The sequence below is a fragment of the Mytilus californianus genome, unplaced genomic scaffold (genome assembly GCF_021869535.1).
Source record: "Mytilus californianus isolate M0D057914Y unplaced genomic scaffold, xbMytCali1.0.p SCAF_4, whole genome shotgun sequence".
In the NCBI taxonomy this organism is placed as follows: Eukaryota; Metazoa; Mollusca; class Bivalvia; order Mytilida; family Mytilidae; genus Mytilus; species Mytilus californianus.
In genome coordinates, this window is record NW_026262690.1 from 55,758,568 (window position 1) to 56,046,925 (window position 288,358).

Sequence of the window (288,358 nt, forward strand, 5' to 3'; positions counted from 1 at the left end):
TTATTGTGTGTTTTATTATTACGATATTTGATCTAGATATGAAAAAAAGGGAGGGGTACGCGCGAAAAACTGGTTTTACCCTACCACATTGGCGCCAGTACAATGTCAGGCTATCTGGACCATGTGCTGCTGTTGTGGTTGGTTGGATTGTCCAATATTTTTGGTCATTCTGGTTATCCATTATATGTACTACGATTCCGTTACTTTAACTTGTATAGCGAACCTCGACATTAATACACACGTAAAAATTCTTAATACTCGTTTAAAACTTATTTACTTTTTTTCGTTTATATCGGATTTTTATCAGATAACCAAAATCAACGGTATTTAACGAGATCGTATCGTACCTGCTGGTGGCGGAAATCATAATTGACAGAGGGCATATTGACTTTTCATTAACCCTACTTCGATCATAATAAAATTTTCGAAAGACTTAATAGTATTCAAGTAAAAGTTTTGTTCTGATGATTTCCTAAACTGATGAATAAACAGTCTGTCTGTTATACAGAATAAATGATGATTTTCGACATCCACATACATTAGCTGAACACTAAGTGTTAAGAACTCTGACATCAAGTGTTAAAAAATGAAACACACAAAGGCATTAAAAACTGAACACCACACATTCAATTGATGAACACTAAGTGTTAAGAACTCTAACATCAAGTGTTCAAAAATGAAACACACAAAGGCATTAAAAACTGAACACCACACATTCAATTGATGAACACTAAGTGTTAAGAACTCTAACATCAAGTGTTCAAAAATGAAACACAAAGGCATTAAAAACTGAACACCACACATTCAATTGATGAACACTAAGTGTTAAGAACTCTAACATCAAGTGTTCAAAAATGAAACACAAAGGCATTAAAAACTGAACACCACACATTCAATTGATGAACACTAAGTGTTAAGAACTCTAACATCAAGTGTTCAAAAATGAAACACAAAGGCATTAAAAACTGAACACCACACATTCAATTGATGAACACTAGTGCAAACATTTGGAACACCATTTTTGACTTAGAAAATGCATTTGTTTTTTTATTTGCAGGAATCGTTAGATTAAAATGTTTGAATTAGGAACCGGCAGCCAATAATCCCAAAAAGGTCATTTCTGCATGCTATAAAGTGGTGGAAAAAAGAAAGATGTCGAAAAAAGATATGACAATATATGTATATTAATAGCTTATGTGGGTGTATCATTTCTATCTGTTCACCTTAGGTCAAGAAATCGACTTTTGTAATTTATAATGTCAAAACTTGCATTTCATTGCTATAGAGTATCAATTTGTACACTAGTATATATCGACATTAAAGCATAACAAGCATTGCATAATTTGATGCTTTATGAAAAACTCTCTTCTATTAATTTTTAATTTTATTTTGCAGGATATATAGGCTCATAGACATTCCTTGTTGTGGAGGATTTTGACATTGGAAGTTGATAACAACACATAAAATGCCACCCAGTTGATAGCCTTAAGTGAAGATGCACTGAAAAGTGGAGCGTACATTGTATGTGATCGTACAAGAACTGTTGGAATTTGCAAACTTTTAAACTTTCATTGTGACAAATACCTATATCATAAACTATCTAATTATCACATTGACATGCTTTTTTGGTTATGATACAAATGCTGTTGCAACTATCTAGTCATGTAGGGGAAAATCATTATTTGTGATATATATTAAGTCAGTTTAAAAATATTATGTATGTGATTTCACTGACTGTTACTTGTGATATCATAAGGTATCTGGTGTACTTTTCTTAAATATAATATGCTCATTTGATTACATAAAGAATTACTTGTTAAAATATGTTTTATTGTTATATTTTGCCTGATTGAATATAGTTTTTATAACAGTTTATTTAAGTTGAGTACGTATGGAAAATTATGTACGCCTGAAAATAGAACATGTTCCACATTTGAACACCATCACTTTGAACACTTATATCTGGTGTTCTGAAAGTTAACGTCTGGTGTTCTGAATCTTAACACTTTGGCTTTAAACATGTTCTATGTGTTCAAAAAGTGTTACATAGCTGTTGAACGCGTCGACGTATTAAGATTTTGAACATTCGGACACGTTAAATCGTTGAACACTAAGTGTTAAGAACTCTAACATCAAGTGTTCAAAAATGAAACACAAAGGCATTAAAAACTGAACACCACACATTCAATTGATGAACACTAGTGTAAACATTTGGAACACCATTACACGTTAAAAAAGTGTTACAAAAAAGCGTTCAAGCAGTGTTCTATTTCTTAACACTTAGATTTACAGTGTGGTATGGGCTTTGCTTATTGTTGAAAGCCGTATTGTGACATATGGCTGTTAATTTCTGTATCATTTGGTCTCTTGTGAAGAGTTGTCTCATTGGCAATCATACCACATCTTCGTTTTTATATAAACCCCTGTCATATTCTTTATGAACCTGTCCCAAGTCAGGAGCCTGTAGTTTAGTGGTTGTCATTGGTTCATGTCGCAACTCATATTTGATATTTTGTAAATTGTTTTGTTTTGTATAATTAGGCCGTTAGTTTTATCGTTTGAATTGTTTCACACTTTTAATGGCCTTTTATAAACGGCTTTACAGTATCGGGTTTTGTCATTGTTGAAGGCCTTAAGGTTGCCTATAATTGCTTACATCCACTTCATATTAGGAGAGTTGCCTCATTAGCAATCATATCACATCTCTTCGTTTTTATATAATTTACCCGACTTTTTATCTCATGTTTTCCTGAACATGCATGAAATATTTGTCACTGGGCGTTAAAAATTAGCATGATCAATTTAAACTTGTGTTTAATAAGAGAAAACCATCTGATATTTATTTATTTGTTGGGATGGGGGACAGGAGGATTTCGTATATGAATATGGTTGCCTGGTAAGAGCTAAAAACTAGGTATGATTAGCGACAAATTAAAATGAATAATAATGCCCTCTTTCCTTCTTCATTAATTGCTCATCTATTGATTTAAACTGACTACTACTGAGCCCAATCATGAGTGTTGAAAGTAGCGTAAAACACCAATGAATCAAAATCCCTTCCCTAGGGATTTCAAATAATTGTCCCTTAACTGTTATTGTCCGTGTAGTTCTTATATTCATCCAGCTTATCGTCCTACAGAGATGTCCTACTAAGGCTGTCATACCATAAAAACGTTTATAACACAGCTCACATTCTAATATATCTTCATTCATGAAGTTATTAATGTCATTTAGACTAAACGACGCCATGTTTGTTTTGTGCCTCTGCCGTCTAAACCACCTATTTAAAAAGAAGAGGTGGAAGAGAGCCAGAAGATCTTCCTAGTTCAAAAAAATAGAAACGGACCTCTTCTGGCTCACTACTGAAGAACAAAAAAAACACGCCCTAGCAGATTTTTGTTAAGTTGGATGACATAAATGAATATGGTTGACTAGAAAGAGCTGAAAAATAGGCATAATTAGCTTAACTGTTATTGTCCGTGTAGTTCTTATATTTATCCAGCTTATCGTCCTACAGGGATGTCCTTCTAAGACTGTCATACCATAAAAACGTTTATAACACAGCTCACATTCTAATATATCTGCATTCATAAATTTATTAATGCCATTTAGACTAAACGACGCCATGTTTGTTATGTGCCTCTGCCGTCTAAAATACCTATCAAAAAAGAAGAGGTGGGAGAGAGCCAGAAGATCTTCCCTATTCAAAAAAACAGAAATGGACCTCTTCTGGCTCACTACCGAAGAACAAAAAAATACGCCCCCTGTTGAGGTAAAAGAGAATAGTCACGACAAACTCAGAAAAAACGGAAATGGGTCATTTATGACAGTAGTGATGCCGACTAAATTTACATGAAGTCCAATATGTTTGATAATCTTAAAATTTTGATATTTCAAAAGTTCACATTTTACTCACCAGTCTCAAAGTAGTCTCTCTTGTTTATTACAGTATACTTGTTATTAAATTGTTGGTTTATTGTTACTATTTTTTTTATTAACAGGTTTTATTCAGAATGTGTTTTATATAGTACAACATTACTAAAGGAGGATAAAAAGAACTCAATGAAATACCATACAAAACACAAACAAACAACAAAAAAAATACAAAAAACAAGATACAGGACCCAAATTGTAAGGTAACCCAGGTGCTTCGGCTGAATAAGCAGTTCCTGTATATGATAAAGCTTATAAAACATGGCAAAAATAAATCTGAAGGTAACCCAGGTGCTCTCGATCAGTAAGCAGTTCCTATATACTCTCCTGTTTAAATATGATAAAGCGTATAAAACATGGCAAAATCCGTATCACATGCCGTATCATCCCGAGATACCAATATCAGCCCGAGGGATGATACGGCATGTGATACGGATTTTGCCATGTGTTATTCTCTATATATATTCCGGTTCGGTCCGTATCAGGTTAAAGTTTGTTTTAAGTTGGTTAACCGTCAAGATTGTTTTAATTTAGTACACATGTTCATTAGGAGGTGGAGTGTCAATTTAGAGTTCATTGTTCATGGAAGTGCATGAGCGGGCAATGTTGTTACTGCCCAATGGTCTTCTCATTTTGTATTAGAGATGATCCTCATTTAGTTTAAAAGATATTGATTTGTGTCTTATCCAAATTTGACAGCACGGGTGCAAAGTTTTGCTAACCATATTGTATCGTAATAGAATAACCTCAGCTGTCTCACGTGGAATTTTAAAACATCTTTAGACTGAAATGAGAACAATATGCACAAATCATTAAGTTTCTTGGATACATTCCTCGCTTCGCAAACTTTAATACTAATTCGGTTTACCAGTTCCTTGGGATCATAAATTTTTGTCGTTTTCATTGATTCTACCCAATGGTATTTTGTAATGGAGGCTTCTCGGTTAACAAGTAAGGAACATCTGGTAAAATTTTGAAACCAGACTTGCTTGGACAATTATGGCCATCTTGGACGGTTCCAGTGGTTTAGAGAAGGAAATTTTAAAAAAATGTTTAAAATATAAAAATAAGAAGATGTGGTATGATTGTCAGTGAGATAAATATCCACCAGAGATCAAAATGATGAAATGTAAATCAATAACCGAAAAAAAAACATAATAGACAGCGGCCAACAATTACCACCAAATTACAGGCTCCGGTCATGGGACAGGCGCATATAGGACGTGGCGGGGTTAAACATGTTAGCAAGCGCTCAATTCTCTAAACTTAGTTCAGTGATGTAACAGCACAACATGAAATTCGATTGAAAAAGACTTGACTCATCAGTCATCTGATCGACACAAAAAACAATTAACAATAGACTAAAGACACAAAGTACCGATCTAAGAGTACTCGCAGTTGCTGAAATCTAGTTCAAAGGTAATTACAACTTGTAAATAAATCATACGACGGAACATGAAGACAAAAGCTACACTATGATCCTAGATGGATGCATATGCTTATATAGTGTTTAAATCAGCGAAAATTCGATATAGCACTGATTGCTTAATCCGCATTCATAAAATTAAAACTAGTTAAAATAACACAATTTTATTTTGATTACTTTGGTACCTAATAACATGCGAAATTAATTTCTGTTTTTTTTGTGTGCTTCAGATTGTAATAACAATGTTGTCATGCCTTCTAATTCTAGTGTAAACTCAAATAATTAAATCATTTAAAGATTTCTATAAATATTAGTCTATCCAATCCAAGGATATCGTCGGCGTGGTTTGTATGTTGGCCAGGTGGGAGTGCATGGTGGACAATTACACGGTGCTCGGACGCAAGCACAGCATGGCTGTGGACGACCTGAAAGAAAAGAATTTCGTTTAAATACAAATAATGAGGCTTTTTCTTTGATGTACGTGCAAATGGTGAGGAGGTTGATTTTGTGTGTAAGTAATATGCTGTTATGTTGACGAATACCTATCACTTTTTATCAAATGAAGTTATTGCAAATGTACATATTTTATACTGATGGTGAATACTGCATCTGTAAATAAGTTATATACAATAAAATATATACTGAAGAGGACCAACGAAATCTGTTAAAGCACTTTTCGGATTTTTTTTCTTGGACGGTTGTATTCTAGAAACAGCCGTGACTACCTTTGCTTGCTTAATGTAGAAGCGAACATATTTTGACCCTGCTTTCGAAGGTTTTTTTGCGCTTTTTATTTCTTTGATCATGTCAGTTGTCATTCTACTGGTAGCTGCACTGTGCGGGTTTTTTGTTGCAAGGTTTATAATAACAACATATAGTCTAGGTATGCAAAAAAGGGGGTGCGCGCGTAAAGCTTCTTGAACCAAATCACATTTGCGCCAGTTCCAGAACAGGCTTTCTTGACCATGTGCTGTTTGTTGTTGTTTGTCTTTGTGTGTACGTCTTTTTTTTCGGAGAATTGGATGTGGATTTTTTTGGCATAGTCTGTTGGACTGTTCAAATTATTTTGTCATCCCTTTTATTCTTTTTATGTACTTCGGTCTTGTTACTTTACTGTGTCAAATGTATACCATTGTGACATTTAGCAGCCAGTATAAAATTATCGATAGCTCGTTTAAAAGTTCAGTTTTTTGTTTATCTCATTTTCAATAAGTTGAAATCAAAAGTAACGCTTTTACATCTGTTTAAAATAAACAGAATAGATATTAGGATATATATATGTTTGCGGTTTACCATCTTTTCCGCAAGTTTATTGTTTTCTGTTTGGTATTAAATTAATAATTAAGATCCATTTTGTCACATCTGGTGATCCGTTCATTTGGCAATCGCCAATGGCAGTCAGCAGGGTTTCAGAACATCCGTTGTTCGACCTGCTAGTCAAATGCGTTTTGTTAAAATATACTTTTTAACTTTTTTGGTCTTTTGGAAAATGTTGTTTGTGCTGTATTTAGACCCCTCTACCAAGAAATTTGTTTTGCATGCACACGTATAAAAATTGCGATTTTTATCCAACGCAATCATAGGTTTGAACGTTGTTTTCAATTTAGACTTGTTTATATATAAGTCTAAATTAAAAATAACACATTACATAATACATCACAAAATGATAAAAAAAAGGACACCAGTTCATATATGTACCACAGGGACTCGGTTAGCAGATTAAAATTTTGTTAAACAATATTTTGCAATTTTTTTTTCGTATTTTTTGTCTATTTGTATCACATTATAAACGTTTTTAACGTTGACATTAAAATATTCAGAAAGCTGTGAAAATTAAAAAAAAAATGGTTGATTATATAGGAGTTTTGAACTGATGGTCTGACAGCTCTAGCCATATATACTAGATTTGTTTCAAATTTAGTTCTTTATGTACATCGTACTTAGGACAAATTTGGTTTTCAATAACCTTCCTTCGTTACTAATTATATTATCTTCAAAAGACAGCGGACTTATTCTATTAAGACAAATAAATAAAACAAAGATTACCTTCTGCCAACATGTTAGTGCTTATTGTGATAAATAATAAACACACAACTGACATCAGTACAAAGCCCTTCATTATGTTTGTTGTTTGGTACAGACAATGTTAAAATGCTATGTATATATACTGTAGCCTTTGGTGGCTATCCTGATTAAATGCGCATCGTCTACTTTGGACTTAAAATACACATGTCCGTGTCAACCTACACCAAGTTCCATCAGTCAAGATTTATTATTTTTTTTTATTTTATGTGGTGTTGTTTAACAAGGAAGCACTTAATAATCACGGGTCACCTTGTTGGTTTTTTTTTTTTACATGACATGAAAATTATTACGTAAAAATTAAAGTCAATACGTTGCAATATGGGATGAATTGTTTATTCTCTCGTATTGTTAAAAGTTTCATTATCAGTTGACCTATTGGACACTATTCACTGATATAAAAATAAGGAGATGTGGTATGATTGCCAATGAGACAACTATCAATCAGAGTTCAAATGAAGTGGACATAAGCAATTATAGGCAACCATACGACATTCAACAATGAAAAAATCCCATACTGTATATAGTCGGCTATAAAACATGAAAACTAATGGCCTTAGTTACAACAAAACAGTTTACGAAAAACAAATATGACAGACATGAACCATGGCCACTGAACTACAGACTCCTGACTTATGACAGGCACATAAAGAATATGGCGGGGTTAAACATTTTTGTAAGCGCTCAACCCTTCCCCTAACATACATGGGACAGTGATGTAACAGCACAACATAAGTACAAACTGTAAAAATCAGTTGAAATTGGAAGACAATTAAGGGGCTATTGTAAAATATGAAAATTAAAAAAGTATCATTTAAATATATTGATTGCTTGTTACTTACTTAATGTCCAGTTGCAAATATGTCATGCATATTCAGTGCGAGAACAATTCAACAAGAAATCCAAGTTAGTCAAAGTGAGTTGGTCGGTAAAAAGAGCGGGAAATTTAGGCTGCCACTAAAACAAAACGGCATGTTTGATTGCGGCAGTAATTTAAATTATATGAGTTGTTGCATGGTTTCTTCAACTTGCAGTAAACGTTGAACCCTCCATACACGAGGCATCGTTGTCGACCTCCCCGTCGAAGTGTATATATATGACCGTCGAAGTCAAAATGACGACCCCTTTTAGCATGGACAAGTAAAGTCAATATAGCGGTCATGTTATTATTTTCCAGTCACTTAACTCTTGAGGTCTATTAAAATATTAAGGTACTAGGGGCGTTTCTAGGATATTTGAAAGATGCGGCGTAGAATAAAAATTTTTTGACCTTTTTTTGCTAAAAAACATAAATAATTGTGAAATGCACTAATGTAACGGTTCCTGACTTGGAGCATGTATATTATATAGTTAAAGTGTCAGGGTTTGACATTTTTTATGCCGAATTCTCTCCATTAATTGTCTATGGTATATTAAAATGATTGGATGGATCTTAACAGCAGTAGACCAATAACGAGAAATTCCAAATTCTAGGGTATAAGGCGTTACTTAGCATTTCAATAGTCCTAGGCCAGGATTTTATGAACGGGAGGCGTAATTACGGTTGCCCTGGTAGAGGGTCCATGGGAAAGCTCAGAAGCTCCTGGATTTCAACAATTTAGCATCAAATTATGAAGAAGCCAGACTGATAAATATCTCTCTATTTTAGATTAAGTTCTGGTTTCGTTGAACGACACACATGATACAAGACAAACAAACACTGAAGTATAAAGTTCTTTCGTTCTAAATATTGTAGGCTTTAATGTGGAATACATGATTGAATATGAAAAATTGACGTCATTGTACTACAGTACTAAATTAAAGCAATCATGTAACTGTCTAGTTCCGATAGGAGGTATATGGTACATAAATAAATATGGTGCTTGAAATTCATGGCAAAATGTAGGTCAATGTCACTTAGTTACTCACTAATGGATATTGAAACAATATGATACTACCAAAGGCTATCCAGATGGGAAGTAAAAATGCTATACCAAATATACATGTTACTAGTATAAATGTACCTTAACGCAAAACCTAAAATGAACACAGAAATACTGACGGACTCTCATTTTCAGTGAATGGTTAGACTAGAGTGGATTCATTAGAACCATTTTACGCGGATTTCTCATGGCGTAATCGTCAATTATTTTATCATAATCGAGTTTAATGTCTCTGTGAACATAAAGAAGAAGCAGAGCATTTAGACGATCCTCCTTCATGGTGCTTCTCAAATCATTCTTGATCAACTTAAGTGACGAGTTAGCTCTTTCGGTGGAGCTTTACGTGACGCTCGTCAAAGCAAGTAAGAAGAGAACTTTCATGATGTTTGAAATAAAGTCAAGCATGCCCTTACATCAGTTAAGGTTGATGTAATTGACTCTGGTTTGTCCGGTTGGTTTTCCAAAAACGACTTCCAGATTATCATCTCTTGCCTGAATGTTTCGGGCGAAGGCATATCAGCATTGTAATAATCATAAATATCATTCTCCATCTCTTGGGAGATAAGGTGAACTCGGGAAGGCAAAATTGACAGGGCACGAACAACAGAGACAGTCTCTTGACCAAAACGCATATCAAGTTGTTGAATTAGCTCATCAAGATAAGGTAAGTAGATTGCTCGTTTAAAGTATTCTTTATCTGATGTAGAGGGAACATTGTTACGATGTGTCTGTCTAGCACAACCACGGGGCATTTTTAGCTCATCAAGTCCGGCTTTTAACTGCCATGCCAGACGCTTTAACTAAGTCAAACTCTTGTTCAATTTTACGGGTTTCTTCGATGATCTGTTTCACAGCTCCGATCATTTTATAACCTTCAACAATGTCCAAAGATGAGCCTTGAAGCTTAGAACTTACTCCACGTACATAACCAAAGAAGTTGTGTACTGTATGGAAGCACATAATAGATGTGCTATCTGTTATTTTGGACAGAAGGCCATGAGCGTCCGTAATAGCCTTTCGGTCCCACGAACGTCTCTCATTGGAGCTTATGGCTTCTAAACACGCTACCAATGCCTCTTACATTGTCGCAAATGTGTCGAGTGTGGCGTGTTTCTCTGTCCACCTAGTTTCGTAGAAGATTTTGAATTTTGATTTAGAAATTTTGTTATTTTCTTGTCGATTGTTGTTAACACCTTCTACTGCCGTTTCTAGTCGTCGGCTTCTTTTAAGGAAATATTCAAAAAATTTCCCGAGTTGTTTGAGAGAATCTAGCATGAAATGGATTTCTGTAACCTTACAACTTTTACACAGCACTAAACTTAGATTGTGACTAGCAAAATAATGATACGTTGCGCGTGGAGAGATCCGTGTTAACCGTGCGGCACATCCGACGTTTTTCCCGGACATATTTCCTGCCCCATCCATAGTCTGCGATCTACATAACTGGATGTCCAAACCATTACTAGCGAGGGACTGAACGACAAGATTACAAAGTGATTCGCCAGTGGTTTCCTCAGCCAAAATAAATTCTAGCAGGCTGGAACTCCATCGACGACATAGCGTATAACCAGTCCTAATTGTTCCCAATTGCTAGTGTCTGATACCTCGTCGCATTGGATTCCATAGTATCCACCAAAAGGCTGGGACTTCACTTCTTCCACAATAGATTTCTGAATTTATGTCTTAATGCAAGTTAACACTCGTTTGATGTGTAGTTTGCTACTTTTGAACACGTTTCAAAATGTTGTTCTAGGGTTGTATTGCCCGCTTCTATTCTAAATTGAATAAGTTCTTTGAAATTCCCTTGTTCTTACTATGGCCTGCATCATCATCCCGATGTCCCCTAAGCGCCATTCCACGCCTACCACAGAACTCTAAGCACTTAAGCATAGATCTGATTTAATCGCGGTTCTTAGCGATGATTGCTGCATTATTCGATTGCAGATTGACGTCGATTCTGTGCGACTGATTGACACACGATTTCTTGAACCCGTTCAATCTAACCATCGAGTCAGCGTGATAACCAGTCTGCGCATGCTTTTTCAAATCTATAGTGGCGTCTTTCCATTTATTGAATGGTTCTGTAACCAACAATCTTGGTCGGCGACCGGATGTGTCCGGAAAAAACTTACAAGCAAGGCAATATAACCCATCTTTCGACTTTGAATATGCTATGAATGGGAATTGCTCAAACCAATCGCGACAACAAGATCTTTTAAAAGTACCGTTTTTGCATCTTTTATCTTTATACAATTTAAACGGAAATTTAAAGCCTGGTTCCGGACACCGATTAGACAAAATTCTGAATTTTACATCATCCGATAGGGTATGTTCATCGATGACTCCAATATCATCTGATAATCGCGATCCCGAGGTATCGTCAACTGAAATTCCCGCAGTTTCTTCGTTGCGTTCATTGTTGAAGATAGATGACTCATCATCTCCAGTACCGGAAGTTTCATCGTTATTGTCATTATAGGACATAAATGACTCATCATTTCGAGTATCTGCAGTTTCAACGTTATTTTCATTGATGGACACAAAAGACTCATCCACTTTATTACCCGAAGTTTCATTATTGCTTCCGTTATCACAGTGGCACGAAGACTCTTCATCAACTGGCATTTCATGGCTAGTATGTTATATATTTGGTATTCAGTCAGTCTCATAGTCAGCGGATACTGGTGTATTAGACGCCTGGGCGTCTCCAACTACGCCAGAGTCGACCACTATTAGTTTAGAATTAATAAGGGGTGTTATCTCAAACTGTGATTCAGCGACTCAGTCTGTGATCGATTTGTTTTAATCTTTGATATATGATATCAAGCTTGAACTCGAGGCAAATGACAGTACAACAGCTTTACCGGATGGAAAAGTACCTCTTAGAAGAATATTATCTACTTCATCTCTAGTCTTTGGAATAGTATTATCCAACATGAAAGCCAATGAAATGCACGTACATTGTCGTCCACCGCCGTCTATATCACCTGGATGCATGGACCCTTTGCAAACCAGCCTAGAATGCAAGAACAAAATCGGCTAACAATATGAATAACACGGACACGGATGATACGAATGTAGGACAGAAAGTCAAAGGACAAAAAGTCACAGACAAAAAGTCACGGACAAAAAGTCACAGAACAAAAAGTCACAATTCAGTTTTGAGATTATTTTTCTTTAAACAAGATAAAAAATAGTTTTTTTGTTTTTTCTTGAACTATTATATATAAAGCAACTTTGTAATTAAAATTTATTCAATAAATATCAATAACGATCAAATAACTGTTATGAAAACAAAATGTCAAAGTGGCTTGGTACTTAAATGGCTTCATTGTGCCAAGAAATATATCCTTTGCATGATTAAAATTTAATAAATTTTCATTTATCAAGGCTTATGAACAATTTCCTAAACTTAAAAATGAATATATGTAATAAAAAGAAAATATTTCAAGATCTTTCTCCTATATATTTAAACAGTTGTCAACAAATTATTTGTGACTTTTTGTCCTGTGACTTTTTGTCTTATCAAATTTGTGACTTTATGTCCTGTGCCTTTTTGTCCTGTGACTTTCTGTCCGTTTACCGGATGATACACTTGGCACATTTTTAACGGAACATGGATTTAATTTTATAACACTAAACAACTGCATTGAACTGTGCAAATGTTAAAAACATGTATCCGTTCTCGAGTTATTGTATTAACACCACCGGGTGGACGGACGGTCGAACCCTTACTTTTTTTCGGAGGCCACCCCATTACGTGTGGTGGGGTATTAAACAATTCAACCCCATTTTTATATACAATAAATTTGGTATCAGTTTTATTAAAAGCTTAGGAATCACAATTTCGTCAGTACTTTTTCGTTTTCCTAGTAAGGATTAAGTCATGTATAGGATAAAATAAATTGTGAGTCCTCCTCGGAAAACGTGTGTCGCAAAAAAAATACAAAGTCGATCGGTAAGCAGGAAGTAGATGAGCGACAAACATAAAAAGGGAAGACACGGTACAAGTCATCATGAGAAAGCAATGTACAAAATATCTAATCATTCCTTCCAACAGAAGCTGAGAAATTTGAAACGGAAAAGTGACGCGGACGACGAGGACGACGACGCAAGACGACTAAAGTGATCCCTATATGTCGCTTCACACTACGTGTGCAGGCGACACAAAAAGAAAGAAACACCTGTTCGGATTTAACGTCTCCGTTCATCAGCTTTGGAAGTTTGGAAGTTATAAAGCTGATGGACGGAGACGGAAATTGTCTTCCTTTCTGTTTTTCAACAATGAATAGGGGACATACAAGTTTACATGCAAAGGTAGATGCCCGGGTGGGGGAGGGTTGCGCCAGGTCTAAACATTGACGGGGGTGTTCTTCTGGTAGTTCAAAACCTTGACCTCGTTCCAGACAAGTTTTGATGGATTATGATAACAGACCCCATGATAGACAAATTGGTGAAAATAGTCTGCCTCCGGATCATTCAAATTATGTATTGATTAACATGTGGATATCAAATCTTCGGAAGAAGTTATAAATTCAGTTAAAAAAAAATAATATGGAATGGGCATGAAAAATGAAAAATAAATCTTTAAAGATAGCTTTTTCTGAACTTTTGATATATATAATATAATAATTAAGATCTAGTTTGCTACATCTGGTGATCTGTTTATTTGGCAATAGCCATGGCAGTCAGCAGTGTTTTAAGAACATCCGTTGTTCGACCTGCTAGTCAAATGCGTTTTGTTAAAATATACCTTTTCACTGTTTTGGTCTTGGAAAATGTTGTTTGTGCTGTATTTAGACCCCTCTACCAAAAAACTTGATTTGCATGCACACGTATAAAAATTGCGGATTTTATCAAACGCAATCATAGGTTTGAACGTTGTTTTCAATTTAGACTTGTATTTATTATATCCCGTTCTAGATAGTCAAATCTGATCCCTTCCAAGGCAAGGCGAAAAAAACTTAACCCCATTTCAGACAATTTAGCTGAAAATGCAATCCCGTTTGTCGGAACATACCCGGTATCATATATATAGTGTTTTTTCATCAAATTGGGGATCAGAATTTTTTTTCAGGAAAAAACTATTACCCCCCCCCCCCCCCCCCCCCCCCTTTTGAAGTTAAATGGTCGTTTCATAATGGAACGAGTGAAAAACAACCTTCATATTCCTGACTTGGTATATTCAAGAATATGGTTGTTTTAACCGTGTTGTAAATGTTATTGCGACATATACAGCAAGAAAAAAAAATATAAGATTGGTATTATAGATTTAGAATTTTATTTGATTACAACTTTTCTATCTTATTTTACACATAACTCACTCATTCAACTTTTCTATTCGTTTGACAATGTATTAGAAGAAAATTTTGATACTACATGACAATCCCGTTTTTAAATGATATTTTAATTTATTTTCATTATTACTATTTACAGTTGTTGGTCTTGGTATACGAGAACCTATATCCCAATTTGCAATATTGGGATTATATTCCGTCATGCACATCTACAACTCTGTAAAGTTTCATTAACATCAGCCAAACCGTTTAGGTCAGTTGTTCTAACAAGAAATATGCTGTTTATCACCCCATCCCCCAAAAAATGTTTTCGGGGTATATGAAAAAGGCAGCCGACAAACAGCTGTCTACAAACAAAACACATGAAAAACTAAATTCACCCAAAACCAGCTCGGAATGAACTTGTCCTGCAGAAGGAGCAGCAGTCCATTATTGGGCACCTGTCGTTTAGTTTAAGTTCGAAGGTAGGTCAATCTGTGATGGAAAGGAAAATGGGAGTGTGGCTATGAAATGGGTCATACCCCAGGTAATCAAATATTCTATTAAATCAATTTTGGTTTCAGGTGGATAGTTGTTATCTTTAAAATCCTTGGTAAGAATGGTAGCATGAAAAGCAACACCTGTGTTGGCTAAGTGTTTCGGTTCGGTCCCAAAGAGTATGGTGATCAGACCGTAATCCTTGGCAAGTAAAGATGGAAAATCTACCACGATTGATGAGGAACTTATCCTTAATATTTATCTTTTTTAGAAGAACATTAAAATCAGAAAAAATGCAAAGAAAAACCTTATAATTTTAAAACGTATGAAGTGGTGTGCCAGAGATCAATTACTGTATATGATATGCATTGATGTAACGAAATAAAGATTGTCAACTGTTAGTATATTTATTTATTCATTTTCTATATACTTATGTTTATTATAGTTTTGTTCCAGAGAAGCTAGTTCGGATGTACTGGTTACTTTCTATGTAGTTTCCTCCATTAATTACTCCAATTCGGGCATACACAACATCGCCTCTGCTTAGCAACAAAGGTGTTGCTGTAGTAGAATGACTCCTCAACAAAGCTTGACCAGTTGTAGCTGAATCGGGAAATCCAATGTCTTTAACCACGCCGTTAAGCACCAGTTGCATGACTGCATATGATTTGAAGTATACTCCAGTCGAGACATGGAAGAGATAAAGACCGTCTGATGGAGCCGTGAATTTGCCATTATTTTTGTTGTATGCGTTCCCTATATTTAAATCCACACGATCATAAACCACGATTCTGTGTCTCAAGTTTGAGCCAGTGCCCAGATTGCCACTTCGGTAAGCATAGAACGCCACTGGTTTTGACTTCTCTTTTAGTGCTGTAAAATGTTTTAAAATTTATATCATTTGCTCCGTAGTGGAAAATATTCGCAACTTTCCAAATAAAAACTAAAATGAAAGAATAATAAAAAAAAATGTGTGCTAATATTTAATTAATAAAAAATGTAAATGAGGTGAAACAGATTTTAACACATTGAATAAATGGATTAACCTTTAAAGATATCAGTACAAGTTAAAATCGTAGATTTGAGTTAAACATGCGTTCTGCATGTAAATTGGAAAAGGTCCAATGAAACCTTAGATCCCCTATCATAGAGCACTACAATGCTAGTAATGCATCATATTTATCCTCTTTTTTATGTATGTCATTGATGATGACACCGTTTGCCAGAAAACTTCGATACTTGGTTGTATTTTTTTCATCACGGAGTTGACCATACATACTATACTGTCATTTCACCTAGACAATTCTTGTGGGAGTTATGGGACTTTTGCATATTTTTTACTATTGTATCACACAATGCACACTATAGCTGTAAACGCAACTCGTCGGTGACCTTTTGACAGAAAGCTTTCCTCACTCATTGGTTTTCTAAATAATGCTTTGTAGAACTATTTCTTTTTCATTGTTCGTCTTTAGAATTTTAAAATAAATCTTAAGGGGGAAATACACAACTTACTACTAGTGGGGAGAAATACGATCACAGCCATAGACAAGACTAGTCACGGTCATTACCATATGTCAAGTTCTGAATAATTTATAGTGTTTCTAATGAAAATACAAAGGAATATGTCACTGCTCTTTACTCTTTGTTCAATGTTCTCTTTTTAAGTAGAGAAATCAACAATTATACTAAAAAAGCATGTAAACCGGATAAATAACCGATTGATAGAAATTTGAAATAAATTTAGTATCTTCAAGAAGTTTGAGAAAATCTCGTTTGCTTCAATTTAACACAATAAATTCGTTCAGTAAATTCATTTAACAATAAGTTCTAAATTTCAAAAAAGGGGGATTTATTCAAAGTTCCGTTCCCTGTTGAAATCGCAATAGTTTGAAGAAAAAAATCGACAATTGATAAAAACACGAATTTACCTTCAATTTCCTTTTTTAATTCGATTATCTCAGTGTGGTCCGATGTCAATCCCCAATCACATACATAAGCATAGCGACAGTTGTGTCCAGAAACATGTCTTCCCGACAGTAGTACAGAAATACAGATGGAAGTTGCTACATGTAATAACAGCATCATTTTTCTCACCGTAACGTTCAACTCACAGTGAATTTTACAGGAAACCTGAATAGATAGTAATAGGCAACATCTGCACTTTCCACACAACATTGCGTGACAACACGACTTTCATATTCTATGTGAAGGATGTAGATCCTGTAACAACTTGAATAGTCTAACTACTGCATTGGTCTTGGGCCATTCATCTTTTGGAGCTTGAACTAATATACTAACAGTTAGTATAATAATCCCAGGCAGGAATAGATTTTTTTGGGACAAACCAAATGGGCATGGCTATTTGTTCAACAACATACAGGACATGTTTCTACTGGATGTTCTGGTTTTTCTTAACTAATCTTTAATACACACAATTTTTAATTTCATTGCTAAAACTCATTTCTTTTTTTTCCAAGAAATTTGAAACCAAAAATTTGAACCAACCAATTAGTTAAAAAAAAGACAAACCATCTTCAACAACGACTGGTCTGAATGAAAGCTGTCACCGAACATCACAATATTCTATCTCTGTAATAGCTTCCAAAGTTGACTTACATGAGAAACCTCAAATCTGTAGTTTTATATCTGCATTCCGAAAATAAATGTTCAACTTCACATGTCTTGTATTATTCTTATTTATCGTAAATTATCAACAACAAGCATCGGTGGTCTATTTTTCTTAATTTCTGTATTCTCCAATTGTTTAGGGATTGTTCTCTTTATCTTTAAAAATAACGCTTATTCTGTAAATTTCTCAACGGGAAACGATTTTACTGTCAAAATTTATCTGTACCCATATATGCTTTCTTTATTTTGTACATCATATCTGTAATCAGTATTGTACGTAAATTTACCTAATTATTTTATGTTCCACAGTTATTCTTTATACTTTTAAACCCCATTTTTCTCTATTCCTTATACTTTTGTCATTTTTTCTCTCATATTCAGTATTTCTTTTTTGTCATTGTATTCTAAAAGAATGTGAGTAAATATGTCTATTTGTATAACATGCATTATGTACAATGTATAGCTAGAAAAAATGCGGCGACCCTAATTATTTCATGTCACGTTTACTATGATTTTCTGTCATTTAGTTTCCTTTCTATTCACAATTCCCGTATTTAATCCTTACAAAATTTGTCAATTTTTCACGACATGAAGCACGAAAAAACAGACTCTGTGATATGTATATTTTTTTTTATTATATTTGAAAATATAGCTCAAATAGGATAAATTAAATTACATTTTGTTATCTAAGAATGGCAAAAATATGAACAGATTCTAGCAAGTTTTATATCCCGTACTGCCTTAAAATCAATAAAAAAGCGAAGCTTCGTTGAAGACCCATTGGTGGCCTTCGGTTGTTGTCTGCTCTTTGGTCGGGTTGTTGTCTGCTCTTTGGTCGGGTTGTTGTCTGCTCTTTGGTCGGGTTGTTGTCTCTTTGACATATTCCCCATTTCCATTCTCAATTTTATTTAGTAAAGAAATGATTTATGGAAATGGTTATAACATCTATGTATACATTTATGATTATAAAAATGATTTGTAAATAGCATTGTCCATAGTATCTAATTAGTCTATACCTCAGGTCTATACATATGATCACATGAACTTGTTATATAAAGCGGTGAGGTTGCAAGAGTTATCTCCACCTACAAAGTCTTCAATGTTGGAATCGCTAAAGTGTGTTGACAACACCACAACAAAAAGAAAGAATTTGGCAGAAAAAAATAACGATAACACAAGTAAATTTAAAATCTATTTATAGCATAAACACATGAAAAAATCTGCATTATATTGTTGTTTCACAAAACAAACACAAAGGCTTTATTGTAAACCTTGCTTTAGAATTTTGTCTATCATCAAGGGTTGACCTGACAAAAAAGACTATTTTGATTGACCTACATTTGATCCTCTTTTTCTTTATAATTCCTTGTACTTATGGGTTAGAATTTTTCTTTGACATGGTAAGGTTTTACAGTATGGTTAAGGCTAGTTTAGTAGATCTTTATGGGTTGGGAACAAAGGCAAAGGGCAGTATTAGAGGTATTCTGTGTCATTTGGTCTCTTGTGAAGAGTTGTCTCATTGGCAATCATACCACATCTTCTTTTTTGTATTCACACTTTTGGTATTAAGCTGAATTGTCTCTGAATGACCCTAAACATGAAATTTGTTAGACATGTATTAAATTATTGGATGTTAGAATGATGCATCATGGAATAGCATAATTTCTTGACACATGGTGTGAAATATTTATATACACCTTATCGCTATTTCGAAAGCTGTCCTGCTTGAACTTTTGACGTCATACAACGTCATGCAACAATCACTTTTCCATTCCACTTTTGTGATGTCCAGTAATGGCGGACAAATAGCGATAAGGTGTATTGCCATGAATTTATTGATAATTATTTTGAATGCATAAAAAAAAATGCAACTTCACCGTATCGCTATTTGTGCACCATTACTCTGGGAACAGTATATCTAACGGGAAATGAATCTGGTAGGCTTTTCAGTAAAAAAATGATAAAATCCCAAATTTTAGGAGACTTCACGAGATTTATGGTTTTTCGAACCTTCTGACTGAAAAATCATCAGAACTACTCAATAAATTTACCACATAATTCCAAATGTCAACAAATACAAGTTTTATCGTCAAGTAGATATATTTTGTCAATATAAAATTACCAATATAAGTGAGATTTAGTTGATGTGAAGTGTTTTATAATGGTTTGTGAAATTTGTGGTTACTGGGAATGCCATCATTGCCATTTTTCTATTACCCCTTTTGCATTCTGTACAGTTCCCTTCTGTGATTACATGAATGCTATTATGACAAAATTGAAGTGACATATTTTATTACAAGTTCGATACACTGGCATCACTTATTACTTAGTTTAAATGACATTTAATTGATACTATCAGAAATTATTAAGATAATAGCGAGTAAGTATTTTACACATGTCCGTTTCCATATTGTGTAATTCATAACTATGACGATAAAATCGGCTATAATTAGGAAGTGTTAAGTCCTGTCAATATATATGTTCCTGCATTACTAGACATCACAAAAGTTCAAATTGAATTTTGACGTCGCAAGAGAAAATGTCTGATGCAGCAAAGGATATATGAAACGTCAATAGTTCAAGTGTCTCAAATTATCGGAAAAAGTGTCGCAGCTGTTGTGAACGTATTTTGGTACATGATAGTTGTACGGTATTTAGATAAAGCGTTGTTTAGTCAATTTAAAACTATAGTATTGAAGTGATCACGTTGGACTTTATTAGTTTTTATACGACCGCAAAAAATTTTTGCAGTCGTATATTGGTATGACGTTGGCGTCGTCGGCGTCGTCCGAAGACACATTGGTTTTCGCACTCTAACTTTAGTTTAAGTGAATGGATCTCTATGAAATTTTACCATAAGGTTCAATACCACAAAAGGAAGATTGGGATTGATTTTGGGGGTTATGGTACCAACAGTTAAGGAATTAGGGGCCAAAAAGGGGCCAAAAATAAGCATTTTTGTAACTTCGAGACATAACTTGTGTGTTAGTGTATGGATCTCTCTGACATTGTACCACAAGGTTCCATATCACACAGGGAATGCTGGGATTAATTTTGGGGGTAATTGCCTCAAAATATTAGGAATTAGGGGCCAAAAAAGGGGTAAAAAACAAGCATTTTTTTAGTTTCATGACAATAACTTGTGTGTAAGTGTATGGATCTTTCTGAAATTGTACTACAAGGTTCCATATCACAAAGGGAAAGCTGGAATTGAGTTTGGGGGTAATTGCCCAAAACGTTTAGGAATAAGGGGCCAAAAAGGGGCCAAAAATAAGCATTTTTCTAGTTTCCAGACAATAACTTGTGTTCAAGTGTATGGATCTCTCTGAAATTGTACCACAAGGTTCCATATCACACAGGGAATGCTGGGATTGATTTTGGGGGTAATTGCCTCAAAATATTAGGAATTAGGGGCCCAAAAAGGGGCAAAAAACAAGCATTTTTCTAGTTTCAAGATAATAACTTGTGTGTTAGTGTATGGATCTTTCTGAAATTGTACTACAAGGTTCCATATCACAAAGGGAAAGCTGGAATTGAGTTTGGGGGTAATTGCCCAAAACGTTTAGGAATAAGGTGCCAAAAAGGGGCCAAAAATAAGCATTTTTCTAGTTTCCAAACAATAACTTGTGTTCAAGTGTATGGATCTCTCTGAAATTGTACTGGAAGGTACCATACCACAAAGGGAAGGCTGGTATTGAGTTTGGGGGTGACGAATCATAAGGGGGTTAAAAAAAATTGGGGGGGGGGGGGATTTTTTTTTTTTTTTTTTTTTTTCTTTTTTTCCTTTTTTTTTCTTTTAAAATTTTCCATTTTAAGTTGGTTATTTCTGTTTTATATTTAAAAGCAAATAATAATGATTTGGTAGGAGATACACACCAAACAGGATGTGTAAATTATTATAAAATAAGTATTGTGCAATAGCAAGAAATTTTCAATTGCACAGTATTGCACAATAGCAAGAAATCTTCTATTGCACAGTAATGTGCAATAGCAAGAAATCTTCAATTGCACAGTATTGTGCAATAGCAAGAAATATCCAATAGCACAGTATTGCGCAATAGCAAGAAATCTTCAATTGCACAGTATTGTGCAATAGCAAGAAATATCCAATAGCACAATATTGCGCAATAGCAAGAAATTGTCAATTGTACAGTATTGCGCAATAGCAAAAAATATTCAATTGCACAGTATTGTGCAAAAGAAGATACTTCGTATAAATTGCTTATTTCTTGACCAATTTCAATGGGGTTTTATTCTTGAATTCTTGGGGTTCTTTAATATGCTGATTCTAACCGTGTATTAAGTTTTTAGATTTTGGGCCCCGTTTTTAAATTGGTCCACATTGATTTCCAAAGGGTCCAAAATTAAACTTAGTTTGATTTTAACAAAAATTGAATTCTTAGGGTTCTTTGATATGCTGAATCTAAACATGTATTTAGATTTTTGATTATGGGCCCAGTTTTCAAGTTGGTCCAAATCGGGGTCCAAAATTAAACTTTGTTTGATTTCAACAAAAATTGAATATATGGGGTTCTTTGATATGCTGAATCTAACCATGTATTTAGATTTTGGATATTGGACCATAATAGTTGAATGTCCAATTTAAAATTTTTAAGTCCTAGACCACATTCATTCTGTGTCAGAAACCTATGCTGTGTCAAATATTTAATCACAATCCAAATTCAGAGCTGTATCAAGCTTGAATGTTGTGTCCATACTTGCCCCAACTGTTCAGGGTTCGACCTCTGCGGTCGTATCAAGCTGCGCCCTGCGGAGCATTTTATTTATAATTGCTCAAGTCTGAGAATGTTAATTAATTAGAAATGCATACTTTTAATAAATTCACCAAAGTTTATTACGGGCCTGCATGTATGAGTTATCCTTTCTTGAATGGTTAATATTTCAAACTAGGAATATTTCACGAATAACCCATTTAATGTGTGTTCATTGTTGATTGAATATTGTAAATATTGTATGATAAATTATCTGAATTGACTTACATTAGTCTGTGTAGTATTTTAGTTACTTTCAGTTTCCTATTGATATAAATTCCGTGAGTTTATTGGTTTTACGGGAAAAAGGGCATGGTTTGACATAATCCGTAACTTTGGAAAACAAACTCGTAAGCAAAATTTGACTTTTCAGCTGATTGGATGTTTTTCTGATAGCAAAGCTAAATTGGGGATTCATTTTGATCAAATATTTTTTTAGCGAAAGCTTGTTTAAGTATGTATGTGTATTTTATTTACAGAGTTCCAGTAAATATTTTGTCATAAAACGGTGAACTCCGTGACTGATATTTTCTGGAGTCTGGGTCAATATTATTCAAAACTATTTATATTTGGCAACCTATTGATATTCTATTGATATTTATAACTATTTCAGCGTTTATCTTAAATTTGACGCAGATTATTTGATTAATTAGTTGTTGTAACTTGCTAAATTGAGATTGATTGTAATATTCTATGTTTTCATGAAAGTCTGGAGAAATAATAATAATTTAGAAAGCAGAGACTTTTTATTTTCATTTTGAATAAATAGTTTTGACAAACTGCTTGCAAAACACACACATTCAAAATACAGCTCCACAAATAGTGATAAGGTCTATTTTGTATTCACAATCCTTTTTAGACCCTTTATTATAATTGATTGAAAATTTTTGTGAATCTTCACCCTATAATACATTGAGTAACTCCTATTTTTTTTTTATTTGAATTTTATTTAAAATTTTATAGAAACTTAATCATATGATACTGTTTTGCACCTCCTACATGTATTTTGTTTGTGATCTGAATTATCTGTTTCCTAGAGCAGATCATGGACTTTGCCATTGTTTTATCTGAGGGGATTCCCATTTTGAATCTGCAACTCCTAAATCGCTTAATAGAATTTATTGAAACTTTCCCAGAATGTAAACCTTCTAAAGTTGTGCACCTTCTAATTTTTTTTTTGGATGAACTATTTTGTTTCCTTTGAAAATCATGGACATTGCAACTAGGAACAGTATATCTATATATATTTTTATGCCCCCTAGGGGCATTATGTTTTTCGGTCTGTGCGTCCGTTCGTCCGTCCGTCTGTCCCGCTTTAGGTTAAAGTTTTTGGTCAAGGTAGTTTTTGATGAAGTGGAAGTCCAATCAACTTGAAACTTAGTACACATGTTCCCTATGATATGATCTTTCTAATTTTAATGCCAAATTAAGAGTTTTGACCCCAATTTGAAAGTCCATGGACATAGAAAATGATAGTGCGAGTGGGGCATCCATGTACTATGGACACATTCTTGTTCCTGATTGCAAGGAGTGTAGGATAATGGTATCACTTTGTAGGCGTTACTGGCAGTACCTCTAGTTTTTTAAGTGATGTTAGATACTCTTTTTGATGTTTCCAGAGCATAAACGAAATTGTTGCTTTCCTAACATAGAAGATGCTCCCCCTTTTTAGTATAAAATCTGTACAAAATTGATTTCTTTCTGTTTGAGAAAAATACAAACTATATTAAGCAGTAAATTTACATGTACATGTATATCAGTATTTCTTAAACAATTTTGATATTGTTTTTAAGGATGCCAAAGAAAGGTAAAAAAGGAAAGAAGAAAGGAGGGAAAAAGAAGAAAAAGACAGTAGCTGGAGCAGAAGATATTATACAGAGACTTTATAAATGTTATGAAAGAAATTGTGCTCTCACTGATTCCCAGATGTGCTCTGGAATCAAAAAGGCCCTCAAGGCATGTCAAGAAAACACAACAGTTTTAGAAAAGGTACAAAACAGTATCTAGCTTCTAATCAAATCATAAAGATAATCAATGCTGGTGACAACAGCTACTTAAACTAACACTTTCAATATTATTAATATTTGAGGTGTTAGTCATTGTAGTGGTAGATTTTAGGTTGAAAGAAATTATTATTTTCTCAACCTTATGCATGCATATTCATTTAAAAAGTTTAGGAAAGAATTTCTTTAGATAATAAAAGTAAGATGTTGAAAATTTCTGCTGAGTGCATGATTTCAGAATTCTATACAGCTAAGACATCTACAAGATGCTCAGGGCTTTGGATTCTTTCAAAAATGTCAAATTTAAAACATAGTCTTCATAGGAAATATTCCATTGGTAATGGGCACTTCTTATATCCAGATAATGTTTTATTGATACAATTTGCTTTGAAATAACTTTTTTGTAATACCTCCAGACACGATCTGTCAATATATACAACCAAGAGGTTAATTTCTTTTTATACTTAAAGTTTTGTTGCCTTAAAAAAATTGTGTTGCAATTGATAGTGAATTTATTTAAAATTTATGAAACTAAGTGTAAATCAAACTTCAGCAATATTCCAAATGACAATACTCTATTGATTTTGTTTTAGTTCATCTTTGAAGCAGGAATACCAGAAAATGAAGGTGATTTACCAGTATTGATAGAACCTGTACTAGCTGCCATTAGACAGGATAGATACATTTATATAAGAGATTTGCATATATGGGAATATCCTATGTCCATTGAAAATGCTGCGACTCTGGTAAGAGAAAAACCTTGAACATTTCAAATTGTTTATTTATTTTATTGTGTGTGAGAGCCTCGTGGGTAGTAATGGTCGTTAAACACATAAAATACTGGGTAAAAAAAAAACATGATATATAAAATATGGTAAAATTTGCACACACTAAAAAGAAAAAAAGACACATTTGTTCATGATTCAATGCTTATTCCTTTACATGTAACAGTCCTTAAGATCCCATTCAAAGTAGGGAATCTTACAACCTAAGGCTAGCATTATATTGATATTGTTATCTGTAATGTTTGTCTAATTTTAGTTGAAAGTTGATAGGAAAAGTTTTATTTATTTTGTAATTTCTTTTTTAGTATTCAAATGTTATTATAATTATTTAATACTCAATACAAAAACAGATCTATTATAAAATGCAAAAAGCTAAAATGAAATTTATACACAGTCAGAATGGATAAAAAAATTCTGAACAAAATGAAATTGGTTCCTGCCTCTTTTTCTCATTCTGTTTATAACTAACAATTGTGAATTTAAGCATAGACAACAATCAAAACATATTTTTTTACAGTCTTATATTTAAATTAGGCTTTATAAGCATATTTTGTTTAATTTTGTCTTGTTTTAGGCCTTACTAATTGAGAGACAGTGCTATCCCATGAGAGTTATAGAATTATCCGACTGTTTGTTAGAACCATATGCAGCTAAGAGACTTTCTCGATCATTCAATATATGTCCGACACTAACACATGTTGTTCTAGATTATAATGAGTAAGTTTAATTCATAGGAATAAATCCATAGGTTATAATGAAAATAAAATGATTTAGTTTTTACCTTAAATGTTTGATAAGTGTTGATGTTTTTCGTTTGACAAACAACATGACTTTCAAAAATTATTCCCTCAGAGAAAAAAAGATGAAGGTTAGTTCAGAAACAATTATGTTTTATTGAAAATTACAGAAAGATCAGAATACATATATACATATGTATTATACTTAGAAAGAACCATTGTCTATGCATAGTATCATTTATTTTCACATTTTTAACAAGTATCAGAAAAATATAACCTGGCTTTTCAAAGCTGGATCTAAAGTAAACTTGGATAAATCTTTTTATTTGTGATAATGAGTATATGTCTGTAAATGTTCACTGCTGCCAAGTTTTAAAAATTTTGATACTTCTGTAACCTGCAAATGTACAACAACACTCCAAAACAGAAAATTTATAAAATGCAAAACGCAAAAAAACGAAATATACACAGAATAGATAAAAAAATACTGAACACATTAATGAAATTGGATCTAAGGATATTTTTCTTTTCTTGCAGATTTGGTGATGAAGGTTGTAGGGATTTCTGTAAAGGATTAGAACAGAATATCACATTGCTTTCATTGAGTATGTGTTATTGTGATCTTACTCCTAAGTCGGGGGAATATATTGGAGATCTTGTATCTAAAACAGCTGTACGGTAGGTTCTTTGATTAGTTATAACAAAAGTATACACATAACAAAAACGTAGAAAAAGAAAATAGTTTAAGATAAAATTTAAATTCTTTATACCAGAAACTAAATTAAACAAACTGAACATTTTGGAAACATTTTCTGCATGCATTCTTCTGAAAGTCACAGGTTTTCAGTGCTTATTGTCCATCACTTTAACTTATAGAAGAATATCTTCATTATATGACTATGTGACAAATTGACAATGAATACTTATTTACATGTTGTGATTAGATTTTAGTAGTTCTTAGAAACTGCATGTATGAAAACTGTGCAAGAAAATGCTGGAATATTTCCTATGCAGTATTTAATGAATGACTATAAATAAAGAAAATTGAATTTGATTGTACTTAACTGTTCCTTAGGGTTTACATTTTCTTTTAAAAAAATTGTAGTGAATTGTATTTGAACGGAAACAATCTTGAAAGTGACGGAGCTATGAAAATAATTAAATTATGTACAGAACAAGCAGAATATGAGGCTATCAGGAGAGCAGAGGAGATAAAAAGGAAAGAGGAAGAAGAGGCTGAAAAGGCTGCTAAAGGTTAGAAAATACATTGTATTCAGATTTGCCCAAGTTAGAAAACAAATTCTTGATACATTAGCATTACCCCATGAATAACTTATCTAAAAAATATTTGTATGTAAAGATTTGGTGTCAAGGGAATTAAAATTATCAGTAATTTTGATTTTTTTTTTTTTTTACATTAATACATATTCAGTACTTGTCTAAAGTTTTGAAATGACACTTTGTCTATTCTGACTTTTGGATTTGTGATGGTGCCCCTACCTATGTATCTGACACATAAACTTTTTACTGTCAATCAATGGTGTCAATGTAATCCTTAATTTCACATTGTAATTATAACATTTTATGTGATCCCAATCACAATTTAAAAAAAATTATCTGAAATAATAATTTAAAATGTTATTTTGCCAAGTGTCAATATTTATAGCAGCTGCACATTTAAAAACTGACTTGTAAGTACTCTTGTAATTCAATGAAGAAAAGTTGATAATAAATCAAAACATAACCAGAAAATAATAAAAATTTTGCAGAAAAAGAATTGGGATACAGATCTGGTGAGATGTCAGCTTCAGACAAAGAATCCACTCCAGGATCTGGAAAAAAGAAAAAGAAAAAAGGTAATACATTAGTTATTGTTTAGTGTGATAATACAGATGAAAAAGATTGCATTGGACATTTAAATACAAGGTATATTGGCAGTGAGGTTATTCACACTAGAAAAGATTCTTATTTTAATATGGCATTAAATACAATTTAGACAAAAATTTTAAATAGGATATTTTTGCTTCAAGTATTATTGAAAGCGGAATTTTGAAATAATTTTTGGTAATAAGCAGTCAGTTTGCCCTGAATTTGTCAAAATAAGCTCAAAAACATAGCTGATGTATTATTGACTTGCAAGTCAATAATTCAACCACATGTGAATCTGTATTCATGTGACATTCAATTCAACCCCTTAGCTGAAGATAGGTTACACATGTACTAGGCGTGTTCAACTATAAAAAGGAAAAGAATATCAACATTGAAAGAGAAACAAGATTAAACCATTTCTTTTGACTGATTCGATATACATGTAAAAACTATGATTTACATATTTTCATGCCCCCGCTATAAGCAATGGTGGCATTAAGTGTTACTCTTGACTGTCTGTCCTTCTGTCCATCCCATTTTCATTTCCACACTCTCATTTTAGTTTGCCTCATGCAAATTTCATGAAACTCATACACAATGCTAAGAACCATGCACAACACACAGAGTTTGGGTTGTGAGTCATTTACTGGTAAAAAGTTATGTCCCTTTTTAACTTGGAAACTTGCAAAGCTTGAGTGGGGCCATTTGTGTCCTCAAGACACATTCTTCTTTTGTTTTAACCTATAATGTGAAATCAAACAAACATAGAAAAATCCAATTGAACTTGCTTGCTATCTATTTATATTTATTTTTATATCAGGTTATATGACTGTTGGAAGTCATCAAAAGTCATCTAGATAAGATGGTTAATAAGATGGCTTCTAGACTACAATACACACAAAATGCTGATACATATTATCGAGTCCATGCATTATTAATTATTTATTTTAGACTTTTCATGCCTCTGTGACAAAATGTCAAGAATATGTCCAGCTATCTCCTACAGTTTTTGAGCTACACCTTTAATATTTTGTAGGATGTTTCTACACATGAAAATGGTGTGAATGTCCACATGATTTTGATTTTTTTCCAATATTCTCAAAATGCCAGGTATTTGGACTTAAGTCATTTTTTGGTACTAGCTGCATAAAGAGTTCATGGTGTGTCAGGCTATCTCCACCTACAGTTTTTGAGCTTTTATATTTTGTAGCTTTTTGGTACACATAATGGAAGTGTGCAAGTCCACATGATTTTGATTTTTTTCACTTATTCTTAAAATACAAGGTATTTGATCTTAGTCATTTTTGGTACTACCTGCATACAGAGATTGTGGTTTGTCTTGCTATCTCCTCCTACAGTTTTTGAGCTACAGCTTTAATATTTTGTAGGTTGTTTGTACATAAAATCAAGGTATGCATGTCCACAGAATTTTGATTTTTTTCTAATATTCTCAAAATGCCAATTATTTGGAATTTTTTGGTACTCAGAATAAAAATAAAAGATAGATCATCATACATAGTGTTAAATTTATAATTTTTTATGGTCTGAATCAGGTGCATCAAAATATTTTTCAGTAAAAAAGAGTGTTTGAATTTTGGGGAATTTTCAAGGTTATTTTTAACATTTCTGTATAATCTGATATGCCTTTGTCAAAAAATTGAAAGAATAATGACAAAGTAGTATTACCTCATGTTTAATTTTCAGGCAAAAAGAAGAAAAAGAAAGAGCCACCACCTCCACCCCCTGTAGGCCCCTGGATATACAAGTTACACATTAATGACAATGGAATAGATGGACTTGCATTTGGAAAAGAGTTTGCTCCATTGGAATTTATTAGAGAATTGAAAAAGTATATATATTTAACTTTATTTGTTGAATAATGCTTTTAACATGATTTTTAAAACAAAATTATATGTTCGTAACTTTCAAACAGAAAATAAGAATTACTCTGTTTTTAAAGTTTGTATTTCTTAAGTTTTACACAAAAAAAGTTTTTATATTAGGAATAATGATTTGCTGTTATATTGTGTAGTAATAGTAACTTACTAGAACTCTATCCTTGGAATAACTTTTAAATCATGAATGTGTTATAACAGAAATAATCCAAAGTTTTAATTGTTATGAACATTAAGAACTATTCACAGTTTTAAGAAAAATTTTCTACAATCTTTTAACCTATGAACTTTTTCATATAAAAAAAATTTCAACTGTTAGGGCAATTTTTGAATTGTCATGAAATTTCTGTTGGCTTTTAAATTATCCATCTTCATGTTTCAGAAATTAGAATTATAAATCACTTAATATACTTTCAGATTACTCATGCATTCAGAGTGCTTTGAAGAGTTAGATTTAGATGATAACTTGATTGGAGATCTAGGAGGAAAAGAGATTCTAGAGGGATTAGAATACAGAAAAGAAGGTCCATTAAAAAAAAAAATTTTAACTTGCTTAAAATCATTAATTTATCAGCATTCATTTTAAAAATTTACTTTAGGGGAAACTGCACTTTTTGGTTTAGAAATCATTTTAGGAAAAGAGTTAAGCCAGGGTTTGTTTTAAGTTCTGGTTATTTTTAGGGTTTGGGCTAGTGTAATAGGTACAACATTAAAGTTTATATTTGTTCTTGGTTTCTTTGGTAATGAAAGATGAACGCTTTTTAGATTTTAACACATTTATATGAAACATAAAATACAGATCACATTCAATTTGAATTTTTGTTTTGGCATTTACTGTTAGAATTTTTCTGCAGGAGCGGGGATATCTGTGATTAATAGAACACCTTATTCTAGTTTTAGTTTTTATTTATTTTTTGGCTTCCTTTGTACGTTTATTCAGGTATAGCTCTGCACACTTTTTTGTTATCTTTAATAGGAATATTCAGGATAGCTTTACAAATTTATAGACAATTTATAATTTTTTTCAGGCTAAAAAAAGACTTACCGGTAATTTTTTTATAGAAATTGAGATTCAGTTTTCATATTGCATAGGTCCTACATATATTATTCATATAAAAAGTCAGTTCATCTTATACACCCCATTGCAAATATCAGTGCTTATTATAAATTTAATAGATAGTCATTTATATTATTAAACAGAGACAAAACTAGGAGGAGTAAAAGTATTAACTACACACAGAATGAAAACAGATACCTTCAATAGTATTATAAAATTAGGATCAGGATTAAAAAAGAAGAAAAAGAAAGGCGGGAAAAAGGTATCATTAAAATAGTTTTAAAGTTTTAATTCATTTTATAATCAGAGTATTAGACTTGCTTTGTGCTATGTTTTGCTTATTGCAATGTACCAGGTACATAAAAAAAACCAAGATAGAACCAGGTTGTTTGTACAGCTCTACGTACTGTACTATTTATGAAAATAAGAAGATGTGGTATGATTGCCAATGAGACAACTCTCCCCCAGAGACCAAATGGGCACAGATGCGCAATTCATTTCAGGTAGGTTGAGTTCTTTGCATACATTTACTAACTCTATAGTCCTCTGCTCTCCAAATCAGCACAAATGGTTAAGCTCAGTCACTTGTTAAAAATTGAAAGATGTCCAATATCACTACACAGAGTTTTTTTGTTTACGCACAATTTTTGTGTTTCTCATATTGAGGTGCATAAGGGATATTGACCCAAATGACATAGAAGTTAACAACTATCGGTCACAGTACGGCCTTCAACAATGAGCAAAACCCATACCGCATTGTCAGCTATAAAAGGCCCTGTATTGTATATATTTAATCACTGCCACATAAGTGTATATACATTTGGTTCTCATGAAGAAGATACTATTTGAAAAAAGGGAAAATTAGTCTTCAGGTCATCAACAGATGGGGTTGTGAGAGAAGTAGAAAGAGAGATTTTTAAAATCTGAGATTATTAGATTAACATGCAAGTTAATTTTTTATGACTAAAATTCACACTAAAATTTGTACAACATTCTTTGAGAAATAAAAGTATTATTGTCTTTTTTTAGTCTTTATTATTTTTTAGATATATTTTAACTTAAGGTTGTGTAAATACTTTTCAGAAAAAGAAGAAGTGAAAATCTGTCAAGCCTGCTTTTATGAGAGCTAAACTTGATATGCAGTAGTTCAAAGGTCAATATCAGGACCAATCTAATCATGAGATTCTAATCAGCTCATCCTATGTGTTTAGTGTACAAACTGACTAAATAAGATTCTTTAACAGTACCCAACTTTGACAATGTTTCAGACCAATGAAGTTTTTCGTAGTTATTTTGGCTTATGGGGCCAATTACAGACCTCTAACAATTAAAGTTCTGACCTATTCATTCATTCGTGCTTTTATAAAACTTCAAAGCTACACAAAACATTTCTGATCCTTGGTTTCTTATGATAATGTGTATACTTTTAACCAATTTTAATGTTGATGTAACTCAAAAAATGTATGTCTAATCAAAGTTGACCCCAACTCTTGGCATAACAGTGTATGCAATTCCAGGTGTTATTTTTTAAAGGTACATACTATTTATCTTGAGCATTATGTTTTTGCAAAGATTTTATTTATGACCTTATGTCAAATGAAAATGAGTTAGTAAGAAATTGTGAATAGATTAAATATTGTATGCATACATTTTTATATTTATGCTTATGCCAAAAAAGAGTACAAGAGGGTTAAGAACTTAAGACCCCAAGTTAAGAAATATATTATAAAGAATCATTGACATGTAGAAATTTTATAGTTAAAGAAGACTCTACAGTTTCATGGGTAATTTTTATGATTTTTAGATATTTTTTTAGGAAGAGATGTGTTTTCTAAAAAGTCTTAAAATAAAACATAGGTAACAGTACCATTTTCTTCAGAAATGTTACTAAGGGCCCTATTTGACCTAAAAATTGATGTATTACCGAATAAGATATTTGAAATATTTAATTCAATGAACTGCTCATTTCAATTTTTAATTCAATGCTGAATTTTCTTGAGCAGGTGTACAAAATTCAATAGTGCAAATGATGGCTATAATTTCAACAAATTAGAAATCATTATATTCTGGGGTTTTTTTAAGAATGGAGACACTTATCTTTTGTGAGTTATTCTTTAAGTTATTTTGTACTTTGTTCTATTTTTAGAATTTTCATTCCTGCTATAAAATTCTGTTACTACAACGTCATAATGAACTAAACTAGTATCAACTGGACATTTGTTGTTTAATATTATACAAACAGTTATCTCCCCTGAAACTCTATTGACTCCCCTTTATAAGTTTTTGAAACACCTACAACATCCATGAAGAAAAAAGTTCCTCTTTACTCTAATGTATAATGTTTTGTTTTTTTAATTTAGTATCATCTGGATGAATGTGATAGTGCAATGAATCAGAATATTATTAAACATTTATGTACAATTCTCATTGCAATACATATACATTCGTGTTTGTGGGGTTATAGAAAAAATGAATTTAATTTCAAATTGTTTTATTATATTCCGTTTAAAAGAAAAAAGCCTTTTCAACTTTAAAATTTTAGCTCTAAATTTTTCTAGTCATAAAGCAATATAAATGATGTTTTTACTCATTTTACCAATACATGTATAAACATATTGTGTATCATCAAAATTTAGATGTTTAACAAAATTTGTAGATCCTAAACAAAAGATTTTTAGATTTGGGTGCTGGACGAGATAGCTGAATGTTAGGATTACACACATGACTTATGATGACTGTGATCATTATTGATTTTGGTAGTCAATGAGTGAGCATGTAGTATTTAGATGTTTGTTGTTAAGTTACAACACAGCTTACAAGTAATACATGTACCTGAAACTTTTTTGTAGTTACATTTCCCCCCATGTTTTAAGCACATAATGTATATAGCTCTGCTCTTCTGCAATCAAATTAGCATTTGTGGTTTTTTTTTTATTTCATTGTAGCATGGTGTACATGTACATGAATTTAAAAGTCATAATTGTATTATTACCTCTTTAAATAATGCAAAAATATAGCTTTGAGTCATTTTACAGGCTGTATAGCAGTTTCATCTTACACGTTTTTACATCATGTCATCTTTTTTTGTATAGGGCAGAGATGGATTAACAGCTTTAACCCTGGAATTACATTACCTTAAAATGTATGTAGGATGATAAAAGTCTATAATGTCCTTTAACAGCACTGACCATTGATATTATCATCTCATCAAAAACTTCCAAATTTCTGGCATTTTGGAAATTTTGACACCAATGTCAGTTTCAAAAACTAATGATTTTGGAATATAACCTTAGTAAGTCTCACTAGAGATCAAAATATTGATAGCAAAATATGTAAAATGTATGGCCGCATTAAAATCATCATGGATATGAAAGGCAGTCAAAATCTTAAAGGCAATTACATTCCTGTTTGTTTTTATCAATTACAATTCAGTAATATATTACTATAACTGTTTATGGTCAAAATGTATAAGTTATATCATGCAATTACTGAAAATAATTGTTTCCTGTTTTGAATTTTTTTCTTTTTTTTTGAGAATTCAATATAAAAAAGTTATTTTAAATAGGTTATTTCATTGGGACTATATATATTTGTGGTTTTGAGTAAACATGAAATCAACAACAACTGTTATACAATTAATAACAGTATTTTTAGACTACAAGATTTTAAAGGTTTTATTATACATTGTATGTTTATATAGGTTTATTTTTGATAATTGTAAACATGATAATACACATGGACTACTTTGTAATATGTCAGTTGGCTCATCATTAGCTCACCTGGCTCAAAGGGGTAGTGTGAGCTATTGCAATCATTTGACATCTCTTTTTTTAATTCTTGTTCATATAATCTGCAGTTACCTTTTAGCTCATTTAAATTACATAATTCTTTGGACAACCATGAGTCAACCCTAATATTAGTTTCATATAAATAATTTAGTTTTTTATATGAAACAATCTACTGCAGAAATGTTACTCCTGTGATGTTTATTGAGGATTTTATTTTTATTTTGAGTCTACACTGGGACTACACCTCATCCAAATTCTTAAGGTTTATAATAATTTTGGTGTATTTTACATAATAGCATGGTATCCTTGCTTGTTTTCTCCTTTTTGTGTTGCTTAAAAGTTTTTCTCCTGTTTAAACTGTATTTTTTTCAAGTTTTTTCCATTATCAATGAATTGCGTTTCCAGTATATCTGATAATTAAATTGATGTGAATTTATGTAAAATCTTGTTTTTTTCCCTTGTGATCATGCTAGGTAATAAAAGAAATGATTTGATTAAAAACTTAATGGCTAGAACATATATTTAGTTAATAAGCTTTTTAAATTGTGATAAGTGTATGTGTGCCAACTCTGTTTATTTGATAAACACATGTGAATTTTACATATATATATATATTTTATATTATATTTGCATAGATGCATTTATTATTTTAAATTAAAAAACATTGTCAATCAATTATTTGTTTTAACATTTTCATGTACTGTGGATTAATTTCTTTTCATAAAATTCTGTTATGTGGTTTCAAAGGAGTTGCGATGACAAAATGTTGCAGTAGTATATTTAGGCAAAAATTCAAAGAGGCTTAACTCCTAGAAAAAAATAAACTTTTGACACAGAGATATGTCTTGCCTGTCAGCATAAAATTCAGAAAAAGGCAATCTAATGGACAGCAAAATTGCTTATTAATTCAGTTGTATGACCATGATCTAGTGGACATGGCCTGAAAATGGTAGACAAACTGAGATGTACCGACAGTAATGTAACTTTATAGAAAATATATTGTTATCTATTGTGAGTTTTTCCTATCAATCTAACTTGAGCAGAAAACTTATTGAAAATTGCAAAGTCACTGGACCATGTCCTAGGGGGCGGGGCCTTAAAAAAGTTGCCAAAGTGATATGTACTGATACTAATGCAACTTTATACAAAATATCAATGATCTATCACAAGTAGTCCTATCAAACCGACTTAAGCAGAAAACTTGAACATTTAAAATTGCTTATCAATTGAAAGTGGCTGGACCATGACCTGGAGGGCAGGGCCTCGGAATAGTCATAAAACTGATATCAACTGATAGTAATGCAACTTCATACAAAATATCATTTATATATCACAAGTAGATCATATCAAACTAACTTAAGCAGAAAACTTAACATTGAAATTGCTAATTAATTCAGTCACTGGACCTTGTCCTAGAGTGCAGGGCCTCAAAATAGTCGTCAAACTGATATGTACTGATAGTTATGCAACTTTATATTAAATATCAATGATCTATAACAAGTAGCTCCTATCAAACTTACTTGAGCAAAAAACTTTTGTTGATGCCACTGTCGTCGCCTTCGCTGGAAAAGCAATCCTATGTCTTGCTTTCCGCAACTTTCGTCGCAGGAGACAAAAATGAATCATAATTTTTTGTTGATATGCACATCTACATAGTATGTCCTTATTATCTACAAAGTTTCATGAAATTCTGTTGTATAATTTATGATGTATCTTCCAGTTTAAGTATGTACCAGCTTCAATGAGGGCCTTCTGACTTATAATAAGCATTTTAGTCTTAGATGCATGATTTTTTTTATTAGTTGTTATTGGCTTTGAACTTGCTGTCAGTAACTGCGAGTACTCTCAGATCTGTACCGTCTTTTGTCGTGGGGATGTATAAGTACCCTGCCACGTGCACTCTGTTTTTGTTATATGTATTTCTGTTTGTATCCATCTGATGAGTAAAGCCTTTTTCAACTGATTTTTATCGTGTGTTCTTACTGTTACACCACTGTCCCAGGTTAGGAGAGGGTTGGGTGCCCGCTAACATGTTTAACCCCGCTACATTCTGTATGTGCCTGTCCCAAGTCCCAAGTCAGGAGCGTGTAATTCAGAGGTTGTCGTTTGTTTCTGTGTATCATATTTGTTTTTTTGTTCATTATTTTGTACATAAATTAGGCTGTTAGTTTCCTTGTTTGAATTATTTTACATTTGTCATTTCAGGGCCTTTTATAGTGGACTATGTGGTATGGGTTTTGCTCCTTGTTGAAGGCTGGACAGTGACCTTTAGTTGTTAATTTCTGTGTCATTTGGTCTCTTGTGGAGAGTTGTTTTATTGGCAATTATACCACATCCTCTTATTTTTATATATGTTCCAGTAAAGGAAAATTCTGCAAGACCTTTTTCCTGACTTATAAATGTCCTTTTGTCAATGATATATTTGTTCAATAACATTGCCAATCATTAAAATCAATTTCAAATTTTAGATTGTTCAGATAAAATTTTAAGATTTATACATGCTTCAAGTTTCAACATTATAGAGATAAAAGCATACAAAAGCTATATTGTGTTTGTAAGTTTAAAGTAAAGATGAAAATACTTGAAACAAGGCAACTTATGCAATTTCAATTGACAAAATCATTTTGATTAAGACATCAATTATTGATCTAAGATGTGGTAGCCTTGCTGGAAGTTAATTGGGGGTCCAAATGATGGCACTATATGTAGCTCATAAGGCCCTATAAAAAACAACACATAAGAATTCTTAAAAAAATCTGGTTTTGTTTTTTTCTTTATAAATAAACAATTTATCAAACTGCCATGACATTGTGCAGCAAACAACATAACAGACACAAATTCATACTTCAACAATTGGATACTTTGACCACAGTAAGTAATGACATATGTGTAAACAAGCTCACTCATTCATACATTAATTCTCTTTATGTGTGAGTGTACAAAAAAATCCCTGCCAAATTTAATATCACACAAGAGCAGAAAGATTGGAAATTTAGACATCCACATTTGTTACAAATGAAGAATACATACAATGTTCAATACCTTGAATATCAGAAGATATTTTGTGTAGGCAGATTTTAATTAACCTTTTTTACAAGACTTAATGGATGTAAAACTACTAACAGTTGAACCTTGATCAGTGATTTGACATTTTCAACATAAATTTGGTAAACATGGCTCCAATATTCCATAAACCAATTTTTTGGCAAATGGTGAATTCAATTAAATATTATCAAGACCTGTTTTAAAAAAACCTAAATTACTCTGATAGATTTCAAGTAAATCTGAGATAAAATCACTTGAATCAAGCTGTTTAACCTGAGCAGTATCTAATAAAAGTTTATAAACAGTTCTTTATGCAAATAAACTGATAAGATAAAAGAACATTTATTTAACAAGCGATTGGTTAATGATGTAAAACAAAGAAATTAAAATGCTTCGCTGAGCGCAGCCTGATACGACCGCAGAGGTCGAACCCTGAACAGTTGGGGCAAATTTGGACACAATATTCAAGCTTGATACTGTCTGAATTTGGATTGTGATCAAATTTTTGACATAATATAGGTTTATGAATCAAAAAAATTGTGGTCAAAGATCTTATAAATCCATTGTGCAATACTGTGCAATTGAAGATTTCTTCTTGAAACTTTTCAAAAATTCGAAATTTTAAAAATTTTGAAAAAAAAATATGAATCCCTTAAAAAAATTGGGGAAAAAATTCCCCCACCCCCCCCAACTTTTTGAAACCCCCCTTGGAGCAATAACCCCAAAACTCAATCCCAGCATTTCCTTTGTAGTATGGAACCATGTAGTACAATTTCAGAAAGATCCATACACTTACACACGTTATTGTCTGGAAAATAGAAAAATGCTTGTTTTTGGCCCCCAATTCCTACATGTTTGGGGCAATTAACCCCAAACTCAATCCCAGCCTTCCCTTTGTTACATGGAACCTTGTGGTACAATGTCAGAGAGATCCATACACTTACACACAAGTTATTGTTTGGTAACTAGAAAAATGCTTGTTTTTGGCCCCTTTTTGGCCCTTAATTCCTAAACTGTTGGCCTCCATAACCCCTAAAATGAATCCCAACCTTCTACTTGTGGTATTAAACATTGTGGAACAATTTCAGAGCAATCGAAATACTTATACACAAGTTATTATCCTGAAACTAGAAAAATGCTTGTTTTGGGCCCCTTTTTGGGCCCCTAATTCCTAAACGGTTGGGACCATCATCCCCAAAATCAATCCCAACCTTCCTTTTGTGGTATTAAACCTTCTTAAAAAATTTCATAGAGATCCATTCACTTAAACTAAAGTTATTGTCCCGAAACCAATGTGTCTTCGGACGACGACGCAGAAGACGACGACATCATACCATTATACGATCCCAAAAAAATTTTTGCGGTCGTATAAAAACATGGACTGTTTCTTTATATATTTCCTTTTCTCAATCACTTTTTGAAAACATCATTAAATGTTCATCAATAAAGAAACAATGTTATATTTCTCAATTATCATCATTTCTTAATATTTTTAAAGTAAACATTTCTGTCTATCCCTTCCATTTCAAGACATAAGTTAGAATAAATAAAAATTAACTGTCAATGTTAGTTGAATTAGATATGATAAGGTATAAAAGTTTTATAGCATACATTAAGCATTTGCAAAAGAAAAAAAACACTTTGATAAACAAAAGGTGGGATAAGAAAATAACAATAAAAGAAAAGTGGATACAGCAAAATATGAAACAAACATATTTCTTCTCCTTATTTTATAAGGAACAGCACATGATATACTATAGAAATAGCACTAACCTTAAAAGATCCTAAAGCATTATATACAATGTATAGATTTTACCATATAGGCAAAGAACAACATATTAAAATTTTTACAAATGAATATTCAGAAGTTTTTATCCTATAATGTCCTCCATAACAACATTTGTTTCTTACCTTCTTTTTATATAACTAGAGGCGAGTCAATTTTAATTTCCCATACTTGTTGGTAATAAACCAAGAGGGGGTCAATTAAATTTCCCTATATACCTAATTATCTCTCATACATGGTTGACTACAGATGGTGAACAACAGAAATGGGAATTGCAAGAAAATTAATCTGAGAAACTGATTAATTTTAAAAAGCACATTTAAAACATGTGTAAAATTTCTAACTTTTTTTGTTACATTGACAATTTTGGATTTCATAAATAATGGGACAAAAATTAAGAATATGATTTTGCACAGCAAAGAACTTACAAAGTTGAATCAATTATTAATGTCAGGCTTCATTTTTGACATGGAGTTAACAGATAAATATATACTAACATTCCTTTATGTTGAAAGGCACTTGACTTCAATAGCACAGTTCACATATAAGTCCATTAACATACGGGCACTAGGATTATTGAGATTGCATAATGTGAATGCACATTACTCCACACAGAATTCAAAATGTCTGATAAAACTTGCACACACTTTCATTTCTATCAGCAATATTAAACATTCCTGTCATACACTATAAATTCTCTCATAACAAGCAGGCTGTGACAAATAAATATAAATCTTATGCTACAATAAAGTCAGAATACTCTTCCAATAAGAACATGCAATTGACATAAGGCTTATTTTTATCTATATCTGAACAATCATACTAAATTTCATTTTCACAGCACTTTTAACAAAAATAAATTTGTATATAAAACTAAGTATTATTTGTCATTAAAAATGGAATTTGAAATTAAATCCTTGGCCACCGCCGCCACCACCACTGCCAAATGGATTGAAACCTTGTCCAAATGGATTAAATCCCTGTCCCTGCTGGCTCTCTGGATCTAAGGGATCTTCTCCATTGTCAAATTGATTTCTTTTATCTGAAAAGGAAACAAGAAAGTGAAAATATCTTAATAAAAAATCAGAGTTCCAATGTCCCCCGCATTGCACATATTTAACTATCCAAGGTACAAGGGCAATAACTTAAAAAGTACTTTTTTTTTGTTCTTTAAATTTTTTTTATTAATATATTAAGAGAAATGAAGGCTTCAGAGCAAATGCAACGTGAATTCCATTATAATGTATATTTCCAAGGGGCATAACTCGTTAAAAATATTTGATATAATTATGATATGATCAGAACTTATTTATGAAAGTGTAAGACATTGCTGATATAAACCTACAATATAAGTTTCATAAAATTCTAGCAAGAATTGAACACATGAGAGCTATAACATTGCAATTTTCATTATAATCAATATTTACAAGGGCATAACTCTTTTAAAAATAATTGATCGGCACTGATTTCCAAACCAGTCCAAGACATTGCTGATATAAACCTATGATACAAGTTTCATAAAAATCTGTCAAGAATTGTACATGTGAGAGCGATAAAAAAACCAGACGGACACCCAGTATTTCAATGTACCCTGCTTTACATAGGGGACAAAAAGAAAAGATAGGATTTACCCGGTTCTATTTGTTCCTTTATTTTTAGTGAATCCCAATTTTTCGAAATTACAATATTAATATAGTTGTCAACCTTTAACCATTAAATCCATAAAAATTAGTATCTCATGAAATATAATGAATCCACAATATACTGCAAAATAAACAATTTCTTAAAAGTGCTTTTGATTGCTGTCTGTCATTTTGACAGTGCTGGAGGGTCAAGATATCTAGAGGTAATTCTTAAGCTGATTTTTAATTTCAAACTAGTTGCAACTGTATCTATAACTTTTAATCTACCTGGATCTGTTGTTACTTCTTTAGCTGAAGCTATATCTATAAATTTTAACCTACCTGAATCTGTTAAAACTTCTTTAGCTAAAGCTATATCTATAAATTTTAACCTACCTGGATCTGTTAAAACTTCTTTAGCTGAAGCTATCTATAAATTTTAACCTACCTGGATCTGTTAAAACTTCTTTAGCTGAAGCTATATCTATAATTTTTTACCTACCTGGATCTGTTAAAACTTCTTTAGCTGAAGCTATATCTATAAATTTTAACTTAACTGGATCTGTTTAAACTTCTTTGGCTGAAGCTATTTATAAATTTTAACCTACCTGGATCTGTTAAAACTTCTTTAGCTGAAGCTATATCTATAAATTTTTTCTCTGCCATTTTTTTGTCATCTCCTTCATACTTATCAGGATGCCATTTCATGGCTAATTTTTTATATGCTTTTAATATCTGCTTTTTAGATGCAGTTCTGAAATCAGAAGAAATATAAAACATACATAAAAAATCTATTTCCTATAATAAAATTGCTATTTTTAACTAGAAATATCTTTTCTACTCATATTGACAATTACTATATATGATTTTGCTAGTGTAATCATCAATTCTTCCTTACTGACAATTTTTTGTTAAGACTTTAATTGAAGATCAAATCACCTAAGGCAATCTTTGTTGGCAAATATCAAATCAAACACATTGAATTGTTAAAATTATAATAAATATTTGACGTCACAACTGAAAGTTACATGGTACAAAGATTGTTTGAACTCCATGTAGGTTGTCCTTATTCTGATGTGTTACATTTGAAAGAGATACGCTGATTCCCTTACTATATTTTACTTCTAAAATGAATTTCACTGACAAAAAGTAATCATTTATAATCTGGAATACCTAATATAGTCAACTTTGGTTATCTCAAATTCAAAGACAGTGTTCAAATTTCACTTCAACAAAATGTCTACTAAACGGGAGTGAAAAAGAAGCTTATGATGGGGGAGACAACTGTGATTTGCACTAGGTTATACCAGTATAATGTATGCTGTAGATCTGATCATACATTACACTTGCAGACATCAATCCAAATCATGTTTATTTTAAACAGTATTTTTGTTTTATATATTTATTCAAATACAATTTTTTCTAATTTTACAACCTTTAATCTTTTAAGCTGTGAGAGGTAATTGTGATGAAACTATTTGTTGTTATTAATTGTTTACACTTATTATTGACTTTTCATGTCAGTATCTGTATATTAAATAAAGAGTTGGATGAAACGTTTCGCGGCCAAAAACAGTGCTTAATTTGGCACTAAGGGCGAATGAACAAAATACAATGTAGCAGGTTTGTATGAACACTCAAAGCCCAACATTATCCATACCATCTTTCTTCACTTTTAATGGCCTGATCATTAAAACATTACATTGATGCTTAAAAGCTGATTATGTTACATCAAGTGTGTAATGGCTACATGATAAATATGCTTAACCTAAACCATCAGGTAAGTTTTATATAAACAATAAAATGCTTTGCTGAGTGCAGCCTGATACGACCACAGAGGTCGAACCCTGAACAGTTGGGGGGGATTTTTGGACACAATATTCAAGCTTGATACTGTCTGAATTTGGATTGTGATCAAATTCTTGACATAATATAGGTTTCTGACACAAAATAAATGTGGTCAAAGATCTTAAAAATCTATAGCGCAATACTGTGCAAATTGAGATTTCTTCTTGAAACTTTTCAAAAATTTGAAAAATTTTGAAAAAAAAAAATGGAGAATGTGTCCCCATGGACACAGATGATGCCCCTGCTTGCATACAACATTATTAAGGGACATAACTCAAGAACGATAAAAGTGACGCTACCCAAATTTGTACTTGATCTGAGTTTTGTGGTAATAAGTATTGTGTATAGGTTTCATAATGTTTGGTTGGGGCAAAGTTATAAAGAGGCATAACGCTAGAACGGTAAATAACTCACTGCCCAAATTTGACTGTCTGCAAATTTTGATTCTTAGCATTGTGTACGAGTTTCATAAAATTTGGATGAGAAAAACAACTTAAGAGTGCGGAAATGAAAATGGGACAGACGGTCAAGGGTAAATTACTCTTAATCATTTTAGTACAACTAACAATCAACTTTAGTCATAAGATTTTTTGTGAAAAGAGCCCCAGATGTGTAGTCAATCAGCATGTTAAAGACATTCTATCCCTGAAGCAATTTAACCATTAGAGTTAACAAACAAAATTTAGATTGTTTTTAATGCTTTCATTACAGAGATTTAGTTTGAATCACCTGAGATTTAGACATAATAAATTTATATAAATTACTGTATTTTAAGGACAATACTGATATATATACTGACTTGTGCAGACTTTCAAATGATCACAAGACAAGAAGAGTCAACCTTATCAGCAGTAGCTTTGCTTTTTTAGTTCACTTTTACTTTTTTGTTTTTCTTCTGTTCAGTTACTTAGTATGTACCTATATCTACGCATCAGACAAGATATTTCTATCAATATTTTGAATCAAGTAAGAAATGCTTGCAGTCATTGAAGTCAGATATTTTTGATTGGAATAAATTTTTTCAACAGCATTAAAATAAGATTGTTAGATATTTCATCAAGATATGGCAAGTATGCCAAAGCAATTCTAACTAAAAAGTATCCTTACCTTTTAACACCTAAAATTTTATAATAGTCTCTCCGTTGAGACTGTTTTTTTAATTTTTGAGCTCTATTCATTCCATCTCGTATTCGTCTGGACTCTTGATCTTTATTTTGAGCATCTTGGAATAATCTAATTGCTGTAAAAAATAAATATTTGTAGTCATTAGAATAATACAATGGCCATTATGTGTTAGAATATCTAAGTATTTGGTCAACAGGAAGTTGATGAGCGATAAATCTGAAAATGTATCACGCGTTAAAACATGTTCACATGAAGCCTGATAACAGATTTCAGAAAGCCCGATTTGAAATTCTCTTGAAAAATGTGACCAAAATTTCACATATGGCCAATATGTGTTAGAACATATAAGTATTCATAAACAAAAAGTTGATGATAAAAGATTCTGAAAATAAATCACACTGTATAGCATGTTCACATGAAGACAGATAACAAACTACAGGAATCTCTTATGTGTACTTCCCTAGAAAATGTGACGAAAATTTCATACATTGATAATGTGTTAAAAAATATATGTATTCTGGAAATAAGACGCTGAGAAGCTATGAATTTGAAAACTAACCATATGGCATAGCATGCTCACAAACAGCTTGATACTGAGTTTCAGGAAGCTCTTATTTGCAGTTCTGGAGAAAAATGTGATGGAAATTTCATTGCACAGACGGACAAACAGGGGTAAAACAGTATAAACCCCTGTCTTTAGGGGAAAGGGGCGGGGGTTATAGAAAAACATTTATAACAAAATGTTTCACTATGTAGTTGGCCTATTACCTATAAATTGAGCAGAATCCATTTCTTCACTACAACAGGAACATAAATTTCCTTGACTAACTGCACCATGCTCAGTTCATACATATAATGACTTGAATTCTTAATGTATGTTATTCCTTATTCAGCTTTCTAATGGGTTTTTTTATCATACAAATTAATTTGATGCACTATATACTGCTGTACAATGGTTTTCTTACCTTCATCATATTCTTCATTACTTATATGGGTTTCGGCTTTATCTATGACAGCATCAACATTTTCTGGATCTATTTTCAATACTGTATCACAGTCTTTAAAACCTTCTTTTATATGTCCTGCCTGTAAAATAGTTATTAGTAACAAAATAAGTGACCATACCTATATACATGTACATACATATGGCAAATTATGAGATCATTTTTTTTCTTGACATTCATTTATATATTTTTTTTCAATAAAAGTATTTTGTAACATATTTTCTAGCCTATTAAATCACTTCTTTCATGGGCTTCATCTTTAATTAATGTTTGAGGTTATTTCCCCAAAAACTATGACTCAAATGCATCTAACATTAGTAGTAATTTTCTTTTTGCTCTGACCTTAGGATAATTATGTTGTTGATTTTTTGCTAAATTTATTTTCTATCTTTTTCCTTTTAATCAGCAATCTTGTCATAATTCCATAGCCATGATGTTATGTTATCACTTGTAAATGTACTGAATGCACTGTAGCTTAATTACATGTGTTTTAAAAAAATTGATTAAACAATGATCATACTTACCCTATGATTACAATGACATAAATATGAATAGGCTTTTATTAAATATTCTGGTTCATTTGGCTCTGTCACCAATATTTGTTTGGCTTTATCTACACATTCTTGATATTTTTTATCATTTTTAAATTCCTGTGCTGAATTTAACTGTTTTACAAGTTTCTTCACTTTTGTATAATGTTTTTTACATTCTTTATGCTCCTGATCTAATTTTAAACATTCTCTGATTTGTCTGAAAAAATAAAAAAAGGAGTCATGATTTATATACAAGAATGAACACACTAATTGTTAACAGTGTTTCTCTAATTATTCACTGGCTTGTAGGTTCCCAAAACAATTGTCTTTTTTTTATAATTAGTTTGTGGTTAATTCTTTTTTGATTTTATGAGGAGCATTCTGAAACAATGTCAGTTGATGAAACCAGATTCATAAAAGAACAGTGTTTCAATGACCCAGTCGATTCACATATTTCATTTGTTCAAGGGCAACAACTCCAATTTTTTTTCACTTTTAACTTTTTCATAAATACTCAAAAAGTAACATTATTGTGTAATTTGTCTTTATATTTAATATACAGATGACTTACACAAGTGAATCTTCAGCATCTCCCATTGTATAATGTATTTGACTTAATTTTAAATATGCATTGGTGTTATCACTAATAAGTTTCGTTGTTGAGCGAATGTCACTAATAGCTTTGAAATTATCTCCTATGGCTAAATAACAATCAGATCTTATTTCTCTTAGTTCAGCATCCCAGGGACATATCTGTAAACAAAACATACAATTTTTTCACTTTAAACAATTATTACAACATACATGACCCTGATATTAATCCAAAATATTTTTTTGGGGGAAACTGGTTTATAAAAACATATTTTCTTCAAATGAGTGCTTAATAAGGCAAGTAGCCTTAGTCAAAACCTTTTTTTTAATTGAAACTTTTTAACTTCAAAAACAAGCTTGATTTATGAAATATTGCTATATATCTATATGAACAGCTGTTTACCTGTACATCTGAAGCAGGTAGAGTGTCTTAAACTGATGTTAAATTCAGTGTGAAAATATTTATGCATTTTGCCTGGAAAAAGGACAGTGTACTTATGTACTAACAAAAATGGTAAATATTATATAACCCTTTAAGATTTTTTTAATTTCAATTGTCTATGACATTTATAAAGTTAGTTGTTTTGTTCAAAGCAGGATCGACCCCTATATAAAAAAAAATCCTGTAAATTTCTGTAAAAATAATACTAATTTCCAGAGAAACTTACATCTACTACTCTACCCAGTATATCTATAGCAGCATCATACTGTTTGTTTGCATAAAAATCTTTAGCAGTTAATATATCACTGTGTATAGGGGATAATAACTGTAACTGTTGTTGAGCTTCTTCATTTGTTGGCTCTTTCTTCAGCTATAAAAATATGTCAATGTTAAGTAAAATTACAGAATTTTAACAAAATATATTTCATTCAAAAGTCAATGTTAAGCAGAATTACAAAACTTTTAAATATTAAATCATAAATGTTTATCTTAATAAATCTGCAAATATTTATAATAAAATGCTCCGCTGGGGCGCAGCTTCATACGACCGCAGAGGTCGGACCCTGAACAGTTGGAGCAAGTATGGACACAACATTCAAGCTTGATACAGCACTGAATTTGGATTATAATTAAATATTTGACACAGCATAGGATTCTGACACAGAATGAAAGTGGTCTAAGAACTTAAAATTTTTTAATTTACCTATTCAAACCATATCATTATTATTTGCTTTTATATATAAATCAGAAATAACCAATTTAAAATGGAAAATTTTAAAGAAAAAAAAAGGAAACCCCCCCCCCCCAATTTTTTGAACCCCTTTATGATTCATCACCCCAAACTCAATCCCAGCCTACCCTTTGTGGTATGGTACCTTGCAGTACAATTTCAGAGAGATCCATACACTTGAACACAAGTTATTGTCTGGAAACTAGAAAAATGCTTCTTTTTGGCCCCAAATTCCTAAACATTTAGGGCAATTACCCCCAAACTCAAACCAAGCTTTCCCTTTGTGATATGGAACCTTGCAGTACAATTTCATAAAGATCCATACACTTAAACACAAGTTATTGTCCTGAAACTAGAAAAATGCTTGTTTTTTTGCCCTTTTATGGCCCCTAATTCCTAAAATTTTGAGCGAATTACCCCCAAAATCAATCCCAGCCTACCCTTTGTGGTATGGTACTTTGCAGTACAATTTCAGAGAGATCCATACACTAGAACACAAGTTATTGTCTGGAAACTAGAAAAATGCTTATTTTTGGCCCTTTATTGGCCCCTTATTCCTTAACTTTTTGGGCAATTACCCCCAAACTCAAACCCAGCTTTCCCTTTGTGATATGGAACCTTGTAGTACAATTTCATAAAGATCCATACACTTACACACAAGTTATTGTCATGAAACTAGAAAATGCTTGTTTTTTGCCCCTTTTTGGCCCCTAATTCCTAAAATTTTGAGGCAATTACCCCCAAAATCAATCCCAGCATTCCCTTTGTGATATGGAACCTTGTGATACAATGTCAGAGAGATCCATACACTTACACACAAGTTATTGTCATGAAACTAGGAAAATGCTTGTTTTTTGCCCCTTTTTGGCCCCTAATTCCTAAAATTTGGAGGCAATTACCCCCAAAATCAATCCCAGCATTCCCTTTGAGATATTGAACCTTGTGGTACAATGTCAGAGATCCATACACTTACACACAAGTTATGTCTGGAAGTTACAAAAATGCTTATTTTTGGCCCCTAATTCCTTAACTGTTGGTACCATAACCCCCAAAATCAATCCCCACCTTCCTTTTGTGGTATTGAACCTTATGGTAAAATTTCATAGAGATCCATTCACTTAAACTAAAGTTAGAGTGCGAAAACTAATGTGTCTTCGGACGACGACAACGCCAACGTCATACCAATATACGACCACAAAAATTTTTTTTGCGGTCGTATAAAAATTAAAGAACCTTAGTGAGCGTGCTCACATACCCCACGTTCCCACATTGTCATTGGAGAAATAAAATAAGTGTAAGAAAAAAAAATTGAATCATAATTTCCTGTCAATATGCACATCTACATAGTATGTCCTTATTATCTACAAAGTTTCATGAAATTCTGTTGCAGAAGTACATTGAAGCAAATAAGTTCAAAGGGGCGTAACTCCTAGAAAAAAAATTGAATCGTAATTTCCTGTCGATATGCACATCTACATAGTATGTCCTTATTATCTAAAAAGGTTTCATGAAATTCTGTTGTGTGGTTTCAGAGGTGTTGCGATGACAAACTGTTGCAGTAGTACATTAAAGCAAATAAGTTCATTGCCATGACAAGAAACAGGACTGACAGATCGACAGATGGACACACAGACGGACGGACGAAAAACATTATACCCTTCGCAAAAAATTTGCGTGGGGTATAACTAAGATTAAAAAAAGGTAACTTTCATTTGCAATATATATATATATAATTTGTTTTGCATGCACACGTATAAAAATTGCGGTTTTTATCCAATGCAATCATAGGTTTGAACATTGTTTTCAATTTAGACTTGTATATATATATTCTCTGTTGTAACTACTCTACCGTTGTCAAATTTGAAATATTTACAAATTTAGATCGTTCAGTGCTGTTTATTTGGAATTCTTATTGATGCAATCGTTCTTGTAACATCATAACTGTCGTCACCATTAAAGCTTTAGAATTGTGCTAGTTCATATCGCACATTATTATTTTCATTTAAAGCATATATTTGAACTCTCTGTTGTAACTAGTCAATATAACCTATGTCGTGTTTAACACATATTTAGAATTGTGCAAGCGTCTTCCCTATTGTTAGGTTGGACTTTTTTATTGTATAAATTTCAAGATTGTTATAGTTTAATCTAAGTAGACTGATATATGATTCATTCAACATCACAATCATATTTACTGATGAAGGATATCTGTTATCCGAAATATTTATAAATAATTACATTTATAGTTCCTTTTTTTGTTATTGGTGTTGTGTACACTTTTTAGGCGTTTATAGAATTTATTTATTGTGTACATGTATCATTACTCGTAACGATCCAGCGCCCTCGTGGGAAAAATCGTTGACTATTATTCAGACGTTTTATATATATATATAGACTTGTATATATATACAAGTCTAAATTGAAAACAACGTTCAAACCTATGATTGCGTAGGATAAAAACCGCAATTTTTATACGTGTGCATGCAAAACAAATTTCTTGTTAGAGGGGTCTAAATACAGCACAAATAACATTTTCCAAAAGACCAAAAAAGTGAAAAAGTATATTTTAACAAAACGCATTTGACTAACAGGTCGAACAACGAATGTTCTTAAACCCTGCTGACTGCCATTGGCGATTGCCAAATAAACGGATCACCGATGTAATAAATGGATCTCAAATATAAATTTAATACTATATATACATAAATATATATATATATATGAGGTGTGAATAAACAATAGTGTATTTAACATGTTTAAACAAACATGTCTGGCTTTTGATTTGAACCTAACCAAATAATAAAACAAACTGGTATATGAGCTAAGCAAAGGGAAACTTACAACTGTTTCATAATCCTGTTTAGCTTCTTGAAGCTTGCCTTGTTTCAGTAAAACATTACCACGCTGCAGTCTTGCCTAAAAATAAAGTGTTACAATGTACATGTATGCTAAGGTGTTCTAATACCTGAATAACTAATTATACACATGATTAACTAAATGTCAGTTTGAATTGTTTTACATTTGTCATTTCCAGGCCTTTAATAGCTGACTATGTGGTATGGGTTATGCTCATTGTTGAAAGCAGTACAGTGACCTATAGTTGTTAACTTCTATGTCATTTGGTCTCTGGTGGAGAGTTGTCTCATTGGCAATCATACCACATCTTCTTATTTTGATATTCTAATATCCAGTAGTTCTTTTCTTTGTTGTTCCTTTCTGTTCTTTATAGTGTAACTTTGATGCACATACACAAACTGCATAAAAATTATTTACAAAACTAACATAAAATTCAAATGTCCTGGAAATGTTTGTGTGAGTTCAGTGTACAAGTAGAAACTTACAGCTGTAAAATCAGGTTTAAGTTCCATCACTTTGTCCAGATCAGGAAGTGCAGATTTGGATTTCCCTAAAGCTAAATATACAGTAGCTCTTCTGAAGTAGGTTAAGTAGTTCTTTCTATCTCCATCTGCAAATAAATAATGTTTTACTATCTATTATGTCAATATACTAATCGCATCATTGTCCTTTTTTTACTTATAAAAAGTATAAATAATATTTGAATGTGAAAAAGTGTAATACATGTAAAATAAACATGATAAGCTAGATAAGTAGGTACTGTTTAATATTATTATGTACACAGTATTCTCCCCAGTGCCTTTTAGCATCATGGTAATGTAATGCTATATCTCATTCTCTTGAATGTGATGCTATAATTTTTAGAAACCAAGATGGTATTCAAAATTTCCCTGTTTACCAGGATGCTATATGAAATCTCTGGGGATAACACTGGTACAGTGTACATGTAGCTGTAAATAAGGATTTCTTTTTTTAAATTACATTTTCAAAATGAGTTATATTTGTTATTTTATTATATAAATATGTTCACAGCGTGCTATTTTGGCTAGTGAGATAGAAATCTTACTTGCCGATTTCCAATTCTACTAGCCAAGTTTGTTGAGAGAGTTTTTTAATGAATACTCCCCATTATATCAAGACTTGTCACCACAATTATTCAACGCTCATACAATTCATAACTCTTATCAGCTATCCTTAAATTTAGCCAAATCTATCTCAATGTCCTCTTCCTCCTCCCTATCATATACATTTAGTAGTCTGACTTGTAAGTTAAGACAAGTTGAATTGCACAAAAAGTTAGAAGTAAAAACACAGCCCAGTAGATTTCTTAGTTTTTGCCCAAAACTATTACCCTTTCGTAGCCACCTTTTACCAATAACCTTTTCTTCCAAGAAATTTTTGTTTTGTTTTTCTTTGGATTTTTGGCATTTTCTTTGGATTTCTTTTTTATGTGTTTGAATTTTTTATATATCAAATTCTCTACAATGTATATTTCAAACATTCTTGTCTATATAACTTTAAATCAAAGATCTTAATTATGTATTATTTTACCTACACATATAGTTGCAATCAGATTTTAGTCTCATTCAAAATGTATTACTCTTTATTATAAATACTAGACATGAAAATTACATGTAGTTCATTCCAAATTGATAAAATTCTTTTTTTCGAAATAAACGAAAAATCAATCTTATTCTTTTCTTGGATTGAAACTGTCATGTTTCATTTAGCCTTTTTGCATTTTACAGAGATCCAAACTGGCAGACAGAAAGTTTTCTATGGTTAAAACTGACAAGTTTTTGGCCTATTGTTAGTAATTCAGTATAATAAATTGACAAAATTATGAAGGAAATCCTTTTCAATAGAATAGGCAACCATGGATTCATTTTTGAACAACATTTTGCTGTAAACTCGACTTCTGATGTTTGGTTGCCAAATTGTATGGAAGCTTAATTATTGCATTAATTCCATGCTATTGGCATCTGGCGAGCATTTGTTTCCCACACTGTGTTGTAGTAGCAGGGTAGGTATTCTGTAATAATTTAAACATTTTCTCTAAAATAATATGTTTATTGTTCAAAGTAAACAGAAATGCCTTTCAATCTTCACTTAAAAATCTTCTTCTTTTTCAACCTTAAAAGTCAGGAATGGCTTGTTTTTCTGATGAACCATATTCAAACCTGATAAATCTTACCAACAGCAGCATGATAGTGAGACAATGCTTCTGCTAACTGTCCTGCTGCTAACAGTTTTTTTCCCATTGCTAAATGTTCTTCTACATCTTTGTTTGCACTATATACACCTGTTAAAACAACAAAAAAAGAAAAAGTGAAGTTGGACTGATTTTTGAAAGTCGTCTTTTACAATCAAGTCATTCAAATAAATTCTAAATATATACCAATGTTACAATGAAGCCAATGATTGCTCGAAAACAATCAATTAATTTTAATGTCAGAACCCAGTCCCAGGGCAAGTGGACATTATTGGACAATCAAACCTAGCGCTAACAGACCCAGGGTAAAAATGTGTAATTAGGGTTAACTGACCTGATACCATTAAATGGCACAACTTATACATGTATAAAGTTAATAGTTAATTTAATTTTTTAATAATAATAGAACTTTTTTTTAATTAAATTTAGAGAGTCTACATGCAATTTCGGTCAATGCTGAAGTTGACATTCATTTCACAATGGACAGTATTTTCTTTTTAATTTTTTCTTGATAATTGAATTTTTTTTACATATTTTCCTATTTGAGCATAGTAACTTACTTAGCAAAAAAGATACATGTAGAAAAGAGACTTAAAGTTGAAAAATTTATTTTTCAATAAAATATTTCCTTACCAATTAAACAAATGTCAAGACTCAGAAGAAACAAAACAAAAGATTTCTCCCAATTAGTCGAACTCCACAATTTTTTGTAGTCCATCATTTCTGTCAACTTAACAGGACACGCATTTCTCGAATTGATGCTGAGTACAAAATTTAACACTTTCGTGTTGTCTTTCGTGTTGTCCCTGGATTGGTTAAAGCATTTACTTCCGGGTCATGCTTTTCGCAACGTTGAAATCTGATCAATCCGAGATCACATTTATTATCTTAAATGACAAACAGAAAAGAAAGATGTAATAAAAAATCTTATTGTTGTTAAATTGTTTGAGTGAAATGCTTGAAAATAATAAATAAAAAAAAAATATTACAGATCTATGATTTCATATCACGTCAGATGCGAGATAAATTCCATGTGGGACAACTCGGCCATGAGACAAGTCGGACCGAATCAAATCGGACCGCCCAAATAAGACAACTCGGACCGTCTAAGAAAACAACTCGGACCGACCGTCTGCAAAGTCAACTCGAACCGTCTATACTGACAACTCAGACAAAGTATTAAAAGAGGATTTGAACTATATAAATGATTATAAATTATTAAATGTTATATTCACATGACAATATAATTTGCATGTTGCAGAATTTGTGTAACAGGGGTGGCCACTGGCTAATCACAAAAACTAGACACCCTTGTGTACAGGAAATATTTAATAGATGGTAAGAATATAACCCTGCAATTAACAATATAATATGTATAAACAGATGTATTAAACAAAATATCACATTATGCATTAAAAGACAATTGTACATCTAGTCCCTGATAATTAACAGTAAATAAATAAAAGTGCTATTGCAAAGTATCACAAATACATAAGTATGAAAAGAAGGTTATTCTTTATAGTAATTTGCTATAATATTCAATATACAATATTCAAATAATTATTAAATAGTATTTCTTTATTTATACGTTTATCAAACTGTGAAAGTTTCAAGAATGTAAACATTATACAAACACTGATTAAATACCACAATCAAGATCAATCATTATTTAATCATTGTTTACATTATAACATAAAACATTTAATTACCTGTCTATGGGACTTAGGTTATAATACCACACGTACTGGTAACAATAATTCAACTGTCAACATTTAAATCTGAAAAATACATAATTGAACAAATTCTCACTACCCTTCGTAATAAGACAATAAAATAATACACACTATGTCTTAGATGTATAGTTATTTTATATTCAAAACAAATATAATACCAGTTACTATAAATTACAAAAGTAACATAAAAAGGGGACTTTATACAACTGTCAATTATTGAGTATGGAAACTTCATAGAGTTTGCTATTTAACATTTAATCACTCAATACATTATACTAAAATAATGAGATACAAATATTAAAATGAAGTAATGCTATTAACAATTTCATGACTATGGTACAGGACATCTGATTGTATAGTTTTATAATCTTTTGAACACCAAGTGTATTTATTAATACAAATATAAATACCTTTATTCTTAGAGACAACAGGAACATTTCCTAATAAATAATCACAGAAATATAATAAATTTCCGAAAGTTACACAAGACAAAATGATCCAGTGCTTTCTCTCAAACAATATCAAAATTTTGTAATTTCCCTCGGTCAAATCTAACCAATCAGAAAATAGAATTAATCCCTTGTGACATAATCGTCCAATGAAACTCCTGTACCAAATCTACATCACACAGATATACGAAATGACATCACAAGACTTACATCACAACTAAACAGTCGATATGACATCACAATAGTAAAAACATGTATATAAAGTATTGATCACCTGTATTAATCTACTGTTTATGTCCATACTTTCGTAATAAATCAATACTACATATATTTTAAACTACAATTATCTGGACATGGAAAATAATAAATAATAAAATATATGTACATTGCAAATAAATAATTTCAATATATAAATGACCCTATCACATTCTCCCGGTCCTTGCAAAAAAATGGTTTCCATACCATTATTCCAAGAGATGTTCTTAGAAAGCATTAAATACATGACTTAATAAATACAACATTAGCTACATATTTTCAGTCACAATCCGAAGTAATGCTTTTCCAAAGTCTTCTTCAGCAGATGGAAACATTCCAGATAGAGCGAGACGTTTTAAATATTCAGCTTTCTGCATCCAGTCTGGCTGTTGCAACATGACAAATTCACCACTTCGCATCCAGGCTGGTTTACGTTTAGTCCGTACTGGTCTCCTCTCAGAATTATCCTCCCTATCAGACTCATCATCTTCAATTTCTTCATCAGGGCCCTGTTGTTCAGTCCTATGTGGACTTGACTCAACTGTATGCTGTACTTGAGTAGGAGATTCGTGTGTTATGGTTTCAGTTTCTGTCTCGCTTCTAGGAATGTCTTGAGATGAAACATCATCTATATTTTCTGGATATAGGGCGTCCCCTGTCATATCCTCTCCACATGTGTCAGTTGCAGAGGGCTCATCTGCTGACACTGTGTAATTACTTGTATCAAGCACTTCAAGTTGAACTTTTTCTGGTGCATCTGTTGTACCAATTCTACTTGTACTTGAATCTTCAATTGTATAGACGATTTCATCTTCGATTTCATCCTCATAATGACGATCTGTGGTTCCGCCAGATAGGTTCCCAATTGGTAATAACAAGTTCCTGTGAAGAGTTCTGTTTCTACCAACCCCATCTTTTCTTTTTACGGTGTAAACTGGAATATCAGTGTTTGGCTGTTTCAGTACTATGTATGGTTCTTCTTCCCAGCGGTCTGATAATTTGTGTTTTCCGTCCCAGGCTACTATTTTAACTAGTACTGTATCACCTTCATGAATAATAGATCCCCTTTTCTTTAAATCATATGATTCTTTCTGCTTTTGTTGAGACTTTTTAGCTGTTTCTGATGCTAATTTATATGCAGTGTCTATTCGTTCTTTCAGATCTTTGATATATTTAGTAACAGGAACTTTACTGGTATCTGGTGATTTTGTTGAAAAAATAACATCTACTGGTAACTTTGCGTCTCGACCAAACATTAATTTATAAGGAGTAAATCCTGTAGTGTCATGTCTTGTATTGTTGTAGGCATGAGTCATTGTCCCAACATGAGATTTCCAATCTTTCTTCTGGTCTGGATTGAGTGTTCCTAACATACTAATCAAGGTTCTATTAAATCTTTCGCATACTCCGTTACCCATGGGATGATATGGAGTAGTTCTTGATTTCTTCATTCCTGTTATATCACAGAGCTCCTTCAATAACTTGCCTTCAAAGTTTGCACCTTGGTCACTGTGGATACGATGTGGAAATCCGTAGTGAACAACAAAATTATTCATAAATGCTTCAGCTGTTGTTCTAGCAGTAGTATTTTTAGTTGGTACAGCAATAGCATACTTGGTGTAATGATCTGTGATAACAAGAAGATACTGGTACCCTCCTTTTGATGTTTCTAAACCAAGAAAATCCATGCAGACTAATTCTAGTGGTTGTGATGTTTGAATAGTTACTAATTCAGCTTTATCTCTGCTTGGCGTCTTTCTACGTAAGCATCTTCCACAAGCAGCTATATAATTTTCTACATCTCTTGTCTGTCCATACCAGTAAAATCTGTCTTTGACCAATGATAGTGTACGGTCTCTTCCCTGGTGTCCCATTTCGTCATGAAGGTATTTTAATATCATAGAACGGTGTGATGATGGAATGACTAGTTGGTTGACTTTTTCCCCGCTGATGTTATCTGTAATGGTTCTTTGTAGAACTCCTTCACTTAAGCTTAGCTTTTCAAAGTTTTTATACATTGCATGATATTCAGGTGTCTTTGGAGTATCTGTCTTCAGTGGTTTTTGACCTATTTTTACTTTATCTATCCAGTATTTTAAAACTTTATCTTTCTGTTGAATTTCAGCTAAATCTATCTTTAAGCCTGTCATTGGATCTGCAAGATTATCAACTATTTCTGATGAAAAAGAAATTGTTTCTATTACTGGTATCGATGTTATATTGCAGATTGCATTAACTGTTTCATTCTGTAAGTTAACTGTATCTTCTTTCTCAGACACTATTCCTGGCAGTCTTGATAAAGTATCAGCATCTGCATTACTCGAACCGGGTCTATATTTGATTTCAAAATTGTAAGAAGATAACGCAGCAACCCATCTTTGAGTGGTGGCATCTAATTTTGCAGATTTCATTGCATAAGTTAACGGGTTGTTGTCAGTGAACACTACAAATGTAGAGGCAATCAGATAGTCGCTGAATTTTTCAGTTATAGCCCATTTTAACGCTAAAAACTCCAAACGGTGAGCAGGATAATGTTTTTCTGCTTTAGTTAGTCCTCGACTTGCATATGCAATAACTCGTTTCAATCCGTCTTGTTCTTGGTAAAGAACTGCACCAAGGCCATGACCCGAAGCATCAGTGTGAAGTTCAAATGGCTTTTTGAAATTCGGGTATCCTAAAACCGGTGGTGTCATTAAACAAGATTTTAAAGTACTGAATGATTCTTCCTGTGCTGTTCCCCATGTCCATTCTGGTTTTTTCTCTACTTTCTTTGTTCTTTTTCCTTTGTCTTGTTTCTTCTTGATAGGTGTTGGCATAAGATTGGTAAGTGGTCTAGCAATCTTTGCAAAGTCTTTTACAAAACGACGATAATAGCCAACAAAACCTAAGAATTTTCTAACTTCTTCTGGTGACGTTGGTATTGGCCAAGATTTGATCTTCTCTATTTTATCAGGATCAGGTTCAATTCCCTCCTCAGACACTATGTGTCCTACATAGCGTACTTTTCTCATAAAGAAAGAACATTTCTTTGGTGATAATTTTAAACCTGCTTCTCTCAGTCGACTAAAGACAAGATCTATTCTATTCAAATGTTCTTCATATGTGTTGGAGAATATTATAACGTCATCAAGATAGACAAAACAAATCTTCAAATTTAGGTCCATCAATATGGTTTCCATTAATCTTTGATATGTTGCTGGGCTATTTGCTAAACCAAATGGCATTCTTTCATATTCATAAAAGCCTAGCGGGCCAACTGTAAACGCAGTCCTTTCCTTATGATCTTCTTCTATCTCAATCTGATGATACCCTGACTTCATATCTATTACTGTAAAGAACTTGTTTCCTGCAAGCCCTTCTAAAATTTCTTCGATTCTAGGCAACGCATGTGAATCTTTTACAGATTTATCATTAAGTTGGCGATAGTCCACGCACATGCGCAGTTTACCATCCTTCTTTCTGCATAAAACTACATTTGATGCCCATGGTGAAAATGATTGACGTATAATTCCGCTTGCTAATAATAGATGAAGATGATCTCTAACTTCTTCATACATTGATGGTGGTATTCGTCTATGTTTCTGTTTGAATGGAGTTTCGTCTATTAACTGTATTCTATGCCTAACCATTTTATTGTGTCCAATATCAAGGTCATCTTTGGACATAATATCAGCATATTTCTGTACAAGTTGTTTTCCTTTCTGTATCTGTGTCTGAGTAAGACCATCTGTACACATAGTTATTCCTTCTATGACTTCTGTGTTATCTTTTTGATGTTGTTCATCGTCATATCGTTCAATATTTTCAATATGGACTGGTTGAAGTTCACATAAAACACTGTTTGGTGAAACTGTAACGGTCCTTGTCGAAGGATTTGAAATAAGTACATTTGTTGTTCCAAAAGCATGTTTACTGTAACTATAAGAAATTATTGCAGGTGTAATATCTAAGTCAAGTGGGATAGATGATCTTTGTGTTGGCTGCAGTAGAGCACAAACCGGTTGGTATGGCACTTTCTTGTCTAAATAGCCAGATATTACAACTTCAGAATTGGGTTCTATTGTAATTCGTTCTTTTTCAGCAGACTTTATAACAGCTAGTTTATTATTCTGTCTGCACAGATTTTTTTCTCTAAGTGTCAAGCATCTTAGGGTCATGTATACTGGTGTAAATAATTCGGCCTGCTGCAGGTATCTTTCGCCATATCTTTTCTGTAGAATTTCCATAAAAGAAGACAAAATATTAGTACCTATCAAAACTGGAACATTGATATTGTATTTACTGTCAGGAACGATAAGGAAAAGGCAATTGTTCAGTGTGTTGTCCTCATTCTGTTTACTTCTTGATCCTAAGATGTTCATATTTGTTTCAATAAAACCTTCATAAGGGAGTTCTTGACCATCTGCACATTCAATTTTTAAGATTTCTTGAACTGGATGGATAGGTACTTCAAAGAAATGTTTATCATAAAATGATCTACTTATTGTGGAAACTGATGAACCGGTATCTAAAAGAGCTATTGTAGTAACTGAACCAATAATTATCTGAACTTCATTTGATTTTCCAACTAAATCTGTTAAGTAATTAGGATTATTGGAGCTCCCAAAACGACGACCAAACATACGCCCCGTTATGCTGATCCCTTCCTGTTTAAAGAATTTCTACTGTGGTCTAATCGAACTCTACATCCTATTCTCATATGTCCCTTTTGACCACAACGCCAGCAAACTACATCCTCGTTTTCATTTCTGTTAAATCTAGGTTGTTGTTCTTGATTGACATTATTTCCATATGTATTCTCAAATTGTCTCTGACTCTGTTGCCCAAATTGTCTTTGACCCCGATGTCCTTGAAATTTGGTTTGTTGTGAATTTCCTTCATTATTTCTTGCTCTCCAGTTATTATTCTGTCGGAATGGCTGTTGTGATTGATTCTTTCGATCATCTTTCAAAGTCTGTATATCAGCTGCCATCCTTTGTATAATAGTCATTAGATCTGTCTCTTCAGATTCAGCCTCTTTGACATTTGCCATCTTTGCTGTAGTTATCTTTACATCTTTCTTTACATCTGCCTCTAGTTGTCTCATTTCTTGTTTCAGTTCATCATAATTCTTAATTATATAGTGCAAATGACCTGATGCATTTTTTAAATCTGCTCTTAATCCACTCCAAAACATGGAACACAATTTATCATTCTTGTCGGGTTCTGGTATCATCTTCCTCTGACTAGCTTTATACAACAGATCTTCCAGTCTATTAGCCCATGTAACGACATCTTCTTCAGGTTGTTGCTTTGCGCTATAAAACTCTTCCATCAGTTTATCATTTTGAATGGATATGCCATATGTTGTCTCCAGTTTCTGTAGGAGCAGATCCAGACTTGCATCTGCGCCTAATCTCATGGCTACACGGGCAGCATGTCCCCTTAATGAACGTCTTACTGCCATGTCTATAATATGTGGTGCGAGCTTGCACCTTCTTAATGACTCAACCTCATATTTCCAAATATCATAAGGAGCCTCTCCTTTACCTGCTTCTCCGAAAAATGTCGATATTCTAGGTGTGTAAACTGTTGATTCCACTTTAGCATTTGTTGACGATGTCGGTAACGTTGGTGATGCTGTGCTTTGGGATGTTGTATTATTGACGTTTTGTACTACCGGTGCTGACGTACTAGGTGTAGGCTGAGCAATATTTTCAGGCTTTACCTCTTCTGTTTTTAATGTTGTGCCAATAAATTCAACCATCCATTCTTTTAGTTCTTTTGGATTTGTAATCTTTGGTTTTGTTCCTAGTTTCTTAAACGCTTCAATTAAAGCCTTTTCCTCCTCTCCTGTTAAAGCTGTTTCTTCTTCTGGTGCTTCCTTTTCAGCCATTGTTATTGGATTACTGGTGTTTTTCTTCTTCTTCTTCTTCTTCTTTTTGAGTAGCTTCTTTGGAATATCTTTGAGTGTCAGATCCAGGATATGTCAACTCTTTAAACTGTGATATGATAAACACACCTAACAGCCAAAAGAGAGACAGTAGCTGGTTGTAGATATCTTCGAGTATTGGATTCAGAATATGTCTACTCTTTCAACATATTTGTAACAGGGGTGGCCACTGGCTAATCACAAAAACTAGACACCCTTGTGTACAGGAAATATTTAATAGATGGTAAGAATATAACCCTGCAATTAACAATATAATATGTATAAACAGATGTATTAAACAAAATATCACATTATGCATTAAAAGACAATTGTACATCTAGTCCCTGATAATTAACAGTAAATAAATAAAAGTGCTATTGCAAAGTATCACAAATACATAAGTATGAAAAGAAGGTTATTCTTTATAGTAATTTGCTATAATATTCAATATACAATATTCAAATAATTATTAAATAGTATTTCTTTATTTATACGTTTATCAAACTGTGAAAGTTTCAAGAATGTAAACATTATACAAACACTGATTAAATACCACAATCAAGATCAATCATTATTTAATCATTGTTTACATTATAACATAAAACATTTAATTACCTGTCTATGGGACTTAGGTTATAATACCACACGTACTGGTAACAATAATTCAACTGTCAACATTTAAATCTGAAAAATACATAATTGAACAAATTCTCACTACCCTTCGTAATAAGACAATAAAATAATACACACTATGTCTTAGATGTATAGTTATTTTATATTCAAAACAAATATAATACCAGTTACTATAAATTACAAAAGTAACATAAAAAGGGGACTTTATACAACTGTCAATTATTGAGTATGGAAACTTCATAGAGTTTGCTATTTAACATTTAATCACTCAATACATTATACTAAAATAATGAGATACAAATATTAAAATGAAGTAATGCTATTAACAATTTCATGACTATGGTACAGGACATCTGATTGTATAGTTTTATAATCTTTTGAACACCAAGTGTATTTATTAATACAAATATAAATACCTTTATTCTTAGAGACAACAGGAACATTTCCTAATAAATAATCACAGAAATATAATAAATTTCCGAAAGTTACACAAGACAAAATGATCCAGTGCTTTCTCTCAAACAATATCAAAATTTTGTAATTTCCCTCGGTCAAATCTAACCAATCAGAAAATAGAATTAATCCCTTGTGACATAATCGTCCAATGAAACTCCTGTACCAAATCTACATCACACAGATATACGAAATGACATCACAAGACTTACATCACAACTAAACAGTCGATATGACATCACAATAGTAAAAACATGTATATAAAGTATTGATCACCTGTATTAATCTACTGTTTATGTCCATACTTTCGTAATAAATCAATACTACATATATTTTAAACTACAATTATCTGGACATGGAAAATAATAAATAATAAAATATATGTACATTGCAAATAAATAATTTCAATATATAAATGACCCTATCACATTTGCAAAACATGATTAAAAATATGTTCTCGCTGTGTTGAAGACCCATTGGTGGCCTTAGGCTGTTTTCTGCTCTTTGGTCATGTTGTTGTCTCTTGTCCCCCTGCCACCCCCCTAAATCCGCCTCTGCCATTGGGCATCTAACCATATTTACATGCTCAGCTTGGGTGCTCTCTATATACAGTGTTGTTACTCCCTCCACCATTTGATATCTGATGTGCGCATATTTACATTAGAATATTTACCCCACACAATTATAACAAAGTATAAAAAAAGTGTGTTTCCTTAAATCATTTGTTTCGTCAACACTCTAATTCTATATTTAGTCTGAGTTGTCATTATAGACGGTCCGAGTTGTCTTTATAGACGGTCCTAGATTTCTTTATTATACGGTCCGAATTGACTTATTGACGGTTTGAGTTGTCTTCATAGACAGTCCGAGTTGTCTTTTGTGTAGACGGTCCGAGTTGTCTCCGGGCCGACTTGTCTCATACCCGATGGCATTCCAACATGGTTGACTTTCAATTTCTTTTTTGTTGACATTTGACAACGTTATTTTTGAATGCTTTTTTCAAACTATATCTAATATTATTATTCGGTTATTCAATGCAACGAAAACGATCAATTTTTATTTAGAAAAATATGATGCGCTCTTAATTGATTAAGGGCCACTGTTAAAATTACCTGCTCAAAGTGAGTGATTGGACAGGTAAACAAATGCAAGATCGATTTTGAAACAGGTATGTTAGAGAATAGTTCATGTATGTTATTAATTTGGAACTAATTTTGCTCTTAATAAACTGTATCTTGTTGACACATTCAATATTTTTGACGTCCAAAATAAGTTTTAAAGACTTGTTTTGGTTTATCTCCCGCGGGTTTCATGTTCAAACATGTAGGTGAGGGTGTTGAAAAGTACAAAATGCACGAATGTAAACGTATGTCAATGCATTGAAATGAAAACGCAAGTATTTGAATAATTTGATTTAAATGCAATGTTTGCTTATGTGTTTCTTGACAAAGTACTAGCTACAGAAAATAAGTTTGAGCTTGAAACCAAGGGGAGATTATCTAGTTTGTTTTGTCAGACAGAGGATTTTGTGTATCAATGAAGTAGATATTAAACAACAATTAAATATATATTCAGACTATTTTTAGTGTGGATGTTAGCAGAGGCAAAGTTAGGGGGAGTTGGGTTTGGGTGCCTTCCCTATTTATGGAGCTACTATTAGGGTTAATACAAAGACTTTTAACACGTTCTACATCTAACATTGCCTAGTTTGGGGGCCCTGCCCCCTCTTTTTTTCAAAATCCTGGATTGGCATCTAGTTAGTCCAATAAGACTTGTTTCTGGTCTCTTGTCAGAAACAAAGAGGGAAGGTAGAAAGGTAAAATAGTTTTTTTTTTTAAATATTGTTTACTAGGACTATAAAATAGAGAATGAAGACCCATTGGTGACCTTGGGCTGTTTTCTGCTCTTTTATCAGATTGTTGTCTCTTTGACACATTCCCCATTTTGATTCTCAATTTTAGTTCATCGAAATGGATGCCACACTAAACTCCAAAACATACAAACGAACCAAAATGATAAAAAAAACAAACAAGACTAACAAAGGCCAGAGGTACTTGACTTGGGGAAGGCACAAAAATGAAGCAGGGTTAAACATGTTTTGTGAGATCTCAACCCTCCCCTATACCTCTAGCCAATGTGGAATAAACAAACACACAGCAATACGCACAGTAAAACTCAGTTAATAAGAATCTGAGTCTGATGTTACAATAAGTAACAGAAGAAACTATGCAAAATGACAATGATTAACATAAATAATCAAAGGACTACTAGCAGTTACTGACATGCCAGTTCCAGACCTCAATTGAACTTATAGCAAGATGTGTCTTCATCATATGAAAATCAATCACAATCCCTTCTGTTAGGGGTTTAGTATCATGCCATCATAAATTATATGAGAAGAACATAACCTGTATCATGCCAACAACTGGTTTTAGAATAAATGTGTTTATTTGCGATGGAAATGGTTATGGAAATGTTCTGAACATTAAACATGTTAAATGTCCCTAAAATATTTTGGATACATGTTGGTAGGGAGGCAGGAATTGTAGATTATTACATGGCATTTTCCATATAGGTCCTAGTACCAGCCCAATACTCCCTTTTTGGACTGAGGGCTTTAGGACTTTTGGTGTATCTAATAATCATGATAATACATTTAAAAAAAACCTGTATAATTGATACATTGTGAAATAAAATGAATTTCATCTTCTTTCGCACTTAAGTCACAAAAAACACAATTTCTATCATTCCTATCAATACCAGCATAATGACCACTTTCAATACAATAATTATTCAAAGACAAACCCACCTTTTAAAACGAGTACGAAAGTTCAGGAATACATTTTTGAAAGTAAAATTGCAAAACTGCATTTGTTACCACATATTTAAACATAATCTACACTTTGAAGAAAATTAAAGAGAAAAATGTAAAACATGTTAAGCTTGATAAAAATCTTCATTGTAAATATGAACTGTCTTCATTCAACAGCCATTATAACACACATTATTCATACATAAGTTTCTTACATATGTTGCCCAATTCAGACTTTTTTTCTGAAAGCAGAATGTATTTTTAAAGTACAATTCTTTTAAAATGACGATATACAATGAAGCTTTTTATATGTGTGTGCACAGTCGGTATGTATACACTACAATAATCTGCATATCAAAAGCATTCTTAATGTTAAGTTGTCAGACAGCTACAGTAAACTATATTTGTTTAACACTAAAGTCCTTTTGTGTGTTACAGCACTTATCAACAACCTTTGGATCACATGGAGATACATTTAATATTAGAAAGATTAAATGTACAAGTTTTACATTTAGATCCAATTTTCAGAAACCTATTATGATATATCAGTGAAGCTTTTTCATTGCTGGTTACTGGGGTAATAGTTTGTTGGAATCTTTCATGTTATTTGTGAGACACATCATATAAGATGTACATGTATTATAAATTATTTTTATTTTCAAAACAAAACATGATAGAATTTTGTTTTTATATCCTAGGACACCATGGCAACACAAATGATGTATTCTCCTATGCCTGACCACTCAGTTTCTTATATGAATGGATATCCTAATAATTATGCCTCTAAAGGAAATGGGAAAAGCTTTGCATTTAGAAAAAGATATGAAAGAGTGGATTGGAGAAAGATTTCCTCTGTTGATCTTGATCATATCTCAAGGACTCTGGATTTTAATGCCTTACAGGAAAACATTTTAAACATAACATTTTGCAATATAGAATCTGAAATGGTAAGATATTACAAATAATAATCTATGCATTGTTTTAAACTTCTATATTAGTCTAGAATGATAATTCTCAATAATTTTTAGTTAGTACTGGTGAGACTGTCTTTAACCAATATGCTCTATTATGTATTTACTGTTTGTTATGGTTCAAAGAATGCACATCTCTTTTAACATTTTTATGCCCCTGCCATAGCGGAGGGGGCATTAAGTTTTATCCATGTCTGTCCGTACATACGTCCCAAAATTGGTTTCCGTTCTATAACTTTAGTTTGCCTCAGGCTCAACCAAATGTTATGAAACTTATACACAATTACCGTTCTAGAGTTATGCCCTTAACAAATGTAAAAATTGCTGAATTTTTCGTTTCCGTTCTTTAACTTTAGTTTGCCTCAATCAAATGTTATGAAACTTATGCACAATGCTTATTACCACAAAACTCAGATCAAGTACAAATTTGGGTAGCGTCACTTTTACTGTTCTATAGTTATGTCCCTTTATAACATATGCAAGCAGGGGCATCATCTGTGTCTCATGGAAACATTCACCATTTATTTATAGATTAACTTTGTACATGTTGTAACATATATGAGGAGTTTAAGATTCTCCACTGAAACAAGCCACTACTTTGATAATTGTAACTGTTGCTTTTAAAATGTTTTTATGTTATTTATGTTTTGTACATGTATATACATTTTGTACTTCAGGATTTGCGAATGATTGACCCAAACTTTGTAAAGCTTTTCAAACTAGCACAGTTAACTATAGAATATTTATTGGTAAGTTTGCTGTTTTTTCCAGTGTTATACAGTCAAATCTTTTAGTAACTTGGAAGTAAACAATGTTGTCAACAAATTTTCAAAAATTGTACACCAAAATGGGCCTATAGGTTTGTGTAGGTATAAGATTATTTTTGAGAATGAATGTAATATGTTAAAATGGTGTATTAGGTGTGTATCTCATGTTAAAATTGAATTCCCTGAGTATAATTATATACATTTTAATGGAACAATTCTAAAAAACAAGAGGAAAGGAAGTCAAACTAATTTTTGCAGACTACACTAAGAGTTAATTAAAAAGATAATTGTAAATATAGATTGTTTATATCATAATTTCCCTATATAAATTCTAATATGATAAATAGAAACCAGAATAATCATTTAATAATTGTTTGATACAGATGTAAACTGTTATTAAAGACATTGTTTATTTCAGCATTCACAGGAGTATTTGACAGGTGTTGTAGGTTCTGCTGAAGAGAAAATCAAAGCTGCTCAAGAGGTATTTTAGATCTTCTTGTTAAATAATATGTTTTAATTCACAACTAATATGATTTATATAGACCACTCAAAAACAACTGTCTATCTGACTAAAACACAACATGAACATTGATTATTGATTTAAATATACTAACCACTGCAATTTAAGCAACAGCATAGATTTTTAAATGTACTGTAATGACCTTTTTATCAAACTAGAATCTCATTTTTGTAAACCATGGGACATTTTGTTGCGGAAGCAAGACAAAGTGATCCTGCATTCTGTCGTCAGTGATGTCAAAATCTAGGTTTCGTCTATGGTTAAAGGTTTTTTAAATGTCAATAACTTTGTCAAACCTGCATGGAATTTTTGAAAATTGGACAGGTTGAATGGAGCAACGCATCAAAAAAGAGGTGGAAGATATCAAGGGAAATTTCAGAGCTCTAGAGTGATATTCTAATTTACCTCAGTCCATTCGTTCATGTGTGTGTGTATGTCTGTCAAATGTAATTTTTGCTGCATTTTCTCAGAAACTACAAATCAGAACTTCCTAAAATTTGGTACCAAGCTTCATGTGAACATGCTTTACTGTTTGATGTGTTTTCACATCCATCACTCAATAACTTTGTGCTCACTAAATACTTATAGAGGGTATCATTAGTGAGTAAAAGCTCCAAGTGCATCTTTTTGGAAAACATAAATGCTGTTACATTCTTTACAGGAAAATTCCAAAACCAAGGAAGAACTAGAAAAGCAGAATAAAGAACTTGCTGACGTAAAGAGAGAAAGTCATAAAAGGAAGAAATTATTGATAGCTCAGCAACATTTAATACATGCTGGATCAGGAAGTTACAACAAGGTATGAATTGTCTGAAATAATCCCAAAAATGGTAATGTCAATCCTGTTTTAATTATTCTTAAGGTTTTATTGAAAAGTTGGTTTGGTCAGACAAATTAAGGCATTCCTAAACTATAAAAACAGGATTTTCTATTTGCAATTCAGCCTTTCCAACTGAGGTAAAAATAAATGCAGTGAAATCAAGTTGCATATTTTTTCATTAACTAAATTGAAATATAATTTTTTTTTTCTAATTCTCAAATGAAATTTCTTTGGCTGGATCAAGATATGTAGGGAGAACAATTTTTAAATATGTCTGATAGACAGAAACCTCAAATTAAATGTCATCTGTTTAGTATTCAAACTTGTATATGTATTTTGAATGCAAAAGACAATGATTTAACAAAAAGGGGAATAAATTTAAGGATTATTGTCAAAACCATGTTTGAATAAATCAGGTGAAGCTTAAGAACCACTATTTAAAAAGGATACTATTATTCTATTGAGTTATAGTAGCCACTGTTGATTATGTTATATCAGTAACAAGCATGCTAGTATTATCTGTTTTAAAACTTTAAATGTTTTGTTTTGTTTACAGTGCCAATTTTGCTCAAAAGCTTTTCTAAATAGCACATTTTTACAGTCTCACATAATGAGACGCCATGGGGAGTATTCTGGGAAAGCAGCATCTATACCTGTTGCCCCAGACGACAGACAGATCATCGCAGAATCGCCTGGTTTGAGGGAACTCCAACAGAGATTGGAGGCTACAGAGGCACAACTACAACAAGAACGCTTGTCTGTGAGTGGATTGTGTGTATAGTAATTTATTGTGTACATGAAATAATATAACATTAGTTAGGAATTTCATATTGCCAATCAAAGGATATGATATATTTGAACAATCATATTACTTAGTATTAAAACTGTATCTTTATCCCTTCAAATAAGAGATTCATATTCTTATGCTATCTTGGATTGATAAATATAGAAAAGTAAAGTATAGATCCAGTTGCTTATATAATGGTTTCAAAATACAATTTTCTAAATGAAAGGATTCTTTCATCTTTTACATAAGTGCTGCATTACATTCTGATTTCAAATGCATATGGTAAATAAGTTTATTTTTTTCATTTGAAATCCTCAACACAGTAAAACATCTCTATTAAAATTATTTAGATGGGAGGATATTTAGTTTAAAGAAAAAAAGAAATGATTAGGCCCCCTTTTGGTAGTCGCTAAGAGTAGAAAAATTGCAAATTTAGTGCACATCAGGCCTTTCTATCATAAAACTTTACTCAGAACTCAGAATACAAAATTTGTGCTTGAGATGCCAAATCCAACAGGCCTCTACAATTACTTTTTTTTCAACTTGTCTAGTAGGACAAGTACATACCAAAACTTACTTGTCCGAATGAAATTGTAACTTGTCCAAATAAAATCTTAATAATAACCTTTTTAGCTTTTTAAGTTGATTGAATTAAAACAATAGAACAGAATTTGATTTTAACATATCTTTTGCAATACTTTTCAAAAATATGAGTCGAGAACAACTGAATCTGGTCATGTCACAGGACTTAGGTTCTAGTTTTCATCAATGCCAAAGTCTCATCAGACTCTGCACATGAGGCACCGTCTGATAGGATTGCCAATGTACACTCATTGGATTTGTATCCTGGTTTTTTAAGTTGAACAAAGTTTATTCAAATGCAATCAATAAAAAAAGGAAGATGAGGTATGATTGCCAATGAGACAACTCTCTGCAAGAGATCAAATGACACAGAAATTAACAACTATAGGTCACCGTATTGCAAGTATTGTTTTTTTCTACATATGATCAAATATGATTTTGTGAATTTTATTGTAAATAATTTCTTCATTTTTATTTAAAAAATATTTTTGTTAAAAAAATTACCGGTATGGTATTTATTATAAAGCAACAGAATAAGGTAGGAAAATGAGGTACTGATTTGTCTTGGTCCTGAAATGTCTCCTGTGTTACCAAAATGTCTATTAATTATGTCTATTAAATATGTCTCCTACGGTGCCAAACTGTCTATTAAACTAGGAGCCGAATCGCTTCCGAGCTGGTGACGAACTGTCTTGTAAAGTTACCTTATCTACAAAGCGACGATATTCGATCAGTAAGACTGGTTTCCGAGAACCTGTTAAAAAGTACCTGACAAAGAACCAGTTTTAAATTATCGATTGCAAGTAAACATGTCAAATTAATACTTGTTTTTATGTTCTTTTCTTGTTTTTTGTTTAAAATTACTTTGTTCATCAAAGTTGGATTAAATTTATTTTCTGCAGAATAATTTTACTTGTCCTGTCGGACAAGCTTGATATAGCTTTTACTTGTCCGACCTTTGTTTCCTCTGGTACCGGACAATCGGACAAGCGTTATTGTCGAGCCATGTCCAATATTGAATTATCACTTTTAAACACATTTTTTGGCAAAAGTTGATACAGTGATTAAAAGGCTTATAGTTTTTAATGCATTTAAATGAGTTATCTAGGCATAAATTATATGTATAGTTGTTTCGACTTATTTTAGATATATCATTAACAGCGTCTGGCAAAAATTTAGAAGGATAAGAGCAACATGGTTGCCTGGTAGAGTGTAGAAGAAAACTTAAGTGTCAGTTTTATTTATTGTATTCTTTTTAGAAATCAGAGGTCGTTAGGAAGTCTGAAACTACTTTAACGAGGAATATCATCTCTACAGACGACAACCGAACTGAGGATCATAAGGTATTTTTAAATTACAATATAAATATTGCTCTCCCTATATAAAGATATACAGAGTCATACTGCTGGAATAGGTAGTTTTGTTAATATGGCAGATATATCAATGGTGTGAAGTTTCAATGCCTTTATGTTGATGGGTCATAATTTTTTTAATTTTGAGTAGATGTCTCTAAATACTTTTCAGTCATTTGATTATTAATATGAATGATCCACGTGGTTAACATCTTTATCTGCTGAAAGTTTTTTTATCAACACAAGTCTAATAGTGCAATCAGTTTTGCAGATAAATATTATTGGATAAAATTTGAATGTTTTTATTTATCAAATTTCAGCAACAGTTAGAAAGAATGAAAGATCAGTTTATGACTGAAATACGGGAACTGAATGAAAGACTTCATGCTGCAGAACTTGCCAAAGATCAGTTTGACCACAGACAGAGTGGTCGATCATTTCTAGGGGACCTTAGGGACGACAATGAAATTGAAAAGGATAACTTAAGAGATCAAAGAGAACAACTTGCTGTGTTGAAAGAACAATTACAAGACAAGGTAATAAAATTTGTGTCACTTTGATAATTGTATCGTCTTACAGCTGGACTCTTTCAAACTGTCGCTAGTAATACATGGAGATATCTTCTGTCATCTGTGTCACATTTTATATTCACTCACAACTCCTTCAAAATGCCTTTACAGAATTCAACTCAACTTGCACAAATTCTTCTTCAGGACATGAAGTTTTGGACTGGAAGTTTTAATTTTTAATCTAAGTAGGGTTTTTAATGTAAAAACATGGACATGAAAATTTCTGCATATATCAGTTTGATAATCTGCAACTCCTTTAAAATGACTGTTCAGAATTCGACCAAACTTGCACAGATTATTAAGCAGATCATGAAGTTGTGCACCTCCTATTTTATTTTTCATTTGAGAGATTTTTTGGTTTTCCCTTATGACAACGTGTACTTACATGTTTCTGTTTTAATATTTGGAGATGATGGGTGAGACAATCTTCCCTAGAAAACTAATACTTTTTTTTTTGGTAAGTTTTGTATTTAGATCGATATCACAGAAATATATATCGATATACTATCCTCTTAAATATTAATGAAGATTATCAATGTTCAACAAATTTTTCATACATCTAAGCATAAACAAACAAACATGGGAGTAAAAATCATCTAAACAAAAAGATTGAGCACAGGTGCTTTGCATTCATCACCTGTCGCACGATTCCAAAGTCACATCCAACAGAAAGTGTCAAAGCAAAAACATTGTAAGACTATTGTTTATGTCAGATTGACATAGTGGACATGTTAGATCTATGACAAAGTTCAAAGGTTGCTAGTGCGTTTAGAAATTGAGATTTTCTAATGATCAAACAGTTCATGATGGTTACTGTAAAACTGGTTAAGTGATAATTCCAGTTGTTCTTCCTCGCCTTCTTGTTGGAGTAGTGTTTGAGTTAATAATATACCTCTATAATGTTTTTCACACACACCTTATCTATAAAATGGAGGTGTTTATTTTACATTATTTGAAAGGTGTTTGTTTTACTTATTAATTCACAATTTGGAAATTGACCGGTATTTAATTTTCCCACACTAACAGTAAATTGCTAAAATAATAATTTATAAGTTGTTTATTCTGTGTAATAATTATTAGATACAGGTTATGGAAGGAAAAGTGCATAAGAAATTTGGTAAAAAAGAAAGAAATTACCAGAAGACCATTCAAGAACTAAATCGACAGCATGCTGATGATCTTAGAAAGGTAATTATTTCCTTTAAAAGCTACAAATACTTTATATGTTTGAATTGTCCTTCGCCCTTTTTTCATATGCTACTTTCATTAAAATTTTCTTTACACATACAGAATTCAGGCTTGTATAGTCCACGTTTTTTTTCTCCAAAATTGAACCTAACGGACAGGGGTGCGGACTATAGAGTACCATAAGAAAGAAATAAGAGAAAAATTCGATTTCGTGAAGTTTGTTTACATTCCGTCATGTTTGTTATTGAAATTGTAGAGGGTGCTCTAGAGCTGTCATCTTCAATACTAATAATTTACCTAATCCAAATTAATATGCAATTTTAATTCAATAACTAATATAAACTGATAAATTTCAAATTTAAATGCTTCACAACAAAATTCTCTTTTCTTTTTACTGCCTTGCATAAAATAAGCTGGAATCTACTTGAATTTACTGACGGAACGGAAAAAGTGTACAATCAGCCGGAAACCAGATTATGCATTTCGATGTATAAACTACAAAACGTAATTGGTTATTCGTTCCTTTTTGGTGTTTCATACTGACGCATGTGTTTTGTTTTAGCTAAAGATCCTTCATACATTAATGTGATTGATATGTTTAACATTATTTTACTTAAAGATGGAACTGTTTTACTTTCAGAGTTGTATTCTAGTTATATCTATAAAGTAGGGATTTCCTGTACACTCTCACCGTATTTATTTTCATTTACACATGCTATTGGAACTTCTGGTTTGACAAACACAAGTTTTTCATTTTGCTGTTGTTGTGATTTTGACTTATTTTTACACTTGTGAAGTGTTCTAGAATCTTTTACAAGCATTTTCAACTTCTTATTGATGATGGAAAACGGGTTTTTCCATGAAAATACCGCAAACGATCATGCATGATTTGAAATTACCGGAGTTTCATAAGACGTTTTCCAACAGTTACAAAAAGTTTTTTTTATCTTAAACTCTCGTGGCGAGAAGGAGGGTTCAAACTATACATGGCCGATTGCAGTATATGTTTTATGCATACTCATATATACATAACATTGACATAAATAAACCACAATTTTTCCTAGTTAAATAGTAGGAATTTAAGGTTCTCCATTCTTACATTTTAATGACATGGGTGGAAAGCATAAGAAAGACCAACTTGTTCAAATAACTTTTGAAACATAAGGGATCAGCCTTTGACAATGAAACACAAAGAGTTTATTATACCCCTGCAAACAAAGTTTGGGGGTGTATAGGAATCACCATGTCCTTCCGTCTGTCTGTCCGTCCATCTCGCTTCATGTTGAGTGCATAACTTTTGTACCATACAACTTAGGTTAACCAAACTTGGTATGCAGCTGCATCATGGACTTGGGATGTGCCATATACCAAAGTTAGGTCACTCTGACCTTGACTTAGACCTTTGACCTCTATGATAGTAAAACCTTGTCCAATTCATGTCTAGCTCATAGTTTTTATACCATACGACTTAGGATAACCAAACTTAGTATGGAGTTGTATTATGGGCTGGGAATGTGTCACATACTTAAGTCGGGTCACTATGACCTTAACTTTGACCTCTGACCTCTTTGATAGTCAAACCTTATCCAATTTGTGTCTGACCCTTATCTTTTGTACCTTAAAACTTAAGATAACCAAACTTGGTATGCAGTTACATCATGGGCTTGGGATGTGTCAAAGTCAGGTCACTCTGACCTTTGAAAAAACCACTAAGTACTCTTACGATCTAAATTTTGTAATATAATATGGAGAACTTTCATTTAAACTGTTTGATTATCTATAATATGTTTAATAAAAATTAAATTAAATTGTATTTGCAATTTTGTGTTGTACTGTATTTGTATCTGAATCATTTATGTACTTACAAGAATATTTTGATTTGAGTTATTTTCTATCTGTTTTACATTTTAGTTAAATGATGCTCTTCAAAAAACTACCCATGCTCTTGCTGTCAGTAAAGCACCTCTCAACAAAAGACAACATGAAGAAAATGAAGCTTTACTTAGGGTAAGTTTGTAAATATACATGATGTGCTTTGTGTGCATGATCTGTGGAAAGTTTGTAATTGTTTTAACAAATAAAATAAAAATCATACTTATTTATTTAATTTAGTCATGTCATAAACATTTATCCTGTTGATAGCATAAAAACAGATTATGCATTTTCACAAATGAACTTTGTTGTTTTTGTTAATTTTTTTTAGGTCAGAACAAAGGTGTCTTCAAACAAGCACAAGCTCATTTTTAAGTTTTAAAGGTTAATGTTAATATAATAAAATGTTTATGGGAACTTTAGTATTGCTGTGTAACATCCTTTTAAGTTATTAATATAATTATATGTTATACACAAAGTTTCTAAAATTATAAAACTTTTAACAATTGAATCAATAAATTTAATTCAGAACACCTTGTATTATTTCAGAGTTCAAGGGAAATAGAAATCAAATTAAGACACAGTGCAGAAGCTGAAACTGTAGAGGAAATGATAGCAGCAGAGGTATTTAAATGGATTATAATAATATTTGAAGATTATTTCTTGTGTTGTATATCATCCTTGAACAAATGAAATATGATGTGCAAATTGGGATCTAACACCAAAAACATTCCTTCTAATATGGTTTTGAAAGAACTTGCATAAAAACAGAACATATGAATGGCTATACACAAATTTCAAGTTCCAGGACTGTACTCAGACTGACCTCAATTTTGTACCAGAATGATATTTTTCCAAACACTAACTTTTGGAAGATGACATCAAAGATTTATAGAATATCTGAGTATTGATGAAAGGGTACATGATTGATTTACAAAATAGCAAAATTAAAATCCATTTATAAATATTCAATAGCTGAATTAAAAAAAAAACAAAAACAATGCAGATACTTATAACAATAACTACCTTTAACACTGATATATAGATTCCATCACTGCATCAAGTGTGTTACGATATTTCTCCACTGGAGGCACTTAAATTTTAACATTTAAATTGCGAGGCTGGTCAAGCTTGTTAGATAATTAAAATTTAAAAGTGAAACGTCACAATAGAAAATTCAGAAGAAATCAAGAAAATTTAACGTCATAATTGAAATTTCGACCAATCATTTGCCGTGAACAAAGTTTTCTCTAGAGATGAGAAATATTTTGCTCACACCGATCGAGACATGTGAAAATAGTATGAAAATTAATAGGTAGAGTTTAATTAGAGACAAATGGTTTAGGAGTTTAATTAGAGACACATGGTTCAGGAGTTTATGTGGCATAGCCGCATAGTTAACAGGTTTATATGGTATACTTCATCATTCAGAGGTCATTTTAAAATTAAAAATGACAACCTATAACTCTATACACATAAGTCTTTAGATGCAAATAGAAAAAAAACAGACTGACAGAATGTTGACAGTTAGAAATTAAAGTCATTTGATATAGGAACATTAAGATAGAGGAATGTAATTTTCATTTGCTTTTATTGCAAACCAAATGCAACTTTTCCACAGATTTATCTCCTATTGGTCAATCTATTTAAACTTTGTCAGTTCTATTGTCCCATTGAATAAATACAATAGCTATTGTTCTCTGTGTAGTTTATTCACTGGGTCCTTTAAATTTCTTCTAAGAGAAATCCATCACTCTTTGATTAAATTACCCGAGTAAAAGATGAAAATACATCTTTTATACTCACAAAACTGCATGTGCTGAACAATAGCTATTTGTTTCACAATAATTGAAAGCTTCTTGGAAAAGGTTGGGTAAATATGTTGAATTATTTATAATAGACAGATTTCCTTACATCTTCTTAGAAGTGAAGGATGAAGTTTAAGACTGTCAAATAGAAAGGAGTTACTTGGACATCACTGATAAGCTTGTGGTTCATACAGCTAAAGTTCAGTTTATGGTCAAACATTGTCCAATATGTGTCACCAGGTGGTATATTTTACATATTTCAAAGGTACAATGCTCAGTTGGTTTCTTTATGCCTTTGCCATAGAGGCAGGGAATATATTCCATGTCTGTTATTCCATTGTTCTGTCGTTTTTGGAAAATGACGCTATCAGCGGCATGTTTCCAATACCATTGACCAGAACTTACGGAAGTCGATTATTGCCTCCGCCTACCGCACTCGGTTTCAAATTTACTAACTGGAATCTGCTTGTATTACCTACACACGAACAAAGTGTTGTAGTCGCAACGGAACCAGTTTACATACTTTATTTTATTTACCAAAAAGATATCTTGACCTGTCCATATGTTTTTTGTTATTAAATGGTATTTGGAGCTATCCCTTTGTTATATTTTTCATATTTATTCAAGCTTTCACTTTTATGCACATGTCTTACAATCGTAAACAATCGGTATGTATACATGATAAATAGATCCGTTTTGTTATGGTGTTGGACTTTTTACCCTCCAATGATCAGCAATCGCTAGACAAAATAGTTTTCCTAAATAATGTCAGCCTTTCATGCCATTTCAACTTTACAATCATTCAAAAAAGTGAAAATCGGAATCATTTTGATATCCATTGGATAGAAACTGGTCTTTATCCAGATTTACGAAGATTTTAAAAATCGGAAATTAGTAATACGGTTATACCCACGCGGTGCGTATGAATCTTTGTTTACAAAACAGGATTTCGGAACGTCTCTAGTTTTTAGATCGTAAGTCACGATAAACTCAAACTGAAAGTAAACAGTTGTTTGTAAGACGCAGGTTTACTCACCATTAACAAGCTGAAACGTTCAGTATGGCATATATTTTAGGTTAAAGACGGTCCCATTCATTTAAAAAGCATTTTGAAAGTAGCTGATGGGATTATTTCAGGTTTGGGGAACGAGTAAATTATCACAAAGTTCATTTCTTGACGACCTCATAATTTCATCATGTCGATGGTACTAATCGATTTTTACTGTTTACTGTCGCTTCTCATGTTTTGTATTTAAACGGTCGTTTATTCTTAAACCCGAACCAGGCATATGCATTCTGTAATTGTGCAAATCTTCGTTCTTTGGTCAATTGGCTTATGGATAGTTGTATCAATTTCAACTCTTACATTATTTTTTTTTTAAATATATTTGCATTACACATGCAATGGCAGTACCTTTCCAATTACTATTTATGTGTTGTGTCTAAATTAAAGTTGTAACACTTTATAGTGACTGGAAAGGGTAGAAAAATTCATTAGATGAGAAAATGCTGAAGATACTTCAAACGGCACCGAATCATTAGATATTGCATCTTATAAAAAGAAACTGAGATTTGGATAGTTCCACTTCAAGGTAAAAATGTTTATCTCTTGTGAAATGAAATAAAAAAAATATTGTAACACTGTAGTTAATTAATAAAGATACTATTACGTGTATTTCTGTATTGGCCTTATTATTGGTCCTCGGCCAGCAGTATTGGCCTTTCGCTTCGCCTCAGACCAATACACCCAAGACATGGACCAATACAGAAATACTTACGCAATGATATTATAGAATGACAGTATGGTTCAATAGCGGGAATCAGCCCCTCAACTACTTTTTACATAAATATTAACTTCTGGCTTCCAACGCTTTGTTCGTCTTGTCTGGAGATCTTGCTGTAGTTCCAGTTCAGCAAGCATTTTAGAGACGTATCCCGTCCATCCTCTTTTGACTTGTAATCTCTGGTGATAGATTTTGCCGCTTGACATTGTATCCTTTCAAGCTTGTTTTTTTTGTTACCGTGTAGGGGTCCCATACTATGGCTCCATATTAAATTATAAGATCCATTCCTAAAGATCTAGATCATTGTTCTAATCTGACACAAATTTCAATAACTGGAATGCTACCCTAGTTGAATATATGGTGACCCACGAGAACAGCATTTTCACTATTGAAATTGTGTTTAATACCATGATTGTTCAATGTCATTAACTTAAATGGAGACAGACATTTGACCTGAAAGACATGAAAGGTGGTGTGGGAGTGCAAAATCAAAAACTAACAAAAGAACAGCCAGTAGTCATTGGATATTGTAGATCATTCCGGTAATCTTGACCTATTTATTTATACAAAAAAAATGCCAGTAGTAATTGGATACTGTAGATCATTCAGGTAGTCTTGACCTATTCATTTGTACTGAAAAAACAGACACATATACGAATATCAATTATATGCTTACTAGACATGTTGCAATGTTAAACTTATTACGACATGTGAAAATCAAGGCTTGCATAAAAAATATATCAATATTAGAGACAGTGGCGTCATTTTTCCTCAGACCTTTCAGCTCTTTGATTCCATTCTGTTCTTTAGAACAGTTGTCTTGACTTTATGTCTATAGGTATTGACTGCTGTCATGTTGTTGTATTTGTCTTTGTAAATTCTTGGTATTTATTACTTTATAACATAAATAAGTTATTGTCAAAAATAACTTTGATATCAAATTCATACTTAAATTTTTATTGATATAAAGCAAGAAGTAATGGCAGCCTCAACTAAAGTGACACAGATGCATATGGAACCTAGTGATGATGAGGATGAAGAAACAGGTATGATTTTCTCTCTTAATTTGTGACCCCACTAATTGTACATTTCAACATATGAACGGCTATACACTCATTTCTTGTACTAAGACTAACCTCAATTTTGGGTCAGTTGATTCAATGACATTATTCAAACCAGTCACTTTTGGAAGGTGACATTAAATATTTTATATTGTGAAGCTAAAAAATTAATGGAAAAATTTTCATTTCGTCAGTCCCAAACACTTGAAAGCTATGTATTCAAAAAATTTTGATTATCACTTATAATGCTCTCAGATATGAAATAGGTTCCAATTACAGATTAAGTTATTGTCCAACAAGAGAATTTATTCAAAATACTAGTAAACTAAATAATCCATGGAAATTGCATTGAACAAAATATGTGAAATTAGAATCTTATATCGGTAGAACTGCATTTGATACAGCACAGTGGAATTACTTGACATATATCAGAACAATGTAGAAAGTCTTATAACAACAACACTGGAGGGACTGCTGCAGAAAATTTATTGATCGACATGTTTCGGTGCCTAGGGCACCGTCATCAGGATACAAATAATACATTGAACATACTTAAGTGTACAATCGGGTTGTCTTGTGACAACGTCATAGTATAGTAGTTGTTATGAAAGGGAAGTAATAGTGAAAGTATAAATAGAAAATGTATATAAATAGATTGTCAACATGAAAATGAAAGTAAATTAAAATTATTTGTATATCAACTCTGTGTTATTATTGTCTCAGCTAAAAATGTTATAAATAGAATGTACAAACACATGTCTGTCCCATAGTTCTTCCGGTAGCTCATCTAAACATATGGTTTCATCACTGCTGCTTGTTGTCAGGTCTATGTAGTCTTCCTGAGTAAGGTCCATGACATAACCGTAATCGTTTGTTATGTATTGCGGAGTGTTATTTAAAGAAGAGTCGGAATCCGACAGGTACAGGTCTTGTTCCAAATCACTTGTTGAGGGTTTTTTCGGTTTTGAGGTGGATGATTGGTGATACTCATACGGTGATTTAGCTGGTATTGTCCTGAATGTAGGTGTTTTCCCGTTCCATTCTTTTTTCTGTACGGCTTCAAATGGTGGTCTCCATTTTTCTATTGCTTTGGCCATTTCACGAGGATTTTGTTGGAAGCTATTATAATCTTCTCTGGCTTTATCTGGGTGTTTTGATTTAAGGTGTGTTACGGCATTTGATTTTCTAGTGAAGGTTGCAACACAATGTTTGCATTCAAACATTGTTGCGACTGGTTCGTGGCGTTCCTTATGGTGTCTTCGTAAAGTAGAAATACTGCAGAAAGTTTTCGGGCATTTTTTGCAATTAAATCGTCTTGTGAAAGTTCCTGTAGTTTCTTTTCTTTTGGTAATCTTCGTATTAGCCATATCGTCTGTTAAGGCCCCAGGGTTCGGTGCTTCCAAATTTATGTATAAGAGCTTCTTCCGTTCTTAGTCTGACGTTTATGTTTTGTTCTGTGGTTGTTATGCCTGTTATGGTGACGTCGTGTTTATTGTGACCATTTGAGGTGAAGTGTTTCGAGACTGGTTTTGTATTATTCTCAGTGTTGATGTCCTGTAGATGTCCCCTGAATCTTTCTTTTAGGCTATTTCCCGTTTGACCAATGTATTGTTTTTTGCATTGTTTGCATTCTATTAAATACATCACACTTTCTGTGTTGCATGTAATTTCGTGTTTAATATCTATTTGGTAACTGTTTACGGTACTTTTTGCACTTTCTGCGGTTTTCATTAATCTACAGAGATAGCAATTCTTTCCGCAAGGGTGGCTACCCTTACGGGTTTGTTTGCGTACAATTTCGGTTTTTACTAGTATTTGTTTGATTGATAAGGCTCGTCTATATGAAACAATGAGTTTTTGTTTCGCGAGGGTTTGAGTTTCAGGAGTTCTTTTGAGGATATCTTTCCTCTGGTTGATGGTTCCGTTAAGATTTTTTATTTTTGGATGGTAGTTGATTACTAATGGAATCATATCTGGCTTCACGGGTTGGTTAGTTTCCTTTGGTTTTAACAAATCATTTCGATTTAACGACTTTGCTTTTGAAATTGCAGAATCGACAACCTGTCGGGGATAACCCCGAGTCAGGAGATGTTCTTTCAGACGGTTTGTGTGAAATTCGAAATCATTGATTTCTGTACAAATTCGTCTTATTCTCAGTGCTTGACTGAATGGAATACTTTCTTTTTGGTGTTTCGGGTGGCATGAGTTGTAATGTAAGAAGAGGTGCGCATCTGTTGGTTTTGTGTATAGAGTTGTGTGGAGTTTTCCTTGGTTATTAACTACCGTTGTATCTAGGAAATCGACCTTTTCTGTACTTATGTGGCTTGTGAATTTTATACTAGGATGGAATTGGTTGAGGGCACTGATGAAGGAATCTAGATCCTTGCGTGTATGTGGCCATATGAAAAATATGTCGTCTATATATCTCCACCATACTAATGGTTTAAGTACTTGTGTTTTTAGGAATTCTCTCTCTAATTTGTCCATAAATATAATGGCGTATTCCGGAGCCATAATTGTTCCCATGCTTGTTCCCATAATTTGCATGTAGTATTTATTGCCGAATTTAAAACAATTTTTGGTTAAGATAAAGTGCATAAATCTAAGAAGTATCCAAGTTGCTGGTGAATTTTCTTGTCTGTTGTTCAGTATTTCTTTTGCTGCTAGTATTCCTTCTCTGTGTGGAATGGTTGTATACAGTGAGCTTACATCTGCCGTTACTAGAAGGCTGTTGGGTGGTATATCGCCTAGCGATTCGATTTTTTGTAGAAAATGTGTGGTATCTTTAATATACGACGGTATATCTTTGATGAAAGGTTTTAGATAATGGTCCACAACTTTTGACATATTTGCAGTAGGAGAGTTTATTTGTGAAATAATTGGTCTACCTGGATTTCCTGTTTTGTGAATTTTTGGGAGAAGGTAAAATAGTGGCGTTCGCCAGTGTTTTTGTAATAAGAATTCGTGTAGAGTTTGGGGTAGTTTGTGTTTTATATCGAGAATGAATTCTTTTATTTCTTTGGCGATTTTGGGGTTGAGATCTTTATTTACTTCCTCGTAAAAAGTAGTGTTAGAAAGTTGACGGTCTGCTTCTCGCATGTAATCTATGGTATCCATAATAACGATTGCTCCTCCTTTGTCTGCTGGTTTAAGTGTAATGGTCTGATCATTTTTTAATTCATTTAAGGCTCTAAATTGATTTCGGTTGAGGTTTTTTCTTATAAATCCTGTTTTCGGAATTTGTGAGATATCATCAGAAGTAAGGTTTAAAAATGTATCCAAATCTTTATTTCTTCCCGCTGGTGGTGTCCATCCTGTAGGTAATTTAAACGGGTTGGGAGTATATGTGCTTTCACTGGTATCGTTCTTTTTTTGAAAATGGTGTTTCAGGCGTATTCTTCTATTAAAAATTAGTGTATCTCTGAAAAGTTCTAACTCATTTAGTGGGCCTGGTGTTGGACAGAAACTTAATCCTTTTTGTAGCACTGAGTGTTGGGCATATGTTAATTGTTTTTTGCTCAAATTTATTACGGCACATGTATCCTTTTGTGGTTTATTCTTAATTTTCTTATAAATGTTGTGTTTAATGAATTTTCTGGTTCTCGGCATTTTCGGGGGTTGGGTGATTTATTGTTGCTTAGCTGGATTCGCGGGTCGTTTGCTAATTTCGTCTTCGACGGATAGCTTTGTTTTCTGTATTAAACTTGTTATGTGTTCCATTTCAGTGTCAGTTGTTTTGTCTTTTAATCTAATTTCCATAGTTGCAATTTGAGATGAAATTATTTCGCATCGGTTGTTCCAATATTTAATTAAAAGTTTCACTAATGTTCTGCCAAATTCTAGTTGTGCGTCTTCCCATTCGAAAAGGAATTCGGGAGTTGTATCGGGTACTTGGGGTTGTATATTTGATTTAAGTGTCTTGGGTACCATATCCCTTATTTCACATCGGGTTAAGTAAGCCTTATGCTGTTCACAACGGACCAATTTAACATTTAATTTACGGTAAGTTCTAAAAAGTGAAACATTCTTTTCTTGAATTCTGGTCGGGTTTATTCCTGTTTGAAAGGCTTCTTGTTCGATCCTTTTTCTTTTGTTTGCCTGGATGGTACTGGCACTTCTGGAAGGCTCCAATGGTGCCTCAACAAAATCTTCGTTATTTCCTTCGTTCAAAGACATAGCTGCGGGTGGCTGGGAAGGTCAGCGCTGCTGGCAACGGCGGTTCCAAAAGGAATGCAAGGGGTTCACGATAAAACAATAAACAATTACAAACGAAAGTGAACCAACGCCTGGTGAGTCTGTAGTGAGTTAGAGTCCCTGAAGTGGATACCTCGGGTATGCAGGGTCGTTATGATGAAACACAATAATGTAGAAAGTCTTATAACAACAACACTGGAGGGACTGCTGCAGAAAATTTATTGATCGACATGTTTCGGTGCCTAGGGCACCGTCATCAGGATACAAATAATACATTGAACATACTTAAGTGTACAATCGGGTTGTCTTGTGACAACGTCATAGTATAGTAGTTGTTATGAAAGGGAAGTAATAGTGAAAGTATAAATAGAAAATGTATATAAATAGATTGTCAACATGAAAATGAAAGTAAATTAAAATTATTTGTATATCAACTCTGTGTTATTATTGTCTCAGCTAAAAATGTTATAAATAGAATGTACAAACACATGTCTGTCCCATAGTTCTTCCGGTAGCTCATCTAAACATATGGTTTCATCACTGCTGCTTGTTGTCAGGTCTATGTAGTCTTCCTGAGTAAGGTCCATGACATAACCGTAATCGTTTGTTATGTATTGCGGAGTGTTATTTAAAGAAGAGTCGGAATCCGACAGGTACAGGTCTTGTTCCAAATCACTTGTTGAGGGTTTTTTCGGTTTTGAGGTGGATGATTGGTGATACTCATACGGTGATTTAGCTGGTATTGTCCTGAATGTAGGTGTTTTCCCGTTCCATTCTTTTTTCTGTACGGCTTCAAATGGTGGTCTCCATTTTTCTATTGCTTTGGCCATTTCACGAGGATTTTGTTGGAAGCTATTATAATCTTCTCTGGCTTTATCTGGGTGTTTTGATTTAAGGTGTGTTACGGCATTTGATTTTCTAGTGAAGGTTGCAACACAATGTTTGCATTCAAACATTGTTGCGACTGGTTCGTGGCGTTCCTTATGGTGTCTTCGTAAAGTAGAAATACTGCAGAAAGTTTTCGGGCATTTTTTGCAATTAAATCGTCTTGTGAAAGTTCCTGTAGTTTCTTTTCTTTTGGTAATCTTCGTATTAGCCATATCGTCTGTTAAGGCCCCAGGGTTCGGTGCTTCCAAATTTATGTATAAGAGCTTCTTCCGTTCTTAGTCTGACGTTTATGTTTTGTTCTGTGGTTGTTATGCCTGTTATGGTGACGTCGTGTTTATTGTGACCATTTGAGGTGAAGTGTTTCGAGACTGGTTTTGTATTATTCTCAGTGTTGATGTCCTGTAGATGTCCCCTGAATCTTTCTTTTAGGCTATTTCCCGTTTGACCAATGTATTGTTTTTTGCATTGTTTGCATTCTATTAAATACACCACACTTTCTGTGTTGCATGTAATTTCGTGTTTAATATCTATTTGGTAACTGTTTACGGTACTTTTTGCACTTTCTGCGGTTTTCATTAATCTACAGAGATAGCAATTCTTTCCGCAAGGGTGGCTACCCTTACGGGTTTGTTTGCGTACAATTTCGGTTTTTACTAGTATTTGTTTGATTGATAAGGCTCGTCTATATGAAACAATGAGTTTTTGTTTCGCGAGGGTTTGAGTTTCAGGAGTTCTTTTGAGGATATCTTTCCTCTGGTTGATGGTTCCGTTAAGATTTTTTATTTTTGGATGGTAGTTGATTACTAATGGAATCATATCTGGCTTCACGGGTTGGTCAGTTTCCTTTGGTTTTAACAAATCATTTCGATTTAACGACTTTGCTTTTGAAATTGCAGAATCGACAACCTGTCGGGGATAACCCCGAGTCAGGAGATGTTCTTTCAGACGGTTTGTGTGAAATTCGAAATCATTGATTTCTGTACAAATTCGTCTTATTCTCAGTGCTTGACTGAATGGAATACTTTCTTTTTGGTGTTTCGGGTGGCATGAGTTGTAATGTAAGAAGAGGTGCGCATCTGTTGGTTTTGTGTATAGAGTTGTGTGGAGTTTTCCTTGGTTATTAACTACCGTTGTATCTAGGAAATCGACCTTTTCTGTACTTATGTGGCTTGTGAATTTTATACTAGGATGGAATTGGTTGAGGGCACTGATTAAGGAATCTAGATCCTTGCGTGTATGTGGCCATATGAAAAATATGTCGTCTATATATCTCCACCATACTAATGGTTTAAGTACTTGTGTTTTTAGGAATTCTCTCTCTAATTTGTCCATAAATATAATGGCGTATTCCGGAGCCATAATTGTTCCCATGCTTGTTCCCATAATTTGCATGTAGTATTTATTGCCGAATTTAAAACAATTTTTGGTTAAGATAAAGTGCATAAATCTAAGAAGTATCCAAGTTGCTGGTGAATTTTCTTGTCTGTTGTTCAGTATTTCTTTTGCTGCTAGTATTCCTTCTCTGTGTGGAATGGTTGTATACAGTGAGCTTACATCTGCCGTTACTAGAAGGCTGTTGGGTGGTATATCGCCTAGCGATTCGATTTTTTGTAGAAAATGTGTGGTATCTTTAATATACGACGGTATATCTTTGATGAAAGGTTTTAGATAATGGTCCACAACTTTTGACATATTTGCAGTAGGAGAGTTTATTTGTGAAATAATTGGTCTACCTGGATTTCCTGTTTTGTGAATTTTTGGGAGAAGGTAAAATAGTGGCGTTCGCCAGTGTTTTTGTAATAAGAATTCGTGTAGAGTTTGGGGTAGTTTGTGTTTTATATCGAGAATGAATTCTTTTATTTCTTTGGCGATTTTGGGGTTGAGATCTTTATTTACTTCCTCGTAAAAAGTAGTGTTAGAAAGTTGACGGTCTGCTTCTCGCATGTAATCTATGGTATCCATAATAACGATTGCTCCTCCTTTGTCTGCTGGTTTAAGTGTAATGGTCTGATCATTTTTTAATTCATTTAAGGCTCTAAATTGATTTCGGTTGAGGTTTTTTCTTATAAATCCTGTTTTCGGAATTTGTGAGATATCATCAGAAGTAAGGTTTAAAAATGTATCCAAATCTTTATTTCTTCCCGCTGGTGGTGTCCATCCTGTAGGTAATTTAAACGGGTTGGGAGTATATGTGCTTTCACTGGTATCGTTCTTTTTTTGAAAATGGTGTTTCAGGCGTATTCTTCTATTAAAAATTAGTGTATCTCTGAAAAGTTCTAACTCATTTAGTGGGCCTGGTGTTGGACAGAAACTTAATCCTTTTTGTAGCACTGAGTGTTGGGCATATGTTAATTGTTTTTTGCTCAAATTTATTACGGCACATGTATCCTTTTGTGGTTTATTCTTAATTTTCTTATAAATGTTGTGTTTAATGAATTTTCTGGTTCTCGGCATTTTCGGGGGTTGGGTGATTTATTGTTGCTTAGCTGGATTCGCGGGTCGTTTGCTAATTTCGTCTTCGACGGATAGCTTTGTTTTCTGTATTAAACTTGTTATGTGTTCCATTTCAGTGTCAGTTGTTTTGTCTTTTAATCTAATTTCCATAGTTGCAATTTGAGATGAAATTATTTCGCATCGGTTGTTCCAATATTTAATTAAAAGTTTCACTAATGTTCTGCCAAATTCTAGTTGTGCGTCTTCCCATTCGAAAAGGAATTCGGGAGTTGTATCGGGTACTTGGGGTTGTATATTTGATTTAAGTGTCTTGGGTACCATATCCCTTATTTCACATCGGGTTAAGTAAGCCTTATGCTGTTCACAACGGACCAATTTAACATTTAATTTACGGTAAGTTCTAAAAAGTGAAACATTCTTTTCTTGAATTCTGGTCGGGTTTATTCCTGTTTGAAAGGCTTCTTGTTCGATCCTTTTTCTTTTGTTTGCCTGGATGGTACTGGCACTTCTGGAAGGCTCCAATGGTGCCTCAACAAAATCTTCGTTATTTCCTTCGTTCAAAGACATAGCTGCGGGTGGCTGGGAAGGTCAGCGCTGCTGGCAACGGCGGTTCCAAAAGGAATGCAAGGGGTTCACGATAAAACAATAAACAATTACAAACGAAAGTGAACCAACGCCTGGTGAGTCTGTAGTGAGTTAGAGTCCCTGAAGTGGATACCTCGGGTATGCAGGGTCGTTATGATGAAACACAATAATGTAGAAAGTCTTATAACAACAACACTGGAGGGACTGCTGCAGAAAATTTATTGATCGACATGTTTCGGTGCCTAGGGCACCGTCATCAGGATACAAATAATACATTGAACATACTTAAGTGTACAATCGGGTTGTCTTGTGACAACGTCATAGTATAGTAGTTGTTATGAAAGGGAAGTAATAGTGAAAGTATAAATAGAAAATGTATATAAATAGATTGTCAACATGAAAATGAAAGTAAATTAAAATTATTTGTATATCAACTCTGTGTTATTATTGTCTCAGCTAAAAATGTTATAAATAGAATGTACAAACACATGTCTGTCCCATAGTTCTTCCGGTAGCTCATCTAAACATATGGTTTCATCACTGCTGCTTGTTGTCAGGTCTATGTAGTCTTCCTGAGTAAGGTCCATGACATAACCGTAATCGTTTGTTATGTATTGCGGAGTGTTATTTAAAGAAGAGTCGGAATCCGACAGGTACAGGTCTTGTTCCAAATCACTTGTTGAGGGTTTTTTCGGTTTTGAGGTGGATGATTGGTGATACTCATACGGTGATTTAGCTGGTATTGTCCTGAATGTAGGTGTTTTCCCGTTCCATTCTTTTTTCTGTACGGCTTCAAATGGTGGTCTCCATTTTTCTATTGCTTTGGCCATTTCACGAGGATTTTGTTGGAAGCTATTATAATCTTCTCTGGCTTTATCTGGGTGTTTTGATTTAAGGTGTGTTACGGCATTTGATTTTCTAGTGAAGGTTGCAACACAATGTTTGCATTCAAACATTGTTGCGACTGGTTCGTGGCGTTCCTTATGGTGTCTTCGTAAAGTAGAAATACTGCAGAAAGTTTTCGGGCATTTTTTGCAATTAAATCGTCTTGTGAAAGTTCCTGTAGTTTCTTTTCTTTTGGTAATCTTCGTATTAGCCATATCGTCTGTTAAGGCCCCAGGGTTCGGTGCTTCCAAATTTATGTATAAGAGCTTCTTCCGTTCTTAGTCTGACGTTTATGTTTTGTTCTGTGGTTGTTATGCCTGTTATGGTGACGTCGTGTTTATTGTGACCATTTGAGGTGAAGTGTTTCGAGACTGGTTTTGTATTATTCTCAGTGTTGATGTCCTGTAGATGTCCCCTGAATCTTTCTTTTAGGCTATTTCCCGTTTGACCAATGTATTGTTTTTTGCATTGTTTGCATTCTATTAAATACACCACACTTTCTGTGTTGCATGTAATTTCGTGTTTAATATCTATTTGGTAACTGTTTACGGTACTTTTTGCACTTTCTGCGGTTTTCATTAATCTACAGAGATAGCAATTCTTTCCGCAAGGGTGGCTACCCTTACGGGTTTGTTTGCGTACAATTTCGGTTTTTACTAGTATTTGTTTGATTGATAAGGCTCGTCTATATGAAACAATGAGTTTTTGTTTCGCGAGGGTTTGAGTTTCAGGAGTTCTTTTGAGGATATCTTTCCTCTGGTTGATGGTTCCGTTAAGATTTTTTATTTTTGGATGGTAGTTGATTACTAATGGAATCATATCTGGCTTCACGGGTTGGTCAGTTTCCTTTGGTTTTAACAAATCATTTCGATTTAACGACTTTGCTTTTGAAATTGCAGAATCGACAACCTGTCGGGGATAACCCCGAGTCAGGAGATGTTCTTTCAGACGGTTTGTGTGAAATTCGAAATCATTGATTTCTGTACAAATTCGTCTTATTCTCAGTGCTTGACTGAATGGAATACTTTCTTTTTGGTGTTTCGGGTGGCATGAGTTGTAATGTAAGAAGAGGTGCGCATCTGTTGGTTTTGTGTATAGAGTTGTGTGGAGTTTTCCTTGGTTATTAACTACCGTTGTATCTAGGAAATCGACCTTTTCTGTACTTATGTGGCTTGTGAATTTTATACTAGGATGGAATTGGTTGAGGGCACTGATGAAGGAATCTAGATCCTTGCGTGTATGTGGCCATATGAAAAATATGTCGTCTATATATCTCCACCATACTAATGGTTTAAGTACTTGTGTTTTTAGGAATTCTCTCTCTAATTTGTCCATAAATATAATGGCGTATTCCGGAGCCATAATTGTTCCCATGCTTGTTCCCATAATTTGCATGTAGTATTTATTGCCGAATTTAAAACAATTTTTGGTTAAGATAAAGTGCATAAATCTAAGAAGTATCCAAGTTGCTGGTGAATTTTCTTGTCTGTTGTTCAGTATTTCTTTTGCTGCTAGTATTCCTTCTCTGTGTGGAATGGTTGTATACAGTGAGCTTACATCTGCCGTTACTAGAAGGCTGTTGGGTGGTATATCGCCTAGCGATTCGATTTTTTGTAGAAAATGTGTGGTATCTTTAATATACGACGGTATATCTTTGATGAAAGGTTTTAGATAATGGTCCACAACTTTTGACATATTTGCAGTAGGAGAGTTTATTTGTGAAATAATTGGTCTACCTGGATTTCCTGTTTTGTGAATTTTTGGGAGAAGGTAAAATAGTGGCGTTCGCCAGTGTTTTTGTAATAAGAATTCGTGTAGAGTTTGGGGTAGTTTGTGTTTTATATCGAGAATGAATTCTTTTATTTCTTTGGCGATTTTGGGGTTGAGATCTTTATTTACTTCCTCGTAAAAAGTAGTGTTAGAAAGTTGACGGTCTGCTTCTCGCATGTAATCTATGGTATCCATAATAACGATTGCTCCTCCTTTGTCTGCTGGTTTAAGTGTAATGGTCTGATCATTTTTTAATTCATTTAAGGCTCTAAATTGATTTCGGTTGAGGTTTTTTCTTATAAATCCTGTTTTCGGAATTTGTGAGATATCATCAGAAGTAAGGTTTAAAAATGTATCCAAATCTTTATTTCTTCCCGCTGGTGGTGTCCATCCTGTAGGTAATTTAAACGGGTTGGGAGTATATGTGCTTTCACTGGTATCGTTCTTTTTTTGAAAATGGTGTTTCAGGCGTATTCTTCTATTAAAAATTAGTGTATCTCTGAAAAGTTCTAACTCATTTAGTGGGCCTGGTGTTGGACAGAAACTTAATCCTTTTTGTAGCACTGAGTGTTGGGCATATGTTAATTGTTTTTTGCTCAAATTTATTACGGCACATGTATCCTTTTGTGGTTTATTCTTAATTTTCTTATAAATGTTGTGTTTAATGAATTTTCTGGTTCTCGGCATTTTCGGGGGTTGGGTGATTTATTGTTGCTTAGCTGGATTCGCGGGTCGTTTGCTAATTTCGTCTTCGACGGATAGCTTTGTTTTCTGTATTAAACTTGTTATGTGTTCCATTTCAGTGTCAGTTGTTTTGTCTTTTAATCTAATTTCCATAGTTGCAATTTGAGATGAAATTATTTCGCATCGGTTGTTCCAATATTTAATTAAAAGTTTCACTAATGTTCTGCCAAATTCTAGTTGTGCGTCTTCCCATTCGAAAAGGAATTCGGGAGTTGTATCGGGTACTTGGGGTTGTATATTTGATTTAAGTGTCTTGGGTACCATATCCCTTATTTCACATCGGGTTAAGTAAGCCTTATGCTGTTCACAACGGACCAATTTAACATTTAATTTACGGTAAGTTCTAAAAAGTGAAACATTCTTTTCTTGAATTCTGGTCGGGTTTATTCCTGTTTGAAAGGCTTCTTGTTCGATCCTTTTTCTTTTGTTTGCCTGGATGGTACTGGCACTTCTGGAAGGCTCCAATGGTGCCTCAACAAAATCTTCGTTATTTCCTTCGTTCAAAGACATAGCTGCGGGTGGCTGGGAAGGTCAGCCCTGCTGGCAACGGCGGTTCCAAAAGGAATGCAAGGGGTTCACGATAAAACAATAAACAATTACAAACGAAAGTGAACCAACGCCTGGTGAGTCTGTAGTGAGTTAGAGTCCCTGAAGTGGATACCTCGGGTATGCAGGGTCGTTATGATGAAACACAATAATGTAGAAAGTCTTATAACAACAACACTGGAGGGACTGCTGCAGAAAATTTATTGATCGACATGTTTCGGTGCCTAGGGCACCGTCATCAGGATACAAATAATACATTGAACATACTTAAGTGTACAATCGGGTTGTCTTGTGACAACATCATAGTATAGTAGTTGTTATGAAAGGGAAGTAATAGTGAAAGTATAAATAGAAAATGTATATAAATAGATTGTCAACATGAAAATGAAAGTAAATTAAAATTATTTGTATATCAACTCTGTGTTATTATTGTCTCAGCTAAAAATGTTATAAATAGAATGTACAAACACATGTCTGTCCCATAGTTCTTCCGGTAGCTCATCTAAACATATGGTTTCATCACTGCTGCTTGTTGTCAGGTCTATGTAGTCTTCCTGAGTAAGGTCCATGACATAACCGTAATCGTTTGTTATGTATTGCGGAGTGTTATTTAAAGAAGAGTCGGAATCCGACAGGTACAGGTCTTGTTCCAAATCACTTGTTGAGGGTTTTTTCGGTTTTGAGGTGGATGATTGGTGATACTCATACGGTGATTTAGCTGGTATTGTCCTGAATGTAGGTGTTTTCCCGTTCCATTCTTTTTTCTGTACGGCTTCAAATGGTGGTCTCCATTTTTCTATTGCTTTGGCCATTTCACGAGGATTTTGTTGGAAGCTATTATAATCTTCTCTGGCTTTATCTGGGTGTTTTGATTTAAGGTGTGTTACGGCATTTGATTTTCTAGTGAAGGTTGCAACACAATGTTTGCATTCAAACATTGTTGCGACTGGTTCGTGGCGTTCCTTATGGTGTCTTCGTAAAGTAGAAATACTGCAGAAAGTTTTCGGGCATTTTTTGCAATTAAATCGTCTTGTGAAAGTTCCTGTAGTTTCTTTTCTTTTGGTAATCTTCGTATTAGCCATATCGTCTGTTAAGGCCCCAGGGTTCGGTGCTTCCAAATTTATGTATAAGAGCTTCTTCCGTTCTTAGTCTGACGTTTATGTTTTGTTCTGTGGTTGTTATGCCTGTTATGGTGACGTCGTGTTTATTGTGACCATTTGAGGTGAAGTGTTTCGAGACTGGTTTTGTATTATTCTCAGTGTTGATGTCCTGTAGATGTCCCCTGAATCTTTCTTTTAGGCTATTTCCCGTTTGACCAATGTATTGTTTTTTGCATTGTTTGCATTCTATTAAATACACCACACTTTCTGTGTTGCATGTAATTTCGTGTTTAATATCTATTTGGTAACTGTTTACGGTACTTTTTGCACTTTCTGCGGTTTTCATTAATCTACAGAGATAGCAATTCTTTCCGCAAGGGTGGCTACCCTTACGGGTTTGTTTGCGTACAATTTCGGTTTTTACTAGTATTTGTTTGATTGATAAGGCTCGTCTATATGAAACAATGAGTTTTTGTTTCGCGAGGGTTTGAGTTTCAGGAGTTCTTTTGAGGATATCTTTCCTCTGGTTGATGGTTCCGTTAAGATTTTTTATTTTTGGATGGTAGTTGATTACTAATGGAATCATATCTGGCTTCACGGGTTGGTCAGTTTCCTTTGGTTTTAACAAATCATTTCGATTTAACGACTTTGCTTTTGAAATTGCAGAATCGACAACCTGTCGGGGATAACCCCGAGTCAGGAGATGTTCTTTCAGACGGTTTGTGTGAAATTCGAAATCATTGATTTCTGTACAAATTCGTCTTATTCTCAGTGCTTGACTGAATGGAATACTTTCTTTTTGGTGTTTCGGGTGGCATGAGTTGTAATGTAAGAAGAGGTGCGCATCTGTTGGTTTTGTGTATAGAGTTGTGTGGAGTTTTCCTTGGTTATTAACTACCGTTGTATCTAGGAAATCGACCTTTTCTGTACTTATGTGGCTTGTGAATTTTATACTAGGATGGAATTGGTTGAGGGCACTGATGAAGGAATCTAGATCCTTGCGTGTATGTGGCCATATGAAAAATATGTCGTCTATATATCTCCACCATACTAATGGTTTAAGTACTTGTGTTTTTAGGAATTCTCTCTCTAATTTGTCCATAAATATAATGGCGTATTCCGGAGCCATAATTGTTCCCATGCTTGTTCCCATAATTTGCATGTAGTATTTATTGCCGAATTTAAAACAATTTTTGGTTAAGATAAAGTGCATAAATCTAAGAAGTATCCAAGTTGCTGGTGAATTTTCTTGTCTGTTGTTCAGTATTTCTTTTGCTGCTAGTATTCCTTCTCTGTGTGGAATGGTTGTATACAGTGAGCTTACATCTGCCGTTACTAGAAGGCTGTTGGGTGGTATATCGCCTAGCGATTCGATTTTTTGTAGAAAATGTGTGGTATCTTTAATATACGACGGTATATCTTTGATGAAAGGTTTTAGATAATGGTCCACAACTTTTGACATATTTGCAGTAGGAGAGTTTATTTGTGAAATAATTGGTCTACCTGGATTTCCTGTTTTGTGAATTTTTGGGAGAAGGTAAAATAGTGGCGTTCGCCAGTGTTTTTGTAATAAGAATTCGTGTAGAGTTTGGGGTAGTTTGTGTTTTATATCGAGAATGAATTCTTTTATTTCTTTGGCGATTTTGGGGTTGAGATCTTTATTTACTTCCTCGTAAAAAGTAGTGTTAGAAAGTTGACGGTCTGCTTCTCGCATGTAATCTATGGTATCCATAATAACGATTGCTCCTCCTTTGTCTGCTGGTTTAAGTGTAATGGTCTGATCATTTTTTAATTCATTTAAGGCTCTAAATTGATTTCGGTTGAGGTTTTTTCTTATAAATCCTGTTTTCGGAATTTGTGAGATATCATCAGAAGTAAGGTTTAAAAATGTATCCAAATCTTTATTTCTTCCCGCTGGTGGTGTCCATCCTGTAGGTAATTTAAACGGGTTGGGAGTATATGTGCTTTCACTGGTATCGTTCTTTTTTTGAAAATGGTGTTTCAGGCGTATTCTTCTATTAAAAATTAGTGTATCTCTGAAAAGTTCTAACTCATTTAGTGGGCCTGGTGTTGGACAGAAACTTAATCCTTTTTGTAGCACTGAGTGTTGGGCATATGTTAATTGTTTTTTGCTCAAATTTATTACGGCACATGTATCCTTTTGTGGTTTATTCTTAATTTTCTTATAAATGTTGTGTTTAATGAATTTTCTGGTTCTCGGCATTTTCGGGGGTTGGGTGATTTATTGTTGCTTAGCTGGATTCGCGGGTCGTTTGCTAATTTCGTCTTCGACGGATAGCTTTGTTTTCTGTATTAAACTTGTTATGTGTTCCATTTCAGTGTCAGTTGTTTTGTCTTTTAATCTAATTTCCATAGTTGCAATTTGAGATGAAATTATTTCGCATCGGTTGTTCCAATATTTAATTAAAAGTTTCACTAATGTTCTGCCAAATTCTAGTTGTGCGTCTTCCCATTCGAAAAGGAATTCGGGAGTTGTATCGGGTACTTGGGGTTGTATATTTGATTTAAGTGTCTTGGGTACCATATCCCTTATTTCACATCGGGTTAAGTAAGCCTTATGCTGTTCACAACGGACCAATTTAACATTTAATTTACGGTAAGTTCTAAAAAGTGAAACATTCTTTTCTTGAATTCTGGTCGGGTTTATTCCTGTTTGAAAGGCTTCTTGTTCGATCCTTTTTCTTTTGTTTGCCTGGATGGTACTGGCACTTCTGGAAGGCTCCAATGGTGCCTCAACAAAATCTTCGTTATTTCCTTCGTTCAAAGACATAGCTGCGGGTGGCTGGGAAGGTCAGCGCTGCTGGCAACGGCGGTTCCAAAAGGAATGCAAGGGGTTCACGATAAAACAATAAACAATTACAAACGAAAGTGAACCAACGCCTGGTGAGTCTGTAGTGAGTTAGAGTCCCTGAAGTGGATACCTCGGGTATGCAGGGTCGTTATGATGAAACACAATAATGTAGAAAGTCTTATAACAACAACACTGGAGGGACTGCTGCAGAAAATTTATTGATCGACATGTTTCGGTGCCTAGGGCACCGTCATCAGGATACAAATAATACATTGAACATACTTAAGTGTACAATCGGGTTGTCTTGTGACAACGTCATAGTATAGTAGTTGTTATGAAAGGGAAGTAATAGTGAAAGTATAAATAGAAAATGTATATAAATAGATTGTCAACATGAAAATGAAAGTAAATTAAAATTATTTGTATATCAACTCTGTGTTATTATTGTCTCAGCTAAAAATGTTATAAATAGAATGTACAAACACATGTCTGTCCCATAGTTCTTCCGGTAGCTCATCTAAACATATGGTTTCATCACTGCTGCTTGTTGTCAGGTCTATGTAGTCTTCCTGAGTAAGGTCCATGACATAACCGTAATCGTTTGTTATGTATTGCGGAGTGTTATTTAAAGAAGAGTCGGAATCCGACAGGTACAGGTCTTGTTCCAAATCACTTGTTGAGGGTTTTTTCGGTTTTGAGGTGGATGATTGGTGATACTCATACGGTGATTTAGCTGGTATTGTCCTGAATGTAGGTGTTTTCCCGTTCCATTCTTTTTTCTGTACGGCTTCAAATGGTGGTCTCCATTTTTCTATTGCTTTGGCCATTTCACGAGGATTTTGTTGGAAGCTATTATAATCTTCTCTGGCTTTATCTGGGTGTTTTGATTTAAGGTGTGTTACGGCATTTGATTTTCTAGTGAAGGTTGCAACACAATGTTTGCATTCAAACATTGTTGCGACTGGTTCGTGGCGTTCCTTATGGTGTCTTCGTAAAGTAGAAATACTGCAGAAAGTTTTCGGGCATTTTTTGCAATTAAATCGTCTTGTGAAAGTTCCTGTAGTTTCTTTTCTTTTGGTAATCTTCGTATTAGCCATATCGTCTGTTAAGGCCCCAGGGTTCGGTGCTTCCAAATTTATGTATAAGAGCTTCTTCCGTTCTTAGTCTGACGTTTATGTTTTGTTCTGTGGTTGTTATGCCTGTTATGGTGACGTCGTGTTTATTGTGACCATTTGAGGTGAAGTGTTTCGAGACTGGTTTTGTATTATTCTCAGTGTTGATGTCCTGTAGATGTCCCCTGAATCTTTCTTTTAGGCTATTTCCCGTTTGACCAATGTATTGTTTTTTGCATTGTTTGCATTCTATTAAATACACCACACTTTCTGTGTTGCATGTAATTTCGTGTTTAATATCTATTTGGTAACTGTTTACGGTACTTTTTGCACTTTCTGCGGTTTTCATTAATCTACAGAGATAGCAATTCTTTCCGCAAGGGTGGCTACCCTTACGGGTTTGTTTGCGTACAATTTCGGTTTTTACTAGTATTTGTTTGATTGATAAGGCTCGTCTATATGAAACAATGAGTTTTTGTTTCGCGAGGGTTTGAGTTTCAGGAGTTCTTTTGAGGATATCTTTCCTCTGGTTGATGGTTCCGTTAAGATTTTTTATTTTTGGATGGTAGTTGATTACTAATGGAATCATATCTGGCTTCACGGGTTGGTCAGTTTCCTTTGGTTTTAACAAATCATTTCGATTTAACGACTTTGCTTTTGAAATTGCAGAATCGACAACCTGTCGGGGATAACCCCGAGTCAGGAGATGTTCTTTCAGACGGTTTGTGTGAAATTCGAAATCATTGATTTCTGTACAAATTCGTCTTATTCTCAGTGCTTGACTGAATGGAATACTTTCTTTTTGGTGTTTCGGGTGGCATGAGTTGTAATGTAAGAAGAGGTGCGCATCTGTTGGTTTTGTGTATAGAGTTGTGTGGAGTTTTCCTTGGTTATTAACTACCGTTGTATCTAGGAAATCGACCTTTTCTGTACTTATGTGGCTTGTGAATTTTATACTAGGATGGAATTGGTTGAGGGCACTGATGAAGGAATCTAGATCCTTGCGTGTATGTGGCCATATGAAAAATATGTCGTCTATATATCTCCACCATACTAATGGTTTAAGTACTTGTGTTTTTAGGAATTCTCTCTCTAATTTGTCCATAAATATAATGGCGTATTCCGGAGCCATAATTGTTCCCATGCTTGTTCCCATAATTTGCATGTAGTATTTATTGCCGAATTTAAAACAATTTTTGGTTAAGATAAAGTGCATAAATCTAAGAAGTATCCAAGTTGCTGGTGAATTTTCTTGTCTGTTGTTCAGTATTTCTTTTGCTGCTAGTATTCCTTCTCTGTGTGGAATGGTTGTATACAGTGAGCTTACATCTGCCGTTACTAGAAGGCTGTTGGGTGGTATATCGCCTAGCGATTCGATTTTTTGTAGAAAATGTGTGGTATCTTTAATATACGACGGTATATCTTTGATGAAAGGTTTTAGATAATGGTCCACAACTTTTGACATATTTGCAGTAGGAGAGTTTATTTGTGAAATAATTGGTCTACCTGGATTTCCTGTTTTGTGAATTTTTGGGAGAAGGTAAAATAGTGGCGTTCGCCAGTGTTTTTGTAATAAGAATTCGTGTAGAGTTTGGGGTAGTTTGTGTTTTATATCGAGAATGAATTCTTTTATTTCTTTGGCGATTTTGGGGTTGAGATCTTTATTTACTTCCTCGTAAAAAGTAGTGTTAGAAAGTTGACGGTCTGCTTCTCGCATGTAATCTATGGTATCCATAATAACGATTGCTCCTCCTTTGTCTGCTGGTTTAAGTGTAATGGTCTGATCATTTTTTAATTCATTTAAGGCTCTAAATTGATTTCGGTTGAGGTTTTTTCTTATAAATCCTGTTTTCGGAATTTGTGAGATATCATCAGAAGTAAGGTTTAAAAATGTATCCAAATCTTTATTTCTTCCCGCTGGTGGTGTCCATCCTGTAGGTAATTTAAACGGGTTGGGAGTATATGTGCTTTCACTGGTATCGTTCTTTTTTTGAAAATGGTGTTTCAGGCGTATTCTTCTATTAAAAATTAGTGTATCTCTGAAAAGTTCTAACTCATTTAGTGGGCCTGGTGTTGGACAGAAACTTAATCCTTTTTGTAGCACTGAGTGTTGGGCATATGTTAATTGTTTTTTGCTCAAATTTATTACGGCACATGTATCCTTTTGTGGTTTATTCTTAATTTTCTTATAAATGTTGTGTTTAATGAATTTTCTGGTTCTCGGCATTTTTGGGGGTTGGGTGATTTATTGTTGCTTAGCTGGATTCGCGGGTCGTTTGCTAATTTCGTCTTCGACGGATAGCTTTGTTTTCTGTATTAAACTTGTTATGTGTTCCATTTCAGTGTCAGTTGTTTTGTCTTTTAATCTAATTTCCATAGTTGCAATTTGAGATGAAATTATTTCGCATCGGTTGTTCCAATATTTAATTAAAAGTTTCACTAATGTTCTGCCAAATTCTAGTTGTGCGTCTTCCCATTCGAAAAGGAATTCGGGAGTTGTATCGGGTACTTGGAGTTAAACGGGAAATAGCCTAAAAGAAAGATTCAGGGGACATCTACAGGACATCAACACTGAGAATAATACAAAACCAGTCTCGAAACACTTCACCTCAAATGGTCACAATAAACACAACGTCACCATAACAGGCATAACAACCACAGAACAAAACATAAACGTCAGACTAAGAACGGAAGAAGCTCTTATACATAAATTTGGAAGCACCGAACCCTGGGGCCTTAACAGACGATATGGCTAATACGAAGATTACCAAAAGAAAAGAAACTACAGGAACTTTCACAAGACGATTTAATTGCAAAAAATGCCCGAAAACTTTCTGCAGTATTTCTACTTTACGAAGACACCATAAGGAACGCCACGAACCAGTCGCAACAATGTTTGAATGCAAACATTGTGTTGCAACCTTCACTAGAAAATCAAATGCCGTAACACACCTTAAATCAAAACACCCAGATAAAGCCAGAGAAGATTATAATAGCTTCCAACAAAATCCTCGTGAAATGGCCAAAGCAATAGAAAAATGGAGACCACCATTTGAAGCCGTACAGAAAAAAGAATGGAACGGGAAAACACCTACATTCAGGACAATACCAGCTAAATCACCGTATGAGTATCACCAATCATCCACCTCAAAACCGAAAAAACCCTCAACAAGTGATTTGGAACAAGACCTGTACCTGTCGGATTCCGACTCTTCTTTAAATAACACTCCGCAATACATAACAAACGATTACGGTTATGTCATGGACCTTACTCAGGAAGACTACATAGACCTGACAACAAGCAGCAGTGATGAAACCATATGTTTAGATGAGCTACCGGAAGAACTATGGGACAGACATGTGTTTGTACATTCTATTTATAACATTTTTAGCTGAGACAATAATAACACAGAGTTGATATACAAATAATTTTAATTTACTTTCATTTTCATGTTGACAATCTATTTATATACATTTTCTATTTATACTTTCACTATTACTTCCCTTTCATAACAACTACTATACTATGACGTTGTCACAAGACAACCCGATTGTACACTTAAGTATGTTCAATGTATTATTTGTATCCTGATGACGGTGCCCTAGGCACCGAAACATGTCGATCAATAAATTTTCTGCAGCAGTCCCTCCAGTGTTGTTGTTATAAGACTTTCTACATTATTGTGTTTCATCATAACGACCCTGCATACCCGAGGTATCCACTTCAGGGACTCTAACTCACTACAGACTCACCAGGCGTTGGTTCACTTTCGTTTGTAATTGTTTATTGTTTTATCGTGAACCCCTTGCATTCCTTTTGGAACCGCCGTTGCCAGCAGCGCTGACCTTCCCAGCCACCCGCAGCTATGTCTTTGAACGAAGGAAATAACGAAGATTTTGTTGAGGCACCATTGGAGCCTTCCAGAAGTGCCAGTACCATCCAGGCAAACAAAAGAAAAAGGATCGAACAAGAAGCCTTTCAAACAGGAATAAACCCGACCAGAATTCAAGAAAAGAATGTTTCACTTTTTAGAACTTACCGTAAATTAAATGTTAAATTGGTCCGTTGTGAACAGCATAAGGCTTACTTAACCCGATGTGAAATAAGGGATATGGTACCCAAGACACTTAAATCAAATATACAACCCCAAGTACCCGATACAACTCCCGAATTCCTTTTCGAATGGGAAGACGCACAACTAGAATTTGGCAGAACATTAGTGAAACTTTTAATTAAATATTGGAACAACCGATGCGAAATAATTTCATCTCAAATTGCAACTATGGAAATTAGATTAAAAGACAAAACAACTGACACTGAAATGGAACACATAACAAGTTTAATACAGAAAACAAAGCTATCCGTCGAAGACGAAATTAGCAAACGACCCGCGAATCCAGCTAAGCAACAATAAATCACCCAACCCCCGAAAATGCCGAGAACCAGAAAATTCATTAAACACAACATTTATAAGAAAATTAAGAATAAACCACAAAAGGATACATGTGCCGTAATAAATTTGAGCAAAAAACAATTAACATATGCCCAACACTCAGTGCTACAAAAAGGATTAAGTTTCTGTCCAACACCAGGCCCACTAAATGAGTTAGAACTTTTCAGAGATACACTAATTTTTAATAGAAGAATACGCCTGAAACACCATTTTCAAAAAAAGAACGATACCAGTGAAAGCACATATACTCCCAACCCGTTTAAATTACCTACAGGATGGACACCACCAGCGGGAAGAAATAAAGATTTGGATACATTTTTAAACCTTACTTCTGATGATATCTCACAAATTCCGAAAACAGGATTTATAAGAAAAAACCTCAACCGAAATCAATTTAGAGCCTTAAATGAATTAAAAAATGATCAGACCATTACACTTAAACCAGCAGACAAAGGAGGAGCAATCGTTATTATGGATACCATAGATTACATGCGAGAAGCAGACCGTCAACTTTCTAACACTACTTTTTACGAGGAAGTAAATAAAGATCTCAACCCCAAAATCGCCAAAGAAATAAAAGAATTCATTCTCGATATAAAACACAAACTACCCCAAACTCTACACGAATTCTTATTACAAAAACACTGGCGAACGCCACTATTTTACCTTCTCCCAAAAATTCACAAAACAGGAAATCCAGGTAGACCAATTATTTCACAAATAAACTCTCCTACTGCAAATATGTCAAAAGTTGTGGACCATTATCTAAAACCTTTCATCAAAGATATACCGTCGTATATTAAAGATACCACACATTTTCTACAAAAAATCGAATCGCTAGGCGATATACCACCCAACAGCCTTCTAGTAACGGCAGATGTAAGCTCACTGTATACAACCATTCCACACAGAGAAGGAATACTAGCAGCAAAAGAAATACTGAACAACAGACAAGAAAATTCACCAGCAACTTGGATACTTCTTAGATTTATGCACTTTATCTTAACCAAAAATTGTTTTAAATTCGGCAATAAATACTACATGCAAATTATGGGAACAAGCATGGGAACAATTATGGCTCCGGAATACGCCATTATATTTATGGACAAATTAGAGAGAGAATTCCTAAAAACACAAGTACTTAAACCATTAGTATGGTGGAGATATATAGACGACATATTTTTCATATGGCCACATACACGCAAGGATCTAGATTCCTTCATCAGTGCCCTCAACCAATTCCATCCTAGTATAAAATTCACAAGCCACATAAGTACAGAAAAGGTCGATTTCCTAGATACAACGGTAGTTAATAACCAAGGAAAACTCCACACAACTCTATACACAAAACCAACAGATGCACACCTCTTCTTACATTACAACTCATGCCACCCGAAACACCAAAAAGAAAGTATTCCATTCAGTCAAGCACTGAGAATAAGACGAATTTGTACAGAAATCAATGATTTCGAATTTCACACAAACCGTCTGAAAGAACATCTCCTGACTCGGGGTTATCCCCGACAGGTTGTCGATTCTGCAATTTCAAAAGCAAAGTCGTTAAATCGAAATGATTTGTTAAAACCAAAGGAAACTGACCAACCCGTGAAGCCAGATATGATTCCATTAGTAATCAACTACCATCCAAAAATAAAAAATCTTAACGGAACCATCAACCAGAGGAAAGATATCCTCAAAAGAACTCCTGAAACTCAAACCCTCGCGAAACAAAAACTCATTGTTTCATATAGACGAGCCTTATCAATCAAACAAATACTAGTAAAAACCGAAATTGTACGCAAACAAACCCGTAAGGGTAGCCACCCTTGCGGAAAGAATTGCTATCTCTGTAGATTAATGAAAACCGCAGAAAGTGCAAAAAGTACCGTAAACAGTTACCAAATAGATATTAAACACGAAATTACATGCAACACAGAAAGTGTGGTGTATTTAATAGAATGCAAACAATGCAAAAAACAATACATTGGTCAAACGGGAAACAGCCTAAAAGAAAGATTCAGGGGACATCTACAGGACATCAACACTGAGAATAATACAAAACCAGTCTCGAAACACTTCACCTCAAATGGTCACAATAAACACGACGTCACCATAACAGGCATAACAACCACAGAACAAAACATAAACGTCAGACTAAGAACGGAAGAAGCTCTTATACATAAATTTGGAAGCACCGAACCCTGGGGCCTTAACAGACGATATGGCTAATACAAAGATTACCAAAAGAAAAGAAACTACAGGAACTTTCACAAGACGATTTAATTGCAAAAAATGCCCGAAAACTTTCTGCAGTATTTCTACTTTACGAAGACACCATAAGGAACGCCACGAACCAGTCGCAACAATGTTTGAATGCAAACATTGTGTTGCAACCTTCACTAGAAAATCAAATGCCGTAACACACCTTAAATCAAAACACCCAGATAAAGCCAGAGAAGATTATAATAGCTTCCAACAAAATCCTCGTGAAATGGCCAAAGCAATAGAAAAATGGAGACCACCATTTGAAGCCGTACAGAAAAAAGAATGGAACGGGAAAACACCTACATTCAGGACAATACCAGCTAAATCACCGTATGAGTATCACCAATCATCCACCTCAAAACCGAAAAAACCCTCAACAAGTGATTTGGAACAAGACCTGTACCTGTCGGATTCCGACTCTTCTTTAAATAACACTCCGCAATACATAACAAACGATTACGGTTATGTCATGGACCTTACTCAGGAAGACTACATAGACCTGACAACAAGCAGCAGTGATGAAACCATATGTTTAGATGAGCTACCGGAAGAACTATGGGACAGACATGTGTTTGTACATTCTATTTATAACATTTTTAGCTGAGACAATAATAACACAGAGTTGATATACAAATAATTTTAATTTACTTTCATTTTCATGTTGACAATCTATTTATATACATTTTCTATTTATACTTTCACTATTACTTCCCTTTCATAACAACTACTATACTATGACGTTGTCACAAGACAACCCGATTGTACACTTAAGTATGTTCAATGTATTATTTGTATCCTGATGACGGTGCCCTAGGCACCGAAACATGTCGATCAATAAATTTTCTGCAGCAGTCCCTCCAGTGTTGTTGTTATAAGACTTTCTACATTATTGTGTTTCATCATAACGACCCTGCATACCCGAGGTATCCACTTCAGGGACTCTAACTCACTACAGACTCACCAGGCGTTGGTTCACTTTCGTTTGTAAATATATCAGAACAGTTAAATGGCTGACATTTTAAGTAAAACCAAGTTTTCTTTGAACCAAAATTAGTTGTAGGTTCAATTTACTTGAAAGACTTAAATATTTGTATCTTTATATTTAGAACTTGGTACTGGAACAGGGACAGGAAGTTTTGGTACAGGGAGACAATCCATGATTAGTACCATGGGGTAAGTTGGTTATTTACAATAAAATCACAATTTTTCAAGGAAAATTTAGAAGGAAAATTCTAAATTTTCAATTATTTTTTTCATTTTTGAAAATATTAATATTTATTGAAAATTTGTCAGGCAACTAAATATAATCCTTGCGTATCATAAAACTAGAATTGCAAATAATTTATTTCAACCAAGTACCTTTACAATGCACCAATTGACAGGGAATGTGATTTCAGAGAAACAGTAGTACAGACAGTTCAGCCTATGTCTGATTCATCTAAGGAGGAATCTGAAACTTCAGGTTCAGGTTCCCTGTCAGAAATTTCTGCTGAAAGTTTCCAAGGAAGTCGAATATTTAATTTATTAACTAGATCAAGGTAACCTAGGATGTTGGGGAAATTTCTTTTGAAAGCAGTGTGTTGCACTGCAATCTCATTTGTAATTGTCATTTTATTGAACACATTCATAATCATTCATATTTATCATGCTGTGATATTTATATAAAAATTTAAGGAAACTTTATTATAATTGATTTAAAGGTGCATTTACTTTTTTTTCAAAACTGACAAACAGGAATGAACAAAAATGCATATTAGCTACAAACTTCAGAGCGCTTAAATGTAGTGTCAGTAACAAAACTTAAAAAAGAAAAGGCCTAAACAAAAAATGTAATTTTTTTAGTTACAAGACCCACTGTTTAATTGTTATGTCTGTTACACTTTTGGCACAAAATGTTTGGAATCAATGATAAAAAAACGTTTATTTGGTCTTTGTATGACCTACCAATCCATCCTAATTTTGGGCTTGTAACCAGAAAGTCATCAATTGTTTAGCCTTTATTTTTTTTAAACATAAATCATCAAGACATACTTTAGTATTTTAGAATTAAAAATTTTAGTATAGGAAATTATCTTCCCCAACTCTATTGTTTTGTCTGTTTTCATATTTAATACCACATCAATATCATGTGACCAAAAACCAAATAGCATATCATATGTGACTGAAACTCCATTGCATATCACAACATGTTTTCCAAACTATCACAATATTTTAGGTCAATGAAAGCAAATATTCTGTTTTTTTTTAATCATTTAAAATAGTATTCATCAATTGTTTATTTGCACTTTTATTTTTGTAATTTTTTTTCATAATACAACATTTAATGGTAGACTAATTGAACTAAGCATTATCTCCCATTTCTTGTTTTCAAATCAAAATTGGATTGTAGTTTATAGTGATAATAAATTTTAGACAAGATAAATTGAATCACTGGAAAGAAAAGGCTTAAAGTTCAGAAACAGAATGTTTACTTTGTATTGCCATAAGAGTATATCCTGTGATCATGTATTGCATTCAATATATTTGTTTCATTTACCCAGTATACTCAATTTACATATTCATATTCAAATCATATTATATATATACACAATATATTTTAAGTTTGCTGTGAATATTATATTTGCAGATATAAATATATGCAAGAAGTTTGATTGTTGTTGATTTTTGCACATCAACTGCAATAATCGTTTATTTGATTTTGCACAGTTGTGAATTCAGCATTGCATTGAAATCCATATCGAGTTCAAATGGAATTTAATGTATTTTTGGAAAATGACGCTATCAGCGGCATGTTTCCGATACCATTGACCAGAAGTAATGGAAGTTGATTATGCCTCCGCCTACCGCACTCGGTTTCATATTTACTATTTTACATACTAACTGGAATCTGCTTGTATTACGCTACACTCGAACAAAGTCTTTGTTAAAGTGTTGTAGTCGGACGAGAACCAGTTTACCTACGTTATTTTATTTACCAAAAAGATACCTTGACCTGTCCAAGGATTTGTATAGTGATTTCTCACTATACAAATCCTTGACCTGTCCATATGTTTTTTGTTATTTAATGGTATTTGGAGCTATCCCTTTGTTATATTTTTCATATTTATTCGAGCTTTCACTTTTATGCACATGTCTTACAATCGTAAACAATCGGTATGTATACATGATAAATAGATCCGTTTTGTTGTGGTGTTGGACTTTTTACCCTCCAATGATCAGCAATCGCTAGACAAAATAGTTCTCCTAAATAATGTCAGCCTTTCATGCCATTTCAACTTTACAATCATTAAAAAAGTAATAATCGGAATCATTTTGATATCCATTGGATAGAAACTGGTCTTTATCCAGATTTACGAAGATTTTAATAATCGGAAATTAGTAATACGGTTATACCCACGCGGTGCGTATGAATCTTTGTTTACAAAGTTATAGCAGCAGAGTCTGTAACTGTATCATTATTAATTAACTACACTGTTATTGTACTTAATATGATGAAAACTGCATATGCAATATAAGATGTCAACTCGGCCAATACAGATTTTTTTTCCGTATTGGCCGAGTTCTGATCCGGCCAAAACAGGATTTCGGAACGTCTCAAGTTTTTAGATTGTAAGTCACGATAAACTCAAACTGAAAGTAAACAGTTGTTTGTACCAGAGACATATATCAGTTGTTTGTACCAGAGACATATATCAGTTGTTTGTACCAGAGACATATATATGTCTCTGACTCACCATAAACAAGCTGAAACGTTCAGTAGGGCATATATTTTAGGTTAAAGACGGTCCCATTCATTTGAAAAGCATTTTGAAAGTAGACGACGGAATTATTTCAGGTTTGGGGAACGAGTAAATTATCACAAAGTTCATTTCTTGACGACCTCATAATTTCATCATGTCGTCTTGTCGATGGTACAAATCGATTTTTACTGTTCACTTTCGCTTCTCATGTTTTGTAAACGGTCTTTTATTTTTAAACCCGAAACAGGCATATGCATTCTGTAATTGTGCAAATCTTCGTTCTTTGGTCAATTGGCTTATGGATAGTTGTATCAATTTCAACTCTTACATTATTTTTTTTAAAAATATATTTGCATTACACATGCAATGGCAGTACCTTTCCAATTACTATTTATGTGTTGTGTCTAAATTAAAGTTGTAACACTTTATAGTGACTGGAAAGGGTAGAAAAATTCATCAGATGAGAAAAGGCTGAAGATACATGGAGACGGCACCAAATCATTAGATATTGCATCTTATAAAAAGAAACTGAGATTTGGATAGTTCCACTTCAAGGTAAAAATGTTTATCTCTTGTGAAATGAAATAAAAAAATATTGTAACACTGTAGTTTAATAATTAATAAAGATACTATTACATGTATTTCTGTATTGGCGTTATTGTTGGTCCTCGGCCAGCAGTATTGGCCTTCGGCTTCCCCTCAGACCAATACACCAAGACATGGACCAATAACAAGGACAATACAGAAATCCTTACGCAATAATATTATAGAATGACAGTATGGTTCAATAGCGGGAATCAGCCCCTCAACTACTTTTTACATAAATATTAACTTCTGGCTTCAACTCCTTGTTCGTCTTGTCTGGAGATCTTGTTGTAGTTCCAGTTAGGCAAGCATTTTAGAGACGTATCCCGTCCATCCTCTCTTGACTTGTAATTTCTGGTGATAGATTTTGCCGCTTGACGTATCCTTTCAAGCTTGTTTTTTTTTGTTACCGTGTAGGAGTCCCATACTATGGCTCCATATTAAATTGTAAGATCCATTCCTAAAGGTCTAGATCATTGTTCTAATCTGACAAAAATTTCAATAACTGGAATGCTACCCAAGTTGAATATATGGTGACCTACTAGAACAGCATTATCACTATTGAAATTGTGTTTAATACCACGATTGTTCAATGTCATTAACTTAAATGGAGACAGACATTTGACCTGAAAGGTGGTGTGGGAGTGCAAAATCAAAAACTAACTGATTATGATATATGGTTAAAGAATGAATATCGATTACATGGGTCAACATGGTCAAGGGCAGAGTTGTTATAAAATAACAATATGGCAGAGAAGTGGTTTCAAGTTTCATATAAAGCGACCTGACTGACATGAAATAAAAAATCAAAGGAGTTTCCCTATTTGTCTAATCTTCAAGGTGAAATAAAACTAGTAAAACAATATTATACTATTGTCTAAATCTACAGAAATATAATTTGCTTCAAGTAAATCATTTGGTTTGAAAAGGATACTAGTAGTCTATATTCTTGATTTAGAAAAATGTAATTGCAAGACAAAAATCACATTACTTAGAATACTTTAGATCATTCAGGTAGTCTTTATTTATATGTACAAAAGAACAGCCAGTAGTCATTGGATATTGTAGATCATTCAAATAGTCTTGACCTATTTATTAGTACAAAAGAACAGCCAGTAGTCATTGGATATTGTAGATCATTATGGTAGTCTTGACCTATTTATTTATAGAAAAAAACAGACAGTAGTCATTGGATACTGTAGATCATTCAGGTAGTCTTGACCTATACATTTGTACTAAAAAAACAGCCAGTTGTCATCTTCACATAACACACACATATACGAATATCAATTATATGCTTACGAGACATGTTGGAATGTTAAACTAATTACGGTATGTGAAAATCAAGACTTGCATAAAAAATATCACAATATTAGAGACAGTGGCGTCATTTTTCCTCAGAGCTTTCAGCTCTTTGATTCTTCTTTTTTGGTTACTATAACACATTTTTCTATTGCATTATGAGTAGTTACTTATGTTTGCTTGATGCCAGCTGATCTATTACGCAAAACAATTGAAGTATATATATATAAATATATTACGATATAAACTCAAATGTATGGAATTGAGGATTGGTTAATGAATTCATTTCGCCTATTTTTCTGTTGCATCAGAAATGATCAAATTCTATGAAGTTTGAATTTTCTTTTAGACCATATTAAACAGTATACTTGCTTTATACTAAAAAATATAGTGATTTTTTTATCAGAACTGGTATTCTGATATGTCTAGGTTGTGGTCATTTGTAAACTACAAGTAGTATAACTTAAAATTGAGAATGGAAATGGGGAATGTGTCAAAGAGACAACAACCCAATCAAAGAGCAGAAAACAGCCCAAGGTCACCAATGGGTCTTCAACACAGCGAGAAAATCCTGCACCCGGAGGCGGGCTTCAGCTGACCCCTAAACAAAAATGTGTACTAATTCAGTGAAAATGGACGTCACACTAAACTCCGAAACATATAAATGAAGTAAAATTAAAAACATACAAGACTAACAAAGACCAGAGGCCACTGACTTGGAACAGGTGCAAAAATGCGGCAGGGTTAAACATGTTGTATACAAACATATAAAAACAGACTGCAATAAAGCATATGTTTCAAAACAGTTGAAATTAGAGGAACATGACCTGAGATGGACATGTATTCAGTAATAAGTTTTTTTGTCAGAAAAAACTCAAAATGTGGAATAACTGTATTTGTACAATAACATGGAACTAAGTACTGTAATGTCATGTCTGTATTTGTACAATAACATGGAACTAAGTACTGTAATGTCATGTCTGTATTTGTACAATAACATGGAACTAAGTACTGTAATGTCATGTCTTTATTTGTACAATAACATGGAACTAAGTACTGTAATGTCATGTCTGTATTTGTACAATAACATGGAACTAAGTACTGTAATGTCATGTCCTAATTACCTTTAATTTACATCATAATATCTTTATTTTTTTTGTTATGCACCGCTATAGCGGTGGGGGCATTAAGTTTTACCCTTGTCTGTCTGTACGTACGTCCCAAAATTGGTTTCTGTTCTCTAACTTGAGTTTGCCTCAACCAATACAATGCTTATTACCACAAAACACGGATCAAGTTTGAATTTTGGTGGCATCACTTTAACCGTTCTAGAGTTATGCTCCTTCATAAATGGAAAAATTGCAAAATTTTTATTTTCTTCTAAATATCAAGTAATTTTTATACGACTGCAAAAAAATTTTTGGGATCGTATGATGTCGTCGTCGTCCGAAGACACATTGGTTTCCGGACAATAACTTTAGTTTAAGTGAATGGATCTTGATGAAATTTTTTAAGAAGGTTCAATACCACGAAAGGAAGGTTGGGATTGATATTGGGGATGATGGTTCCAACCCTTTGGGAATTAGGGGCCCAAAAAGGGGCCCAAAACAAGCATTTTGCTAGTTTCAGGATAATAACTTGTGTATAAGTATTTCAATTGCTCTGAAATTGTACCACAATGTTTAATACCCCAAGTAGAAGGTTGGGATTCATTTTAGGGGTTATGGGGCCAACAGTTAAGGAATTAAGGGCCAAAAACAAGCATTTTTCTAGTTTCCAGACAATAACTTGTGTGTAAGTGTATGGATGTCTCTGACATTGTACCACAAGGTTCCATATAACTAGTGGAAGGCTGGTATGGAGTTTGGGGTGAATTGCCCCAAACATGTAGGAATTAGGGGCAAAAAAAGGGCCAAAAACAAGCATTTTTCTAGTTTCCAGACAATAACTTGTGTGTAAGTGTATGGATCTCTCTGAAATTGTACTACAAGGTTCCATACTACAAAGGAAAGGCTGGGATTGAGTTTTGGGGTTATTGCTCCAAGGGGGGTTTCAAAAAGTTGGGGGGGGGGGGAATTTTTTCCCAATTTTTTTTAAGGAATTCATATTTTTTTTTCAAAATTTTTAAAATTTCTAATTTTTTAAAAGTTTCAAGAAGAAATCTTCAATTGCACAGTATTGCGCAATGAATTTATAAGATCTTTGACCACATTTATTTTGTGTCAGAAACCTATATTTTGTCAAAAATTTGATTACAATCCAAATTCAGACAGTATCAAGCTTGAATATTGTGTCCAAATTTGCCCCAACTGTTCAGGGTTCGACCTCTGCGGTCGTATCAGGCTGCGCTCAGCGAAGCATTTTATTAAAATTGGAGTTATCTTCCTTTGTCCATGATAATAGTTGAATCAACTACAACCAATGCTTTATACGATGCAATGTTTAATTTTGACATCCACTGATAAAACACAGATCAAGTTGAATTTTGGTAGTGTCACTTTAACCATTATTTTAGTTATGCCCCTTTATAAATCGAAAGATTGCAAAATTTTTAGTTTCCATTCTGTAACTTAAGTTTGCCCCAACCAAACATTATGAAACCTATACACAATATTCCTTACCACAAAACTAAGATCAAGTACAAATTTTTTGTTTCCGTTTTCTAACTTTAGTTTGCCTCAACCAAATGTTATGAAACTTATACTTAATGCTTATTACTACATAATACAGATTAAGTACGAAATTTGGTGGCGACACTTTTACCATTCTGGAGTTATGTCCCTTTATAAACATAAAAATTGTTATAACCAAATGTTATAAACCTTATAAACAAACATTCTAGAGTTTTGCGTGTTTACAAATAGAAAAATTGCTGAATTTTTAGTTTCTGTTCACTACTTAAGTTAGCCTCAACCAAATGTTATGAGACTTACGCACAATGCTTATTACCACAAAACTCAGATTAAGTTCAAATTTGGGTAGCGTCACTTTTACCTTTCTTCAGTTATGTCCCTTTATAACTATATGATATGCAAGCAGGGGCATCATCTGTGTCCACATGTGGACACTATCCACATTTATTTTGTATCCGTTAAATGATGTAATCCATATTGAATTATTTGTAATTAACAGAACTTACAGAAGTGGAGAGATCACCATGAGGACACAACAGTTCTTAGAAGAACTACGAAAGAACCCAACACTGAAGGTAATGAGGGATGAACTGGTACAACTGTTACAAGATCAGCTTGAGAAAATTGGTGTTCCACCTGTAAGTTTAATTTCAGATTAAGTTATTACTCTAGAGTGCCTGACATCCCTGTAAAGGCAGTGCTTATGAGTTTTGTTTCATTGAAAAAAAATTAACTAACTAAAAAAAAACCACATGAACGGATTTATTTTTTGTATTTAAACCTTTTTCAAAGGAGAAGTTCAAATGCTTTACCAGAAGCTTTGAATTCTTTCAAAATTGATTAATGATATTATCATTTTACTTTTTAAATATTTGATAAGTTTAAATGAGAATTCCATAAAGGAAAGCATTAAAAACTATCTGCCTAATGGTTTAATGAACATTCAAGAAAAGAAGTAAAAAGTACAATCTACCAAATTGTGTGTAAAGAAGAAACTTACATTTGTTTGAACTGATATATATACTCCATACTTTCAGAATTAAATCAGGTTTCTTGTCAACTTTTAAATCAAGAAATATCAATTTTTTTATTTCTTTTAATGACAATTTTTCAGGAAACAAGAGGATTACCAGATGACATCTTAAGGAATAAACTGCAAATACTAAGAGGAAGAAGGCAATCAACTCAGCAGGTAATTTTGAATACAGTGACCAACAAAGACAACAGTTAAGAACTTTTAGTGCTCTTTTGTAATGGAGATTACTTTGGTCCATACCAAAATTTGCTGTAGACCATTTTATATGTTCGATTGCTTTTGGTGACATGTATTTAAGGTGTTTCATTTTCTTATTATTATATTTTTACAGTTAAGTATACACATATAACCAAACTTAAATTATAAATCAGTTACAAAAACAGGCAAACAGTAGGTGACTTACCTCTGACTAAACCTGAATGTTTTGTAGAAATACCCAGTATTCCCTGACTTCCGTAGACAGTATGATGCAGCAGCAGAAGAACAAGCCAGAGAAAAACTGAAACAAATGAAGAGATCACCTCCACCAGGTTAGTTATTTACCATTCATTCAACTAAGTTAAATTATTTAAAAAAAAATGATTATTAATGACTTGATTAGGGCCCTGTCAATTAAATGGCAGAAGACCTATCAGCTTGTCTGTGCATCTGTCCATCACAAATTGTTTCAATCTTTAATTTAAAACCCTGAGTTCTGTAATGAAACTTGGTATGATTATTCACTACTACCAGAAAGTGTGTCACATACAAGCATTTACACTGTACATTGAAAGTCATGCTTAAAGCTTAGTTCAACTTAGCCACCCTTTGCATATGTGCAAAAGGTGTTTCCACTAACGTTAAAAGGGTGATGAATTAATATAAGGACAATCTTGTTTCCATATACCCTTTTTTTATACTATAATCATATTTTGAATATCAAGTTTTCAAATCAAATATGTTGAAACTATGTTTTTTTCTTAATTTCATGGATTTGTCTCTTAAATCCAACCCCTGCCTACAATTAGTCCAATAGGATACCATATCTATATATATATATATATGATACATTTTTTCTTAATCACAGCTCCGAGAAGCCATATGCCGCCTAGACCTCATCCTAGTACTTCATTACCTCGATCTCAGCCTCAGCAGTCTGGTGGCACAGCTGCAATGTTTTTGGCATCTCCAGCTAGAACTCCTGGAACATCGCCACAGAGACCTACAGCACCTGGAACTTCACCACAGAGACAAACAGTAACTAGTCAGCAACGTACACCTCAACCAGTCCCCAGTCAACAACTTCCTAAGCCAGCTCCTAGAATGGCTAGTCCACAGAGAACTGGACAGTCAGGGTAAATACGTACCAATTCTTTTCATTATTCTGCCTATATATAGTTCTTAGAGAGATTGGTTGCAGTTGTGTCTTGGCATGTCATAAACTTTTAAAAGATAGTAAAAACTCATCAAAGTAAATAGATGTTTACATTTTTCAAACTTTAATTTTTTTCAGCTGCACACAAGAAGCCATATGAACAAAAAAATTTATGTTTTAATAGAATTTGTACAAATTAGTCTTCTCATTAAAACACCTGGTACTACCATTCTACTACACAAGAAGAATTTTAAGTGTGTAAAAAAATTAAGAAATTGCTTTGGAATGTAAAGAATTATAAACCTGTCTATTGTATCAGTTGATAAAAACAAGTCAAACCTGAATGCTTTAAGCCCAATTGCAGCATATTTGAGATTATGATATGATGAATACCCCTCTATGTGCCATTCATCCAAAACAAAGTTTTTGAGCCCATAAAAAATATTGACAAACCTAATTTTGATATAAATGACGCATAGGGTAAAGATGACACCTATTGACTTTAAAGTCTGTGGTCAAAGGCATACCTGTTAATGGAATCAGTTTTTGTAGTTGTCATTCGGAATTTGTCAACTCACCTGAGATTTGTTTCTGACCCTGAATTATAACTTGACTTTTGCACCCATGTGCTATAATAATTTTACAGTGAAAAAAAAATAGAAATTATTATACAAATTGAAACTTTAGTTCTAGTATTGACTAAACCAGTACACATTATCATACAAATTGAAACTTTAGTTCTAGTATTGACCGGAACAGAACACATTATTAAACAAAATGAAACTTTAGTTCAAGTATTGACTGCAACAGTACACATTATTATTCAAATTGAAACTTTAGTTCTAGTATTGACTAAACCAGTACACATTATTATACAAATTGAAACTTTAGTTCTAGTATTGACTGGAACAGTACACATTATTATACAAATTGAAACTTTAGTTCTAGTATTGACTGGAACAGTACACATTATTATTCAAATTGAAACTTTAGTTCTATTAATGAATTAACCAGTACACATTATTATACAAATTGAAACTTTAGTTCTAGTATTGACTGGAACAGTACACATTATTATACAAATTGAAACTTTAGTTCTAGCATTGACTGGAACAGTACACATTATTATACAAATTGAAACTTTAGTTCTAGTATTGACTGGAGCAGTACACATTATTATACAAATTGAAACTTTAGTTCTAGTATTGACTGGAACAGTACACATTATTATACAAATTGAAACTTTAGTTCTAGTATTGACTGGAACAGTACACATTATTATACAAATTGAAACTTTAGTTCTAGTATTGACTGGACCAGTACACAGTGGGATTCAGAAGATGATGATGATGATGAGAGTGAGAACCAACCAGCATTCCAGCAAGTAAGACGTGTGCCATCTAGTCCTGCTCGCCAACCACAACAACAAACACAACCTGTGGCAGCACCAAGGTCACAAGTTATTATGTCTAAACCACTTGCGAATGATGGTGATGATGACTGGGATGACTCAGAAGATATGAGGTAAAACAATATTGAAACCTAAGTTTAAATTCATGGTGAAGTATACCTGAAGGCTGTTTCCAAAGTATAAGTTCTGGCGGGAAGACTAAAGTCATTAGTGACAACACATAAATTAAAGGAGAGAAACAGTATTTGTCAACGAGACAGCATCATAACACAAAAAAATAAAAGATTATATTATACTTTTCCAAAGAAAAGTCCAAGACTAAGAGTACCAGTATGCCTAATTGATTTTGTATTAGTCGTTGAAAGTTATATTAAACGACATAATATTGTTGTTTGGGTCAAAGTTGTACAAGCACACGAAATATAAAAACAGGATGTTTACATTGGATTTATTTCTCAAAACTATGATGAAATTACATGTAAAAATTATTGCTGTTCTTTACCTTGACAATTTTGTGAAGGAGGGTCACTGTTTCTTATTTTGTAAGATTTCTAATTTGATAATGTACACAAATTGAATGTATGCATTGAAATTCTTAGTGAACTAGGTCCAAAAGCAAGTACTGCACCTGTGAGAAGAACTCCTCAGCAACAAAGTTTTGGTATGTCGACATCACCTGGTAAGGGTCAAAAGGTTGCAGAATTATCAAGAACTATTGAGCACCAGTTGGCTGTAAGTATGATACAGTAAATTAGGTCATTGCATTTGAATGAATATTTGATGGTAGATGAATTTTGAACCAATTAACAAAATAGTGTGCATTAACCAATTAACAAAATAGTGTGCATTAACCAAGAAAGGTACAATATATAACAAAAAGTAATTTTAAAGTCTTCCTTACATGAGGAAAAGGGGAAATGTTGAATTAAAGGTCAGACTGCCTGTCAAAAAAAAATTCAGTGCAAAATCGTAAACACTTCTTTAGAATGGATTGCAACTAAACTCAAGTTGTGATCATGGGTTGGGTCATACTTCATACCAAATGTAGTTGTGGACCTCATTAGTCAAGTATTTGATCAGATTGATTTTAAGGAGTTTCCCATAGGAAAACATGGATTTTACCATTTCTGCATATTGGAAAATTTAAATGCAAAATCTCTACACAGTTCACATTTGAATTGCTTCATGACATGTTTAATATGTTGAACGACCTTAATAATTTTGTCACACATTTCTCCAGTACTACTAAACAGAATAGCTTCTTTATTTGATCAGCAGCTTGACAGTGGTAAGTTGAAAGCTGTGACTGCATTTATGCACTGTCAAACACATGCTTCCTGAGTTCCCATACTTAGAAGTATCAGTTTGGGTATGATTAGCACAACAACACATGTAACTTTTCTCAGAAATTTTGACTTTATAGTATTAAGCTACGTAGATCTATTGGGTTACAGCAATAAGAATATTAACATGATTCGAATCAATGCCTCTAATTGTAATATTGAACATTTTGAGGTAAATAAGAGGAATTGAAATTTGAAATATCACTTTGTATTGCAGGGAAGAAAAGATGGGCAGAAAAGAGCAGGTGCTGTTGACATCATGGGATTAGGTGGTCCATCTAAATCTTCTAAACAACCTGATGTTTTGGTATGTTTTTAAAGTCTATCCTATTATTGTATTCAACCTCTGAAAACAAAAGAAAACATTAGTTCAGAACCTGTTTACAAAATTTCTAAGTCTTTGCTTATAACATATCCTTTATGAAGAAAGTTGAAGATCCCTAACTGTAGACAAATAACAAACAAAACACACAAACTGTAGACAAATAACAAACAAAACACACAAACTGTAGACAAATAACAAACAAAACACACAAACTGTAGACAAATAACAAACAAAACACACAAAATAACAGAACTAGAAAGCATCTGAAATCAAGATATAAGAACAAGTTACTAGGAAAATGATCAGTATATGACAAAAACACACAGTGAAGACAAAACAATAGTGAATAACCTTTCCTTTTGTTTTTCTGTTTTGTTTCTGTTTCTGTTTGTGGCTTTTCTAATTAAAGAAAACTTATGACAAACAACAATGTTTGTTTGTTGAGTACAATGAGCAGAAGTCATTACTACAGGAGATTTAATAATTATGACTATAAGTTGTTGCAGAGAGATATTTATGATTATGTGAAATAAAATCTTTCCCTTTAATTCAGGATGATTTTTCTGATAGTGACTGGGATGTTTCTCCAGTTGAAGATGAATCTCCCCAAAAGAAACAACAACCAGTGAAGTAAGTTAATTATCTTGTACAGAGGAGTTGGTTCACTAACTAGTAATGTTGACCCTTAAAATCGGAAATTTTTTAACTGCAATAATGTTGTGAAAATTTGATGAAAACATAATTTAAAATGTCCCAATTGTTTCAGTGAAAAAAGATTTTCACCAATTGCAACATTAGTGATGTATTTGTGACATCATAAGTGAAGGTGAATTTTGTTAAAAACTGATTTTTGTCGAGCCTTCGACTTTTGTGAAAAAAGCGAGACATAGCGATCCTACATTCCGTCGGCGTCGTCGTAGTCATCGGCGGTGTCCACAAATATTCACTCTGTGGTTAAAGTTTTTGAAATTTTAATAACTTTCTTAAACTATCCTGGATTTCTACCAAACTTGGAAAGAAGCTTGTTTATGATCATAAGACAGTATCCAGAAGTAAATTTTGTAAAAAAAAAAAATCCATTTTTTCTGTATTTTACTTATAAATGGACTTAGTTCTTTCTGCCAGTTAACATTACATTCACTCTGTGGTTAAAGTTTTTAAAATTTTAACAACTTTCTTAAACTATCCTGGATTTGTACCAAACTTGGACAGAAGCTTGTTTATGATTAAAAACTAGTATCTAGAAGGAAATTTTGTTAAAATTTTGTTCCATTTTTTCTGTATTTTACTAATAAATGGACTTAGTTTTTCTTCCAGTTAACATTACATACAGTCTGCAGTTTAAGTTTTTAAAACATTTATTAGATTCATTAACTATCCTGGATTTTTACCAAACTTGGACAGAAGCTACTTACAATCAAAAGATAGTATAGAGAGGAATATTTTTATTAATTTTTTTCCTCATTTTTTAGCTCACCTGGTCCGAAGGGCCAAGTGAGCTTTTCTCATCACTTTGCGTCCGTCATCATCGTCGTCGTCGTCGTTGTCGTACGGCGTCGTCTGTTAACTTTTACAAAAATCTTCTCCTCTGAAACTACTGGGTCAAATTTAACCAAACTTGGTCACAATCATCATTGGGGTATCTAGTTTAAAAAATGTGTCCGGTGATCCGGTCAACCAACCAAGATGGCCGCCATGGCTAAAAATAGAACATTTTGTAGATTTTGGCTTATATCTCTGAAACCAAAGCATTTAGAGCAAATCTGACATTGGGTGAAATTGTTTATCAGGTCAAGATCTATCTGCCCTGAAATTTTCAGATGAATCGGAGAACCTGTTGTTGGGTTGCTGTCACTAAATTGGTAATTTTAAGAAAATTTTGCAGTTTTTGGTTATTATTTTGAATATTATTATAGATAGAGATAAACTGTAAACATCATAATGTTCAGCAAAGTAAGATCTACAATTAAGTCAACTTGACCAAAAAGGTCAGTTAACCCCTTAAGGAGTTATTGACCTTTATAGTCAATTTTTAACCATTTTTCGTAAATTTTTGTAATCTTTTACAAAAATCTTCTCCTCTGAAACTACTAAGACAAATTTAACCAAACTTGTCCGCAATCATCATTAGGGTATCTAGTTTAAAAAATGTGTCCTATGACCCCGCCCGCGAACCAAGATGGCCGACATGGCTAAAAATAGTACATAGGGTAAAATGCAGTTTTTGGCTCATATCTCTGAAACCAATGCATTTAGAGCAAATATGACAGGATCAAATTGTTTTTTAGGTCAAGATCTATCTGCCCTGAAATTTTCAGACAAATCAGGCAACACGTTGTTGGGTTGCTGCCCCTGAATTGGTAATTTTAAGAAAATTTTGCAGCTTTTGGTTATTATCTTGAATATTATTATAGATAGAGATAAACTGTAAACAGCAATAATGTACAGCAAAGTAAGATCTACAAATAAGTTAACATGACCAAAATTGTCAATTGACCCCTTAAGGAGTTATTGCCCTTTATAGTCAATTTTTTACAATTTTCATAAATTTTGTAAATTTTTGTAAATTTTTACAAAATATTTTCCACTGTAACTACTGGGCCAAGTTCATTATAGATAGAGATAATTGTAAGCAGCAAGAATGTTCAGTAAAGTAAGATCTACAAACACATCACCATCACCAAAACACAATTTTGTCATGTCAGAATCCATCTGTGTCCTTTGTTTAATATGCACATATACCAAGGTGAGCGACACAGGCTCTTTAGAGCCTCTAGTGTTGAGCCTGCGATTAACAGCAAAAGTAGGCGAGACACTGGGTTCCGCGGAACCCTTACGAATTTTTTGCATAATTTGGCAAAATTCATGACAGTTTTCTGAAAAATTTACACTAGCACCACCTCTCGCCCACAAATATTTTTAGTGAAATATTCATTATATACCATATTTCTTACTTTTCAACCAAACATTCAATGGGCAAGGGATGGTGCCACATATGAAATCGTGATTACAGTTAAAATTTAGATACTGTCTTAAGTTAAAGTTTTTCAGTCAACGATAAGTTTGTTGCTAATGTTTTAAATTCTGTATGAGGACTTTTTTAATTGTTCATGTAATGTAGACATAAAAATCTGTCGCTAATTAAAACATAATTGGTGACATGGGCAAAGCCAATCGTGAACCCTAAAAAATTATGTATTCATTTTGACATTGAATATCTGTGATTTAAATGTTTATACAAAGCAAGTTGTTATTATTTACAGGAAGCCAGCAGTGTCATCTGTGAGAGGTAGTCATGCAACTGATACATCCAATACGTATGGTACAAGTGTATGGGGATCATCATCCAAAGGTACCAGTCATATAACAATATTATTATTTTTCCTTTATAAGAAAATTAAAGGTGGTATGATTGACAATGAGACAATTACTCAAAGACAAAATGATGGAGATGTAAGCAACTACAGGTCACCGTACTGTTTTATCAAAGAACAAAACTCAGGGTTTGACATTATTTTTTTTTATCAACTTGTCCTTTGGGCAAGTGACTATGATATATTACTTGTCATAAAGTGAAAACCATTTGTCCAAATTTTGTTCTTGCTTAAAAAGTTTTAAACTGCCATTGATGGATTTAAAATCAGTTAAGTGCAAGTCAAAAAGGAATGAAATGTAGCAGATTTCTGAAAGTGTTGAACCTAGCCACTTGAACAACACCTCTTCACCAGTGACCTAAGAGCAACCCAAAAGAAAAATATTTGGTTTTAAGTCATAACATAATATTTTTTGTAGTTTTCTGTGTTTAATTTTTATGCCCCACCTACGATAGTAGAGGCGCATTATGTTTTTAGGTCTGTACATCCGTTTGTTCGTTTGTTCGTCTGTCTGTCTGTCCCGCTTCAGGTTAAAGTTTTTGGTCAAGGTAGTTTTTGATGAAGTTGAAGTCCAATCAACTTGAAACTTAGTACACATGTTCCCTATGATATGATCTTTCTAATTTTAATGTCAAATTAGAGTTTTGACCCCAATTTCACGGTCCACTGAACATAGAAAATGAGAGTGTGAGTGGGGCATCCGTGTACTATTGACACATTCTTGTTTTGCCTAATTTGCCATAACTAATTTGTCTGTCCTTTAAAATAATTGAAAATAATCCAATCTATGTGCGATTCCCTTGAAGTCCTTTTTACAAGATTTATTAAATCCTCTATATCTCTTTTTTCATATTTTAAAATTTTTTGTTTCATCCTGTTCAGCTTTCAACTTTTCGGGTATTTCGACAAAAAACTTCCCTGCTGCTGTGCTTCCTAAATAATATGGGCTCGGGAATGAAACTTAGAATAAAACAATTTTCCAGTAAATCTGTGCTTAACCCGAGATCGGTACTCGAATTCATATATTTTTACCTACTGAAACCCTTTTCCTTAACATGCTTAGATGAAATTTGCTCAACCTTGAGAAAAAAAACCTCATAATAAATATCAGGGCTAAATTTATATATATATATATACATGTCTTATGTCTATCTCTAGATTCGCCTTACGTGACAAGGTAACACTACGACTATTGAAGTTATATTTTTAATAGCAGATATGGTCGAATGGTCTAGAGCGCTGGACATGAGGCTAAGCGATTGGTGCTGTAGTGTATCAAAGGTGTGAGTTCAAATCCCATTGAGGGACAAAAATTTGTCAGCATAAAAATCTAATTCTAACACTGTTGGGTTTAATTTTCAGACTTATATATATATATATGCCTATGAGTAGTGACAACTACAAATTATACCTTGTCCATCGGATTTCTTATGATTAAGAAATACCAGGTGTTGGAATATTTAGAAAGTGCCTAGAAAATCAACTTAACAATGTTAGAGTACATCTGATTCTTTACTTCCTCCCCAAGTGGGGCTGAAACCTGTACCTTTCACTTTTCACTTCTACGACAACACCGCCTAGCATTGCACAGACACCTATATATGTCATAGAAGTATGAAGTGAAAAGTACAGGTTCCAGCCCCGGTCGGGGTGGAAGTAAAGAATCAGATCTATTCTAACATTGTAGAATGATTTTCTAGGCACTTTATAAATATTCCAATGCCTGTTATTTCTTTATCATAAGAAATATGATGGACAAGGTATAATTTACAGTTGTCACTACACATAGGCAGACATACATATATATATATATATAAACAATGTTAAATCTGCAAATTTGCGGAAGCAAATTTTTGTTCTTCCATAGCCGGGATTTGAATTGATGCTATTGGGATATCGAGACAACACCGCCTGCACTATGTCCAGCGCTCTAGACCACTTGGCCACCTAGACTGAACTAAAAATTCAGCTTTCATTGGCCTAGTGTTATATATATATATATATATATATAGATTGCCTAACAATGTAATTTTAACACACTATTTAGTATGTAAATATAAGAATGTTTAAAATATTTACAAAATGATGAAAATAAACGCAATATTTCGCTAGACTAACTAGCTTTATCAAGCGTGTATCTATCCAGGTGAAATCGGATGTAGATGATAAGAAACTTTTGCAGCTCAATGTATATGTTGCACTTGAATTTAGCTGCCTTGAAAATAATACATAATTTGGATGAAGTTCAAGATTTTTACAAAATTGGTAGTTGAAGTTAGCAACGTCCATTGGCCAATATTACAGGATAAAAAGGACGGTGCTGTGTACTAAATTATTCTTTATCTTTCCTGTATCTTTTCTCATCTTTTTCGTTAAGACCATCAGGTTCTAAAGTGTGGAGTTGGTGGATCCAAAAATTTTCTCTTCTCCTTCTCGCCGTGGTGTCCCACTCGGTGTTGACTTCTATAATTTGGAAGGTAACATTATCAAAAGAATGTTTCGTTGAACGAAGATGTCTTGTGAGAGGACAGTTTTTGTTGGTTTTGTACCATGAACGATGGTTATTGAGCCGAATATTAAATTTGTCCATTGTTTCTCCCACATACTGAATGCCACATGTGTCACATGTTAATATATAAATTGAGTTCTCCGTTTTACAGTTGGAATTTGAGTAGATGGTATAATTTTGTTTAGTAACGGAGCTGATGAAAGAACTGCTTGTATTGGCAGCTTTACAACACAAGCAGTTCCTTCGACCACATTGTTTGTAGCAACCGGGAGATGGAGTAGGCTGCTTTGCTAATACAGATGTCACTAATTTGTCACGGATGTTTTTAGGTCTTCTGAAGGCCATGACTGGTGGTGAGGAAAATACTTTTTTTAAGATTTGAATCATTTTCTATAATTTTCCAATGCTTCTGAACAATGGAAGACACATTTTTAAAATCAGGATGGTAAGTGAGTACAAGGGGTGTTCTGTTAGCTGCTTTATTCTTATCTTTGTACTCTAGAAGTTCTTGGCGACTAGTTTTGTTTGCTCTTTCGAAAGCGCTATCAATGATGTTGTTATTGTATCCTCGAACAACTAGATGTTTACGTAGTTGTCCAAGTCTAGCATTTTGTGTATTTTCAGTAGAGCATATTCTCTTGATTCGCAATGCCTGGCTGAATGGGATGCCACGGGAGCAGTGTTTAGGATGGCAACTTTTAGGAGAAAGGAATTGATGTTTGTCCGTTTGTTTGGTATGAAGGTCCGTTATAATGGTTCCGTTCTTGATGTAACTCGTAGTGTCGAGGAAGTTTATTTTCTCCATAGATGATTCATATGTAAATTTTATTGAATGGTGGAAAGAGTTACAGTGTCCTAGAAATTCATTAAGATGTTCTTGTGAATCTGTCCATTTGAAATCAATATCGTCAATGAATCGGAACCATGATAAGGGCTGGTATGGAGCACTAGCCAAGAGGCGTTTTTCAAGTTGGCCCATAAATATGTTGGCATATGACGGGGCCATTTTTGTGCCCATACTAGTACCGTCTATCTGGAGATAATGTTTTTCATTGAAAGAGAAGTTGTTGTTCTCTAGCACTAGTTTCAGAAGTGTAACAAGGCACTCAGTTGGAGGATTTTTTTCACTACGAGTGTTCCATACCTCTTCACACGCTGCTATTCCTTCGTCTTGTGGAATGTTGGTATATAAAGAAGACACGTCCATGGATGCAAGTATAGTATTGCTTGGTAGAGGATTGAGGCTTTCCATTTTCTTTAGATAATCAGTCGTATCTTGGATGTAAGAGGGTAGTTCTTTCACATGAGGTCTTAGATGATGGTCTAAAAATTCTGATATCTTTTCAGTTGGATGACTATTTGCTGAAACAATTGGTCGACCTGGATTGCCCGTTTTATGTATTTTAGGCAACATATAGAATCTTCCGGCCTTTGCTTCGTTCTCAAGAGGTCGGAGATAATCAAAGGTGTCATTGTCTATATGCTTTTTGTCGAACATCTCTTGAAGGATGGTGTTGATCCTTCGAATATTATTTAGTGTTGGATCTGTGGTTAATTGTTTATAGAAAATGGAGTTTGAAAGTTGGCGATTTCCCTCTGCTATGTAATCTGTTTTATTCATGACAACCACAGCGCCCCCTTTGTCGGCAGGTTTTATTACGATATCCTCTTGATCTTTTAACGCTTTCAAAGCAATGCTTTCTGACTTGGATAAATTATAATTTCTTGTATTTGTTATACAGGACTTTATATCAGACCTCACGTAGTTAATGAATGACTCCAAGTTATCATTTTTACTCTTAGGTGGTTTCCATGAACTTTTTTTCTTAAATTTTGGGATGGGCGTGACTTCTTCATTGGTGTCAGTATCTGAATCTGTTAATCCAGCTTCTTCAAGGTTTTTCTTGCCCCTATTGTAGAAAAAATCTTTCAAGCGTAAACGTCTAGCGAATTGGTCTAAGTCCTCGTCTAGCTGAAAGTTATTTACATTTGATGGGATAGGACAGAAGTTTAAACCTTTACTTAAAAGAGATTCTTCAGCACGTGTAAGTTCTTTAGATGACAAATTTACAACAATGCTTTCAGTTTTTTGTTTCCGTCTTTTGAATTTTCTTTTTCTAGGGACCTTATGGTTTGTTGTATTGATATCATTCATATTCTGATTTAAATAGACAGTGTGAATTTTATCTCTTTGAAATTTATTCCTTTGTTTTTCTTTATGTTTGGATAGTTCAATTTTTTCAATATCTGCGAGGCGACGTTTAATTATTGGTAAATCGTCACGTGAAATGTTACTATTGTTAATGATATCTGATATTTCATTTACAATTTGTTTGTAATTTGTGGTTGTAAAAGAAAGTAACAGTTGAAGTAGCTGGATTGAACAGTTAAACAGAATTTCATTCCAACGGCTCATGAATCTTTTGGATTGATGTCCCGGTGTCTGGGGACTCACTTTGATGTTTAAACCTTTTGGTACAGTTCTACTTTGAATATATTTTTTTAAGTTTGATAAATGATGTTCAGTTTGTAGTTTCTTTTTAGTTAAAGATCTTAATTTCTTGAAATGCAGTGCGCTATCCATGTTGTAAAGATAGCGATAGATTTGAATGGATTACACAAACATTTGTGAAATGCGTGCTACTGAAGATAATAATATAAGTGCCTATAAATAGCAGCACATGACATACAAATCTATGGGAGTGTGGATTAATCAGTACAGAGATTAATTCAATTACACAAATAAAATTATAGATTGCCTAACAATGTAATTTTAACACACTATTTAGTATGTAAATATAAGAATGTTTAAAATATTTACAAAATGATGAAAATAAACGCAATATTTCGCTAGACTAACTAGCTTTATCAAGCGTGTATCTATCCAGGTGAAATCGGATGTAGATGATAAGAAACTTTTGCAGCTCAATGTATATGTTGCACTTGAATTTAGCTGCCTTGAAAATAATACATAATTTGGATGAAGTTCAAGATTTTTACAAAATTGGTAGTTGAAGTTAGCAACGTCCATTGGCCAATATTACAGGATAAAAAGGACGATGCTGTGTACTAAATTATTCTTTATCTTTCCTGTATCTTTTCTCATCTTTTTCGTTAAGACCATCAGGTTCTAAAGTGTGGAGTTGGTGGATCCAAAAATTTTCTCTTCTCCTTCTCGCCGTGGTGTCCCACTCGGTGTTGACTTCTATAATTTGGAAGGTAACATTATCAAAAGAATGTTTCGTTGAACGAAGATGTCTTGTGAGAGGACAGTTTTTGTTGGTTTTGTACCATGAACGATGGTTATTGAGCCGAATATTAAATTTGTCCATTGTTTCTCCCACATACTGAATGCCACATGTGTCACATGTTAATATATAAATTGAGTTCTCCGTTTTACAGTTGGAATTTGAGTAGATGGTATAATTTTGTTTAGTAACGGAGCTGATGAAAGAACTGCTTGTATTGGCAGCTTTACAACACAAGCAGTTCCTTCGACCACATTGTTTGTAGCAACCGGGAGATGGAGTAGGCTGCTTTGCTAATACAGATGTCACTAATTTGTCACGGATGTTTTTAGGTCTTCTGAAGGCCATGACTGGTGGTGAGGAAAATACTTTTTTAAGATTTGAATCATTTTCTATAATTTTCCAATGCTTCTGAACAATGGAAGACACATTTTTAAAATCAGGATGGTAAGTGAGTACAAGGGGTGTTCTGTTAGCTGCTTTATTCTTATCTTTGTACTCTAGAAGTTCTTGGCGACTAGTTTTGTTTGCTCTTTCGAAAGCGCTATCAATGATGTTGTTATTGTATCCTCGAACAACTAGATGTTTACGTAGTTGTCCAAGTCTAGCATTTTGCGTATTTTCAGTAGAGCATATTCTCTTGATTCGCAATGCCTGGCTGAATGGGATGCCACGGGAGCAGTGTTTAGGATGGCAACTTTTAGGAGAAAGGAATTGATGTTTGTCCGTTTGTTTGGTATGAAGGTCCGTTATAATGGTTCCGTTCTTGATGTAACTCGTAGTGTCGAGGAAGTTTATTTTCTCCATAGATGATTCATATGTAAATTTTATTGAATGGTGGAAAGAGTTACAGTGTCCTAGAAATTCATTAAGATGTTCTTGTGAATCTGTCCATTTGAAATCAATATCGTCAATGAATCGGAACCATGATAAGGGCTGGTATGGAGCACTAGCCAAGAGGCGTTTTTCAAGTTGGCCCATAAATATGTTGGCATATGACGGGGCCATTTTTGTGCCCATACTAGTACCGTCTATCTGGAGATAATGTTTTTCATTGAAAGAGAAGTTGTTGTTCTCTAGCACTAGTTTCAGAAGTGTAACAAGGCACTCAGTTGGAGGATTTTTTTCACTACGAGTGTTCCATACCTCTTCACACGCTGCTATTCCTTCGTCTTGTGGAATGTTGGTATATAAAGAAGACACGTCCATGGATGCAAGTATAGTATTGCTTGGTAGAGGATTGAGGCTTTTCATTTTCTTTAGATAATCAGTCGTATCTTGGATGTAAGAGGGTAGTTCTTTCACATGAGGTCTTAGATGATGGTCTAAAAATTCTGATATCTTTTCAGTTGGATGACTATTTGCTGAAACAATTGGTCGACCTGGATTGCCCGTTTTATGTATTTTAGGCAACATATAGAATCTTCCGGACTTTGCTTCGTTCTCAAGAGGTCGGAGATAATCAAAGGTGTCATTGTCTATATGCTTTTTGTCGAACATCTCTTGAAGGATGGTGTTGATCCTTCGAATATTATTTAGTGTTGGATCTGTGGTTAATTGTTTATAAAAAATGGAGTTTGAAAGTTGGCGATTTCCCTCTGCTATGTAATCTGTTTTATTCATGACAACCACAGCGCCCCCTTTGTTGGCAGGTTTTATTACGATATCCTCTTGATCTTTTAACGCTTTCAAAGCAATGCTTTCTGACTTGGATAAATTATAATTTCTTGTATTTGTTATACAGGACTTTATATCAGACCTCATGTAGTTAATGAATGACTCCAAGTTATCATTTTTACTCTTAGGTGGTTTCCATGAACTTTTTTTCTTAAATTTTGGGATGGGCGTGACTTCTTCATTGGTGTCAGTATCTGAATCTGTTAATCCAGCTTCTTCAAGGTTTTTCTTGCCCCTATTGTAGAAAAAATCTTTCCAATGCTTCTGAACAATGGAAGACACATTTTTTTATCCCATCAAATGTAAATAACTTTCAGCTAGACGAGGACTTAGACCAATTCGCTAGACGTTTACGCTTGAAAGATTTTTTCTACAATAGGGGCAAGAAAAACCTTGAAGAAGCTGGATTAACATATTCAGATACTGACACCAATGAAGAAGTCACGCCCATCCCAAAATTTAAGAAAAAAAGTTCATGGAAACCACCTAAGAGTAAAAATGATAACTTGGAGTCATTCATTAACTACGTGAGGTCTGATATAAAGTCCTGTATAACAAATACAAGAAATTATAATTTATCCAAGTCAGAAAGCATTGCTTTGAAAGCGTTAAAAGATCAAGAGGATATCGTAATAAAACCTGCCGACAAAGGGGGCGCTGTGGTTGTCATGAATAAAACAGATTACATAGCAGAGGGAAATCGCCAACTTTCAAACTCCATTTTCTATAAACAATTAACCACAGATCCAACACTAAATAATATTCGAAGGATCAACACCATCCTTCAAGAGATGTTCGACAAAAAGCATATAGACAATGACACCTTTGATTATCTCCGACCTCTTGAGAACGAAGCAAAGTCCGGAAGATTCTATATGTTGCCTAAAATACATAAAACGGGCAATCCAGGTCGACCAATTGTTTCAGCAAATAGTCATCCAACTGAAAAGATATCAGAATTTTTAGACCATCATCTAAGACCTCATGTGAAAGAACTACCCTCTTACATCCAAGATACGACTGATTATCTAAAGAAAATGGAAAGCCTCAATCCTCTACCAAGCAATACTATACTTGCATCCATGGACGTGTCTTCTTTATATACCAACATTCCACAAGACGAAGGAATAGCAGCGTGTGAAGAGGTATGGAACACTCGTAGTGAAAAAAATCCTCCAACTGAGTGCCTTGTTACACTTCTGAAACTAGTGCTAGAGAACAACAACTTCTCTTTCAATGAAAAACATTATCTCCAGATAGACGGTACTAGTATGGGCACAAAAATGGCCCCGTCATATGCCAACATATTTATGGGCCAACTTGAAAAACGCCTCTTGGCTAGTGCTCCATACCAGCCCTTATCATGGTTCCGATTCATTGACGATATTGATTTCAAATGGACAGATTCACAAGAACATCTTAATGAATTTCTAGGACACTGTAACTCTTTCCACCATTCAATAAAATTTACATATGAATCATCTATGGAGAAAATAAACTTCCTCGACACTACGAGTTACATCAAGAACGGAACCATTATAACGGACCTTCATACCAAACAAACGGACAAACATCAATTCCTTTCTCCTAAAAGTTGCCATCCTAAACACTGCTCCCGTGGCATCCCATTCAGCCAGGCATTGCGAATCAAGAGAATATGCTCTACTGAAAATACGCAAAATGCTAGACTTGGACAACTACGTAAACATCTAGTTGTTCAAGGATACAATAACAACATCATTGATAGCGCTTTCGAAAGAGCAAACAAAACTAGTCGCCAAGAACTTCTAGAGTACAAAGATAAGAATAAAGCAGCTAACAGAACACCCCTTGTACTCACTTACCATCCTGATTTTAAAAATGTGTCTTCCATTGTTCAGAAGCATTGGAAAATTATAGAAAATGATTCAAATCTTAAAAAAGTATTTTCCTCACCACCAGTCATGGCCTTCAGAAGACCTAAAAACATCCGTGACAAATTAGTGACATCTGTATTAGCAAAGCAGCCTACTCCATCTCCCGGTTGCTACAAACAATGTGGTCGAAGGAACTGCTTGTGTTGTAAAGCTGCCAATACAAGCAGTTCTTTCATCAGCTCCGTTACTAAACAAAATTATACCATCTACTCAAATTCCAACTGTAAAACGGAGAACTCAATTTATATATTAACATGTGACACATGTGGCATTCAGTATGTGGGAGAAACAATGGACAAATTTAATATTCGGCTCAATAACCATCGTTCATGGTACAAAACCAACAAAAACTGTCCTCTCACAAGACATCTTCGTTCAACGAAACATTCTTTTGATAATGTTACCTTCCAAATTATAGAAGTCAACACCGAGTGGGACACCACGGCGAGAAGGAGAAGAGAAAATTTTTGGATCCACCAACTCCACACTTTAGAACCTGATGGTCTTAACGAAAAAGATGAGAAAAGATACAGGAAAGATAAAGAATAATTTAGTACACAGCATCGTCCTTTTTATCCTGTAATATTGGCCAATGGACGTTGCTAACTTCAACTACCAATTTTGTAAAAATCTTGAACTTCATCCAAATTATGTATTATTTTCAAGGCAGCTAAATTCAAGTGCAACATATACATTGAGCTGCAAAAGTTTCTTATCATCTACATCCGATTTCACCTGGATAGATACACGCTTGATAAAGCTAGTTAGTCTAGCGAAATATTGCGTTTATTTTCATCATTTTGTAAATATTTTAAACATTCTTATATTTACATACTAAATAGTGTGTTAAAATTACATTGTTAGGCAATCTATAATTTTATTTGTGTAATTGAATTAATCTCTGTACTGATTAATCCACACTCCCATAGATTTGTATGTCATGTGCTGCTATTTATAGGCACTTATATATATATATATATATATATATATATACATTGTCAAATCATCTTTTACTTTACTTTTGTTTAAGGTTTTAAAACTCTATGGTATTTAGTAGATTTCAAATATATATATATTATTATTCCTTACATAGATAGGTCTTATCTGTTGGGCATCAACATCAGGATCATACTTCCATTGGCCAATAGTTTTCAAATGTCTATAGTTAGAATGGAAAAATACTAAAAATATGTAAATTTGTCGATATTGTCGGGGCTGGTTGATAAGATGATTTATATCATTCAAGACTCAAGATTCAGTATTTTTCACCATTTTTAACTTTTAATTTTTACTCACCAATCTGACAAGTACACTGCAGCTTTTACTTGCCTGACGATGACTTTTACTTGTCCCAGGCAATCGAACAGCCATTAATGTCGAAAAATTCAAATGAGAAAACCAAAAGCCTGATTTATGATAAAAATGCTTTCTTTTCATCTCTCAAGATGTTATTAGTTCATCTGTCTCTCTATTGCCAAGATGAGCTATCGTCATTACTATGCTTCTGTTTTTCAACTCTCTTGTGTTTGTAAACGTTTAAAATAATATCTGATTATGCCACTGGCTAACTGTCTGTGCCACCATCAAATATCATTTGTGATCATTTTCAATGTACATTCACATTTTGTGTGTTCCATCAAATGTGGGGAACTAGTCCTTTAATTGGTTCTGACTTTTCACAATTTTAGATAATCCACTTCTTGCCAACCAGTACAAATGCTGTTGAAAGAAAAAAAAAATATCAATACTGCTTTTGATTTTACTGCAAAGAAGGCAAGACATATCTCTGTGTAAAGAGTTATATATGTAAAATTTAGGTTTTCGGTGTTAAAAAAATTCACTGCCATATTTAACTTCAAAGGATGTAAATAATCTTCTTTTTCAAATTTTGAAACTTGTTTATCCTTACAGGTGGTAGTACTGTACCAGCTGCAGGAAGTAAAGAAAGAACATCATTTGTGAGTGTAACAGACGTCAGCTCCGATGAAGAACTCATGAGGGATATAGAAAATATATAGTTGATATCAAAATGCAGAATTATATTTATTTTTCAATTTAGAAAGAAAAAATGCTTAATGTCTTGCAAACTGAAATTTTATAACAAGTTTTAGTATGGAAGTTTTCTTAAGGTCTAATTTGAAGTATAGAGGCATTTATTTTTGGATGATTTTTTAGAGCTCTGATAACGCTGAAAGAAGTAGAACCGAAATAAAGAAGTTATGAGATATATTTTGTGATAATGTAGTATGCATTTATTTTGAAGAAATCATATCAAAATAACTTGACAAGCCTTTGTAAATTTATTCAAGAATATTGTAAATAAAATGAGTTAACACAAGTAAGATATTACTTTGAATTAGATGTCTATTTCATAAAATGTTCCCAGCATTGATATATAAAGAAGTACTATTTGATATAACTTTTTAAATCACTTTGTTGATGTTCCGTCCAAAAGTTACAAGCATTTTTATGTAGCATATCAAACTCAAGATTTTCACCTGATGATATTTTTTAAACTTATCAATAATTGGATTTACTATACATAAATTATACATTTGGTTTTTTGTTGATTTTACACTCATTATATGTGATATTAGTTGTAAACTTTAGAATTTTATTGTAATATTTAGAGATGATACGATTCTGTTTTTAGCAGATTTTTTTCAATTGTAAATTCAGATTCCTTTGTTATACAGTGATAGGCTTCCATTACAGTTTTGTGCTTTTTATTCTTGTGAGCAAAATCAATTCTGAATATTTCCCCAAATGAGTTAATTTTTAGAATGAGGTAGTATTCATGTGTTGCTGTTAAGAATAAGGATAAAGAAGTAATATTCTGGTTAACTTGGTTTATTGTTTATATTTAGTTATATTGTCATATTTAGACACATTATTTTAAAATAAAGATAATTATAATAACACTGTTTTTCCAGTTTTGTTATTTCCATTATATATAATTTACATGATATCCAGTTGAATTTCCTCTCAGACTTGGGCACCAGCTCACCGTTCATTTCTGAAATTTATTTTAAAGTTCTGTGAATTTTTGTTATTTATTTTTAGCAAACAAACTCATTGCAACAAAACTAATTTCTAAACAATTCCAATTTATTTTTCTTTCCACGAAATAAATTAAACAATGTAAATCATTTTCAGTAACTTGACTTAATTATTTTTATTCACATAAGCATCAAACAATAATTTGATGTGAATAAGTCAAGCCATATTGACAGGTTGCAGGTATAAATACGTTATAATTGCATCTTCTACATCTCAGATACAAAAAAGGGTTTATGCTATTAAAACAAAAAAATCTTTTAGTTTTGCACAATGCTAATAATTTGACACTCTGATGATACTTTTTATATTATTATTTCATTTACACACTTTTTGAGCCAGAAGAAAGGTTCTCAACACAAAAATGTATCCTAGTTGAAAAGAAAAATATCTAGAAATCCTGTCACTCTGCACTCCAGTCTTATTTGTTCATTTGTACATAGTGGTAACTCATTCATTATTTTCAAATGTCACAATGAAATAATGTTTCAAAAAGAAATTGCTAACTCTGTTTTTTCGAGAAAGCAGTAGACTCTGAGACATTTAACTCAATTTAGGAGGTAAATACTTTTATATAATAGAAAATGTTTCAGATGTAAGGAAACCGTCCAATATCATTGCAATTTGATTTATATGTGCTACATTATAATTACTGTGTAGCATGTGCTATTTTAGGTAAGGTTGTAAAATATTAGCCTAGGATATGTTTAGATTTATCATAATATACCTAGTGGCAGCAAAGACTTACTTAAATATACGTATTTGATATTTAACAATTGTTTTTATTGTATGTTTGTAAATAAAAGAGATTGCCTGTAATATCTGTGATAATATAAGTCCAGCCATGTTTTACAACATGTTTTATGCAGTTAACTGTTTTGCCTTATATATAGAAATCGTCCAGAAATGTATTTTTAAAAGAGATTTTTAAAACATTTTTTTGCTTGTTTCAAAACTTAATGATCTATGAATGTTAATTGAATGATAAAAGATTAGACATTGAATTAAGTAGTCTTTATAAATTTAAGTAGAAATTCAACTTGGTTATTTCAAGTGCAAACTACAGATATGATTTAATACAGGTTCTTCATTATTGTTTAAAAAAAATCTTGTGAACTGCAAAGCTATCAAGAATGGACAAATCATAATATATTAAACTATCAGGACGTTTATTTTTCTTTGGAATTTATCACATTTTATCATCCCTTCTTTGAAATTATTTGAAAACTTGTGAAACGCAATGTCTTAACTGTAAATTCTTTACAAGAAATCTGATTTGTTCAAACATTGAGAATGAAGAACCACTACTTAAATTCTATTGGAGTATATGTCAAGTTTTTCATCTGAGCCATAAAATTAATAATAACTATGAAATTTATGATTAATGTGGCCAAATGGCCAGATACTGACTTTCTGGAAAACTTATATGCAGTCACAAAGATTCTACATATTTAGATTTTGTTTTTGAGGTTTTGGCTTATGATTTTCACAAGTTCAAGCAAAATAATAAGTGCAGTTAGATAGAAACTATACAGAAGAATTTGTTCTTACAGTTAAATCTATGACAGCAAATTTATTTTTACATCAAAGGCTAGATCTACTTTATATTCTTTTAAAATCATTTACTTAAATCAAATAAATAAAACTTGATTGAGGTCTGTAGATATCTTAGCTTTTTTTGCCACTCTCACTAATTTATGCATGAATTACTATATTTTATGTGTATTTAATGTGAAATGTTTAAATATTTATATTATTACTGTACAGTGAATTGTAAATACAACGTATTTATAATAAATTATTTACTGATGATTACTTTAATTTTTTTATTCTTTGCTGTATATATATTTGCCATTCCTTACAACTTCTTTACAAGTGACCTTGTTTCTCATGTTTTTAGTTCATCAGTGGTCAAAATTTCACTGTGAATTCATTTCTGTCTTGTGCTGCTTAATAAAAGTCAATGATATTTGGAATACTAGTTGAATTTAAGTCGGAAAATCTCATACATGTTACCCATATCTTGAATAATCCATCCTATTGCTTTTTCTAATTTTGCTACAAGAATGCCAAAGTCTTCAGATTCTGTGTTTAACTACATATCATTGTTAGTTCACTGCAAAATTTTAATTAGACTTAATTGTCAAGTTGAATATCACTTCATTAGTTAAACAGATGATTGAAAATCTTGCAAACAATAGGAAAAACAAATATGTTCTTAACTTTCTGACACAAGAATCTCAGTAATAATAACAATGCACATTTTCTTTGAATTATCGTTTAGGTTTACAGTGGGACTATATAGCATGATCAAAAGGAAGCTATTACAAGTTCAGAAGAAAATGTTATGTCAAATAGTAACAAGAGTGCACACACTGAAATGTCTCGCCTTCTTTACTGACCATTGATTCTATGTAGATAGTCCTAAATATATTAAGCTTTACTAAAAGTATCACAAACTTAACATGATTCAAGAAAATGAGGTCAAGGTCAGATAAACCAAACCGGAAATACATGTACACCTTCATTCAATACACCAAATACAGTTGACCTATTGCCTATAGTTTCTAAGAAACAGACTTAAACAGGAAAACTAAACATTGACCAATGAACCATGCAAATAAGGTCAAGGTCAGATGAACCATGCCAGACAGACATGTACACCTTACAATCAATCTTTGCATTAAATATAGTTGACCTATTGCTTATAGTATCTAAGAAACAAACTTAACCATGAAAACTTAACATTGACAATTAGGTCAGATGATACCTGCTAGACAGACATATACACCTTACAATCATTCCATACAACAAATATGGTTGACCTATTGGTTATAGTTTAAGAAAAACAGACCAAAACACAAAAAATAAACCCTGAGCAATGAACCGTGAAAATGAGGTCAAGGTCAAATAAAACCTGCTAGACTGACATGTACATTGTAAAATATTTCCATACACCAAATATAGTTGACCTATTGCATATAGTATTAGAAAAAAAGACCAAAACAAAAAAACTTAACTTTAACCACTAAACCATGAAAATGAGGTCAAGGTCAGATGACACCTGCCAGTTGGACATGTACACCTTACAATCATTCCATACACCAAATATAGAAGACCTATTGCTTATAGTATCTGATATATGGACTTGACCACGAAAACTTAACCTTGTTCACTGATTCATGAAATGAGGTCGAGGTCGGATGAAAAATGTCTGATGGGCATGAGGACCTTACAAGGTACGCACATATTAAATATAGTTATCCTATTACTCATAATGAGAGAAATTAACATTACAAAAAATCTTCCATTTTTATCTCGCCTTTCCAAAGGAAATGTGAGCTTTCGCCATCACATGGCGTCCGTCGTCGTCCGTCCGGTGTAAACTATTTCAAACATCTTCTCCTCTGAAACTACTGTACCAATTCCAACCAAACTTAAGCTGAATGATCCTTAGTGTATTTAGAATAAAGTTTATGTTTTATTTTCTGTTTCGTCAAAAAACATGGCTGCCATGGCTTAAAATAGAACATAAGGGTAAAATAGTTTTTGGCTTATATCTCAAAAACTAAAGCAATTTGAGCAAATCTGACATTGGATAAAAATGTTCATTAGATCAAGTTCTATCAGCCCTGAAATTTTCAGATGAATCTAACAACCCATTGTTGGGTTGCTGCCACTAAATTGGTAATTTTAAGGAAATTTTGCAGTTTTTGGTTATTATCTTGGATATTAATATAGACAAAGATAAACTGTAAACAGCAAAAATGTTCAGCAAAGTAAGATCTAAAAGTAAGTTTTTATATAACCAAAATTGTCAATTGACCCCTTAAGGAGTTATTGTCCTTTAATTTGTTCATCTAGTTTGCTTACTTTAAAAAATCTTCTCCTTTGAAACTGCTGAATCATTTTCAGCCAAAGTTTCAGAGTATCTAGTATAAATTTTGTATTTTATTTCCTTGTACGTCAAGAAACATAGCCACTATGGCTAAAATGGAACATAGGGATAAAATGCATTTTTTTGCTTTTGAAGAAAATATGACAGATACAAAGAACATTTAAATGGCATTTTTAAGCCACTCTTTAATATATATTGAAAAGCAAAAATAATCATTGATGAAAGATTTAAGCAAAAAATTACAGGTGAGCGATTCAGGCTCTTGAGAGCCTCTTGTTTTTCAAGTAGTCACTGAACCATGAAAATGAGGTCAAGGACAATGGACATATGACAGACGGAAACTTCATAACATAAGGCATCTATATACAAAGTATGAAGCATCCAGGTCCTCCACCTTGGAAAATATAAAGCTTTTAAGAAGTTAGCTAACGCTGCCGCCGCAGCCGCCTCCGGATCACTATCCCTATGTCGAGCTTTCTGCGACAAAAGTCGCAGGCTCGACAATAGCTAAAACAAATTACAATCAAATCATAGTTATTACGACATATAATGTTATTATTTCCCACTTAGTACATGTATATCAAACACAGAAAAAGTAGGCTATAGAAGTTTTGTGAAAAAAATATTTTTAAATGTTGCAATATGAATAGATTAACAAACCAACCAGAATATATTTTTCTACTGAATGTATATGTTACAGTACAAATTGGAATTCCAATATCTGCTACATTTAGTAGAAATTGGGATATCTAGATTTGTACTAGGAAATGCACTAAATTTTTATTAATAGTTCCAGGATATTACTAAAACTATAGTTATGGTAGTATGAATCTGGATTGTACTGGATTTATTTTTTATTGTCTTGCCTGTGACGAAAGTCGCAGTATGCGAGACAGGGATTACTATCCTGTGTCCTGATGTAAACTATTTGTATAAGCTTTATATTGCATAAGGTAGAAGACCTGGATGCTTCATGCCTTGTTTGCAGATTATTACGCTTCGAAGTTTCCGTCTGTCATATGTCCATTGTCCTTTACCTCATTTTCATGGTTCAGTGACTGCTTGAAAAAAAAATTATGTTTGTTTTGTCATGTGAATTTCTCACTACTTCTTATGAGTGATAGGATAACTATATTTGGTATATAGGTTACTTGCGATGTCTTACATGTCCTGCAAACAGGGTTCACCTGACCTCAACCTCATTTCATGGATCAGTGATTAAGATTAAAGTTACTTAATTAGGTCCGTTTCTCAGATACTATTAGCTGTAGGTCAACTATATGTGGTGTATGGAATGATTGTAAGGGGTACATGTCAGTTTGGTCAATTTCATCTGACCTTGACCTCATTTTCATCGATCAGTTATCAAGGTTAAAGTTACGTGATTAGGTCCGTTTCTCAGATACTACTGTAAATTCAGAAATTATTGCGTGCATTTATTATTGCGATTTTTAAAGAAAGGACAAAAATGCGAGATTTATTATTGCGATTTCAGGAAAATCAGCGTACACTCCTATGTATCAGATATCAGAATGCGAGTTTTTATTATTGCGATTATCACCCAGTCGCTTTATTTGCAATAATAAAAACCTCGCAATAATTTCTGAATTGACAGTATAAGCAATAGGTCAACTTATGTCGTGTATGGAATGATTGTAAGGGTACATGTCAATATGGCAGGTTTCATCGGACCTGGACCTCATTTTCATTGTTCATTGGTCAATGTTAAGTCTTTGTGCTTTGATCAGTGTTTCAAGTTCTATAAGCAATAGGTCAACTATACTTGTTGTATGGAATGATTGTAAGGTGTACATGTCTGTCTAGCTGGTTCCATATCTATTTAAAGAGCTAAAATGGTTAAATTTCAAATCTAGGATTTCTTATCATAAATTGATTCTTGTTCATAAAATTCTCAATAATAAAGCACCTAATTACCTTAAAGAACTATGTTGTCCAATTATAAACCTACACAGCAGAAATTTAAGATCTGCAAATAATAATCTAGCTGTAGTGCGGCCTAATAAAAATTTGACGAAAAAAACATTCACATACAGCTCCTCAATACTTTGGAATAAACTACCTAATGAAATAAAACTATGTGAAAATCTAGGTACTTTGAGTCACCCTTTTTAAATAAAGTCATTATTATTATCATTATTATTATTATCTGACCTTGACCTTATTTTTATGGTTCATTAGTCAACGTTAAGTTTTTGGTGTTTTGGTCAGTTTTTCAAATACTAATAGCAATAGTTCAGCTATATTTGGTGTATGGAATGATTGTAAGGTGTACATGCCTGTGTAGCAGGTTTCGTTTGACCGTGACTTCATTTTCATGGTTCATTGGTCAAATTTTAAAGGGGAATTAGTTACGAGATATAAAAACAAGAGGCTCTCAAGTGCCTGAATCGCTCACCTGTATTTTTTTGCTTAAATCTTTCATCAATGATTATTTTTGCTTTTCAATATATATTAATGAGTGGCTTAAAAATGCCATTTAAATGTTCTTTGTATCTGTCATATTTTCTTCAAAAGCAAAAACATGCATTTTACCGCTATTTTCCATTTTAGCCATAGTGGCTATGTTTCTTGACGTACAAGGACATAAAATACAAAATTTATACTAGATACTCTGAAACTCATTCAGCCCAAGTTTGGCTGAAATTGATTCAGCAGTTTCAAAGGAGAAGATTTTTTTAAAGTAAGCAAACTAAACGAACAAATTGTAAAAAATTATCTTTAAAGGGCAATAACTCCTTAAGGGGTCAATTGACAATTTTGGTCATATAAAAACTTATTTTTAGATCTTACTTTGCTGAACATTTTTGCTGTTTACAGTTTATCTTTATCTATAATAATATTCAAAATAATAACCGAAAACTGCAAAATTTCCTTAAAATCATCAATTCAGGGGCAATAACCTAAAAATCAGATACTAGACTTGGCTGATAATTTTAGGGCAGGTAGACCTTGACCTAATGAATTCTTAAACTTTTGTCTGATTTGCTCTAAATGCTTTAGTTTTTGAGATATAAGTAAAAAACTGCATTTTACCGCTATTTTCCATTTTAGCCATAGTGGCTATGTTTCTTGACGTACAAGGACATAAAATACAAAATTTATACTAGATACTCTGAAACTCATTCAGCCCAAGTTTGGCTGAAATTGATTCAGCAGTTTCAAAGGAGAAGATTTTTTTAAAGTAAGCAAACTAAACGAACAAATTGTAAAAAATTATCTTTAAAGGGCAATAACTCCTTAAGGGGTCAATTGACAATTTTGGTCATATAAAAACTTATTTTTAGATCTTACTTTGCTGAACATTTTTGCTGTTTACAGTTTATCTTTATCTATAATAATATTCAAAATAATAACCGAAAACTGCAAAATTTCCTTAAAATCATCAATTCAGGGGCAATAACCTAAAAATCAGATACTAGACTTGGCTGATAATTTCAGGGCAGGTAGACCTTGACCTAATGAATTCTTAAACTTTTGTCTGATTTGCTCTAAATGCTTTAGTTTTTGAGATATAAGTAAAAAACTGCATTTTACCCTATGTTCTATTTTTAGCCATGGTGGCCATGTTTTCTGAGGAAACAGAAAATAAAACACAAACTTTCTAGATAACTTAAGAATCATTTAGCTTAAGTTTGGTTTGATTTGGTTCAGTTGTTTCAGAGGAGAAGATTTTTTAAAGTTAGAAAACATGATAAACAAATTGTGTAAAATTGTCTTTAAAGGGCAATAACTCCTTAAGGGTTCAATTGACAATTTTGGTCATTAAACTTATTTGTAGATCTTACTTTGCTGAACATTTTTGCTGTTTACAGTTTATCTTTATCTATAATAATATTCAAAATAATAACCAAAAACTGCAAAATTTCCTTAAAATTACCAATTTAGTGGCAGCAACCCAACAATGGGTTGTTAGATTCATCTGAAAATTTCAAGGCTGATAGAACTTGAACTAATAAATATTTTAACCCTTGTCAGATTTGATCTAAATGCTTTAGTTTTTGAGACATAAGCCAAAAACTGCATTTTACCCCATATGTTTTTTTTTTAGCCATGACAGCCATGTTTTTTGACGAAACAGAAAATAAAACACAAACTTTATTCTAGATACCCTAAGGATCATTCAGCTTAAGTTTGGTTGGAATTGGTTCAGTAGTTTCAGAGGAGAAGATGTTTGAAATAGTTCACACTGGACGGACGACGACGGACGCCATGTGATGTCAAAAGCTCACATTTCCTTTGGAAAGTTGAGCTAAAAATTAAGATATGATTTTTTTTTCAATCATTAATGAAAGTGAAATATTGAAATAATAATTCGCTTTTAGCAGCCAGTTTGGTTCAATTTTGTCAAAATAAGCTAAGAAGCATCGCTGATGAATTATTCACTTGCCAAAAATCCAATTGCACGTGTTTACTATCTATTTATATCTATTTTTATGTTTATATCAGGTTATATGACCGCCAGCAGTCTTCGGAGGTCACCTTGAAGGTTAATTAGATGGCGTCTAGACTAAAATACACACGAAATGCTGATATATATTATCGAGTCCATGCATCGTAAATTTTAGACTTTTTATAATTTGGATATACGTTTAAGTATGTTATAAATTAAATATGATAATTTGATTCAAATCAGTGAACATGAATTTTACAGCTAATGCCCCTTTATTGTAACAGTCAATCAAAATTAGAAGCAGAGACACAAATACAAACCAGGAAACACAGAGCACATGAAATCTTCCAAGTTAGACATTTTTATTTTCAAATATGATGTATTTTCTAAATACCAATACCACCGTGTGGAACGTCACATGCGGCGTGTTGGCTATGTTTGACACGGGTTGGCGGTTTTGAAGCGGAGAAAAAGCGATCAAGGTATGTAAAAGTATCAAATTTTCTTTTTTGAGAGTTCTTAACATGCATCAAATAATGTATTGCATGGAAGAAATTTGATTAAGTTTAGGTGTAGGTGGTTTTGTCTTCGGGCAAATCTTATACAGAGGTCTGCTCTGGGATTTTACTCCATGTTTTGATGAATTAAGTTCCGTGACTTCTTCCTGACCATGATAGTAACTGAAAAGGAAAACAAATCATATTCAGGTATAGAACAAAATACTTTGAGGCTTTTTCCTTATTTCTAACAAAAAAATGCATATTACTTAAAAAAAACAAATATGGGTAAAAAAAATACCTTAAGTTTGTGATGAGTCATCATAACAGAGTAGGTTTGTTTGAATTACAAACTAACAGATAGGGACCGAATTATAGGCAAATTTATCATTGTTTTAATAAATGCCTCACCCTCTTGAGACACAAAATCTGACACGCCGAGCGACACATTACATTTCGATGAAAAATTAACTTTAAAACCAATAAATTTTGACTAAGAAGCTGGCATTTGGATAAATCATATGATAGGAATTCATTTCTATATAAATCATACGAGAAAAAAATCGCCAAAAGTAGTTTTTTATCCTGAAACTTGCATATGAAGACTCAAAATCTGCGCAAAAACTATGGAGAGGTGTTTGAGAAAACGGAGCACTGGATACATTTGCTTATGCTTGCTGGAAATAGATTATGGTTCGGTTCCTTCCGTGCAATACATTATTTGGTGCTAACAATTCTCAATCAAAGTACTGAAGTACTGAACATCGGATGACCACAAGTTCTTGAGGATGGTCAAAAGCACTTGTCTCAGAAAAAAAACAACATATCTCTTTACCTGAAACTGAGGTTAATGTACAGATATATATTTTTTTCTAGACAAGTGCGTGCGAGTATGATGAATAAATGACAGGAAATTCAACTTCACCGTAATAAATATTATATTGTAGTGATACAAATCAGTATACACTGATTTGTTGTTATATATTATATTAAAATAACAGTTACATATATATATGATTTGCATCCGTTTGTATATTATTCTATTCTACTGTTCTAATAATAGTGCAATGCAAGTGCATGGTGGACACTTTTCTGTAAAAATTCGATTTTTCTAAGATTGGATACGAGTAGGCATTCATATTTTCCCGCAAAAACAATTACAGAGTTACCGGTCCTGTCGCAAAACGTTCTTTGAGATATTCTTCCGCATGCTTTAACACAATTTTTCGGTACGTGTGCATTGATATTATCAATGATTTTTTACTTATATATATATATCTAACTACAAAACATTTTCACATTATTAATTTATGTTGTAAACAAAAATATTTTTATCAGTATTCATTGAAGAGATGTATTTATATCAAATGACAAGGAATGTTATTTTGCACTCGTTTATGTGCGCATATTTATCATGTTTATAGATCGGTTACAAACCCAAAACTAATTTACATAATGGAAATATAGGCGATAGCAATACATCGGATTGACCTCAAGGTCATCGCGATGTAAAAAAGAAATTGTGATACTTTTACACACCTTGATTGCTTTTTCTCCGCTTCAAAACCGCCACCCCGTGTCAAACATAGCCATGCTTATATATCCATTATGTATTTTTGTTCACGCAGAGAAATTCACACATATACAAAATATTCTGATATTAAGATTGATGTTGAACTTGCGCGACTTCAAATCAAAAGTTAAGATATGTAAAACTTATTTGAAGATTCTTAATTTTTTTTCCCCATTTGGAACTAAACAAAAAAGTAATCCAAACTTCTCCTTTGGAGAAATAAGACTATCTGTCTCCTTTTTTGCGCATTTGTGATAAGCGTATAGATCTTGTAAGTAGGATCGTAATTCATATGTAAAAATGACGACGCTTAAAAATATATAATCATAAAAATCAAATCAAATATCAAAAAGATAAAATTGAAAAAACAACTTGAATATTTGTAATTATGATCGGTATTCCCCTACAATCCATAAATGATTGACAGTAAACTATAGAAAATTAAAATTGATCGGAGATGATCCAAAGACGTAAAATGCAACAGCTTGATCGCCATCGACCCTTTGTCCATACAAACTTCCACGCTGGAGAAAAATGCGTGTACACTTGCATCATGAATTGATTTCGGTTAAAACTAAAATCGTTATTATAAATAATTTGTTTTCGACTTGATTCACCAGAAATAAACATGAAAACTTTCGTTGCGGTTTTGTTAGGAATAATTCTAAATGAAGTATTATCTAAACCTACTGAGAAAGGTATGTTTCAAAATCACAATTTTTCTGGAATATATTTTGTTAAATATCTAGGAACTTTGAGTATAGTTTAATGTTTATTTTTAACATAACTTGTCAATCTGATTAAAATCAGACCCTGTGTCCAAGCTTTGCTTTGTCCTTGTAAGCAAAGCTTGGACACGAGATCAGTATTTTACTCAGATTGCATAACTAATATAATTCTCTTTTTCATGGACGAGAGATTTATACATATTTATATAACTACCTTTAAAGATGTTAAGATTCGAAATGAGCAGTTCTTGAACCCCTGATTTAAGAGATATGACCATTTCTACATGAAATGTACATTATATTTGTTTCGCTCACAGTTTAAAAACCAGACGATTGTTAAAACAGAGGATGGGATATAACCTCCTCGTTTAAATCTACATGAAGCCGATATCAAAGAGCATATATCATAAACTTTTTGAAAATAAAAATTCAACTATTACATGTATATGTATTTATATTTTACATGTGTTGTAAACAAAAGACAGTTCTGACAAATTTAACCAAAATGCATTGATTTGTATCTGAAAGAAGTTATATAGACATACTTCTAATAGAATTGTGGCTTCTGTTAAGAATCTCCTTCTTATTTTGGATACTTACTAAAATTTTACTAAAATATATTCAAATTGCAGCTTTGAGTCATCATTAGGCATTTATATTTTTTCACGTTTGAAATACGCCGAGTAGTTATTAACAGGAATATATGATACTGTCTCTAGAAAATGGCCCCAATCGTAAAATAAAACCAGGGGAATTGACCCTACCGCATTGGAAACTGTCGACCTTTTTGTGAATAAACAATATATATTCCTCATTATTTCATATTCAAGTTCTATGTTAACCTTAAATATTACTCTTACCGTAGTGTTGCCAAAATTGACTGCAAATGTGTGTTTGTAGTAGATTATTCATATGTATTGGGTTCACTCGTAACTTAAAAAAACCAACAACCCTAATTCATAATCACAGGGTACTCCAAATTGTAAATAACACTTTTTTATTTTGTGCGTCCGAAGCGCTTTTTTTTTATTTACCTTCATCAGGAACACTCAAACCAATCTTAATTGACTTTCGTTCTGTGATAAATAATATTTGTTCTCATATACAGCGGATTTACGTTGGCTTAAATATGTATTTTAGATATAAAATTTTATAGGAAAAGACAAAAAGGGTCTATATATGTAAATACAGTCTGTAATAGCCGGGTTCCGTTCATTGCTGAACAATTCGTTGCAATTTTCAAAACGAAATGCATATTTTTTCTTTGAATTGGAATTTTATTAGTATTTTTTGGATAGTTTGTCTCTTGTTTGTGTGTATAAGCTATTGTGTTTAAAAAACAACAACATAGATTTACATTTTTTATTATGAAATGAACCAAGACCAATGGTCATTACAACGTCATCATACTAAACATATGATAAGGTATAAACACTTCATTTCCATTATCTTATCTTTAATTTCTAGGACCACATATGGAGCCATGCGCTGATCCATTGGACTGTCTCCATGGCGTCCTTATGCATGGCGACAACGAAGTTGGTGATTCTCATAAAACAGAAGACAATTATCTTAAATTTAAGCCAGTTTTAGAAACAGGTCCAAAAGAACAGTCAGGACCACAAGATGCTGAAGAAACATTTCATGGTGCTTTAATGCATGATGACAAGGATCATCCTAATAAACATAACGAGGATAAAACGAAGCAGCCAGAGAAACCACCGGAATCGTTTGGACCAAAAGAAACTAATAAACTTATGCATGATGTAATGCATGGCGACACAGAAAAGTCGCATGAATATGTACACAAAAAGATACCAGTTGAAATCAATAACAAAGACCCCACTGGTCCACCAGATGCCGAACAAATAATGCATGGAGTTTTAATGCACGGAGGAGAAAATGTTGAAAATCATCATGTGCACTCACGACCAGAGGACACAACACAAAAATCTAAAGGTCCCATGGACCAAAACACACTAATGCACAATCTCATGCATGATGGGAACCATGTCGATCATTTAGAAGAAAAAGTGAATGTCCCAGCTTCTCCATCCGGGCCTAACTCTGAAAAACTGCATGGTATACTGATGCATGGCGACTCTGAAATTGGACATGAACATGGCCATGATCACAAGGAGTCAAATAATGTGCCTTTTAAATTTAATCTTGATGAAATAAAGAAGCTTGGAATTGATCCTGAAATTCTAAAAACAGTGTTATCAGAAGACCAAGAGGATTACAGCAAATGGCAAACACAAAAGTTATCAGGTACAGATGAAGATTATTACAAAGGAACGTATGTGTCTATTTCAGATTCAAGCATCGCAGACATTGAACTTATGAAACAAAGGTATATAAAACAAGAATTGGGTTCTGAAGAACAAAAAGAATTCGATGCTTATGTTAATGCCAAAGACAGTGACTTAAATTCCGATGAGATGGCATCAAATTTAAACTTAGACTCAATGGATCATGATACTAGTGACATGCACCATGATTTAGAACTGATTGGAAGTACTCAACCTATCAATGAAATACACATCTCTCACAGAGAACACAAACACAGACGATAATATTGTTTAGTAAATTATTCATACTTAAAGACAACGTTCAAACTATGTTTTTTTTAAGTGTCGAGTATTTGTGTCATTTTATAGTACAAGTCTGCGATGATTGCGTGCATTGCGTTTATATACAGTATACGTATATCTTCAGAAAATTAAAAAAATGTTTCGAAACTTTAGAAACAGGAAAAAACCGAGGCGCTCCTCAAGTCTCTTTGACATAATGTTTCCGTCGGTTGTCAGTTTTGATTTAATTATGTTTTTTTTAAAACTATTCAACTCTTCTTTGCTAAAATTGCTGTAGATTGATAATATTTAAGTTAATTGAACTAAGCGTTTTAAAATAAACAACAAGGCGCAGTATAAGACTATTAAGACAACAGCAAAGAGACAAACTTAATAGCTATCCTATCGCCTGGAAATGACGATGCTATGCAAGCCAGATTTTTTTTTATTTCGTAAGATTTTTGCAATGATACTGGTAAAATATACATACGAATAAGATGAAATCATATCGTGCAGAAAGACGAATATTTCGGCGCAACAAACAGCCTTTGTCCGTGACGATATTTTTTTCAATTGAATGTAAAATTCAAGTCAATGGTTTAAAGCTGTTATGGTAAATATATAGGTTATTTCAAATTATTAACCAGAATGATAAATGTAATTAATACTTTTACGATTTTTTAAAATATATTTAACGTGGAAATTCTGACTCCTCCAAAAAATTGCTCATGGGAAAACGGGCGGGTTATTCTTTAATACATAGGATAAACATTCAAAGACATCAAACGATTTTATGATATTTTTGACTGTTTCTATTTCGGGTTTCATAACGTTATTATTCCATGATTTTGTAAGAATGATTTTAAAAATGGTTTGTCTTCTTTTAAAAGTTTTATTGACACTTCTTTAAATTCATATTAAAACTGCAGTGTAAACAAAGATAAGTGACAACAAAACTATTTGTCATTGAAAAAGGAAACACAGCTAAAAGATCGATATTTTTGTCAAAGTTTCTATTTGAAGTCTCATATGGCGACAAATGTTTGGTCCGATTGGATCATTAATCTCAAGTTAGCTATCTACTTTATCTTGTTAATGAGATTTTTAAAAATTTTGCATCTAAATTAAAGGCCTATATTTTTAATGCGGTTAGGATCATCAGTAATGTTTTTTTTTAACGGCGAACAAAAGTGTAGCATCAAGCAAACTTACAGTAGTGATTTTGGCTGTACATGATTTTTCAGAATCATTGTATCAATAAACATGCTAAATAGATTATTGCGAGTAACATAGGGTTTGTTGTTTAATAGCTGTTGGTGTCATCAACAATAACTCTTAATCTATTGCTCATGAAATGTGGGAATCCAACGATAAGTCGTATGCGGTGAAAGAATACGGTATTTTGTTTACCGTTACGGTACCAGCTATGCAAAAACAATTTTGATATTTTAATCATTGATTTACTTCTATTTTTGAACATATGAATGTTAAATGTCGTACATATATGCCTCTTTTGTTTGTATCTGAATCACGGAATTTCTAAAGGTTTCTCAGTAAAACTAATACTTAAAAGTTATTATTACCTTATTTCATAACCGTGACAAGTAGTTGATAGCCTATAAAAAAAAACGTAAATGAACGGGTTAATTAAACCGTTTTGTTATGCATGTCTGGCACGTAAACACAAACACTGGCGATTTTCGAAACTAACCCTTGGTGCATGTACTATTACAATTGTTTGAATAGATTTCCAAGAAACAAAAGATCTCTGAATAATGTCCATCTTAATTGCTGTAGTATAGGGATTGTCTTTGCTCGCGAGAATTATAGATGAAAATTAATAACTTGTTGATAAGTAATGTAAAATGTTGATGCAGAAATTATTTTTTCATAAAAACTAATAATCATTTTTCTTTTTGAGGAATTGATTAGTTTTGCTAACTGACCGTATAGCGTCTTATTTTTTGAAAATTTTTATTGTCATTTCAACGTATTCTACAGTACCAGAAGTTCCTCACTAAGAGAGGTGTACAGCCTCTGTGATAGTTCTAGAAATGGACTTTTAATATCACTGGTTGCATCTTTTTTTAAATAGTGCATATACCAAACCCTGAAGCTTTTGTTGAAAGTCAATAACAATTCTATGTAAATTTGATATGAATTTACCCGCAATATCATTGTGTTTTAAGATAAATATTATGAGAGAGAGATAAAATGTTGTCCAATGACATTTGTAATAGATAACAAGAATATTAGATATAAAGGAAGGCTACTTGGAAATAAATATTATTAACTAGAATTGGTTGTGAAAAAAGGAAGTGACAATGAAGGCATTTCTGGTGTGCCTTTTTTGTTTTATTCAATTAGACTATATACAAATGACGCATTTTAGAGGTGGAATAATAATGTGGGAACCAACAGAATACAAAAATGAGGTACAACATGTATTTTAATTAATATAAAGGGTTTCAATATTTATTTGAAAGAGTGAAATTAGTTACCTTTCCAAACTTTTTTCTCTGTGAATAAAAAACAAATGCTGAGGACCACTTCCGGGTGCGAGATTTTCTCGCTGTGTTGAAGACCCATTGGTGGACTTCTGCTGTTGTGTGCTCTTTGGTCGGGTTGTTGTCTATTTGACATATTCCCCATTTCCATTCTCAATTTTATTTAAACTATTTGAGTCTATTTTGTTTATTTTGCCTTTAACTTTCATTTTGACAGGAAACTACTACATAAAAAATCATCAAAAATACAAAATACTTGTATATGAATATTTTTAATAAGAATCTTAAAGAAGTATCGTTATATAATCATGTTATTGTGAAAATAAGTAAAAGGAAGAAATTAATTCAATAAATAAGTAAAACATAAATAAAATAAAATGCAACAAGCACTCTTGTGAGGGTTGGTAGTATTATGTACTGATATTTGGATTTCTTGAAAAGTCTAATACCCTTCGTAAAATAAAACATAATAAGTGACAATTGTAAATGGTAGTTAATATACTTTCTAATATTGCCTTCAGAGGAATGGCAATAGTTTGAGGAGAATATTTCTGAATGAAATGTTCAAAGAAACCTTCAGTGTAGCGACGGACTACAAGTCAGTGTCTGTAACTAAATCCCTTTTTTGTTCATTTTTTTTTAGATACAAAAAATGTCTTATGGTCAGAAGCGTCAGTAATGAATGGCTGATACAAAATGAATAGTTGCATTACCTATAATTTGACAGTATGAAGTAAGAATAAAGGTCCCAAAATGGTCCCAAATGCAAAAAACAAGAACGAGACACCCGAGGTAGTTAAAACAACTATAAAATTTATATACTGTTATTGAAATTTTCTTTTCAATTATTCCCCATGAAATACCCGAAACAACAAAACAAACAAACAAATTAATACTTTATCTGCCAATAACGGCGCCCAGAATGAGCTAAATTACTACAACCATAATTTTCAAACATAATATTACAATATGATAAAAATAGATTATACAAAGTATAACATGTTTCGTGAGTTTCTTAATCTGTATCATTCTATTATATCAATACCACTGGGTCTGTACAACTGTTTATTGGCCACCAGTCCCAGAGGGTACCATGCGCTCAGTAGCCAGTTCTTCGATATTTAATGTTTTGTTTTTAAATATGCAGTTTATAGATTATATACTACCACATGTAATTGTTTAAAAAAAATAGATTTACTTAGGTCACGAGCATGCAGACGATTTCTTTATGCAAAGCTGATGATATTGACCGTTTAGGCGCTTCTGTTGAGGCCCATTTTGGTTCTGATGCCTAAATATTTAATAATTTCGTTCTTCTAAGAATACAGTAGACCAGCAGAAAAATCAAATTCATGTTCATTTATATAGTTTACCAATCAACACTGATTCAATTAATTAGAACCAAATCCTACATCGTACACTTTTCAAAATACTTTGCAGGTATTATCAGTCGAATATTCGTGGTGATTAGCAGTAAATATTTATAAATTTAACAGTAATCTACAGAAAAATTTCGCTTTATGTTGTTTTTTAGTATAGAAGCTTGAAATTTTAAGAATACTCGGTATTCCAAAATACTCGTGTCCAATAAAGTTGACTCCTGTATACTTATTTCTAATTGTAAAATGAAATTAGAAACCGTTTTTTCTCTTTTGGCCGGGTTTCACGAAATAAATAACCGACTTACAGTATGGAAACCGTGTAAGCGTTTGGGAAAAAGTTGTTACCTATTTTGTGTTATCAACTCCTCCTGCAGTTTTCAACCTTCGTCTCTGTAATTGCACAAAGATTGCACACTGTTATAAACAAATTGTAATGTTTTAGCAAAATTTGAAAAAAATCACTACTAAACAAATGTTTGTGATGGTACTCTTAAGAAGGATGATTGTCGCTAAAGTGTAATGGTTTGAATCACATTAGTGCATTAGTCGCCTCTAAAATATGATGTTGTGATATGGTAAAGTGCAATGACTGTCTCTATAGTGTGATGATGTGACCAGCTGAATTGCGATGGTTATGTTCTGGTAGCTGTTTCCTAAGTACAATGGTCTAACATGCTTAAGTGCGATGGTTTGCTGCAGTGGTTTGTATGCTTATATGCGATGTTTTATCTGGCTTAAGTGTCATGCTTCAGCTTTTAGATCATCTAAAATGTGGGATTGTTTAACCTTATATTCCCTTAACAGCGCCCACATTATGAAAAAAAACCCATTTTGTACCTTACATTACCAAATAGTTCTACTTGATCTCTAGTAAGGGCAATGGAGAAAAATATAAGAAAAAATAATGTTGAAAGTTAAAAATGTCAAAATATTACCTACTTATGAACTATACATATTTCAAAGGAGATAACAATACTTGCAGACAACAAACTCAAACAGGAATTATCATTTACTACATTTGGCTCCATTTGTTCCGGCAGAGAAGGCAGAGTTCGGCTTTATTTCGATTTCATCATTCGTATGTTTGCAAGGTTGTATTTCGGGGTATAACTCAACATGAAAAAGCTGTTGTCCCGTTGTTCAATGTTCTGCAGAAGAAGAAGAAAACAACAAATTAAAACCAAAATTACAACAAAAAATTAACAGATATATAGAAGTTAGATGATTTATGAATATAATAACAAATTAAGGATTTAATTTGAAATTCCCTTTACATACAAATACTAGTAAGTAATTATGTAACTGTCACTATGGATGCATTAACCATTACAAGAGTATATTTGATATGCAGGAAACAATTTGTGGAATCGCAATACTTTAATAATCTTTCAATGAGATATTCTATTTTGAAATAAAATTCAAATAACTTATTTCAGACCCATAAATATTTAGCTTATATAGCAATCGAACTTTAGGCCATTGAACATCAGATCTACCGTAAACCATCAGACTTAAAAGTGCGCCACTTTTTACTTTAGCTCAACCATCGAATCTTAGCGGCATAATTCATCGACACTTGTATAAAAATTGTAATATAGGGTAACTGTCAAAAATAAAAGCATATTTGATCTCATTATTTCAAGACTTGAAGGACTTGAGAACTTTCCCTGATACGTTTTGTAGACAAGAAATACACAAAGAACAACCAGCTGCTCAGGGGGAAAAGAATGCAGTGGGTACTTTGCACTATTTGTCAGATATAGTAAATGAAATATCTATTCTATAGTGAAGCAGAAAACCATATCTGCAAAAATAGCTATATACCTTTCATGAAAGAGAGGCAAGTGTTTGTGTTTGTAACGTAGCGATCGTGATTGATGAAGATTTGAGTCACCAAAAATAATTCTTAAGGAAATCTGTAATGTTTTACTTACCTTTCACAATATAAAAGGACGTTACGGATATAATTTCAAATAGAACGTGTTCATAAGATAAATTTTGGTAAGAACGAGCGAAAGTCAAGACATAAAACAATCTAAAGATCTACTGCTTAATCTTAGATCACAATCTCTGCAGTTTTGCAGCAACATTAAGACTTTTAATTTTTCTACGCTTTACACTACTATTCCCCATGCTCAATTGAAAGATCGACTTCACCATCTCAATAAACAGTGCTTTTTCTATAAAAATGGGAATCGTAGATACAAATTTCTTGTTTTGGGTTATAATAATTCTTATTTTGTGAAAAACCAAAATGAATCTACCAGAAAATATACTGAAGAATGCTGGACTTTTTGATCGACAATATATTTCACACTATACGGACTTCATATACAGGAGTGTGCTCCTTACACAGAAACTGCCCCAACAAAGTTATGAGGAGGAAAGATTAAAAATGACACTTCGTAAATTTTATGGACACCATCACGAATTGGTTGATCAATACGATGTTTCTGTGTTTAAACTCACTAAGGACATTTTTACCACGTCTTAGATTGTGGTTTACCATTTACGTCGTCTGGTCTTTTAAGTACCGAACATGACCTATTCCCAAATATGACTGAGTGTGAATTCGCATTGCTATAAGACGTGTCACGGTATTTGTTTATCCAACATTCATGTATATAGTTATGATGTTGTATTTGTAATTCTGATCGGATATGTTTAATGTCTTATCGTTTGTAGTTGTAATTCTATTTTTTTAATTTTCTATTCGTATGTAAAAGTAAAGATAATCAATCACCCAGTTCATTTATAAGATTTTAGTTTAAAGCAACTATATGTACACGATTTATTTGTTTTACAGTTTGATTAAGAAGAAATACCGACATAGTTAGATAATACAATTAATTATCTAATTACTAACACAATTCTATATTTAATATTCTTGTAATTGTTATAAAATACATCAAATGACAAAGTTACAAAACTGATCTTGAACTGTATCAAATTTTTAGAAATTTACCTGTGACGTCACTTTTGTGGCGTTGATCCAGTCGTGTGAAAGACAGTTCGTGGTTCTGTTGTGCTGTTTTTGTGTGCTGTCCTATGTTGTTTTACGTGTTCGTTTTTATTCTGTGGTTAGCATGTCGAAATGTACTATTGTATTGTTTATTTGTATATTTCTCTGTCCTGAATGTTCTTGCATTTATTTGTACTGTATTCTTGCCATGTAATGTTGTCATTTTAGTGTTATATTTAACATTGCCATAAAAGCGCGAGGTTTGGCTAGCCACAAAACCAGGTTCAACCCACCATTTTTTCTTAAAATGACCTGTTCCAAGTCAGGAAAATGTCAGTTGTTATCGTATAGTTCGTTTCTGTGTGTGTTGCATTGTCGTTTGTTTTTGTTCACTTCAGTGTTTCTATTGTTTCGTTGTTTTCCTCTTATAGTTGATGTGTTTCCCTCGGTTTTAGTTTGTAACCCGGATTTGTTTTCTTTCAATCGATTTATGACTTTCGAACAGCGGTATACTACTGTTGTCTTCAAAATCAATAGTCCATAATTTTGGTTACATTGCTGCAATGTATTATGTAAAAATGAGTTAAAACATAGTTAAAGGGACACATCATCAATGAAAGAATAGCACCAAGTATTGCAGCAATATCATAGCATTTTTACTGTATTTTTATCATAGATTTACTACCATATTGTTTTGATTTGTTATAAAGTACGTGTCGCAGCAACATAAATTTGAAATTGTTCAAATCAAGTAACGAGAAGTTTCGTATATTTATAATAGAGTATAATGCGCGTTCTATCCTAAACATTAACTTAAATTCCTAAAACACTAAAATAATTTATAAATCACGAAGTGAAGTAGACTTTTAACTGCAAATGTATCTATTTTAAATGTTGTTTTTTTATCAACTAAGAGTTGTCAAGCTACTGTAAATGGGTCATATCACGGATTGTAATAAGGTTTTGCATACAACTGCGGTATGTTCAACTTGAACTATTTCAAGTAATTCAAATATTTTGGCATCGAGTATCACTGAAGAGACATTAATTGTCGAAATGCGCACCTGGTGCAATAAAATTAGTACCATTTCTGTTATTACATAAAATGTACTACCACTGTGTCGATACTCTGCTGGTGGACTATTAGTCCCCAAGGTTATCACCAGCCCAGTGGACAGAAATTCGCAACTAGCATGAAAATATGTATATTATTCTATTTAAAGCTGTGAAATTATTTCGAAATCATCTTAGATTAAGGAATGTATCTCCCTCATGCACAGCTCTGACTCCTTGTCTCATTAGTCATATCACATCTTCTTATTTCTACGTAGATGACCATATTATTATTTTACATTATTTAAACGAAAATTTATCGAGCAACAAGAACGATTAAAATTTACCTTATATAAGTTTTACTGTCACCGACACGAATGAGATGACCGAAACGACGCGTTTGTGTCTCTACTCACCAACGAAATGTTTTCGCCAACTTAGATACTAGAAATGTCGTCTGATCTGTAATTTGTGTGGATCTGCATGGCGGGTGATTAAGTCATAGCAAGAGAAGCTAAGTCTGTCGAGGCATCCGATTCATTTTGCAGTTCAAGCTATTCTCTCAGTTTTTCCTCTTCTATATTTTTTTTCTTCTTAATGGATTTAAACTTTAAACAGCCATTATATGCCCTAAATTTTCGAATTCATCCATATATTTTTGTATTATTCAAAATTATCAGCCAATATGTGTTCTACAAGGATCTCCTGTCCTTCACCTTTCATCTGATATCTTAATCACTGAAATATATTCTACATAGTTTATAGTTACACATATGCGTAGGAACTATTTTATTCTAAATCTGTACTATACTTTCCAGTAAGCTCTTTTTTGACCGGTCCGGATTTGGTGGTGTTTCATATTACAAAGTATATCCAAATTATTATTACAAAGAATTCCGCTCAAGTCGGTGCTAGGGGCAGTCTTAAACTTGCAGTGAGGTGAGAGTTTTTTTGCTCCGTGTTGAAGGCCTCACTTGACTTTGAGATAAAGAACAGCAATAAAAGCGCTGTTCCTTTGTCTTTTGTGGTGTTTTTTTGTTGCTGTGCATGTACTGGTGTTGTGTCATGCATAGATACCCCATATCCTTTGTTTTTCTATTTTACGAAATTTGAATATCGTTAAACTACTGCCAAAATTCAAGTGTATCGAAAGCAAATTTTGACCTATCTTAAGGATTTTCTATTGATGATAATTTCTATGTATAACAGTAAAGGAAACTATTTTTCATATTTTCAGATAGCGTTCAACGTAAAAATGTTGTACGCCAAATTTGACCGAAATCTATTTAACAAGTATAGCCAATTTACGGATTCTTGACTTTAAGCATTTCTGCAAACAACATATAGAAAAAGACTGGACTATCCAAAGACATTTTGGTTGTGTTATATTGTATTTGTTTATTATTTGTTTCGTACGCCCGAATCGCTTTCTGAATTTACCCCCATCGGGAACGTTCGAACCCACACATCTGAAAGTAAATGGTGCTTAAGATCTAAACACACGAAGAGCTATATGACCAAACAAAAGGGACCTAAAATAGCCACAATTCATCCAAGGTCAACTTTTCATGTGGGAATTGGAACCTTAGTTCCTTTATAATTCCTTAATTTTGTGAACGGAGAATTTAAGAAAAGTTTGTTAAAAATTATGTCGAACTACTGAGTTGATGATACTCTCAGGGACTTACAATTAGAAGCAGTGGTACCGGCCCAGTGCTAGTAAATAGAAATTAACAATTTACTAATTTCGTATGTCCGAAGCTCTTTTGTATTTTTATCAATTTTATAAGTAATTTGCGTTTCGTAAAAAAATAATTGTGAAAATATTAGTTAAAGCACTCATGCTTAAATGTTTGTTTAACACATTTGATATGATTTAAACAATTAAGATTTTAAACTTTTCAATCTGAAACTATAACTTGTATTTTTGCCATGAAATAGAAGTTCCTTCATAAGATAAATTTAAAACGGAAGAAATATTCTGGAATATCATTTGCACTGGATCAAATATTACAGAATTTTTTCGTAACGGAATAAAGGGTATAGAGTATTTGTTCCTACAGGAACAGATATTATTGCATTATTCATATCAAAATTTCCAATGGAACTTCTGTTAAGCGGAATAAATATAATATGACTTTTAAACCAAGATGTCACAAAAACAATTGGATAACATGCATCTTCTTATTTATATTTACCATTATTCACCATCAAATTGCCGAAAGACCCCTTTCTAAATTATTGAGATCTACTCTTTTGCATTAGACATAATATGTTGCAAGTTGTAGTAAATGAAATACACAATCTCGTGCGTAATATGTACTTTATACTTAATCAAATATCCGACTCACAATGTTTGATTATCATATGTATTTGGTATGAAATTCATAAAAAAGAATATTGAATACAATACTTACGCATAATATGACATAAATTATATCTTGGTTTAAACAAAATCAGTACTTATAAAATTTGACTACTCCAACTCCAAGTAACCTGCTACTATTGATTATATATTTAATTTTACTTTCGATATTCCCCTAAAAACACATATAATCTCATATATACAAACGGTTTCTGAACATGGATTTCCACTGACTTTTTTTCACGAATATGTTTATTTTATTATGTGAAATATTGAGAATTATGTTTTTCATTTAAATATTTTTATTTTCTCAACTCCTAATTCTTCTTCTATTTTTTTTGGGTGTAAAGTCACATAAAATGTTGATGAGAAATTAAAAAAAACAAGAATGAAACCAACTAATCATTATCTTGTTCTCTTGCTTAAATAATGTGATCTTTGGGGAATTTATAGTAAATGTTTTCAAAACTTAATCTAAAAACAGGTGCTCTAAATAAATCTCATAGAAAGTATAAAAAAAAAAGAAAAAAAAAGTGAACAGCGATTTGTTTTGCAAAATAAATTAAAAAAAAGTTACGTCAATTACTTTATTTTATTGATCATAAAACTGATAAATTACATCTTAATGAAAAAAAATGCGGAATTTATTTCAGTGGACGAAACATTTCATGTATTCAATTCAACAGTCATTCATTAAACTCCAAAGTGAAATATCTAATACAAGGTGGAAAAATGTCTGCTTTAAAGGTCGCTGCATAATTCTATTTACAAATTTTGTGACTATTTATTAACCACAAAACATAGATAGAAGTCTATGGTAAATTAACAATTCAACGGTCAAGATTTTTGGATGTAACCACAGGATTTGGGCGTTCTTAAAATAAAATTAAACTAAAATAAATGAAAGCAACGGAGAGAACTGCATCTTGGTTTTACAAGCTATAAACAATCCTTGCAGACATCAAATTGCAAAAGAGGGAAATATTAAGTGACTATTTGATTAGTTCTTATAGGATATTGTTATTTTGATTTTGACAATATGTGGTTTTATATTGTATAATGATTGTGATGCTTGTGAAACTTAAGGCTGTATGTTCCATATAAAATACAATATGACTACAGGTAATGATACTAGATTATAAAAACAAATTACTTTACATCTGCATGAGTATCAATGTTTAATTCCTTGTCACATGAAGGTACATCAAGAAAAGCGCTTCAAACGCATACAAGGTGAAAAAATGTCTGCTTTAAAGGTCGCTGCATAATTCTATTTACAAATTGTGTGACTATTTATTAACCACAAAACATAGATATAAGTCTATGTTAAATTAACAATTCAACGGTCAAGATTTTTGGATGTAACCACATGTTGCAGTGAATATCTAGTTTAAACTAGTATATGTCGGTTAAACTATCAATAGTGCTATACCATGTATACTATGTCCTTGTTTTTTTAATTATCGTTATCATTTTTCTGTTATCAAACCGACATAAACACATTTGAAGGCCGGTTAAATTTATCACAAGTAAGACAGGAAGTAGCATTTGAAGGACAAAAGCAAATTATTAAAAATCATTCGAAAACCAAATGTTTAATTACCATGCTTATTTTGTCGTGTGTTTTACCATGTTTACCTATAAGAAAACAAACTCCGACTAATAATTTAAAATTTTTTGTTAAAATAATCCAAAAGTTATCAATTGGGTCTTATGTTTAAAATTTCTTATTACAAATAATTTGTTACTATTTATTAACAACAAAACATAACCATAAGTGAATGGTTTAATAACAATTTAAAGAATACGATTTCTGGATATAACAGTTACAGTGAATATCTGGTTTCAACTAGTGTATGTCGGTTAAAAGCTCAACAAAACTAATGTTATGTCCTTGTTTTGTACGCAATGCCGACTCTATATCAATTTGAACGCATGTAATTTAGAAAGTGTTGTTTCATTTCAGCACTGGGTCGATACCGCTGCTGGTGAACTATCAGTCTTCGAGGGTATCATCAGCTCAGTAGTCAGTACTTCGGTACTGACATGATTTATGACAAACCTTTCTACAATTGATGAATTCAGAAATTATTAAGAGACTAAGGTTTCAACTCCCTCATGCAAAGTTGACCTTAGATTGATTTTGCTATTATTTTTAGGTCCCTTTTGAACATATAGCTCATAACTGTTTCGGTCCGTATACATACTTGGCTTTCAAATATTCGGATTTGGGCGTTCTTAATGAAGGTAATTCCAAAATAGCCCTTCGGACGCATGCAATTTAGAAAGTGTTATTTTCATTTTTCAACAAGATTATAATTTAAATATGAACATGATGACTGAAAATAATCTTTGTCCAAACTCTTTTATTTTTATTTGATTGAAATGTACTGCTAAGGATAATTGAATGGCTGTTTTTGGTGATTAAATATACCTCCCTACCTATAGGTGGATTGTAAAATACATATTTACTATAAAATCCTAATAGGCATATTTTTTTTATTTATGGACAATTAGAAAAATTGTACATATAAATACTTGGGTGTATTGCATATTATGCAAATTCAAATAATATAACTACGGCAAATGAATTTTATTTTTTAATTATTTTATTTTTGAAGATTTATAGAACTCAAACAGACTGCATTTTTATGCGATTGCTTTAGTTTTTACTATAATTTGAATAAATGTTCGCAATTAAAGGTGACATAACCATGTGAACAAATTTACATATGATAAATTATCTAAAATCGGTATTTGTTCACACGGAAAACACAATTCTGAGCCTTTTCCCGACAAAATTGGAGAGGACAGTAATTACATTGAACTATTTTCAGTATAAATCGGAACGAAATCCAACGGGAGTATCTTTTTGTGTTTACGTGTAAATAATGTCAGCGAGATAACATACAGTTCAATAATATTTGTAACAGATAACAAGAATGGTAGGTAAAAAGGAAGGCTACTTAGAAATAAATATTATTAACAAGAATTGGTTGTGGAAAACGGAAGTGGCAAAGAAGGAAGCCTTCTTTCGCCTTTCTGTTATATATTATTAGCATATTTAGAAATGTCGCATTTAGGAGGCGAAATACTACTGTGGGAACCAACAGAAAACAAAAATGAGATACATCTATGAATTTTTATTTATACATGTATATAGATTTTCCAAATCCAGTGCATGTGAATATTGATATTTACAAAGTCACCCCTTAATGATTCTGTTTGCACATAAAAAAATTCAAACATCACCAAATTTTAGCATACTTGATAAAGGAACTGCGTTATTTTTGTATAATTGTGGTTTTGACCTTAAAATTATTCTTCCTATGAAAATGTAATGTAAGTAAGTAAGCTAGTAAACAAAATGAATAATTGAATAAGTAAGCAATAAGTCATACTATCTTAATTCGGTGAAGATAGATAAACTGAAAGATGTACATATGAAGGTCTTATTACCTTTTACGAATAGAAATGATATCAAGACGTTGCAACTTCTATTTATTTTGTTAATATTTTTCAATATTTCCAAACGTTTTACAGAAGATAAACACAGTATTAAATAAAATAGTTAATTGCAAATAGAAGAAACAAACTGAAATTTGCCTGTCTGTAAATAATTGTATGTGATAAATATCGCATATTCACCTTCAATTTTTAAGAATTAAGGCTTGTTCATTGGGGTTTTTCACGTCAATATATTTTAAATTAAAGTTGTAGGCTAATTAAAACAGCTTAAAACAAACTTACGTTACCTGCGACAATAATGATAAATGGCAGTAACACGAGCATACTCAATTTGTAAGTTCTATAAATGATTTGTGTAAGACTCTTGGGGACTACGCTTAAGAACCTCAGCTTCATCTACTTCAAAAGATATAATAAATTGAAACGGTGTTAGATAAGTGAAAGCCAAGAGGCATTCAAAAATCATATAGAACTTACAAATTAAAACTACTCAAACAGCAGCACCCGTTTGTATTTTAATGGCAAGTAAATTTTGGAAGATAAGTCATATTCAGTGATAAGTCATAAAAAAGAGGTGGGAGATACCAAGGGGACATTAAAAAATCCCAAGTTGAAGAAAAAATGACACCTCCATTGCCCCTCCCCCACCGAAAAAAAAACAGAAAAAGACGAAAAGATGACCAAATCTACAAAGCACTACATAGAAAACTAAAGGTTGAGCAACGCCAAACCCACCAAACACCGGGGGGGGGGGGGGGGGGGGGATGACTCATGTGCAACGGAAGGCTGAGCAGTTTCTGCTCCACATGTGGCATCCGCTGTGTTGCTAATGTAATTAAAAATCCAGTCTAATTTGGCCATGTCACATTCGATGGAAAGAGGACAGGATTGTGATTACGACTATTGAAACTGACATTATCAAGATAATTGAAATTTATTTTATTGACAACATACATTATAATGATAATGTTAGGTGGGCGTTTATTTTCAACAAACAGTTACCTTTCTGTGACCCAACTATGTAACTCTTGAGACAGACTTCGCAAGAAGAATGTAAAGAATGTAAAGAAGCAACTTTTTTTCACATTCACGGAATAATTATAAATTCTATGACTATGTTGATCGCATTATTACCATGAAACTAGAAAATAAGATACAACTGATACAGTATGCTCTGCTTTTTATATGGAGTTACATTAAGAAATTGACAGTTGAAAAAAAAGAAATTGACAGTTATGGTCGGTTGCAAACTGAACAGTACTTCAAAATATAATTACAATTGAACATTACGAACTTTTCATTTATGTATCAAATTTACAGCAGCCCTTGCAAATAGAGTACATGCCTACCAGTCACCCAAAATTTCTAATCTTTAGTTTTCCGTGGGGTGATGTGCTGTTTTGTGTTTCTTTTTTCATCGTTTTCTTTTTGGAATTGTTGCTGTCTATCTGATCTCGACTCAAGTATATTTTATTGCTCTTTTGGTATCTTCTAACCATTTTTGGATTACCCTGCTTCAATATGATAAAGTCTTTTCAAAGTTCCATGCATGAAATAAAGAGCTTTATAAAATAAAATTCAAATAACTTATTTCAGACCCATAAATATTTAGCGTATTGAGCAATTGAACTTTAGGCCATTGAACAGCAGATATACCGTACAGTAAACCATCAGACTTAAAAGTGCGCCACTTTGTACTTTAGCTTAACCATCGAATCTTAGCGGCATAATTCATCGACACTTGTATAAAACATTGTAATAAGAATAGGGTAACTGTCAAAACCAAAACCATATTTGATCTCATTATTTCAAGACTTGAAGGCCTTGAGAACTTTTCCTGATAGGTTTTGTAGACAAGATATACACAGACAACAACCAGTTGATCAGGGGAAAAAGAATGCAGTGGGTTCTTTACACTATTTGTCAGATATAGTAAATGAACTTTCTATGCTTTAGTAAAGCAGGAAAATATATCTGTAAAAATAGTTATATACCTTTCATGAAAAAGAGGCAAGTGTTTGTGTTTGTAACATAGCAATCGTGATTGATGAAGATTTGAGACACCAAAAATAATTCTTAAGGAAATCTGTAATGTATCATTTACCTTTCACAATAGAAAAAGATGTTACGGATATAATTTCAAATGGCACGTGTTCATAAGATAAATTAAAAGTACGAGCGAAAGCCAAGACATAAAACATTTAACAGCATCAAAATCAATAGTACATAATTTTGGTTACATTTCTGCCATGTTTTGTGTAAAAATGAGTTAAAACATAGTTAAAGGGAAACATCAATGACAGAAAAGCACCAAGTATGGCAGCAATATCATAGCATTTTTACTGTATTTTTATCATAGATTTACTACCGTATTGTTCTAATTTGTTATAAAATACGTGTCGCAGCAACATAATTTTGAAATTGTTCAAATCAAGTAACGAGAAGTTTCGTATTTTTATAATTGAGTATAATGAGCGTTCTATCCTAAACATTAACTTAAATTCCTATAACACTAAGATAATTTATAAATCACAAAGTGAAGTAGTCTTTTAACTGCAAATGTTTCTATTTTATTTTTTTTATCAACTAAGAGTTGTCAAGCTACAGTAAATGGGTCATATCACGGATTGTAATAAGGTTTTGCATACAACTGCGGTATGTTCAACTTGAACTATTTCAAGTAATTCAAATATTTATGCATCACTGAAGAGACATTAATTGTTGAAATGCGCAACCGGTACCATTTCTGTTATTACATAAAATGTACTACCACGGTGTCGATACCTCTGTTGGTGGACTATTTGTCCCCGAGGTTATCATTAGCCCAGTAGACAGAAATTCAATACTAGCATGAAAATATGTATATTGTTCTATTTAAAGCTGTGAAACAATTTCGAAATCATCTTAAATTAAGGAATTTATCTCCCTCATGACATCTCTAACTCCTTGTGTCATTGGCAATCATATCACATCTTCTTTTTTTTTAAGTAGATTACCATATTGTTATTTAACATTATTGAAACGAAAATTTATCGGGCAACGACATATATTTTAGGAAAACATAGATTTACTGCGTGTATAGAATGTCTTTAAAAATAATTTTTAGAAAATTTCTGATAGATTTCATGGGACATACCTTCTACCCTATCATATGGCGTTTAAATATCTCAATTGATCATTACCCTCGTGCATGTTCACAAAATACGGGCTACCTAAACAGGGTTGTGTTCCTTACACAAATAATACTCCAATAGAGTTAGGTGGAAGAACGATTAAAATTGACCTTATATAAGTTTTACAGTCACAATCACGAATGAGATGACCGATATGACGGGTCTGTGTCTCAACTCACTAACGAAATGTTTTCGCGAACTTAGATACCAGTGTAGTCGTCTGATCTGTAATTTTACTGATTGTGTCCTATTTCCGATTGTAACATTTTGATTGTGGATTCGCATGGCGGGTGATAAAGTCATAGCAACAGACGTTTAGTCTGTCGAGCGGCATCCGGTTCATTTTGAAGTTCATGCGATTCTTTCAGTTTTTGCTCACCTATATTTTTTCTTTTGAAAGGATTTAAACAGGCAATATATGCCCTAAATTTCCAAAATTCATTCATACATTTTTGTATTATTCAAAATTATCAGCCAATATGTGTTTTACAAGGATCTTCAGTCCTTCACCTTTCATCTGATACCATAATTAATTACTGAAAAATATTCTACATAGTTTTATATTAACAAAGAAAATGTTGACCTATCTTAAGGATTTTCGATTGATGATAATTTCTATGTATAACAGTAAAGGAAACTATTTTTCAAATTTTCAGATAGCGTTCGACGTTAAAACGTTGTACGCCAAATTTGACCGAAATCTATTTAACAAATATATCCAATTTACGGATTCTTGACTTTAACCATTTCTGCAAAAAACACATAGAAAAAGACTAGACTACCCAAAGACATTTTGGTTGTGTTATATTGTATTTGTATTTTATTTGTTTTGTACGCCCGAATAGCTTTCTGAATTTACCTTCATCGGGAACGTTCGAACCCACACATCTGAAAGTAAATGATGCATAAGACCTAAACACACGAAGAGCTATATGACCAAACCAAAAGGGACCTAAAATAGCCACAATTCATCCAAGGTCAACTTTTCACGAGGGAATTGGAACCTTAGTTCCTTTATAATTTCTTAATTTTGTGAATGGAGAATTTAAGAAAAGTTTGTTAAAAATTTTGTAGGACTACTGAGTTGATGATACTCTCATGGACTAACATATAGAAGCAATGGTACCGGCCAAGTACTAGTAAATGAAAATAACGATTTTCTTATTTCGTACGTCCGAAGCTCTTTTGTATTTTTATCAATTTTATAAGTAAATTTGTGTTTCGTAAAAAAAATATTGTGAAAATATTAGTTAAGACACTCATGTTTAAATGTTTGTTTAACATATTTGAAACGGTTTAAACAATTTAGATTTAAACCTTTCAATCTGAAACTATAGCATTAGATATGATATCTTGGTGTAAATAAAATACACGACCTCGTGCGTAATATGTACTTTACACTTAATTAATTATCCAACTCATAAAATTTGATTATCATATGTATTTGATATGAATTTCATTAAAAAGATTATTGAATACAATACTGACGCATAATATGACATAAATTAGAGCCTAGTTTAATACGGTTTATCTCATTTATAAGATAAACCAATTTAATGAAAGAGAAATGATTACTGCGTCATTCGGATCCGGTTCTCGTTTCCCGATAATCAACGTCACATGACTCTTCAGCATTACATTGAACTAGCCACTCTTGTAGATATGTAAAAGGTTCAAAAATGCAATCGTAAAAAATCATTGACATCCGCATGTCATATTCCAATATTTTGATATGAAACTATCGAAGAGACAAGGTCATTCTCCAAGAAAGGATTTTCATTTGCAAGGGCCAGCAAATGACGAAATTAAAAGATGCCATCAACACGAGGAACACCTCCAGCTTCTTTCGACATATATGGATGTGTAATTTTAAGATCATAGAACAATTTAATTAATGTATCTTCGCCATAAAAATTATACAATGCACCAATGACAGGGAAAGCTTCCAATTTGTCAGTGGCTCATGGACCGGTGATCAATTTAATGGCAGAACAAAATCTTCACACCAGGAGCCCCCATTTATAATTCCACACGGCACAACATGCACACGGAAAACACGATTCAAAAGAATAGGAGAACCACTGATCCAAAGAATTCATAACCTGGTTCCAGCGGTTTGCAGATTTCGTCAAACATTAATCTTGGTATGTTGAATTTATAAAAAAAGTTGATGTTTTGTGGCGTATAATTATTCTAATTGATATTTATCTTATAATGAATAAGATTAATCTGATAGTGATCAAGATAAGATTACTGAAAGTATTATTTATTATTTAATCAGAGACATAAATACAGTAAGTTTTACATGTCTCTGCTTTAATGTACAATATGTTATATCACCATGCAGTCGTTTGAAAGACGCACCTAGTGCTATTACACACAAGATACACACGAGGGCAATAAGTGCAAATTCGTCAACCTTTATCTTATTATACCACTTAGTATACACAATTATATACACTATGTGTTAGATGGTTCAGCTGACGTAGTAAATGAAATACACTTTATGAGATTTAGAAGACAAATGTAAAATTTTGTGGCGGATGACGCTATAGCTTTAGAATAAATCCAATCAGAGTCGATGGCTTCGATTAAAGTATTTACACGTGCAAATTCTTTGAACAGTCTTAAATATTTCCTAATACTGTTTGATACACTCAAATCGGCATTACTATAAATAAAATGTACAATGATAATTTATGCCTACAGTTTTCTCGTTTTTAACACTTTTCTTTTGGTTTTTTTTTAATTACTCACTAATGCGGTATGGGCTCTGCTCATTGTTGAAGGCAGTTCAATGACTTATTGTTATTAATGCGGTATGGGCCCTGCTCATTGTTGAAGGCAGTAAAATGACTTATTGTTATTAATGCGGCATGGGCTCTGCTCATTGTTGAAGGCAGTAAAATGACATTGTTATTAATGCGGTATGGGCCCTGCTCATTGTTGAAGGCAGTACGATGACTTATTGTTATTGATTTCTTTGCCATTTGGTCTACTGTGAAGAGTTGTCTCATTGGCAATCATACTAATTCTTTTTTACACGAGTTACTCAGTTACATGTATATATATATATACTTTTCAATTTGCGTTTCTTTTCTTGTTAGCTTGCTTGCTTTAATTTATGCATGTTTGCCTAGCTATTTACATTTATATGCATGTGTTCTTGTATAATATGCTTATAATTTGATATTTGATTTTTATATTAAATATCAAGTCAGTTGAGAGATCTGCAGAGCTCATGTTTACGTTGTTGAATCATACATATCATGCCCGACCCTAAATTATCTTACTTACGCAAATAGAGTTAATATAGCTATACAAGCAAATATAGTTATACAAGCAATTAAAGCTGAGTTGATATTTTCAAAAAAGACCTCAACATATGATATGTTATTACTATTGGTAAGGGTTATTCAGATAGCTCACTAAAACTCATTTACCGTTGTTCTTGATAGTATATATATACACAACAGACACTGGACTTCCAGAACAACAGCATAACATGCTACGAATGAATTTAATACGATCAGAGTATACCTTGCCCAAATTCACACTTCAATCAGTTCACGAAGATAAACTACGTCTTCTTCAAACCAGTAGTTAATAGGCAACTATGGACAGGTCAATTAATTTATCAACAAGTCAACTTACAGCAAATAAGGGAATTATGTGCACTTTTGACACAATTATTAAATTACTTTATAAACTCACGAAGCAGCAGTCAGAGCATGGTACACAATATCCTCTTTTCTTTGAAGTGCGATAATGTTATTGTATATATACATGTATTGTTTATAATATTTTTGATTGTCATCATCATCTAACACGGATATGTGAACATTGAGGATACCTTTGTATTTTACTATCACATTTCTTTTACATGTCAGCACGAACTATGGGCTTTCCCACAACTATTTTTAGAAACAAAACAAATATGTGGTATATAGGTGAAGGACTTTTACAGACAAACACGTTTATTATCCAGATGGGAGCCTTAATGAATTTTTAAATTTATTTCAAATACTCTTGATCTATTTCCTTCTATTAAAAGAAACATTTAGCATTCCCATCTATTCACAGAGCTGATGGACTCATTCTTTTTAATTCTAGTCGGAATTAATCAACTATGCTTCTATATACACCCATTACTTAGAGTAATACATAGAATTTCACTCTAGCACCTAGTTCTTTTAGGTCACAAAATATATTCGACGTAAAACTATTCAAGTTTGAACTTTCCAAAAAGCTGCACGGACTGCTTAGCTGTATCCGAATTTTAAGTACTAGTAGGAATGCATGTGGTTGCCGATTTAGTACACGAAGTGTGGTACTTTCTATATATTGATTGATACGAATAAATTAATTTTTAAAAGTGTACGTTTTAAAATATTGGTCACGATACTTGTTGAAAATAAAAATATATACAAATGTACAAGATTTCGAAGGGGTGCCTAGAATAGCATGAATTATATATACAGGTAATGCATTTTCGTAAACTTAGTAGAGGAACATAGATTTGCAAAACTAATAGTGCATATTGCAGATTAACAAAGCAATTAGGTAGATTCATGGTATACCACCATCTTGGATTGTACTTTTGCAGTGAACAATCAGTCTAGTTGCTACCCAAATCTCCGAATTTATAGACAGATGTTCAATGTTATTGATTAGACTGTTTATCTCTATGAAGAAAACTTCCTGATATATCGCATTATCAAAAATATTTTAACAAGTACCGAACATATGTGTTTTAGAATAAATTTGTTCAACTAAGCCGGTTAAGGCGAGATAACTCTTTTAGTAAACCTATTGATAATTCATGATCGGTTTATCAGTGGATGTATTACTGCTAAAATATTGCGTTTTTATGATGATATTAAATATATATATAACATGGATAATACAACAAAAGAAGTGATATCGTCCAAAACAAATCTTGCTGAGGGGATATCATGGAAGAATAACAGCCCCATTATAACAAAGCTATTACAAAAGGAAAAATATTATTGTCCAAGATTCAAACGAATTAACAAAGAGTAATGCCTTCTTAGCTAGTTCACTTAAATGGACTTTTAGGTTGTGGAAAAAGGGGGGGGGTGGGGGGGGGGAGGGGGGGGGGGTTCTGATGAGTGTGTATAGACACACTCAAGTGGCAAGATTAAGGGGTTATGATCGTTTCCCGTAATTGTACGTCGGATCATATTAGGTTTTTACTTTCCGTTCTGTTGAGACCATCTCATGTCTACCCTGAGTGGCCGGTTCTGAATTGGTACCAGTTCGAGCTTGACTGTTTTATGATACATAGTATGGACTATGTATTCAGCGTGCATATAGAGTTTTATGATATAGAAACTGTTAATCTTTACTCCCCTGAAACCAGGGGGTGATGCGAATAAGACCCGACGTATTTGGGGATCATAACCCTCGTTCTCTTTAGGATGAACCTTGAGGAACTTGAGCATCCATTGCTACCAATGGTGCACAGATTTGTCAGTTAAATCAATCATGTCGGCATTCTGTTATCATGTCAGACCTCGTCATTCAAAGTGAACTGTGGCCGTTATTTCCACATTAATTATTTGTTTGTTATGTTTTTGCCTGAAACTTGATTCTTTGATTAATACGGTTTATCTCATTTATAAGATAAACCAATTTAATGAAAGAGAAATGATTACTGCGTCATTCGGATCCGGTTCTCGTTTCCCGATAATCAACGTCACATGACTCTTCAGCATTACATTGAACTAGCCACTCTTGTAGATATGTAAAAGTTTCAAAAACCCACCACCTCCCCTTGTAATCTTCCATCTAATAACAATTCTTTTGTCTGCTGCTGTTTTATTTATCTTTTCAGAATGACCCGAACAGGCCGGATCTATAACATTTTGGACAAAAAGGAGGAGACAAACAAGCCGATGGATTTGCTTGCTGAATCATACGTTCGAGAACTATATATGTTAATGCTAATTTTCATGAATGGCTACCACTTTTATCTAAATTTTCAGACACCAGCAGTGTGAAAATGGAATTATCAATACCTGCTATTAATTCTTCGATTGGAGTGCATTTAACTTTTGACTTTATTTGGATAAAGATCAGCATTTATCTTGATTACTTGATTCTAATTGTTCATTATTTTGTAATAAAATCATTCGTCACAGTCAAAAAGGATGTCGGGATCTGGCAAGATTAAGGGGTTATGATCGTTTCCCGTAATTGTACGTCGGATCATATTAGGTTTATACTTTCCTGCGGTACCGCAGGAAGTTCTGTTGAGACCATCTCATGTCTACCCTGAGTGGCCGGTTCTGAATTGGTACCAGTTCGAGCTTGACTGTTTTATGATACATAGTATGGACTATGTATTCAGCGTGCATATAGAGTTTTATGATATAGAAACTGTTAATCTTTACTCCCCTGAAACCAGGGGGTGATGCGAATAAGACCCGACGTATTTGGGGATCATAACCCTCGTTCTCTTTAGGATGAACCTTGAGGAACTTGACCATCCATTGCTACCAATGGTGCACAGATTTGTCAGTTAAATCAATCATGTCGGCATTCTGTTATCATGTCAGACCTCGTCATTCAAAGTGAACTGTGGCCGTTATTTCCACATTAATTATTTGTTTGTTATGTTTTTGCCTGAAACTTGATTCTTTGATTAAGGTAGCACAATACAAAAGCAACTCAATTTTATCAAAATTTCATTTGCAGCTGTTTTTGTTACTTCTTAATATTACAAAACCACAGAAGAAAAATAAGTTTCCATATCTTGCACTGTTAATGAGTTTTGATGTTAATTTTATCAACAAATGCACGTGTCTGACTGATACAAATAAGAACATGTGGACAGTACTGTGTGGTTAATCAATAGAAACATTTGATAGCTTTATGACCACTGACCAGCTATAAAAATAACAATGATAGAAAAGAGGATGAATTTGGGGTTTATTGAAAAAAGAAGATAATGAAATCCAAATAAAAATACATTTCTATTTTGGAGCTGCCAGGAGAAAAAACAAAAAACAATTTTGAGCTATAGAGGGAATCAAATATAAATGTACAGATATCAAACAAATATAATTGTACAACAATTAATGATGCTGATGTTAATGCTGATAGTTATAGAGTTTTTAGGAGAATGTGTAGATATGAATTCTTTTTAAACGAAAATACAAAAATTATTTTATTTTCAAACTTCGAAAATAAGAAAATTCTACTTTGTGTAAAACACCATATTTTTTTGTATACAATTATAATTCTAGAACTCCCACATAAGAACACGAATCCTCTAGACCGACCAACTGATGATTTTATGTACACATGCATAACCTACTTTTTGGGAATATGTTGAAAACAAAATATATTGTTTCATGTACTAATTGAATAAAAAATCCATTATTGAAAAAAGCAAATGAAATGTGTAATTAAAGTTCTGAGATGTTTATCCAGGTGGGCGGAGTTTTGACCATATCAGTAGCAACTGACTTACAGCAAGGTCAAGAATGATATTACTTCTCCCGCCAGATCTGGATTTTGTTGCATTGGGTGTGCATTTTCTATATGTATTTATAATTGCTGAAATGGAATGCTTTCTTACTGGTCAAACCTTAATTGATTTATGATTAAAGGCCAATCCTGAAGTATCATCATGGTACATTTGTGAATGATATTGAAGTTAATGAGGTTCAAATAGGAAAAATCCTTATTTATTCAATTGTGACACATACATTTTTGTCATGAAAATGTAGTATTAAATAAAATTAGCTCCCAGACAGGTGCCCCTAAATGCCTGATATTACCACATGTTGTTCCTTGACCAGTTATCTTCAAAACCGTGTCTCAGATTTCCAAAAACCTTAATAGAACAAATTTCATACCCAATTAAATTGAGTGATTTCTAATGAAATAAGGTTGCAAACTTAATTGAAGTGTTATGAAAGAATTAAATACAATAGGAAAAATCTGGGACACAGTTTTGGAAGTCAAACTGTGATGCACAAGAATGTATCAAAATATTTGGGATGCCATAAATAACAAAGAAGCTAATTTCATTCAAATGTGGACATCCGAATCTAGCAACTAATTACATAATAATCAAGTATGTAATTATAATGCAATAATGAAATTATTACCATTTGAAAGATTGATCTTTCTTCTTTCTTATGGTTTCTCATTTATGAATTTTAGAGCTGAATGAAAGAAATTACATCAGTTTAAAATTGTCTGATTGGGGGTGCAAAATCTTGTATTGTGCTACCTTAAACAAAATCCGTACTTATGTAATTTGATTACTCCAACTCCAAGTAACCTGCTGCTATTGATTGGATATTTAAATTTACTTTCGATATTCCCCTAAAAACACATATAACTTCATATACATGTGACGTGATTTACAAACAGTTTCTGAACATGGATTTTCACTGACTTTTTTTCACGAATATGTTTATTTTATCATGTAAATCATTAAGAATTGTGTTTTTCATTTAAATATTTTTATTTTCTTACCTCATAATTCTTATTCTATTTTTTTTTTGGGGTGTAAAGTCACATGAATGTTTTCAAAACTTAATATAAAAACAGGTAATATAATCATATCTCATAGAAAGTATCAAAAGAAAAAAATAATAGTGGCCAGCGATTTGTTTTGCAAAATAAAGTAAAAGAACGTCACATCAATTACTTTATTTTATTGATCATAAAACTGATAAATTACATTTTAATGAAAAAAAATGCAGAATTTATTTCAGTGGCCGAAACACTTCATGTATTCAATAGAACAGTCATTCATTAAACTTAAAGACCAAACAGCCTATTCAGTTCTACCAGTGATTTTTCCTTATAATTTTGTGTGTAGGTATTTCATGATTTGAGGAACAAAATATGATAAAAAAAAAATTGGGGGTCACCGACTTAGTTTTGTCACTATAGCAACCTCAGTTTCGTGTTTTCCCGAATATTAACATGATATTTGCTTGTTATTTGAACTCTCAAAAAATCCCATTATATCAAACCTACAAGCATAATTCTTGTTTCATGTTAAACAGTAGATTTTTGTCTATCAAATACAAGTTCAAGAGTTTAAGACTCTTATTGTTTTGATCTTAAAAAATATGATTTATTTCATTCCCGCCAAAAATAAAACGCAAGAATGAAAAACGTTTCAAGTATTAAAAAATATCTACCAGTGATTTTTTTTGCCGCACAAAATTTTAACCTTCAGAAACACCATCCGTCGGAATGAAAAATTGTTCGAAATAACCTTTCACGACGCTTTAGAAAGGAAATAAAATTGAGAATGGAAATGGGGAATATGTCAAAGAGACAACAACCCGACCAAAGAGCAGACAACAGCCGAAGACCACCAATGGGTCTTCAGTGCAGCGAGACAATCCCGCACCAAGAGGTGGTCCTCAGCTGGCCCCTAAATAAAATTGTGTACTAGTTCAGTGAAAATAGGCGTCACACTAAACTCCAAATCATATAAATGAACTAAAATTAAAAAACATACAAGACTATAACAAAGACCAGAGGCCCCTGACTTGGGACAGGTGTAAAAATGCGGCGGGGTTAAACATGTTTTGTGAGATCTCCCCCCTCCCCCCTATACCTCTAGCCAATGTATGAAACACATAGCAATACGCACAGTAAAAATTCAGTTTAAAAGAAGTCCGAGTCCGATGTCAGAATAGGTAACAAAAGAAACTAAGCAAAATGACAATGATACATAAATAAACAAAGGACTACTAGCAGTTACTGACATGCCAGCTCCAGACCTCAATTAAACTGATTGAAAGATTATGTCTTCATCATATGACAATCTGTTTTTGTCCTCTCCCTCTCATTAGCAAAATCATTGAAAATAAAAAGAGAAATGAAAGATGACACTGGCTAACTTACAGACTATTTGACTATATTAGACTAGATGTGTGGGTTTTTTTGTCGCGTCAATTTCAGAACTTCGCCCTAGCGCACTCTTTCGCTACTGTTGTCAGACGGACAGACATTAGCACGGACGGACTTCTTTATACCATTATGTGTCCCGACTAAGACGAGCTTATACAAATTATTCCATCTAGTTTGTGGATTCATTATTTCTGAATATTTAAAATATAAGAAAATCAAAATTATAGGTATAATATATGAATTAAAGTTTTTGATTCTAAAACGTTTTACATCCATTTAACCTATCATAAAATACGATCCCCGTTATAACTAACTCACGTGTTTTGAATAAACGAGACAGTAAATATAAAATACAAATAAGTTTTTAATTCAAAAATTGATTTAGAATCTAAGATATAATTTTCCGTTGAAAACTTTTATAAAGTATTTCTCAAAACAGGATGAAATATTATGAATCTAAATAGATCATTTTGGAAATTAAAACAAAGACAAGGTTGTAATATGTATAGATTGCCGGCATTGAAAATCGAAATTTATTTTCAATCTTTCCGGTCATAGCTTTTTGAAAGTGAGAAATTTTATGTTGGATCTTATTCTTGAAGCAATTGTTTTTGTCATAAGTTAAATTTACAACAAATTTAGTTTTAAAAACCGTAAATTTTTATTTTAATTCACATTCACTGAGTATATTAATTTCTTATTTTTTTTTGTCTTAAGCTTCTGTGATATCGGGCGAAATCTTTGTCATTTCTCCTTGAGACAATTTGAAATGAAACAAATGACAAAAGACAATGAACCTTTATCATTTTTATTTTTTTTTTAATATACGATTTTGTCAATTAAGCAGTATAGATAAAATTTAACTTCATTGCAAGATCACCATTATTTTACGAGAATCTTAAAGAAATAAGTTAATCACAACATGCATACGTTGCCAGTAGATCGAAACTTCTAGAAAGTATTGTTTATCGGCCTAACCTTCTGAAAACACAGTTTTGAAAATCACATATTAAGTTAAAATTCTAAGCGTAAGTCATATAAATTTACCAGTGTAAAGTTACACGGCCGTATGAGATTTGCGCCGATTAAAAAAAAATTTCGATCTTTAATTTGCGCCGATTTGATTCTTTCATTAGCGCCTATTTCATTTTTTTTTTATCACTAGCCCCGATACTTTATTTGCTATACGAGTAAATACATGTACATGTAGTAAACCTAGAATGTATATTGCTTGGTAATATATGGATATAAATAGTGTTCCCTTATGTTTAAGATAATTTTGGTCATATTGTTCGAGAACTTCGTTTTGACACGAGAAAGAAAAGATGGACTTCGTTATTGGCAAGTACAAGAAGTATAGAAAAGATAAAATGACAAGAAAGTAATATATCAGATGTGTGGCATATAAATTCTCGGCAAGATACTAATTCATTGTACTAGTATTACATTTTTATGGATTTTATTGTGTTGCTTTGAAATGCTGTAAATAGAATTTTACTCCGTGATTTTAGTGGATGTAAACAGAGTGCACAAATATCTTTTAAATTGACTTATCCTGCTCGAAATTCTACTCCTACCTCCCCTTTGTGAGCAGGGGACAACAGTTAAATACATGTTATAATTGACAATTCATCATATGGACAACTGGCTAACGGAAGAGGTTTATATGATAAATAAAAAAATAACTTTCACCTATAATTTACCTGTACACATCGGCGCAAATGAAGACAAAATCGGCGCAACTGAAAGAAAAAAAGTGAAATGCAGATCGGCGCAAATGCAAAAAGCCGAGTTCAAAATTTATATTTTTATTATTATTTTTATTAGAACGGAGGTTACAGATAGTGTAGTATCTTTTGTGTCCATTTGTGTTTAATTTCCACTGGGTATCAGTGCGACGCTTAATTCCACTTTTCTTGGAAGACGTAGTTTTAAGCGCGTACACCATGTTGGAATCCTTGAAAAACGCAAAAAAGGACGTTATAATTTGACGTTTTTTTCACGGCTAGAAACAACGTCATAGAGCTTTTATGTCACTACCAAGTTGCGTTAGTTGATGCGCATCAAAATAGGCTGTTTGGTCTTTAAACTCCAAAGTGAAATATCTAATACAAGGTGGAAAAATGTCTGCTTTAAAGGTCGCTGCATAATTCTATTTACAAATTTTGTGACTATTTATTAACCACAAAACATAGATAGAAGTCTATGGTAAATTAACAATTCAACGGTCAAGATTTTTGGATGTAACCACAGGATTTGGGCGTTCTTAAAATAAAATTAAACTAAAATAAATGAAAGCAACGGAGAGAACTGCATCTTGGTTTTACAAGCTATAAACAATCCTTGAGACATCAAATTGCAAAAGAGGGAAATATTAAGTGACTATTTGATTAGTTCTTATAGGATATTGTTATTTTGATTTTGACAATATGTGGTTTTATATTGTATAATGATTGTGATGCTTGTGAAACTTAAGGCTGTATGTTCCATATAAAATACAATATGACTACAGGTAATGATACTAGATTATAAAAACAAATTACTTTACATCTGCATGAGTATCAATGTTTAATTCCTTGTCACATGAAGGTACATCAAGAAAAGCGCTTCAAACGCATGAAATTTAATTTTTTCCTTTTTTAAAAAGGTCATAATTTAAATATGAAGGAAAATGATCTTGGTCAAAACTCTTTTATTTGTATTTGATTGAAATGAATTGCTAAGGACAATTGAATGGCTGTTGAGGTAATTAAATGTTCCTCCCTCCCTATAGAGATAAATTCAGTAAATAAATATACGTCATCAAGAACTGCCCATTTGAGGAGAGCTTTCTGTATAAAACTGAAGTTCTGTGCTCTTCTGATTGGTAGATAATGTTAAAAATAAATAATTTTTGAAAGATGGATCAAAACTAGGGTTTAAAAAAAATGAATGCCGAATGCACTTAAATTTTTACTACAGGATTGAAAAATAATGAGTGTCAGTATAGGAATTTAGTGCGAATCTACGGAGTTTGTAAACAAGGCCATCTGAATGGCCTAAAAATGCAAGACATATGTTATCATTAAAGTCAATGGGAGTTTTTTAAAATGAATTTACCCCTATAGGAAAATATGCACTCTTGCACTGTCCTTTTGCAAGGCCACACAATAATCACAAAGCTCATTTCCTGTAAATATTGATGCAACGGAAGTTTTTTGCAAACAGTCAATGTTGGTTTTCATACAAAATTCTATGTTAAACTGCTACTTGCAAGGATGAGTATACTGTGGGAGGAAGCAAGCATGGGGTATACGGGAAAAGTCAGTTTTGTGTCCAAATTGATTGAAACAATAGAAATTACTCTTCAGATTTATGAAAGTAATGAGAGATATAAATATTCTCCCCATTTTATATCAAATTTAGCACATATTTCTTTTAATAATGTGTGAAATCATATGAAAATTCAGAATTACCTCCCTTTGACATAGTGTATATTTTTTAGCAGTGTTCCCCATGTAAAATTGCAGATCAGATCAAGTTGTAAATAAGCTCTTTTCAGGTACCGGTATTTTAACACTCGAATAATCTGACAATTTGAAAATATTATTTTGTTTACTTAATTCATTGCGTTTCTTTAATTAAAAATCATTCTGGACAACTTTTCAGGATAAGATACCCTTCATCTATGAAACTTGTCTTAAAATGTTTATGTATTTGGATTGCTATGTTAATAATTGCTTTTAAGATTCTAAATTGTTACTTTGATCTTTCAAATGCAAAGTTTGGTCATACCCAGTCTTATTTTTTCATGTTTGGCACATTTATCTACTTCAGTTTTGGCTAAGAAACCAACTTGATGTTGGGTAAACAGGAATTTCTGCAGAGTGTTTGTCATTGACAGTTTTTGAACTTTACAAGCAATTAAAACACAGATCTAGTAAAATGAAACATAATTGTTGTTTTTATTTGTATGAAACTGATTAAAAAGCCTATGAAAAGTCTTTTTTGGGGTATTTTCAGGGTATATACCCAAAAACTTTATGTTTATTTTACCTCATTCTTTTAAAAACAACAGTCAATGTGTAGCTTTACATACAAAATACACAGTGTCTGCAGTAAGGGCTAAAATATAAATTTTCCTCCATCTTTACAATTTCAGCTTTTATGAATCTTATATTGAAACTGGAACTTGAAAACTGGCTAAATTCCATAATCAATAAAAAAAAAAAAAATAGGAAATAAGACAAAAAGGTCTCTTATAGGGGTAAATTCAGTAAATAAATAAACGTCACCGAGGACCACCCATTTGGGGGAGAGCTTTCTGTATAACACTGAAGTCCTGTGCTCTTCTGATAGGTAGATAATGTTTGTAATAAATAATTTTTGATATATGGATCAAAACTACAGTTAAAAAATTTTTTTAAAATGAATGCCGAATGTACTTAATTGTTTTTACTACAAGGTTGAAAAGTAATGGGTGTCAGTATAGGAATTTAGTTCGTATCTACAATGTTTGTAAACAAGGCCATGTGAAACCCAAAATGCCGCATGACCCCATGTTTTTATTATTGCGAAGATTGGGCTATATTTGTACTTATAATAATATATGAAAGCTTCTGATTTCGAAAGGTAAACCAGATATAAATTTAATTCAAGACATAAGTTTGCATTAAAGTCAATGGAGATTTTTTCCTGAAGTTACCCCTATAAGTGGATTGTAAAATATATAACTACCCTTGAATTTTTACTAGATAACATTTTTGTTCGCTATGGAGATTTCGTATATCGTCAGGTTATCGGAATTCCCATGGGGACTAACTGTGAACCTCTTATTATGGACCTGTTTCTGTATTGTTATGAGTTACAATTTATGATTAAAACCAGCAAAGACCCATCGAAACGACATCTGATACAAAAATTTAATAACACTTTTAGATATCTAGATGATATATTGGCTCTCAATAATGACGACTACAGTATGTACACTAAAGAGATTTATCCTGCCGAACTGACTTTAAATAAAGCTAATACTAACAATGAACACTGCCCTTTCCTAGATATTGATATCTATATAATTATTGGGAAGCTTAATACCAAAATTTATGATCAAAGAGATGATTTTTCATTTCCTATTGTTAATTATCAATTTTTATATGGTGACGTTCCTTTGTCACCATCTTATGGTGTCTATATATCTCAACTTGTTCGATTCGCTCGTGTATGTAACAATGTATTTTATTTTAACGAAAGAAACCTCTGTATTTCTGAAAAATTATTACACCAGGGTTTTCGATATCACAAACTAGTCAAAACATTTACTAAATTTTATCATCGGTACAAGGACATCATTCGTAAATATAAATCAACATGCAGACATCTTATACGTTCGTGTATTTCACATCCAATATTTTATGGTAATATTCTTTACAAAGCACAAAAATGTCGGCTTTCACCTCAAAAGCTAACCAAACCTTTAAACAGACTTATTCAGAAAGGATATAGTTACGATACTTTTGTCAAGTAATAAAGGATTGCATATTTTGGTATTAATATTGATACACTCATAGGGTATTTGCATCGGAAATAAACACATTTATTCTAAAAAAACAGTTATTGACATGATACGGGTTATGTTCTTCTCATATATTTTATGATGATAGGATACTAAACCCAGTACGGGAGGGACTTTACTTGATTTTCATATGATGAAGACATAATCTTTCAATCAGTTCAATTGAGATCTAGAGCTGGCATGTCAGTAACTGCTAGTAGTCCTTTGTTCATTTATGTATCATTGTCATTTTGCTTAGTTTCTTTTGTTACCTATTCTGACATCGGACTCGGACTTCTTTTGAACTGAGTTTTACTGTGTGTATTGCTATGTGTTTCTTTATTCTACACTGGCTAGAGTTATAGGGGGAGGGTTGAGATCTCACAAAACATGTTTAACCCCGCCGCATTTTTGGGGACTGTCCCAAGTCAGGAGCCTCTGGCCTTTGTTAGTCTTGTATGTTTTTTTTAATTTTAGTTCCTTTATATGTTTTGGAGTTTAGTGTGACGTCCATTTTCACTGAACTAGTACACAATTTGTTTTAGGTGCCAGCTGAGGACCACCACCGGGTGCGGGATTTTCTCGCTGCGTTGAAGACCCATTGGTGTCTGCTCTTTGGTTGGGTTGCTGTCTCTTTGACATATTCCCCATTTCCATTCTCAATTTCATATTTACTATAAAAACCTAATAAGACGTTAATTTAAGGACAATTAGAAAAATTGTGCTTATACATACTCGGGTGTAATGCATATTATGCAAGTTTAAATAATATAACTACGGCAAATCAAAATTTAATTTTTTAAAACATTTCATTTTTGAAGATTTAAAGTTTTCAGAAGATAAAACAGTATTAGATAAAAGAGTTTAATTGTAAATTGAAGGTACAAAATGAAATTTGGCGGTCTGTAAATATGTGTATGTAATAAAATATCGCATATTTACTTCCAATTTTTAAGAAAGGCTTGTTCATTGGGTGTTTTTTTCACGTCAATAATTTTTAGTTGAAATTGTAAGCTAATTAAGACAGCTTAGAAACCAAACTTTTGTTACCTGTGACAATAATGATAAATGACAGTTAAACGAGCATACTCAATTTGTAAGTTCCATAAGTGATTTATTCCAGTAAGACTCTTGGGGACTACGCTTAAGAACCTCAGCTTCATTTACTTTAAGTAATAATAAATTGAAACAGTGTTAATTAAGTGAAAGCCAATGGGCGTTTAAAAATTATATAGAATTAAAAATTAAAACTGTTTTAACAGCAGCACCCGTTTGTAATCTAATGGCATATACATTTTAGATGATAAGTCATATTCAGTGATAAGTCATAAAACAGAGGTGGGAGATATCAAGGGGACATTCAAAACTCCCACGTCGAAGAAAAAATGACACCTCCAACCCCCCTATAATAACCAGAAAAAAACGAAAAGACGAACAAATCTACAAAGCACTACATAGAAAACTAAAGATTGAGCAACGCGAAACCCACCAAACACCTGGGATTGACTCATGTGCTGCGGAAGGCTGAGCAGTTTTTGCTCCACATGTGGGACCCATTGTGTGGCTCATGTTAGTACAAATTCAGTGACAAGTCTAATTTGGCTATGTCATATTCGAGGAAAGAGGGCAGGATTGTGGTTACGACTATTGAAACTGGCATTATCAAGATAACTGACATTTATCTTATTGACAACATACATTATACTGATAATGTTTGGTGGGCATTTATTTTCAACAGACAGTTAGCTTTCTGTGAACCAACTATGTAACTCTTGAGACAGACTTTGCAAGAAGAATGTAAAGAATGTAAAGAAGCAACTTTTTTTTTCATTGATAAAGATGACCTCCTCTCACCGAATAATTATAAATTTTATGACTATGTTGATCGCATTATTGCCATGGAACTGGAAAATAAGATTTAACTGTTACAGTTAGGTCTGTTTTTTATATTGAGTTACATTAAGAAATTGACAGTTATGGTCGGTTGTACACTGAACAGTACTTCAAAATATGACTAACAATTGACCATTACGTCAACTTTTCATTTATGTACAAAATTTACAGCAGTCCTTGCAAATAGAGTACATGCCTACCAGTTTATAAGATAAAAAAAAGTATAACAAAAATACCGAACTCCAAGGTAAATTCAAAAAGGGGAAGTTCATAAAATATCAAACGTCATGAACCAACGCCACGAATGTAAAACTGTCATATTCCTGACTTGGTACAGGCATTTTCCGAAGAAAATGGTGAGTTTAACATGGTGTTATAACTAGCAAAACCTCCCATTTGTATGAAAATTGTTTATTGTTCCGTTGTATTGACAAAATTAGGTTAGCATCCCAAACAGTCATAATAGGTTAATGTGAAAATAATCGGGATACAGCAGTCAAAACTGTGTAAACATACATCACAGACATACAACACATATACAAATAAATCTAACAAAAACGACCACATAAAAATTGTTGGAGCTGATTGTTAATTTGACAAAGATGCCAACAAAAATTTGTTAGTAGGTGATAGTACATACAATAAATAGTATACACTTTCTTGATAAAGTACAAATTGAGTAAAATATAGATACAAGGGTATTGAATTTGGAGGTAGACTTTTTCAGCAAGTTGTCGGCATTCCTATGGGAACGAACTGTGCGCCTCTCTTTGCCGACCTCTTTTAATTTTCACATGAGTCGGGGTTCCTTCAGACACTTATAAAGAACAAGAAAATCAAAATAGCCCGATCATTAAATTTCACATTCAGATATATTGATGATGTTCTTTCCATTAACAATCCAAACTTTTCTGATTGGGTTCCATTAATATATCCCCCAGAACTAGAAATTAAAGAAACAACAGACACAGCTTCCTCCGTCTCATTTTTAGACTTATACCAGAATCTTTGACAAGCGAGACGATTTTAATTTTGAAATTATAAATTTTCCCCACCGTAACAGCAATATACAAACTTCACCTGCATATGGGATATACATTTCCCAACTCATTCGGTATTCAAAAGCTTGCAGCTGCTACTCAGACTTTATAAAACGTCACCAGTGTCTGAGCAGAAAGTTGATGAGCCAAGGTTATATCAAAGAACGTACTGTTTCTAAAAAAGTTCATTTGAAGATACCAAGACCTTGTAAATAAATATTCCGTATCAACTTCACAAATAATACATGATGGTCTTGAAGTATAGATTCTAGGAACTGACGTTGTTTATCATCTTAATTACGTGTAAAAGTTCCCTTTTTTGTCCTTGTATATTTTTTAACCTTTACTGTTTATCAATTTTTTATTATATACTTATGACGTGGATCGGTACTTATATATCCCGCCATTGTGCAATGGTCAATTTTGAGTTCTTGTCTTTCATTTTTGCTTATTTATTTTGTGTAGATGCCATTTTGTGTTTCTTTGTTGAAACAGTTATTTGTTTTTATAGTGATTAAGATTATATTACAATGTTGACTGCTGAACCCTAATTTTTGACGTTTTTACCTATTATATAGATATAAGAAGATGTGGTATGAGTGCCAATGAGACAACTCTCCATCCAAGTCACAATTTATAAAAGTAAACAATTATAGGTCAAAGTACGGTCTTCAACACGGAGCATTGGCTCACACCGCACAGCAAGCTATAAAGGGCCTCAAAATTACTAGTATAAAACCATTCAAATTTGAAAAACCAACGGTCTAATCTATATGAAAAACGAGAAACGAGAAAAACTTATGAACCACATCAACAAACGACAACTTCTGAACATCAGATTCCTGACTTAGGACAGGTGCAAACAATTACAGCCGGTTTAAACGTTTTAATGGTACCAAACCTTCACTCTTATCTGAAACAATAGTGTAATATCACAACTGAGAAACACACACTATAAAATATCAGTTGAAATGGCATGTCTGTTTGTTTTGCTCACACATTGTTGTCAATATAATGGAATTCTATGCGACTGTTATACAAGTGAGAGGTTAACCTAGCTATAAAACCAGGTTTAATCCACCATTTTCTATATAAGGAAATGCCTGTACAAAATCAGGAATATGACAGTTGTTTCCATTCGTCAGATGTGTTTGAGCTTTTGATTTTGCAATTTCATAAAGGACTTTCCGTTTTGAATTTCCCTTGGAGTTCGGTATTTTTGTTATTTTACTTTTTTAGATATGTCAGAGCCTACGGTTTCAATAATAGTTTTCATGGTAGAAGAGTGCAGCTCAGGAGGAAGCTATTGAACTAATGCTTGCTACTAAATAGTGTATTTTAAGCCATTTTTTCAAGATTTGGTTATATCACAGATGTCCACAGAAAAGTCCACGGAAAAGTCAACGTGATGTTGTCACAATCATGATCTCTTTATGGCATCACCGAAGGCGCGTTATCATGAGATTTTTACTTGCAACGAGAGACACGATGGGTGATACTGGTCGAGCTGTGACCTCTTATCCTTCTAGAGCATCTGAGGTCACCAAACATTTTTAAATCTTTAGTTTTCCGTGTGGTGTTTTGCTGTTTGTTGTTTGTTCGTCGTTTTCTTTCGGCGTTGTTGCTGTCTCTCTGTCCTCATATCATGTATTTTTTATGCCCCACCTAGGGGCACTATGTTTTTCGGTCTGTGTGTCCGTTCTTTCGTCCGTCCGTCCGTCCGTTTGTCCGTCTGTCTCGCTTGAGGTTAAAGTTTTTGGTCAAGGTAGTTTTTGATGAAGTGGAAATCCAATCAACTTGAAACTTAGTACACATGTTCCCTCTGATATGATCTTTCTAATTTTAATGCCACATTAGAGTTTTGACCCCAGATTCACGGTTCACTGAACATAGAAAATGATAGTGCGAGTGGGGCATCCGTGTACTATGGACACGTTCTTGTTATTGCTCCTTTGCTATCTCCTTACCATTTCTGATGACACTGCTTCATTAGGATATAGTTTTTCAAGGTTCCATGCATGAAATAAAGAGTTGTATGAGGTGATCGGAGGTTGTAGCTAAGGATTTATACATGATTACTTAGAATAATATAAACGGTACCAATTTTGAAGCACCAGATGCGCATTTCGGCAAATAATGTCGCTTCAGTGATGCTCGAGGCCAAAAGATATTGGAATATCCAACATCTAATAACAAATGTTGAAGAGCAGATCAAACTAAAAAGGACCTAAAGTATAGCCAAATTTGACAACAAACTAGAGCTTTGCATGAGAGAGATATATTACTTAATTCAAAATTAATATTAATTACTAAAAGTTCATAACAGTAAATTTTAATCAAATAATATTCATATTTTGGAGTTTTCGTTTAATTATACACACCATTCACCTACATGTATCACATATTATTTAGCGAAAGAGTTTGTTGTTATAAGCGTAACTTCAAGCAGATTTGTATGTTAAACAGTATAAAAGTATAAAGCAGTTTCAATCTTAGTGCAGAATCACTATAATGACTTTTTAGATGCATATAATATTGCAGACACATTGAAACATTGTATTCACAGCGTTATGCAAGAAGTATTTGTCAACTTCATTTGTTTGCTATTTATTTTTAAAAAAGAAAACTATATTATTCTAAAACAAAAAAGGTAATTGTCTGAAGTATATTTGCTTAATTGCTTATACTTTTCTTGTGGAGCGTTCTCATTCTCTCATTCTTATAAACACAAATATATTTTTTGCCAGGAAATATGCTATACATTTTAAAATTGAATTGTAAAAAAACGGTATTATTTATGTTCAAATCTGGAGAAAATAAAAACAACTGAGGACAACAATATGAACATATAAATAAATATCTCTCAGACAATTCTGCATCATTGGCACCAAGTTTATTGTTTATTAATAATCAAACCAAAAAAGTGTTCAAAATTATTTTTTGAAAAAAAGTTTATTTTTTATTTACTTGGACGGCGCATTCAACCAATAGATTTGACTACATTAGCAAGCATCCCATAGGAGCTAGCACTTTTTGAGCGTGCTTTCCAAATGAAGGATTGTTTTTTTTTCTCACTGTATCAGCCTATTGGTTGTTGGTCTATATAGTTACTTTTCATTGTGTGTTTTTTAACATAAAATATGGTTTAGATAAGCAAGATGGGATTGTGCGTACTGATTTAACCCTGATAAATAGTCACGCTGTCTAGATCATGTTTTCGTTGTAGTTTGTCTTTTTACATCTATTTTAATGGAGGAGTCAGGTGTTGGTCTGTTTAACTGTAAAATTTTATTTTGTTATTTTTTTGAATTATTATCTTAAGACATACATTTTCAGTTAAAATAAAAACTAGGGGCCCACATGTACATATATATAACTTTCAACTTTCCTTATGTACCATGTTGTGTTTTAATATTATTTTTTGTTTTACATACACGATATATCACTATATATGGTATGAATAAGAAGATGTGGTATGATTGCCAAAGAAACAATTCCCCACCAGAGACCAAATGACTTAGAAGTTAACAACTATTATAGATCAACTCAAGAAGTTAGCAGTATCCTTTAACTTTACTTTCCGCTATATAGATGATGTTCTCTCACTAAATAATTCAAAATTTTTGACTATGTTGATCGCATTTATCCCATCGAACTAGAGATAAAGGATACAACAGATACAGTTAAGTCTGCCTCATATCTTGACTTTAATCTAGAAATTGACAATGAGGGTCGGTTGAAACCAAAACTTTACGACAAAAGAGATAATTTCAGCTTCCCAATTGTGACCTTTCCATTTCTATGTAGCAACATTCCCGCAGCGCCTGCATACGGAGTATATATCTCCCAATTGATACGATATTCCCGGGCTTGTATTTACTATCATGATTTCCTTAATAGAGGGTTGCTGCTCACAAGGAAGCTATTAAACCAAAAGTTCCAAATGGTGAAATTGAAATCATCCCTTCGTAAATCTTACGGACGCCATCACGAGTTGGTTGACCGTTAAGGAATAACCGTTTAACAGATGATAGCGGATATGTTCCTAATGTCGTAATTACAATCCCGTTCCCTTTTCATGAATGTGACCTACCGAATAAGACTATTTACCGGTTTTGGACTAACATGAGCAACACGATGGGTGCCACATGTGGAGCAGGATCTGCTCACCCTTCCGGAGCACCTGAGATCACCCTAGTTTTGGTGGGATTTGTTTTGCTTAGTCTTTAGTTTTCTATGTTGTGTTTTGTGTACTGTTGTTTGTTTGTCTGTTTGTCTTTTTCTTTTTTAGCCATGGCGTTGTCAGTTTATTTTCGATTTATGAGTTTGAATGTTCCATCTGGTATCTTTCGCCCCTCTTTTATGACCTTCAACAATGACCAAAGCCATAAAAGACCTCGAAACGACAAATGTAAATCAATTCAAACAAGAAAACCAACAGCCTGATTTTTGTACAACACAATGAACGACAAACAAATATGATATACAACAACGAACGGCAACCACTAAATTCCAGGCTCCTGACTTGGGACCAGCACATAAAGAATGTGGCGGGGTTAAACATGTTTACGAACGCCAAACCCTCCCCCTAACCTGGGACAGTGGTGTAACAGTACGATATAAGAAATCTGTATGAGTTCTATACTTCCTCAAAAATAAAATATAACAAATATTATTCTCATTTTAATACGAGCTGTGACAATTTTTGTCAGAATCTTTGTCAAAAACTTTTAAATAAGTTGCACATTAAGGCATCTATAGTAGATGTGAATTTCAAAATTCAATCCGCGTAAAGGAAGTTTCAGGACTGCAAGAGCCATTCAATTGTCAATAGCAGTACCATTCACTCAAGTACAAATCAAAGACCCTTGACCAAGATACTCGTCACTTTATTTGAATTATATTGTTTAGAATATTGAATAAAGCACATGACAAGTTGCTGTCACGGTAAATTAATTCACTCCATAACCTTTTACTTATTGTGATAAAGGTTTAACATTGGACATTATGGACAACATTACAATTATAAATTGAAATTTAGCTAAAATTCTAAAATTAATTGTCAGTGTTCGTATTTAACACAGATAAATATACACTGCAAATAAGTAATATATATAAACCATTTATTTTTGAAGATTTACAGAACTCAAATGAACGGTATATCATTGTGTTTTTTCCAGATCAAATCTTTGAGCCATACCGACAACTTTGTTTATTGTCTCAGATATCTTAAGTATTAAGGAATCATTTTCAACGAAAGACATTTTCTAACACAGTGTAATTTTGAGGATATAATCCTTTGGTTGCGTGCATTATTTATTGACTTGATCTTTGAAATAATTTCCACAAGGTATTTTTTCATAGTTAGGCTCACATGCACACATTCAGAATTGACAATAATCTGAAATGTAGATTAAAAACTATTGGAACAAGTCCGACTGTGAATTATCAACCCTACAAAAATGTGTAAGGTATACATTATTTTGACCGGAAACATGAAAACTTTATATCTACGTTTTTATAAAAACGTAATGGTAGTTGATTATTGATCAATGACAGTCTAAAACAGATAATACGCTTCTGTAATAAAAATAAAATTATTGGGATGGGGTATACATCAATGAAACAGCAATATAAAGACAAAGTGGTTAAAGGGACACTAGCTACGAGATATAAAAAATTATGAAATATGATTTTTTTGTTCAATCCTTAATGAAAGTGGAATAGTGACATAATAATTCGCTTTTAGCAGCCAGTATTGTCTAATTTTGTCAAAATAAGCAAATAAATATTGATGATGAATTATTCACTTGCAAGTGAATAATTCGACCTCATTGAATCCGTATTCATGTGAACTTCAATTTAACCCCTTAGATAGAGTTGGATAACGCATGAATTGTGCGCATGTTTGGTTATATAAAGGAAAAGAATGTCAACATTGAAAGTAAAAAAAAGTAATTCATTTAATTGACTGATTCGATCCTCCAGAAAATCATTCTTATACAGGTAAAAATGATGAGTAACATATATTTTTGATATATAAATGAAATTAAATAGACCTAGAAGAATCCAATTGCACGAGTTGAGCTATCTATTTATATCTTTATTTATGTTTATATCCCTTATATGGACATCGGTGGTTATCGGGAGGTCAACTGGACAGTTAATTAGATTGCGTCTAGAATAAAATACACACAAAACGAAGCTACATATTATCGACCCTATGCCCTGTAAATTGTTTATTTTAGATTTTTTATAATTTGGATAAATGTTTTACATTGTTATATAACAAATATGAGAATTTGAGTCAAATCGGTGAACATGAATTTGACAGCTAGTGCCCCTTTAATATGCTTTTCCATCTTTTACGCTTTACTTTTATTGGAAAAATTATTAGAGACACATGAAGGCAATATTATCAACCTCCAGGTTGTCGTCATCAGAGAGGGTCATAAAAATGATCAGTTAAGAAAGAATTAAACAGGGTGAAAAATTTGAATTGTATCTGACAAACGCCTCCTTTAAAAAATATCATAAATGAATTGTAATTGTTAAAACAAATTTAGTTTCTATAATTTATAATTAAACCATAAAATGGATTAATTTCATTTCTCAAACTACATATTATGTTCCTTTGAGTCAACTTGTCTCCCTTCTCCTACTACCTTTCGTCTATTTCTCCAGTTCTCTCATTTCTATACGAAAAGTGTTGTCCCATTAGCTTCTTTACACTTATTTTTCTCAATACACTATAGTATAAAATTAAAAATTCATTTCTTACCAACGACATTTGGTCATTTCAGGCCCGCATCACTTTCAGAGTATCATGGCGTCGTGATTTTAGTGATCATACTCAATGTGATGCAAGTACAAAATACACCCATAAACTTATTGGATATAATACAGGAGACATGACTTGCTTGGGTGACTGTAGTAGGTTTTCCACAGTGACAATTGGTAGTATGGAATTCTACTGTACAGACTTCAGTGAAGATGAAAATTGGACATCTGGAGAAAACACGATTACATATACTTTTCCGGAATCTAAGGATCATTGGTACCAGTTTGGGTATGTTAATTAATGGAAAACGTAACAATGAGTGAAAATTACACACTGTTTATCCTACTTGGGGGGGAATGATTACTTTAAAAATCGTGTTTTACGTTCTATGAGATAATAATTTTCCATTTCACTAACATATCAAATCTATGTTATAGCATCGCTGCTGATTGATTAATAAGTTTTAATTCGTCAACCGAACAGCTCTTAACAGAAGAAAGCTTCTTATTGTTAAATTTATCAATTCTAATTTTCAACATAATTAGGTAACTATTATTAGATGCTCATATGTTTTTAATACATGTGCATTGAAGCATGGTTATGAAAACCTTAGAATATAGCAAAGTGCTCTCGATCAATGAAAGTGTAGAATTTGGTGTTCCTTAATTGTGAAGAATGAATGTAAATAATGTTCTTAATAGGGGATTATTCTTTTGTTTAGGCCTATTTACGTCTAGGTTTTAGCACATACTTACAACTTCTCGTCCAATCAAATTGCTTGAATTTGCCCTCTAATTTTCATAGTACATACTTTTTCCGTGTACTAAGTAACTACGCATGAATGACCTCAAGGGTAAGATTTCATTGTATCGTAATCAAGATATTAAAACAAAAATTGCCACTGGCTATTTTACATTAAATGCTGTGTTCCAAATTAAATGACATAGTTTGTAATTAGTTTTTACATTGATTTTTAAATACCTTTAGATCTAAAAAAAAGTGTTTGACGATTGCAAGTTTCTTTCATTTAAATAAAGAGTAACAAATATGGTTCTTTATACCTTGATTAGAGAACAACGCCATCTTAGAATTATGATTTATCATCCATGCAATTACTTTGTACACAAAAAAGTGTGTACTATGAAACCTTGTAAAGGGAAATTAAGACAACTTGATCTATTTCGTCATGAATTGATTGATTGGTTGATTATTGGTTGCTTAATGTCCAGTGGCAAATATTTCATGCATGTTCAGGACGATGTCATGAATTGAAAACCCGTAATAATGTCTGAAGAGAATGTGCCACCTATATATATATATATATGTATATGCATGTTCTGATACATCTTTTAGTTTTTACTTTGAAAAAAAATATAAACCCTAGTATCTTTGATCTATTGGTAGTTGCTTTTTAATGACTATCCGCTAGACTATCTATGGGGACAAACCAGGGGCGGATCCAGCCTTCTTTAAAAGGGGTTTCCAACCCAGGATAAGGGGGGGGGGGGTTCCAACCATACGTCCCCATTCAAAAGCATTGATCGTCCAAAAAAGGGGAAAATCCCCTCCCTGGATCCGCCACTGCATACTAACTATATGTTTCAAATTTATTATAGTTTTAGTTTTACTGTGAAATTGAAAAATGTTTTCAAGACATTTAAAGCTTCCACTGCAATTTAATTATTGCCTGCTTTTGGTCAATTTATTTTGTCATCTTACCATGTAAAGAAGTACATGTATAGTAAAACACCGCTTTATACCAAAAAATATACTTACACCAGCAGCTACCTTCTTTTCATTCTGGAGTCGAGGGCCTTTTGAAATCACATAATTTACATTGATACTAGTGAGTAGATTTACAAAACTTCGTTAATGAGCTGCGTTTTACAAACACCTGTGATACAAGTAGTCAGCCAAATTAAACTATCAATAGACCAATTAAAAGATTACTCGAGTTGTAAATATGTGCTAAATTGGATAGTCTATGGAAAGGTATATACTATGAAATTAAGAGCTCGGGGCAAGCCCCTCGCTCTAAATTTCATAGTATATACCTTTCCATAGACTAACCTAGACATAGTTCATACTTTTTCCGTGAACTAAGTAACTACGCATGAATGACTACAAAGGGTAAAATTTCATTGTATCGTTATCAAGATATTAAAACAAAAATTGCTACTGGCTATTTTGAATTAAAATGCTGTGTTCCAAATTAAATTAAATAGTTTGTAATTAGTTTTCACATTGATTTCTAAATATCCTGCTATTAAAATCTTTGGATCTAAAAAATGTTATTGACGATTGCAAGTTTCTTTCATTTAAATAAAAAGTAACAAATATGGTTCTTTATACCTAAGTCTAGGTTAGTCTATGAAAAGGTATAAACTATGAAATTTAGAGCGAGGGGCTTGCCCCGAGCTCCTAATTTCATAGTATATACCTTTTCATAGACTATCCAATTTAGCACATATTTACAACTCGAGTAATCTCTTAATTGGTATATTGATAGTTTATTTTGGCTGACTACTTGTATCACAGGTGTTTGTAAAACGGAGCTCATTAACAAAGTTTTGCAAATCTACTCACTAGTATCATTGTAAAATATGTGATTTCAAAAGGCCCTTGACTCCAAAATGACAAGTTGGTAGCTGCTGGTGTAAGTATGTTTATTGATATAAAGAGGCGTTTTACTATACATGTACTTCTTTACATGGTAAGATGACAAAATGAATACTAGTAGACAAAATGCAGGCAATAACTATATTGCAGTGGAAACTTTACATGTCTTGAAAACATTTTTCAATTTCACAGTAACACTAAAGCAATAATAAATTTAAAACATAAAGATAGTATACCATGGTGGATCCAGGGGTGGGGGATCCGGTGTTTGGAAAACCTCTTTTTGGGACGATCAATGCTTTTAAATGGGGACGTATGGTTGGAACCCCCAATTATCTTAGGTTGGAACACCCCCCCCCCCCACACCCGTCCCCTTTAAAAAATGGCTGGATCCGCTCCTAGTATGTCCCCATAGATAGTCTAGCGGATGGTCATTTAAAAGCAACTACCAATAGATTAAAAATACTAGGGTTTATGTTTTTTTTAATTTAAAAGTTAAAACTAAAAGATTTATCAGAGCATGTATATCTATATATATATATATAGGTGGCACATTCTCTTAAGACATTATCACGGTTTTTCAATTCATGACATCGTCCTGAACATGCATGAAATATTTGCCACTGGACATTAACCAATAATTAATCAATCAACCAATTCATGACGAAAGAGATAAAGCTGTCTTAATTTCCCTTCACATGGTTTCATAGTACACACTTTTTTTGTGTACAAAGTATTGATGATAAATTATCACAATTTTAAGATGGCGTTGTACTCTAATCAAGTTTAGCACATACTTACAACTTCTTGTCCAATCAAATTGCTAGAATTTGCCTTCTAATTTTCATAGTACATACTTTTCCCGTGTACTAAGTAACTACGCATGAATGACCACAAGGGTAAGATTTCATTGTATCGTAATTAAGATATTAAAACAAAAATTGCCACTGGCTATTTTGAAATAAAATGCTGTGCTCCAAATTAAATTAAATAGTTTGTAATTAGTTTTCACATTGATTTTTAAATATCCTGCTATTAAAATTTTTGGATCTAAAAAATAAAGATAACTCTCACTCATAGTTTGTTTCATTGCAACGTTTAAAAATCACATGCAATATGCAAGAATTTAAAAGATCCAGATCAGATTGTTTACATGGTTGCTAATAGCAGACATACACCTATTGTTATTCTACATTGATATAGCAGCAGAGACTGAGGTTACTGATCCCTTTTATGGGAAACCACAGTCCTGGGTTGTGGGGAGAAGAATTGTCGAAATAGATCTGCTTGTATCAGGCATGTACTGTTATATTTGCAAGTCCCCTCTCCATTTATCCAATATAGTAGGGGAAAAGTTATTTGGGCTTGCTAGCGTTTAAATGATCCGTTGTGATCTTTGTGAAACGGTGACATGTCCAGACAGGGAAAAGAGGACCAACTGGAAGCTCTGGTATAAACACAAAACAACCATTTGTAGGTTTACAAAGTTAATACAATTTTTAGCACAAACTATAAACAAACCTGATCAAGTTCAACTCATGCAAGGTTTTTGATATATTGTAGATTGTACGTGTATATTCCCATCCCTCTTCAAAGATTGAATGCAAAATATTAAATAAGAAACATCTATAAATATCTTATTTTTTTCAATGAGTTACAGCACAATGACTTGAGTGTGTAGGTAAAGGTAATACCTTTGGCTAGCTTGCTGCTAGCTGAACCGTGAAATCGTTATTAAGTTAGGTATACTACCCTCCTTTCGGAGTAGTCTAGTCCTACAGACAGAAAGATTGGATATCTGTCGGACTAGTCTACTCTTAAAGGAGGGTAGTATACCTAACCTAATAATGACTTCACGGTTCAGCTAGCAAGCAAGCTAGCCAAAGATATTACCTTTATTTACACACTGAAGTAATTTGGCTGTAATATCAAAATTAAGTAATGTTTGCCCTTTTCTATTTTACCTAGGTAAAAATGCCCATATGCAAGAGAAATTATTCATAATGTACATGTATCCTTGTATATAGTTTTATGATTTTTTTTTTAAATTGTTGGAAAAAATAAAATAAGATTAAAAAAAAAAAACATGATTTGCCTTTCTATACCTAGCTTTTTCATAACTACGTTGTCAGTTGTTTAGAGGTGTAACAAAAGGGTCAGATTAAGTTGAATTTATTTCTGGTTCGATGATTTTTTTGCATGTATGGTTCTGAGACTTAGAAAATTTACGCAAATAATCAGTTTATCACTTTTTTTTTCTGTCATGCTTGAAGATATTAGATAGATAGTTTTCCCATGACAAGTTAATACAGATTAATCTTATTCCGTTCGGATGATTTTCCGTTGATTCAGGGTCCTCGCAATTAGAAAATTCATGCAAATAATAAGTTTTCTGCTCTTTTTTTTTGTCATGCTTGAAATTATTAACCACGACATTAGTTACAGATAAAGTTTGAATTTTGTTCTGGTCCAATAATTTTTCCAGAGTTTGGTCCCATAATTTAGGAACTGATGGCCCAGTAAATTTTCTTTTGTAATGTTTGTATACATATAAATCAATAGAAATCACACGGTCTGTTAATCTGTCTAATAATCTTATTGATACAACTTCTTCAGTAAAACTTTATTCACAAGAAAAATATTTCATAATGCATTTTAGTATAAACAGATGAGGTGTTCAATATTTGCAACAGGAGATATTTGGACTTATTTATTTTGAATCTAGAAAATATTACATATATACTGATGAAGTTTGAATTGTGTTCGACTCCAATGAATGTTCAGTCACTTCTTGATCTGTATTGGTTTTCTTTTTGCTTTTTGCTTTTAAAAATTTTAAAATCTTGAATGATACATTTTAATTGTACTTAGTTTGCAAGTAGTTTTTCTAAAACCAGCATTAATAAAAACTATGCCTTTTTTAAAAATTTTATGGAACTATATGTTGTTTTTTTCTTGATAACAGATAGTTTATGTTTTTTGTATGCATGGAATTTGTTGATATGTCATAATGTGTGACTTTGAATTGAATAAATTGAATCAATAAGCCAAATATCTCTGGCCTAGGTAAAAAAAAAACAAGCCATGGCCTGGTCAAGTGTTTCTTGCCAAAACTACATTTATCGTCCTTGAGGTCAAAGTTCAAGTTCACATGAAGGTCATAATTGTAAGAGGACACACCACCTCATGATGATACATCCACATGCCAAAGATGTAAGGCTTAGGTCAAAAGACAAAAAGGTTATGGTTTGGTCGTGTTTATTGCAAAAAAATACATTAAGTTGACCTTGAGGTCATGTTTGAAGGTCACATGAAGGTCATCATGGTACAAGACACTTAATCTCATGATGATAAATCCACATGCCAAATTTTTGAGGCCTAGATAAAAAACAAAAAAGGAACTTCTCTTATTTATTGAGAGTATGGGTATATTTTAAACTTGAATAGAAAACAATCTGGCGGTTAAATTGTTATAAAATTTTGCAAGAATAATAGACTAATATAGCACTACAAATTGTTAGTTTTTTAAATAAAAAAGAAAAGACACTTTTATTTTAATTAACTTTTTTTTTCTTAAAATATTTGACCAATCATAGTCAGTTTTGTTCGCTATATCTTAGATCCCTCTTTTTATTTCAGACAAAACTTTAAATCCAGAATAAAAAAAAACTTACAAGTAAAGGGTATCAATCAACTAAAAATTGCCTGAGTTATCACGATTAACTATGCTATTGACAATTTAGGCTAAATTAAAACAAAAACAAAAACAAACATATATACCCCTATACCCATATTTCTGGAACTTCCAAGCTCGGCCGAAATAAGAATGTGACCCATGTCATATTTGGGTGTCCATATCTTTTTTACCAACGGTTCAAATCTTTAAAACAATTGACATGATGTTCAGCTAGGCGTAATTTATCAATGATATAAAAACAGTTTTTTTGCGGTATAGTGTTGGGTACCCCCTAAAGAGTCGTCATTTTTATAGAAATCTATTTTGTTTTATAATCTTATCGACAACGTTTATACTTACGACGTTGTTTAAATTACAATGACTTGCCATATTTTTTGAATGACAATCGATTCACTTATTAGGTATTATTTTAGGGTTTAATGAACCCCTTTAAACTGATTTTTCTGAGAGCGCTATTGCTTCTGACGTTTGAAATTGACACAAATAATTAAGGAAGATTACAACAACGTGCAGTGTTATTTACGATGACGGATATGAGGGAAGATAACTTCATCATATTAATTTTATAATTAACCTATAAAATTCTATAGTTATGGCACTTGCAGAAAGAAGCAATGCATTGTTTGTGTCGGATGAGAAGTTCAAATTCAAATTCTATTTTTTTCTCTTGCACTGTAAAATAAACTTACTAAGGTTGGTAAAAACCCAAATAAATGCAACGTCTAAATTCAATCTTTAAAATCGCTAAGCTAAAAAATAACAAATTTCCGAGTCCTCTTATGGCTTACTATATTATTGGGGTTTTGCAAATTGGTGACCTGCAGCTTTGTCCTTTGGTATTTGATCGATAATTGTCTCATTGAACTGATACCACATCTCTTTATTTTCATATTTATATTAACATATATAGTAACTTCTAACGACGGTTTATATGCATCTATATATCATTCGTTTTTCAGCTTTAAAGGTAATGCATGGATCAGCTCAATAATCAATATGCAAGGAGGAAACTGGATGCTGCGTACAACTGCCAGTTTAGCCATAAGAAATGATACAGGGAAGATTAATTCGTCTCCAAAATCAGTAATGCAGCCTATTGTTAGATTGCAGCTTGGGTGTAATCATACAATTACGATTCCAGGTATATCACTCAGAGTAAATAAAGGATATAACAAAGTAATAACTAGTTCATTGACATTGCCTTTAGACATGTACCTTTAATTTACCAGATAATTTTGCAAGGTGACAAGTTGAAGAAAATATTCGATCATTTATCATCCAATTAATGTTGTTGTTTTTAAACTCACAATTTAGCCAGAAGGGACACAATTTCTATGAATATAGTTACCCATCAGTGTAAAATTATTGTTATTGCTCGTATCATTCATTTGATCTTGCATTTAATTTTTACCTGCCAAAAAGGGCTTAAATATGATTAATACTGCTTTGAATAAATGAAAATTTCCAAATATCAGAACTATGTTATGTTACGTCAAAATTGAGTATTCTTTAGATTTTACCACCGACTTGGTCGTCTGTACTTGTATACTAACGAAGAAGAGAATGACCCGAGCTCATCTTCTTCTGTGTAGGATAGTTAGAACATAAATACCCCAGGTCATCTTCCTATGTCAGAATTTTTACTAGATTTTTTTAGAATATGTGAAACTGTATGCAGGTTTATAAATAAAAAGTGGAACGATTGCCAATGAGATAAAGACCAAATGACACAGATGGAAATAATTACAGGTCACTGTACGGCCTATGACATTTTGGTAGCATTTTAATTGTGTGTGCTTACCCTGTCGATACCCCGGTCTAGATCCTTTTGAAGTTCATGCGATTCCCTCAGTTTTTGTTTCTTACCTTTATCTTCTTAATGGATTTATGATCCTTGAACATCGGTAAACTGCTGTTGTCTTAAATAATCCATAACATTGAGAACAAACCAGACCGTACAGAAAGCTATAAAGGACCCAGTATGCAAAATATAAACATTTCAAAAGAGAAAAATAAAGGCCAGATTTATACTAAAATGAACGAAAACGAACATGACAGGCAACAACTACTAACTACATCTATTTCACAGGTTCCTGGCTTGGGAAAGACACGGGAAAATGTGATTAGCTTAGTTTTGGAATGAAATTATTTTTATATATGTTTTCCTTTAAGGCTGGCTAGCAGCTTTTTCAATTTTACTTGAGACAAATGGCGCAAAAACAATTAAAACTAGTACTTCCTCATCTTTCGATGTTTCAAACTTTTTATGCATTACTTTGTTCACTTTGGCAGAGCTTTGACCTTAGAGTCCTTACCATATCATCCAATTTGCATAATAGTTTTTTTAACACCACCAATAATTATATTAAATGTAGTTAGCGATCCAGACAAAGACGACGTCAGATGCAGATGGGGAATTCAAAATCGAAACGAATGTGGAGGCGTTTGCTATTCCTTCAGAGGTGCAGAAATCTATGAGGTACAATATCGATTTCGTTGAACATCCGTTAAATACATTTAAGTGACAGTTATATTGATAAAATAAAAAAAATAATAATAATTGATATGTTTTGTAAAAAAACACCAAACTGGAATATGAAGAACTTAGATGATTTATTAGGAAATATTTGAATTATATAGAAGTTGGAAAAATGTTGCTGTTTTAACCTCTTACACTGATATATCATCTTTGAAATATCTTTTTAATGCAAAACTTAGTCGGCCTACCCTTTTGACTGATTAATAGTTTAGTTGTACTGGTTTTCAAATTTTGGAGTTTGAGCGTTCCCGATGAAAAACGCATCTGAAATTTGTATGGTGTTATTTTCAATTTGAAAGCAGCATTTTATTACTAGTGTCAATAAAATCCTGAAAGGAAATTTAACCATAGAATATGAATCAACTGACAGATTTGTACTCCATATACGGTTGCTGTTGATCAATCTAGTTTTCTATGTTGTGTTTTGTGTGCTGTTGTTTGTCTTTTGATCATTTACTTTTTTTGCCATGGCGTTGTCAGTTTATTTTCGACTTTTGAGTTTGAATGTGTTTCTACGTTAGCATATTTTTTATGAAACAGATACATTAATTCTGTTATTCTGTCTTGATGTTGAGATTAAGAAATCCCTGAGTACAGAATAGAATAAGAACACGAGCACACGATCTTGGTTTGTATGTACTTTATGATCTTTAAAATATTGAAGTATTTACATCTTACATCTGATTAATACCACTTTTTTTTAAAATTAGATACTTGTTTATTCCAAAATGATTTCAATTAGATGTCCAGGATGCAAGCTAAGGAGCCCCCGTTTACAATTAAACCAACTGCCGGGAAGCAGGAGGCTAAAAAATGACCACTTTCTTTAAAATAAAACAAATTCATGATTTATTACATGAAAAAATAGTAGAATAATATAATAATAAATATTCTTTAATATAACAATAAATGATAAGAACAGCTTTCTAGATAATAATACTTAGTCTAAATAATATAACATAACCGATACACCGCTTAGCAATGGACTACTTAAACAAATTAAAGAGTACATAAAGGGCAGACCTCATAACCTCCTGACTGTTCTCTCCTTTACGGTTAGTTATTATCATATTTAAATAATTAATGTGTTTAATTTTCCTTTGTCTATTGTATTATTAGATATATAGCTGGATACAGATTTTAGATTGTTTATCATGTATGATTTCAAAATATCTGTATATGGCATTTTTATCCCATCATATTTAGTTTTGTTCCTTATTTTCACAAGGACCATTTCGTCAAAATAAATAATAGATTTACGAGTAACTGTTAACTCCCAAACGCATAAAATGTTCTAGATTTTCATTGTTTAATTGAACATTCCATAATATGAAAATATCTTTGATTTTACTGATGATTATTTTGGTTGGACTGCAATCGAAAAATAAATGTTGCAAATTTCTAGTATTGTTTACCGTTTTGAAAAAAAAATGCTGATAAATGAATAATTGTAATATAAACGAAGTGTCGTGCTGCATTCGACAGACCAAGCAATATTGCCTTAATTGTAGGGGACACTTATGTTATTAGGTATCCAGCAGAGTGAAAGAATATTCAGCACATGTCTGGTTGAAATTTTAAAGGAACCTAAAACACACCCATGATTCTATATGATTTCCTTTTCGGTGATTGTCGTTAGAGTACACGTGTTGGTTTTTCAAGAGAATTGTCAATACAGTTTCCCGTTATCAAACAGTTTAAAGAGTTAAATGATTTTATGTAAGGATTTGTCTGCAGAGTAAACCACAATTTAGGCTTGAGCCGTTCGGTCATTTGGGTTAAACATTTCGTAGAGAACGGTTGTGACCTATATAAAGTTAAATCTCAGCCAAGCCTTTTGTATTTCAGAGAGAATGTACTATATCATATTCACCAAAACGGGCTGGTTGGTATGGTGTTGCAGTTCAAATAGAAGATTTTAATTCAACCGAATCTATGGAAGCACTCAGTAGTGTCCCATTACAATTTTTAGTCGTGGTTTTCAGTTCAAATACAGCGTGTGCCAGTAAGCCAACATTTGTTGAGCCAACACGTGTAGACGGGTCTTGCATTGGAATACCATTTAACACTACATACTTTGATCAAATTGTTAGTAGGAGTGGTAGCCAAGAAACCAGGTAAAGCAGTTTTAAATTCTTATGCATTCGATCTTTCCTGATTACGTATGAAGATGAATTTAAGCTTACCCATCCTCCTTACTCTAAGCACAAAAGTCGATATTGTATTATCAACAGAATCTGTGGTGCCCACCTATGGTGCGGCAGTTCGTCGGTTTTATTTATTAAAGAGAGCTTCTAAAGAGAATTGGTATTTCCTACTTCTTCGATAAAAACGTTCCATCCAAAAATATGTACAAAGACGTAGTCTCGGAGTCATAATAATGTAACTAGGAAGAGTGACATGTCTTCCTGTGTAATGCTGTGAATTAACACGTTTAAAATTTTGATCAGAACTAGAAGAACATAGCAGGCTTTATATTCATTTCACAAAAACATGTTCTCGTTTTGAATATGCATATAATTATAGTAACTCGACGTTAAAACGCCACCCAGCCGTCATATATTTATACTACAGAGCATCTTTTTTATGTATAAGTGTGATATGAAAATCTTATTTTACTAATTAAGTGAATGATTTTACGTGAATTAAATGTAAGAACGAAGTAGATGTAAGTTATAGTTTAGTGATATTTTAAAAATAAAAATGCCTGTACCAAGTCAGTACTATGAATGTTGTTTTCCTTTCGTTTTGTTGGTTGATATAGTCTTACATTTGGTTTTATGGACTTCCGTCTATTTGAACTTGCATTGGAGTTCGGTATTTTTGTAAATACTTTTTAATTACAGTAAAATAATATTACTTATTTAAACAATAAGACCGACATAACTGAATTCTTGTAAACTTATTTAAACACAAACATTAACAACGATGTTTTGTCACGTTATACAGTATCCGAGAGATTCAAACTTCTTCACCACAAGGTATGATTAAATCTGAACTAGATGTGTATGCCAATAGGGAATGGTATGTCAACATATCATGGACACCAGTTATTGGACAGGCTGGACCTCAATTATTTTGTTATACAGCATTAGATAGCAACAGGTAGGTTCACTAATTTAATCTTTACTTATGTTGAATTCCAGAGACATTATATTGTATTTAATTTATTTTGAAATGACATATATGTATCATCACGTTTTGTGGCCTACCAGTTCATAAAGTTGATTGCTCCTCTTTTTTCAAGTAGAACTCCTTGGCAAAATATATGAAATTGTGAATACCAGATGATGTCAATATTTACAATTATATGGTGATCATTTGATAGCATTTGTTTTCTGTGTTTTACTTTATAGGATAATATCAGTATTTCTGTTTAATACGTTGATTCATCATTTACTTGAGGTATTTAATGTTTACGTGGCAATTATTTACAAAATGACTGAGTTAATATTAATTTTGATAATTTTGCAACATTGCCAATAAGAAATCGTTAAACCTTGTTCACTCTCTTAGCTAAATAGATAAATGTAATGTACATTAGTTTAAGGGGAGATGATAAGAATTAGAAAAACAGATGCCACGTGAATGCAACATATTTTAACTCTTTTAGTCTGTAATAGATTAAAAAGAAAAGAAACAAGAAACAAACACCCAAAAGGGTATAGAATAACTTTCAGAAGAGAAAAAAACCCCAGCGAATTACGAATAATTTTTGATTCAAAATAAAATTATTACGTGTTAATTAATTGCTTTCCATATGCCCTTCCTACCTGATTACTTATTGAAGTATATTTTACAACCGTAAAAGGAACTTTCATATAGAATAACAATGCCTTATCTGTAAAATATTATACGTATGTAGAATGAACTAGGACAAATTAATAAAATGTTATTCAGTGACTCGAGAAAAAAGTATTGATGCTCTGACTCAGTCCATATGGATGAGCCAACATATGCAAATGGATGACAAAATGATCGTAGAATTGGTATAAAGTGGGAATAGTATATATTTTTTTATAAAACTTTGTGTCAGAAAATAACAGACTGTTGTCATTAAGAGTACAAAATTAATACAATTAATTAGTGGATATTTATGGTAATATGACAATTGCAAAAGAATGAATATTATGAAGGAAGGTAAAATGGTAAATATTACATTTAAATTGACAAATAAAGTATAAAACTCTTCATAAATTATTTTTGGAAGATAACGAAGAAGTGGCGTTTAGTTTAGAAACAGACAAAAATAATATTTCCTTTTTTGGGGACTGTTGTATTGTACACAATGTTGGCTTTCTATAAAAGACTGAATAATAAAAAAATGGCATTTTCTTCCCTTTCAATATGGAAGAAGTTGCCTTTGTATGTCAGAACTGTTATTTATAGTAAACACTTGTCAAAGATATCATGCTTATAATATGGTAAGCCATACGTGTATTTCGTTTACATAAGACTCGTCAGTGTTGCTCGAATGAAACAGAAGAAATGCCATATCAAATATGAAGTTGAGAACAATTAAAAACAGAAAATTCCGAACATTTTGTGCCAATACGGCTTATGCATCTTTTCCTGGAAGTTAAAAAAAACTTTCTGTTTCGAATAATTTAACATAAAACAAACAGTGAACTTTCAGAAAAAATATGCATATTAATATTAAAAAGTTTTAAAAGAAAAATGGTGACTGTCTGGCTATTAAATTATTACAGAAGTTTACCGATGTTCGATTCTCATAAATCGATAAAAGAAACAAATAAATGAACCAAACAAAAACTGATTGAATCGCAAAAACATGTCGCTAAGAAGTCAAAACACAAACAAATCGTATCGGTCGACCAATCGTGATGGTGACCGTACAACTTATGTAGTGTCGAATTCAGTAGTTTTTCCTCATAACTCTGTTGGAGCAATTTTTGTATGAGAAGCCCACTCCTGCTAATGAAGTCCGTATAGTGTGAAAATGAATGAGCGTTACAAATCAAGTAATATATGTTAACGCTATACGATGGGGCGTATATAAGAAATGGGAATGTTTGTTATTTTACTTTTTACTATTTAAAAGTTGAAATCATAATGTTTGTCATAAATATTAGTTTGAAGTCGTCTATCTGTGTAAGGATTGAAGAATAGATCAAGATATGGAGCATACCTTCTAGTTTCGGTAGTTGTCTTTAATCTCAAGTTCACTTTGATATATGAGATGCAAACACTCACTGAAATGTGGTGGGTTATCAAGCGACATGTAATATCAATATTTCAAAATGTGGAATTAAAGAACTTTGCAGGAATTTTTTTTTTCATGTTGTCTTTGAGAAGGACATTCAGAAGCGTCGCACAATTAATACCCATTGTAATAATGAATTTTTGATGAAATATCAATCCACCAAATTAAACAAATATGTTGTCGATGTCCAGCATTTTGATGAAATCATCCTCAGTGTATTCGTTTTTGGAATCGATTTGGTTCTTCACAAAGCATTTTTCATGTCTTTAACGTTACTTTGTTTCTACCATTTTTACAAAAAAGCTCTCTTTAATGAGAAGAGGTATTCGATCTTCCAATTGAATATTGGAAACAGAAGTGTAAATCGTCGATTTTTTTTTAAATATTGCAAAGTTGTAAAGAATGTAATTAAATGTTTTGCATCAGATCTTTCGAATCTTTGCGAATCCACATATGATTGACACCGCTTGTTGAATATACCTCATCACATTATTTCTGAAGGTCATCTTTTATGAAGCAGACCTATAAGTGTCGGTTCTTAAGTCTTGTCTAGCTAAAATGAGATGTAAACTATTTTTTATTTCAACAATTCATCTAAAGACACCTCTGTATTCTGTATGAATTGTGCCGATTTTTCATGAAAACTAATGATGCATACTTAAAGTGATATAGTTTAGATTGTATACACTGTTAATGCAATTGCAAGTGTCGTCTCTTTCAGGTTATAATTTTCTTTGGGTTTAGTTGCAAATATAATTTAATTCACTTTTGAATGCGAAATTCCCCTCAACAGTTAATTATTCTGTAATTATGTGACATCACATATATTCGTACTAGGTACTATTTATCTCTCCGCTTACTTTGGGATTACCTCCATATGGCGTATGCTTTTTTTTTCTTATATTACTTTCCTTTTTAAGAACAGCATATCCAGCATACAATGTCATAAGATAAGTAACATTTTCACTACACAATACAAATATACAAACTCTGAGAGAATCACAGGGCATATCAATATCCTTTACAGGAAATAATGTACGAAGAGGGCAGGTCATTGAAGTGGTCTGCATAACAATTTCGATATAAACAAACTGGACGAAAGAGTAAAATTGAATTAGTACACATAAGACGTTATCTCAAAGTAAACACACCATGACCGAAAATCATATATATTGTATACACCATTATGCCCGCGCTTGCACGGGTTAGTATTAAGTAGATTTCAAATCATTATTTGACTTTGCACTTTGACTTGCATCCCTTTTTATATCATACATAATATACAGGTATGACATTAACAGATTGGAAAAATGAATCTTTATCAAGAAAAGTACTTGCTAAATCTTAGTCGGGTGTAAAGTGTAGTAAATAATACTTTTGCCAATATTCAGATTATATTTTCCCATATAAATTCAACCCAAATGTTTTATCTTTAGATATGTGTATCATTACTAATGAATAAACACATGTGTACTATTACTAATGAATAAACACACGTATATCATTACTAATGAATAAACACATGTGGATCATTTCTTATGAAAAAATACATGTGTATCTTTACTAATGAATATACATTAAGCGAAGGTATTACTTTTTTTAATTATAAGTCATAAGTCATGTAAAGCGATTATACATCATTATTTCAGGGTGTACGGGTAGTTTTAATCCAATTTTGCCCATTATTTCCGTATTTGTTTGTTCAAAAAATCTTGATAAAAAGCAACTACTCAGTTCTCTCCTCAAAATATACAAAACAATATAATCATAAATTAGAAAAATAAAAAGATAATGAACGTGATGTATTGAAAACATGATAAAGTATCATCAGACTCGAGCGAGCGACCAATAGGCAAGCGAACAATAAGGTGTATCAAGCTAGCGACCAATAAGCCACCGAACAATTAGAAAAAATATGCGCCAAACTGATCATGGTTAAAACCGAAGACTTGCATAAAGGTGAAACGTCCTTTGAAATCTAATGACAATCATTTCCAGTAGGAAATGCAATATTTCTTCACAGAGACAAAATTGATTATTTATTTATTTATTTATTTATTTATTCAATACAATATAATTTTCCTGGACCAAAATACCCAGGTGGGTAAATTCACGGAACTTCTGCAACTGAGGCCCACACAAGTATCTTGTATTTAGCAAGTGGTTCATTGTAAGAATTGTCTCTTGGCACGAGGGCCCTAAAATCAGTATATATTTTGCAGACATTAAAATGGTTTATTGCATAGTGCGTTGAAAATCCATTTACAAACATCAAAACAAAAATGGTATGCTAAATATCTTTACAACCAGAAAAGAAACAGAGGAAACATTGAGCAAAATGGGTGAAATGAATCTAATTGAAGACATGCAACAGAACACTTAAATATCAAAGCGTGTTTTTCTTTTAGAAAAAGTCGAATAAATTAAAAATCTAACTGTAGAAAAATATAATTATAGGGCGAATTCTGACAAGATTTGTGTAAAACTGCTTGTTGGAGGTAAGTCAGAATATTTTACAAACTTCACCTTTTTACCTGTTTCTGACGACTTTTATCTTGGCATTTACAACCGTCAACTATTACATACGTGTTTTAAGGGTATAATTAGCATAGGGCAATCTGGGAATATTACGTTACGTTATTGATAAGGTTTTCTGAAAATTCTGAAAACAATACCGCGGTTAAAAACTTTATAACCTTTATTTTTAATACCAAATCAAGCACCGTTTAAGCTTTCAACTTAACCAGTCATAGCTCCTACTTCTATTGAATAAAAATGATCATAATAATTTTATGTATAAAGTTCTAATTCATTTGTCCAAAAAACTCTAAACATTTTGCAGTTATTAAAAAACTATCTTTACTAACCCCTTTTCAGAGTCAACATAATCATCGTACACATCATTCACCTGAAATTGTCTTCCCTAATTAAGTGGACTCATCCAGAAACATGAATAAGGTTATAGTTGTTTGATTGATTACTTGTTGCTTGCTTGACGTCTAGTCGCAAAAATTTCATTCATTTTCAGGAGAACGAATTAACAATTAATACAAAAGCTAGGGCCTGCAAAAGGGAGTCAACCGTGATTAAGGGAGGGAAATTTAGAATGTCACTAGAAAATAAAAGGATATATTGGATAGAGACAGAAATTAAGCCGTGCAACAAAAAAATTCGAATTAAAAAAAACAATAGTTTTTTAATAACATAAAGAAATATATTTTGAAACTCAATGTAGAACACATTTTATTCCCTAATTTGTAATGGAAACAAACTATTCTTGACTTTCTTTCTGAAAATGTTTTCGAAAGGAATTTGGAATCCAAAAATGTATTTAAAATAAAAATATGCAGATGCCCCTAACAAAAAAGGAACCGAGTCTATCTGTAATAGAAGTAAACAGAGAAATTTCCAATTGAATTCTATGTCATGAAAATTTATATTACTTATAGATGTAGTTTACTCGTGTAATCAAATCTCATGTACAGATTTAAACCGGTGTACAGATGAGAACAAATTTAATGTTTAAACAATATTCATCACATGAAACTAATTGTAAACAGGTTTACAGTAAGCGACGTTTGTTATGAACACCACCATATTCTATTAACTATCTACGTACTGTTTGTGATTCTTCCGGTGTCTCACACATTATTATTGCGGAACATATTTCTTATGGTTGAAATGTCTATCGAAAGTGTAACACAACCAATCGAATATACTTTGTTGTTTAAAAGAAAGGCATACGTTTGTAACTTAACAAGTTAGATAACATTCAAATTGCTAAATAAAACTCATGTACTAATTAGAGATTATTGTTGCTTTCTTAACGTCTAGTGAAAATATTTAATATGAAAATAAGAAGATGTGGTATGATTGCCAATGAGATAACTCTCCACGAGAGATCAATGACACAGAAATTAACAACCATAGGTCATCGTACGGCCTTCAGCAATGAGCAAAGCTTATTCGAGACGAGAACAAATGATTGATATGTTCAATAGATTTGATCTCAAAGGAAGAAACGCCTTGACCGCCATTGGAAAATGATGATATGTTGGATTGGACCAAAAGATTTGTCTTTAACCAGGGAACATATGGACCCGGAACAGAGTTGTAACAAAGGTTATTTGAGCCGGGGTCACACATTCACGATTTTTACTGTCGCCCTTGACAGGACCATTCCAGATTAAAAATTGTCAAAAGTCTGATCAAGATCCTATGAATCGTGGCTGGAAATTGAAACTTTAATTAAAATTTGTAAAAACATTTATTTAATCACGACAACAATCAGATATTGTTCAGGAAGCGTCCAAATTCAGCCGTTTCCAGCTGAATTTGTCCCGATTATACGGTTCTCAATCCGTGTGTATCTCTCACATGGTACAAAACGACCGAATATGTCCCGAAAGCGTCCGATTATACCAAATGTGATCCGACAGAGATCAGACAGTGACCAGAAAACGACGGAAGACATTCGTTAGAAAACTGTCGCCATTTTCGAGATGTTGGGACGCAATCCTATCACAGTCTGATGTACCGCATTGCAAACGGCTTGGTCTAGACTCAGTTGTATTGTGTTCTGTAATTTTTGAGACTCTGACGTGGGTATTATTGCCGAATTTCGTATTAATAACGGGACTGTTCCTGAACGGTTTCGGCAAAGACGGTTCGCATTCAGCATGATCTGGTTGCAATCTGGACTCAATCGGCAAAAAACAGCAATGACAAATTTCTCCAGATCATGCCCGTTCCACAGGACAACGTCCAGAAAACACAGAACATTGTTACGATTGTAATCCGACTAGACAAAAATCGGCTGAGTCACCCGAAAGTTCCCGATCCGTAGGACTCTGTTACGAACGTATACGACTACGTTCAGACAATGATAGGACATTCCAGATCATTGAGGATAGTTATCCGACTTTTTCACTTTTCGTGTCTTATCACTGTCTGATCTCAAACGGGAGCCATAATCGGCACCGTGTGAACGCCGCATTAAAGACATAGAAACTCTTACTACATTATGCATTGAATTTAATATCCTTATTACATATATCCCGCAAATCAAAACGACTGCCTCTTTTGTTGAGTCGTACCTATCAGACGAAAATAAATGGACCAGTATCTATACCCGATGTACCCTCGGAATAGGGGGCATTTATCAACGAATAATACATCAAATTTTTAACCAACATTTTCATTTCTAAAGATAAACATAATTTCTTATAAAAATAAGGAGATGAGGTATGGTTTCCAATGAGACAACTATCGCCCAAAGTTCAAATAAGAAGGATGTAAGCAACTGTTGGCAACCGTAGGGCCTTCAACAATGAGAAAAACCCAAACCGTATAGTCGGCTATAAAAAAAAGGCCCCGACATGAAAAATATGAAACAATTCAATAGAGAAAACTAACGGCCTAATTTATTACAATTAACGAAAAACAAATATGACAGTAGTTTAGACGTTTCTTGTTCAAATTACCGACGAAACGTACTAAAGCGGATACCATTACGGAAATTGTACGTCATGATAATTTACGCATATCATATGCTTTTGTTTATTTTTAAATTTCATTTAGGACTGCGTACATGCATATATGAAGGGCAAAACTTTATAAGTACTTATCTACACAAGAAGCTAAATAATCAAAAGGTAAAAAAAACAAAACAGTAAATAAATATATTCATCTAGTTTTGTATTTAAAGTGTGTACATACATAAGATATGTTGATTCCATCACATTGTTGTTGTTTTAGTGCTTCCGGAATGAGCTGTACGGTTGTTAATCTCCATGTAATATCAAATCCTAGTGATGGAAATAATATTATTCAATCAATATTTTATGTCGTTGATGTAATTTTTATGCATTTAATACGATCTAACAATACTAGCAAATTATTTTTAGTGTCTCCACCAGATATAATTGAGGTACAGCCTGTTGGCGATATATTTCCAAACCATAACATATGGACCATCAAATTTGATAAACAGGTAATTGCATATATATAAAGTATAGTAGTTTATGTACAAAAGTGTACTTACGGAAACTTGTCTGATGTTGTGAGTGATTTATCTATTTTTCTCGACATATATGTTATTGTTCCAGCAAACAAAGCCTAAAACAAAATGGTTTTATATGCAAAAATTAATATTTCGATTGCCGAAAAGAGAACTTGGAATTCACATCAATTTGCGAATCCCATGCATACGCATACACCTTTCACGAAAGAGAAGATTTTGAAAATCGCAAATACGTCCTTCACTCATATCTTTTGATATCAGCACCCACAAGTACCGTAAAAGTTTCTTTTCTTGATATTGGATGCAAAATTGAAAAAAAAATCTTTATAAGAACGATATATAAAAGTTTTGGTCTACTCCAAAATCTTACAGCAATGTCATAACTTGATTTTGCAATACATCACACACACAGCTATTTCTCATATTTTATTTAAAGACCGATTATATAATTTCAATGAACAGTGCGTTTTCTACAATTATAAGAATTCTTTATATAGAATTCTTGTTATAGGTCACGAATAAGTGTACCATGTGAAACACAGTTTTAATTCGTTTAAAACTCCAATAATTTATACAACAAATACACCATAGACACTATCATCTAATTGCTTGGTGGATTGAAATTTAAAAAAAAAGATGGTATTCTAATGGGTAATAATTGCGCATACCTACTGACCCACTTTTTATTCACATTAAGCAGAACAGATGCCAAACCTTCTCAACACAAATGGAAAAAAAACACCATGCCAAGTTCTAGAGTTTCACGTTTAGATATATTGATTATGTCCTTTCACTAAATAATCAATTGTTTAGCGAGTGCTTCCATCTCATATATTCAACAATAAAAAAAGTTTCTAAAACTTTCCTTTGCCAACAAAGGTCTCGATGCCATCAACTTGGGCAATGTTCCTCATCATAAATCAGTTCACTCGGAAATTGTTACATGATCTCAATATTGACATCTTTAAGTCTAAACCTCCTGATTGCACATGTGCTATTTCTCTTTTCATAAATGATCCAACTGGCCACGTTATTACTGGTTACCTGAACATTGTCAATAAAACTTCTTTGATAAATGTATTACTAGTATCAAAAGGCCCGAAATATCGTGAGCCTTCTATGAAGAGTCGTTCGGGTCATAATTAATTTTGTTACACGTACGCTAGAGGTACGCGTAACAGGTCGTTCACGTACCCTAGAGGTACACGTAACACTTCGTTCACGTACCCTAGAGGTACACGTAACACTTTGTTCACGTACCCTAAAGTTACACGTAACTATTTGTTCTCTTACTATAGAGTTACACGTAACTGTTTGTTCACGTATGCAGAATAACCTTTATACTATATGCACAATGAACTCGTCTGCTGGGGACTACCAATTGACCAATTAAATCAGGCCTTTTTACAACATTTCAAATGGAGGATGCAAGTGCAATTTTGAATAATGTAAAACGAAATTTTAATGCCTGCGTTAGAGAGGTTTTGTATGCAGATCCCGTTAGTGACGAAAAGTTATCATCAGTCATTTCAAGGTTATTCGTATAATCCATCCTATATTATTCTTTGAATATTAGGCGGAATTTGATTGGATAATGAAATGATGTTGACACATATAATCCATTATTCAGGGAAAGGGATGACAGGTTTTCTGTTGCGGTTATCTGCACGAACAATGAGTTACGCGTACCTCCACGGTATGTTAACAAACAGTAACAATTATAAGTCTGTTCTATGTTCCATTGGAATTTCAACAAAAGCTGAAAGACTAGACTTCGTGCTCCTGACTTGGGGCAGGTACATAAAGAAAGTGCACGTGGCGGAGTTAAACATGTATGTGAGCGCTAAATCCTAACCTTTCATCGGACTGTTACACTTGTGTAACAGCACAACACGAGAAAAAATTGTATACTAGACAAAGTGATGCCCCGCACTCAACTCATTTCACCGCTTATACCCCAAAAATGACAAAAAAAAGTTCAATTATCTCCCAAAAGAGCAAAAGATAATAAAAATAAAAACCCTGACCACATGCACACCTTCAATATATGTACAAACAGCCAGCAGAGCGAAAACTTCCTAGCATTCAAACTGTAGGAGGAGTTATCTGGAAACGCTCTTATGCAAGTAAATTTCCCAAAAAATTACAAAGTTCAACTATCTCCCAAAAGAGCAAATATTAATAAACATTAAACCCTGACCACATGCACACCTTCAATATATGTACAAACAGACAGTAAAGAGAAAACTTCCTAGGATTCAAACTGTAGGAGCAGTTATGCGGAATAACTATATACCCATAATGGGACGGACAGACGGACGGACGGACGGACGGACGGACAAGGGTAAAATAATATGCCCCCCCCCCCCCCCCCAGTTGCGGTGGCATACAAAAAAGTTTCATTTGGCTGACTCAATAGATCGGTATGACTGGGTAATATAAATCCATCGGGGTGATCTCGGATGCTCCAGAAAGGCACCCGTCGTGTTGTTCGAGAAAGTACAAACCCAGTGATTTGGTTTTATTTGGTAGTTCATATTCAAGAAAAAGATGACGGTATTATGGTGACGACCACTGGAACATGTCCGTCGTCACATGTGAAACAGATATTCCAAAAAGTTTATTTTTCAATTAGTGCGAGGTAGATCAGGGAATTCAATTGATTACAAATAAAAGATTGATATTTGTATAAGTTCAAATGATCATTTACGCTAAAAAAAATTCGGAGAATTCTTATTTTATAGTATTGATGCTTTGTCGCTAAGTCCGTGCCCCCTCCCCCCGTTTCCCTGTAACTTTAGTGTGAGTTGATTTGAAGTGCTTCATTTGTTAACATTAAAGTTCAAGTCGTTTGATTTGTGTCGAGCCTGCGACATCAATGTAGCGGCAGTGAGACCCAACAAACCTATATTTCGTCGTCGATAGTGGCGTCGGCGTCTCCATCTCTATTTTTTTTTATTTCTATTGAGTTTAACCTTTCATTATACATGTTACTAAACATGTATGCCATTATAATTTTGTACTTTTAGAATATCATACTGTATTTGTTTACCTCATCTATTGTATCTGTATTTATATTGTATGTTTCTCTGTAAACTTGTAATTAGTTTTTAGAGAATAAAGTATCTATCCATCTATCTATCTATCTATCTATCTATAGATCGTTAGGTTTCTAGTTTTTTACATTTTTCATTTCGGGACCTTTTATAGCTTACTATAGGGTATGGGTTTTGCTTATTGTTGAAAACCATACAGTTTTGTTTTAGTTAAATAAAACCGAATTAAACTGTTTTGACATGATAAATTTGTAAACCTCCATGAAGTGTTTTAAAACTTGTATAGGAGTATAGGAGTTATTCCTCAATTTCAAGAAAAAGCATCTACAGAAAAACGTTTTTTTCTTTTTTTGTTTTTACCGATAAATGTATAGATAAATGTACAGCCGATCAACATGACGCTTTTACACTTACAGCAGCAATATCAGGCGAGACATAGGGTTCCGTGGAATATTTTACAAATTTATTACAAAAATACTGCTTCCGTTTGAGAACTTAGGATAAAAACAACAAGACAAAATGGTTTGGGGATATCCCAATTATGTAAGAAATACTTTTTTTTCTTATTATTGTCTGCCGGTTACCTTTTTCATGCTAAATAACTCTGAACAACCACTCGAACTTAAATTTGAACTTTAACTCAATGGATAGCGATACCCATCCAAAACACATTAAACAAATGATATATTGAAATCTGTTTAAAATAGAACATATTTTTTTCCGAATTGGTCACGTGGTTTTACCTCATCAAGTAATGGGATAACCACATCAAAGAATGACAGGACCACATCAAATAATGAAACAAACACATCATGTAGTGTAAAATCGTCAAATTTTGAAATATCATTACGTAATTTTAAAACCATATAAAGAATAGGCAAATCATCATTACGAAATAACAAAACCACATCATATAATGAAACAACTACATAACGTTAAGTCACATTCACATCAAGTAATGTTAAAACCACATTGACTAATGACACAACCACATTAAATAATGGTAAAACCACATCGAGTAATGACAAAACCATATTGAGTAATGACAAAACTATATCAAGTCAATACGAAACCATATCGTGTAATATCGAAATATCATTAAGTAATGACTATTCCATATTGAGTTATATCAAAACATCATTACGTAATGTCAAAACCATATTAAGTAAAGACAAAATATCATCAAGTAATAATAAAACAACATAAAGTAATATCAGAGTTCCACATAAGACAGCTGAGGCGTTCCATAAGTTAAGCTTCCCAAATGTGAACTTTACATATCTATGTAGCAATAGTTATCAAAGGTACCAGGATTATAATTTAAAACGCCAGACGCGCGTTTCGTCTACATAAGACTCATCAGTGACGCTCAGATCAAAATAGTTATAAAGCCAAACAAGTACAAAGTTGAAGAGCATTGAACCAAAATTCCAAAAAGTTGTGCCAAATACAGCTGAGGTAATCTATTCCTGGAATAAGAAAATCCTAATTTTTCCAAAAATTCAAAGATTTATAAAAAATGACCATATAATTGATATTCATGTCAACACCGAAGTGCTCACTACTGGGCTGGGCAACATTTAAACAGTGCCTGCATATGGAGTATATATCTCCCAGTTGAAACGAGATTTTAGAGCTTGCATTTCCATAATGATTTCCTTGATAGAAGGTTGTTACTAACGGGAAAGCTAGTTTTAAACTAAATAATTCTGGGTGATGAAGTTGAAGTCATACCTTTGAGCATTTAAAGGACGCCATCATGAGTTGGTGAACCGTAGTGAAATATTTGTTTCAGATGACGACGGATATATTCCAATTGTCGAAACCACTGTCCCGGCTTTTTTCTCGAATGTGACCTACCGAATAAGACTTGATCCCGGGTTTGTACTTACACGCATAACACAACGGGTGCCACGTGTTGAGCAGGATCATCCTACTCCTTCCAGAGCACATGAAATTGCTTCCTGATGGTCCAGTCTTTAGTCTTCTATATAGTGTTTTGTAGAGTGATGTTATTCTTTTGGTAGATTTCGGTTTTTGCCATGATAACGTCAGATTAATTACGACTCATGAGTTTGAATACCCCTATGGTACCTTGTGCCTCTTTTTTCAATGAGGTATACTTCCAAAACAAGAAAAAAAGCGTCTCTATATGGATATTTTACTGGAAATTGACACAGATGGCCGACTTCAAACTAGGATCTACGCCGAATGTATGATTTCAAGTATTTTTCTAGTGTAAACATCTCATTTCTCAGTAATCACATACCCTTTTCCGATTTCACATATACTGACGGACTTTAAACGCAACACACATTTTGTTGATTTCTTTACCAGATCAGGATTGATCCTCATATAACCACTATTCATGCTTACCATACCTCTTTCTGTTTAGAAAAAAAAAAACAATTTCTGGCTTACCTGAGGTTTTCGAACATACCGGATTATTGGAGTTGCACAAATTTCGTAAAGCGAAATTTGAAACCCATAAATGATTTATTTAAGGTTTTTTTTCTTCGTGAAACAATTCTTTCAATCCATACCCACACTTAAATCAGAAAAAAAATGTTGCATCTCCATATTGCCGAGACTGAGCAATCAAAATCTGAATCAGCCCATAAGAATATTGCAAACAGGAAAACGTGAAAGTGCTGTTACCCGACAATTTTAAGTCAAAAACTCGTCATGTTTACGGCTGCAACGTCAATTGCTTATCAAGTCACCGAATGCCATGGGAGACAGATTCATGCTATAAATGTTTTCCATATACTGAAATGCCAAAGAATCGACTGCACAAAAACATTTAAAGCTCTAAAGTTTAAACCGCAAAATTGGCAAAACACACTGTAATGGGTGGGACAGAGGCAAAATTAGAAGGTACAAAACATAACTCAAAACATGCCAAACAGACCTCTCTGACAATCATTTTGGTGTTGTTAAAGCCAGTCAGTGCCTTCGACGGTGTCGCATCCATTGATAAGGGGACAACCAGGGTTTCAGTGCATACCACATGATTTGAGAATTAAAAATGACGTAATCATTCAACTTTCGAACTGCAAACATTTTTTTAGATAATAAAGTAATGAATGAAATTTATGTTCATATATTTGTTTAACAAAAAATGCATAGTTGAAAGTGGGAATTAAAAATAATAATATAGTTTCTAAAGTCTGTCAGTATATCACCATTGACTCGTTATGTAAACAGGGGTTTGCACCCAACGCAAACTCATCTAGCATATTGATGAGAACGAAGGGATTAATTCCACACTACGAAAATGTTTCTCAACCCATGATAAAAATATGTTTGCCGTCTTCGAAATCAGGACAAAGGAATATTTGTCTGATCTTTAAATTTACCTATTGAATCATATTCTGTATTATGGCATCTCTACTGAGACTGGATTTGCATGGTGGGTAATACATGTAGAACAAGAAACTCTTTTCTGTCGCCTTACACGGTATGATTCCGTTTTGAGTTTATGAGATGTCTCTTTTTGCATATCAAAAATAGATGAACTTAGTTGTAACATCGGTAAATATTATAGCCGCCTCTTTAGAAAAAAAAACATTACTTGATAATATTTAAAATAAATTATTATGTTGTAATAGGAGCAAAACTCAATAAGATGTACAGTTGTATAGTAAATATTTAATTCTTTCAGTTTGAATATGATTTTAGAAAGTTTATGCGTTTGCCGAACAGTAGTGCATCAAGTTGATTTATTCCGTCATAGTTTCTGTTGTAATCTATCAAAGATTAAACCTGATTAATGAGGTAAATATCACTTGAAGAATAAAATTCTGGGCGATATTCATGATAAACGTAAATGTTTTACGACTACCAAAAGAGTATAATGTAAAAATTTGTATCATCATTTAGATTGAAAAGCGCATTACCATTGTTATTTCTTTAATTTCTATTGTTAGTTTGAACGACCGAGTAGAACAACATTCATATACTTCAAAGAGCGTGACACTGGCGCAGTGGTTTACAAAATTGACATTTCAACAAGCAGAGATGCTCATTTCCCACAAGGTACCATTGGAAAGATTCTTACAGTACATACCAATTTTGTGTTCAAAGAAAAGAACCATTACTACGTGAACTTAGATCCAGGTATTTTCATTTAATTGAACCTAAAACAGGATAGTTATATGACTTACTAGAAACAATTTTATTTTATTTTTTTAATATACAATTAAAGTCTTGAAAGTGTCGATTATATCAGTTAAGCTGCATTATAAAGGCATCAAATATAAAAATTCAACAAACAGAAGAGGAGCAAGAAAAGTGCAGACCCTTGTTAATTTGACGATTTTCTCTTATTTGATTTTTTTAGACAGAAACTAAAGTATAAATATTTGCAAAGATAAGAAGAAACCAAAGGGGTGATACAAAACTTCTTATGGCGACAGAGTACACAGTGGTAAAATAAAAGACAAGCAATAGTCCCAGAAAATACTTAGGAAGACAGAATATTGGGCATCACGAACATTATTAATATAAATAAGAAGATGTGTATGAGTGCCAATGAGACAACTCTCCATCCAAGTCACAATGTAAAAAAAGTTAACAATTATAGGTCAATGTACGGCCTTCAACACTGAGCCTTGGCTCACACCGAACATCAAGCTATTAAGGGTCCCAAAATGACTAGTGTAAAAAAATTCAAACAGGAAACACTGCATTTATAGAAGTCGAATCAATCTGTAGAGACTTTGTTAATTACAACGCAGAAGCCACCTCTTAAGCCCTCTTTGAAAGTCTCTCGGTGGTTTAATAGTAGTGTGCCCGTCTCGATTGCGGAAAGTTGTGGGTTCGATTCCCAGTCGTTTCAAACCAAAGACTTGAAAATTTGTATTTGATATTTCCCCACTACGCACTGAGCAAGGACTAGTTGATTACAACTAATAATTATGTTGCTTTCATTTACTTTCTCTAACCTGACTAATTATGTGGCGGAAAATTTCTTATCTTCGAACATCAAAAGTACATTTCGGTTTTAAAAAATATACCTACACTACTGAAATATTTGAACACTAATGATGGTTTTGCAATCGATGATAGTTTTATTAATGTTCTTTTCAGGTGCCGGTCGGGGAAAGACAGACTATTGTAAAGTTGAATCATCACCAATTCGCAACAAAACATTTTGGTCTTTTAGAATAAGTAATTATATATCGTTGTTTTCATTTTTCTCAAGCCTGCAACATTTTTTTGCAGAAGCGAGACAGGGCGATCCTACATTCAGGCGTCGGTGGCGTCGGCGTCGTCAACCTTTATGTTTAGTCTCTGGTTAAAAGTTTTTTTCACACATCAACAATATTGTCAAACCTTTATGGACATTAACGAATCTTCGACAGAAGCGTTTTTAGGATCTAAGACAATATTCAGTGTACAATTTTGAAAATATTTTTTTAATTCCGTATTTTACGTATAATGTGGCTTATTTTTTTCGTAATTAACACAAAGACACAATCTTAGTTTAATGTTTTTCAGACATCAATAACTTTGTCAACCCTTCATGCAATTTTATGAAACTTTGACGGAAGCTTTTTTTATGATCAAAATAGGGCTACAAATAAACATCATGTTTAGTTCAGTGTACCCAAGCCTTAAAAGGAATACCTCACATTTGAAAACACAATCAGTTTTAATCATACACAGTAAGTGATGTAAACATCTGAATTATGACTGGTATATCAGTTATGACAACTATACCCTTTACTTTTGACATAGCATAATCCATGGTATATTATTTGTTTTACCAGGAGATGTAACAAAACCAGACCTAACTTTTAAATTGGGACCGACAGCAACAAACGGCAGTATAACTATATCATGGACATATAACGAGCCTGTAACATCAAGTTGCACCGTTGTCAAACCAGACAGGACAGAGAAGGCGAACTGCAACAACTTCTGGTCTGGAGACAGTTTGAAAGAGGGGTTTTATACGTTATTTATATTCGGGAAGGATTTAGAAGGAAACCAAGGGGACGTTGGAAAATACGAATTTCAAATAGGTAAAACTTTATAACTGCCTTGTTGACACTATCTTTGAAATTTGGTTTGCGTTACGTTTTCTATATTTACGTAAACGCAATGATTATCTAAACATTTCCGATATACGAAATGACAGATTTTGGTCCATTATTTTTTCTGATGCCAATCGCGCAATTTATGGTTTGCTGTTGTTAAGCCATATTCGGCACAACTTTATGGAATTTTCGGTTATTAATGCTCTTCAACTTTGTATTTGAATTGGCTTTTCAATTTTTGGATTCAAGCACTAAAATGGGTCTTGTTATATAAACGATACTTACGTCTTACGTACCAAATTATAAAATTGGTATCTTTGATGAGTTTTATAACCTTTTTGGTTTAAGGTAATAATTTTCACAATTTAGAAGTTAGTTGCACCTCCACGAGAGACATTGTTCCCAAGTTTATATGAAAACTAGTAAATGTACGAAAAAACCTGATTGCAAATTTTAAATTATTCGAAACACCAATGTTTCCATCCCCAGGCATAGATGACAATAGACGTATTTTGCACAGTTATCGAATTATTTTGCTTCCAACGCTTTTGAACTTCGTGTTTGTTTTGACCTACTTTTTTCAACAACACTGATGAGTCTTATGTAGACGAAACGCCCGTCTGGCGTTATAAATCATAAGACTTGTGTGGACGAGACGCACGTCTGGCGTATTGAATTTTAAGCCTAGTACCTTTTGTTAGCTATTATTCGTGTGTTTCTTTGTCCTATATGTTCTCCCATTTATTTGTATTGTGGTCCTGTCATGTGATGTTGTCGTTTTGGTGTTGTGTTTGACGTTGCCATAAAAGCGGGAGGTTTGGCATGCCACAAAACCAGGTTCAACCCACCATTTTTTTCTTAAAATGTCCTGTACCAAGTCAGGAAAATAGCCATTGTTATATCATAGTTCGTTTCTGTGTGTGTTACATTTTAATGTTGTGTTTTTGTTGTGTCGTTGTTATCCTCTTATATTTGATGCGTTTCCCTCAGTTTTAGTTTGTAACCCGGATTTGTTTTTATCTCTATCGATTTATGAGTTTCGAACAGCGGTATACTACTGTTGCCTTTATTGTATGAGTTTTTATAACATATATAAATCTGATTTTGTGTGTTTTATTTTTGATTCCTTTTTGTACCTTTGAATTTTTTCAAATAACTCTTCGAGCCATTTTGCATATAACTATTACAGCTAGATCGACTTATACCATTATTCGCGGAGTTCACATGTTATTCTGTGTGTCTTTTACCTAGTAGTCGTTTTGTCGACACTGACAATATCTGTGAGATCGTTGGTACACATCAGGATAAAAAACTATGGGTCTATCAACACTCTTCTAATAATAATAAAAAAAACTAATCACTTGTCCTACCTCTATGACAAATATGTTGTTGTTCACGTAGACAAAGTCCGAAAAGTATAGTTGTGTTTGTAAATAAATTTATATTAACTGCTTGATAAAGGAAGTAGGTGTTGACAATTCACTTGAAAACCCAATATATTCTAAAGACACTTACCAAATATGATTTCCTGAACTATCGTAGTAAAAATTAGTAGATGTGGTGTAATTGCAAATGAGACAACTATACGTTAGAAACCATTGTCGGATTAATTTTCCTCAGGAATTCCAACCAAAGATGAAGATTGGGATTTTGCTTCACTCTTCTAGATATCCTGATTACAGTGGTGTCCTTACAAACAACGCTAAATTGATGGGTATGACCAATGCTACTTGAAACCACTATACAAACTATTATCATCTTTTTTCACACCAATCAAAACCGGACTTCAGAGATATTGTAAAACTACAGGATTTACAGTTGCTGTGAATCAGATGTGGCTATTAAAAAAATCTCGAATAGTTATGATCTAGGTCGTTCACCTCGTACAATGGAATAAACATTTGACTTTACACAATAATACTCATTCTAAACTTAAAGACAGCATTAAAAGAATTAGTCCATCATTTTGTTATAAAAAAAAAATAACCAACGCAGATACAAAAATCTTGTTTTGTGAAGGAACAAATTATACTTTGTAAAATGTGAGTCAGTTTTGACAAAAAGTTCACTTTAATTGATATCAAGATTTCAACAAACAATCGTCATCTCTACTTGCCGACTTGTTCATTTATTGTAATGAGAATGGAGAGAAGCTTGGTTTAACTTTTAACTTCGCATTCCGCTATAGAGATTAAGTCCTTTCATTGAATGATTTAAAGTTTGATGACTATGTTGACTGTATCTATCCCAATCAACTTGAAATACAGCATACAGATACAATTAAGTCTGATTCTTATTTTTACTTACTTCTAGAAAATGACGATTAGGGTTAGTTGAGAATTAAACTTCACGACAAAAGAGATCATTTCAATTTTCACATTGTGACCATTTTATTTCTGTGTAGCAACATTCGACTGTATGTGGAGTATATATTCTGCCTTCTATATAATATATTTCGGCTAATTCCATTGGTTGAGCGATGTAACGTGCTGAGGATACACGGGTGTACAAGTGTAATCGTCAGTGATATTTTCCGATATACAACGGCATTTGTGAAATATTGAAAGTTAGTAATAGATAAATTATTTTTCCAGTTATCAGATATTCGGTAGGATATGAAAATTACACAGTCCATCAGCAACCTAATATGCAATTTATTAGAGAATTTATAAGAAGTTGTGGATTCGTAAACGATAATCAACTAGCGACGTAAGTCGCAATTAAGTTAATTTTCGTTTCCGAATCCACTGTTAATTATCTAGCTCAATCCGTTTCGGGTAAAACGACTCTCTGTTTTACGTTTTGACAATAAATCAATGGAATATCATAAAGATAATTTCATACTTTGTCTCTTTTATTCTTTATTGTCGGAAATGATTATAGCCACACGGTTCACGTCTATATTTAGGCACTCGACAAGAAAATAAAAGTACGATACAACTTTTAAAAATTTTAAACATCTGTTGCAGGTTGATTCTGCAATTGTTCAGAGAGTACATTCAATCATAGCTGTTAGACATTTGGTATAACTAAGATTAAGGCAATAAGTAGCTATTATACAACCAAGATTAATTATTTTAACGTGAAGGATCAATTTTGCTTTAGTTTTGGATGTATAACTATGTTAATTTTAAATATTATATTCAAGCTGCTCATAGGCGTGATCGTTTAGTCGTTGGTAACGAAAGTCATAACATTGATATTAACAAAACGAAGTTTGAACCTTGAACATGGAATGAAATTTTTGTATCGTAATTTTTTCCTCAAGCAAAATATTGTTTTAATCTCAGAGATACTATATATTTCAATTTCATATATTTGGACAATTTATAATCAAACAACGAAAAATTGACTGAAACTAAACCCATAAGTAAGCATTTGCTATGATGAAAAAGAAAATTGAAAACCGTGTACCTTAAAAGTGACAAGTGTAATGGGCATATAGATGTTTAATTCATAGTGGCTACAAATATTTGGTAATAGCCCTAATCGTATAAATGTTCAGTTCATTACAATGATGTTTGAAAATCGACAAATGTTCAAAATAGACAATTGGAATAAACTCTTTTTTATGATTCCAATGTTTGATTATTTTTTTTTTGTATCGTTGTCATTCTATTTTTTTAAATTCCTATATAATTATACTCAAGAACGTTAAAATGTCGAACACAATCTTTCTTAAGTAAAAAAAATAACACAAAAAAATTATACAAATCAAATAACAATTGAAAAGGACATGAACAAAACAGGACATAATATATATTTCAAAAACCACAGAAGCTAATTATCTATGAGACAGAAATCCAGTTTGTTGGCATGTATTGACAATTGAGCGCGTGAAGAGTATAATTTAAATCTTGATTTATGTCAGTACTCGTGGTCTAGTGGTATCATGCATAGACTGAAGACTGAAATCGTATGCGATGAAAATACGCGCAAGTTCGAACCCTTTATATGAAACTGGTGTTTGAGAGGATAAAAGATCGTTGATGGGTTGAATAAGCGACCAGTAGATTAGATATGGGGATTCGAGCTATGATCTAACCCATATCCATTTACTAAACGTATGTAAACCATATTAGGTCACTGACGGCCTGTGTGGTTTCAGCTTTATATATAACAATATTGTATGCGAGGGCTAGCGTTTCCTATCACCAACTATTTCCCGACGCGAAGCGGAGCGGAATAATTGGTGTCGAGGAAGGCAATAAAAGATAAACTTGCTATTGTCCGAATAGTCAGTAAATAAGTGTTTTATTATACAGAAAGTACGGGAAAAGTTTGCTTCCAGTAAATAAGTTTTGAAACTATTATAACTGTTATATATATTAACCAGTATAATGTCTTTTAACTGAAAAATACTTGCTCCTAGTAAATAGTGCATATTAAGTAAATAGTTGTTGAAACTATTAACCGGTTAATAGTCTTCTTCAGACATTTCCCCTAATATAGTAAATTTATTCGTTAATGGGGTTTAGACATATGTATGCACGTTTTCTGAAAAAAACCCATATGAAAATCTATGAAAATAATTTTAATGAAAAAGATTAATATAAATATTGTTAAGCTCGTTTATAGCAAAAATACAACTTTAATTTTCTTTAAAGAAATCTTATTGTGTTATTAGGTTGCAATTCTGTAAATACAGACAATGCAATTTCCCATAGGAACTCCCTTTGCGGCTAAAACTGTGACACTTTTACTAGGAAGTTTCGTGAAAAATGATATCCCAGAACGGAAAGTTTATATGCACTACTATTTTATTCAAAGGTCAAAATATAGGGCTGTGCTGCATATTTTCAACATTTATATGCCCTGAACTTCTAAGAGTTTAAACTTATACTAAAATTCTATACTACCCTTACCTCCATTTTTGGACCTCCTAAGAATTAAAATTTAGCCGCTACCATGTTTTTCTATACTGGTTACATTCCCAAGTGATGTCTCTATGAGATGAAACACAGAGATCATCAATTGGAACCAGTACGTTAACAAATTAACATACCTATGAATATTAAATATCTCCCCAAAAGAGGCGTGATTTGAGAAACAGCTGTATTTACAAAGTGCAACCTATAAGACAAATCTTAACTCAAAACTTTAATATTCAGGAGTTTGAATTGCATACAAGGCAAAATCAAAGTTTACAAGTTTAACTTTCCTAAAACGGTTTCACAGTATCAAAATTACGTCAGTTTTGGTATTTGGTGTGATTTTTATGGATAAAACATTGGATGCATGCTTCGACAGGGGCCCAATTCCTTAAAAAATCCCTAAATATACATATATTTTAAAGGAAAATCATCACCAATTTAAATATTTCCAAGCTATCCGACATACAATTGACGTCTTATTTTGATGTTTTCGGCATGAATCATTCTTAATAATTAAACAAGTTTGAGCTTTCCAAAAAGCTGTGGACTGCTTCGCTCTATCGTAATTTAAGGTAATACGTGTGCATGTTGTTGTTGATTTAGTATTGGAAATGTAGTATTTTTTAGATATTGATTGATATAAAATGGATTTACTTTAAGAGTGTGCTTTATATATTGATTGATATAAAATGGATTTACTTTTAGAGTGTGCTGTTATACACCCATGCTTTTAAGATTTTGTTAAAAATTACTTGTTGAAATTAAAACATTTACAAATAGACACGACTCTGGAGGTGTGCCTCTGTGGAGGAGTGCCTAGATTGACAGAAGTTATAAAATACAGATAATGCATTTTTGTTAACATTGTATAGGAACATTGTTTAGCAAAACAAATCGTGCATATTGCAGATTAACAAAGCAAATAAACACGTATTAATAATTGATACTTCAGTTTGCAATATATGCATAATAAAACGAACATAAATTATCCAGCGCGATCCTATAGCAACTATCATCGATTGGGTCTCAAATTACTATAATTTTACAATTCCTTGTATAATTTCTTCTCCTTTTATTAAGGTATTTTCAATTCTATAATTCAATTAGGCCAATAGATTGTATGCAACATCAGTAGAAAATCAATCAAAACCACTTTTGTTGCGTTAATTTCAAAATAAATAAATTGTATGAAACTTATGTCGCTAAGCTTTTTTGGTTGGTACAGAAAAAGAATAACAAACCGTTCAATCAATCTCTAAAGTAGAAAAACAATTATTTGGTTATTAAGACATAGTATGTCGTTATAACGACAGAAGGAAAAAAGTGCTTTGCATGTAAAATTTACAGAAATTCATGAGTTCATTGTCTGTTACTGAAATCAAACGTCAAGAATTAAACCTGCTGATATGAAATCATGCGGTCCTATCAAACAATTCAAACAGGAAAACCAACGGTCTAATCTATATAAAAAACAAGAAACGAGAAACACTCAGATTCACTCTTGCTTACAACTTTACAGATTATTTCAGTATTGAAAACGAAAAACAACAAATCCTACAACAAAAACAAAAAGTATCTTTCTATTCTTATTATTTTCTAGATACAACTCCACCTAATGTTTTTATCAACGATAAACCACATGCCATAAGCAAATATCGACACTTCAGATTCAACTTTAGCTGCAGTGAAAACTGTAGGACCTCCTGTAGTCTTTATGAAGAAGGGAACTCGCCAACGTTCCGCATCTGTAAGCTGTCTTATCAGATGTTTAGTTTGAAAGATAACACCGCTTATGTTTTTGTCGTGAAAGCTGTCGACACTGTTGGAAATGAAGGCAATAACACATTTTACAGATTTATGACAGGTAGATGTTTGTCTTAATAATGAGCTTTTCATTTTTGTTGAGTCTTAGCCACCCTTTATTTCGTCGACGGTGTTACCAGCGTCATCGCGTTGTCAGCAAGGTTCAATTTATGGTTAAAGTTTTATAAATATTTATTTACTAACTTTGTCAAATCTTCATGGAATTTTACGAAACTTGTACAGAAGCCTTCTTGTCATCAATAGACATATTTTACTAACAAATCAGGATTTTTGTAGTTTACCTAAAGATACAGTCTAGAATTAAAGTTTTTCAGACAACAATTATTTTGTCCAACCGTCATGGGATTTTACAAAACTCTGACAGATTCTTCTTTATGATTAACAGACAAAATTTGAAAATATTTTTTAATTTTTCCCATATTTTACCAATAAAAGGATTTAGGGTTTCTTTTTGTAGTTAGCATTTGGATATTGTCTGTGGTGAAAGATATTTTTCAAACCTTTATAAAATTTAATGAAAGCACTTTTACATGATTAACAGAATAGGTCTGAAGCAAAATTTTGATTGATTTTTTTCATTTTTTCGTTTTCTAATGATAACTGACCGAAGTGTTTTTTTTATTTAACATTTAACGTTTATATACTGTCTGTTGATTTTGTTACACTTTGATTACTTGTGTTAAACCTTCAAGAAATATTATACAGACAGACAGAAGCTTTCAAAAGAAAAAAAAATAGCATCTGAAGATAAAAAAGGCCATTTTATTTACGTATTTTACAGAGAAGTGGATTTAGTTGTTGGCAGTCAGCAGCAATCGCAGGCGAAATGCAGGGTTCCGTAGGACCCTTTACGAATTTTTCATTACGAGGAGTCTTTCTGATAAAACACAGTCACTTAATATCTTCTTATTTTCAACGCTGTAGGGAAATGGAAGGTTGTTTGTGTAAAAGAAAAACGCACATGCCAAGAATCGAATTTATGGAGAGAAAAAAATAAATCAGTTGGTTTTACTTAAGGTTATTCAATTTCTATTTTTTTTGAAAACTGATTATTTGTTAGATCTATGATTAAATTATTCCTTGAGAAAGTTGCAAAGGATCTCTAGTGGACTTACGTTAATGTCAATATTCCAAGATATACTGTATGCACTTTATTTGTATACAAGCGCATCCTCATTTCTTTTGGAAAAGGTTGATATGAGACGAAAAACGGCTTTTGGAACATTTCAAGCATGACTGTGAGATAATAACCTTTTCATTTAAAAAAAGTCTGTTATAAAAGCTATAACATTCATTTTCACGAAAAATTTTCATTTTTGTTCCGATTTTTGGAGTAAGAAAAACAATCAAGTTATTGGTAAAATTCAGAGAAAAGACAAAACCAGTGAAGATTAATGTCATTTAAATCATAAAATCTGAAAGACCAAAATAATAAAAATAAAGCATTAATGAACATAAAAATATATGAATAAGTTATGAAATTAATAGTATTTTTAACAAGAGTGTTTATATCTAAGATGTATAAACCACTGCGTAATATATATATATTATGATCATATATTATAGATTTCACTCCACCCTCAATGACCACTCTCCCGGATCGACAACTCTCATGTGGTGAAGATTTTAACCCAAATAACACCGGCATTCCAATTGCTACAGACAATTATCCAAATAGAACGAGCATTCTTTATACAGATAGCGTAACAAATAACTGTGGAATTAACAGAGTTTGGACTGCAACTGATGCTGCAGGGAATGAAGCTATAAAAACACAAGTAATCTTATTTAAATCTTCGACACCAATAAACTTATTATTTGCAAAAGAGGCAGTGGTTGCTTGTGGAGATATTGGTGATTTTACAAAGAGCATGAAACAATTTATTTCAAAACATGTTATTCACCCTTGCGGAATACCATTCAAAAGAATTTACTTTACAGATTCAAGAATTCTTAACACCTGTGGTATCACAGTTATTCGAGTATGGCACATTGAAGATAGCTGTGGAATCACAACAAATGGCACACAGCAAATCAAAATTTTGCAAATGAAGTTACCAGTGACGCCTAAAAATGGTCAAGTGAATGTAGAACTAGTGCCCACATTACGATGGCCATCCTATCCAAACGCTATCAAATATGAAATATATGTGTGGCTGTACGGACAGGAAAAACCAGAACAACCAAACATTACAACACAATTGCGTATATATTGGACAACAACAAGATTAATGCCCAATACAAAATATTCATGGCAGATTGAAATTGATAATGGAAAAAATGACACTATTCCTAGTCCCAAATGGTCCTTTGAAACTAGAAAAATTCCAGATTTGACAGTACAAAGTGTAGCAGTTCAAAGGGTTGCATTCTCTGGACAATCTTTTGTTGTGGAATGGACAGTCCGTAACATTGGCAGTGGAATTACAGACACTTCCATTTGGAATGACTTTGTGTATTATTCATTTACCGACAGTTTAACAGACGCTAAAAGACTCGGACATTCAGCATTTGTTAGGCAAAGGAAAATCTTATTCCCAAACGATGGATACACATCTCGTACAAAGGTAAACATCAATATACATGGATATATGTAAAATTTACCTTTAGGGTTTATGATAATATTGAGAATGGAAATTGGGAATGTGTCAAAGAATGCATGAATATGAATGCTAACTAATTGGTACAGTTATAATATAGATTGACAATGCTATACAATAGTGTAACAGTGTAACAGGTACTCTATTTCTTGGTAATGATGTAATTTTGATTTTCTATAGATCGATGAACAGTATTCAATTTTATTTGAAATTTTGTTTTAATACTGCATACACGTTAAGAAAACTTCGATATCCAATATCATTCTTTTTACTACTATTGTAAATCAAATTCTCTTCAATTTAGGTGACATTACAGAAGAGCGACCTAGGCTTGTTGCGGATATATGTTGAGACCGGATATTATGACTACAACACAACAAACAATGTACGTGCCAGCGATCATCGTGTAGATGTTAAACTAACTCCACCACCAGATTTACAGGTCGATTCAATAATCACCCCTTATGATACTTACTCAGGTGTGTACAATATACATGTATCTAAAAGTCTCATAATCTATATATAGAATTGGATATTTTAGTCTCGTATTGTACACTTGATGTTTCTTTTTGTATTAAAAAGTATTTCTTTTAGAATAGAAGCATATGAAGCGTGCTGAGACGTTCGTTTATTGTTTTAGTTGACGTTTGATAAATTATGAACTATAACTTCAAAGTTTTAATGGAGTTCAATTGATATTTACAATGTACTAATCCCGGTACTAATATTAAATGAAACTGCACAATTTGAATTACAAATGCACATAATATGAGTTTTTACATATGGTTTTAATTATTTGATTTATAGGAAATACTTTAGATGTTATTTACACTGTTCGTAATCATGGAGATGGCGCTACCATTGTTGATTCCTGGATAGATGATATTTACTGGTCTGAGGATAATATGTTAGGTACTTTTTTGCGTTTATATCGTTACTTGTTTGTGAAGATACATGTGTTTATCTTATTAAAATTTGAATTAAACAAAAGAGAAAAAAGGCATAAAGGTCTACCGAAATCATATTGACATAAAAAGTCTCTACATTTTATATTGTATAACAGTATGATTTCATATCAACACGTAAGGTACTTTAAGCTTCCTTTCAGTGACTGCAATCATTCTTTGATACGGTATACTATTGTTTTTGATTATACTTGTGTTATATTATACCGTTATTTTATGGTTAAGTGCCTTTCCTTACTTAGTGTTCATGCATCTCATTATGTACCCTTTGTTAGTCCACTAATCTTAATTGTAAAGCTGGATGATTGATATATAATTGCTTAAATAAAAAAAAATCCAATCTTTTGTAAATATTCTGTTTTGGGTTAAAAAAAACACAAAAAATGTACGATTTCATTAAAGAAAGTATGTTACAAACGGAGAGGTCGAGCGAGTTTATATTAAACTTCATAAATGTTTGCATATTTCTATGTCAGAAAATATACGACTTTCACTGGAATAAAAAAACAAAAACAAATTGTTGCACTTTAGATGCCGATCATTTAAATAAAGAAAATAAAGAACAAACATTCTGAGAGTATTGCATCGCAATACATAGTCTCCTACCGGTTAAAATTCATTGAAGTGGAACAAAATGCTAACTTGATCTATAACTTGTCATGGTGTAAACTTCATAACAAATATCAAGTCTTCAAGCATGACGAAAAAAAGTGTGGAAAACTGATTGTTGAAATGAATTTTCTAAGTCCAAGGACAATAACTCTGCACAAAATCATCAGACCGGAACAAAATTCGAACTTGATCTGTTACTTGTCATGATAAAACTATATACCAATTATCCGTTCATTATATTCAAGCATGACAAAAAAAAGTGAGGAAAACTTATTATTTGAGTGAATTTTCTAAGTCCAAGTACCATAACTCTGCACAAAATCATTAGACCGGAACAAAATTTAAACGCGATCTGTAACTTTTCATGATAAAACTATATACCAATTATCCATCAATATCTTCAAGCATGACGAAAACATTGTGAGGAAAACTGATTATTTGAGAGAATTTTCTAAGTCCAAGTACCACACATCTGCACAAAGTCATCAGACCGGAACAAAATTCAAACTTGATCTGTAACTTGTCATGATAAAATTATATACCAAATATCAAATCAATATCTTAAAGCTAGAAGAAAAAAAGTGTGGAAAACTGATTTGCTGGACTGACGGATGGACAGACAGACAGATGGACGGAGTGCAAACCTAAATTTCTTTCGACTTCGTCGGTAGGGGAATAGAAAGGAATCAATCCCAAATGATTGACTGTTGCAGCAATTCAAAGCAAGATGAATGATAAATACATAATTTTCTTATAATGAAGAAAAAAAGTTTTAAAATATCACAAGAGTTTGATGTACTTGTTGAGCAAATATTTAATCTATATAAGGTAGTAGAATAACAAGTCATTTGTTATCAGATAGGCAAGATATTCACCTAAAAAGACACTACAGAAATGGCAAGTTGGTTCCAGATCAAAGCTATACAGTGCATTTATCAGTCCTTGTACCCAGAAATATATATGGCAACTACACCATTATCGTTCACTCCGATAGTTTTAATAATGTATACGAACATGGGATGGATGAAAACAACAAGAAGATGTCAAAGGTAGAATTATTATTTCATATTAAATCACACCTTTCATTTACTTTTGCATTTCTAAAATCCATTAATTCTTTAGCTCATAGGCCGGATTTACATTGTGTTTATTTCTTTGCATCTGTCATCCGTTTACTCTCAAACTTCATCTCCTCTAAAATTACATCTATTATGGGAGCCGAATAATGTGTGTAAATTGGAGCTGATGAAGCATGAGATTAACCCATGTTATCAGAATTGCAGTGAACAAATTGCTTAAAAATTACAGATTGGAGATACAACTCCATTTTTTTTTTATAATTGCAAATGCAGTCATGTAGCAAATGAAGATCAAAAGTATTCGACTTATCACTTTTTGACCCATCTGATATTTTTGTTGGATACCATATCAAGCTGTCTTACAAGAAGGATGGCGTTTTTAGTTTGTTTTCGATCTATGAGTTTGGCTATCCCTCTGGTATCTTTCGTCCCTCTGCCTTCATTGTAGATAGAAATAAGGAAAATGAAAAATATATATTTTTGTTTTTAAAATGATATGTTCGCTTTTAACAATTTCATTTTAATAACTGTTTTTGTTTAATCCTTTGATCACGTTCTAGATTATACTAGATGACTTCCTTTCTTTAATCGACTTTTTTTTATATAGATATTGTAAATGATGAAATACATATATTCTAATTAAATAATATACTGTTATGGATGTAAATTCATAATATCATAAACCATGATTTTATATATCTAATGGGATATGAAAATATTTCTGAAACTGACATTAACTTATATCTAGCGATGGAACTCGGATAAAGTCATTGGATGGTAAAGACGAACGATGTGTAATACAACTCAGTTCCTCTTGTAGAAAGTATAATCAGCTTTTCAAGGAGGACCGAATTAATATCAGATATTCAAAGACTCGTGTGTCTGTTTGTTTTGTTCCCACATTGTTGTCAATATAAAGGAATTTTATACGACTGTCATACAAGTGAGAAGCTTAGCTAGCAATAAAACCAGGTTTAATTCACAGTTTTCATCATAAGGCAATGCATGTACCAAGTTCGGAATATGACAGTTGTTTCCATTCGTTTGATGTGTTTAAGCTTTTGATTTTGCCATTTGATATAGGAATTCCCGTTTTGAATTTTCCTCGAACACCGACTTAAGTGTTTCCATCTCGATCGCAATCGTTATTAGATAAACAAGAAAACACAGATTAAAAAAATAAGGACCTTTAGACAGTAGATGTGTTACAATGACTTTAAACTCATCATAGATACCAGGAATAAAATTCTGTACACCAGACGCGCGTTTCGTCTACAATCTACTCATCAGTGACGCTCGAATCAAAAAAGTTAAAAAATTCGAAGATCATTGAGGACTCAAAATTCCGAAATATATCGAAACAGTATACGAAAAAAAAAATAACAAGGATAGTGGTGATTCTTCCTTAGTGCGTACTGCAAGTACGATATACTAAACTTTTAACATTTAAAGGCATTGTGTCAAAACATATGGATCGTCTTAAATTTGATAACATATTCTTCCTTGCCATGAAAACAAGATTTAAAATGATCAATCGAGTTTGAGGCATTATTAAAATTCAAGCGTAACTAGTTCACAGAAAAAAGATTCTTAAAATTAAAGACCTGGTGACCTCTTTACTACATAGAAACTGCGAAGGGCAATTGCAATTTATCGGCTGTACCATAGAAATTCAAATACACAAAAAATGTCAATTTTCAATTGCTTATTATTAAAGGATAGTACAAGGACATACATATCCGATCACTTGATACATTTTAATGTCAGAAGTAAAAACTTGTTACAGTTAATCTTAACTTAAATAACAAACCCGAAATAAGACAAACATATTGCTACATGGAAAAAAAACACAAAAATTAAAATACATGTACCTTTCGCTGCGATCTTTTTTCTAGTAATAAAGCACGCGTCGAATGACGTTATCATGATCTGTCGTCTAATCAAAATTATATCAAAATAATTGATTTTTATGTATTTATGTATTAGAATTACCATACGAAAATCTAGAAAAAAAAATTTACGATGTCTTCTTTTATTGAATTTTTCTTTAAATTGTTTCTATGTTTATATCCTGAACTTTGTTTCTTTCATTGATTTTCTAAAATTCCTGTTTTATCATGATTGGGAGTTTAAATTATCAGTTGATTCTTTCATTCTGTGTCCAGAAAATTATTACACTGAATCTGAAAAAAATCAATAAAATATCCGTAGTATTCATGCTTCTTGGCCTACTTTCATCATCACCAAGATGTACTATAACACAGTTTTGTCAATTGTAGTTAATTTATTACCGTTCTATAATCGTATGAAGACGAATAGGAATTTGCTCTTAAAGATATCAACAGAAAAATGCATTTGCACTTGTTATTCTCTATTAAGACTTATTTTTGTCCTTATTGCTTTACCAGATCCTTGAGGTTACACTGACTGCTCCACCAGACCTTAGAATAAAGGAAATATTAACAGAAAAGACGTTCTTTGTCACAGGTGATACCATGGTAATACAATGGACAGTTATCAATGATGGATACAGAGCACCATATGCCTTTTATTGGAGGGATGACATAGTAAGAGTTTTTGATATCATCATTGTAGATGCGTCGCAGAAATAGGTTGTGTTTCATAAAATTAATTAGCCTTGCCATTTTAAATGTCGTTCTTTTTTCACATATGATCTACAGTTTTGTACTACCTGCTTTTAGACAAGCCATGCTTCAAAAAGGGGGTCATATGAACGTATCTTTTATCTGTAAGTCAATGTTACAATTGATACATGTAATGTAATGACACATGAGTCACTCTAGCAGGCTGTACAAATATAGAGTTGAATAAGAATTATACATGTCTAAATATTTTAACATGACCCTTTACTTCAAACTTTGTATTTAAGGCCAATGTCACAGGCGGTATCATTGCTACGTACCACGATGCGAAGCTATTAGTTTCAGACGATATTCACGCCATCTTGAAATTAAAACTTACAAGAGTTAGTTCTGATTGGCTGCCTATTGATGTGGTTAAGATTCTATTGGTTTGATTGAGTTATAATATCTGGAACACATTACGTAGAAGAGATGAAATTATACACGGAAGATCAGAATCTGGATCAGTATGGATATTCAAGACCCGATCAGTGGAGGCATAGCTAATAGATTGGTTCATATACACACTGATTGATAAACACTGATTATCTAAACTGATACATTATTACGCTTTCCCTTTGCTTAATCGGAATTATACACGATTTGCTTTTCAAATTATTTCCGATGTATGTTTATACCCATATCACAAGTCATTAATATAAAAATAAGGAGATGAGGTATGATTGCCAATGAGACAACTATCCACCAAAGTTCAAATAAAGTGGATGTCAGCAATTATAGACAAACGTACGGCCTTCAACAATGAAAAGGCCCCGACATGAAAAATATGAAACAATTCAATTGAAAACACTAACGGCCTAATTTATAACAAAGCAATTAACGTAAAACAAATATGACAGACATGAACTAACGACAACCACTAAACTACAGGCTCCTTACCTGACTTGGGACTAGCACATAAAGAATGTTGCGGGGTTAAACATGTTTGTGAGCGCTCAACCCTCCTCCTTACCTGGGTCAGTGGTGTAATAGCACAACATTAGAACAAACTATAAACATCAGTTGAAAAAGGCTTAACTCATCAGATCGATACAAAGCAGAAAAAACATCAAACATAAACAGACCGGTCGTGGCAGATTATTTATCCATCCCTCTTCCCTAACAACAAAAAGGTCACTTTAGTACAGATTTGAGAATATTCACAGTTAATGACAGCTAGTTCAAAGCCAATAACAATTAATAAAAAAAATCATGTGTCTAAGACTAAAATATCAATCAGTATACATCCAATGGATTTAGTGTAAAGACGTCATTAATAGTCACTGAAAAAACATGACCTTGTGCAATGCAAAAATAAAGGTATCGACGGATTGTAGTACCGTTAAAGTGCATATGTGTATGACAAAACTATTTAGTGAAACATCATCGTCCAGAAAAGGAAATTCAACAAGAGGAAAAGAAAAATTGTAAAGTTTTTTGTAGAGTTTCTGGTGTAAAACTAAAATATCTAAATCTAGGAAAGGACACTTATTGCTGTTAATATTTGATTTATTTAAACTAAGTTGCTATGGGTAAATTTCGGCAGTATATCTAAAGAATTCTTGATTGTTTAACAATCACATATCATCAAGATAACGGTAAGTGTTGTTGAATTTATCAATTTAATGGAATTCAAACGGGTCTTTACTGACTCTAGCCATAAACTATGATTCTTAACTGTACAGGAACAAGTCTGCTATTAAAGGGGCACAATTGGTGCCCATAGGAATACCTACAATCTGTCGATAAACTTTATTGCCGAAACGTACATAAATGTTGTCAAGGAGAAGATGTATGGCTGTAATCATCTCATCACACCTCTCGTTAGTATATCTTGCGTATTTACCTTTCTCGTCTGAGAACAGGCTTTATATGAGTTGCATTGTGTCGAAGTGTAATGTAGAGAGTGGAAAACTCAAAACTGTCAACCGAATCAAAAGGACCACCAAATGGACGTAACTTATTTAAAACAACCAAAGAGAATTTTTTACGCTCTAAAATGGTTAGTTCTACCATTTTCATATGTTTGACTACAAAAAATAATGATCACTTATATGATAGTAGTTAAGGAACTCGTTAAAAGCACTGAAATTCTAGTAGTAGAACACTTACTAGAGGCCGAGATGAAATGATATTTTACGGGGTTTTTGTGTAGTTTAGGTAACAAATACATATTGGTGACCTTCAAATGTTTAGAAGAGGCCTTAAGCAGAGCAATGGTTGTGACATGATTATTTACTATATGACTCTCTGTGGAGCGTACAGCCTTGAATTTTTTTTACATATAATACGAAATAAGATATAAATAGCTCTTTTACCGATTCACGAACCCCAGAACTGATGGCGCTAGTTTTTCCTCAAGAGCCTGTGACCGTCATGTTTTGTCATTTTACTTATAAAATTGACACCCAAATTTAAATGTCAAAAAAAAAAAATTATGATAAATTCTTATGAAATAGAAATAAAAACTGCATTTTCTACTAATAATAACGAAAACACAAAAACAAAGGTGACGTACATTTACGATACTGCGAAGCACTCGTCCCCTTTTAGAAATGTTAAAGTTTTATTTGTATTAAATTGCGCCATATTTTATTATTTTCCTTGTTCAAATCTTATTACTATGGCAATCTATTGTTGGAAAGAATTTTCAATTTCATTGTGAGGTCATGTTGAAATCATGTCGAGGTCATATGTTTTCACGCCTTTGAAGATCCAATTAATACGCCATGCATTATGTTTACACATGATTCAGTAATGCGGCAAAGTTTGACGAAGAGTGAAATGTGGTATGTCAAGGAAACAACAAAATAGTGTATGAAATGAAATCAAAATAACATTAGCGCAAACTTGAGGTTAGCTGAAGTTGTAGGCAGAAATCTTAAATTCCAACATATTTGAAAGCTGAACGCTTATTATTTTTTTTCATCAGTATTAAAAGTATAAATTGGTCATATATAAACATTATATATTTTTTATTTATTCTTTATACTTTGCAACTGTAATAACTAAGTCTTAATTCTCGTTTTCCTTTGATAAAAGAAATTGTAACCTTGCACTAAACTAACGAATTTTTGTTCCATACTTACAGAAATTAAATTCATTGGAACAACCAGGGAGATACTATAACATAGGTCAAAAATCATATAATACAAAGCTGGAGCCACACATGTCATACAGACATTCAATCTCTTATAAAATTCCCGCAGATGTTCTATCTGGTGTTTACAACGTCAGCGTCATCACTGATTACTATAACCAAGTTTTTGAATTTCAAAATGAGGACAATAATATTCAAAATAAAGAGATTAAAATACAACAATCGTTGTCAGATTTGTTTGTGACCAACATGTCTGTTGTAGTTAAGTCAAATGTGTCATTTAACATCATCAGTGTTTCATGGAAAGCTCAAAACATCGGCACAGGGAAAACACTTATTTCAAGGTGGACGGATAAACTCATCGCTGTTATTCACTCCAATTATGAATCAGAATACACATTAGGACAATTCTACGGTGCTGATGACCACATACTAAGTCCTAATCAGAGTTATGTTATAAAAAATGAATTAGTGCTACCACCATATGTGTATGGATATGTTTTCTTCCGTGTCCATATTGACTACTTTCGTCAAACCTCAGATAACAATTGGAATAATAATTTGAACATAACTCCTATTTTCCATGTACCTCTTAAAGCTCCTGATTTGTACATATACAGATTTGAAGTTATATCTGAAGCAGTATATAGCGGTAATTCACTTGAGTTAAAGTGTTCAGTAGGAAACCGAGGTGTTGCCATTAAATCGAACCAAAGGTGGTACCGTAACATTATATTATCCTCCACTCGTTCAAAATATACGGAACTTGTTTCAGAAAAATCAGTACAACCTGGACCATTACATACAGCACATGTCCCTCGTACAACTACTTCACTTCAAATTCCTAAATCAGTCCATGGTAAAGTTTACCTGCATTGTATTGTAGAAACAAATGATGACATATTTGAAGGTCGAGAGCTTTGGAGATTAGAAAACAACCACAAAGTTATCACACTTTTTGTTAACAGACCGCCATCGCCTGATCTACTGGTTTCCGTTTTGAAAGTTTCTTTAAAGAACTCGTCATCAAGTCAAACATTAGTTTCTGTTACCTGGTCAGTACAAAACATAGGAAATTCTATGCCATTCCGGTCAAATTGGTTAGATGCAGTTGGAATATCCCACCAAAACCATGTTCATATATCAGATATGGCTAGACATATTGAAAAACTAAATACTTTTGAAATAATGTACGGACTTGAACCATCTGCATCCTACTCTATGTCGAAAACAGTTGTAATTCCAAAAATGTATATTGGAAAATACTACATATATGTTATCACTGACTATGCAAATAGCATCTTTGAATTCAATGGAGAGGAGAACAATATAGCTTTGGGCAACTCAATCATTATACCTCCGATTCCAATGTCCCAACTAAATGTGGTGTCCTTTCTGATCGATGAAAACACGGTAACACCTGGCAGTAGTATAAGTGCTTCTTTTCTGATAGAAAATACTGGATCAGCCCGTACACGTTTAACATCATGGGAAGATTTGGTTTACATTTGTCCAATACAGAATGCATCAAAACAAGATTTACTCAATTCAGGATATTTATTATCAACAACACTTCACGTTGGAGCTTTAAACCCTGGAGAGATATATTTGACAAATGTCACTCTCATAATTCCCAACTATATTAATAGCCAAATATTCTTTTATGTTTTGACTATTGATAAAGTTGAGACAGGATTGTTTGTAGAGTTTAGTTCTCAAGCCTCGTCCCGTTATTTTCACAAGATAGCAATATCTGTTGACAGCAATAGACTTCCGAATATGATTGTTTCTGCAAATGAAAGTATCGGAACCCAAAAAGGTGGTCAACCACTTTCAATTAGTTATTACTTCACAAACAATGGAGATATTTCATCTTCAAGGGTATTTTACAATAGTTTTTATCTTAGTGACGATTATCGTAAAGATGAATTTGATTTAAAACTTAGGACCAGCTATTATTCCAAAACAATCGCAGTGAATGAAACAGTCAATGATACAGTTTCAGTATTTCTACCATATGATTTAAAGAGCAAAAATTATTTCATAATCATTGAAGTTGATAGTGGAAATTCTGTTTACGAGTTTGATGAATTGGATAATGAGTTTGTAATTTCAATGTCAGTAGAGCAAACCCTAAGCACTGACGTTGCTGTAGTCGACGTTAAAACAACTCAAATGGTTTCCTATGGGGATGATTTAGACGTTCACTGGAAACTTCGTAATAATGGAACAATAAGTGCACATGGATATACATGCGATTCGGTTTTCCTCTCTGCAGACAGAAAATGGGATATTGAAGACAAACAGATTGGACAAACTGCATGTAGATTTATTACTTTAATGCCCTATAATCAACTAAGTTCATTTACAGATGTTGACAATTCTTTAACTGGAAAAATACCTGAAATGTCCGAAGCTTCATATGTGGCAGTTGTAAAATCCAGGTCCAATATACTAGACAAACATTTGGAGAATAATGTAGGGTTCAGCTATAATGAAACAAATATTAAAGTAACGCATTTAAATCTCAACACTGTATACAACATAAGTATTGGTACAAATAATGCAAAACTGTTTCTTTTACCAAATATTTCATCAGAGGAAACGTTAGTAATTAGATCGGAATGTAAAAACATCGACACATTTTATGAGATAAAAGTTAAATATGGAAAAGAAGCCACAGATGTTGATTTTGATGTTGTTTCTGATGACCCTTTTAAGTCCAACCAAACAATCAAAATATCTATGACAAAATCTGGTTCCTATTACATACTAGTAACTACTACAAATGCAGGGCAGCATGTTTCGTCAGTAAATGTAAAGCTACTTGTGAAACTTGCTAAATTTGAAATACTAAGTGTATTTCCATCTCGAGCAATTCCGTTTGGTAATGTAACATTAAAAATCGAAGGAACACTCTTCCCAGAGGAGGTAATCATGACGCTCTTTAATGAAACTTCGCGTGAATTGCGACCGCTTAAGATATTTCGATTTTCGTCGACACTTTTGTATGCTACATTCGATTTCCGTTTCACGACTGAAGGTCAGAGGTTTTCGTTAAACCTGACCAACTCATTGACTGGAAATACATCAATATTAGAAGATGCCGTAGAAATTAGCACTGGAGAAGTTGGTAAAGTATCTGCTCAGATAGACGTACCAAATGCATTACTCCCAGGTCAACGCGGTTTAATGTATCTATATCTCAAAAACATCGGAGACACGGATATCGTTTCACCTCTAATATTTATCCAAACAAATGGAATTGCTCATTTGAAGATCGAAAGTGACTCCGAGGAAGCGCAGTTCTGGAAGCATAATATCATAATTGCTAATTCTAAAAATACACCAGGAGGTGTTTTTCCTCCTGGCGCTTCATATCGATTCGTGTTCAATGTCAAACAAATGAAAAATTCACAAATTGGGCAGAGTAAAATAAGTGTAAATTTGATTAAACCGTTGAAAGAGACAAATCATGCATATCTTTCAATCAAAAATCAACTGCGAATTAGCGATCTAAACGACGAGGCATGGGATCGAATATGGGACAATTTTATAACGTTGATTGGTACAAGCTGGTATTCCCTTAACTGGAAGGTATCTGAAGTAATGAATCAATTAAGTCTTGCTGAACGTAATGTTATTCAGCTGTCAGATATCATTTCTATGTTACTTGATATGGCTGGTGGACATAATGAGGACATAACACTGACCCAAAAAAATGACATCATAGTGAGGAGAACGTCAAGAAATCTGGTCTTAGATTTCAGAAGATTTTTGTCCTCAAAAATATTTTCCAGATATCATAAAAGTGTTATGGGTAAAGGATGGATGTTAGCATATTGGTACGTATGAACGGAAAAACACATTCATTTCCCTTTTAGAGCAAGGAAGAATAAGCCAAAAAGTCGTTAACGGTATATCCCCATGGAGGAATTATTTGAAAGAAAACATTTTTGAAAAAATATAGAATGAGAATAAACTAAGAAACAGTATTATATAAGTATGATTTTGTCAAAATACCTCCCCAACAGAAAACAAAAAGCTCTCGCCTTAGTATATAGGTCGTCATTATAATAAAATCTGATGACAAGATATATTTTTCTGGACTTTCCCCTTTTTAAATTTGCATTGATGTTCGGAATTTTTGTAATACTTTTTCTATTATACAAAGATATATGGGAAATGTTTTTGAAAAATATTTATTTCAGATACAACATTTTATTTTGTTTTGAGGCGATAATTTTTTGTAATTAATATCAAATCGCATCAAAACTTACAAATCTCAAAACGGTAAGAATTAACTGAAAAATCTCCTTAAAAAATGAAAATAAAGTTTTGAATTTTAATCAATTTTCTCTACATATTGATTGATTTGTTTTCAATAAATATCAAAAATTCATTTTCACTTTGTGCCTGCACTGATAAAAAATATGCAATTCGTTCAAATCTAACAAAGTGGACTGTCTTCATATTACACAATAAAATCGACAGTGCAATAATGATTCTCTGCCTTTTTCCAGACTTACATATCATATTAAAATATTTTGGCATATTAAATCTGTTAATAAAGTATATCGTACAAAATGCATATATTCGGATGCTTCTATATATATAGATATATCTTAACGATTTGTTTATAAAAATACTTATAGAGCGATTCACCTTTTAGGAGTACAAATCTTAATGCAGTGCATTATGACGAGGCTAATTTGACGTTCAATGGAAGAAGTTATATGTTTGCAAGACAAGAAGATGGTATATATCAAAACAAATATCTTGGAGAATTGCATTTTTCAAGCGATGACACAAACAGTAAGTATATACTTTTTAGAAAAAAATAGACGGTCAATTCTATCATGTAGACACTTTATTAATGCTCTAGACTCTTTTTCATTTTAGAAAAGAAACATGTCTTAATTAACTTTTGTTGGATCGCGTGCTACATGAAAGGGGTTCTTTCGAACTTCCAATTTTATTTAACTCTGCACATAGCTTTTTTTTTTAAATTGGTTCCCCTTTTCTAGTTTCTAAATCAATTTTTTGTAGGAGCTATTGGCAATATCAACTACAAATATTTTTAGGTTTCATAACGAGTGAAATTTGGATATCGCTTGATATAACATTGATAATTCAATTTCAAATTAATAATAAATGAGTTTTAGGCGCACATACCATATATAATGCTTTAAAGGAATCGTGGGTTGAACTGACCGCTTTCAGTTTTGCTTATCATTACATTTTTCACTGTCATAAATCTTTTTACCTTGAAGTCTCTACATTTTGAAGAAATTGCCCGGGAGTTTATTCTACAGTATATGAATAAACTCATCGTAAATACCAGGATTACAATTGTGTACGCGCGTTTCGTCTGCTGTGACCCTGGAATGAAAAAAATAAAAAATAAAAAGCCAAATAAAGTACGAAGTTGAAACATTTTCTCCCAAGTTTTTGGTATTAGTTCTACATTTCACTTAAACAAACACACTTTTTAATATATAACAATGGTATGTAATGTTCAAGCTTGCTGTTGACTCCTACTTTGACGAAAAAATATATAAGAATTGATCTAGTTCTGCGTTTTCCATCTGAAACTCTTCAAGCAAAAAAAGTATACTTGACAGTCACAGTTATTATTTTATTTTTACATATTTATATTCCGTTTTTGCTCGATATAAACAATTTAACTTTTGTACTAACATGAGCAACACGAGTGCCACATGTGGAGTAGGATCTGCTTACCCTTCCGAAACACCTTTAGTGGGGTTTGTGTTGCTCAGTCTTTAGCTTTCTAAGTTGTTTTTTGTGTACTATTGTTTGTCTGTTAGTCTTTTTCTTTTTTAGCCATGGAGTTGTCATTTTATTTTTTGACTTATGAGTTTGAATGTCCGTTTTGGTATCTTTCGCCTATCTTTTAAAACAACTAATGTCTTTTAACCTGGAAGGATTTTTTCATAATATTTGTAAGAATTACAGTGTAAAGGGGATTTTTATCTAATACCCCATGATTTCATCACTAGATGATTTCCTGAACTCTAGCTAAAAATTAAAGACAAATGCTTTTTTACACAGAAAACCTGACACTTCAATAAATTGCTGTTGATCATAGATAAAAATTGGATAATAGTAACCTGGACCTATTATTCGGACTTAAAACATTGTTGTGACGTCATTCTATTGTTGTACCCGTTCTTTATTTCATTGATTGGACTATCATTCACCTATAAGAAACCATTATGTTACCTTTAACTGTCCAATATTTTTAAGAATAACCCTCCTCTTTCTTAAAAATATTGGACAGCTGAATTCAGCTACCTTCGAAGGTAGCATAACTTATTCTTACAGGTAAATGATAGTCCAATCACAGAAAAAAAAAACTATCAATTCCACCATTTTTTTCTTCATGTGAAAAAAAATACAACCAAAGAACAAATGATAATTACAACAAAAAAAAAAGCATTTTATTAAAGTCACCTTCCAATACAATAATTTTGTCACTCATCAAAGCGGTTTCTTGAGAACAAATCCCTATGATTTTAACACTACCAATACTTATATCACAGCCATTTTTCTCATGTTTTGGGTTGTCTCCTTTAGCTATAATTCAATTGGTTAATAAAGCTCATTATAAGTCTTATTTTTAGTTGCTTTTATGTATTTCTTTTTTCAAAGATTTATCCTGGTCCGTCTTTGGTTTCAAAATTGACCTCAGGTGTTGCTCTTATTCTTCCTAACATCATTTTCAGCTACAATTAAAATGAAGAAAAAAAAAACAAATAAGTAATGCTTCTAACGTTTGATAGATCATGCAGCGGTACAAGGACCACAAACAACCTAAACCTCACCATGTGTACAAAGTGCAAATCTAGAACTTGCTTCATGAACTAGGGGACTTCAATAGTTTTTATAATTTTCAATTCGGCATTGATTTACAAGTTGTTGTTTTTTAATTCTGATTTTATTGCTTGAATATGAATATAATGCAACAATTCGCTTATGAACGACAATGAATATGGGAAGCAGAATAAAAGAAGACGTTACCGCAGGTTATCTGTTAAACAAATCAATCGTGTGTCCGATTCGCACTTTGTTCGTAGTGATCGTTTTATGTTATAAAAGAAGAGTTTTTTTTTGCAAAAGGAAATCAAGTGACAAAATTATGATTCGGTACATTAAAAAAAAAAACCACACACACACAAGGGACATCAATACACAAATAAACGAAAAAAAGAACGACACGACCTTGCAACAAAAAAGAACCCCCCAGAAAAATGGGGGATATTCAGGTGGTTCCGTTTTGGTAAACAATAACAGTCTCTTGAAAATTCCGATATACAACATAGGAATTTAAAATGGTTGCACGTTGTTATTTCTTCATTTCTTCATATTAATTCTATATTTGAAATAAAATCGACTGCGGTGCACTCGATATGGTTCAATGAGAACCTGTCTTCACATAATTTTCTTTTTTTTCTCATTCACCTAGTAAGAAATAAAAACCCCAGAAGAAACAAGAAACTAATAGGAGAGGACTACATTTTGAAATGTAATAAATATAAAACTTGCCATTATTAGCTGCTATAACTATATCTGAATACACATTTGATTTAATCCAAAGGTTGAAACAACACAATCGCTGATAACAACATCACTTTCTTTATTTTTTGCATTAAGAATATACTTTCATCGTCTTTATCCATTTTGAAACACAAAACGCAAGTAAAGGTATTCAAGGAAATTATTTAGAGTAGTCCTTGCGGACGCAAAAATCATGATACGCATACGCTGTGTTTTTATCTTCATGTAGCAATACATGTTGTTTACCTTCAGCTGTACTTTATTTTTGTCATTTGTTTAAGTTGAGCTACAGTTTAAAGGGGCCAACATGTAGGATAAATTTTAATGTAAAAAAAGTTTATTCACAAAACAATTTTCACACTTGATGAAAATAAATCTTACCAAAAGTTTGTATTTGCTTGCATTTTTTCACCTTTATGACGTGTTAAACAATGTTTTAAGTAAGATATAAGCCTCTAACAGTCCATTCTGTAAAATATTGAACAGGTCTTCGGCCTGCAGCCTCAGACCTGTCCAATATTTTACAGAACGGACTGTTATCGGCTGATGTTTAGACGAGTTGTATCAAGGGTCAATGGCTGACAGACTTGCTCGGGAAAGGTTTTGGATAAGAAAGCTTAGGACAGTTTCCCCAGAGGGCATAAATGAAAAAAACATAGAATGTGTCACTCATTTTTCTTACCATCACTTGTTTCCAGTAACTCAGGCTTCCGTTTTGGACTCTTAAATTTTTAGAAAATTTATTCCTCCTCCCATACATCAATATTGAAAAAAATTACCAGCGTATTGTTTATTGATAATTTGTATAGCATTCAAGATTTTTTTTCTCAGTTTGACTACCACATGACAAGATACGATTCATTTTACTGATGAAGGATATTAGTTATCCGAAATATCTAAAATTTGTTCATGATTTAATTATTGTTTGGTGATGTTGTACCCTTTTAGACTTGTTATATATATATATATTTATTATTTACAGATTTAACATTGTTGTGCTGATATTTAGAGTAGTTATGTATTTATATATATACTTAACTACTCTAAATATCAGCACAACAATGTTAAATCTGCAAATTTGCGGAATCAAATTTTAGTTCTTCCCTCGCCGGGATTCGAACTCATGCTATTGGGATATCGAGACAGCACCGCCTGGACTGTGTGCAGCGCTCTAGACCACTCGGCCACCTAGACTGAACTAATAGTTCAGCTTTTGGTGGCCTAGTGTTACCTTTCCTCGTCAGTAGAATCTACAGTTGTAACACAGTAGATGATATATTAGGAATGAAGATGGAAATGATTGCACATTAGCTAATATGTATCGTAAAGGATCGTGAGATACAGTCACAGAAATAATTATTTGATAAGTACGTCTAAACAAGTGACAACTTTACGACAGATCCATCGATTGGATCACCAGTGAAGGCATAAAAAATTATATATTACAAAAGAACTTTCGTGTATCTCTCAGAAGTTTGAAAATTAAAGTTTTGAATTACTCTGATAACAAAGCCAATTAGAGTCATTTGAGATTCATCTTAGACCATGAATATCAAAAACTTGTCACAATAATAGATAATGAAATAAGTACTCTTGAATAATAGAAAATAAAAAGCAAACTGTGTCAACTTTCTTGAATTTTTGTAATACAAACGAGAACTATGAGGATAGTTCACACATTTTTCAAGCTATTACAACAGATTCATAGAAACATGTATGGTAGTCACGGGTTTTATCACATTTTCATAAACGTTGTTGTGTAGTTGGGTTGTTTTTTTTTAATACTCCATATTTCTCCAACAGTCTTTTAAGAATTTTTTGGGAAAAAAATGCAATGAAAACAATTCTAGTAATGTTGAAGTCATTCAACTAGTTGATAAAACATAATTTAAATGAGATCAAAATGTGCAAACAGGATTTTTCCACTTCTTTTCTGAGAAATAGTTGCAAAGTTAATATATAAAACAATATTTGCCTGATTTGAGTCATCTGGATCAAGGGGATTGGTGATTGGTGATGTTGTCAGTTGATGAGGTATAGTATTACAGGTAAACCTTATAATCAACATTTCTAATTGTCTCAGTTTTTTCAGAAAATACACATTTTGACTGTTTGTTTTGGTTAATTGCTGTCTCACTGTACTGGATTCCAAATCTCCTTTGGAGCAAGAACATTTGAAATTGTTTATCTTTAGCATTTTGATAGATGGAAAACAAATGCAAGTGAAGAAACAATAATACAAGTGACTACTTGAGTCAGGTCGAAAGACTCAGGCGGTGGGTGAGGTAAAAGATGAGGGACAAGCAAGTACATTTACCACAACCTGATATTATGATTTCTAAAATATACAAATCTCATTTGCTTAATTTGGAAGACAAATGCAGTTATTGCAGTTTGCATGTCATGTTTCATGTTTGCAACAAAACTCACTACGGGCACCAAAAAAAAAAAAAAAAAATCCAAACAGCTCTTACAAGACTTTTGATTATCCATCTATGTTGATTGCTTATTTTTTAATTGTGTTCCTCTTCCGCAGCGGTGTTTTCTCTTTGGCTTCTCTGTCTTTGAAATCTTTTCAGAACTCTATTAGTTGAATTGGTATTGAATGCAATTTCCCTCTCGTTTAAATACAATATTTGAATTCAAAACACCAAAGGACATAAATGGTTATACACAATGGCTTTCGAAATTACTTTTTGCTGTTCTAGAGCGTTTGTTAAAATAACCGAAAACAATAATACTGCACTATCAATAACTTCGAATTGTCTAAACTGCGAGCACCTTCGATACTGTAATATTTAAATTCCAAACTGTATTTAAAGTACCATAAAACCACATCGATAAAAACCACACGTCTCATGCCCCGTGCATGGTACATGGTAAGAGGGCATCAAAATTTAATAAAAGAAAGTATTGGTGTAGAACCAGTTATACTAATTTCTATCTTTAAAGAAATTATACATATAGATAACGGGAAAATCCAATTTCAAACGATTTTTCTTTTTACAACCGACAGTTTTGCACCTTACAGATTTTGTATGTAACCGTTTGATTAAACGACAAAATTCAAAACGCATAAGCACGGTGTAGTTTTTTTTCTGCTGATCAGCTAAACGAGAAAGTTGTTAAAATTCTTCTATTTTTCTTTATCAATTTTTGTATTATTCGTTGTGTTTTTATCGTTAAATGTAGAAATTACTTTTTAAAAATAAGGAGATATGGTATGATTGCCAATGATACAAGTATCATCCAATGGATGAGGATGTAAACAATTATAGGTCATCATACCGCATTTAATAATGAGCATACATAACCTATAGGTTACAATACGTTATAAAGAGCCCCTACATGACAAATGTGAAACAATTTTTGGATATCATTTTCACGTACAATCCATATTAGTTTGTAAATATTTGATTTAAATGATTGTCTTTTCAGTAATGTACGTTTGCAACTTCTTGGTAAATTGCAGGAAACAGGTGACGTTTTTATTATTAAAACAATAGAAAATCGGAAATGTGGAAATATTTTTAACATTTTCAATATACTCATCATAGATACCAGGATTAATATTTAGAATAAAAACAATTTCTTACACTATCTTAACAGTAAAGTTACAAAACATGCAGGTAATATTTGTAAAAAAAACTTAAATAAATTCACTGACCTAAATAGATATCGGATGTTTGAATACTGTGCCAAAAGCTAGACTACTAATGTTGTCAACTTTGATGTGAGTTTGAAGAAGTATTATTTCTATTAAAGTAGGATACAATACATGTATTATAATTATGACCTGTCAGTGTCAGCGTTTAATGTTATATCAAAAAACGTCCCAAAAAATTAATAATAATGTTCATTTAAATCTGTTTATCTTCTTTTGACCTTAATTATTTATCCCTTATAATTTTTATTAACTATGTATTTGCATTCAGGTATCACAGATCAAATTTATTCGTTCATTGTGTGTTAATTTAGGTTTTTTGATTGAGTTAAGCCTTCCAATTGATATTTTATAGTGTGTCTTTCTATGTTGTGATGTTATACTATTGTTTCAGAAAAGGGAGAAGGTTTGGTACCATTAAAACGTTTAATCCCGCTGAAAATGTTTGCACCTGTTCTAAGTCAGGAATCTGATGTACAGTAGTTGTCGTCTGTTAATGTAGTTCATTCGTGTTTCTCGTTTCTCGTTTTTATATAGATTAGACCGTTGGTTTTCCTGTTTGAATTGTTTTACACTAGTAATTTTTGGGGCCCTTTATTGCTTGCTGTTCGGTGTGAGCCAATGCTCCGTGTTAAAGGCCGTACATTGACCTATAATGGTTTACTTTTATAAATTGTTACTTGGATGGAGAGTTGTCTCATTGGCACGCATACCACATCTTCCTATGTCTATATATGATTAGCATGATATTAATGAAAGATTATTATTGACGCAACATACTTGTACTCATAAAAACATGCAGTGACATTTGTTTTTATTATTTTCTCTACAAATGTAGAAAGTAGACATTATTTCCGCATATAAATATTTCAATCAAAGACTGAAAAGCCTATCAAAATTATCCAAACTCCAACTAGCATAACATAGTAACACATCTTAAGTGTCCAATATATATATATCTATCGGATGCACACTAACTACTGTCCATTTAAGATGTACATCCAGTTGTGCTACACATTCATTTTACATGTTTGTATGAGTTACCTTTCTTATATCATGGAATTAATTATTAAAAGGGTTTACATTTTTCTATTTTCTCACCAATTGCAGGTGAACTGTGAAAGGTGGAAGATAATTTTTCTATTATGTAATACTATTTTGACTTCTTAAGTGCTATCTTAACTGAAGGTAGCAGTGAGTTCAATCTACAAGAAAATATAGTACTTCCCGAGAAACAGTTTCCAGAGATATTTACAATATCTGATCCCAATCGGATGTTTTGTTTTGACATCCGAAGCTAATAATTGCAATCTGATTGTAAAATATTAATTAGCTGAAACAAAAAACTTTTAAAATGTAACATTCCGCCAAAAAATGTTCTATTATGGAACGCCACAGCTGTTTTATGTGGAACTCTGATATAACGTTATGTTGTTTTATTATAACTTGATAATATTTTGTCTTTACATAATGATGTTTTGATTTACGTAATGATGTTTTGATATAACTCAATATGGAATAGTCATTAATAATCATATTTCGACATTACACGATATGGTCTCGTATTGAATTGATATAGTTTTGTCATTACTTAATATGGTTTTGTCATTACTCGATGTGGTTTCACCATTATTTAATGTGGTTGTTTCATTCGGCAATGTGGTTTTAACATTACTTGATTTGTATGTGACTTAACGTAATGTATTTGTTTCATTACATGATGTAGTTTTGTTATTTCGTAATGATGATTTGCCAATTCTTGATATGGCTTTAACATAACGTAATGATGTTTCAAAATTTGATGGTTTTACACTACATGATGTGTTTGTTTCAGTATTTGGTGTGGTCCTTTCATTCTTTGATGTGGTTATCACATTACGTGGAAGAGGTAAAACCACGTGACCATTTCGGAAAAACTAGTTCTATGTTTAGATCATAGATTTCAATGTTTTATGTGCCTTGGTTGAGTGTGGCCATTCATCGAGTTAGAGTTTAGATTAAAGTTTCGAATTAAACTTTGAGTTAAGTCTTCGATTTAAGTTATAATTCAAGCCATTATTAGAATAAAAGTTCTAGTAGCATTGAGCTTCGGGTTCAATTTCAAGATTGAGTCAAAGGTAGCGTTCGAGTTACAATAATGAATTCGACTTCAACTTTGAATTTGAGGAGCCTTTTGGGGTAGAGTTTGAGTTCGAGTCGAATATGAGTTTCGTTTAGATTAAGATTTCGAGTAAAAATTGGAGTTATCTAATATGAGTTCGTCACGGTATTTAAATTTTTCTATCGAAGATCAAGGGCTTTTGCCCGGGCTTCCGAAAAGAGGGCTGAGGGGTTTTTGTACATAACATAAACAATGTTACAGTATACAAAACACAACATAGAAATTGAAATAAAGTTGGATGTAATGATTGCCAATGAGATTACTATCCACTAAAGTTTAAATGTCACAGTAATGGATGTAAGCAATCATAGGCAACCGTACAACCTTCAACGCACCGTATAGTAAAAAAGAAGGCTCAAAAGGCCACAACGTGAAAATGTGAAACAATTCAAATTTATAACAAAACAATCTACGAAAAAACAAATTTGACACACAGTAAACAATGACAACCATTGAACAACAGGTTCTTCAAGTGGCTTGGGCAGGCACATACAGAAAGTGCACGTACGGAGTTTAACATGTATGTGAGCGCTAAACCCTAACCTTAACTCGGACTGTAATGTAACAGCACAACATAAGAAAATGTAAAAACAAGTTCCAATAGGCTTAAATCAATAGATCGGTATTACTGGGTAATATAAATCCATTGGTGATGATCTCGCGTGCTCCAGAAGGTTTAGCAGATTCTGCTCAACGTGTGGTAGCCGTCGTGTTATTCGTGAAAGTATGAACCCAGTGAATTGGTTTTATTTGGTAGTTCCCGTTCGAGGAAAAGAGAACGGTGTTGTGGTACGAAAACTGGAACATATCCGTCGTCACTTGTGAAACATATATTCCAAAAAGTTTGTTGTTTCAATTAGTGCGATATATTTCAGAGTGTGAAATTCATAATAACAGATTGATATTCGTATATGTTCAAAATATTATACACGCTAAAAAAATTAAAAAATAATATTTTATAGAATTGATGTTTGTCGCTTATTCCGATCCCCCCATTTCCCTGTAGCTTTAGTGTGAGTTGATTTAAAGTGTCTCATTGTCGACAATAAAGTACAAGTCTTTTGATTTTTGTGTTGAACCTGGGACATTAATGTAGCGGCAGTGAGACACAACAAACCTATATTTCGTTGTGGTTAGTGGCGTCGCCGTCCTCATCATTTAGATTGTCAGGTTTCTTATTTAAATTATTTTTACATTTTTCATTTCGGGACCTTTTATAGCATACTGTGGTGTATGGGTTTTGCTCATTGTTGAAGACTATACAGTCAAATATAGTTGTTTAAAACTTTTACGTCATGTGGTAAATATATGGTTGAGAGTTGTCACATTGGCAATCATACCACATTTTCATATTTCTATATAGGTTTTTTTTTGCATTAAATATTACCGAATTAGACTGTTTTGGTATGATAAATTTGAAAAGCTCAATGGATTAGTATAAAACTTGTATAGGAGTTATTCCTCAAGATCAAGATAAAGCATCTACAGAAAAACATTTCTTTTTCTAATTTTGTATTTACCGATAAATGTACAAATAAATGTACAGTCAACATTACGCTTTTACACTGACAACAGCAATATCAGGCGAGACGAGAATTCCGTGGAATCTTTCACGAATTATTAAATATACTGCTTCTATTTCAGAACTAAGAAAGAAAAAAAAACGGCAGGACCAAATTGTTTAGGGATATCCCCCGTATGGCCGATAGACTGTAAATTGTTTAGTACTTTTTTCTTATTTTTGTCTGCCGTTCCCCTTTTTCATACCGAATAACTCTGAACAACAAGTCGAACTTTAATTTGAACTTGAACTCAATGGATGGCGAAACTCATTCAAAGGACATTAAACAAACGACATAGTGAAATCGGTTTAAAAATAGAACTAGTTTTTCCGAAATGGTCACGTGGTTTTACCTCCACCACGTAATGTGATAACCACATCAAAGAATGAAAGGACCACATCAAATACTGAAACAAACACATCATGTAGTGTAAAATCGTCAAATTTTAAAACATCATTACGTAATGTTAAAACCATATAAAGAATTGGCAAATCATCATTACGAAACAACAAAACCACATCATGTAATGAAACAACTATATTACGTTAAGTCACATACACATCAAGTAATGTTAAAACCACATTGCCTAATGAAACAACCACATTAAATAATGTTGAAACCACATCGACTAATGACAAAGCCACATTGATTAATGACAAAACCATATCAAGTAATGATAAAACTATATCAAGTCAATACGAAACCATATCGTGAAACGTCGAAATATCATTATTTAAGTAATGACTATGCCATATTGAGTTATATCAAAACATCATTATGTAAAGACAACACATCATCAAGTAATAATAAAACAACATAACGTAATATAAGAGTTCCACATAAGACAGCTGTGGCGTTCCATATTCTATTGTCTATTTTGTTTCATTGCAAAAAACTATATAGGTGTGTTTCTTTACGTTTACATGTATATAGCAGTTCATGTCTGCTTAAAATTCTGTGCAGAATTTTGTATTTAAAAATTATCAGTTTAAAACACTTGAAAAGATGCATATAAAGAAAATCCCAGTGATCTATTTCCATATACAAAATTTCTTTTCAGACTTATTACAATTTTAACAACGGAAATATGTATTAACAAAATACTGAATTCGAAGGAGGAATAAAAAGGTAGAGGTCCACAAAAACCAACGCTAAATTAATTAAAAACTAATTGTTCAGAGAACAATTGAAGGTCTTTACACAAAAAAACATGTATTTTAATATGAAAATAGTAAAATTCGTTTTAAAATGTCATTTCCAGCTTCAAATGATAGCTTATTGTACGCTGATTCCAAAAATATATGGTTTCTATACACTATTTTTTAAATAAGGGAGATAATTTGTTACTTCCGGTTTGAAAAATGTTACTTCCGGTATTATTCAACCGTTTAATTGACACTGATACCAAAAATATCTGGTTCTATACACTTTTACATTAATTAAGTACAAAAAAAAGCTACTTCCAGTTTACACAAGGTCACTTCCGAATGGCTTTTCTAAAGTTAAATGGCATGAAACCTAATGCAAAAAGTCCCATGGATTTATCATGTATACATATGAGGTAAAAGCAAAGGTCAAAATCTAGAACGTCAATTTAACTTATGAACTTGAGCTCAATTTCAAGGTCAGCAACCAAGGACCTAAAATCAAAAGACCCTAGGACTTAATTATATTTGGTTCATGAGTTATATAACCATATGCATATTTTTAAATAAAAAGGGGAGAAAACTCTAATTTGATGTAAGCGTACCCTTTAAACCGATATGTATGTGTTACGACATGTAGCAACTAACAATTAAGTAAAAATATGTTGTCGATATCTTATATCGTGTTTGAAAAGAGGTGAAAATTAGCCAAAATCCAAATTTTAAAATGACCTTGACCTTTGACCTTGACCCTTTTTTCTTTTTTTTTGGACCAAGGACCTCAAATCAAAAGACCCTAGGTCCCTATCACTTATGGTTTACCAATTACAATTACATTTTACTTATTTTAAATACAGAAGGGGAAATAACTCTCATATGGAGTTTCTGGACCGCTTTGGTCAAAATTATTCTTAAGATCCTGAGGATAAAACAAACAAATTGGAGACATAAATTTGTCATAATCTTTTACGGTTGCGAAGGAGATGCGTACACAAGAAAAACAGTGTTTGTTGGGGAGATAACTCTCACAAAAAAAAATATTCGGCTAAACAGGGTCAGTTTCAAAATCGCAATAACTGTTCGATATCATACACAAAAAATCTAAGCGACATCTTGCGAAACAAAAAAGCACCGTCAGAAAAAAGTGGCGGAAGAAGAAAAAAAATAAATAATAATAATAATTTAAAACCAATTGTTCAGAGAACAATTGAAGGTCTTTCCACATAAAAATATGTATTTTAATATGAAAATAGAAAAATTCGTTTTAAAATGTCATTTCCACCTTCAAATGATAGCTTATTGTACGCTGATTCCAAAGATATATGGTTTCTATTCAATATTTTTTAAATAAGGGAGATAATTTGTTATTTCCGGTTTGAAAAATGTTACTTCCGGTATTAATCAACCGTTTAATTGACACTGATACCAAAAATATCTGGTTCTATACACTTTTACATTAATTAAGTACAAAAAAAAGCTACTTCCGGTTTACACAAGGTCACTTCCAGTTGGCTTTTCTAAAGTTAAATGGCATGAAACCTAAAGCAAAAAGTCCCACGGATTTATCATGTATACATATGAGGTAAAAGCATAGGTCAAAATCTAGAACGTCAATTTAACCTATGACCTTGAGCTCAATTTCAAGGTCAGCAACCAAGGACCTAAAATCAAAAGACCCTAGGACTTAATTATATTTGGTTCATGAGTTATATCACCATATGCATATTTTTAAATAAAAGAGGGGAGAAAACTATAATTTGATGTAAGCGTACCCTTTAAACCGATATGTATGTGTTACGACATGTAGCAACTAACAATTAAGTAAAAATATGTTGTCAGTATCTTATATCGTGTTTGAAAAGAGGTAAATATAAGCCAAAATCCAAATTTAAAAATGACCTTGACCTTTGACCTTGACCCTATTTTCTTTTTTTTTGGACCAAGGACCTCAAAACAAAAGACCCCAGGTCCCTATCACTTATGGTTTACCAAATACAATTACATTTTACTTTTTTTAAATACAGAAGGGGAAATAACTCTCTTATGGAGTTTCTGGACCGCTTCGGTCAAAATTATTCTTAAGATCCTGAGGATATAACGAACAAATTGGAGACATAAATTTGTCATAATCTTTTACGGTTGCGAAGCAGATGCGTACACAAGAAAAACAGTGTTTGGGGAGATAACTCTTACAATAAAAAGTATTCGGCTATACAGGGTCAGTTTCAAAATCGCAATAACTGTTCGATATCATACACAAAAAATCAAAGCAACATCTTGCGAAACAAAAAAGCACCGTCAGAAAAAAAGTAGCGGAAAAAAATAATAATAATAATCAAAAGGTCTTTCCACAGAAAAGTAGAAAGACCTAATAATAATTAAAAACCAATTGTTCAAAGAACAATTGAATGTCTTTCCACATCAATTTTCTGAATAATTGATAAAAAGCGACTTTTGGTTTACTCAAAGTTACTATTGGCGTCCATTAATAGGATTCTTCATACTGATTCAATAAATATATGGTTTCTATATACTTTTGCCTGAAATAAGGGAGATAATTGACAACTTCCGGTTTAGAAAATCTCACTTTTGGTCTCATATAATAGCTTTATTTACACTGATTCCAAAAATATATGATTTCTATACTATTTTGTTTGAAATAAGGGAGGTAATTTGTTACTTCCGGTCTGAAAAATGTCACTTCCGGTATTATTTGATTATTTAATTGACACTGCTTTCAAAAATATATTGCTATGTATACTTTTACATGCAATAAGTACAAAAAATAGCCACTTCCGGTTTACACAAGATCACTTCCGGTTTGTTTTTTCAAGGTCACATGACTTGTTACCTAATGCACAAAGTCCTTTGACTTTATTTTGTATAAATATAAATTTAAAAGCAAAGGTCAAAATCTAGACTGTCAAACTTATCTATGACCTTGACCTCAATTTCAAGGTCATAAACCAAGGACCTCAAATCAAAAGACCCTTGGTCTTTAATATGCATAGTTAATGAGTTATATCACTTTACGCATAATTCTAAATATAAGAAGGGCGAAAACTCCCATTTAATGTCTACGCATCCTTTTAACCAAAATTTAGAAGTTACCACATGTTGCAAATGACAAATTAATAAAAATATATCGTCAATTTCTTGTACGGTTTATGAAAAGAAGTGAGAATACGCCAAAATCAAAATTTAGAATTTGACCTTGACCTTTGACCTTGACCCATTTTTCTTTTTTTTGGATCAAGGACCTCAAATCCAAAGACCCTAGGTCTCTAACACTTATGGTTTTTAATTTACCAATGCAAATTACTTATATCAAATGCATAAGGGGAAATAACTCTCATATGGAGTCTCCGGATAGCTTCGGTTCAATAATACCCTTAATCCTGAAGATATAACGAGCAATTTGGTAAAATAAATTTGTCGTAATCTTTTACGGTTGCGAAGAAGTAGCAAACACAAGAAAAACAGTGTTCGGGGAGATAACTCTTACAAAGAAAAGTATTCGGTTAAGCAGGGTCAGTTTTGAAAGCGCATAAACTGTTCGATATCATATACCAAATATCAAATCGACATCTTGCGAAACAACCAAACAGCGAAAGAAAAAAAAATTAGGCGGAAGAAAAAAAAAAATTAAAAACCAATTTTTTAGAGAACAATTGAAGGTCTTTCCACCCGAAATGATATATTTTGATACGAGAATATTAAAATACAGTTGAAAATGCCATTTCCAGGGTCAAATGATAGCTTATTGTATGCTCATTTCAAAAATATATGGTTTTTATACACTTTTGTTTGACATAAGGGATATAATTTGTTATTTCCGGTTAAAAAATGTCACTTCCGGTATTTTTTGATAGTTTACTTGACAGTGATTCCAAAAATATATGGTTCTATATACTTTTACATTAAAAAAGTACAAAAAATAGCTACTTCCGGTTTACACAAGGTCATTTCCAGTTGGATTTTTCAAGGTCATATGGCTTGCAAGCTAATTCAAAAACTCCTATGGCTTTAGCATGTATAAATATGAATTTTAGGCAAAGGTCAAAATCTAGAACATCAAATTCAACTTTGACCTTGACCTCAAAATCAAGGTCACAAACCAAGGACCTCAAATCAAAATACCTTAGGTCTTTATTTGATATGGTTAACGAGTTATATCACCATACACATAATTTTACATATAAAATGGGAAAAAAACTGCCATTTTATGTCTACGTACACTTTCAACTAAAATTTATGTGTTACGACATGTCGCAACTAACAATTTAGTAAAGATATGTTGTCGTTATCTTATAAGGTTTCTGAAAAGAAGTGAAAATAAGCCATAATCAAAATTTAGAATGTGACCTTGACCTTTGACCTTGACCTAATTTTCTTTTTTTTTGGATCAAGGACCTCAAATCCAAAGACCCTAGGTCTCTATCACTTATGGTTTACCAGTTAGAAATGCATATCACTTAAATCAAATGCATAAGGGAAAATAACTCTGATATGGAGTCTCCGGAACGCTTTGGTGAAAACCAAACTCAACACCCTGAAGATATAGCGAGCAATTTGGTAAAATAAATTTGTCGTAATCTTTTACGGTTGCGAAGAAGTAGCAAACACAAGAAACACAGTGTTCGGGGAGATAACTCTTACAAAGAAAAGTATTCAGTTAAGCAGGGTCAGTTTTGAAAGCGCATTAACTGTTCAATATCCTATACCAAATATCAAATTGACATCTTGCGAAACAACCAAACAGCGAAAGAAAAAAAAATTAGGCGGAAGAAAAAAAAAAAGTAATCAGAACAAAATCAATAGGTCTTTCCACGGAAAAGTGGAAAGACCTAATAATCAGAACAAAATCAATAGGTCTTTCCACGGAAAAGTGGAAAGATCTAATTAAATACCAATTGTTCAAAGAACAATTGAAGGTCTTTCCACAAAAAAAAAGCATGTATTTTAATATGAAAATAGTAAAATTCGGTTGAAAATGTCATTTCCAGAGTCAAATGATAGCTTATTGTACGCTGATTCCAAAAATATATGGTTTCTTTACAATATTTTTTAAATAAAGGAGATAATTTGTAACTTCCTGTTTGAAAAATGTTACTTCCGGTATTATTCAAACGTTAAATTGACACTGATACCAAAAATATCTGGTTGTATACACTTTTATATTAATTAAGTACAAAAAAAGCTTCTTCCGGTTTACACAAGGTCACTTCCGGTTGGCTTTTCTAAGGTTAAATTGCTTGAAACCTAATGCAAAAAGTCCCATGGATTTATCATGTATACATATGAGGTAAAAGCAAAGGTCAAAATCTAGAACGTCAATTTAACCTATGACCTTGAGCTCAATTTCAAGGTCATCAACCAAGGACCTAAAATCAAAAGACCCTAGGACTTAATTATATTTGGTTCATGAGTTATATCACCATATGCATATTTTAAAATAAAAGAGGGGAGAAAACTATAATTTGATGTAAGCGTACCCTTTAAACCGATATGTATGTGTTACGACATGTCGCAACTAACAATTAAGTAAAAATATGTTGTCGATATCTTATATCGTGTTTGAAAAGAGGTGAAAATAAGCCAAAATCAAAATTTAAAAATGACCTTGACCTTTGACCTTGACCCTATTTTTATTTTTTTTTGGACCAAGGACCTCAAATCAAAAGACCCTAGGTCCCTATCACTTATGGTTTACCAATTACGATTACATTTTACTTATTTTAAATACAGAAGGGGAAATAACTCTCATATGGAGTTTCTGGACCGCTTCGGTCAAATAGTTCTTAAGATCCTGAGGATATAACGAACAAATTGGAGACATAAATTTGTCATAATCTTTTACGGTTGCGAAGGAGATGCGTACACAAGAAAAACAGTTTGGGGAGATAACTCTTACAATAAAAATTATTCGGCTAAACAGGGTCAGTTTCAAAATCGCAATAACTGTTCGATATCATACACACGACATCTTGCGAAACAAAAAAGCACCGTCAGAAAAAAGTGGCGGAAGAAGAAAAATATAATAATCAGAAGAAAACCAGAAAAGTGGAAAGACCTAATAATAATCAGAACAAATACAATAGGCCTTTCCACAGAAAAGTGGAAAGACCTAATAATCAGAAGAAAACCATTAGGTCTTTCCACAGAAAAGTGGAAAGATTTAATAAGTTGACTCTACAAAGGGTGATTGTTGATTATTGATTGCTTAACGTCCAGTAGCAAATGTGTCATGAACACATTCACATTAAATCCAATATGTATAGGTTCTGCATTGTGGAACTCACGGGCTGAGGGTGGAAAATTTGAACTACCACTGGAAATGGGGTAAGCCAGTTAGAAACAGAAATTTGGCCTGGCTACAGACAAAATAAGAAAACCCCAAAAGAGGTTGTTGCTATGGCTCTACCACGTATAGAGAGCATGACACTCTTCCTACACGAGACAGCAGATTTAAAGTAACAATACCCACTGAACACGGTTGCACATTTATTCATCCTGCACAGTCAAATTAGACTATTCACCGGATTTGTAATAACATGAGCAACACGACGGGTGCCACATGTGGAGCAGGATCTGCTTACCCTTCCGGAGCACCTGAGATCACCCCCAGTTTTTGAGGGGTTCGTATTGCTTAGTATTTAGTTTTCTATGTTGTTTCTTGTGTACAATTTTTTGTCTGTTTGCCTTTTTATTTTTTAGCCATGGCGTTGTCAGTTTATTTTCGATCTATGAGTTTGACTGTCCCTCTGGTATCTATCGCCCCTCTTTCAAAAACTCGTTTGAATTAAAAAGAATTTGTAGGTTTTGAAATAAAATCCCTCAGTTAGAAATTTACCTTTAATGGTTAGTTTATAAATCACTTAAGCAACATTTTGTTTCATTATTATAATAAATTTCTAATTTTCATGGTTTTTCCGAGTCGTCTGAATTATTTACTAGTAATGTTATCCCCGACAGAATATCAATGAATATTTTTTTCAGTTATGGACATCAATGAATATATGTTATTCGTTTACGTTACCGACATATTCTGATTTTTTAATGGACAATTTCTTCACTGAACGGAATCTCTGCATGAGACACTGTCTAGTATTTCTCATATGCCAGTTATACCTGTGTAAAGACAAAAGACTCCATAAAATGACTTCTAATTCTTGCTAATTAAAAAACAAATATATTTTTATTTTTTTCATTTGCAAACTTGTGATCAGTTTAAAGTTAACTTCCCGAGGGTATGACCAGCCCAGTAGTCTGCACTTCTGTGTTGAAATGAACTATCATAGATATTGTCATAATTATAAGTTACCTGTTTACAAAACTTTGAATTTTTTCGAAATACTAAGGATTTTCTACCCCTAGAAAAGATTACATTTGCTTACACTTTTGGAGTTTTTGGTCCTCAATGCTCTTCATCTACGTACTTTATTTTGGCTTTTTGTCTCGCCTTGACGGAGTCAAAAAGCGAGACATAGGTATGCTGTTTGCGGCGGCGGCGGTGTCAACAATGCATTAGTTTGTGGTTAGGTCTAGTTTATGGTGAACCACAATTGGTAGGTCAATGATATTTGGTGTGCAGTTGTTTAAGCATTGGCACATCTCATTATCATGGAGATTATTCGTCCCCACCTCTTCAGTCATGCTCTATTGACTTTGAAACTTTGCTTAGCTTACATGAATTAGTTTGTGATTAAGTCACTTTAAGGGGAACCATTAGTAGTAGTCAATGATATCTGGTATGCATGTGTATAAACATTGGTATATCTCATTTCCATGGAGATTATTTGGCCCCGCCCCCTCAGTTATGCTCTATTGACTTTGAAACTTTTGCTTAGTTTTCATGTATTAGTTTGTGATTAGGTCAGTTTATGTAGAATCACTAGTGGTAGGTCAATGATATCTGGTATGCATGGTTAATAAACATTGGCATATCTGATTTCCATGGAGAATATCTGGCCCCGCCCCCTCAGTTATGGTCTATTAACTTTGAAACTTTTGCTTAGTTTTCATGTATTAGTTTATGATTAAATCAGTTTAAGGGGAACCGTTGTTGGTAGGTTAATGATAATTAGTATTCAGTTGTATGAGCATTAGCACATCTCATTTCCATGGAGGATATTTGGTCCTTACTCCTCAGTCATGTCGTTTGATTTTGAAACTTTTGCTTAGCTTACATGTATTTATTTGTGATTAGGTCAGTTAAAGATGAATCTCTAATGTTAAGTCAATGATATTTGATATGCAAATGTATTGGACTTTGCAAGTTTCATTTCCATGGAGATTATATAACCCCACCCTCTCATTATGGTTCATCGACTTTTACATAGTTTACAAGTTAATGTTTGTGTTAAGCTTTGTCTAAAGGGAACAACTTATGAAAAGTTAATGGTATTTGGTATGCAGTTGTACTCTCATTGGCACATATCATTTGGCTTAACCCTGTAACTTCAGTCATGGTTCATTAACTTTGAATGTTTGAATAACTTACATGTTAAAATATTACTATTTTAAATTCAACATTTGCATTATCAAAATAACAAATAGGCGAGACATATCTCTGTGTTAACAGTTTATTATATTTTTTTTATTCGAGTGTCACAGATGAGTCATTTTAAACGAAACGCGCGTCTAGAGTACAAAACTAAGTTTTGTTATGTCTATTGTCTGGCAAGCAAAAATGCACAACAAAAATCGTTATCGTGTAATTTCCTGAAACACAATTTACCTTTAAAATTTATCTAAATTTTACAAATCAGCGTCTGTCAGGCTTTAAAACTAACCCAGTTGTTCAGTCTGTAAATTTTATGTTATACCTACTTATCGGGGACTAGTTACCATAAGTTTCCAGTGACTGTAATCTGGCATTTAATGAAATAATAAACATGTTGCGTTAATACGAGAAATTCTGTTATCTTCAAACAAATACTTTTATTCTATTTTTGAAAAAAACACAAACTCTGCTTTCTTTGATCTGATGCCTGAAGAAAATAGTGCGGGGACATGACATCACTTTATGTTGTCTTTGATTTTGGAAAACTTACGCTTTTCAGACAAAGTTATATCAAAACTTGCTTTGGAACACACGTTTAAAACAAAACAAAACAAAACAAAAACAAAAACAAAAACAAAAGCAAAATATGAGATTAATTTTCAAAATAAGTTGACCATTCTAACATGTAGTAGCTAGATTCATATTTAAGTGCAAGTAACTGGTCCTTGTGCCAATAAAATGTTACTTAACAATTGCAACAACAGTAACACACGTTTTGCTGCTCAGTGTTGATAAAAGGATCTCAAGGAAGAGTTTTGGCTGCTAAACTTAACTTTTAATAAACCTGCATACATCACAAGGATATTTCCAACAAAGTTCCTATAAACAATATTTGAGAAAAATTATGAATTAAAATTTATATTCATGTCATACATAATAATACAAGTTAAAAATTATATTTAGTTTTCTATTTTGTTTTCTTAAGACTTATCATAGTACCATAGCATTATGATATTATAGCATACCATCTTATGAGTTATACAATTGGCTAGAATTTTTCTCCATTTTAAGGTTCTAACCGTTACCATTTTGTGCTCTACATTAAGCGACAATGAAAAAGTTCAAAGATTGATATGATTTGAAGGCGTACAAATAGTATTCAAACAACTTTCCCCGACGCAAATTTCATTATTATCATCTTTGACATCTACAAAATATTTGAAAATCAATAACTTATTAAAAAATAAAGAGATAATGAACCAAAAAGGACAAAAGTATAACCAAAAACTGGGCAAGGAATCGGAGATTTGCATAAGTGAGGTATATTCCTTAATCTAAAATTATTTTCAAAATTTTGTTACAGCAATTTTAGATAACTCAATATTTAGGATTTACTTGAATAGGGGTCAAATTTCAAAGTCAAGGTCAGTGTAACTTCACTTTCGTATATGACACACACCCATAACATGATGCAGCTGTATACCAAGTTTGATGATACAAAAGTATTGGGTTGTCACGAAGCTGTATAGACGGACAGACAGACAGACAAACGGACAAGACGATTCCTTAGTACCCATAGTATTTTAAACCCTTGAAATAAAAAAAGTGTTATCTCCCTAAATACGCAGTTCAGGTAGCATCAGTTGTCAGCGCCAGTTGTTTACCTGTTATGTTTTTTATATCAAGATTGTTGCTTACGATTTTCAAAGGCGAAATGACTGGGAAAAGCTCGATTCCGCACGAAACACGCACACATATATATATCTAGTTTTTGTCACCTGTACCTTCAACAGTTTCTCTCCAATATTATTCAAACATTGCATGGTGATTGCATTCAAATGTAAATGAGGACAGATATGAATTATTTCTTCGGGTATCCAATGTATGGAATAAATGTTCAATCTGTATAGTGTTGGTTTTTAAACCAGCAGCGTGGGATGCATTTTGAAGTAATGGTCTTGTTTAATATTTTATAAACGATGTATTTAGAACGGGAGAAACAGGAGTTATAATTTTAAAAAATCCCTATAATGTTAATGCTTCAACATCTTATTTTTGTATTTCTTCGGGTATCCAATGTATGCAATAAATGTTCAATCTGTATAGTGTTGTTTTTAAACCAGCAGCGTGGGATGCATTTTGAAGTAATGGTCTTGTTTAATATTTTATAAACGATGTATTCAGAACGGGAGAAACAGGAGTTATAATTTTAAAAAATCCCTATAATGTTAATGCTTCAACATCTTATTTTTGTATTTGTAGATCTGACATATACCTATTACGACAAAGTTGACAGTAGAGAATATGTTTATTCAAATGAAACAGGATTACTGATTACTATACGATCAATTCACGACAATAGCTTTGTCAATCTGCATTACAAAGATACTCAGTTACAGCAAATAGAACATTCTGATGGTCCTTTCTTAGTAATGACCTACAACGAAAGAGGTTTCATTAATTGGGTTGAATTAAGAAATGATTCAGATAATGAACAGGGTTGGTTAGTAATGAGTATTTAAGTTAGTAATTTATTTTGACGCATTCATTCTTTTTCTGACTTTGCCTTATAACGTCACTCAGAAAAAAATATAACTGCAGATTTAATGCCTTCTCCAGTAAAGAAAACGTGTATTATCTGTATATACTTCCTGTAACTGTGATAAGATGATTAAAGCTGTAATTTTCTCCTTGACAACATGTGAAGCAGATGTAGTATAATTTCCAATGAGACAACAATCCACCAAAGACCAAATGTCTTTTGACATTTTATCTTAAATTGTCTTTCTTTGAGTTGTATGATAATTATGATTTTGTTCATTAGTATATATGCTTATGACATGGACAACGACTGGCTGGTATCGTCAGATGTAAATGGGAAAATTACAAGATACGAATACAACAGTGACAACTCTATAAAACGGATAAAACATCCATCTGGATCGATAGAAGAATTTGAATATTATCCTCAAGGATGGTTGAAAAGTAGTAGAGTAATTAAAAAAAATGTAGAAATTGCTAAGAAGCTGTATAACTTTATTGGTGAAGCATTAATCACTACAATCACACATCCGGACAATGTGACCCTGACATTAACCTATGATGAAAATGGAGAAACTGCTTTACGTAAACGATTAGGATTCTCAACTGAAAAAATAGAAAATACAGAACATGCTACCATAATATCCCAAGGAGATTTCGTAAGTATAAATATTTGCAAAGGAATTTCCTTTGTAATTAAATTTAAATGCATATTGACTATGCGGTATGCGTTTTGTGCATTGTTGAAGACCGTACGGTGACCTGTGGTTGTTAACTTCTTTGTAATTTTGTCTCTTGCGGAGAGTTGTCTAATTGATAATCATACCACATCTTCTTATTTTTATATTAGGTATAATGCATGTTGAATTCAGTGCGGAATCCTTTAAATATAACAATAAGACAATTTGATATGATTGCCAATGAGATAACTATCCTGCAAAGTCGAAATGACGTGGATGTAAGCTGTAGGTCAGCGTATGACCTTTAACTAGCCAAACCCAAACCGTTTACATATTAATAGGTGCCAACTAAACAACAAGAAAACCAACTGTCTGATTTATAACTAAACAATAAACAAAAACAAAAACAAATATGACATACATCAATAAATAACAAACATCAACAACTCAGTAACAGGCTCCTGACTTGGGACATGCGCATAAAGAATGTTGCGGGATTAAACATGTTTCTGTGCGCTTAACTCTTCCTTCACCTGATACAGTAGTGTAACAGCACAACACAAGAACCAACTGTAAAACTAGTTGAACATGGCTTGACAATTCAGATTGGTAAAAAAACGAATAAAGACAAAAGACAAAATGTACTTTTCTATGAGAAGTCGCAGTTACTTAATTATGTTTAAGTCAAGCGGTTCCAAATCATGTGTAGATTGTGTTATAACCTTTGAAGATTTTAATTGCCATTCAAAAGGTATTAACTATATTTCCGAATAAGTTGATGTCTTGTTTTACATTTATAAATAGACAAACTGTTTTCTGCTCTTTGGTCGGGTTGTTGTCTCTTTTACACCTTTCCCGTTTCCATTCTCAATTTTAAACATTTACTTTGTTAAAACTATTTACAGATAATTTCCAAAAACATATATGATAAAGTGACGAATTCAGTTTTATGCGAAGATGCTAATGGGGACTTTTTGAATGTAACGTACAATGATCACGGACTTGTTACAGTTTTGAAGGATAGCGATAACAATGTGTTTTCAGTGACATACAACCCTGACGACACTATAAATACTGTCTTGTACCCAGATAATACCACAGAAAAATATGATTATAATAAAAATGAACGAAAATTTAAAAGTAGGTCTGGCCAAACGGTTAGATCTGAAATAGATGATAATGGAAATGTTGTTGTAAAAGACTTCGGAAACGATCGCGTTAATTCGTTTTCTTACGACGAACAGCATCGGTTGAAAGAGGCAAGAATGGAAATGGGAACAACTTCCATTGGCTACACCAACAATGGTCTCCCAGAGTATGTTAAGTTTCAATACTTTGAAAAAGATATATATGTTAACTATAGTCTGAATGAAAACTTCCAAAAAGACCGTATAAAATTGTCTCTTGAAGGATATGATGTCAAATATGAATACGATTCAAGAAATTTGCTTACACGGGTTATCAATTCTTACGATAACACAAGCTTGTTGAAGGTGGAATATAACGAAAAGATGCAATTGAAGAAAAAGACATTAGGTAACGGTGCAACAACTGTGTACTGCTACTATGTTGGAACGGACCTGCTAAAAGGTGTATACAACTACTTACCAAATGGACATTTAGATTCAAAATTTGAATATTCATATGACCCACGCCAGAGAAGAATATCGTTAAAAACAATGGAGGGCAACTGGAAATTTCGCTATGATCCATCCGGACAATTAACGTATATCAAACATCCAGATGGAACTGTGAAAACGTTACAGTATGATAAACGAAAGAATCGTAAAGTTTTAAATGAAAATAATATTCGTAAAGAATATGTCGCAAATGCATTAAACCAATATACAAAATATGGCAGTGATCAGACATTTAGACACGATAAAAACGGCAATTTGTTATCAAAAGATGGACCTACGAAAAAAGATTATAAATTTAATGTTGAAAATCAATTAGTCCAATTCAGAACACAAAATGACGAATGCACGTTGCAATATGATGGTATCAAGAATCTTGTAAGAAAAGACTGTGGAAATGAACGAACAGAGTATGTTGTTGATGCATTTGGGCGATTTGGTCAGGACATTTTAGCAGAGGTATTTGATATACTATGTTCTGTTTTTAATAGACCCCACAAATGAGTATTAACTCAAAATACTTTAATATTAAGGACCTTTTTCATATGCCTTAAGGCAAAGGCATTGACTCTTGTTTATTAATCAAATGTTTAGAACCTGTTAAAATTATATAACTGACAATTGTCTACACGAAATAGCAAACTTAAACCTAGTTTCAGCAATACAAATCCCATTAAAAGCTGTTCATGTTCTCATGCGAAGGTTAGTGATTCATTCTTCAATAGTGACAGGATCAATTTATATTACATTAAAACATCCAAAGAACTTCAAATTGATACGTGGTATACATTGATGACTCAAAAGTAAGGAAAGGTTTTGACATGAAATACAATACAAACCAAAATTATTGCCAGGAACTCCAAACGAAGTGAGACCGGTTGTTTTTTTTTTTAAGTTTTATGCTGCTTGATAAACATCCATATAGTTCCAAGCCCTTCAAGACCCAGTCAAAATATAAAAATAGGAAATATGACAAAATCCCTAAATTTATTTACAAATCAGATGAACATTCTGGAACATTACGATCTTAGACCTGGGAATTATGACTCTTTGTTTCTGGTCAACCAATTCGTGATCGTAACCCTTATGATTTGTGCAGTGTATACTTTAGGCCTCAATATTTCAAATTTAAATTATCAAGTTTGCCATTTAGTTCTGTGATAGCTAAGTGATTATTAATTTACCTTAAGAGGGTACTACATTAAGCATACATGTAGTCATTCACGAGCCTGAATAAAAATATGATTATCTCATAAACATATAACCGTACACAGAGAAAAACAGAAATTAGTAACTACTTCCGATAAACATAATAATGCAATGTATCAAACTAACAAGAATATATATTGAGAATAAGAATGTACTCAAATGATTCCAAGGTCTCTTTGATAATTAGTAAACAGAAAGGAGCCTTAAATAACATCTGTTTTATAAAGACATTTGTAAAAATCTGCATGTTGCAACAAAAAAAAATCCAAAACAACTTACAAAACCACCAAACCCAAAAGTAAAAAGCCCCCCCCCCCAAAAAAAAAATTATAAAAAAGACAAAAACTTTAAAAAAAAAAAAAGAAATATTCATTTATTCTTGTCTTTTATTTCGGCTTATGTTCTTTGTCTATGGATTGTATATATGCCATTCTGATATATATTTCATTTTATATTTTTATAGTGATTAATATTATAACACAATGTTGACATGTCTGTTTGTTATGCTCACACATTGTTGTCAATATAATGGAATTCTAGCTATTAAACCAGGTTTAATCAGCCATTTTCTACATAAGGAAATGCCTATACCAAGTCAAGGATGTGAAAGTTGTTTGATGGTTTTGAGCTTTTGATTATGCCATTTGATAAGGGACTTTCCGTTTTGAATTTTCCTTGGGATTCGGTATTTTTGCTATTTTACTTTTTATTTTAAAATATTATTTTCTAAAACCAAGACGGAAAAAATGTATGATTTATTTAAGTTCTGGTCACAAATGTACTTGAATAATAGTGTTGGTTCATTAGAAAAGAATGACATGCTTACAAAAAAAACATTAATTAGATGTGAAAGTGTTATCATAATTAATGTATAACAAGAAAATTAAGATTTAAATGAACATTTGTATCTGTCTTATCTTATATATTCCTTCGTATTGTTTTAACGTTGTCACGGAGAGATCAAACAGTCAGGGATGTTACTTTATATTTGGATTGAAAAATTGTATTTCAGCAGCTGCATTTGCTTTCCTATATCTTTGAAATATAAATGACCGGTAAGCTCCGGTTTGGAATGAACATATGAAATCATGTTGACATAAACGATCTTCAATAAGCTAACTTGTGTGATTATCGCTGTGGACCAAATTTATATAATAATCACAGTCCAATTGTCACACATGAGTCACCATACATAAACACCAATTGTTTTAGAAAAAAAAAAAAAAAAAAATGAAAAAAAATAAAACGTGACAAACAATGTTATTTTCAATGACATGGTTGTGGGTAAACAGCTTGAAAACCTATGGTATGCAACATTCAACGACATAACTTCTTTCAAATTGCGATCGAATGCACGTTTTAAATTTGAAGGACGTTATAATGCATTGTGCGAGTGATCTCATATTTCATGTACAGATAATATACTCAAACTTGGTCCTGGGAAAAGCTGTGCAATACATATTTTGTTACTAATATGGGCTAAATTATACTATAATGTTCGAGATTTGTACTTGCTTGTTCATGGCGACTACATTCTCAAATAACTGTTTTGTGAACTTATTTGCCTTTTCGTTGTTTTTCATTTTTACCCTGGCGATGTCAGTTCATCTAGACTTATGAGTTTTGAATGTCCCCCTGGATCTTCTGCTGTTTTTTTTTTTTTATGTCCCCACATGATTCCAATTCCAGTCCCTATATGTGACATTGTACATAGTGTTCAGGTTATGTAATTTTAAAGATCATAATGCAGGCTTTATCTATTTTAAGCGCTTTGAACAGATTTGACTACACATGTGACGTAGCTCCTCTCTATTTCGCAAACTTACTGTATCAAGTGCCTGTGTTTCGTTCAAAAATGAAAACTTTTCATTATTATATTTTTTAAAGTTTAAATAGAAATTAAACAGATTTATATGCCATTCAAAATAACACTATCATGATATATAATTTTTCATTTCGATCAATGACGGTTTAAAAATAGTCACCGGTTTTCATGCGATATAAATTGTAACAAAATAACGTGTCAATAGATATAAGAAGATGTGGTATGAGTGCCAATGAGACAACTCTCTATCCAAGTCAAAATTTGTAAAAGTAAACCATTATTGGTCAAAGTACGGCATTCAACACGGAGCCTTGGCTCACACCGAACAGCTAGCTATAAAGGACCCCAAAAATGACTAGTGTTAAACCATTCGAACAGGAAAACCAACGGTCTAATCTATATAAAAAACGAGAAGCGAGAAACACTATGAACCACATCAACAAACGATAACCACTGAACATCAGGTTCCTGACTTAAGACAGGTGCAAACAAATGCAGCGGGTTTAAACGTTTTAAAAGGCGCCAACCTTCTCCCTACCTAACCATAATGTGTAACATCACAACATAGACAGACACACTATAAAATATCAATTGGAATGGCTGAACTCAATCAAAAACATTTTAACCAATAAAAAACAGACCGTGTAAGAGTTGACCTGTTGTAATTATCAAAGTTTAGATATGAATAGTATTGAAATTTTACATTTTACAGTATTGTACATCTTTCTATTACCTAGAGGTTATCAAAATGTACTCATTCATTGATTTTACTGGCTGAAAATAAAGGAAATCGCGACACTTGTCTTTTTTTATAATATATAAGTTTTTCTTTCACAATTCTTGATTAAGCTAACTTGAAACTATGTAATTGAAATTAACAGATAACGCATAAAGACGAATCTACAGATACCCAGTTATATTTTCATGGCGGTGATCAGTTAGGATTGATAGCTATGAAGAATAAGAATGGATATTACTATTACCAATTTGATCCAATGGGGTAAGTGTTTAATTTGTAATTTATTATGATTTCAACAACAATCAAATTCTATATATATATATTGTCTGTTTTTAAACGCCCGTTTACGGGACGTATTATGGTATACCTTTGTCGGTCCGTCCGTCCGTCCGTCCGTTCGTCGTCATCATGTGGAACAATAACTCAAAACGCTTTGAGCAGTTTTCCTGACACTTTGGTGAACTGTTTATATCTATTGACGTGAGCTCCCTTTCGTTTTTTTTTTAATTTTAGGTTTTACGTTTCCGAGTTATGGGGTTTTATTCATTAGAAAAGGGGGATTTTCCAGTTTTCGGACAATAACTCAAAAGTGCTTTGAGCAGTTATCATGAAACTTCGGTAAATTGTTTATATCTATTGACGTGAGATCCCTTTCGATTTTTTAATTTTAGATTTTACGTTTCCGAATTATAGGGTTTTATTCATTAAAAAAGGGGGATTTTCCATTTTTCGGACAATAACTCAGAAGTGCTTTGAGCAGTTTTCATTAAACTTTGGTGACTGGTTTATATTTATTAAAATAACCTCCTTTTATTTTTGTTTAATTAATTTCTGATATGACATTGAGGAGTTATGGTACTTTAATCTTTGAAAAAGCGACGGGCGTATCATGCGCTCATGGCGCAGCTCTTTATTTTAAGTCTATGACAAACGTTATGATTTCAACTTCCCAATTATTATTTTCCCATTTCTCAGCAGTAACATAACCTCTGCTCCGTCGTATAGGGGTTACATATCTCAATTGATACGTTATGCTCGTGCATGTTCACACTATACGGACTTCGTATACAGGAGTGTGCTCCTTACGCAGAAACTGCTCCAAAAGAGTTATGAGGAGGAAAGATTAGAAATGACACTCCGTAAATTTTAATGGACACCATCACGAATAGGTTGATCTATACGATGTGTCTGTGTCTAAACTTTTTAACGACATCTTTACCTCGTCTTAGGTTGTGGTTTTATTTGTCAGTATAGTCGAGTTATTTCCATTTTCCATGGATAAAGTATTGTGCTAGTCCAGATTATTATGAAGTCGTCACAGCATTAGTTTAAAATAGCCTTTTAAGCCCGTCATAATCATGATAATTATTTGGACTAATATTGTGATCATAATTGTTAATTTTTTTTTATCTCGTTCCATATAATTGTATGATTTTCAAGATCATATATACGTCACTGTTTGTTGTGTCCTGTGCTGTCATTAATGAAAGATGCCCGTTGTTGTTCTGCGGTTTCATGTTGTAATGTATTATTGTATTATTTATTTATGCATTTCTCTGTACTGAGTATTCTTGCGTTTGTTTGTACTGTATTCCTGTCACGTAGTGTTGTCATTTAGGGATACCTTTTAACATTGCCGTATAAGCGACGGGAGGTTTGGCTAGCCATAAAACAAGGTTCAACCCACCATTTTTTCTTAAAATGTCCTGTACCAAGTCAAGACAATGGCAGTTGTTATCAAATAGTCCGTTTCTATGTATGTTGGCGTTTGTTTTTGTTGCAGTTCAGTGTTTCTGTTGTTCCGTAGTTTTCCTCTTCTAGTTGATGTGTTTCCCTCGGTTTAAGTTGTAACCCGGATTTGTTTTCTCTTAATCGATTTATGACTTTTGAACAGCGGAATACTACTGTTGCCTTTATTTATATAAAAATTCTCAGCTTACACAGAAATATATATATTTAGACTTGTTTACATTTTTTCGTTTGGGCTTGTATTATATTTGCCGTCGGGTTTATATGATCCGTTCATCCTATTTCGACTCCTCAAAATTCAAAAGTTTATCCTAAATTGAAGTAAATTATATGGCCTCCTAAATACCGTTTCGATTCTTAACATCACTGAAGAGACATTAATTGTCGAAATTCGGATATGGTGTACAAATTTTTGCACCTCATGTTTGCGGTATACCATCTTTTCCGCAAGTTTATTGTTTTCTGTTTGGTAATAAATTAATAATAAGATATATTTTGTTACATCTTGTGATCCGTTTATTTGGCAATCGCCAATGTCAGTCAGCAGGGTTTAAGAACATCCGTTTTTCGACCTGCTAGTCATCATTGTATACAATTGTAAACAGAAAATGAACAAATACTTTATGTCCAAAATCATTTCTGATATTCCTTGATATCGCATTCTTGTGATGACAGATAGAAAGTAAAATGCCTCTATATAATACCTTCTACTGTAACGTTTTAATATTATTATAATAAGATCGCAGTAGATTGAAAAAAAAAACATATATCGAAGATCATACAACAAAACAGTACATGGAGTGCAATAACCATTAATAAAAGGTATAGTAAAAAGTAAAAACACAAAAATAATTCTTAGAAATATTGTATTTGAATATTCACTTTCATTGTCGTGACTATTAGCACATTATAATATGTAATTATAATTTCATTTCAGATCAGTTGTAAGCATGTTAGATAAAAGCGGCGATATTCTGAATTCCTACAAATATGATCCTTTTGGGAATATAACGTCCAGTATTGAAAAGCTCCAAAATCCATTTACTTTTATTGGACAGTGGGGAGTTATAAACATGAAACAAATCAAAGAACTTTATTTTATGAGGACACGATTTTATGATTCTGAACATGGACGATTTTTAAGCATGGATTTATTTGCCTTAGACGGAAAACTGAAAAATTTCTATGCTTATGCATACAATAATCCTGTTCATTTTGTTGATCCCAAAGGAAACTTTGCATTTCTAATTTCCGGAGCGGTAAATTTGGCCTTTTACCTTGGATATAACTATCTGACCGGCCAAGAGAGCACACTAGGAGGTAAAATAATGATCAATAAAGTTATTACAGATAATCCATAAACTTAATCTTCCTTCAATAATACAGCTACTACTCAGACTTTATAAAATGTCACTTGTGTCAGGGCAGAAAGTTGATAAACCAGGGTCAAAGAACGTCTCGTCCTTTTTGTAAAAAAAGTTCATCGGAAGTAATCAAAACCTTGTTGATAAATATTCCGTATCAACTTCACAAATGATACATGATGGTTTTGAAGTATAGATTGTAGGTACCGACGTTGTTTTGTAATCTTAATAACGTGTTATAGTGTTCTTTTTATTTGTCTTTATCTATTTTTAACCATTACTATTTCGTCCATTTTTGGTAATATCCTTATGGCGTGGCTCAGTATTTATACATCCCGCCATTGTGTTTTTGTGCTATGATAATTTTTGCATTCTTGTCTTTTATTTTGTCAAATGTGCCTTGTCTATAGAGGGTCTATATGGCATTTTGAATTTCTTCGATAACATGGTTGTTTTATTTTTATAATGATTAAGACTATAAGATAATGTTGACTGCTGTACCTCAATTTTTGATATTTTACATACTACGTCTGTTTGTTTTGCTCACACATAGTTGTCAATATAATGAAATTATATGCAACTGTCATACAAGTGAGAGATTCAGCTAGCTATAAAACCATGTTTGATCCACCATTTACTACATAAAGAAATGCTTGTACCAAGTCAGGAATATGACAGTTGTGTTCCGTTCGTTTGATGTTTTTGAGATTTTGATTTTTCCATTTAGTAAAGGACCTTCCGTTTTAAATTTTCCTTGGAGTTCGGTATTTTTGTTATAATACTTTTTATTCAAGTTTAGCAAACCAAATGTTTACTAATCAAACGCATGAATAACTTTTAAGCTGAAAACAAACTGTTTTAACATATCTTCTTGATAACAAGTCTGCAAAGAAATGCATAATTTTACCCATCAGCCAACCGGGAGTGTATACAGATCTTCGTCCGTCCACTCATTCTTGTTATCGTTCGATTGTTCGCTTGGCCACATTTGGCCTTCTGTACTTTCCATCCGTAACTTCATGGTAATACAACTTCTTTATTATTCCAGTATTGTTACATCTTCCCTTTCTAATTGTTGAGTTTAGAGTTCATGATGATGGTACATCCAGAAAACCGCTTTCGAAGAACCAAAGTTCTGAAATGTTATTTCCCTTTAAAAAGAAAAATCACTTATATTATCAAAATCTTCATAAATGTACCGATATTGAATTATTGACTTCCCAGACACTAATTCGCCGATATTTTCCCGTATGCAGTGACCTTAACTACGAGAACTCTTGTTATAACTTCGGCCATCGCACAGCGCAAGTGCGAGGGGATAACCACGGTGAAACAATGTAATCACACGTGCTCTTGAAGGTAAATAGAAATAACAGATTCTTAAAGAGCACATTTAATACAACAAAGCATTTAACAACTGTTAAGGAACAGTTTAATAAACAAATGGGAACACATGGAAAATATAAAACAAAATGTCATAGCTCTTAAATTCACTAATCTGTCATGCTTTCCACGTGCTCTGTTTTTATTGTATATCAATGTCAAGATGCCGTTAACTTCGTCGACAAATTCGAAAAAAATTAGTTTGCGATCAACAACCACTGAATGAAATATTATTTGTCAATAACACGTTATAGTAGTTATCAAAGGTACCAGGATTATAATTTAATACGCCAGACGCGTTTCGTCTACATAAGACCCAACATTGACGCTCAGATCAATATAGTTATAAAGCCAAACAAGTACAAAGTTGACGAGCATTCATGTGTAATAAATATAAAAAACGTGCATACACGACCTATTTTAGTATATATGCATGCATTGGTTCAGTAATTTCGAGAAAGTCGTGTCATATGACTTTAATAAACCACCGACTAAATTTTCTTAACCTTTAAGAAAATGTATTGTATAATGCATCTTGTTTAATTTGTTGTTCAGATTGATATTTTGGGTTTTCATTTACAAAATAGGATTTAAAACATTTTGAAAATACATGTACAGTGGATACAATTCGCTTTCTTTTCAAAAACACTGCAATTGTAACATTTAAAAATCTATTTTATAAAACTTTTGAGCACTTCCTATTTTACATTTCGTTCTCATCTCTGTTTTGGGTTGCTAATAGCACAACGAAAACTGAAGTATTACTACCATTATGAAATCATTTGGTTAGCATTTTCTACATCGACTTCTCTTACACCATCAAACATATGTTTATGGTTTACGCGATGTGTATAGAGGTGCGATATTTAGAATGGAAGTACTTTATTTCTTCTTAAGATGAACATTTACATAATTTCGTGTTATATTTAAGGAGCTGCAGGTGCCTTCGTCGGAGGAATGGTAGGTGGGGGAATAGCTGGTATGATAGGAGGGAAAGTCGCTGGATACATTGGTGGTAAAATTGGGACTGTAGCTGCAGCTGTTATAGAAAAAGGTGCACCAATCGTTGCAGCGGAGATAGCAAAGGTCATAGGAGATAGCGTGACAGGAGATAAACCGTTCAGCTGGAAAGGCGTTGGAAAAGATCTTGCTTCAGGACTGGCATCTAGTTTTTGGCCTGGCAAGAAGGGTGCTGGAAAATTAAGACAAGCGGCAGATTTATTAGTATCCAATATACTGGGACAAATAATTGATCCAACCAAATCATGTAATGACAAGTTAAAGGCATGTATATCTTATGTTTTGTTGGAATTTGAAATGGAATTTTTTGCAATATCGGTAAAGACAATTTTTTTATGAATACAAAATAATATTGAGAATGGAAATTGGAATTATGTTAAAGAGACAACAACCCGACCAAAGAGCAGAAAACATCCCAAGGTGACCAATGGGTCTTCAACACTGCGAGAAAATCCCGCACTCGGAGGCGTCTTCAGCTGTCCCCTAAACAAAAATGTAAACTAGTTCAGCGAAAATGGACGTCACACTAAACTCCGAAACATATTATTGAACCCAAATTAAAAAAAAAACATACAAGACACTAAAAATGGTTAGAGGATCCTGACTTAGAACAGGCGCAAAAATGCGGCGAGATTAAGCATGTTTTTTAATGAGATCTCAACCCTCCCCTTATATCTCTAGCCAATGTAGAATAAGCAAACACACAGCAATACACACAATAAAACTAAGTTTAAAAGAAGTCCGAGTCCGATGTTAGAAATGATAACAGAAGAAATTAAGAAAAATGACAATGATCAACATAAATTAACAAAGGACTACCAGCAGTAACTGACATGCAAGACCTCAATAAAACTGATTGAATGATTATAACATTGAGAATGGAAATGGGGAATGTGTCTTCATCATATGAAAATCAAGCACAATATCTCCCATGAGGGGTTTAGTATCATACAATCATAAAATATACGAGAAGAATATAACCCGTATCAGCATGAAAGTAGGATAGACTATAAGCAATAATTATACTAAAAAGAGTCGGTGATATGTTATATTAATGTAGCTGTACCACCATTGAAAACTTGAATACAAACAAATAAATTGACTTTTTATCGCAATTTAGCGTAAGTAATCCAATGGATGATTCATAAGGAACAGAAACATACTTTCGAAGTGCACGTGTTTGCTTTTGAAGTAAGAGAGGCGAAGGATAACAAAGGAACATTCACACTCATCTGTCGAAAATAAACTGACAACGACATGGCTAAAAAGAAAAAAGACAAACAGACAAACGACAGTAATTATATAAACAAAACACAACATAGATCACCAAAGAATGAGCAACAGGAACCCCATCACAAACTGGGTTTAAATGAAATTATGGAATAACACTTTCTTTCCTTGATATTCAGAGGGAGGATTATATCGGGTGAAATGATTGCGTTGCTGTGATGGTCGTTTATATCCCCTTTTCGATTTGCAGATTCCCATTTACCTCCACAATGTCGCCAAACTTTCTTTTACTAAAGAGCATTTTGATTACCTGTTGTTGTGCAATTGAAATTTCAAGCATACAAAGGATACTACATGCAAGTGTGATTGATGATAATATTAAAAAAAGGCACTATAATAAAATGTAAAATGATTGGCGAAACTGAATTATTAATAATTTGTTCTTGTTTCTTCTTTCATGTGTTTGTTTTGTTATTTCTTTTTTTAATAGCTTTATAATGTTTATAAAAAGTAAAATAAAATAAATACCGAACTTCAAGGAAATTCAAAACGGAGAGTCCCTTATCAAATGGCAAAATCAAAAGCTCAAACACATCAAACGAATGGAAAACAACTGTCCTATTCCTGGCTGGGTACAGTCATGTAGAAAAGGGTGGATTAAACCTGGTTTCATAGCTAGCTAAACCTCTCACTTCTATGAAAGTCATATAGCATTCATAATATTGACAACAATGTGTGAGCAAATGTTCATAATTACAAATAAACACATCACAATATACATTTGCTTCATTAATCCCAAAGCATTATTTAAAGGACGTTGAGAGTATAGCATCGAAGTTAGGATTTTCCCTTGGACAGTCTTCATGTTCAGACGTATTACAGAAATTAAAGGATAAAACTATGAGATGGATTAGATCACATGATCCGGTAAGAATTGTCTGACATATTGTTTTTTTTTCATTTTTGTTGTCCTTGAAATGAAATTTACTTACATGCATATGATATCTTGTATATTACTGTGGTGCATAGTGTTGAGAAAAGAATTGTATTGATGACACATTTTTTTTAATTGTCTTGTAAATTTAAGGATTAGAATAGCATTTCATAAAATAATTGAATGCTGAATTTGTTATTGAAAACATATTTGTTGAGATTAATGGTTAAATACTTCTACAGACAATCGGTTTTTCAATTAGTACTTATTGTGCACCTCTATTCACATACTTGTTTTTATTCTCATGTAAAAGGATTTCACAAAGAACTTTCAAAAAAGAAAATAAACGTCTTGCAAAGACCTTTTATTTCCCTTACAGATATATTGATGATGTCCTGTCAAAACATAACCTTATTTCAGTAAATAGTTATCAAAGGTACCAGGCTTATAATTTGATACGCCAGACGAGCGTTTCGTCTACATAAGACTCATCAGTGACGCTCAGATCAAAATCGGTAGAAAGCCAAACAAGTTTAAAGTTGGAAGAGCATTGAGGACCCAAAATTCCAAAACGTTTTGCCAAATACGGCTAAGGTAATCTATGCCTGGGATGAGAAAATCTTTAGTATTTCGAATAATTTGTACTTTTGCAAACAGTTAATTTATAAAAATGACCATATAATTGATATTCATGTCAACATCGAACACTACTGGTCTGGTGATACCCTCGGGGGCGAAACGTTCACCAGCAGTGGCATCGACCCAGTGGTGTAAATAGTTATCAAAGGTACCAGGGCTTATAATTTGATACGCCAGACGTGCGTTTCGTCTACATAAGACTCATCAGTGACGCTTAGATCAAAATCGTTAGACAGCCAAACAAGTATAAAATTTGAAGAGCCTTGAGGACCCAAAATTCCAAAACGTTGTGCCAAAAATTCAGTAAGTGAGTGCTTGCATTTCAATTCCCACATGGAACTAGAAGGTCTGCTGCATATATTGATATGTTCCTCGATATTTACAAATATGAACGACTTCAAACTAAATGTTGTTGAATTCAATTTTTTAAGTGTCAACTTCGCATTAACGTAGCATCTGTGCCTCAATATGACATTAACATATCTCAAATATTGCGTTTAACCATGCGATAAGCGGACTTCCTCAACATGGGTTTTTTCCTTACAGAAAAACTGCTTCAACAGAGTAATGAGGAAGAAATCAACACTAAAAAAGTTTAACGGTCAAACATCACGTCATTGGGGGTCGATTCGAATTATATATGCCTCAATACACTGGCGATATGTTTCAGCTGTCTTAGATTTTTAGATATCGGGAGAGTTGTCTGATCGGCAATTTTACCGATAGTGTCCTATTCCTGATTGTGAAATTTCAACTCGGGGTGTATTTGCATTGATGGTGCATAGCATGAGACGTTTACCTGGTCAATTCACCCTGTCGACGCACAAGTCTCAATCCCTCATCGATTTCATGCGATTCCCGCATTGACCTTGATGTGTGTCTTTAAAATCGATTATTGATATTTGAACATCGGAAAACTTCTGTTGCCTAGATTTATAATTGATTCACATCTATATGATAAATGGGAAGAGAGCAAACAATAGGTTCAATTATATATGTCTTAATAGCAAATATATAACATTGAAACGAAAGTATGGATTAAAGGAATTTTGTCTAAGTCTCTAATAAGTACACATTTTAATCTGCTATTGCCCTGGAAAATATTGAATGTACTTAATATAGATGATATGTCATATCAAAACAATATAAATGAATTTTTATTCAAATAATTGAAAGAAAATAAGTTTAAAACTATTAGGTCGAAATAAGTACCATACATTTTACATACAAAGAAACTTTTATTCTAGATTTTGCACACAAGAAGAGGATTACGAACACTTCTTAATATTATGTCCGTATTTAAAAAAACAAAAAATAAAGGAATACAATATATGCAGTTTCAAAGAGGAACAAAATAAGATTTTGAAGATAGAATTCAAATATTAAGTTTTTGTATAACATTTTTGACAAAGAATATTTTGGCTTAAACTTCTTTAACAATTGTAGGGTTTTCAGTAGAAAAAAGGAAAATAAACACAGGAAAATTCAAAACGAAAAGTCCTTTATCAAAATGGCAAAATCAAAAGTTCAAACACAGAAGAGTTAAAGGGACAATTCAAAATAATGAGTTATGTTATTTGATATATATTTTCTATATTATTTTTTTTACAAATTGAACATTTAATTAAAGTAACAGGGTACATCAGGAGGAGCTTGGACTCCTGAAGGACATTGCAACAAGCCAGACATTAAGATAAAAGATTTAATTCTGTTGTTAAAAAAGGGATTAAAAGGAGTATGCATCTAAAAATAAACTAAGAGGTTTTTGATACTATAATTAATAATGAAAAAAAAAAAAAAAGAAACTGACAAGAGAAGACAAAAATTGCCTACTTAGAACGTGCTAAAAAATGGACTTTTTGTTTTTACAGAACATTATGCAAAAATGTTGATCAAAATCTATGCTTTATGTTACAAAAAAAAACCAACAACTTGATTTTTGTGAATGGTAGAATTAGTTAATATACAATATTAGATCAATGTCAGAAGACTATCTTTTTGTATGAGGCTCAGAAACTGTTTTGTACTGAATTTTTCCGAAATTGATCTATGAATAATAAAAAAAATAGTTTCTAGTATTATACGAAAAATAGGTCTATCATTTAAATATTAATTTTTGATATATCATTATAGCATACATTTTTATTTTCAAAAGGATGAGAGTGTCTCATATCTTAATAAAGGTAGGACATAATAAATAATTTTAAGGACTTTTATATTGTGCATGGTAATGTATATTAAATTGTGACATTATACTTAACTATTTACTTACTTACATTTACTTACTTACTATGTAAATTGAAATTATTTTTGGTTCAGAATGACATCATTGGACCTTCAGGATATGGTGCTGCTCGTTTCATTCAAAAGGATTCTACACTGAGTATTACAATTCGATTTGAAAACGACCACAACGCTTCAGCTCCTGCACAGAAAGTATTTGTAGTTCATATATTCGATAAATCAATTGATATGAGGACATTCAAATTGGGCAAATTTGGTTTTGGAAATTTCAATCATGATTTGAATGAACAAACACATTTTCAGGTAATTATTTTAAAATGAATACCTGATGATATGGATTTTTTTAAATATAAGTTAGTTCCATGTTTTTCATTAAAGTTGTATTGTTTGATACAAAAGCAGAAAAGAAACCTAGTAAGTTAGTAAAGACTGGTGTATATTTTACTTTCGTTAAGATTTTTTGTGAATAGATGATGGATGTTGATTTAAAAAAAATAATTTTAATCTATTTTTAATTTCAAGATTATATCAAATCTTCTTTTAATATAAGGAAGAACATGTAAGGTTTTAGTTTACAATATATGTCATGCAGCTTCTCAATACTTAACAAAAAAAAAGAGAGACGAAAATAAGAGTGCAATTCAGATATAATTTATGTATGCTGCCTCATAGGGTTTGTATGGTACTCTCATATTATTTCGTTTGAATGCTTACTCTAGTATTGTAATCAATATCACAGGCTTAATAACTATCATTTTACATCCTTTTTAAATTACATAGGTATCTGTGAATTTGACTGAAATATATGAAGGTTTGTTTGTTCGTGTTAGAGGTGGATTGGATATAATGAAAAAAAGAGTTACTTGGGAGTTTCAAACAGTTGAGGCCAGTACAGGTATTTACATTTCGTGCCTATTAGGTTATTGCATTTAATAACAGTAGCTGCAATTGAGTTAATTTTTCGAGTGTTTCCGGGTTTGTTTTTTTTTATCGTAAATATAGTGTAAAATGTAAACCGACAGACATTGTCTCTGATAAAATAAGAAACCTACGCTTGAAATGAATGAGGTATTGTATTATATGGGATAAAAAGTTTTTTATCAACTACATATAATTTGAAGTTATACATCTTTAGTATATCCTTAGAATGCACCTAATACGAATGTACAAATCAAAGGGAATTCGGTCATCAAATCTATATATCCTCACTTTTAGACACTTTTCAGAAATAATTGTGTTTGGATGAATAATGTTATTTTGAGAGTCGATTAACTTTAATTTGTCCAGCTTTATCGAGAGAATAAACAACATTTCTACAGGATAACATTTGCTCTATTTATGCATTTACGTTACAAAAAATGTAAAACAAAGTTCATGTAAGATACTATTGCATGATAGAAAAACAATTTTACATCCAGAAAATTTGTAAATGAAAACATTAACTGTAACAAAGTAACAGTTACTGTTTCATTGACAAATTTTCGTGATTTTAAATTGCTTTTCTATCCAGCAACAGAAAAGAAGAACGCTGTAGAAATTTTATTACTGTGAAGACGAATTCAATTTGGCATACTTAATATTTGGTCGAGCAGTAACAATAGGCCATGAAAGCTTGATTAAATCGTTCATTTATTAATGTTACAAAGTCATATATGAAATATTTCCATATTATTCTAATACCAGCTTATAACAACCGAATAGACAAAGATGATGGGGTTTGTGTTTATTTATGTACAAGGATAAACTGTGTCTATGAAAAAAAGGAGATGCGAATTAACATCAATCAGACACTAAATCAACGCAAAAATAAGCAAATAGACATCTGGACGGCAACAGTCAGTCTTTACCAATATGCCCGTGTCTACAATACCTAGCTCTAAATCGTCCCAAGTTTATGAAAGACGGAAATAAAAGGGTTCATGTTGCTAAGACGTTTTTAGCTCACCTTTCCAAAGGAAAAGTGAGCTTTTGCCATCACTTGGCGTCCGTCGTCGTCGTCCGTCGTCGTCGTCATTGTCGTCCGTCCGGTGTAAACTATTTTGAACATCTTCTCCTCTGAAACTACTGAACCAATTCCAACCAAACTTAACCTGAATGATTTTAGGGTATCTTGAATAAATTCGTTGTTTTATTTTTTGTTTCTTAAAAAACATGGCCGCCATGGCTAAAAATAGAACACAGGGGTAAAATGCAGTTTTTGGCTTATATCTCAAAAACTAAAGCATTTAGAGCAAATCTGACATGGGGTTAAATAGTTCATTAGGTCAAGTTTTATCAGCCCTGAAATTTTCAGATGAATGTAACAACCCTTTGTTGGGTTACTGTCACTAAATTGGTAATTATAGGGAAATTTTGCAGTTTAAGTGTTATCATCTTGGATATTATTATAGATACAGATAAACTGTAAACAACAAAAATGTTCAGCAAAGTACGATCTACAAATAAGTTTTATATGACTAAAATTGTCAATTGACCCCTTAAGGAGTTATTGCCCTTTAAGGACAATTTTACACAATTTGTTCATCTAGTGTGCTAATTTAAAAAAAATCTTCTCCATTGAAACTGCTGAATCAATTTCAGCCAAACTTGGGCTGAATGAGTTTCAGAGTATCTGGTATTAATTTTGTATTTTGTTTCCTTGTATGTAAAGAAACATAGCCACTATGGCTAAAATGGAACATAGGGGTAAAACGCATTTTTTTGCTTTTGAAGAAAATATGACAGATACAAAGAACATTTAAATGGAATTTTTGAGCCACTCATTAACATATATTGAAAAGCAAAAGTAATCATTGATGAAAGATTTAAGCAAAAAATTACAGGTGAGCGATTCTTGACAGCCTCTTGTTCGTTTTTGCCATTGTGTTGTCTGCTGTTTATAGAAAATATTATGTGTATTGTCCCCTTGTTTTCTCCTTTTATTGACAATTGCCAAGAATTTAATTTTCTTACAACTTTGATGTTATTTCGTTTTTCAGGGGTTTCATTAACACTCAAAGTTATATGTTGTATTGTGTATTCTATATTTTTATTTCAGTTTTTATGCAGTCTAACTAAATTCTAGTAGATATTTGTCTCATTGGCAATCATACCACATCTCTTTATTAGCTCACCTGGTCCAAAAGTTAAATTTAACCAAACTTATCAAACCACAATCAGTGATTGAGATATCTAGTTATAAAAATGTGTCCGATGACCCCGCCTGCCAACCATGATGAACGACATGGCTATGAATAGAACATAATAGGATTAAATTGCAAGTTTTGTCTTATTTTGAAAACAGTTATGAATGGACAAAATTTGACAAGTGCAGAAATGTTCAAAATGTTGAGCTCTACTAATTGTACATATACGTCAAAACTGTCAGACGACTTCTTATAGGAGTTATTGCCCTTACATGACAAATTTTACCAAATTTTTCATTTTTGCCTATAATTATGAAAACTATAATAGATTAATTTAACTTTAATTGCAAAAAAAATCAGCAAGGCAAGATCTACTAAGTCCAATTTTGCCGATATAGTTAGTAGACTGTCACTCTTTATTGGAGTGATTGCCCTTAAATGAGGATTATTTTTACCCTCTTTCTTGTTTGTGGAGCAGGATCTGCTTACCCTTCCGGAGCACCTGAGATCACCCCCAGTTTTTTGTGGGGTTCCTGTTGCTTAGTCTTTAGTTTTCTATGTTGTGTCATCTGTACTATTATTTGTCTGTTTGTCTTTTTATTTTTGGCCATGGCGTTGTCAGTTTGTTTTTGATCTATGAGTTTGACTGTCCCTCTGGTATCTTTCGTCCCTCCCTTGATCAAAAATTAAAGGAGGTATAGAGAAACTAAACATACTAATTGATCAGCATTACAAGATCAACAAAACAAAAACTTATGTCATGAATTCTATTCTTGTCGACAATGTTGGAGAGTGTCCTTTTTTGAATATTCAGGACCAAGGTGCGTGACACAGGTTCTTTAGAGCCTCTAAGTGTGTGACAAATAATGAAGAAGAAAAGTAAGTAATTAAAAGCTTAAAACAACGTAAGCACTCATAAAATTTATGATATTCTCATAATCCTGTCGTTAGTTCTATTGACCATTATGGTTTCATATATAAAGTTGGTACTACATTGAAGAGTGTGGGATTAGCGCTAACAAACTTGTTTAACCCAACCATATTCTATATTTGTCTTTCACAAGTCAGGAACCTGTAATCAGTGATTGTCGTTGTCATTAACCAGATCTTTGGTTTTTCGTTTGAATTGTTTCACATTTTAGCAAGTCGGGGTATTTTATAGCTGACTATACGTTATAGATTTTGCTCATTGTTTAAACTAAATTTATACGATATATTTGGTTTGCAGTTTGATTTAGAAGAAACACCGACATAGCTAAAAAATTTTGATTAATTAGATAATACTATTAATTATCTAATTACTACCACATTTTATATTAATTAGTATTGTAATTTTCATTGTTATTTATAAATGTTATATGAGTATTTTAAACCAAATCTTGAACTCTATCCTAATTCTAGCCTATTTTGGGGAAATTTCAGAAATTCAAATGTGACGTCACCTTTTTTTGGCGTTGATCTCTTTGGCTAACTCGGCTGTGAATTTTTATGTGCTGGTTGATGTTGTTTTATGTATTCGTTTTTATTCTGTAGTTAGTCACCACTTCGGTGTTATCATGTATATCTATTATATAGTCATTTGTATAAATTTATTGTTTGCAAAAGTATGAATTATTCTAAATACTAAGGATTTTCTTATCCCAGACATATAGCCTTAGCCATATTTGGCACAACTTTTTGGAACTTTTGGTCCTCAATGCTCTTCAGCTTTGTACTTGTTTTGGCTTTCGAACTTTTTTATCAGAGCGTCACTGGTTAGTCTTGTGTGGACGATACGCGTTTTAAATTTTAAACCTGGTACCTTTTGTTAGCTATTATTCGTATGTTTCTCTGTCCTATATGTTCTTCCATTTATTTGTATTGTAGTCCTGTCATGTAATGTTGTCATTTTAATGTTATATTTAACATTGCCATAAAAGCGGGAGGTTTGGCTAGCCACAAAACCATGTTCAATCCACCTTTTTTTTCTTAAAATGTCCTGTACCAAGTCAGGAAAATGACCATTGTTATATTATAGTTCGTTTCTGTGTGTGTTACATTTTAATGTTGTGTTTCTGTTGTGTCGTAGTTCTCCTCTTATATTTGATGTGTTTCCCTCAGTTTTGGTTTGTAACACGGATTTGTTTTTTTCTCAATAGATTTATGAATTTCGAACAGCTGTATACTACTGTTGCCTTTATTTAAGCCCTTACGATTAACTATTATTGCTTAAATATACGTCTGTTTGACTCTGTTGGATAGTTGTTTCAATGGCAATCATACCAAATCTCCTTATTTTATATAGAACTTATATATTTCGAGGGTCCTAAATAAATCTGTGTTATTGGCTTCACTTAATTACAGTAATCAAATTGAAAAAGGTCAGTTTTAAAGGTTCTTAATGCCTTATTCCATCATAAAATTTTCATTAAAACCCAAAGACAATTTTTGAAAGAACCCTGACAATATTGCTGTAGTACTAGAAAAACCAACCCGGACTATGGAAAAAGCTTGAATTTCAATGGATTAGACGACAATTATGCGAATTTTGTTGTCCAATTTATATAAAACTGGTAGTATTACGACAAAAGAGTCAATTTATTTGATCTTATAAATATAATCTTAACCGGACACTATACATACCGTGGTTAGAGAATATCTGTGTCACAGATAATGACGGATATATTTCGATTGTCGTTACCACAAATCCATCCTCTTTTCTTCGAAAGAGAAATCACCTTATTATATTTAGAATTTATTTTGCTCAGTCTTTAGTTTTCTATGCTGCGTTTTGAAGACTATTGTTTGTCTTGTTGTTCTGTATAGTTTTTTGCTCCGGCGTTGTCAATTTGTCTTCGTTATGAGTTTGAATATCCATTGGTATCTTTCGACCTTTGTTTTCTTGACAATAATAACATATATCTATTTTAAACTTAGGTCTTGCTCCGAACGATCCACGTAAAGGATTTCTCCCACCAAACAATGGGACAAGTGGGCAAGGATATGTTACGTTTTCCGTCAAACCAAAGACAGATGTTAAAACCTTAACAAGAATTGATATAAAAGGATCTATTTATTTCGACCAGAACGAACCGATTGATACACCGCTGATTTTCAACACGGTAGGAGAATATAAATAAATATTCGTTCTTCAACTTGCTATTTTCCGTCATCATTTTAGCATGAATAAAATTTGTTTCGAAAACTGTTTGAATACAATGAACAATACAACTTAAGAAATATGTACACATTACTACATGTCCTTCAAAACTGCATTTGTAGACAAGTTACTTATCCACATGTCAAGTATTACGCCGCCCGAGTCAACAGAAACAATCTTTGTTACGCCAACGTCACTTAATTCTATAAAAGACAAAACAAAAAGAATAAACTCATATTCATCAACTACTTAAAAAGTGAGACTACTTACATTCTATTGAACAGTATTTTACTTTTATATTACAAATTGTTGTAACAGCAGTGATTTCATGTGTTTATGCTCATTTTTGGGAAATAGAGTACAAATAAGAACATTTAAAACAAATCAAACTTTCCATAATTTTAATGTGAGGTAGATGTTTTTAAAATGCATTTCTTAATAACAATAGTAGTAACATTTCGTTTTTAACAGATAGATGACACTCCCCCGGACATTAATTGCTCTGTTGTTCAGGAAATGTTGAGTTCTGAAATTTTGGCAGTAGCAACTTCCTATCATGATATCGGATCTGGATTTCAATTCACAGACGTTCTACTGAAATCGGGTTTGATTATTAATATATAATTGATAATATATCATTCTCTACTTCTAATACGTGTATTTATTTTTTTAAAACATGTGACTTATCATTAGGTTTGTATACACATTGCCGTAAGATATTTGTTTAATTACAACGTAGATCAATATAGATAGGGAAGTTGAAAAAAACACTTTCGGAATTAATTACAATTTTTTATATTTTCGCTTCAATGCGTTAGGGAAAACAACTGCTATTAATAAAGAGCATAAACGAGCAAGCGTCTTTTTGAATCGAAAAAATGCACATCCATTTTGAGAAATACCTCAATAGATAGAATAAAAAGAAATATACTTGCACATGTACCATTTCAATAAACTTTTTAAAACTATATTCATTTTATAGAATTATTTACATGTAATATACACCAGTTATCAACCAATTAATATCCAGGCAATTTATATAAGTTCAGTTAACCATAGTATAAATGCACCCTAAACTGCTTTATTGGTTTTGTCAAACAAAAAAATAGCCTCGAAAAAATAAAATTCTCCAGCAATGTTGTTTTTCTTAAAACAAGTTTGTAAACATATCAATAGTGCTGATCTAAAAAAAAGCAATAGCAGTTTACCGATATTCAAATCTCATAAAGCAATTATGAAGACCAAGTTCAAGGTAACAAACAAACACTAAGGTAATACACGAGAATGTATTTTTTTTTTGTAGAATACGGTTATGAGACTTTACTTACTGGAATAACCGAAAACGTTATACAAATACCATTACCTCCAGGAGATGAATATCAACTCGTATTTAGTCCAGTGGATTTTACTGACAACCGACATGGTTTTGAAAATATCAAACAGAAGAATTCTATTCATGTATACTTTCCTAGAATACAAGGTATCATTCTTTTACTGTTCTTCGTATGTAAAAAACATTATTTCGATAAAATGCAGTCATTTTTACTTTTTGGTGATACAGCAACATATGAACGTACTCAATAGGCACATAATGTTGTCAATAAAAAGGGGTTGGTATGATCAGCCAATGTCTTTTGTCCCTTAACATAAGATAAAAAATTAATCAAAGTTTTCGTTGATATCAATTTTCGTGGATTGGATTAACTAATAACATTATTGTTTAGGGACCAGCTGAAGCCCGCCTCATGGTCCGGATTTTTTCGCTGCGTTGAAGACCCGTTGGTGGCATTACACTGTTTTCTGCTCATTGGTCAGGTGGTTGTCTCTATGACACATTCTCCGTTTCCAATCTCAATTCTATTATATTTTCGTGGTTCTTTGATTTCATGAGTTTGACAAAGCCTGTAAACAAGCTTTTAGAAAATGTGTACTTCTTTGAACATTTAAATTAGTAGTTTACCTGTACCAAAGAAATTTATGATTATTAGTAACCCAAGAATAAAAAGAATCTACAGTATTTTATTTCCAAATTTACCAACAAAAAATACAACATTAACTAACGGTAGCAATTTTTCTGCACCAGATGCGCATTTCGACAAAAATGTCTCTTTGGTAATGCTCGAGGTCAAAATATTTGATAAGAAGCGATAGGTAGTTCCTACACACAAAACATATTATAAGATACAAAAAAAGCATCACCACGCTATCAGTCCTATCAGACTACATGATAAAGTTACATGTTACCCTAACGCATGTCGGGTGACAAATTGCTTTTCCTTCGTTTCTCATTCTTCATTCATTTTTTTCCACCTTCTTTGTCAGGATATTTGTGGAAAGTCATATGACCTTTGTTGATTAAACATCGGAAGTATGAGAACCACCATATGCAGATGTGCAGTTAGACTTTGGAATTTAAAAAAAATAGTCGCCGTTTCCATGGAAACAGCGGACATGTAAAATACTAAAAAGTTTACCAATCTTGTCAGTAGTCGTGTCCTGTATCATGTCGTACCGGGTTGACATCCGCTCTTGCTTGCAATTAGAATTCATTTTCAATTATCTAGATGACAGATTTTTGACTGGAAGCTTTTTGTTAATTCTAGGCGTTTGTAATGACAAGAACAATTGTTCCGGTAATGGAAACTGTACAAGCAACAATAATTGTGTCTGTGACTTTGGATTTTATGGTGACGATTGCAGCAAAGGTAAATGGTTTTTAAAAATGTAATAAAAAGTTTTCTTTGAAAGCATTTGTTTTTATACTAATATCCAATATCTTGAACGTTGCGTGTATAATAAGTATATGTTTTATATTTATTGCTATGTACAACTCTTTCAATTAGAACACTAGACAATGTATGGATTTTTGGATTTTTATTATGCCCCACCTAGGGGCATTATGTTTTTCGGTCTGTGCTTCCGTTCGTCCGTCTGTCCGTCCGCCCGTCCGTTCGTCCGTCCGTTCCTTCGTCTGTCCCGCTTCAGGTTAAGTTTTTGGTCAAGGTAGTTTTTGATGAAGTCCAATCAACTTGAAACTTGGTACACATTTTCCCTATGATATGATCTTTCTAATTTTAATTAGAGTTTTGACCCCAATTTCACGGTCCACTGAACTTAGAAAATGAAAGTGCGAATGGAGCATCCGTGTACTATGTACACATTCTTGTTTATACTCCCCTAAGTCCGTTTTTTGTGTCTGAAATAAATGATTTACGGATTGTAAGCTGATATTCCATTGTCTGATTTGAATAGAACGTTTAAAGACAGATGATAAGGGAAAGGTGTAGATGCCCATTGAATTGAAGTGAAAAAATTTAAGGTCATTGTTTTTTTTATTAAAATAATTTCCAGATTATAACAAAAGTTTCCTTTGCTTGATTTGGCAAAAAACCTGCTACAGATGGAAATTCAAGATAGGGAAAAGTTTAAGGTCAAAGTCACACATTGTTGTTAATATAATAGAATTGTATGCGACCTTCATACAAGTGAGAGGTTTAGCTAGCTAAAAAATCAGGTCTAAT

At 32.7% G+C, this 288,358-nt stretch overlaps 4 protein-coding genes and 1 long non-coding RNA gene across 5 annotated transcripts; 3 read left to right on the top strand and 2 right to left on the bottom strand.

Moving 5' to 3' along the window:
- Positions 1 to 5,507: 5,507 nt before the first annotated feature.
- LOC127698540 (uncharacterized) lies at positions 5,508 to 7,576 on the bottom strand. Its single transcript, XR_007980878.1, has 2 exons — positions 7,406 to 7,576; positions 5,508 to 5,784 (listed from the first exon to the last, which is right to left on the bottom strand). It is a non-coding gene; the product is annotated as an uncharacterized LOC127698540 (long non-coding RNA).
- Positions 7,577 to 18,843: 11,267 nt separating this feature from the next.
- LOC127698483 (uncharacterized) lies at positions 18,844 to 35,349 on the top strand. The gene is made up of 11 exons (XM_052201972.1): positions 18,844 to 18,946; positions 24,334 to 24,529; positions 25,137 to 25,289; positions 25,903 to 26,045; positions 26,603 to 26,743; positions 27,171 to 27,319; positions 27,835 to 27,921; positions 29,639 to 29,783; positions 30,247 to 30,353; positions 31,030 to 31,148; positions 31,970 to 35,349. Exons 2-11 carry the CDS (start codon positions 24,335 to 24,337, stop codon positions 31,982 to 31,984), a joined length of 1,254 nt encoding a protein of 417 aa, XP_052057932.1. The 5' UTR covers positions 18,844 to 18,946; position 24,334; the 3' UTR covers positions 31,985 to 35,349.
- A 2,068-nt stretch (positions 35,350 to 37,417) lies between these two features.
- LOC127698476 (dnaJ homolog subfamily C member 3-like) lies at positions 37,418 to 53,297 on the bottom strand. The gene is made up of 11 exons (XM_052201959.1): positions 53,102 to 53,297; positions 52,451 to 52,558; positions 50,742 to 50,866; positions 50,242 to 50,316; positions 46,897 to 47,040; positions 46,209 to 46,390; positions 45,629 to 45,854; positions 45,066 to 45,186; positions 44,083 to 44,215; positions 41,736 to 41,881; positions 37,418 to 40,547 (listed from the first exon to the last, which is right to left on the bottom strand). The coding sequence occupies exons 1-11, from the start codon at positions 53,187 to 53,189 to the stop codon at positions 40,396 to 40,398; spliced, it is 1,500 nt and encodes a 499-aa protein (XP_052057919.1). The 5' UTR covers positions 53,190 to 53,297; the 3' UTR covers positions 37,418 to 40,395.
- A 9,534-nt stretch (positions 53,298 to 62,831) lies between these two features.
- On the top strand, positions 62,832 to 133,929 carry LOC127698453 (cilium assembly protein DZIP1L-like). The gene is made up of 23 exons (XM_052201905.1): positions 62,832 to 63,070; positions 65,413 to 65,661; positions 66,363 to 66,434; positions 66,871 to 66,936; positions 67,637 to 67,774; positions 68,352 to 68,555; positions 70,424 to 70,507; positions 70,837 to 71,052; positions 72,166 to 72,273; positions 74,185 to 74,280; positions 74,695 to 74,769; positions 78,708 to 78,783; positions 103,714 to 103,780; positions 111,367 to 111,505; positions 111,982 to 112,059; positions 112,334 to 112,433; positions 112,970 to 113,237; positions 114,557 to 114,781; positions 115,268 to 115,400; positions 116,229 to 116,318; positions 116,890 to 116,966; positions 119,600 to 119,688; positions 130,972 to 133,929. Exons 2-23 carry the CDS (start codon positions 65,419 to 65,421, stop codon positions 131,076 to 131,078), a joined length of 2,751 nt encoding a protein of 916 aa, XP_052057865.1. The 5' UTR covers positions 62,832 to 63,070; positions 65,413 to 65,418; the 3' UTR covers positions 131,079 to 133,929.
- A 9,085-nt stretch (positions 133,930 to 143,014) lies between these two features.
- Positions 143,015 to 148,944, top strand: LOC127698484 (uncharacterized). Its single transcript, XM_052201973.1, has 2 exons — positions 143,015 to 143,194; positions 144,692 to 148,944. The coding sequence occupies exons 1-2, from the start codon at positions 143,125 to 143,127 to the stop codon at positions 145,798 to 145,800; spliced, it is 1,179 nt and encodes a 392-aa protein (XP_052057933.1). The 5' UTR covers positions 143,015 to 143,124; the 3' UTR covers positions 145,801 to 148,944.
- The last annotated feature ends 139,414 nt before the right edge of the window (positions 148,945 to 288,358 follow it).

Excerpts from the sequence above, each read along its gene's own strand:
- LOC127698476 (XM_052201959.1), bottom strand. The coding sequence starts at position 53,189 with ATGATGGACTACAAAAAATTGTGGAGTTCGACTAATTGGGAGAAATCT. Across the intron at positions 50,867-52,450 it reads TCACTATCATGCTGCTGTTG|ATGGAGATAGAAAGAACTAC; the intron begins GTAAGATTTATC and ends ATTTATTTGCAG. Across the intron at positions 44,216-45,065 it reads TAATGAAGAATATGATGAAG|CAATTAGATTATTCCAAGAT; the intron begins GTAAGAAAACCA and ends TATTTTTTACAG.
- LOC127698483 (XM_052201972.1), top strand. The coding sequence starts at position 24,335 with ATGCCAAAGAAAGGTAAAAAAGGAAAGAAGAAAGGAGGGAAAAAGAAG. Across the intron at positions 26,046-26,602 it reads GTTGTTCTAGATTATAATGA|ATTTGGTGATGAAGGTTGTA; the intron begins GTAAGTTTAATT and ends CTTTTCTTGCAG. Across the intron at positions 27,320-27,834 it reads GGCTGAAAAGGCTGCTAAAG|AAAAAGAATTGGGATACAGA; the intron begins GTTAGAAAATAC and ends AAAATTTTGCAG.
- LOC127698453 (XM_052201905.1), top strand. The coding sequence starts at position 65,419 with ATGGCAACACAAATGATGTATTCTCCTATGCCTGACCACTCAGTTTCT. Across the intron at positions 68,556-70,423 it reads TACAACAAGAACGCTTGTCT|AAATCAGAGGTCGTTAGGAA; the intron begins GTGAGTGGATTG and ends TATTCTTTTTAG. Across the intron at positions 114,782-115,267 it reads GATGACTCAGAAGATATGAG|TGAACTAGGTCCAAAAGCAA; the intron begins GTAAAACAATAT and ends TGAAATTCTTAG.
- LOC127698484 (XM_052201973.1), top strand. The coding sequence starts at position 143,125 with ATGAAAACTTTCGTTGCGGTTTTGTTAGGAATAATTCTAAATGAAGTA. Across the intron at positions 143,195-144,691 it reads ATCTAAACCTACTGAGAAAG|GACCACATATGGAGCCATGC; the intron begins GTATGTTTCAAA and ends TTTAATTTCTAG.